Source organism: Zingiber officinale, chromosome 6B (genome assembly GCF_018446385.1).
Source record: "Zingiber officinale cultivar Zhangliang chromosome 6B, Zo_v1.1, whole genome shotgun sequence".
Classification (NCBI taxonomy): domain Eukaryota; kingdom Viridiplantae; phylum Streptophyta; class Magnoliopsida; order Zingiberales; family Zingiberaceae; genus Zingiber; species Zingiber officinale.
The window spans coordinates 12,593,136-12,881,493 of NC_055996.1; the positions used below are offsets into that span (position 1 = coordinate 12,593,136).

Consider the following 288,358-nt stretch of genomic DNA (forward strand, 5'->3'; position numbering starts at 1 on the left):
ATTGTTCTAGAGGCTTCAAGTAGTATTCTATTTTTTTTTTTCTACAATTCCATTTTGTTGAGGTGTTTTATGACACGAAATGATATTCATTTTCAAGACAAAATTTATTAAAGTTCTGATTTTTAAATTCACCTCCATTGTCACTTCTAATTCTTTTAATTTTAAGTTTTTTTTTATTTTCAACTTGCTTGCAAAAGTTTGTAAAGACTTCAAAAGTTTCATCTTTATTTTTTAAAAAATTTACCCAGGTGAACCTAGAATAGTCGTCTATTATTATTACTAGATAATACAAACTTCCATTTATTGATTTGACCCCATGGGAGTCAAATAAGTCTAAATGTAGAAGTTCTAGTATTGAGTTGGTTTGTGAGTAGATTTTATTTATTTTCCTTGTTGACAAGCATTACATATTGTTGAGTCTAAGTTATGTAATTTTGGTAATCCTCTAACTAGTCCTTTTAATTTACTTATATTTCTGAAGTTTGTGCGTGACATTCTTCTATGTCATAACCAAGTTTCTTCTTTTTGTGTAAAATAACACTTAATTGAAGAAGTGGTTAAGCTGATTGCATAGATGTTATCTTTTCCAAACCCTTTTAGACTTATCGTGGGGTTATCTAAGTGCTTGATTAAGAATTCTGAAGATAGAAACGTAACCTTATATCTAGTGTCACACAATTGACTAATACTAAGAAGATTATGTTGGTTGCTACTCGAAAAGCCTATAGGTTCCACTGTACAAAAATTTTGTACAAAGGTCTGAACCTTTTCCTAGCTACCATGTGTTCTTTTAAATTAAATTTTGGATCGCCTGCGGAACTTAACACGTTTGATCCAAAACTTAATCTATTTGTTCTTTTAGGTTTTGACTTGGATCTCCTGCGGAACTTAACACGTTCGACCCAAGTCTCCTTAAGTTATTAATTCCATTAAATATTAATTTCCATAAAAGGTTCCCAGTACTGACGTGGCGAGGCACATGGCCTTCTTGGATATGGGAGCAACCACCACCGACTAGACAAAACCTTTAATAGAAAGCTAATATTTAATTTCCTAAAATAACTTTAGGTTAACCAAAGAGAACAATCAAATCACAAGAAAAGAAAGAAACAAAAGAACACAACTTCGAAAAACCATATTCGAAATTCTAGAACGTAAGCCTCTTGTATTTGGTATTATTTCCATAAATAACTAGCATGATGCGGAAATAGAAATTACTAGTTATACCTTGTAGAAAAACCTCTTGATCTTCTACCGTATTCCTCTTCTAATCTTGGACGTTGTGTGGGCAACGATCTACCGAGATGAGAAACCACCAACCACCTTCTTCTCCTCCAAGCAAGGTTCGGCCACAAAGGAAGAACTTTACCAAAGAAGAAAATCAAAATACTAACCAAGCTCCAAGAGATGCTAGCTTTCTCTCCTTCTTCTTCTTCTTCTCCAAGTAGTATCCGGCCACCACAAGAACTCCAAGAGAGATGAAGTATTCGGCCACCACAAGAGGAAGAGAGGGAGAGGGTAATGGCCGGCCACAACACCAAGGAGAAAGGAAGAGAAAACAATAGAGGTTGTCTCTTGTGAAGGCACCCTCACCCCTTCTTTTATATTCCTTGGCCTAGGCAAATTAGGAAATTTAATTACAATAAAATTTCCTTAATTTCCTTGACATGATTTACTTGAGAAAAATAAAATAAAATTTCCCAAATAAACTCTAATGGCCGGCCACATCAAGAGGAAGCAAATTGGACAAGTTTTAATCAACAATTAAAACTTTCCTTATTTGTTTCCGGAAATTTTAAAAAATAAAATTTTTCTTTAAAAATCTCTTCATGGTTAATAAAAGGAAATATCTATAATTTTAATTTTATTAACATGTGAATAATTTTAAAGAAAATAAAAAACTCTCCAATCTACAAATAAGGAAAGAGATCTAATCTCTTTCTTTAATCTTTGTAAATCTTTTACAAGAGAGATATTTTAATTTTAATTCTCTTTAAATTATATCTTCCACATAATAATAAAATCTAAAATTAAATTTCTTTTTTATTTAATTATGGCCGGCCCTACTAGCTTGGGTTCAAGCTAGGGCCGACCACCTTAAACCCAAGCTTAGGCCGGCCCTAGCTTGGTTCCCAAGCTAGCTTGGCCGGCCCCCTTTAGGTGGGTATAGAAGGTGGGTATATGTGGGTATAGTACTCTATAAATAAGAGGCTACGATAGGGACCGAGAGGAGGAATTGGTTTTGGTCTCCCGATAAAATTAAGCATCCCATGTTCGCCCCGAACACACAACTTAATTTTATCAATGATAATTCATTCCACTAGAGAACTATCATTGAACTACCGCACCAATCCCAAATTACATTTTTGGGCTCCTTCTTATTATGAGTGTGTTAGTCTCCCTGTGTTTAAGATATCGAATGTCCACTAATTAAGTGAGTTCGACAACTCATTTAATTAATATCTAAGTCCAAGAGTAGTACCACTCAACCTTATTATCATGTCGGACTAAGTCCACCTGCAGAGTTTAACATGACAATCTTTATGAGCTCCTCTTGAGGACATTATCAACCTAGTATCACTAGGACACAGTTTCCTTCTATAATCAACAACACACACTATGAGTGATACCATTTCCCAATTTATCGGGTTTATTGATTCATCGAACTAAATCTCACCCATTGATAAATTAAAGAAATAAATATCAAACATATGTGCTTGTTATTATATTAGGATTAAGAGCACACACTTCCATAATAACTGAGGTCTTTGTTCCTTTATAAAGTCAGTATAAAAGGAACGACCTCAAATGGTCCTACTCAATACACTCTGAGTGTACTAGTGTAATTATATAGTCAAGATAAACTAATACCTAATTACACTACGACTTTCTAATGGTTTGTTCCTTTCCATTCTGGTCGTGAGCTACTGTTTATAATTTATAAGGTACTGATAACATCATCTTCTGTATGTGACACCACATACTATGTTATCTACAATATAAATTAAATGAACAACTACAAACAAATGTAGATAATTAGACCAAATGTGATTCTTTATTCATAATGAATGTTTACAAAGCTTAGGCTCTCAGTATACACTCCAACAATCTCCCACTTATACTAATGACTAAGCTGCCATATCTTCTACCATACATCTGATTCTCATTCCCTCCACATGCCGATCGAAAGCTTTCGCCGGAAGGGCCTTAGTGAAAGGATCTGCCAGGTTATCCGCTGATGCAATCTTGGCGATGACAACTTCTCCTCGCTTCACGATATCTCGTATCAGGTGGTACTTGCGCTCTATATGTTTACTCGTCTTATGAGCTCGTGGTTCCTTCGAGTTTGCAACTGCACCACTATTATCACAATAAATTGTGATGATCTTGGGCAAACCAGGAATCACATCTAAGTCCATTAGAAAGTTCCTGAGCCATACTGCTTCTTTAGCTGCCTCAGAGGCTGCTACATACTCAGCTTCCATGGTTGAGTCCGAAACGCATTTCTGCTTAACACTCCTCCATGAAATGGCTCCACCTCCTAAAGTAAACACATAGCCTGATGTAGACTTACTATTGTCCTTATCTGATTGAAAATCTGAATCCGTGTAACCCACAGGGAGCAAATCATCTGCTTGGTAAACTAGCATATAATCCCTAGTCCTTCTCAGGTACTTTAATATATGCTTCACCGCAGTCCAATGTCCTTGTCCAGGGTTACTCTGATATCTGCTGACCATGCCTACGGCAAAACAGATATCAGGTCTCGTACATAGCATTGCATACATTAGGCTTCCTACAGCCGAAGCATAAGGAACTGCTTTCATGTCCTCTATCTCTTTTGATGTCTTTGGAGACATCTCTTTAGATAGAGCTACTCCATGTCTAAAAGGTAAGAAACCTTTCTTGGAGTCTTGCATGCTAAAACGAGCAAGGATTGTATCTATATATGAAGCTTGGGATAGACACAACATTCTTTTCTTGCGATCCCTTATAACTTTGATCCCAAGAATGTGTGCACATTCTCCTAAGTCCTTCATATCAAATTGTTTGGACAACCATACCCTTACGTCTGATAATACCTTGACATTGTTGCCAATTAACAAAATATCATCTACGTATAGTACAAGAAATACCACCACATTTCCGTTACACTTCTTATATACACAAGACTCATCCGGACTTTGAATAAATCCATATGATGGATTACTTCATTAAACCGGATGTTCCAAGACCTTGAAGCTTGCTTCATCCATAAATGGACCGATTGAGCTTGCATACTAGATGCTCTTTGCCCTTTTCAATAAATCCTTCCGGTTGCTTCATATGGATGTTCTCTTCAAGACTTCCATTAAGGAAAGCTGTCTTGACATCCATTTGCCAAATCTCATAATCCATATGAGCAGAATGGATAAGAGTATCCGGATAGACTTAAGCATAGCTCTTGGTGAAAAGGTTTCCTCATAATCAATTCCCTCTTTCTGAGTGTACCCTTCCCAACAAGCCTAGCTTTGAACGTTCCTACCTTCCCGTCTGCCCATCTTTTCATTTTGTAGCTCCACTTGCATCCAACGGCTTTTACACCATCGGTGGTTCTACAAGCTCCTGGACCTTATTAGAGTACATGGACTCTATTTCGAATTCATTGCCTTTTGCCAAGATCTGCATCTATATCTTGGAGTGCTTATCATATATGGGGATCGGGTTCATGTTTAGGATCAAGTCCAAGACTCTCCCAAAACATGAATCTTTCAGTGCATTACAACCCTCCCACTACGACGAGGCTCGTGGTTGTGTATCATGTGTGACACGTGTTGCAGTCTCTTGTGGTACTTCATCTTGTACTGTTGGCACTGAAGTAGACATGTCCTCTCTAAGTTCTTCTAAAACAAGTTTACTACTGGGCTTGTGATCCATTATATAGTCTTCTTCTAAAAACTGGGCATTGGTGCTAACAATGACCTTCTGGTCTTTAGGACTATAAAATAAACCACCTTTCGTTCCTTTGGGATATCCTACAAACACGCGAACTTCTGTACGAGATTCTAACTTATCAGCATCTGGTTTCAGCACATGTGCTGGACTACCCCATATCCGAATATGTCTTAGACTGGGTTTTCGCCCATTCCACAATTCTATGGGAGTAGAAGAAACTGATTTAGAAGGTACTAAGTTCAGAACGTATACTGCTGTTTCCAGAGCATATCCCCAAAATGAATTTGGTAATTCTGAATAACTCATCATCGATCTAACCATCTCCATAAGAGTCCTATTCCTTCGTTCTGCTACACCATTCTGTTGGGGTGTTCCAGGTGCAAACAATTGGGATTGAATCCCGGCCTCTGATAAGTAATTCCTAAACTCTCCTAAGAGGTATTCGCCACCACGATCTGACCGTAGTGTCTTGATACTTTTACCTAGTCGTTTCTCCACATCAGCCTTGTATTCTTTGAACTTATCAAAGCACTCGGACTTGCGGCGCATTAGGTAAATGTATCCATATCTTGAATAATCGTCTATGAAAGAGACAAAATATTCAAAACCTCCTCTTGCCTGGACAGACATAGGTCCACACAAATCAGAGTGAACCAACTCTAACACTTCTTTGGCTCTATACCCCTTGGCCTTGAATGGCCTCTTGGTCATTTTACCTTCTAAGCAAGATTCATAAGTTGGAAAATTTTCCAACTCTAATGAACTTAAAAGTCCATCGGCTATAAGCCTCTGAATCCTACTTAAGTTAATATGACCAAGCCTTAGATGCCAAAGATATGCTTGGTTCATTTCTGAAGGTTCTTTTCTCTTATTAGAATTGGAAGATGAATTATAAATTTCCATGTTTTGCTTTGTGGAAGAATTTGGATTTAAAATATACAAATTGCCAACTACTGCACCAGAACAGATAATCACTTTATTTCTTTTAATAACTACATCGTTACTGAAAGAAACTGAATATCCATCTAAAAATAGTTTAGAAACTGAAATTAAATTCTTTCTAAAACTGGGTACATAAAGACAATTTCTTAAAACCAAATTTCTATTTCTACTAAAAGATAAGTAGACGTCTCCCACTGCAACAGCTGCCACCTTAGTAGCATTGCCCATGTAGACAGTAATCTCCCCTTCGGATTTCCTGGAACCCCTGCAAGGAATTGCAGACATGATCAGTGGCTCCGTATCTACACACCAGGTGCTGGTAGATAACACCGCTAAACATGTTTCAACAACTAGAGTATGAGATATACCTTTGTTTTGGTTCTTACGAGAACAGTCCGCCTTGCCCTGACCGCTTGCAGATGAAGCACTTGCCCTTGGCTTCTTCATTCCAGCTTTAAATCCCGGACTCGAGATTTATTCACTTTCTTTCTTGAACCAGTTTGTTTCTTCTTCTTCTTACCTTCGGTTTAGAAGTAGAACCATTTTCAACATAGTGAATTTGAGCATTGTGACGAAATAACCCTTCTGTGAAGTTCTGTCAGTAGTTTCCCTAATGAATAAATCCTTTTATTCATATTATAGTTCAAACGGAACCGCTCAAAACTTCTAGGTAGGGTTTGGAGGATCATATCGATCCGGGTTTCCCATCAATTTCTCCTCCAAGGATCATTTAGATTCGGATAAGCCATCATGTTTAGGATATGATCCCTTACGGGAGTACCCTCTTGCATGGTGGTCATTATCTTTCTCATAGCTTCTTGTCTAGAAGCCCTATCCTGATGACCAAAGAGTTCCTTGAGATTGTTCATTATATCATAAGCTGTTGGTAAATCTTTATGCTGATGTTGCAATACATTTGACATTGAAGCCAAAATGTAACACCGCGCCATCTCATCTACTTTTACCCATTTCCTATGATATTCAATCTCCTCTTGGGTAGATTCACCAGTGGGTGCATCAGGGCAATGCTCAGTCAGTACAAATTTATAGCTTTCAGCAGTAAGAACAATATCCAGGTTCATTTTCCAATCTATGTAATTAGGTCCAGTAAGTCTATTCTGTTGAAGTATGATGGACAGTGGGTTGAAAGTCATCCTAAGAATCACAAATAACTTTTGGTCAGAACTCTAAATTTAGAATAATATTGATTCCTCAAACAATACTATTTTAAATTAACCAACACCTTAAACACCGTGAATTTTGTATGCCACGTTAGTGTGGACGTATACAAATTCAACATTTGTAAAAGGAGGGTTTTAACCCATTAATTTTATTATCTTGTCAACCTAACTTTTTGACAAATAAAATTAATAGTTGGTATTATTTGGTCACACAAATAATAGCGGTGACTCGGGGAGGATACTATTAGATGTGTCTAAGTGTACACCATTACTTGACACTAAGTCCATTAATAAGATTATGCCCCTTCCGTTGGGGAAGATCACACGCTCTTAATTAACTTCCTATAGTCATCCAAAAATGGAAGTCTGTTCTAGTGATCCGCAAACAAGCTCATCCGTTATGGAGGAAGGCACTCAGAGCCAACGCGCAAGCTTGTTTGCATCACTTACAAACCAGTAATGGAGACCATGGGATTTACTTAAAAATCCCTCTCCCACTTAGTTATTTATAAATGAGGAATTTTAACTATGCTAGCCTACTAAACTTGTAAACTAACATGCACACTCAGTACAATATAAAAGCAATAAATAGAAAATCTAATTTTCAACTATTATGGCTTTTATCTTTAATTGTCCTCCGTGTGTTGTCATCCGAAGCTGCTGCCATATTTGGCCACCGCCACCGGGTCTAACTGTCGCATCCATCTTGCTCCAAGTTCCGCTGCGCCTCTGGTCCTTAGAAGGTTCCACGCTTTGCAAGATTCGATCCGCGACATAAATAGAATTTTACATTTTGATCCTATATTCCATAAAAGGAATGTACATGTATCTAGATCAAAATAAAATCCTAATAAAACTAAATACTGACTCTGCTGTATTTTAATCCACTCATGCACACACATATAAATTGCCCTTGACATGTCCACGGGTCCAATCACCCACATACTTAACTAAAAGCCATAATAGTTGGATCCTGCATCCATAGAGTTAGCACATCCTACTATTAACTCTGCCTAAATTATGTATGACATGTGCATAATTAAACTAAATACAAAATACACAGAGGCAAAACCCTAGCTCGATACCGGTTGTTGGTTGCTACTCGGAAAGCCTATAGGTTCCACTGTACAAAATTTTGTACAAAGGTCCGAACCTTTTCCTAGCTACCATGTGTTCTTTTAAATTAAATTTTGGATCGCTGCGGAACTTAACACGTTTGATCCAAAACTTAATCTATTTGTTCGTTTAGGCTTTGACTTGGATCTACTGCGGAACTTAACACATTTGACCCAAGTCTCCTTAAGCTATTAATTACATTAAATATTAATTTCCATAAAGGTTCCCAGATCTTGACGTGGCGAGGCACATGGCCTTCTTGGATATGGGAGCAACCACCACCGACTAGACAAAACCTTTAATAGAAAGCTAATATTTAATTTCCTAAAATAACTTTAGGTTAACCAAAGAGAACAATCAAATCACAAGAAAAGAAAGAAACAAAAGAACACAACTTCGAAAAATCATATTCGAAATTCTAGAACGTAAGCCTCTTGTATTTGGTATTATTTCCATAAATAACTAGCATGATGCGGAAATAGAAATTACTAGTTATACCTTGTAGAAAAACCTCTTGATCTTCTACCGTATTCCTCTTCTAATCTTGGACGTTGTGTGGGCAACGATCTACCGAGATGAGAAACCACCAACCACCTTCTTCTCCTCCAAGCAAGGTTCGGCCACAAAGGAAGAACTTTACCAAAGAAGAAAATCAAAATACTAACCAAGCTCCAAGAGATGCTAGCTTTCTCTCCTTCTTCTTCTTCTTCTCCAAGTAGTATCCGGCCACCACAAGAACTCCAAGAGAGATGAAGTATTCGGCCACCACAAGAGGAAGAGAGGGAGAGGGTAATGGCCGGCCACAACACCAAGGAGAAAGGGAGAGAAAACAATAGAGGTTGTCTCTTGTGAAGGCACCCTCACCCCTTCTTTTATATTCCTTGGCCTAGGCAAATTAGGAAATTTAATTACAATAAAATTTCCTTAATTTCCTTGACATGATTTACTTGAGAAAAATAAAATAAAATTTCCCAAATAAACTCTAATGGCCGGCCACATCAAGAGGAAGCAAATTGGACAAGTTTTAATCAACAATTAAAACTTTCCTTATTTGTTTCTGGAAATTTTAAAAAATAAAATTTTTCTTTAAAAATCTCTTCATGGTTAATAAAAGGAAATATCTATAATTTTAATTTTATTAACATGTGAATAATTTTAAAGAAAATAAAAAACTCTCCAATCTACAAATAAGGAAAGAGATCTAATCTCTTTCTTTAATCTTTTGTAAATCTTTTACAAGAGAGATATTTTAATTTTAATTCTCTTTAAATTATATCTTCCACATAATAATAAAATCTAAAATTAAATTTCTTTTTTATTTAATTATGGTCGGCCCTACTAGCTTGGGTTCAAGCTAGGGCCGGCCACCTTAAACCCAAGCTTAGGCCGGCCCTAGCTTGGTTCCCAAGCTAGCTTGGCCGGCCCCCTTTAGGTGGGTATAGAAGGTGGGTATATGTGGGTATAGTACTCTATAAATAAGAGGCTACGATAGGGACCGAGAGGAAGAATTGGTTTTGGTCTCCCGATAAAATTAAGCATCCCATGTTCGCCCCGAACACACAACTTAATTTTATCAATGATAATTCATTCCACTAGAGAACTATCATTGAACTACCGCACCAATCCCAAATTACATTTTTGGGCTCCTTCTTATTATGAGTGTGTTAGTCTCCCTGTGTTTAAGATATCGAATGTCCACTAATTAAGTGAGTTACTGACAACTCATTTAATTAATATCTAAGTCCAAGAGTAGTACCACTCAACCTTATTATCATGTCGGACTAAGTCCACCTGCAGAGTTTAACATGACAATCTTTATGAGCTCCTCTTGAGGACATTATCAACCTAGTATCACTAGGACACAGTTTCCTTCTATAATCAACAACACACACTATGAGTGATACCATTTCCCAATTTATCGGGTTTATTGATTCATCGAACTAAATCTCACCCATTGATAAATTAAAGAAATAAATATCAAACATATGTGCTTGTTATTATATTAGGATTAAGAGCACACACTTCCATAATAACTGAGGTCTTTGTTCCTTTATAAAGTCAGTATAAAAGGAACGACCTCAAATGGTCCTACTCAATACACTCTGAGTGTACTAGTGTAATTATATAGTCAAGATAAACTAATACCTAATTACACTACGACTTTCTAATGGTTTGTTCCTTTCCATTCTGGTCGTGAGCTACTGTTTATAATTTATAAGGTACTGATAACATCATCTTCTGTATGTGACACCACATACTATGTTATCTACAATATAAATTAAATGAACAACTACAAACAAATGTAGATAATTAGACCAAATGTGATTCTTTATTCATAATGAATGTTTACAAAGCTTAGGCTCTCAGTATACACTCTAACAGATTATATGTAAGATATCGAAAAATAAATAATAAATATTACTGGACGAAAAATCTTATTGGATTTTTCTAGAATTTTTAGAAATTTTTTGGGATTTAAACGGAGGTCGTATGATTGGTTTTACGGGGATGGATTTATTGGGCATGGGGAATGCATGTTTGGAATACCCATTATGTGGGAGTTGATTAAGTGGTTAACTTAGAGGTTAATTAGATTAACCTAAGTATTTAACTAAGAGCTTTAAATCCCTAAATCCCCGATTTCTCCTCCTCCTTCCCGATTCTGCCGAACCCCCCTCCCTCTCCCGATTCTCTCTGCCCGAAACCCTTCTCCGACGATTTCTCGCCTCACCGACGCCAAGCTCACGATCGCCGGCCATCTTCCTTCAGGCGAGGTTAGGGCAAAGACTCCATTGGCTCCTCTTGCGATCCTTCCTTCTCCCCTCTCATGCGCGGGCGCCTGACACCGACGGAGAGCTCCCTCTGCCGTGGTTCTGTCCTCGCCGAGTCGCCTGAGGAGGAGTTGCCGAATCTTGACGGCTCCGACCATCTCCGACGATGCGATCCTCTCTTAGGCTGTGCTTGTGCGCATGCGGCAGTGACTCGGTGGAGTTAGGGCATGGCGAGGAGAAGGGATTCGCCTTGTTCCCCACGGATCGTGGCCCTTTTGGTTCTCCTTCTTGATCTGGTTACTGGTGGGCATTGCCGATCGTCACCAGCCAAGGTGGATCGCACGACATCGGCTGTAGGTGGTCGATTGAGGTAAGGCTTCGTTGGAAGATTCTGTGAATTCAAAGTCCTTGCTTAATTGGGTTGTTGGTGATGATTTTCCTGTTCTGGATTAGAGGAAGCAGAGGATCAATGTGCTGTGGAATTGCCCTGTTGCTGGTCATTATAAACTTCCCTTCAGGAAGCTGTGAAGGTCTTGGGTGAGAAGGTGAGATTCTGTGGAGTAATTTCGAATAGATTTGAAGTGTTTCAAGAAGAATTTTCATGATGATTTCATCTCTTGTGCGGGCTGCGAAATTCTGGACAGGAATGGAAGGAGTTGTGTGGATGGCATTGGCTATTAACAGGGAAGAACAATCCAATTTGGGTAAGTGGTGCTATGGATTGGTTATATTGCGTATTGGATTAGATTTGGGTATTTGATCTTGATGTAGTCTTGGATTAGGGGAAGGCATAGGAACAACACCTTGATGGATTTCTTATGGCAGATCACTGTTCTCTACAACTTGCAGCTGATAGGGTTTCGGCTGAAGGATTGGAGGTCTATCAAGGTGAGTAATGTCTTTGTTTGTTAGGGTTTTAGCAAACTAGTTACTCTACAACTAGGTTTTGGGTTGATCTTGGAAGAATTGGAGTAGGAAACAATGGTGTTGCTTGAGGATTAAAGGATTTGTTAGATGATATGATTAAATCTAAACTAATCTTGTGGAAGAACCATGTCTGTTGGGTTTATAATAGTTGATAGTTGATTCAATGGATTAAATGATTAGAAGTTATGTTTAGAAGATTGAAGGATTTAAGGCGCATTGGATTGATTAATAGATTGTGGAATATGTTGGATCTAAAAGGAGATGAATTAAGAATTACTTGGAGGAATAATCAGAGATTAGATTTAGTGGAGTTTCCTAATTAGGCATGGATTTTATTTAGCTATTTTAATTCTTGTGAATTTAGCTAAATAAAATATATATATATTGATCGCAGGTTTTGGATTCGGGACGAGCATCTCGACATGGGATTTTCAGATGACGATCGACAGATAAGGCGGGTATTTCTTCCTTTGCCTCTATGTAGATTTTCTTTGAGCTTAGTGCATGGTTGTTATTTGATGGATTAGGTTACTTTACCTTATATCGTGTTCGATTGTTGTTTTTCCTGCTTGTTACTTTTGCTTGAGCTTAGAGATGATCTATTTAATTCATATATAGTCTCAGCTCTTGATATCTACTCTGTTGTGATTACACGTGTAGAGTAGGTCTTGTAGGGATTGTCGGGTTGTTGGTATTACCATGCTGATTGGGTACATAATGTGGATTGTATGTAGCTTGGTATGTGTTTTAGGAGTCATCATGTTGACCCTACATTTATATGTTGTTTGTACACACGTCTTTGGTTATGTACTTTTGGAGGAGTTATGTTGATTGTATGTTTGTGGTTTATACACGTGTCTGATGTGTTTATTATTGGAGGATACATGTTGATTGTATGTACGATCTGTGCATATGTGTCCAGGGGGATTATTGGAGATTTTTGGTTGATTATACGTGTGTAGTGTGTACATATGTTTGGTGGGATACATGGAGGTATCATGACGATTATACTCATGTTGGAGGTATTTATGAGGTTTGGGGTGTTGCATGGATGATGATTATATATATATATATCATGTTCATCATTCATTGCATCTGATGACCGTTGTCTCCCTTGTGGTTGAGAGAGTCATCAGTTGGTTTGGTTTAGCACCGCACACTCGGCCACTCATGGGTAGTGGTAGTTGGAGCAGTTGCTGCTAGTCCTGTCGTGCCACCCGGTCACGAGGTTTAGTGAGATCCGGCGTTGTGAGCAGTCAGGGACCCTGATGCTATGTAGTTAGATAGCTACTAGCGGACTGTCCGCCTCGACCACTATATAGTGGGCTGGAGGGTAGTACAGTCGTCACAGACCCAAGCCTCTCGGCCATACAGGGGTCGTGGTGTTCGGAGAGGTGGCGGGGGTGACCATGGAGCATGCATGCACTTTTGCATATGATGCACGGTGCATCTGGGGGTTATATTTGCATACATGCCTACTAGATACTAGTTGCATGTGTTTGTAGTATGTTGCATTTGTTTGCGATATGATTGTTGCATTTGGTTGCCATGCTGCATACATGTCATTTATTTTACATGTATATGCAGTCGTACTTATATTGCACAGGTGTCACGGGTATGTCTGTTGCAGATCTAGTGAGTTTATTGATCTTTGTACCTTGCGTCGATTCCGGATTGGGTATGTATCTGTCCTTATGTTAGTTGTGGTTTGTACAGTTTATATGTCAGGTTATTATGTCAGGTATGTTCAGATGCATTGATTATGATAGTATGATCATGTTCTTTATTCCTACTGAGACTGTATACTTGTGATCTCCATGTTGTTTATGGACCATGCACTGTCTTGTCTATTACCCGCTGAGTTACCATACTCACCACCGCATTTGTACATTTATGTTTTCAGGTAGCAGGTAGATGGTTGGTGTGTCGCTTGGAGTATCCTATCTGCCGGGTCCTACGTCACATCCGAAGACCGTGCTTATTTTCTTTTGTATATTCTTTTCTTATTTTTGGCATTGTATTTGTGCATAGCCATGTGGCTATCCTATGGTTTTGGTGTTGTATTTGTGTTTAAGCCGGGCCGGCATACATTGTATTTATTTGTGTTGTGTGGGCTTTCCGTCGTTTTTCCGCTGTGTTTTGGTACAGCCGTGTGGGCTGTTTTGTATATAACTGCGTGGTTGTGATTGTTTCATTCCAGCCGTGTGGGCTGTTATTATAACTGCGTGGTTGTGTATATAAATATTCCAGCCGCATGTGGCTGATGTATTTTGCTTGTAGTGATGCTTCAGATTGTCACCGGTACAGGGGAGATGTTGTCGGATTTTTGTCTGGCAGAGACTCCTTTGGGGGCGTGACAATTTAGTGGTATCAGAGCAGGTTTACGATACTTGCTATGCGTTTTGGATTTTCGAGATTTATCTGATACCAATTTTGGTATCAGAGTAGGTACGGTGCCTATTATTCGTGTTTTGGATTTCGTGATTCGGTTTTCTTGATGTGACTTTTCGGGTTTTGAGACCAGGCAGCAGCAGGACATCTCCAGGCTATAGGAGGTATGTTTGTATATTGTTATCATACATTTCTGTTGGTGTATGTATTGTTGCCCATATAGTTATGATGTGTGTTAGTGTTCTCTTGTTAGTACTTGCCTATTTGTTTGTATCATGCATTACATTGGTTGGGTCAATCACTGATCACGGTTGACCTACTGGAGATCAAGGATTTACAGTCTCAGGGGATTTCTTCATATCATACTACCAGTTGTGTTAGTTACTGTTACTACTAGTTGGTTGAGATTTAGAGTCACATACCAGTCTCTATTATTGTTAGCTGGATAGTGGATGGTATCTGTATGCATATGTTGACTCAGTTTGTATTACTCCGGTTAATTAGAGCAGTTTAGGATTGAGTTATCTGATCGACTTGTGCAGTGATGGTTTGATTGCTTCTAGTTGGTTTTGTACTCCTGTTGTTTTGATTAGTAGAGTATTGATTTACTCCTGTTGGTTAGGTTTGTAGATTACCCTTGTTGACTTGGGTAGTGGTGGATTGATGTTACCTTAGTTGATTTTGACGAGGATTGATTTACCCTTATTAGATCAGTTAGTTGACGACTGATTTAGTTAGTAGTTTGATCATTAGGGTATCATCATACTCTATTTTTAGAGATTCTGATCTTTGGGGTTACTCGTCTTTGATTAGATATTTTGGGAGATATATTTGAGTACATGACTTGTACCATTGTAGAGAAGACTGAATTAGTCGTATACCATTTTCGGCTTGGTCAGTCTGTAGAGGATCGATGTATCCTATTCCATGGGGACTTCGACCATGGACTTCCTGCACCTAGTTGATTGACTTAGAAGGTACATTCGGATAGGATACTTCCACTGATGTGGAAAAGTGTAAAGCTATCTGCTTAACACTTATGAGATACATCCATTTCTAGGGTGTATGAGTGGGAGAGTACATTTGGATATATGTTTTGTACCGACATGAGAGAGTTGAAATTAGCTGCTTAACCTTTACGTGACCCGGTACCACGTGAAGGAGGAAGCAGAGAATGTTTTTGGAGATCAGGTCATCACTTAGTGATTTCCTTGAGGTGTTTGGAGAGAGAGTAGTTCTCTACTTCTTCGTTAGCATGATGGATTATAAGGCGATGATCAGTCAACTCGCCTAACGTTGTTCCATGGGAGATCCTGACTCATGGAACTATTGGATATGATTAGATATCCTTGATGTACCTAGTGAACTACGACCTGTAATGATACGGAGGTAGTGGTATTAGTTGAGTAATACCTAGAAGTTCCGATCATAACTAGGTATAATCCTAGATGATGATCTCCGAAGGGTAGAGCGTCGATTGACAGATATTTTGATCAGTTATTCAGTTGTAGTATTCCTCTATCTTTGTGTTCATTGCTCGATACTGGAGGTTTCTGAACCTCAGGGTGGAGCAATCACAGTATGATGGGGTACAAGACAATGATTAGACGACTCAGCTAATATTGTCTTTATCAAGTGGCTTAAGACCTTAACCATGTGATCATTTTACCAGATCTTGTAGTCTATATCTCAGTTTAGAGGGTTCGATCTTTTATCGATATTTGTCGAGGGACATTTATAGGATGATTATGAGGGTTGTAGAGATATCTTCTTGATGGGTAGACTCTTAGTCAGGAGATTGTGTGACCCTTTGATGTGGGATTGACAGTCATTTACTACGGATATTTGATTATTAGAAAGGATGAGATGATGAGATTTGCCAGACTTTTTGGGATACATCTAGTTCTTGGCAGTAGGTGTTGAAGGTTGGATGTTTTCCTTTTTCTCTATCATTGTTTGGGAGACTATCCAGTATGATTGATTGATATTGAGGACGATTATGATTAGTAGATGTTGTGGGATCAGGTGTGGTGATATGTTATCTTTTGATGATCTATTAGTGGGTATTTGATTTGATGATCTATTGTTTAGTATTTGATGCTGATAGAGACATGAGGAGTAGCACTTGTGTGATATTTATGGATTTGGTGATTTATAGTTGGTGATCATATCACAGATTTGTTGGCGATCTTATGGTTGAGAAAGTCTGTGGTATGGATATTATGAGTCCTTGGTGTTATCATTTAGGCATACCGTGCCCTAGATGTTTTCATAGACTCAATGTACTTGGTATTTCTAGGATATTTGGATCAGTTTTCATTGTCTTCATTGACGATGTTGTGATCTATTTTCGATCCAAGGTGGATCACGTATACTATCTTCGCATAGTTCTAGATATGTTTCGACGGGAACATCTATATGTGAAGTTCAGTAGTACGTATTTGATTGTCTTCTGTGGGATTTTTGTGACACATGGTCACCAGTAGAGGTAGTAGTGGATCCACAGGAAATAGAGGCTGTTTCAGTTGGGAGTAGTCGTAGTCTATACCGGAGACGCGCTATTCCATTGGTCTGGCTAGATATTACCAGAGATTAATTGAGGGTTTTCTCCAGCATTTATGTAGTTGACCGGATTGTCTAGGAAGAGGATGAAATTTTCCTGGATAGATGCCTGTGAGATCAGGTTAGATAGCTGCACCTGTTTTGGAGATGCTTTCTAGTGGAGATGGATTTGCACTCTACACAGAGGTATCATACTTGGGGTTTAGTGCAGTTTCGATATAGTATGAGCGGAGCAGTCTCATGCTAGTATATCGAATTATCGTGTGATGGGAATGAGATTCATAGATCTCTATGGGAGATTGTGTGTGTTTTCGAGTCCCTTCTTATCCGGGAGGAGTTACTGCAGGAAACACATTGATCTGGATTTGCGATACCTTCGAGTGGCACCTGATGTGTGGAGACATTGGAGCACTCTTATTGGTGGAACGATATGAAGAAAGACATCGCGGATTTTGTAGCTTGATGTCTATTATGTCAGTAAGTGGAGGCGGAACATCAGAGATTAGTAGGATTGCCTCCGCTGATTTGGATACTGGAGTGGAGTGGGAGTATGTTATGATGGATCTTGTTGTGGGATTACCCAAGACTCGGAGGGGATATGATGGTTTGGGTAATCATGGTTGGGTGATGACTTGCTTCCTAGCTATTGATTTGTAGGATAGATTCTTTTGGATGGAGTTGTAGGATTATACTCTAGAGGGATTACCGGACTGGATGATGTATCTCTGAGTATGGTTGTGGATGGAGATCAGTGATTTCATGTCATGGGTTTGATTATGGTTACAGCAGACTGTGGATTAGGAGTTTCACTTTAGTATAGATTTTCATCTCAGACTGATGGATAGTTTGAGCGCCCTATACAGGTGTTGGAGGATCTATTGATAGTGGATTTTGGATTTTAGAGGTGTTTGATTTATCCACAGTTGGCTAGATTGCAAAGTGGGAGTAGCGGAAGTAGGGTGAGTTCATAGCTCACAAGGTTGTCACTATTCACTTGGAGGTGGATTGTCATGCTTGGAGATATGTTTATGATGTTATGACGGAGTAGTGGATGAGGATACTGTTTAGATGATACCCTTGGATGAGGATCCCTAAGTTGACCAGTAAATTTGGGGACCAAATTTTTATTAGTGGGGGAGAATGTAAGATATCGAAAAATAAATAATAAATATTACTGGACGAAAAATCTTATTGGATTTTTCCAGAATTTTTAGAAATTTTTTGGGATTTAAACGGAGGTCGTATGATTGGTTTTACGGGGATGGATTTATTGGGCATGGGGAATGCATGTTTGGAATACCCATTATGTGGGAGTTGATTAAGTGGTTAACTTAGAGGTTAATTAGATTAACCTAAGTATTTAATTAAGAGCTTTAAATCCCTAAATCCCCGATTTCTCCTCCTCCTTCCCGATTCTGCCGAACCCCCCTCCCTCTCCCGATTCTCTCTGCCCGAAACCCTTCTCCGATGATTTCTCGCCTCACCGACGCCGAGCTCACGATCGCCGGCCATCTTCCTTCAGGCGAGGTTAGGGCAAAGACTCCATTGGCTCCTCTTGCGATCCTTCCTTCTCCCCTCTCATGCGCGGGCGCCTGACACCGACGGAGAGCTCCCTCTGCCGTGGTTCTGTCCTCGCCGAGTCGCCTGAGGAGGAGTTGCCGAATCTTGACGGCTCCGACCATCTCCGACGATGCGATCCTCTCTTAGGCTGTGCTTGTGCGCATGCGGCAGTGACTCGGTGGAGTTAGGGCATGGCGAGGAGAAGGGATTCGCCTTGTTCCCCACGGATCGTGGCCCTTTTGGTTCTCCTTCTTGATCTGGTTACTGGTGGGCATTGCCGATCGTCACCAGCCAAGGTGGATCGCACGACATCGGCTGTAGGTGGTCGATTGAGGTAAGGCTTCGTTGGAAGATTCTGTGAATTCAAAGTCCTTGCTTAATTGGGTTGTTGGTGATGATTTTCCTGTTCTGGATTAGAGGAAGCAGAGGATCAATGTGATGTGGAATTGCCCTATTGCTGGTCATTATAAACTTCCCTTCAGGAAGCTGTGAAGGTCTTGGGTGAGAAGGTGAGATTCTGTGGAGTAATTTCGGATAGATTTGAAGTGTTTCAAGAAGAATTTTCATGATGATTTCATCTCTTGTGCGGGCTACGAAATTCTGGACAGGAATGGAAGGAGTTGTGTGGATGGCATTGGCTATTAACAGGGAAGAACAATCCAATTTGGGTAAGTGGTGCTATGGATTGGTTATATTGCGTATTGGATTAGATTTGGGTATTTGATCTTGATGTAGTCTTGGATTAGGGGAAGGCATAGGAACAACACCTTGATGGATTTCTTATGGCAGATCACTGTTCTCTACAACTTGCAGCTGATAGGGTTTCGGCTGAAGGATTGGAGGTCTATCAAGGTGAGTAATGTCTTTGTTTGTTAGGGTTTTAGCAAACTAGTTACTCTACAACTAGCTTTTGGGTTGATCTTGGAAGAATTGGAGTAGGAAACAATGGTGTTGCTTGAGGATTAAAGGATTTGTTAGATGATATGATTAAATCTAAACTAATCTTGTGGACGAACCATGTCTGTTGGGTTTATAATAGTTGATAGTTGATTCAATGGATTAAATGATTAGAAGTTATGTTTAGAAGATTGAAGGATTTAAGGCGCATTGGATTGATTAATAGATTGTGGAATATGTTGGATCTAAAAGGAGATGAATTAAGAATTACTTGGAGGAATAATCAGAGATCAGATTTAGTGGAGTTTCCTAATTAGGCATGGATTTTATTTAGCTATTTTAATTCTTGTGAATTTAGCTAAATAAAAGATATATATATTGATCGCAGGTTTTGGATTCGGGACGAGCGTCTCGACATGGGATTTTCAGATGACGATCGACAGATAAGGCGGGTATTTCTTCCTTTGCCTCTATGTAGATTTTCTTTGAGCTTAGTGCATGGTTGTTATTTGATGGATTAGGTTACTTTACCTTATATCGTGTTCGATTGTTGTTTTTCCTGCTTGTTACTTTTGCTTGAGCTTAGAGATGATCTATTTAATTCATATATAGTCTCAGCTCTTGATATCTACTCTGTTGTGATTACACGTGTAGAGTAGGTCTTGTAGGGATTGTCGGGTTGTTGGTATTACCATGCTGATTGGGTACATAATGTGGATTGTATGTAGCTTGGTATGTGTTTTAGGAGTCATCATGTTGACCCTACATTTGCATGTTGTATGTACACACGTCTTTGGTTATGTACTTTTGGAGGAGTTATGTTGATTGTATGTTTGTGGTTTATACACGTGTCTGATGTGTTTATTATTGGAGGATACATGTTGATTGTATGTACGATCTGTGCATATGTGTCCAGGGGGATTATTGGAGATTTTTGGTTGATTATACGTGTGTAGTGTGTACATATGTTTGGTGGGATACATGGAGGTATCATGACGATTATACTCATGTTGGAGGTATTTATGAGGTTTGGGGTGTTGCATGGATGATGATTATATATATATATATCATGTTCATCATTCATTGCATCTGATGACCGTTGTCTCCCTTGTGGTTGAGAGAGTCATCAGTTGGTTTGGTTTAGCACCGCACACTCGGCCACTCATGGGTAGTGGTAGTTGGAGCAATTGCTGCTAGTCCTGTCGTGCCACCCGGTCACGAGGTTTAGTGAGATCCGGCGTTGTGAGCAGTCAGGGACCCTGATGCTACTAGCGGACTGTCCGCCTCGACCACTATATAGTGGGCTGGAGGGTAGTACAGTCGTCACAGACCCAAGCCTCTCGGCCATACAGGGGTCGTGGTGTTCGGAGAGGTGGCGGGGGTGACCATGGAGCATGCATGCACTTTTGCATATGATGCACGGTGCATCTGGGGGTTATATTTGCATACATGCCTACTAGATACTAGTTGCATGTGTTTGTAGTATGTTGCATTTGTTTGCGATATGATTGTTGCATTTGGTTGCCATGCTGCATACATGTCATTTATTTTACATGTATATGCAGTCGTACTTATATTGCACAGGTGTCACGGGTATGTCTGTTGCAGATCTAGTGAGTTTATTGATCTTTGTACCTTGCGTCGATTCCGGATTGGGTATGTATCTGTCCTTATGTTAGTTGTGGTTTGTACAGTTTATATGTCAGGTTATTATGTCAGGTATGTTCAGATGCATTGATTATGATAGTATGATCATGTTCTTTATTCCTACTGAGACTGTATACTTGTGATCTCTATGTTGTTTATGGACCATGCACTGTCTTGTCTATTACCCGCTGAGTTACCATACTCACCACCGCATTTGTACATTTATGTTTTCAGGTAGCAGGTAGATGGTTGGTGTGTCGCTTGGAGTATCCTGTCTGCCGGGTCCTACGTCACATCCGAAGACCATGCTTATTTTCTTTTGTATATTCTTTTCTTATTTTTGGCATTGTATTTGTGCATAGCCATGTGGCTATCCTATGGTTTTGGTGTTGTATTTGTGTTTAAGCCAGGCCGGCATACATTGTATTTATTTGTGTTGTGTGGGCTTTCCGTCGTTTTTCCGCTGTGTTTTGGTACAGCCGTGTGGGCTGTTTTGTATATAACTGCGTGGTTGTGATTGTTTCATTCCAGCCGTGTGGGCTGTTATTATAACTGCGTGGTTGTGTATATAAATATTCCAGCCGCATGTGGCTGATGTATTTTGCTTGTAGTGATGCTTCAGATTGTCACCGGTACAGGGGAGATGCTGTCGGATTTTTGTCTGGCAGAGACTCCTTTGGGGGCGTGACAATTTAGTGGTATCAGAGAAGGTTTACGATACTTGCTATGCGTTTTGGATTTTCGAGATTTATCTGATACCAATTTTGCTATCAGAGTAGGTACGGTGCCTATTATTCGTGTTTTGGATTTCGTGATTCGGTTTTCTTGATGTGACTTTTCGGGTTTTGGGACCAGGCAGCAACAGGACATCTCCAGGCTATAGGAGGTATGTTTGTATATTGTTATCATACATTTCTGTTGGTGTATGTATTGTTGCCCATATAGTTATGATGTGTGTTAGTGTTCTCTTGTTAGTACTTGCCTATTTGTTTGTATCATGCATTACATTGGTTGGGTCAATCACTGATCACGGTTGACCTACTGGAGATCAAGGATTTACAGTCTCAGGGGATTTCTTCATATCATACTACCAGTTGTGTTAGTTACTGTTACTACTAGTTGGTTGAGATTTAGAGTCACATACCAGTCTCTATTATTGTTAGCTGGATAGTGTATGGTATCTGTATGCATATGTTGACTCAGTTTGTATTACTCCGGTTGATTAGAGCAGTTTAGGATTGAGTTATCTGATCGACTTGTGCAGTGATGGTTTGATTGCTTCTAGTTGGTTTTGTGGAGCTAGTCGTCAACCTGATGGGCAATTCAGGTAGCGTTCCCGGTTCGGTTCGGGTGGGGCCCGCCCGAGCCGGGGCGTTACAGATGGTATCAGAACGACCTTGCGACCGTGAGTGCGCCTGTGGCAGGAGTACCAAGGGCACCACCTAGCGAGGGAGATTCTGGGATTTGTTTGTGGTGTGATTCGTGGTTACACAACGAGGACGTTGTGTCTTTAAGTGGGGGTGATTGTAATACCCCGGTTCTGAGATTCTGGTTAAGTATGGCTTAAAAAAAAAAAGGTTAGATGGTACTATCCATATCACCAAGGTGCACCTTCCTTTTCGGAAGCCCAAACTCAAAGAACTCCAAAGTTAAGCGTGCTTGGCTTGGAGAAATCTGAGGATGTGTGACCTCCTGGGAAGTTTTCCAGGGTGCATGCGAGTGAGGACAAAGCACGCTAAAAGGACCTCCGGTGGTTTGTGGAGCTAGTCGTCAACCTGATGGGCAATTCAGGTAGCGTTCCCGGTTCGGTTCGGGTGGGGCCCGCCCGAGCCGGGGCGTTACATTATACTTAAAGTTTTCAACAAGTAATACATTTGCAATAATAAAGTCAATTTTAAGTTCAATATTACTTATGTCAATTACCTTGAGTTTGTCGTTGTTCCCAAAGGCAACTGTTCCTAAGCTTTTGTAGGTAAGTTGAGTGAATTTGGTGTGATCTCCAGTCATATGTTTGGAGCAACCACTATCCAAGATCCACTTGGTATCCTACAATAAGTAGGAGTTAGGGTTAGTTTGAGTTCAGTTCTTAACTTTACTTAACATGATTCTTTAGTTGCTTAGTTAAGAACAATGTTTTAAAAAAAAATTAAGTTAAGAAGAATTTAACATAAATTTTTAAGTTAAAATGTTTTTTTTTATTTTTTTTTATAAATAAATTTTAAGTTAAAAAGATTTTAAAATAATTTTTTAAGTTGAATTAATAATAATTTTAAAAATAATTTTTAAGTTAAAATAATTTTTTTTAAGTTAAATTAATTTTTAAGTTAATTTTTTAAGTTAAATTAATTTTTAAAATATATATTTTCTAAGTTAAATTAATTTTAAAATAATTTTTTTGAGTTAAATTAATTTTTTAAATAATTTTTTAAGTTAAATTAATTTTTAAAATATTTTGTAAAAGTTAAATTAATTTTAAAATAATTTTTTAAGTTAAATTAATTTTAAAGTAATTTTTTTAAAGTTAAATTAATTTTTAAGATAATTTTTTTAAAGTTAAATTAATTTTAAAATAATTTTTTTGAGTTAAATTAATTATTAAAATAATTTTTTAAGTTAAATTAATTTTAAAATAATTTTTTAAATTAAATTAATTTTAAAATAAGTTTTTTAAGTTAAATTAATTTGAATTTAAACTTAATTTTAATTTTAATTTTAATTTTAAATTGATTTGAATTTAAGTTTAATTTAAATTTAATTTGATTTGAATTTAATTTAATTTGGTTGGTAGCCTTTAGTCATCTCACCCGATCTATGTTTTCAACCAGGGAATCCTATAATTTTTGTGAGATGAATTAAGTTCAGTTTCAGGGTTTGATTTAACTTTATGTTAGATTCAGGTTTATCTTTAGGCTCAACAAATAGGTATTCTTTGGATAAACTTCTGGGCTATGGTGAGTCACTTGGACATCATTAGATACAAAATAGTCCTATCCACTGAACTTAATACAAAACCTTGGTCTAACTAGTTAGGATCCGTAAAGGGTAGTTTCGGTTAGTTCCACTAAGCTAAATGCACCAGGTCGAAGTCATATCTTCCTAGACATGCATAGACAAAGTTTCCCTAACGTACTATCATCCAAAACTTCACCAGTACCATAGGTTAAGTTAAATTTTGTCCCTTTTTACTCTAATCCTAATTACCTTGTCGGGTAGGTTAGTTTTGGTTACCCTGTCGGGTAGATTATTTTTGGAGGTGCCAACTATTTTGGAGTCTTCCCCTGAATTATTGGCCTATATTTTTAAGTTTTAGTTCTAGATTTATGTTTGTTATTTTTATAATTATATTTAACTTGATGATAATCTGATTTTTGATGGGTTCTAAAATTTTTCAATTTTGATTTTGTTGGTCTAGGTTTGTGTTTTGATTTTTGATTTGGTTTATCAGATTTTATATAGTATATTTTATCTTTAGGTATGTAATATTGGTTAATTCCTACTTGCGTGGTTAAGCACGCTTTCGGAACCCAAGCTTTATTCTATTGTTTATGTTGGATTATTAATGATTTAAATGTTTTATTTGAACTTGACTTGTAGCCAAGTCCAGTTTTATTGTAGACTGCTTTTTGACTGTTTAATATAAGATCTAAATTTTTAGATCTCGTTGTAAATTTTTCTAAAATACTTTTTAATTTATTATTTTCTATTTTTAATGTTAAATTTTTCTCCTCAAGTGTTAGGTCTTGAGTTGGATTAGAATTTATGATTTGTTCCTTGAGGTTTTGGTTTTCCTCGAGAAACAATTTATTTTCATTTTCTATTACAGTTAATTTTTTATTTAAACAAACAATAATTTTAAAAAATTTCTTATTCAAATTAAAATATGCCTCTTCGAGACCTTCAGAAACTAGTATCGACTCGTGGTTTGATTCGGGTTCGGACCCGTCTTCCGATTCATCCTCCGATTCTACTTCGTGAGCCATCAACGCGAGGTGACTCTATGCTTCTGATCTTCAGCCTCCAATTCTTCTGAGGATGAGTCGTCTCAGGTCGCTTTGAGAGCCTTCTTTTTGGATGTCTTCAACTTGTCGCTCTTCAATCTCGGACACTTGTTCTTGTAGTGGCCTTTCTGGTTACACCCGAAGCAAGTCACGTTCCTTGGTTCAGATGGGGAGTTGATCTCCTACAGGTCCTTTTTGTTGAAGCTCTTCTTCCTCCTGGTGAACATCTTCCTTACCAGGTTCACCAGGTACTCTGTGTCTTCAGAATCTTGGTCGGACTCATCTTTAGGGTTAGGCTTGGTCTTTTCTTTTCCTTGGAGGGACCTGCAAACAAAACAATACCTTTCTCGATTCCGGCGTTAGTCTGCTTGTGTAATATTAAATATTTTATTTAATAGAAGGTCACGCTTAGTTACCTTGGTGTCACTCGTTCCTTCGTGTAGTTCGATCAACTTGTCCCATAATTCTTTCGCATTTTGGTGCGACTCCACTCGGTTCATCTCTTCCTTTGTCAGCCCGTATTGCAGAGTGTTGAGAGCTTTATAGTCCGTCGAGGATTTCTTTCTCATGTCTGGAGTCCACTGTTCTAGGTCTAGTGGATTTTCGGAGTTGTCGGCCGACACCTTGTATCCTCTAGTGACGCTGAACCACTGGTCGAAGTCAGTCTTCAAGTAGACCTCCATTCACTTCTTCCAGTAGGGGAAGTCGTCCCCATTGAATAGAGGGAGCGTACTGTGCTAAAGCCTTTGACTTGAGACATTTTTATCCTGCACACAAATAAATAAAGAAACAAGGAATCTCAAGACTCGGTCTTGGATTAGTAGTGCGGAATAAAATTAAAGAAAAACTGAATTGGTGTTGCATCAATTCAACTTAATTACTACGAAAAAAAATTCCAAAAAGGTAATGCTACCAGTTTGGATTGATAACGTAAAACTGAAAACCTAAAAAAAAAGTAAGAATTTCACCCCTGTCTGATTGGTGGTTACACCAAATCAAAGCGGTGTCTGCTCTGATATCACTTGTTGGATCGTGAAAGTCGATAAAGGGGGGTGAATATTGATCGAAAAACGTTTAAGCGAGTACGCAGCAGAAAGATGAAAACACAACGCTAACACAAACTGTTTTACTTGGTTCGGAGCCTTGGTCGACTCCTACTCCAAGATCCGCACTCGTTGAGTGCTTTCGTTGGACAATTACTAATAATTCGCAAAGTTATTACAAAACTAAGTACAGGAATTATTAGAAAGGAATACCAACAACATTGAAAAGAAAAACTTGAGCCTCTTGATGTCAGAGTAGCTTCGCAGCGTTGCAGGAGCACAACACGACAGAGCAAGCATTGGAAGATCTAGTTGTGAGTTGTGTTCTTTGCTCCAGGGCTCACCCTCCTTATATAGGATGCTCCGAGCACCCGGATCTCTTCCGGGCGCCTAGAGTGTGATGTAGCCCAGCCAACAATGAAGCTCCATGTAGCGAAGCACGATGAGGATAACTTTTGCATTCCGGGCACCCAGATCCCTTCCAGGAGCCCAGACCTCTGTTTTCTAGCAGCTTCAACTCCCTGCAAGAAAAACGTTAGTCCGAAGCACAAATGCAAATTATATATCATGCAAAACAAAGTGTTAGCACAATTTTTATAATTAAACAGGAGTATTAATTAGATTCTATCTCACCGAGATCAGAATCTAGTCAAGATCTCAACTTAGAGTTCTGAAATGGTTCTAAGTTGGATCGGCGCCTAAGTTCCCTTCCCAGGAATGCGTCCTCACAGTCACTCTCCTCCAGTGACTTACCTTAACTTACCTGCCAGAAGTCCGGTCAGCCCTTCGACCTATCTAGACTTCGTGCCAGATATCAGGTCAGCTCGTCAACCTAGCTGGACTTCGTGCTAGACATCCGGTCAGCCCATCGATTAGTCTGGCTTCGTGCCAGCTATCAGGTCGACCCGTTGACCTTGCTGGACTTCGTGCCAGACATCTGATCAGCCCGTCGACCAGTCTGGGCTTCTCCTGCACACTTCGTCAAAGTGTTAGATCACAATGAAACTAACTTAACATACTTTGTCATCCATCAAAACTTGAGTTAGATCGTTAGTGCTAACAGCACCAATAGAGTTGCCATTATTGGTAGTTTATTTTAATAAGGAGTTTTAATCTCATCTTCCTGGATGAAGATTTTACTAATTCTCTTGTAAGAGGCATAGTAAATGGATTTGCTAAATTTTCATTGGATTTCACATATGTAAGAGAAATAATTCCACTTTTAATTAATTTTCTCACATAAGTATGTCTTAGGCTTATATGCCTAGACTTTCCATTGTAAATATCATTATATGCTCTTGCTAGAGTGGCTTGACTATTACATAAGATTGATACTGAACCAATACTTTTTGAAGTCAATGGTATTTCACACAAAAGATCCCTTAATCACTCAACCTCTTTTCATGCTTTGGCTAATGCAATAAATTCTGACTCCATGGTGGAATGTGTTAGGTATGTTTGTTTCTTGGATCTCCAAGATATTTCACTTCCTCTAAAAGTAAACACCCACCCTGAAGTAGATTTATTATCTCCCAAACTTGATATCCAACTAGCATCTATATATCCTTCTAATATAGCAGGGAATTTAGAATAATGCAAGAAAGGTTTTTAGTTTTCTTTAAATAACCAAAATCTCTTTCAATGGCTTTCCAATGATCATTGTTTGATTATTAGTAAACCTACTTAGTTTACTAGCTACAAAAGCAATGTCCAGTCATGTACATTGCAATGCAGACATTAGGCTACCAATTGCACTTGCATACTCAAGTTGTGCCACTGCTCTTCCATTGTTCTTGATTGACTTGACACTTGGATCAATTGGGGTACTAGCTTCTTTGAAATTCAAATATTTGAACTTATCAAGCATCTTTTCAATATAATGTGCTTGATTTAGTTCATAACCCCCCACTGTTTCTTGTGACCTTAATACCAAGTATGGTATCCACATGTCTAAGATCCTTCATTTTGAATATAGAAGATAGAAACCTCTTTGTTTCTACTATGCTTTCCATTTTATTACTTACTATCAACAAATCATCAACATAAAGACAAATAAATATAATGCAATCATCAAATGATTTATGATAGAGACATTTATCAATGGCATTGTGAACAAAACCATTTGAAAAAAATAGTAGAATCGAATTTTGCATGTCATTGCTTTGAGGCTTGTTTCAAATCATACAAGGATTTTAATAATTTGCATACTTTTTCCTCATTTCCTGGTAGAACAAAACCTTCAGGTTATTCCATGTAGACCTCTTCTTCGAGATCACTATTTAAAAATGTTATTTTTACATTCATTTGATGGACAATTAAATCATGAATAGAAGCTAACGCAAATAAAATCCTTATGGTTGTAATTCTAGCAACAGGAGTCTATGTTTCAAAATAATCAATTCCCTCTAGTTGTTTATACCCATTGGCTACTAGCCTAGCCTTGAATGTTAGAAGTGATCCATCACTATGATACTTTCTTCTAAACACCCACTTGCAACAAATAGGTTTAGAGCCAGAAGGTAAATCATCAAGATCCCAAGTGTGATTTGATATAATAGAATCCATTTCATCATTTATGGCATCTTTCCAAAAAAAAATAGAATCTCTTGAAGCCATAACTTCTTTATAAGTTGTAGGATCACTTTCAGTTTGTAAGAAAATTAGAATTGTTCTTACTATCTTATTTCTATCTCCTTCTACCAAACAAAGAGATATTAGTTGAGAATTAATTTCATTAGGATCTAAATGTTTTATTTTCCTTATTCTTTTGCTTCTTCTAGGCTCACATGTTTGTTCATCAACCTTAGAAGATACATCAGTTTTTGATCCTTTGGAAATTTCCTCTTGAGACTCATTATATGGAATTAATTTAGAATTTTTTTCTGAAGTAATTAAATTTTCAAAAAAATCCACTTCTCTTGATTCTATTATCACGTTAGCTTCTAAATCTAGAAGTCTATATGCTTTACTATTTACGGCATATCCCACAAATGCATACTTGATTCCTCTAGGACCTAATTGAGTTCCAATTTTTGCAATAAGCAAGACACCCCCACTCTTTGACGTAACCTATAGTAGGCTTTCTTCCTTTCCATATCTCATAAGGAGATATATTATTCCTTTTAAGAGGAATTTGATTCACAGTATGTCATGCTGCTAGTAATGCTTCTCCCCATAAGTTAAATGCCAATTTTGTATTTATTATCATAGCATTTATCATCCCCACAAGAGTTTTATTTTTTCTTTCTGCTAAATCATTTTGTTCAGGAGTTTGAGGTGCAACACATTGATGTAAAATTTCATTTTCTTCACAAAATAAATTAAATTCATTTGAAAAATCTTCACCACCTCTATCACTCCTAAGTATTTTAATCTTTTTGTTAAGTTAGTTTTCCACTAAAGCTTTATATACTTTAAACATTTTAAAGGCTTCATCCTTATGTTTCATTAAATAAAAAAATGTGTACCTTGAATAATCATATATAAATGTTATAAACTATCTATTGCCTCCTCTTGTTAACACTCCATTTAATTCACAGATATCCGAATGAACAAGATCCAAAATTTGAGTCTTTCTTTCAACACTTTGAAATGGTTTCTTAGTCATCTGGCATTTAACACATATTTCACATTTTTTAAAGTTATTTAAATCACAAGATATAATGTCACATTTAATCATTTTATTCATTGTAGATTTTCTTATGTGTGTTAATCTACTATGTCAAAAAGAAACAGAGTCAATCATGTAAGGAGAAGAAATACATTTATTTATTCCATTGTCACTAGTACATAATTTTACCATCCATCACAAGAAAATCCTTTCCCAACAAAGTTATTAGAGACCGAAAGGATCAATTTTCTGGACTCATGCATAGCCTTAATCTTTACCTTGATGAGTAGATCACCACTAACCAAATTATGATTCATGTCTGGAACATGAAGGACATTTGTCAAAGTTATTGTTTTTCTTGAAGAAAGTTTAAAACTATACTTCCTTTACCAACTACTTTCGAATGCCCTTCATTTCCCATTTGAATCTCTTGCTCGCCTTCAATCTCTTGATAAGTGTTGAACAATGACTTATCATATGCAACATGGACGGTAGCACATGTATCATACCACCAGCTTGGCACTTTTCCTTGAGTAGCATTAACATTACTTATAATTGCCACAATATTGTCCATGTCTACGGAGTTAATCTTTGCTTCCTCTTTACTCGGTTTCTTTTTAAACCTACATTAACATGACTTATAATTGGCACAATATTGTCCATGTCTATGGAGTTAATCTTTGCTTCCTCTTTACTCGGTTTCTTTTTAAACCTACAATCTCAAGCATAATGTCCAAATTTCCACAAACAAAGCATGCTCCTTTAGGCTTTCCTTTGGCTTTCTCTATATACTTTTTCGGACGAAGTGGATTTCCTCTCTTTTTATTGTTATTGTTAATTTTCATTGGCTGATTTATGACGTTGGCCTTAGAAATGTCTTCATAAGAATTTTCATTCTTATCTCTCGTCATAGATTCTTCCTCAATACGCAAATGTTTTTATATTTGTTCTAAAGAAGAATCTTCAGAACTATGAAGAATCTTTTTCTGATAACTTTTTCAAGTAGATGGCAATGTTGCTATGATTGCACCGACTTAAAAAGATTCCGATAACTCAATCTTTACTGCTCTCATTTTGTTAACAATAATTTGCAATTCATGTAAGCAATGGTTTATCATTAAAAAATTTAAAATCAAAGTATTTTGAAATTAAAAACTTCTTGGTACCTTCTTCTTCCACTTTATACTTATTTTCCAATGCTTGCCATATTTCCTTAGTAGAGGCAGTATTTGTGTAGAGATCATAGAGACGATCGGACAAGGCATTTAAAATATGACCACAACACATCAATTCATTTTCTTTCCTTTTCTCTCTTTTGTCCCTTAGATCTTTGTCTTCTTTATCAGTTGGTTTCGGAATGTCTTCCAAATTTGGATCAAGAATGTACAAGATCTTCATTACAGTAGAAATTTCAATTTGTCTTGCCAACGTATTAAGTTCGTTTCATCAAACCTATTCAGTTTGACCATGTCTTGATTCATAAACTTTAGTATTGTCATGATTATTTTATGCTCCATTATTTCTTCGAAGATCCAACAAAATATAGTTTTTAGATTGTTATAAAAATGATATGGAGTGATCTCTAAAATTAGGAAACAAATGGCTGAAGACTTGAAACATGTACAAGATACATTTTCCTAAAAATTATATTTGTCCCCTCTCAATGTTACCTAAGGGAGCAATGACAAATAATTTTTGAGATATGATAAGCCTTTGCAATATTTTCTATAAACAACAATAGAAAATATTTTGGAACTAAGAGAATATATAAAAATCGGATGAGAGAAAAAAAGAAAATTTGTTGTATTTATTTTCATAATCTCTTCTCTATTTATAGATTTGAATAGTCACATCCAAGAGTCAGAGTCACAATGAATAAATATAGCTCTTGCCAAAAAGCCATGTATCAAAAGACAACTTGTTTTCAATTCTGAAAATTGAAAAAACTCCAAATTAAAAAATTAAAATGAACAACCATAATTGTACTTCAAATATTCATTCATTTAGGTTTGTTATTTCATTAATTAATTTCAACAAGAAATTCTAACAGTAGATGAGATCAGAGTTAACGCTGTACCCTATGCGGGCCGTCGCTGTCGGGTTCGTGAAGAAGGCGGTGACAGAGAGCAGGGCGAGAGGGCGGCAGGTGTCGCGGCTGGAGGAGTCCATCAAGAGTTTGGAGGAGGAGAAGCGCAAGATCGAAGTTTTCAAGCGCGAGCTCCCTCTCTGCATGCGTCTCGTCTACGAGGGTCGGTCCGATGCTCCTCCCTTCTGTCCTTCCCTTATTTGATTTCGCCAGGATCCTTTTAGGTTAAAATTAGTGTTCTTTTGTTTGGGAATTTCGATCGTAGTGATGGGGGAGTTGAAGAGGGAGATCGATCGGTTCCGCGCCGAGGGTTTCGGGCGTGTGTTCCAGGAATTCACGCCGATTAAGGGCAAAATCAACGAGAGCAGCTCGGATTTCAGAGATAAGAAGAACTGGACGAGCTCGTTCCAACTCTGGATCTGTGAGGAAAGTAAAGATACCAAAAACATGACAAGATGAACCTTAAAGAGGTTGGAAATACATAATTCTTTGCCATTTATTTGGGAAAAAAAATTGAATCTTTGTTCATTTCTCGGAGGATTTTTGCTCTTAATGGATTCCTTTGGTTCCGATTGAAGAAATCAGTATGTTATTCTCGGAACGGCGGACATGTGTCCCTGCCAGTATTGGAACTATACAGCTCCAAGGCGGAAGATGAGACTGCCGCTGTGTTGTCTGACCTCTCTCTGTGCTCTACCGTGATCACTCATGGCTTTGTGACTCCGGCCATCAATAACCATCCAGTTAGTTGCCATAAGTGTACTTAAGAATCCCCGGAAGCATCTCAGGTGGTGGCGCCTGGCAAACACTGTGGCTTGCATTAGCAACAGGCTGCAGATGTGGAGGTTCTGGTCTCAGGATCTGCATCAGCGGTTTGTGCTCGCGATTGCTCCGTGTTGCTCATGGTAAGACCTCAGTTGAATCAATTGCTAGGAGGCTGATGGATAATTTCTGCAGGATGATGTTTAGTCCCACATCTAAAATTTTCACAATCCTCTATTAGTATAAAATATAACTATACGACTTATAAAATATAACCCATGGAATGAAGTGATAGGATCTTCAGGTCCAGGAAAATCCCCGGGTCATCCACCGCAGTGATGCGGCCGTGTAATTATGGTCCATTAAATCAGATTGTATTCCATCCCTGGGAAGGCTGAGACATGTGTGGAGCCTTTCGATCAGATTATGGATTCATGATCATTCCCTATAGTAATTCACTTGGCCTTACAAATAGGTTAACAGAACGGGGTTTATATTCCATGGGTATTTTTTAAAAATATATTACTCAATTTTTGGTGTGGATGTCTTGAAATTACAATTAATTTTTTTAATGATAAATTAATCAAATGAATATATCATAATTCAAATACTAATTGTGTGATAACAAATAAGTTTTTTTTTTACTCAAAGACGTAATTAGCTATATACGAAGGAGATGGGAAGTTCTTATTATTGCTGAGTAGAGTTGTTAGGTAGGTCAGGATGGTCCATTAAAAATTCATCATCTTTGTAGGGTGGTCTCAATCGACCCATCAGGTGAGTTAGAAAATCTTTAATTAAGACCAACACAAAATAGATGCAATTTGGTTCAATTGTTCGAGTTTATAGTGAATCGTCTAACGAAAATGATCAACGATCGCGAACCTATTCTACTAACAAATAAGCTTTTTTTTTAACTCAAAGACGTAATTAGCTATATACGAAGGAGATGGGAAGTTCTTATTATTGCTGAGTAGAGTTGTTAGATAGGTCAGGATGGTCCATTAAAAACTCATCATCTTGTAGGATGGTCTGAATCGACCCATTAGGTGAGTTAAAAAATCTCTAATTGAGATCAAATCAAAATAGATGCAATTTGGTTCAATTGTTCGAGTTTATAGTGAATTGTCTAATGAAAATGATCAACGATCGCAAACCTTGAAATAGAAGTCGTCAGAAACTCCGAACCAAGTAAAATCAACTTGTGTCAAGTTTTATTTTATTTCGTTGCATTTATTATTATTTGTTTTTCTCTCCGAGTTCTTGTGAAAAACGTGAAAAAAAATCACGAGCAGTATTCACCCGCTCCCCCTCCTCTAGCGCTTTCAATCCTACACATTGATTAATTCTATTACACACATCCTAACAAATAAACTAATCATTAGATTAAACATGAACTAATCATTTTCAAATTTGTTAACACATAACATAATTTTTTATAAAATAATTCTGTTCATATATAACAACGGAAAAATTATTACATAACTCATAAACTAAATGAGCTTATTATTATTCATACATAATGACAATAACAATAGAAGTCTAATAAAATAAATAAGTTAACACCACTCTCACTAGGACAAACAATAGTGTGGTGGTCAACACTATCCCTTTTAACCTAGATTCGTTTGGGGCAATCTCAGGTAGACAACTTTAGAATTCTCCATTTAATTTGGTCCACATTCGGATCCTCTTATGGATTCTCTTCAAACTTTTCGGGATCATCTTGATCCATATGGTGAAGTAGCTTTATACACAATTGTGCATATGGGATATGCCCTTACCCTCATAATTAGTGTGCTACTATATTGAGTTGTATTGGTAGAAATTGGAGCAAAACCAAGTTATTCAAGATTGGAAACTCTTTTCATTCGAGTTTCTAGAATAATCGATCAAGTTGGCCAATATGTCCTTGGAGTCCATGAACTGGGTCAAACTCCATCTCCTCAATCTGCTCCCTTAGCTCATTCGTTGTATGTCACGATGGGTCATTGTGTATATCATTGTCGACATCTAGAATTGAAAATAATAATAGCAGTACAAAATCAACAAACCAGTAACACAACTAGTTCAATTCAATTTACACATATACATAGAACAAATATACAGAATTTATAAACAAATAAGAAAAACTAATTTCCTTTATTTGAGGAGTTCTAGTGGACTAACACACTGGACCGGTCGATTGAGAAGATGAAACCTGAACTTGGTCAATTGTCCTATTAGAACTAATCTAATTAGATAGGGATGCCTTATCTATATTGTTTTTATTTAACCTAAATTCATTTAAGTTAATTTCAGACTTATTTAATAAATCTGACCCAATTTTGATTAAATCAGTCCTAATAGAATAAATTTAGCCTATTTAATTAAATATGGAAAGATCCATCTTAATAAATCAAACTAGTCAAATTTATGATTAGCCCATACTCATTTAATCAAATCAACTTAAAATGATTTTGATTTAGATCAAATTGATTAGGTTAAACCAATTAATAGTTTGAACCATATGAGAATCTAATTAAATGAAACTTATCTTTTTAAACTAACCTGGTGGTTCAATGAACCAGTCCAGTTTAAATCAACCCAAGTTGAGTAAACTCAACTCAATTAATTTCCAGCATGGAGTCATTAATTGTAACACCCACGAAATTATAAGATAGGCATATGGATATTATTTTTCTTTTGAGTATAGAAAATAAAAAGGATAAGAGAAAAAGGGAAAATAGAAACCCAAAAATAGAATAAAAAGAGGTGAGGTCAAGGATTGAACCTTGAACCTCCCACAAATAATGGAGATAAATTGATTATATGATAACCACTAGGATAATGAATAATATATGGATGGAAAAGAATGAAATTTTAGTTAAAGGTGAGAAGAAAATAAAAAGAAAACTAAGCAAAAGAGCAAGAGAAAACCAAGTTGCTTACCTTCTTTTCCTCTTGGTTAAGAAAAGGAGCAAGCAAAAGATGAGTTGTCTACTTCCCTCCCTCTCTCTATTTTCATGGGAATTAAAGGAATGAGGGAAAAGAGGAGTTGAGGGAATGAATGAAGATATGTTTCATTGGCAAAAGGAATAAATAGTTTGGAAGAAGAAAAACAAGAGATAAAATCCTTTTCTTTCTTCCTCCTTTCTCCTTCTTCATTCTTCACCGAACCAAGAACCCCTTCCCTCTCCTCATTCCAATAGCTAAGTTAAGTTCTTCTTCAAGAAAACTAATTTCCGAGAAGAAGCCTTCAAGTTCTATTCCTTCCAAGCAAAAAGAAGTAAAAGGAGATACAAGAAGAAGAAGCTTTCTCCTTCCTTGGCACTTAGGATACTTTTCTCCTTAAGAAAAACCACAAGCGAAAGGATGTAAGTTTTCCTCACCTGTGGTACAATAGCTTTTGTGTGTTCTATGAGATTTGGTTACATAAAATCTAAGAAAAACCTCATGAAGAATTTCGGCCAAGGTAAGACCAAAAAGAAGGACCTAGGAAATGTAAAGATCTAAATTTTGACATGCTCAATATGTTCCTTGTGACATGTATTTTATGGAAGGGATTTATCTCATGTTCATATGTTAGAATGTTGATTAGAACTTAGAATCACACCCCTAAGACTCTCGGATAAACATGAATAAAAAAAAAGGGAAGAAAAAAAAAGAATAGGTAAGCTAAGACTCAAACCAAGCATGTCTTCTATTGTTGATTTATGATAGGTGCCTCATGATGAGGAAGTTGTTAACTTGTTATGCTCATATGATGAATTAACTTCATTTCATGCTCATATGTATTCGGCCACATTATGTTAAAGGGCTTAGGAAACTTAGAACCTAACTCAACTATGCTCATGTTGTTCCTTGAAATAATTACTATGAAAGTTGTTTAAGGTTCTCATGCTTTTATGACACTTGAACCCTAGCTTTAAGTCCCACAAGTTTCGGCCACATTATGTTTAAGGGCCTAGGAAACTTAGAACCCAACTCAACTATGCTCATGTTGTTCCTTGAAATAATTGCTATGAAAGTTGTTTAAGGTTCTCATGCTTTTATGACACTTGAACCCTAGCTTTAAGTCCTACAAGTTTCGGCCACATTATGTTTAAGGGCCTAGGAAACTTAGAACCTAACTCAACTATGCTCATGTTGTTCCTTGAAATAATTGCTATGAAAGTTGTTTAAGGTTCTCATGCTTTTATGACACTTGAACCCTAGCTTTAAGTCCTACAAGTTTCGGCCACATTATGTTTAAGGGCCTAGGAAACTTAGAACCTAACTCAACTATGCTCATGTTGTTCCTTGAAATAATTGCTATGAAAGTTGTTTAAGGTTCTTATGCTTTTATGACACTTGAACCCTAGCTTTAAGTCCTACAAGTTTTGGCCACATTATGATTAAGGGTCTAGGAAACTTGGAACCTAACTCAACTATGCTCATGATGTTCCTTGAAATAATTGCTATGAAAGTTGTTTAAGGTTCTCATGCTTTTATGACACTTGAACCCTAGCTTTAAGCCCTACAAGTTTCGGCCACATTATGTTTAAGGGCATAGAAAACTTAGAACCTAACCTAATTATGCTCATGATGTTTCTTGTAATTATTTGCTACGGAATTTATTTAGGGTTCACAAGCTTGAATGATAATTTTTAACCCAATGTATACTTGATAAAGTTCGGCCATGATAAGTTGTAAGCTTAAGAAACCTAGAACTCTACCTAAACTTGTTCATGGTGTTTTCTTATGGTATATGAAATGATACTTGTTTAGAGTTCACATGTTGGTATGGGTTGTTTTTACGTAAAATCCAACTATATGTTTCGGCCACTATAAGACATTAGGGTTAGAAATCTAAATATGTTTCCCATGTATCTTATATGCCATGTTTTATGAGCTTGTTGTACTTTTATGTTTAATTATGCACACTTATGATCTATACATGATGGTAACCCTTATGCTATGCTGTATGTTGTTTATGATGAGCTGTGTGCCCAATTTATGCATGACATTTATGATGAGCTGTGTGCCCAAGTTTGCATGCTATTTATGATGAGCTGTGTGCCCAAACTATGCATGTATTTATGATGTGTTGTGTGCCCAAATTTTACATACCATTATGATGAGCTGTGTGCCCAAATTCTATATGGTATGATATGATAAAAATACGATGTGCATGAAATGATAAGAGCCATGATATGTATGACATGCTACTTTACTTTATATGGCTTGTACCAAGGGTGGGCTCCATAAGCGCCCCGGGGTCGATGGACTAAGAAACGGGCCTCGTTAGGGATGGACTCCTAAGTGCCCCTAGGTCGATGGACTAAGAAACGGGCCTAGTATGTATGCCTTGTAGGGTTCAAGACTTGCTACCTTGGACCTACATAGGACGCGCACATTTATGTATGTGGTACAAGTCGGGGCCCTAACCATGTTATGATTATGTTTAAGTATGTAAGTAATAAGTTTTCAAAGGACATATTGCATATATTATTGCATGAATCATGTCTTTGAAAGTCATCTCGCATAACACTTTATGATTATGTTACGATATACCATGATGCTCATGATTATGTTATGTTATGTTAGGATGAACTTTATGATTATGTTATGTTATGTTAGGATGAACTTTATGATTATGTTATGTTTTTGTTAGGATGAACTCTATGATTATGTTATGATATGTTATGATCATGATTATGTTATGTTAGAATGCACTTTATGACTTTATTAGTATATGCCATGATACCTTACGATTATGTTATGATATGATGCTTCCATACATGATATGATGAGTTGTCTTTATGCTTTATGCCTTGAAGTTTTATTTATGCTATACGATTTTTGTGAATAGGAAAGGATCTTACTGAGCCTTGAGTGCTCACAGCTTACTTTCCTTGTACCATAGATAAGGGCAAAGAATGGATGTACTAAGGGAGCAGCAGGAGGGGACAAGAAGGACGTGTGTAGTAGTGACTTGGCTAAAGAGAAAGACTTGCTTCTAGTTAATAAGAATTATATTCATGTTGTTCTTTTATGACTCTATGACACTTCATCATGCTCTTTAGTATTATGGTTCAAATTTATGTTAAGCATGTTATGTGACTCATATGATAGGTAGTTAGGGATGATGATTTGAAAAGTAAAAGAAAAGTTTAAAGAAATATATATATATATATATACTATAGATAAGATTTCCGTTGTTTTAAGAAGAAAAGATAAGTAACCCCCGTCAGCTTAAGCAGGAAGGGGCGAGGCGTTACAGTTTGGTATTAGAGCCAAGTTTAGCCTTTCACTACACACATGTCAAGCCTCCATCCTGCCGCTCCAAGTAAGAATCTATATGCTTAAAGTAATTCTTCTATGATGCTTTAATATTATGTATGATCTCTTATTTTGTTTTTTTTTATGATGTTAAGTCACAATTTTAGCTGAGGTATGCATGATGGTAGGATAGGAATAATAACGATCTTATTTTAGCCTGGATAGAAATAACGATAATTTATTGTTATTTAATGAAGATAAGCATGGCTAGGAGACGTACTAACCGAGCAGACGAGACAGTAACTCCACCAGATCTGACTCAGGTAGTTACTGACATCCAACGTCAGATCACGGAGCAACAACAGCTGATCACGACTTTGATGGGTCAGCAAGAAAATCCTGTCACCCCGCCAGTAAATCCGAATGCAGTACCCATCATCCCAGTAGTTGCACCAGTACCACCGATAGCCCCTGCTCCAGTGGTCAGACAGGAGACCTACTTGATACAGTGGCTAAGGCTGAAGCCGGAAAATTTCTCAGGTACTTGCGAGCCATGGGACGCTCAGGCCTGGTTCAAGACAGTGGACAACATAGTGGAATTACTAGACTGGCCCGTAGCGGAAAAGATCAAATGTGTATCATTCTGTTTTTCCGGAGACTCAAGGATGTGGTGGGAAAGAGTAAAGGCAAAGAGACAGATTAATCTGATGAACTGGACGGACTTCGAGACAGAGTTCTTCGAGGAGTTCTTCCATATGCAAGTGACGAACCGGCACTATGACGAATTCACCGAGTTTCGGCAAGGTGACTTATCAGTGAACGAAGCAGTAAAACGCTTCAACCGTTTGGCACGCCTATGTCCAGAGTTGGTTCGCACAGAAAGAGAAAGGGTCAGACTGATGCTGAAGATGCTTCGACCCGAAATAGCACTGAACGTGGCCGGCGGAATTAATAGACCGCAGACTACAGAGGAATTGGTCAGCAGTGCCCTCATCACAGAACATTATCAAAAAGCGATGAACGAGAATAAGAGTCAGGCCCGAACAGAAGGACAGAGATCCTCAGATAGCAAAACAAGCTGAAAAGGGACCTCTACTGGAAAAAGGAAACAATGGGGCAATGCAAAAGGTAGCTCAGTGAATAAACAACCGAAGTACCCCCAGTGCACTATCTGCGGAAAGCTGCATCCCGGAGTATGTCACAAGGGTACAAGAAGGTGTTATAATTACGAAGGGGAAGGACATCTGGCCAGAGACTGCACTAACCGGTTTCAGGCACCACCTTAGCAGAACAACCAGAACAAGAGTACCCCCTCACAACTACATCAAATGCAAGCTACTATTGAAGGAACACCGATTAGCCAAGGGAGATTGGAAGCTCCACCAACTACAACGAACGCCAGGGTTTTCTCGCTTACTAAAGAGGATGTGGCAAGCGCCTCTACTGTCGTTACAGGTCAGCTGCCTATTTTCAGTCAGTATGCTTTAGTATTGTTTGATACTGGGGCGACACACTCGTTCGTCTCAACACCATTTACAAAGAAATTAGACATACCACCCCAAACACTAAATGTCACGTTCTTAACAACCCTACCATCCGGGGAAGTTATGCCATCAGATCATATGCTGCGGGTCGTACCTATCCGAATCGCAGATAGAGAACTCTACTGCAATCTGATAGTACTTGACATGCGGGATTATGACATTATACTGGGCATGGACTTTCTGAGTAAGTACGGTGCCTCAATCGAGTGCCGTAATAGGAAGGTAGTCTTCCGACCTGAAGCTGAACCGATGTTTTAGTTTATTGGGGAATCTGGGAAAGAAACTGAAAGATTTTTATCAACTGTAAAGGCATATAGCATGTTAGACAAAGGATGTACTGGATTTCTAGCACACGTGGTTGATACAAGACAAACCGAGAGCCAGAAGCTAGAAGAGGTCAGGGTAGTATGCAACTATCCGGAAGTATTTCCTGATGAACTACCGGGATTAACACCCGATAGAGAAATAGAGTTTACGATTGAAGTAGTTCCGGGTACTAAACCAATTTCTAAAGCACCTTACCGAATGGCGCCGACTGAGTTGAAAGAACTTCAAGAACAGCTACGGGAGTTACTCGACAAGGGACTTATTCGCCCTAGTCACTCTCCATAGGGAGCTCCGATACTGTTTGTGAAATAGAAGGATGGGTCTATGCGAATGTGTATAGATTACCGAGCACTAAATAACGCGACGATCAAGAACAGATACCCCCTTCCGCGGATCGACGATCTGTTCGACCAATTGAAGGGAGCAACTGTCTTCTCAAAGATTGACCTAAGGTCCGGCTATCATCAAGTGAAAGTGAAACAAGATGATATACCAAAGACAACCTTTCGAACAAGATACGGACACTATGAGTTCGTAGTTATGCCCTTCGGAGTGACAAATGCCCCTATTGTGTTCATGGACTTGATGAATCGGGTATTTGCGGCATATCTCGATAAATGTGTGATCGTCTTCATTGACGATATTCTCATCTATTCAAGAACCCAGGAAGAACATGCCGAACATCTGAATATTGTACTGCAGATCCTCCGAGAAAAACAACTGTATGCAAAGTTTTCCAAGTGCGAGTTCTAGCTAGATCGAGTAATATTCTTGGGTCATGTCATCTCCAAGGATGGAGTCATGGTAGATCCAAGAAAGATTGAAACCGTAAGTAACTGGAACAGACCAAAGAATGCCAGCAAAATCAGAAGTTTTCTAGAATTAGCGGGTTACTACAGGAAATTCGTAGAGGATTTCTCCAAAATTACAGCCCCTATGACAAATCTCACCAAGAAAAATAAAAAGTATGAATGGACGGAAGACTGCGAGAAGAGTTTTACGGAATTAAAACGGAGACTGACCAGTGCTCCGATCCTTACTCTTCCAGGAAGTAACAAAGACTTTGCTATGTATAGTGATGCTTCCTTACTAGGACTTGGAGCTGTACTCATGCAAGACGGCAAAGTCATCGCCTATGCCTCCAGGCAACTTAAAGAGCACGAAAGAAATTACCCCATTCACGATCTAGAACTAGCAGCGGTGGTCTTCGCTCTAAAAACATGGAGGCATTACTTATATGGAACCCAGTGCAAGATTTATACTGACCACAAGAGCCTGAAATATTTCTTCACGCAGAAAGACTTAAATATGAGACAACGCAGATGGCTCGAACTGGTCAAGGATTACGATTGCGAAATCTTTTACCATCCCGGGAAAGCAAACAAGGTGGCCGATGCACTCAGCCGGAAGTCCGGTACCACCTGACATCACTATTCTAAGTTCGAGGACGAACTTTCTATGAGGTATGGGGTACTGTAACACCCACGAAATTATAAGATAGGCATATGGATATTATTTCTCTTTAGAGTATAGAAAATAAAAAGGATAAGAAAAAAAGGGAAAATAGAAACCCAAAAATAGAATAAGAAGAGGTGAGGTCAAGGATTGAACCTTGAACCTCCCACAAATAATGGAGATAAATTGATTATATGATAACCACTAGGATAATGAATAATATATGGATGGAAAAGAATGGAATTTTAGTTAGAGGTGAGAAGAAAATAAAAAGAAAACTAAGCAAAAGAGCAAGAGAAAACCAAGTTGCTTACCTTCTTTTCCTCTTGGTTAAGAAAAGGAGCAAGCAAAAGATGAGTTGTCTACTTCCCTCCCTCTCTCTATTTTCGTGGGAATTAAAGGAATGAGGGAAAAGAGGAGTTGAGGGAATGAATGAAGACATGTTTCATTGGCAAAAGGAATAAATAGTTTGGGAGAAGAAAAACAAGAGATAAAATCCTTTTCTTTCTTCCTCCTTTCTCCTTCTTCATTCTTCACCGAACCAAGAACCCCTTCCCTCTCCTCATTCCAATAGCTAAGTTAAGTTCTTCTCCAAGAAAACTAATTTCCGAGAAGAAGCCTTCAAGTTCTATTCCTTCCAAGCAAAAAGAAGCAAAAGGAGGTGCAAGAAGAAGAAGTTTTCTCCTTCCTTGGCACTTAGGATACTTTTCTCCTTAAGAAAAACCACAAGCGAAAGGATATAAGTTTCCCTCACCTGTGGTACAATAGCTTTTGTGTGTTCTATGAGATTTGGTTACATAAAATCTAAGAAAAACCTCATGAAGAATTTCGGCCAAGGTAAGACCAAAAAGAAGGACCTAGGAAATGTAAAGATCTAAATTTTGACATGCTCAATATGTTCCTTGTGACATGTATTTTATGGAAGGGATTTATCTCATGTTCATATGCTAGAATGTTGATTAGAACTTAGAATCACACCCCTAAGACTCTCGGATAAACATGAATAAAAAAAAGGGAAGAAAAAAAAAAGAATAGGTAAGCTAAGACTCAAACCAAGCATGTCTTCTATTGTTGATTTATGATAGGTGCCTCATGATGAGGAAGTTGTTAACTTGTTATGCTCATATGATGAATTAACTTCATTCCGTGCTCATATGTATTCGGCCACATTATGTTAAAGGGATTAGGAAACTTAGAACCTAACTCAACTATGCTCATGTTGTTCCTTGAAATAATTACTATGAAAGTTGTTTAAGGTTCTCATGCTTTTATGACACTTGTGTTGGTACAACCTTAGGTCAAGGTTGACCTGGTTGACCCGACTCGAGTTGACCTGACTCGAGTTGTATTTTGATGTTTGACGAGAATATAAAAGTGGTATCAGAGCACTTTTCTATTCTCGTCAAACATCAAAATACAACTCGAGTCAGGTCAACTCGAGTCGGGTCAACCAGGTCAACCTTGACCTAAGGTTGCACCAATAATCTCCCCCTTTTTGATGTTTGACAAAAATCATAATCAAGTTAGGTTAACCCGATAACCTAACTTAGGTTTTCCAATAGCTCTTCAATCAATGTTCTTCCTTGAATATTCTCCCCAAACTCCAATGTTCTTCCTTGAACATTCTCTAGACATTTCTCCCCCTTTTTGACGCACATCAAAAAGAGTGAATCAAGGTTAAGAGTTTCTTCCTAATGAAAGTCCCATACCTTTCATTGAAACCCTTAATTTCCCCTTGATACTAAAGACAACAATCAACTTAGTGATAATCCCATGTCACTCATCCTCAGAAATCGAGTAAAAACTCCCCCTAAAAGTCAACTCCCTCTTGACCATTAGGTAAAACTCCCCCTAAAGATCAACTCCTCCTTGACCACTGCACCAACAATGTTTTGGAAAGTTTCAACCCTTTAGAAATCTAAAACACAACTTCCACAGCTGAAATTTCAGACAATCAGTCGAAAATCAGCATTTTGGCACGCTCAGCCCTTTATTGGATCGGTCACCAGATCGATCAGACTTCCCTGGATCGGTCCAGTGACCGATCCACACTACTCTGGACCGATCAGGCTCTTCTTTGATCGGTCCACAACTCTCTGATAAGAGTTCTGAATTTTTTTTCTTCCCGAAATTCAGAAACCCCTAAAAAATTACAAAAAATTCCAAAAATTATAAAATTTTGAGGATACATTCCTCATACCATATATTATCATGAAAAAATAGTTTTCTATGAAAATAACTTCCATTTTTAAATCTTGATATAAAGTTTGAAAAACTTTAAAATAGCTCAAGGTTAATCCATCTTTGTATCAACTTGCTCAATGATGAATGCTATCACTAGAAAAGTTTCATCAAGGTTTTTCAAATCAATTTTGAAATGATTTTAAACCATTCAATTTAGGACCACAATTTAGGGCTAAATGTACATGACTTGTACACAAGCTTTCCCTATGATCCTCAATTTGGAATTAGGCTCATCTAGGTACAAGAGCTATGTACCTTGATCCTAACTCATAATCCTAATATCTCACACACATCTAAGGTGTATCAAACACATCCAAGTCAATTTTGATGTGAGATATGGGTTTAGGTCATCTTAAGCTAAGTTCTCATGCATTTACTAGACAACAATTTGATTTCCATATCAAATTGAGTTTTTATCCTTAAATCAATTTAATTGATCATAAATGCAAGAGATGATGACATGACATAAAGTAATATCATAAGTGAAAACATGTGCCAATGTCATGATGTCATGTCATAAAGTATGAAACTTAAATAAGGCATGTCATATAACTAACCTAAGCATTATCATGACATTTCAAATGATAATAAAATAAATATGATGTCATGACATGGCATATGGCAAACAATATATGACAAATAACATATAAAGGTATAGAAAATACCTAATTCTAGCCTTAGTTGCCATTTTTGATAATTTTGATCATTTTGCCACACATTCTATATTCCTAAGTGTAATAGACCTAAAATCATATACTAAAGATTTTTAGATCACTATGTGCCAATTAGATTGGTCCTAGAAAACTCCTCAAATGTGGTTGACACATCCTAATCACCTTAGGAATAAGTAAAATTTTAAATTTCATTTTCAAGGCTTGATTACATCTTGAAAATTCCTAAAATGCCACCTTTTGCCATGATTAGGTTAACTACCTATCCAATTAAGGTTGGCACACCCTAACCCATCTAGCGTGATGAAATCACGCTCCTAGGAACCCAAAACTTATTTGAGCTCATTGGGTTCACTAAATATTCACTAGGGATGACTTCCCTAGCAACCCTCCTAATGACCCTCTTAGGCTTTAAAGCCTTGGTCATTTGGGACTCATCAAGATCAACTCTAGGGGTGACTCCCCTTGTGACCTTGGTGATGGTCTTCCTAGCCCTAGATCTTGTTCCATAATCGAATGGAACATTATGATAAGTGGGCTTGACCACTTGAGACTTAGGTTTGTGACCCAAACCTCTCATGTCCTTGGGCTTTGATTTTTGACCCTTAGACCCTAGAGTTAGCTTTTCCAAATTCTTAAGAGCCTTTTCTAAAGTGTCAAGTCTTGACCTCAAGACTTGATTTTCCTTCTCTAATACCTCAAGCTTTAATTTTCCATTTTTCTTTGAGGTATTCCTAGGCATATGTCTAGTTGTTTTGGGATTCCTACCTAGGTTTTCCTTAACCTTAGATGAGTTAATTCTAGGATTGACATTTCTAGTATCATCCTTACCTAGACTAACATGTTTGGCACCTAAGCACATGTATCGGTTTCTATGGTTATCATGCTTATCATCATTGGCAATTGCAATAAAGCTACTAGTATGTTTCTTATTAGAATTGCAATAATGTGCCTTAAAAGATACCTTAGGGTTTTCCTTAGCTCCCCCCATAGATGTGCTTGATCTCTTGTCCTTGTGAGGTTGCCTCCCCCTCGGACATTGGCTCCTATAATGTCCCCTTTGCTTGCATTGGAAGCACACCACGTGCTCCTTGCCCTTGCGTATCGGGACTCCGGCTTCCTTGACTTTTGGTGCCGGTGGAGTCTTCCTAATCTTCTTTGGACATTTGCTCTTGTAATGCCCATATTCCCTACACTCAAAGCACATTATATGTAATTTACTTGAAATTAAGTTGCTTGAGTTACCTAGGGTTGAGGATAAACATAAACTCTCTTCTTCATCCCTTCCGGAGGTAGAGGCTTCTTCTTGCACCAATCTTGATGAAGAACTCTCCTCCTCTTCTTCCTTAGATGTTGAGTAGCCCTCAACTTCTAATTCCATACATCCATGATGTGAGCTACTTGGCTCACTTGACTCCTCTTCATGACTTGAATTGGAGCTCTCCTCATGGAACTTAGCCAAGTTGTTCCACAACTCCTTGGCATCGTTGTATCCACCTATCTTACACAATATATCATTAGGTAATGAAAATTCAAATATTTTCGTTACCTCGTCGTTGATTATGGATTGGTGGATTTGTTCATTCGTCCACTTCTTCTTCTCGAGAGGTTCTCCTCCTTTATCCATCGGAGGAATAAAACCTACTTGTACACAATTCCAATTTTCTAGGTTAGTCATAAGAAAATACTTCATTCTTACCTTCCAATACGCGAAGTCGTCGCGATCGTAGAAGGGTGGAATCGTGATGTCTTCTCCAAGTTGATTCATTCTCTAGCTCGTGCTCCCCCGGGTGTTAATCGGACGAAGAGCGACCTCGCTCTGATACCACTTGTTAGGACCTTCGGACTAGGTCAGAGAGGGCTCGGGAGCTCGTTCTCTGGACCGGACGAAGTCGGAGAGGGCTCGATAGCTCGTTCTCCGGACTAGGTCAGAGTGGGCTCGGGAGCTCGTTCTCTGGACCGGACGTGGAAGTCGGAGAGGGCTCGGTAGCTCGTTCTCCGGACTAGGTCAGAGAGGGCTCGGGAGCTCGTTCTCTAGACCGGATGAAGTCGGAGAGGGCTCGGTAGCTCGTTCTCCGGACTAAGTCAAAGAGGGCTCGGTAGCTCGTTCTCTGGATCGAACGTGGAAGTCGGAGAGGGCTCGGTAGCTCGTTCTCCGGACTAGGTCAGAGAGGGCTCGGTAGCTCGTTCTCTAGACCGGGAAGGCTTTAGGGTTTAGGGCTGGGAAGCTCTAAGGCATTGGATCGGTCTGGTGACCGATCCAGTGATACTCTGATTGTCTGGATCGGTCTGGTGACCGATCAGTAACCAAACAAAATGTTTCTGTGGGTTAACTGATCGGTCTGCAGACCGATCAGGAAACGATCAGGAGGCAGAAAAAAGTAGGGGGATCGGTCTGTGGACCGATCAGGCTATAGGTGGATCGGTCCACAGACCGATCAGGCTTCGAAGCCAACTCTCACAGAGAGTTGGTTGATCGGTCTGGGGACCGATCAGCCTAGGGCCTGATCGGTCCACAGACCGATCAGGGTCCTCCTGGACCGATCAGGATGGAGCCTGATCGGTCCAGGCTTAGCCGTTGTGACTCAACGGCTAGATTTTTGGATTCTTCTTTGTCTTCTTCGCAGGTGCAGGATATAAGGCCGCTACAGTAGAAGAAGGGAAAAATAACGCTTGCTGACTACGGTTCTTGCTCCTGCGATCTGAGCTTTGTTGAGCTCTCCACTGCTGAAGCTTCGTGTGAGCTTCCATCGGCTGGTTTTCTAGCTGCTGTTGTTGGATCCGTGAAGTTGCTGCTTCATCAACGGACTCCAGTAAGCAACGAGAAGACAAGCAAACTTGGTAGGATGTTTTTACATTCATATTGTCCATTGTTTCTTGCTCTATTCTTTGTACTCTATTATTGTTGTTGCAAAAGGAATTGTGGTGAGGTTTCTCCACCCAGAAGGAATTCTTATTAGCCGGTTTTCCGGGGTTTCATCCACCGACGGATTGATAGGATTCGTCCACCTTACGGACAAGCCGAGGAGTAGGAGTATCATCTCCGAACCTCGTTATATCGTCGCGTTTGAGGTTTGATCTTCTCCATTTTCGTTTCTACTCTTTATTTCCGCTGCGCTAACCTAAATTGTAGGAAGAAACGATAATTTGAGGTCGGCTATTCACACCCCCCTCTCTAGCCGCTATCCGAAGGTCCTAACAACTTGAACCCTAGCTTTAAGTCCCACAAGTTTCAGCCACATTATGTTTAAGGACCTAGTAAACTTAGAATCTAACTTAACTATGCTCATGTTGTTCCTTGAAATAATTGCTATGAAAGTTGTTTAAGGTTCTCATACTTTTATGACACTTGAACCCTAGCTTTAAGTCCTACAAGTTTCGGCCACATTATGTTTAAGGGCCTAGAAAACTTAGAACCTAACTCAACTATGCTCATGTTGTTCCTTGAAATAATTGCTATGAAAGTTGTTTAAGGTTCTCATGCTTTTATGACACTTGAACCCTAGCTTTAAGTCCTACAAGTTTCGGCCACATTATGATTAAGGGCCTAGGAAACTTAGAACCTAACTCAACTATGCTCATGTTGTTCCTTGAAATAATTGCTATGAAAGTTGTTTAAGGTTCTCATGCTTTTATGACACTTGAACCCTAGCTTTAAGCCCTACAAGTTTCGGCCACATTATGTTTAAGGGCATAGGAAACTTAGAACCTAACCTAATTATGCTCATGATGTTCCTTGTAATTATTTGCTACGGAATTTGTTTAGGGTTCACAAGCTTGAATGATAATTTTTAACCCAATGTATGCTTGATAAAGTTCGGCCATGATAAGTTGTAAGCTTAAGAAACCTAGAACTCTACCTAAACTTGTTCATGGTGTTTTCTTATGGTATATGAAATGATACTTGTTTAGAGTTCACATGTTGGTATGGGTTGTTTTTACCTAAAACCCAACTATATGTTTCGGCCACTATAAGACATTAGGGTTAGAAATCTAAATATGTTTCCCATGTATCTTATATGCCATGTTTTATGAGCTTGCTATGCTTCTATGTTTAATTATGCACACTTATGATCTATACATGATGGTAACCCTTATGCTATGCTGTATGTTGTTTATGATGAGCTGTGTGCCCAATTTATGCATGACATTTATGATGAGCTGTGTGCCCAAGTTTGCATGCTATTTATGATGAGCTGTGTGCCCAAACTATGCATGTATTTATGATGTGCTGTGTGCCCAAATTTTACATACCATTATGATGAGCTGTGTGCCCAAATTCTATATGGTATGATATGATAAGAAATACGATGTGCATGAAATGATAAGAGCCATGATATGTATGACATGCTACTTTACTTTATATAGCTTGTACCAAGGGTGGACTCCATAAGCGCCCCGGGGTCGATGGACTAAGAAACGGGCCTCGTTAGGAATGAGCTCCTAAGTGCCCCTAGGTCGATGGACTAAGAAACGGGCCTAGTATGTATGTCTTGTAGGGTTCAAGACTTGCTACCTTGGACCTACATAGGACGCGCGCATTTATGTATGTGGTACAAGCCGGGGCCCTAACCATGTTATGATTATGTTTAAGTATGTAAGTAATAAGTTTTCAAAGGACATGTTGCATATATTATTGCATGAATCATGTTTTTGAAAGTCATCTCGCATAACACTTTATGATTATGTTACGATATACCATGATGCTCATGATTATGTTATGTTATGTTAGGATGAACTTTATGATTATGTTATATTATATTAGGATGAACTCTATGATTATGTTATGATATGTTATGATCATGATTATGTTATGCTAGAATGCACTTTATGACTTTATTAGTATATGACATGATATCTTACGATTATGTTATGATATGATGCTTCCATACATGATATGATGAGTTGTCTTTATGCTTTATGCCTTGAAGTTTTATTTATGTTATACGGTTTTTGTGAGTAGGAAAGGATCTTACTGAGCCTTGAGTGCTCACAGCTTACTTTCCTTGTACCACAGATAAGGGAAAAGAATGGATGTACTAAGGGAGCAGCAAGAGGGGGCAAGAAGGACGTGTGTAGTAGTGACTTGGCTAAAGAAAAAGACCTGCTTCTAGTTAATAAGAATTATATTCATGTTGTTCTTTTATAACTCTATGACACTTCATCATGCTCTTTAGTATTATGGTTCAAATTTATGTTAAGCATGTTATGTGACTCATATGATAGGTTGTTAGGGATGATTATTTGAAAGTAAAAGAAAAGTTTAAAGAAAAAATATATATATATATATATATATATATATATATATACTATAAATAAAACTTCCGCTGTTTTAAGAAGAAAAGATAAGTAACCCCCGTCAGCTTAAGCAGGAAGGGACGGGGCGTTACATTAACTAAAAACAATGTATTAATTAATTAATAAAAAAACAAGAGCTTAATCTTAGGACATCCATGGAATATTAAATGAACATTATAATATCTATTTAACATCCCTCTCAATTATGAGAGAAGGGAAAATATTATGTTGTTCATCCCTCTCATATCTTTTATTTTATATATATATATTTTCTTTTTTTATAAATAATAATAAATATTTTAAAACAATTAATAATATTTTTTTAAAACACTAACATTATTTTTTAAAAAGTAAAATTATTATTAAAAAATAATAATAATTTATATATTTTAAAATATATTTATTTAATATGATGTAATTTTAAAATAATTGAGTTTACTATAGAACTTATAAATAATGAGGATTAATATTAAAAATAATATAGGTAAAAAAAGATATATTATTATAATCAATATGTGACAGTGAATTTCATATTTTTTGATGAGTTGGTGGGTGCTATGACGAGAATGGGTTGCGGATCCTCTTACAAATATGTAATAAAAAAATTATGATTTTTTTTAATACGAAACCTAATTTGCTTTGTTTTTTTCTACAGCGTCACCACCGCCACACAATCCCCATCTCATGCCGCCTCAACCTCTACCACATCGAACGCGCCAGCTGTAGTGGCTGCTCATTGCCGACCATGACAATCCGACAATTGAGAGTACCTAGCACGACGTGGCTCTTCCACCACATCCTTCTGATGTCACACGATCGCCGACACTCCTCTGCCGCGACACAGTTGCCAGCGACAGGAGCGGACATCGTCTGCCATGGTTGTGGCGACACACTGAAAAAGATTCACTATGAATAATTTTCGTTATAGAAAACAAAAAAAAAACTACTACTTCAACCAAAGGTTTATAGAAATGTGGAATACATATACAATACAGCTACAGACACAGAAAATGTGAAACTGATTATCCGAATATATGGAGAAACCTAGCTCAGTCCGATAAACATCATAGGAATTATCTTGTATATCAAAATTCAAGTGCTCCTGTGAACTACCTGTACCTAGTGTATAGGAATTATCTTGTATATCAAAATTCAAGTGCTCCTGTGAACTACCTGTTCCTAGTGTATAGGAATTATCTTATCTTTCTCTGCCAAAGTTTGTCTCCTAGCTCCAATTGATTTTTGCCAAGACCATGCTTCCGTGAAAGGAACAACCTGTTTGTGCATATCAAAGTATTTACACCTGCTTGGTACAAAAGAAAGGACCTTAGTTAAAGAAAATTTAACAAGGGATTGTTGTTTAATTTCAAAGTGTAATAGAAAATCAATTAGAAGTTGGTGGAGATGAAATATAAGATATGAAACACCAGATGCAGCAGCTTCTTTGCTGCGCAGATAGTACTGCTTGTATCTGAAACCAAGGAAATCAATAACCATATGGGGTTGAAGCCGCATAAAGTCTCAGTAAAAAATCAAAAGGCAAGTTCTGTGAGCATGAAATAATGCCATTTTCTAACATTTTTTAGAGAAATTAAGCAAGTATGTAGTTAATAATTACAGTAATCAGCTAACCTTCTGTTTGAATCCTGCTTGAATGTTGTAACTTCCGTATCAGCCCCATTCGAGAATCTCAAACCGACAGATGATTGATTTTTTACTTTGGCATGAAGTGGTGGAGGAGAAGCAATGGACCAATGATTCGACAGAGGATTTATGCTGTTACATTTCAGTAACAATCTGAATCGATTCTAAACGAATGAGTTTAGCAAACAATTGCAGAGAAATGATTACATAAAAAGGTGAAAAATTGTTCAGCTTGAGCAAAATCTAACGATTATCACGAAATATGAAGGGCAAGGAAATGCAGAACGATTGGATCAAATGAATATGATGGTGGCCGGTTGGAGCTCACCGGCCGTTTTGGGCGGCGTTGCAACTTCCGCCAAAACCCTTATTGGGCCGTACAAATCCAATCGATAGATAAAAAAAGGGCATTTTCGTAAAAACGAGAGCTCTACACCCTAGCACTAAGCCACTAACCCTGCCTCTATAAATAATAACGAAACCCCCTGTGCTTATTATCCATTAATGCGGGCGGAAAACAATCGATGCGGGCGGAAAGTAATCTCAGCGCCGCTGCAGTACGGTAAATGATAGATGACGAGTCCGATTTAATCCATTCCATTCAACATAAGGACGAATCGAGGCATTTGTCTGAAAGAAATCTCGTCGCTTTTCTTCTTTTTCTTTCTAATTTCATCTCACATTCTATTTTCGGTTCATTCTCAATCTTTGGATTTCTTGCTGATGAGATAAATGATGGATGACGAGTCCGATTTAATCCATTCCATTCGACATGAGGACGAATCGAGGCATTTGTCTGAAAGAAATTCTATCTCTTTCTTCTTTTTCGTTCAAATTGCATCTCATACTCATTTGGATTGGCATTATGATGAATCTCATATCATTTCTGAGAATTTTTTTATCTGACAGAATTTAAACCTCCTACTCATTCTGAATGCCAATCCGAGTTTTCTTCAGCAATGTAGATTGTTGTTCTCCATTCACTATTAGATTTGTTGTCCGATCATGCTCGTCATGTTATGGAACTTCAATCTTTTTTCAATTGAATTTTCTTTTTAGAACGGTATCTACAAAATCTGATTGCGGATAGAGTTTTGTCAAGAATCCATTAATCGATGTGTTTGTATTTGTATTAATCTATCTTTAATTCTTTCATCATTAATTGATGGTGAAAAGGGAATAATTTTGTTCGTGAGTGTGTTTTGTTATTGTTAAAATAGTTCTTTTATATGATCCAAACGGAAGCAAGCCAACCAAATGAACCTGACCAACCTACAATTGAGCGAATCAGATGTGCTCGAAAATGATGTGTAGTCAGAACGGATTGTGCAATGCTAAAGGCCAACAAATCAGGTGGATCAAGCAGGTTGTTTCTGTTTTGTGCTTCAGTTAGAGTGTCTTGTATATATCTTTCTGTAATAAGTAACTTCATCCAAAATATTGTAAAATGAATTCAGAATGCGTAATATTTGCCTAATTTATACTTCATATCCTAATGATAGATGTCGAGTCACAAGGAGTATTGCAACCATAATTTGTAGTAGTTTGGATAAGAATTGAATGGTCAATCCTATTAAAAAATTTTAAAATTTAATTTAATATTTATTGATAAATAAAGATTAAACGGTAAATTAGAGAAAAATCCTCAATCTTAATTTTGCATGCAATCCCCATGTCCAAAAAATTTTGTTTCCACTCCCTGCATGCAAAGTATTACTTGTTTCAACTCCCTCATGCAAATATTGATACCTAAATTGCCCCTCAAATTTTTTAGGTACAAAAATTTCAAAATTGAGTACAAAAAATCCAAAAATGAGTATAATTCTTCTTAAAGTCAGTACTTTATATTATAAATCGAGTATATTTTCTATCAAAATTGTCCCTTTATTTTTTAGGTATCAAAAGTCTAAAAATAAGTATAATTCATGTTAAATTCAGCACTTTACACTATAATCTAATACTCTATACTAGGATCCAGTATATTTTCTATCGAAATTAACCCTCATATTTTTCGGTACAAATAGTCTAAAAATGAGTATAATTCCTATTAAATTCAGCACATTAAACTAAAATCGAGTATATTTTGAGGTGAAAAAAGAATCGTACTCAATTTGATAAAAAATATACTAGATTCTTAGTTAATATACTCAATTTAAGAGGATTTATACTGATTTTTAGACTTTTTGTACCTAAAAATATCATGGGCAATTAGGTAAAGATGTTTGACTGGGGAGTGAAAACAAAAATTTTCATGGATGGGGACTGCATGCAAAGATTTATTTACCAATAGGGACTGCATGCAAAATTACCCAAGATTAAATCAATTTGATATTTATTAAATTTGTTAAAAAATCAAATCAAATTATCAATAATGATATTAATAAATAATAGATTGAAAATGTATATAATAAATAAATAAAATGTATTTATAATTTTTAAAATTTAAAATTTATATATATAGCATTGCTCTGTTATGGATTGTAGGCTTCTACTATAGTGTTCATGTGTCTAGATTCAATTAGTTTTTTAAATCAACATTTTCTTAAAAAGAATAATTATATAAATATCTAAAAATTTTAATCTTAAACATTATAACCTGCAAAGAAAAATCTTATTAGTTTAAACTCCTAAATTCTAAAATTTTAAACCCTAAATACATATAATATACCATGTGTATCTAAAATTTTAAATTTTGAACACTTACTCTAAAAGGGAGTTTAAATCCTAGTGAAAAATCTTATTGACTCAAACTCATTATAACCTAATTTCCAAAATTCTAAAATTTTAAATCCTAAATATATATAATATATCCTTAAAAAAAACATTCGCTCCTGGTTCTAAATTCTCTAATGGCGATTGGCGCTGCCCTACAGAGACTATTTTTTGTTCTAAGAAATGTATTGTACCGTAGATCCTTCGATAGAACCAACCTTAGATGTGATGACACGGCTAAACAAATCATTCACTAAACCCATGCAAGAGCATGCGGTGGTCACATTAATGGACATTCGCTAGCTAAGAGAACTTCTTAGGTTAGGGTACTATTGGCTGGCTTACTATGAGGAAGGGGAGAATGACAGCATAAAGTTTGTGTAGGTGTAAGAAGTGTCAGACTCAAGGGGATTTCATCCACGCCCCTTCAACGTCTGTTTTTTTAAGCAAATTGCTTCTCCCACCCCTGACAAGGAAGTTTAAATCCTAGAGAAAAATCATATTAACTCAAACTCATTATAACATAATTTTAAAATCTTAAAATTTTAAACCCTAAATATATATAATATATCCTTAACAAAAACATTCGCTCTCAGTTCTAAATTCTCTAATGGTGATTGGTGTTGCCCTAGAGAGGCTATTTTTTTATTCTAGGAATGTATTGTACGGTAGATCCTTCGACATAACCAACCTTAGATGTGACGACACGGCTCAATAAATCATTCATTAAACTCATGCAAGAGCATGCAGTGGTCACATTAATAGGCATTCGCTAGCTAAGAGAACTTCTTAGGTTAGGGTACTATTGGCTGGCTTACTATGGGAAGAGGAGAATGACAGCATAGAGTTTGTGCATAGGTGTAAGGAGTGTCAAACTCAAGGAGATTTCATCCACGCCCCTTCAATGTCTATTTTTTTAAGCAAATTGCTTCTCCCACCCCTGACAACCCCCCCTTTTTTTCCTTGTATTTTTTTTTCAATTTGATTTATTTTTTATTTAGTTTTATTTTTTAATCAATTTTGTTTATTATCTTTTTCATCAATACTTGTATTTTTTTAAAAAAAATTTATTTTTTAATCAATTTTATTTATTATTTTGTTCATCAATTTTTTTATTTTTTTTATTTTATATAATTTTTAACATATGTCAAAATCTCACCCTTCCTTTAAATTACCTTCCTAATTCGATATTTAAATTACCCTCATCCAATCATTGACACATGTCAGAACTTCCACTCCTTTTAAATTGCCCCACTTCAACCCTTGACACATAACACATGTCAGAACCTCTCACTCTCATTAAATTACTCACCCTCCAACCCTTGACACCTGTCAAAACACCTCCCCTTTAAATTACCCCTCTTCAAAGCTTGACATATGACAGAACCTTCCCTCCCCTTAAATTACTCACACTCCAATCCTTGACACATGTCAAAACACCACTCTTCATTTAAACTACCCCTCTCCAACCCTTGACACATGTCAGAACCTCTCCTCTCTTTAAATTACCCTCTTCCAACCATTGACACATGTCAAAATCTCTCCTCCCTTTAAATTATCCCTCTTTCAACCCTTGACACATGTCAGAACACATGTCAAAACATCCCTTTCCCTTTAAATTACCCCCTCCAACCCTTGACACATATTAGAATCTCTCCTCCACTTAAATTATCTACCCTTCAACTCTTGACACATGTCAAAACCTCCCCCTTTAAATACTCCTCTCACACTTTATTTTCAGTCACACCTCCCTCCACTGCTATCTTCCTCTCAGCCTATCCTTCTCTCTTCCTAGAACATAATTATCTTTTTAGCCATTACTTTTCGTAATTCATAGGAAAAAATTATGGATGACTATTTGGATTTATTTTTATATAGTTGATCAATTAAGAATGATGTTCATAGTGGAGAGAGTATCTCCAACAACAATCTCGATTATACAACTGAATTTATCACATATAAGGTTAGTTATTATAATTATTTTATGCATATTAGTTATTTATTTTATAAGTAGAGAAATTATGTTAAGATTGGATAATGTCATACTTATACATCTTTGTTATATTTTTTTTATATAGATATTTAAAATAGAGAAGATATGATAAATTGGGCGAAGACGCTTGGTCTGAATAATGATATTATAGTAGTTATTAAAAATTCTGCTAATTTAAAAGGTGACAAGATGTCAAAGTACCATCTTATGTGTGAAAGAGGTAGAAAGTACAAACCGCCACGATATCTAATTGATGGGCAATCCTTAAAAAAATACTAGGACTAAAAAATGTAAATGTCTATTTGAGCAATATAATGAGGTATACCAATACCTCAAGATGGTGTGATATGGGGTTTAAGAGTTATTTGTCGTTTTCATAATCATCAATCAGTAGAATAATTGATAGTCATAAGTACCCATGTAGGTTAAAACCAATAGAGAAAAAATTTGTACTCGACATGGTCAACAACACAACACCTCCTGAAATTCTTAGTATTTTGAAGGAAAAAAGACCCGTCAAACACTATGGGAATCAAAAATATTTACAATGTCATTTTCACAAACAAATCCGCTAAACGGAGCGGCCTAAATTTTATTCAGTATGTCTTGGAGCAATTAATCAAGAAAGAATACCTCCATAATTACCGTACAAATTTAGACACCAACGAAATCACAGATATTCTTTGGGTTTATCCAAAAAATTTAGAGTTGTTTGTCAACTTTTCGTATGTGTGAATCATTGATGTCACATATAAGACCAATGAGTATCAGATACCACTATTGGAGGTTATGGGTATCACATCTACAATGTGAATTTACTCACTTATGTTTGCATATCTTAGTAATGAGAGGACAGAACAACTAACATAGGCATTAGGTACCTTAAAGAAGTGGATGGTTGAAAAAGATGCATCGTTGCCATTGATGTTTGTTTCAGATCGAGATTTGGCGTTTATTAATACCATTGAAACATGTTTTCCCAATGCACATCACATCCTTTGTATTTGACATATAAACTAGTGTGTAATAAAGAAATTCACCCCTATGCTTGAGCTGGAGTGACAACATTTTTATGCGTTATAACACTCACTCATTAATTCATCAACACAATGGTCTTACTAGCAGAAGTGGGATGTCATGCGCAAGGAGTATCGACGATTCGAGGGTGTTCTAAATTACCTTTGGGAGACATGGTTACACTCTTACAAAGAGCGTTTTGTTTCAGCATGGATTGATACATGTATGCACCTCGGGAGTAATTCAAATAAAAGGTATAGTCACTTTATAACTTTATTATTTCATTTTTGTTCATTATTGTATTATTTCAATTCTTTTCATTATTAAAACACAATGCATTTTTTTATTACAGGGCAAAGTCTGCACAAGCGAGACTGAAGTTATATTTGAGAGATATCATGCCACCCCTACAAACATCTTTTAAAAAAAATATATAAGATGTTGATAATTCAGTTCGAGGATATTAACAAGTTGTTCGAGAGATTTCTCAATATTTCATGCCATCAACATTTGCATATGACATTTTCAATCAAACAAGGTGTTTGATTGCATTAGAGGTAATGAAGTTGATTTTTGGTCAGCTAAAATACGCTGAGGAAGCATCTCACCAGCTAGCCGGTAGATGCAACTGTTCTATCAAAATTATATATGGATTGTCATGCGAGCACGATCTTGCACATTACTGTTATTTTTTCATTCCAATTCCGCTACAGAGTATCAACACTCATTGGAGGAGATTGTCTATGCACGTACATCGATTTAATGATGAGGGAGCATGACCCAACAGGACATCCCACGTTGTTGATATATTAGATGGGATGAATCCACATATGTAAGAGCATATGATAGACAAGTTTTTCGATATGATAGATTCATCTCAAGTATAATTCGGACCCCTTCGTATAACACAGAACATAGAGGTCGACCTACAAGTAGAAATGAGCAAAGTAGACGTCGCATACCTTCTTTTGCAGATGCATCCACTTCAGGATCTAGGGTCTCTCAACTGACTACAACATCTCGAGGGAGAGGAAAACGTGGAAGGGGGTCGAAGATTCGCATACTCAAACGACTCATGATCACTCTCCAGTTCCACCTATCCTTGATACTTATATTGAGAAATTACTTGTGTCTCTGTAGCATTATATTTCCCACACTGTTGATGTTCAACTTGACAATCATTGTGGATTCAGGGCAATAGTTTCACTAATTGGGTATGGTGAAAAAGGTTGGTTTCAAGTATGATTCGAGCTTATAGAAGAGATTCAACAAAATAAGGATCTATATGATCAACTTTATCTAGATCAAAATTTGATAGTCAATCTATTATTCTCATTGTATTGGTTCGAGCTGTGAGCACCAGATATGTATTAGATGGACTCTCTGTCTTTGGGAATTGTCATCACATCAAGGTATAATCTTGTACTGCATACATTTGGTGAAAATGTTGAGAGTTATTTTACTCACATGCCATTACGAACTCCTCCAGTTCCAAACTAAGAGCGTTGAGAAATAGCTATTGTCCATGTTGGCAATCACTTTGTATAAATTTTCTTACACTCTCATTATCCTGTAACACCCATTCTAACATAGTGGTGACAACATTCATCGTACGAAGCTAAAGGATAAGTCACTCGTTATAGGGCATGTGTTCATTTGTGGTACAAAATAATAGGTACGTTACCAAATGCGTCGGGAGCAAAATTTATAGGTAATATTGATTAATATTTCTATTTTTATATAGTTTTTTTTTTTGTGTATTATTACATATACTCTTTATTTGAAAAAAAAATGTTTGTTCCTAAGTTATAAATGTGTTTACTATTAATTGTTAGTATTTTTGTTAGTTTTATATATATAATTGTTATTTTGATCCATATTTTTATATTTTTTTAAATTTATATAAATAATAACTCCTAAAAATCTACAACTAAAAAATAAAAAAATAATATAAACATATAATAAAAAAAATTAAAACGAATAAGGATATAAGCATAAGCACCTCTAAAATTTGAGGTGGGACCAGGCAAGGACATATAAGAGGGGTGCGAAAAGTACCTCTCTTTTTTAATTTTAAATCCTAAAAATATATATAATATATCCCAAAAAAATAAAAAATAAAAAGATTCTATTTGAGTGTCTGGATTGAGGCCTAGGCAACGCCTGGATTGAAGTTAGGGTGCCTAAATTGAGTGCGCTGCTTATAACTAAAATTTTTATTAAAATCTAAAGTTTAAATCAATTTAGTGTGCTGTTTGTTGCTCTCCTCTGCTTGCCCAGAGAGAACAGCGGCCATCGGCACCTCCTTGTGCATCCTCCGCAAGCCGCTAGAACAGTCAAGAGCACAAGCTGTTGGTGCAGCCTCCTCTTGCGCACGCTCGCGCCATCACACGTCCCTTACATAGTTGCTACCCATGGCGCTTGCACCATCACGTCCCCTATATAGTTGCTGCCCATTGAGATGCCGATGAGGATGCTTGGTTCTAGTGACACATCTGGATCATCTGTAATGCAAGATCAACAATTTCACATGAATTATATGATTCATGCAATCCATTGTCAATTTTACTATAAAATTCGATCAATTGATCCAGATTGATTGATTTAGTGTTTCCGGATTGTATGATCCGGATTACAATTTTGCAAACCATGTTGCAACTGAACACTTGTCAGTATTACTTCTCTTTTTCTTTCATGCTTTGGAAAAAATAAGATGTGTGATAACAATTACAGCTTACCAGAGCACAAGTAATAACATCTTAGATAAAGATGCTCAGCACTAGCAAAAGTACTAAGAAAAACAATCGAAAACTAGTAAAAGTACTAAGAAAGAACAATCAATTCAATGGGATTCTATTCACAATCAACCTATAAAGAACACCAACAACAGCCATTCATGATATCACGGCAAGAATGACAGTACTTCAGATACCAAACTGGCTAGAACCAAACAAGGCTAGCAATTACCAGAGCACCAACAAGAAATAGCAATGCCTTGAGATAGACATCAGCTTGTTGTCCATTGTGAACTTCCTGGGGAAATCCATGAACATGGTGCACCCCTGGAATGCATGGCCATACCCGTAAGGAAAACCAGTGCCGGGGCCATAAGCCGCAGTTGCAGCAGGGAACCCATGAACTTGAAAGCTAAGCAACGGGACAAGCCACCGATGGCAGCAGAGAATGTGTAGTTACCAAACCTAGTGCTGCCCACCGGAGCTCCGCCCATGAACCATGGACTCCCATGGTGGAAGTTGTTTAGGTCAGGCGGCAGCAGCAGCGCCGTTGCGGGCCTCTGCCCAGCTGGGCGGTGAGGAATGTTCATACTGGGTGACGTTTTCGACCGTGGGTCAATGGAATTCTTCCCTCAGCCATAGAGAGGTACCAACTTTTCTTCCTCGATGATGGCCTTGCAGACAGGGCATTCAGAAGATTGAGCGTGACTATGGAGTCATTGGTAGAGGCAGGGCCAGCAGTAGAGGTGACCACAGAGGGTCACCACAGGGTCCTGGGCCAACTCGAACCAGATGTTGCATTCAAAGCTACTTGCATCATTGCTGCAACTATTTCGCTGAAGGAAGAGCTCTGCGGATCCCCACTAGACGAAGACGATGACTCCCCAATTCCACTTGCCATCTATGAAGCCGCAAAGTCGAAACTTACAAACGAGAAGAAAAGAAACAAACAACGAGGAAGATACAACAAAACCTGATCGGAATTGAAAACACTGATTAAACGAATTATTCAACGGGGATTCAATGAATCGTCGAACAACCAAACCCTAGCATATGCTCGCGAACGCGGAATCAGAATCAAATGATCCAACGAGATACCTTTGCGAGATCATAATTCCCAAATAATAATACTCGTATCTTCTATCGTTCTAGGGTTGAACTCGACGACATAAACATATCTCAGACGCGTAAGAGGGCAAATATGTGAGTTTCACCCACAAAAGAAAATCTCACGAAATCACAAACAAAAACCTAATCGATAGTGAGAGTAGCGAACAAGGAGTACCTGGTAAAAGAGATATAACAGAATTATCCAAATTGACCGGATTAAATTACCAAATCAAATCATATTAGTATTTGGATTATTCTAATAATTCTGTTATAATTATTCTCAGAATTATTCATAGAATAATTCTGTTATTTATTAATTAGTTATTTGACCAAGTACTTTTGAACATTATATATTGTGTTGTCCTTAGGGCAAATATTAATGAACAATAGAGTTTATTATTCTCATCTTATTCCTTCCTCTCTCCCTATTCTTCTTCTTACATGGTATCAGAGTCATCTATCTCTCTCTCTCTCTTTTTTATCTTCCCTCAATTTCTTGAGGCTGAGATCGTATAAACGGCGAATTTTAAATTTTTCCCTCAAGCCCCTTATTTTCTCCTACATGTTTTAATTTTCTTATTCTTCTCTATTTTTCAAAACAAACGAAAAATACTTATTTTCTTCCGCTGCCAACCCCTTTGCTTCTCTTTCCTCTTCCTTAATCTCTATTTTTTTTTCCCACTACCACCGGACAAGTTATTTTTTACTTTAGATGTCAAATACTCTACGACATCAAAGAGGACAAAAGCAAAGTCCGGACCGATGTCAAATTTGTCACATCGTTGGTCATACTGGAAATATATGCCCTAAAAGACTTGATCGGTCTAGGGTAAAATGTCAAATTTGTCTTGGAATTGGACATTTTGGTATTCAATGTCCTAGTCCATTTGATTCAAATTTCATTGGTGGTTCTACAGTCTCAAGACAACCATCTATTTCACAAGTATATCCTAAAGTTCTTTCGTCTGTGCCTACTTGTGGTAAAAACCCAGAGTTCTCATCTACTGATTGGTATATTGACACTGGAGCAACTCATCATGTCACATCAGATTATAATATCCTTACAGACGTAATGTCATATTATGGCTCAGATACGGTGCAAGTAGGCGATGGTTCAGGTTTGCAAATTGCTAATCTTGGAAACACATATGTTCATTTATCTAATCGAACTTTTCACATGTGCAATGTCTTTCATGTTCCATCTATCACTAAAAATTTACTTTCTACACGCCAGTTTTGTCTTGATAACAATGTCATTTTTGAATTTCATCATAATCATTATCTTATAAAGGATAGAGGAACAAATGCTATTGTGTTTTATGGGAGAATCAAAAATGGCCTCTATTGTCTTCAGAGTTCTTCAATCAAAGCTTTTGTTGGTGAACGCACAAATAAACCAGCTTGGCATGCTCGACTTGGTCATCCTTCCCTTTGTATTGTTTAGTCAATCATCAATAGGTATGGCTTACCTACTTCTATTACCTCCTCTTCATCTTATTCATGTAGGGCCTGCATGGAATCTAAAAGTCATAAGCTACCTTTCTCTTTATCTGATCATGTTTCTAATTTTCCACTTGAAATAATCCATTCTGATGTTTGGGGCCCTGCACCTATTTTGTCTAATCAAGGTTTCCAATATTATGTTACATTCATTGATCATTTTAGTAAATATACTTGGCTTTATCCTATGAGAAGGAAATCTGATTTATTTGATATATTTTGTAATTTTCAAATTCAAGTTGAACGATCTTTTAATCGTAAAATACTCTCTTTTCATTCTAATTGGGGAGGCGAATATCAAGCTCTCCATCGTCATTTTGTCTCTTGTGGAATTGTTCATTGAGTTTCTTGTCCTCACACTCCAGAACAAAATGGCTCTGCTGAGAGAAAACATAGACATATAATTGAAACTGCCTTAGCTCTTCTTCATCATGCATCAGTTCCGCGCAAATTTTGGGATAAAGCTGTTAGTGTTAGGACCAAAAGTAGCTAGAGGGGGGGGTGAATAGCTCGTCGCGTTCGCTCGGTGCGCTTCGTTGCTTGGCGTTGCTTGTTTCTTCTTGGATGTGCAGCGGAAAATACAAAGAAACAACACACAACGCTAACACGGTTGGTTTACTTGGTATCCACCTCACAAGAGGTGACTAGTCCAAGGATCCACACCACACACGCACCCTCCACTATGAAAACACTCCTTTATGGTAACTACCAAAGGCGGAGAAGCCCTACAACACTCTCAATACAAGAAGAAGAAAGGGAAATACAAGTTAAGCAAAAGCTTACAAGATGTGCAGTAAAAAAACCCTAACCCTAACTTCTTCCTCTTGCAATGGATCCGCCTCTTGACTTGGAAAGCCTCCAAGATCCTTCAAGAACTGGCGATCACGTGCTTGTAGAGAGCTGTGGAGAAGCTGGCGAAGAGCTGGAGTGAATCGGAGAAGTAGTTCGTGAAGAGATGCCGAAGACCACGCTCGCCTGCGGCTTTAAACCCGACGCAACGGTCGGATCCCGATCGATTCGAATGTTCCGAATCGATCGGGGAGGCTTTGGATCGATCCACGGATCGATTCAGAGCGCCTCTGTGCTCAGGAAACGCGCCTGGATCGATCCACGGATCGATCCAGCGCTTATTGCGCGAAGCAGCATCGTCCCGATCGATCGGCTGATCGATCGGGATCTCTGGATCGATCCACGGATCGATCCAGAAGCTTTCTGTTCGCTGGGAAGAATCTGGATCGATCCACTGATCGATCCACGGATCGATCCAGCACTTGGTTTTTGCCCAAAACCAAGTCCCAAACCTCCCTAACCAACATCCGGTCAACCTTGACCTGTTGGTACATCATGCCTCGCATCTGGTCACTCCCTTGACCTGCTAGGACTCCCCACCAAGTGTCCGGTCAATCCCTTTGACCCACTTGGACTTTTACTCGTCGTGCCAAGTATCCGGTCACTCCATTGACCTACTTGGACTTCCACCAGATGTCTGGTCAACCTTGACCCATCTGGACTTCCTTCCTTGCCAAGTATCCAGTCAATCCCTTTGACCTACTTGGACTTCCCAACACCAGATGTCCGATCATCCTTGATCCATCTGGATTTCCTTCCTTGCCTGGCTTCACTCACCAGGACTTTCACCTAGCTTCACTCACTAGGGTTTTCCATCTGCCTAGCTTCACTCACTAGGACTTTCACCTGGCTTCACTCACCAGGATTTCCTTCTGCCTAGCTTCACTCACTAGGACTTTCACCTGGCTTCACTCACCAGGATTTCCTTCTGCCTAGCTTGCCAATTAGGACTTCCCAGTCAAGTATCCAGTCAACCTTGACCTACTTGACTCTTCTTCAATCAATATCTTATTGTCAAACATCTAAACCCAAACCAAGACTCAGCTTGGTTAACCAGGTCAACCTTGACCTGAGGGATGTTGCACCAACAGTTAGCACTGCAGTATATCTCATAAATCGACTTCCTACACCATTGCTCAATCATAAATATCCTTTTGAAACACTTTATAATCAAACCCCTGATTACACTTTCCTTCGAATTTTTGGTTGCGCATGTTATCCATGGTTACGCCCCTATTCTAAACACAAACTTGACTCTCGTTCACTACAATGTGTTTTTCTTGGTTATAGCAATTTGCACCATGGTTATCGTTGCTTGCATATACCAACAGGACGAATTTATATTTCACGACATGTTACTTTTGATGAGTCTTTATTCCCTTTTTCGGTAGCTTCTTCAATCTCTCCTCCAGATACAAGTGGCACCTTCTTAATGCCACCTAATATTATCAGAAGTGATGGAATTCTAGGTCCTGCTCCGGAGCTCTCTAATAACTCTCCTATACCATCAGAATCACCTCCGATTGCTGCTCTAATCTTAGAAGTCTCGCCGATCGAAGATAATATGCTCTCTGGTTCCTCGGATAATGCAAGTCCATCATCTACATCACTATGTCAGCCTACTTCCTCGTCGTCATCAACAAGTGATTCAGATGATAATGCTCCTCGTCACATGCTTCCCATTAGTGATATTTATGAGCGTTGCCCACCAAATGCAACTCGATATCTCCTTCCACGAGCTCTAGTGGTTTCTTCCAAATCTATTGAACCAACCTGTTTTACACAAGCAAACAAGGATCCAAACTGGCGTATGATAACCATGATTTTGGCTATATTATCTTGATTCATAATGCATGCTTTTGATGGTTTATTCATAGCTTAATCTCACATATACATTATATTTCATAATTGCATGTGACCTTGGACTTAATTGTAATTTAGCCAATTATCATAGTATTTGATGCTAATCTTTGATTATTATTTTGTAGGCATCAAAAGGGTCATGGACCCGATCAAATCAGACCGCATTTGGGCTCAAATCAAGGGCTTAATGAGGCGATCAAACCTTGGAGCATTATGAGCCGTCCATTGAAGATTGGAGAGATCTGAGCCATCCGTCAAGCATCTGGTCCATCCGACCTAATGAGGAGCAGATCTCGTCCATTGATGAATATCCAGAAGTTTTGATCCAGATCTGACCTCATCCAGCCGTTGATCAAGACCCGGATTGTTCTGGACCGTCCGATCAGATAAGAAGGGGTTTAAATCCCGCGAGAAGCTACAGGAACACTTGGGCTCGGTTCGCGATTTTGCTACAGTGCCTTCATCTTCTTCTTCGCCGCAACGCCGACGCTCCCATTCCTCGATCCAGATCCCTGAGCTAGATTTCTTCGACAACGACGATCATCAGCTACCGGCGTTCATCTTCCGGTGATCAGAGAGTGTTGAGAGAGGTTTCTCGGACGCGACTCAGGTTCTGCTCACTGCCACGATTCCGATTGTGGAGGTCTCCCAATCGGCGATCTTCGCATCCACCGGAGCTTAGAGGGAGGTCTCCTGAGAGCTACTGGACCTTTTCCGATCTTCATTACGCAGCAAAGCTGGGTCGATTTGGCCGATCGATCTGATTTGCGACTCAACAGAACTTGAGCTCTGTTTCTTCTGCCGATGAGGTTTCCAGATGGATGGAGCTTGAACGGAGGTTTCCGTGAGCTGTGAGTGCCCTATGGAAATAACTAGAAGCTTGTTTGATTGTTGTTGAATGCTTATAGGGGTTCCGAGAGCATTTTTGCTTCACGGCAGATTGTGAGGAGTCTTTGCTACGGGATTTGAATTGAGGGATGTTTAGGGTTTTAGTTTTCTTCATTAGTTGTCTTTGAATTGCCCATGAATTTGCTCAGATCATCAGATCTGATTCTATTCCTTGCTATCTTGTTTTGTTTGAATTTCAATTGCAATTCTATTCTTGATTTCTTGTTCGTAACTTTGATTTCTTTAGATTTCTGCAATTCAAACCCCATGCTTAGCTACTGACTTAGGTATTAATCTAGTTACTGTTTTTGACATAGATAATTCGCTTGTCACAAATTGTTGAGTGTTGTTCATTTAATTAGCAAACCTTAGTTCTATTCGATGGATTTGTTGTCACTGATTGAGCTTTTGAGTTTAATAGTTGAATTTTGTGGTGATTGTGATTATGCTTGAAAATGGAATGTTGAACTTGAGCTTGTGATTTGTTATCTCTGTCCAAGTTTAGTTATTTGAGCTTAAGAAATTGATGGAAATTGTGATTGTGAATTGGAGAGATGGTTATTAATTTATTTGATCCAATGATGCTTAATTGTTAACAACTTGAATTGAAAGAAGTTTAATCATGTTTTGATGAGGATGAATTATCTTTAATTCTGATCTTGAATGCATTAGATGAAGATAAATTGAATTGTAAGTAAAATGATGTACTTAATTGACCTTGTTGACGTAAGAATTTGATTGGAACCAATTCCAGAATGCACACACATATTAGTTATCCTTGGAAAAATATGACTTGGGACTCCTTACTACACGCATTTTCTTTAGTTTAAATGGGTTCCAATCTTTATTAATTTGGAGCGCCTTGTGACATGCAAAAAGGCCGACACCAGCGTAGTGCAATGGCTACAGAATTTGATGCACTTCTTCGCAATGGAACATGGACTCTAGTTCCGCGCACTCCCTCAATGAATGTTGTGGGCTCTAAATGGGTATTCCATCTTAAGCATCGAGCTGATGGTTCTCTTGAAAGATGCAAAGCTCGACTTGTAGCTAAAGGATTTAGTCAACAGCCAGGTATTGACTTTAATGACACTTTCAGCCCAGTCATCAAAATTACATCTGTCAGACTATTATTATCAATAGTTGTTAGTTCTAATTAGCCTGTACGATAATTGGATATTTCAAATGCATTTCTCCATGGTCATCTTGAGGAAACTATATTTATGGAGCAACCACCTGGTTTCATTCATCCACAATTTCCATCTCATGTTTGCCAACTCAAGAAATCCTTATATGGTCTTCGACAAGCTCCTCGTGCATGGTTTCATCGACTATCTAATTGGTTACAAGCTCAAGGATTTTCTGGATCAAAGACTGACTCGTCTCTATTTCACAAATACAATGATGAAAATATGATATTTTTTCTTATTTATGTGGATGATATTCTGATAACCGGCAATGATCACAAGGGTATCACAACTTTATTAAGTTTTCTCAATCAAGAATTTCCTACTAGAGATTTGGGTATTGCTCGTTTTTTTCTTGGTATTGAGCTTATTCCACATGAGGATGGCTATCTTCTCTCTCAGAGCAAATACATTACTGGACTTCTTCAAAAAGCCAAAATGGATGGAGCACGTCCGGTCTCTACGCCAATTGCTATAAACAACTCTCCAACTTCATCCTCTCCTGCTCTATCTGATCCACAAATTTATCGAAGTATTGTTGGGGCCTTACAATATGTCACTATCACACGTCCTGATATTACTTTTGCGGTAAATCGTGCTTGTCAATTCATGCATGCTCCAACGAACAAAATTGGGATAATGTAAAAAGAATACTTCGCTATCTCAAAGGCACTATTCTACATGGTCTTCTTTTATATCGCTAATCATCTCGAGATTTACATGCATATAGTGATGCGGATTGGGCAAGTTCTCCTGAAGATAGACGCTCTACTAGTGGATATGCAATATTTCTTGGACGAAATCTTATCTCATGGAATTCGAAAAAGCAACCTACGGTATCTCGTTCAAGCACTGAAGCAGAATATAAAGCTATAGCAAATACAACGTCAGAAATTATTTGGCTTCAATCACTTCTCTCTTAACTTCATCTTGCATCAAATATTGCACCAAAAATTTGGTGCGACAATATTGGAGCAACATATCTTACAGCAAATACAATCTTTCATGCTCATACAAAACATGTGGAAATTTATTTTCATTTTGTTCGTGAACTTGTGGCAACTCAGCAGTTATCCGTCTCTTATATTTCTGCTGAAGATCAAATCGCTGACATATTTACTAAGCCACTATCCAGACAACGTTTCAACAAGTTAGCAAGCAAACTCAACGTCAGAGATCTCCCGCTGAGTTTGTCGGGGGGTAAAAGAGATATAACAGAATTATCCAAATTGACCGGATTAAATTACCAAATCAAATCATATTAGTATTTGGATTTTTCTAATAATTCTGTTATAATTATTCTTAGAATTATTCTTAGAATAATTCTGTTATTTATTAATTAGTTATTTGACCAAGTACTTTTGAACATTATATATTGTATTGTCCTTAGGGCAAATATTAATGAACAATAAATTTTATTATTCTCATCTTATTCCTTCCTCTCTCCCTATTCTTCTTCTTACACCTGGAACCGAAACTGATCGGGACGAGGCGAAGAGAGACTTCGAACCGTCACAAATCGAGGAACGAGATGCAGACGAAACAGATTCGTGAATGAGGAACGATCGAGCACGCATTCCTCGATTCCTAGGGTGGAGGAAGCTTCCAGATACTTTCATTGTCGCGACACTACCGGATCTTTTTTATCCAACGGGTTCGGGTTCGGGTTCAAACCCGTTAGCATTAATTTTGATAATTTACCTTTCCTTCGTAATGACGTCTCCTAATTTTCAATCTCTTAGGGCGTGTTTAGTTCGGGGTTATCGCTGATAACGTTAGTTGGTTATCAATGATAACCTTGTTTGGTTTAAGTAATTGGTGATACCTGGTAATGCAACATTCCCGCCACATCAGCAATTAGGAAATAGAACCAGGAATCAGAAAACCTTGGAAATCTTAGGTTTTTTACGATTCCAGGGTTATTAATATTTTTTTTCCAAAAATACCCTTCAAAGTGCATGAGATAAGCCTATGCCTTCTCTTCCCTCCGAGCTTGAAGAAGGCGTTGGTGCAGTCCATGGCGTCACGGACGAATACCCTTTGAAGAGCAGGAGAAAAGCCTATGCCTTCTCTTCCCTCTGAGCCTGAAGAAGGCGTCGGTGCAGTCCATGGCATCATGGACGAATACCCTTTGAAGAGCAGGAGAAAAGCCTATGCCTTCTCTTCCCTCTGAGCCTGAAGAAGGTGTCGGTGCAGTCCATGGCGTCACGGACGTGCTGCTCCGCGACGCCGTGGTTGGTCACCTGGAAGAAGCCGTGGCTCTCGCAGGCGAGCTGGACGAGCTCTGCCGCCCACCGCGTGGACGCCTCTTCGCCGTGGAGGAAGCCATGTAGGTCCACCACCGGGGCGTCAAGCTCCTCGATGGCGACCTGCCGGTCACTCCAAGGCCATACGATAGCCTTGGGAATCCTAGTATACTTTCGGAGGCTGGAGGAGTCGAAGTACACGCCACCGCCGGCGGCTGCGACATTCTCATTGTTGATGCCTCCCACCGGAGGACATAGGAAAATCGTGCTCGGTCTCGAATCCATGGAGACAAATCAATTTTATTATATAAAATCAAATTTATTTATTTATTATATATATTATCAACTTATTCATTAATATAATAATAATAATTACTATTATTAATAATTTAATTTAATTTATTCTACAAAATTAATCATATAATTAAACAAGGGGTAATATAGTAAATGTCAAGTTAGATTATACCATTACCTAGTTGAACCAAACAAGATTAAGATTATGTTTTATTCACTTATAACCTTGGTTATGTGATTACTTAGTAATCACATAACCAAGGTTATATACGATAACTTGAACCAAACGCACCCTTAACTTCATTAAAAAAAATGTGAATATATAAATATAGCATAATTTTGAATAATTTTTTTAATTCAATATCACCTTTTATTTTTACTAAAATTTCCATAATATACCAATTTTATGTTAAAATAAAGTTTCTAATTGATTGTTCAATTTTTATTAAAAACAATTGAAATTTGCACAATATTTTTGTCATGTATATAAAACATTCTAAATATGTATAACTAGAATAAAATATGGTATATTTGAGGTTAACAAGATTGAGCCTGTTTTCTTCGTATCATTCGAAGTAAAACGAAAGATGATAGCACTTGAAAGCAATAGTAGAACGGCAGGATATTTTTTTAATTATCTTTTAAGAATTGAGTTTTAGTTTTAATAATTAACAGATGAATTTTTGTTTAGTGAGTAATTAATAAAAAAATGTCACTATTTATACAGACGGCAATATAGTTTAAGGACATCATGTCTACTATCAACTAGTAAGCAACCAAACCTTCACAAGGGAAGATTCAAAGGGTAAAACATATCTATCCTATACTTGACTCAACTGTTGAATGCTATCATATACCCAATCTCCATTCATGTGCGGGATTGTTGAATAAGTGTTAATAGAGAAGAGGTGGAAGAGGATAGAAGCTTTATTGTAAATGAGATTTTAGTCTCACATTGGAAATTTCAAGACATATTGGTTAGTTTATATTGATTCACATGCATTGAGAATGGTAACAAATGCATGGGGAGAAGCTTTCTCTCATGCATGGGTGGGCAGGGGGACTGCAAATCCAAGGCCCGGATTACACTGAACCATGTTGATTCATGTGCAGGTCAAGTGGAACAACCAACCTTTTGCTTGTGTAACGGATGCATTAAATTTGAGATTAATGCAAAATCGAAACGATCGAGTGATAATGAGTGAGTTCTCTCCTCCTATGTCATGTAACTCCTATTCGACAGAGTGTCCGTGATAGCAATCGGGTGCCTCTCAGTTCGCCATGACCACCAGTGCTTGGTGGAATTCATGGTCAGTCATTATATCCTAGGAAACAGACAACCCTAGTAAGCCTCGAAGCACAGCCGAAGGTGAGGAGAATGTGTTTCAAGGAAACTGCGACTCTCGCAGGCCTCGGTCAGCTTGCCCCGGTCTCTTCATCAACCCGGTCGGCCCCTTCACTCGACCGACCTCTCCACTCGCCCGGTCGGTCTCTTCATCCACCCGACTGACTTCTCTGGCCACTCGGCCTGTCGCTTCGCTCGCCCGGCCTGTCTGCTCGCCCAACTTGCCTCTCGCTAGGCCTGTCTACCTGCCTGACCGTATTGCCTGGTCTGCCTTACTGCTCAGTCGGTCTCTCTGGCTGGATGACTACTCTGTCCAATCAGACTATGTGCTCTCGACTGCTCGGCTTTGCAACACAGACCTGCTGCTCAGCAGATCTGCCCGCTCGACGACTGAGTACGATCTGCCGCTCTTCGACACGTAGCAGAAACCAACCCCTGCTAACAGCATGACATTATCCGCTCAGGTCATCTCTATTGTAAATTGAATTTAAATTCTATGTAATTTTAAATTCAGCTAAGTCCCCAAAAATCTCCGACAACATATTATTTTTTCCCAACATAAACTTCCTTGTGGTTACAAATAGGAGAAGGTTAAGGGTAGATGAGATTTAAATAAAGACATTTTTTATATAAATATCAAGTATTCATATCTTAGGGGGTGTTTGGTTGATGGGTTTGAGAATGAGGGAATGGAATGATAGTAAAAGATAGTATTTGGATTGTGAGTTTGGGAATGATATTTTGGGAATGATTACTAGATTTATGGGAATCAACCAAACCCATATAACTTGATGGGTTTCATTTCCATTTCTATTCTCATTCCACCCTACTATCAAACTCATACCCATAGTGATTCCCATTATTTAACCAAACACCCCCTTAACCTCTAACTAATTTTACGATAGATAGTTTGTCTCGTATTTTATCAATACAAAAAATTCAAGCACGGTAACTCCTTGTATGGCTCCTCGGGTTCCCTAGTAATTCAAGTATCATAGACAAGGTAAGGCTTAAGGCCTAGGTCTTGAATAAAATTAGAGTCATTATTATAATTTTTTTTAAATGTGTGAGTATTTTATGGTTGATCCTGTCGAGAATATGAGAAGATAGAACTGTCGAAATGATGTGGCTGGAATGCTGACCAAGTTGTCATACCCGAAGGTGGAGGGTATGATGAGTTGTCTCCCATGTTGACCAAATCATCAGGAGACCTCCATTCAATACTATCTCTTGTCAGCGACCGGGTTGTCCCGATCCCTGGTACCTCGATGCTAAGGCATGTCCCAAAAACACATAAGCAGTCCAATAATAGTAGAGCAATGAAATGACTAAATAATGAGTATGTTGACATACCTGGGAGGGGGGGGGGGGTGCCCTTTGGTAGATTGGTGAGCTGATCAAGTTATCGTAAACCGGAAGAGTAGGTAAATGTGAGCTGGATGGGAAGCTCGGTCCGGAGGCGACAACACAGAGCCCAGTGCGGTATGAATCCGGAAGACGGCACACAGTCAGAATACAGTACCGACGCATAGGTAGGAATATGGCAACGACACGCAGGCCAGAACAAGATAACGGCTCATAGGCCGAATAATACCCACAGCTCACAATCATAATAGTGGTACAAAGGCGGATCGACGTCGGAAGCGTACGACAGTGCGGATCGGAGGTCGTTTGCGACAATGGGAACCGGATGTGGCTCGGGGTTGTGTGTCGACGACATGTATACACGAGAAGGGGAGAGGAGCAGTGTCGGAGTCGTCGACTGATATCAACGTCGGCCGCCATGAGGTGGCGAATCAAAACCTAGTGCCTTTGTGTGAGGGTGAGGCGGAGAAGGAGACATCCAGCGCATCTCCATGGTGGCGGTGGAAGCCATGGGTCAGCCGATGGCTGACGCCGAAGGTGGCGAGCAGAAGGGCCGGAGCCGACGTGAAGCACTGCACGGGATCCGTGGTAGCAGTGGCCCTAAGGCCTGAGGCGGCGATGAGATCTGATCGCTACTGCTTGCAGCGCCGACAGCCTATCAAAACGATCAGCAATATCTGGACACCTTGCACTGACCGAATTCCATACAGCACTGCATTTGGGTGTCATGCATCTAATGCGACGGCTTTGTCCATCATTTATCTTCACTATAAAATGCTCAGTCCAACAATCATTGCAGAAAGTATGCCCACAGTCCATTTCAGTGATTGCATCTGTAGGAACGGTCTCAAAACATACATCACAGGTGACAGGATTCACTGAAGTGGATAAGCCTTTGTTATCGACAACGGGTACTCCTTCTTGTGAGAACAATCTGTCCCTTCCCTTTTGATCGAGCAACTCAAAGATCCTCTCAACATCCCAGCGGTAATGAATAAGAAGGGTCCTCGCATGCTGCTCTTTAAGAGCCAGCAGCTGCATCACCTTCCGCAAATCCTCTTTCTGTGTTGCTAGGAGGGACTCTTTTGTGATAACCGACGACAGTGACCAGTGGCACTCTTCCTCGCGCCCGTCTTCGAGGCCCTGTAGGACATTCTCTTCGATAACGCCTTCATGATCAGTGAGGTAGCAATCCTCCAAATCACAAAGGTAGTCCTCCTCGTCTGTCATGCTGGGCTCGACGGCGAATCGAAGGGAGGCGGTGCGATCGGATGGACTCGGGCAGAGGCGATGGAATTGGGGGATGGCAGCGGAGCAGCTTCGAGAGGAAGCCAAGCGAAGCAGAAGTGAGATCGGAGAAAACGAGATGAGGAAATAGACAGTAGGGGCGGTAGATGCGGCCGATGGAGGGATCGGCGAGCTCGCAGGGTTCGAGCTCCAACTCCGCGAGAAAAGAGGCCCTAGGCAAGACGGCGGGGGCGCCGCAGACCTCGCATGCGGAGGCAGCGGTTGGGTTGGAGAAGGGAAAGGCACGGCACGACCATCGCGAGACCTCGGAAAGAGTAGAAGACGAAAATGAAAATGAAGGAGAAGAGGTGACGGGGACGGGAGAGAGGCAGACTTGGCAGGAGAAGGTATGAGATAGAGCGTTTTCCAAAAACCTCCCCTCTTCCCCTTTTTTGGCCTATGAGCCGTTATCTTGTTCCGGCCTGCGTGTCGTTGCCATCACACACTCTTTTTTCTTTTTTTCTCATCACACTTTCTCTCTCATCATACTTTCTCTCTCCTCAATCTCTTCCAGCACACTCTCTTTCTTCTTTTTCTCTCGTCATACTTTCTCTCTCCTCAATCTCTCCCATCACACTCTCTTTTTTCTCATCACACTTTCGCTCTCATCACACTTTCTCTCTTCTTAATCTCTATTGTCACACTCCCTCCTTTTTTTCCTCAACACACTTTCTCTTTCATCATACTTTCTTACTCATCATACTTTTTCTCTTCTCAATCTCTCCCATCATACTCACTGTTCTCTTTTTTTCTCATCACACTTTCTCTCTCATTATACTTTCTCTCTCACCATACTTTCTCTCTCCTCAATCTCTCTCATCACACTCTCTCTCCTAATTTTTTTTCTCATTACATTTTCTCTCTCTTCATTCTCTCCCATCATACTTTTTCTCACATCATATTTTCTCTCTCATCTTCTCTTATCATGCTCTCTCTTATCACACTCTCTTTTCTCATTTTCTCTCATCACACTTTCTCTCTCTTCATTCTTTCTCATCACACTTTCTCTCTCATCATTCTCTTTCATCATATTTTTCTCTCATATTCATCTTTCTCTCACATCTATTTTTTTCTATTATTTTCCTTTAAGGGTAAAAAAGGAAATTTTGATTTATTCCGATAGAAAATATGCAACTAATCAAACACTACTTTTAAGAGTGATATTCATGCTCATACCCATTCACATTCCATAATACAATGATTCCTATTCCTATGAAAGAACCAAACACCCCCTAAAATATTCTCCCACTTCTCCATAGTTCCCTTTGGATCCATAGATATATCCGTATCAACTAAAAATCATAATATGGCATCGGACTAGTAATAGCATTGTCCATCTACATCACGTGGTAAAAGGACGATTCGTTCGGTACAGTATTACATCACGCCGCTATGTGTGCAAGGTGTTGGTTGCTACTCGAAAAACCTATCGGTTCCACTGTACAAAAATTTTGTACAAAGGTCTGAGCCTTTTCCTAGCTACCATGTGTTCTTTTAAATGAAACTTGGATCGCCTGCGGAACTTAACACGTTTGATCCTAAGTTTAATTTATTTGTTCTTTTAGGTTTAGACTTGGATCTCCTGCGAAACTTAACACGTTCGATCCAAATCACCTAAGTCACGAATACAATTAAATATCTATTTCCAAAATCGGCTTCCAGTACTGCATGGCGAGGCACTTGACCTTCTTGGATATGGGAGCAACCATCACCGACTAGACAAAGCCTGTTAAGGAAATTAAATATTTAACCTTCCCATAGTAACCCTAGGTTAACCGCTAAGAACAATCAAATCACAAGGAAAAGAAAAAACAAAAGAACACAACTTCGAAAACTAATTAAAAAAACTAGAATCGCATGCCTCTTGTATTTGGTATTTTTACAAAGGAACAAAACTAACATGATGCGGAAAACAATTATTAGTTATACCTTTCTTTTAGAATAATGACCTCTTGATCTTCTATCGTATTCCTCTTCTAATCTCGGACGTTGTGTGGGCAACGATCTTCCTAGACGAGAACCACCTAGCACCTTCTTCTCCTTCCTTCAAGTTTCGGCCAAGCACAAAACTTCCAAAGGATGAAGAACTTTTTCCACCAACCAACCTCCAAGGGATGCAAGCTTTCTCTCCTTCTTCTCCAAGCTAGGATCCGGCCACCACTTGATCTCCAAGAAAAAAGAGAGGTTCGGCCACACCAAGGAGAGGAGAGAACTTGAAGGGGTTGGCCACACCAAGGAAGAAAAGAGGGAGAAATAGAATAGAGGTTGTGTCTTGTGAAGGCACCCAAACCCCCTCTTTTATAATCTTTAACCTTGGCAAATAAGGAAAATTTAATAAAACCTTCCTTAATTCTATTGCCATTGAAAAGGAAAATTTTAATTAATTAAAATTAAAATCCTTTTCTTAGTGTATATGGCCGGTCACATCAAATAAGCAAACAAGGAAATTTTTCGCTAGAAAAATTAAAGCTTCCTAATTTGCTTCAGGAGAAATTTTAAAATAAAATTTCTCTTTAATAATCCCTTCATGATTGATGCTATAAAAGGATATTTCTATAATTTTAAAATTTAACTTTTCAACATGTGGATGATAAATAAGTAAAGTTTTTACCAAAATTAAAATCAACCTTTTAATCTACAAATAAGGAAAGAGATTTAACTCTTCTCTTAATCTTTTGTAGAATCTTATAAAAGGAAATATTTTAATTTTTAAACTCTCTTTTAAATCATGTATTCCACATAAGAAAAAATTTAAAATTAAAATTCCTTTTGTATTTTTAATGGCCGGCAACCTAGACTTGGGTTCAAGCTAGGGCCGGCCACCCATGGACCAAGGCTTGGCCGACCCTAGCTTGGTCCCCAAGCTAGCTTAGCCGGCCCCTATAACATGGGTATGAAGGTGGGTATAGGTGGGTATAGTACCCTATAAATAAGAGGCTACGATAGGGACCGAGAGGAGGAATTGGTTTTGTTCTCCCGATAAAATTAAGCATCCCGTGTTCGCCCCGAACACACAACTTAATTTTATCAATAATAATTCATTCCACTAGAGAACTATTATTGAACTACTGCACCAATCCCAAATTACATTTTTGGGCTCCTTCTTATTATGAGTGTGTTATTCTCCCTGTGTTTAAGATAATGAATGTCCACTAATTAAATGAATTACTGACAACTCACTTAATTAATATCTTAGTCCAAGAGTAGTACCACTCAACCTTATCATCATGTCGGACTAAGTCCACCTATAGGGTTTAACATGACAATCCTTATGAGCTCCTCTTAGGGACATTCTCAACCTAGATTTCTAGGACACAGTTTCCTTCTATAATCAACAACACATACTATAAGTGATATCATTTCCCAACTTATCGGGCTTATTGATTTATCGAACTAAATCTCACCCATTGATAAATTAAAGAAATAAATATCAAATATATGTGCTTGTTATTATATTAGGATTAAGAGCACACACTTCCATAATAACTTAGGTCTTTGTTCCTTTTTAAAGTCAGTATAAAAAAAACGACCTCTAATGGTCCTACTCAATTCACTCCAAGTGTAATTATATAGTTAAGATAAACTAATACCTAATTACACTACGATCTTTCAATGGTTTGTTCCTTTCCATCTTGGTCGTGAGCTACTGTTTATAATTTATAAGGTGCTGATAACATGATCCTCTATGTGTGACACCACACACCATGTTATCTACAATATAAATTAATTGAACAACTACATTTATTATAAATGTAGACATTTGACCAATGTGATTCTTATTTCTAGATAAATGTTTATACCAAAAGCTAGACTTTTAGTATACATCCTAACACAAGGAACTTTTCTATTTTGCTCTAATGATGCTTTGATTTTTGCTTCTAATTTCCCCATTCAATCTATCAATTAATTCTAGATTAATTACAATTTTACATTTTCCTAAAATTCTACCTACTGCTAGAATATAAGACTCAATTTCATTTTTTCCATAATATTTTATAATTAAATAATCTATCAATCATCTCATTCTATCATAAGGGTTATGTGTTTTTTCTCTATCATCTTTGATTCTATCAAAGGATGTCCTTAACCTCCTTCGTAGAACGAAAGAGGTGAAGATCGAGTCTTCAATTATGTCGGCACTCAACACAAGTAATTCTTATTCTCTAAATTCGTTCATATACTTGATAAGATCCGCTTTACGATAGAAATCTATGATTATGGGATCGAGCTTATGTCACGTTCTACCGTCTTAAAATATATCATACATTTCCTCCATCGTCAGTGATTCTATCAAAGGACCTTCTTATCTCCGCTCGGATGATATTTCTTTTTTACTATTTTCTTCTCTTTTGAAATATTCTTTATTATTTTATATAAAAGATAAATTATGAATTGAATGGACCCAAACAAAGTTGGAAAAATAAATTAATAGCAATTGCATGAGAAATTTTTCCACACTTTTTCTTATTTTCGGTGCAAGCAAAATATCAAATTACTACCATCACAATTCACACTTAAAAAATTATGAAATATGATACTTTTTAAGTGCACTTATCTAGTTTATTATATACTTTTAAGTGTATAAATTAGGTTTTTAAATGCATAAATTGTTAGTTAGAGCCCTAGAGCCAATCATATGATGATTGTTGTATAGACTCGATGTATCATATTTCTATATACTTATAAAGGTATTTCTTTATGATTATTATACTTACTTGTATTGGTGCCAAATAACTAAGTATAATAGCGTCCTTGAGTAGAAGGTTCATATCTATATCAATCGATTGGTTGAATCGATAGTGAGATGATATAGAGAACACTACTCTTAATCATTCCTAGTCAAGTATTAACATTCAGGGACAATGTTAATGCGACGAGACTAGCATGTAGGTCAACTCGTTGACTTGATCTCACAAGTCATGGATATAGAGATATCAAGTTGACACATGGGTATGCATTGGAGAATGTATACTGAATGACCCGTCATGAGAAAGTATCATGAATCGTTATATGAGTGTCATATACTTTCTCATGTGACTATTAGTATGACTATTAGTCCTTGGCCCTGAAGTCACCATGGTTCCCTACATAAGGAGTTGCATACTTTGGCTTCGTCAAATGTCACCCATAACTGGGTGGACTATAAAGGCGATTACTGGATATGTAACAAATTATGCGGAGGGATGTGAGTGATGTAGATGGGATCTATCCCTCCTATATGACGGGAGTGACATCATCATTCTTGATAGAGTGAGACCACTAAGTGCATGGTCATGCCCAAATGAGTCAATGTGAGATATTGAGCTCATTTGTTTATAGTGAGTCTACTTGGAGTTCAAGATATAGATTAATTAGAGGATGACATGGTCTATGCCTCAATTTAATCAATCTAGATGTCAAGGATAGAAGGATATTATCATATATTGTGAAGGATCACAATTAGTAGTCACAAGGTGATGTTGAATCTCAACATTCTTGTAACTTGGGTAGTAATGATGTGTTGCTAGATATCGCTCATTACTTATGCTTCTAAATGGTTTTAAGAGCATTGTCAACGTTACAAGAACCTATAGGGTCATACACAAAGGGCAATTAGATGGAGAATAGGTTCATATGATGAACCAAGAGGATTAGGTTCATATGATGAACCAAATTGGATTAAGAGTAATCCAAATTAGACTAATTGAGTTGGACTCAATTTGATTCATGTATTGAATGAGTCTAATTTAGATTATGACTCATTGAATCAATTTAATTTAATGGATAGAGATTCACTAAATTAAATTGACTTAAATCAAAGGTTGGATTTGATCAACCATGGGAGAATTTAAGTCAAGTTTGACTTGACTTGAGAGGGAAGATGAAGGGTCAAGTTTGACTTGACCTTGACTTGACCAAATGCCATGTCATTGTGACTTGGCATAGGGTCGGCCAATGATGATGTGACACATCATCAAGGCAACTTCATGGTATGCCACCTCATGAGGGAAACCAAGAGTCTTGACTCTTGAGATTCCATGGAGGTTACAAACCTCATTGAAGTGACCGACCACTTTTAGTGATGGAATGAATTGATTTTTCAGTCAAGGCCTCATCTTCTTCCTCCTCTCTTCCTTCTTGCTCTCCCTCTCATCCTTCCTGAGACTCCTTTGGGGTGCTAGCACACTCTAAGATTTCTTCTTCATCTTTTGTTCGTGTGGATACTTCTAGAGGTGTGTACACTTGAACACACTTGAGATCCGACGGATCTTGGACGAGCGGGATTTGCGAAGGACTTCGCTTCAAAGGTATACTCACTTTCTTGTAGATCCAGTGTAGATCTAGGGTAGGAAACATGTGTTGGAGTGTATACTGAAAGTCTAAACTTTGTAAACATTCATTATGAATAAAGAATTACATTTGGTCAAATTGTCTACATTTAGTTGTAGTTGTTCAATTAATTTATATTGTAGATAACATAGTATGTGGTGTCACATGCAGAAGATAATGTTATCGGTACCTTATAAATTATAAACAGTAGCTCACGACCAAAATGGAAAGGAACAAACCATTAGAAGGTCGTAGTGTAATTAGATATTAGTTTATCTTGACTATATAATTACACTAGTACACTCAGAGTGTATTGAGTAGGACCATTTGAGGTCGTTTCTTTTATACTGACTTTATAAAGGAACAAAGACCTCAGTTATTATGGAAGTGTGTGCTCTTAATCCTAATATAATAACAAACACATATATTTGATATTTATTTCTTTAATTTATCAATGGGTGAGATTTAGTTCGATGAATCAATAAACCCGATAAGTTGGGAAATGGTATCACTTATAGTGTGTGTTGTTTATTATAGAAGAAAACTGTGTCCTAGAGATACCAGATTGATAATGTCCTCAAGAGGAGCTCATAAGGATTGTCATGTTAAACCCTGCAGGTGGACTTAGTCCGACATGATGATAAGGTTGAGTGGTACTACTCTTGGACTAAGATATTAATTAAATGAGTTGTCAGTAACTCACTTAATTAGTGGACATTTGATATCTTAAACACGGGGAGACTAACACACTCATAATAAGAAGGAGCCCAAAAATGTAATTTGGGATTGGTGCGGTAGTTCAATAATAGTTCTCTAGTGGAATGAATTATTATTGATAAAATTAAGTTGTGTGTTCGGGGCGAACACGGGATGCTTAATTTTATCGGGAGACCAAAACCAATTCCTCCTCTCGGTCCCTATCGTAGCCTTTTATTTATAGAGTACTATACCCACCTATACCCACCAATAGGGGGCCGGCCAAGCTAGCTTGGGAACCAAGCTAGGGCCGGCCTAGGTATAAATTAGGGTGGTCGGCCCTAGCTTGAACCCAAGCTAGTGGGGGCCGGCCAAATTAAATTAAAAAAAAAAATTAATTTTAATTTTTATTATGTGGAAGAAATAATTTATTAAAGAGAATTAAAATTTAAATATCTCTCTTGTAAAAGATCTATAAAAGATTAAAGAAAGAGATTAGATCTCTTTCCTTATTTGTAGATTGGTGAGATATTTTATTTTCTCTTTAAAATTATCCACATGTTGATAAAATTAAAATTATAGAAATTTCTTTTTATCAACTATGAAGAGATTTTTAAAGAGAAATTTTAATTTTAAAATTTCCGGAAATAAATTAGGAAGTTTTAATTGTTGATTAAAACTTGTCTAATTTATCTCTTTTAATGTGGCCGGCCATTAGAGATTAATTGGGGAAATTTTATTTTATTTTTCTCAATTAAATCATGTCAAGGGAATTAAGGAAATTTTATTGTAATTAAATTTCCTAATTTGCCTAGGCCAAGGAATATAAAAGAAGGGGTTGTTGGAGCAATCCCAATGGTTCGTGGGACCATGTGTTTTGGTGTTTGGGCAAAGGGTTTAAGTTAGGTTTACCCTTGTTATTTGATATGTGTACTTGAGTTGTGCAGGACTGCAGGTGACACATGTGACTCAGGTTGACAGCTTCGGGTCCGGTGAAGGATGGAGCATCCGAGGGACCATGGACAAGGCAGCAAGGACAATGGCTGAGGGAAGCAACTTCGAGGCATATGCGAAGGATGGCATTGGAGACAAGCCGCGGGCTTGGATGCATCCGAGGGACGAGAGCCAAAGGAAGTAGGCTTGAAGGCAAGAGGTCAAGGCTGCAAAGAAGAGTCAAATGAGTCGTGAGGGTACGAGTGCATGAGAGATTGTACCCGGAGTAAAATCCTAGTTTTAGGGTTTTACTGTAGCGGCACTATAGCAGTTACTGTAGTGTACTGTAGCAGTCGACTGGTGTATGGACCAGTCGACTGATGCACTGTAGCAGATAGCCGTTGAGAGAGCCGTTGGGCTGGCATCAGTCGACTGGTAACGGGCAAATCAGGTTCTGATTTGTTCCAAGCTCTATAAGAAGAAGCTTGGTATGGTCGGCCAAGGTGATGAAATTAGACTTGGTTAAAGCCTAATTAGTAGTCACTAAAGTGCTCAAGGATCTCTTATGTCCAAGTGTTCTTGGTTGAAGTTGTGGTGAGGTTTTTCCACCTACAAGGAGCGGTTTGAGCTAGCCGGAGTTTCCGGGGACTAATCCACCGACGGATTGAGGGATCGTCCACCTTACGGACAGTCGTGGAGTAGGAGCATCATCTCCGAACCACGTTACATCGACGTGCATTGGTTTGCTTGTTCTTTTCTTTATCTTTAGCTTTCGTATTCATAATTTGTATTGTATTATTCCGCTTGCGCACTAACAAATACGTAGGAAGCCATCGATTTGGGTGAGACGCTATTCACCCCCCCTCTAGCGGACGTCAAGGTCCTAACAGGGGTGAGAGTGCCTTCATGAGATACAACCTCTATTATTTCTCTCCCTCTTTTATTCCTTGGAGTGGCCGGCCATCCTCTTCCTCTCTCCCTCTTTGTGGTGGCTGAAACTCTCAAAGGCTTGGAGCTCTTGTGGCGGCCGGATACTACTTGGAGAAGAAGAAAAAGAAGAAGGAGAAAAAGCTAGCATCTCTTGGAGCTTGGTTGGTGTTTTGTTCTTCATCCTTGGTTAAGCTTTTTGTGGCCGAACCTAGCTAGGAGGAGAAGAAGGTGGTTGGTGGTTTCTCATCTCGGAAGATCGTTGCCCACACAACGTCCGAGGTTAGAAGAGGAATACGGTAGAAGATCAAGAGGTCTTTCTAAAAGGTATAACTAGTAATTTTTCTTTCCGCATCATACTAGTTATTTTTGGAAATAATACCAAATACAAGAGGCTTACGATTCTAGAATTTCGAATATGTTTTTTCGATATTGTGTTCTTTTATTTTTTCTTTTCCTTGTGATTTGATTGTTCTTTTCGGTTAACCTAAAGTTATTTTAGGAAATTAAATATTAGCTTTCTATAAAAGGTTTTGTCTAGTCGGTGGTGGTTGCTCCCATATCCAAGAAGGTCATGTGCCTCGCCACGTCAGTACTGGGAACCGATTATGGAAATTAATATTTAATGGAATTAATAACTTAAGGTGATTTGGGTCGAACGTGTTAAGTTCCGCAGGAGATCCAAGTCAAAACCTAAAAGAATAAATAGATTAAGTTTTGGATCAAACGTGTTAAGTTCCGCAGGCGATCCAAAATTTAATTTAAAAGAACACATGGTAGTTAGGAAAAGGTTTAGATCTTTGTACAAAATTTTTGTACAGTGGAACCTCTAGGCTTTCCGAGTAGCATCCAACAACATGTACATATAAATTTTTATATATCTTCGCATGGATCTGTGGCAAGACTTCGGGATTTCCGCAACGCAAAAAGCGATTTTTGCGGCCCGAAAGTTCGAACAGTGGTATCAGAGCCACGTGTGAAGCGTGTACTTGTTTCGTTTGTATTTTTATGAAAAATATCAGATCTGTAAGTTTCTGTAATTTTACTATTTTTATAGATTTTATGGATGTTTTTCTCGTAGAGGCGAAGCAACAAGTGTTAGGACACTTGTAGGCTTCGACTACCGAGAAAAACTTTCCGAAACGGCTAGGTCCCGCCCAAATTGTTTTGGGACAGCGGCTTAAGGCGCTGTTAGATCGTAGCAGGACACTCGTGATACTCATTTCACGAGAAGGGGCACTGCCCCTAACCCCGCAAGGGGCATTGTCCCGCGATTACGCCCGAAAATCGCTAAACGGGACTGTCGAGAAATTTTAACTCATAAAATTGTAAAAATAGTAGTAAAATTACATAAATTTATATAAAATACATAATTTAGAATTATGTATGATTTTGTGATGGTCATGGCCCAAAAATCCAATTTGATTGGACTAAATGTGTTGTAATTCATAATATGGCCTGCGCGCCATTTTGTGTGATGTGCGTGTTGTATATATTATGCGACCTACGTGTCGTACCTCCCTCATTTTTATTTCCTGTTGTAAATAGATTTTTAGACTCGAATGTAACTTGAGTTGCATATCTGTAATGTATAAAAAAAATGGAGCGGTGGAAGGTCGATTCGAGAAGGAACGACGAGGAGGGTGCAAGCAACACATGGTGGTCAAAGGGAGGAGCTTGGAGAAGTTGTTGACCCTAGGTTGACTGTCCAATCTTCTCATTGGCTTGAGAAGATTGTAGTAGGGCCATGACCTAATCAAAATTTAATTAATTGCTTGTGTATGTGATGCATGATAATGTAGAGTAATTAATTAGTGCCTTGATGCGTATAAGATACGAATCTATGATTAGATTAGATCTAAATCAACTCAACTCGAAATGCCTACTAAGTTCGGATACCCATCACTACCTCGATCATTTGTTATTGTTGAATCTGTCAAAGCAGAGCAATGCATTTTATCTTGGTAGGGTGCGGAGGGATAATCTTGGTCCCGCCTATCAAAGTTTGGGTGAGTACAAACTTAATTGGATTAAGTATAACTAGTTAACTCAATTGGATCGAGTATAACTATAGGCATTTTTCCAACGGTTGGAAAATAGGGCAAACTCACATTTATATTAAATCTTGGGTGATTTAGCCAAAGCTAACTCAAGTTCTAATATAAATGAGGATCTTGATCCTATAAACAAGAGTTGCGTAGAGATGTAATTAATAATTAGTTATCTACCGATTATACTAAGTCTTGAGCGATTTAGCCAAAGCTAACTCAAGGCGTAGTATGATGTGGATCTTGTCCCGCATGAATTATAGTTCATTGGTTAGAATCTAGTAAGTGTGGTTTGACCACATCCATGGCCTGATTCTACAAAAATTCTATAATTCAATGGGAGCATCATTTAATTAAAGGACTAATTAAATGATTAGTGAAATATGATATTTATTCTCTGCTTTATTTATGTTGTAGATTGCCATGTCGACAAACACGAACTCCTTCTCCCTGCGTTCTGTCCTTGACAAGGACAAGCTCAATGGAGCTAATTTCCTGGACTGGTACAGAAATTTGAGAATCATTCTCACACAAGAACGAAAACTGTACGTCCTGGAGCAGCCCATTTCGGAGGCACCTCCTGCCACTGCCACGCGAGATGACCGAGATGCTTATAAGAAGCATCAAGATGATGCATTAGATGTGTTATGCCTCATGCTCGCGACCATGAACTCTGAGCTTCAGAAGCAACACGAGTTGATGGGTGCTTATGATATGGTTGAACATCTTCGTCAACTATATCAAGGACAAGCAAGGCACGAGAGATTCGAGATCTCCAAGGCACTGTTTTAGTGCAAGATGCAAGATGGGACTCTCGTAGGTCCATATGTGCTCAAGATTATTGGGTACATAGAAAACCTACAGAGGTTGGGATTCCCACTTGGCCAAGAGCTGGCCACAGACTTGATCTTGCAATCCTTGCCAGAGAGCTACAGTCAATTTGTCATGAATTACAACATGAACGAAATTGACAAGCCACTGCCTGAGCTGCTAAGCATGTTGAGAACTGCTGAGCTAAACCTTAAGAAGGTAAGGCCCAACTCCATTTTGATGGTACAAAAGCATAAGGGCAAGGGTAAGCCTAAAGGCAAAGGAAAGTCCCAAGACAAGGGCAAAGGCAAGACACTGAAACCCAAAGGAGGGGTTGCCAAGGATGCTACCTGCTTCCACTGCGGTCAGACCGGGCACTGGAAGAGGAACTGCAAAGTTTACCTGGAAGATCTTAAGAAGAAGAGAAGTGAGACTTCTACTTCAGGTATATATGTTATATAAGTCAATCTATCTATTTCTACATCATGGGTATTAGATACCGGATGTGCTTCTCATATTTGTACTAATGTGTAGGCGCTGAGAAATAGCAGGACATTGACGAAAGGTGAGGTGGATCTACGAGTAGGAAATGGAGCATGGGTTGCTGCTGTTGCTGTAGGGACTTACTTTCTATCTCTGTCTTCTGGGCTTGTATTAGAATTAGATGAATGTTGTTATGTGTCTGCTCTTACTAAGAACATAATTTCAGTTTCTTGTTTGGACAAGAAAGGCTTTTCGTTTATCATAAAGAACAAATATTGTTCTGTCTATTTAAATGATATGTTCTATTGTAGTGCACCTCTGATGAACGGACTCTATATTCTAGACTTAGAGAACCCCACCTATAACATAAATACTAAAATGTTCAAATAAAATGAAATGAATCAAACCTATCTCTGACATTGTCGCTTAGGTCATATAAATGACAAACGCTTATCCCAGCTCCATAAAGATGGTTTGTTGGACTCATTTGATTTTGAATCATATGAGACATGCGAGTCATGCCTACTAGGCAAGATGACCAAGACTCCCTTTAGTGGACACAACGAGAGAGCGACTGATTTGTTAGGACTTATACATAGTGATGTATGTGGCCCTTTCAATGTCACTGCCAGAGGTGGTTATAGGTACTTCATTACCTTTATTGATGACTTCAGTAGATATGGTTATGTGTATTTGATGACACATAAGTCAGAATCTTTTGAAAAGTTCAAACCATTCAAGAATGAAGTACAAAACCAGCTTGGCAAAAGTATTAAGATACTTTAATCAGATCGAGGTGGTGAATACCTTAGCCATAAGTTTCGTGACTATCTAGCTGAGTGTAGGATTCTATCCTAACTCTGTCATGCCCCGAGAGTAAGGTTGTCCGACGAAAATCGGACAGTACCTCCCCTGTAGCAGTGACAAATAGAACCGGTATACAACACCACAGATAATACATATACAAATATATATCACAACCACGCAGATAATATACAACCCACACAGCTGGACAATCAAACACAGCGGAAAACAAGAATAACAAAGATAAAATAACAAAAACTCACCGCGGGCCGGCCCGGCTTGACTCATCGGCAAAACAACCAAATACAAATAACAAGTCCACAGCTCAATTATTACAATGCTAAATTCAAAGGTTTAACTCACAATAAAATGAAAACCAAAACCGTAAAACCATCCTCAGAAGTGACATGGGACCGGCAGTCGGGATCCTCCTCCAAGCGTACTAGCATCGCTATCACCGTGAAATTACCAATGCGGTGGTGAGTATAAAACTCGGTAATAGGATAGGCATGAGTATCATAAAGAACAGGAATACAAAAGGATACAGTCTTGGAAAGATAAATAGCGGATACTACAGGGTAAACAAAGTATATGTATATCCATACCGAAACCATATCCTAGGCTAACAAAGGTCAGGGGTGAGATAAACCTGCTACAGTACTACTCTGTAATCATAAAGTATCTTAATAGTAATCGGTGTCCAAGCATATATAATGGTATGTGATCACAGAATCGCATAAGTAAGCATAAACAAGATAAGCGGTATATCAAAAAAAAATAAGCGTATGCACGGATGGTCACTCCGCCCACCCCTCAAGTCCATGACCCCGTATGGACGAGAGGCCGGACAATGACAAACACAGCTACCACTACTCTCGAGTGGCCGAGCGGACAGTTGCATAGTAGCTAATAGCTACGTCTGTCCCTGCTGCCCGCGACTCCAGCAGACACTACCCATGAGTGAGCGAGTGGGGGCACGACAGACATGCGGCACGCTCCAAGCTACCACTACCCATGAGTGGCCGAATGTGCTCCTCAACCACAAGGGAGCCAAAGTCGCTGGCAATGCATGCAATGACATGATGCAAATGCAATATCATATATATATAACAGAAAATCAGGTATGCTACATGAATCCGCATGCTCAATACTAAGCATAAATAAACAGTAATCAAACAGGTAAGCATAAACAGGTAAGCATGGCATCTAGTATCTGCTAGGTATCAAGAATAACAACGGGAGACTGTATAGATAAGAAAGTGATCATCTCGAAGATTGAGTGGATAAAGTATCAAGCACAAGAAATAAAATGAGTGGAGTCAAGATAAATACTGCATATATGAAACTAACTCATGCACTTAGACCGATATCTAAAGGAGCAAGTTAAGAAGTACCCGCCTCTAAATGTAGGCTGAATCCGACGTCCACCTCGTCACGACACCTTCCTCGATCAGAGTCCTGTGTCAACGTATCAATTTAACTAAGTACATATGAAACTGAATAACCATACTAGTGTATATGATAGGTGAATTAAATCCAAGTTTCATTCACTATCCCAACGAAACCATTCTGACCTACTAATACCCAATCCACAGCCCTAACCGTATGCCTTCAGATCATAAAATTAGGATTCCCCCAAATCATGCATTTGTCCCCAATACACCAATGTACCAAATATCTGTTCAATTAAACTAGATATCGGAAGACCTAAAACCTTACCTTACACCCCACTGATCACTCACTGCCGGAAGGTAAGGTCTTCGGCTCAAGTCTTCCAATGATGCCCACCGCCACGACTCACGAACAGAGCTCCTACAGAGCCTTCAAACTATTGCAATCACACTATCAATGCATAATTCGGTTGGAATACAAGCTCAGATCCACAAACCTACTATCTTAATACTGTAAATACCTTACCCATGAGTCTCGGATGATGAACAGCTGCTGGTGGTTGTGATCGATCCCCTTCCCAGCAAGCCACTGCCACAACAAAACCTCAATCCATACAATCCTCCCAACCTGGTATCAAATCACAGGTCTTCATCACTAAAGAAACCCTAATCTAAACCATCCTTACCTCAATTTACCTCCACGACAGTACATACCTCAAGCAGCACAGAGATCCCGACGAATATGGTTCGGCCCTAAGGCTCAGCAAGTCGAACCCACCGTTTAGAGCACTTCTCACCAAAATCGGCCCTAGGGATCGACAATTCTTCCTCAGCAACTCCGGAGCTCAGATCTGTTCCTTCCGGCCGGAGATTCTCTGGCGAAGCGGCGCGTTTGAGGAAGGACACCGTCGGTGAGACCTCTACGGAGATGTCGAGGAAGTCGGAGGCTCGTCACGCTACAAGGAGCCGGCGATCAAACGCGGCCGTGCGTCGGAGCTGCGTCCGTCGATGAGATCGGGAGGAAATGACCCGAGAAGAGGGGAGTCGGCGTTTTAGGGCTCGGCGGGTGCACTGTAGCTTATAAGGGGAGGGTTTGGGTTAGGTTAAGTTCTCACAACTCCTTAACTAACCCTCTTTTAATGATGATTTACTTTACCACCTTAAGCTTAACAATTTATCCCCTTAAACATTGTCATAAGTCCTCCAAATAAATCCAGAAAAATGTCCAAAAATTCCTAATAATCATTATAGGTTATTTTATTTTACCGTATCTCACATTCTCCCCCTCTAATAAAAATTTGGTCCCCAAATTTATAACACAAATATCGAACCATCTAAACCAAAGAACATCCTCCGTCTTCTAGACGTACAACCAGTTCCTCTCCAACGATAAAGATACTGCTATGTAACGCGTCTAGCGTGTAGGCAACACCCCCCGAAAAGATACTTGAGAGATAAACAAATGGGTTCCACTAGCATCTATTAATAGTCCTATAATAAACGTATAAAGTAAAATAATACCTCGGAAGACCGATCTCTCAGCTCCCTGTGCCTCCTCTCGTGTAATAGCATAAGCGCGACCCTCCTCTGAGCTCAGCTGAGGCATGCCTGGGGTGGTCTGTGCTGGAATCGAAGGTGCAGGAATCGGCTGCTGATACTGAGACTGAGGCTGCTGTTGGAACGCTGAGTAGGGCTAAGGTGGATGAAAAACCTGCTGTACAGGAAATGTCTGATGAGAAGATACTGCGGCAGAATACTGTGTAGTCGCTGGTTCCTGACCCTGCACATGATATATCTGTCCCTGAGAAGGCTGAGGTCTCTGCTGATGTGGAGCACCCTGATTCGTTTGAGATCCTCTCTGCTGCCATGGCTGGGTGGGTCGATCTCCCTGACAGGTAACTTTAGTAGTCTCCAACCGAGCCTTCAGGGTACATTCCCAACTCTCATGGCCCGGAAGCTTACAATAGAAACATATAGAGTGATCCAACGGACAATCGGGTTTGAGGTGACTTTTCGAGCCGCACTGGTAACACCTGGTTTCACTATTATCATTCTTCCGATTTCTCTTAGGGGAACTAGTAGACCCATCCGTGGTGCGCCCTGATTCCTGTGGCCGAGAAGATCCTTCGGAAGTAACTTGCAAGTCTTGACCTTTATTCCCTCTCTTCTGCGACAGCTGCTTGTCCTTACTTTTCTCCTGATTCACTAGCTGCTGAGTCATCTCAATAAACAATGCTCGATCCAACACCTCCCGATAGGAACTACCTGGAAAACCTGACATTCGGATTCGAATGTATGCAGCAAGACCCTGGGTGAACTGCTGCATCCGGTCATAATCCTGTGCCACCAAATGAGGGCAAAACTCAGCCAATCTACAGAATTCAGCGTTGTACTCCATCACCGATCGATCGCCCTACTTGAAATTCAGGAATTCCTGTCGTCGAGCTAAACAGAATGTGGCTGGAAAATACTGCCGCTCAAACGCGTCTCGGAACATCGCCCATGTGATGCGCTGCTCTCCAAAGATCGTCTTATGCATGTCCCACCATGTGACTGCTTGATCTCGGAGATGATACGCTGCCAGTTCCACTTTCTCCTCATCCGTGCAACTCAGGTACTCAAAGGTGCTCTCTACATTCTTCAACCAACTTCGAGCAGCCCAAGGATCTGCTCCGCCCAAATATAAGGTAAATCTGTCCTTGACGGACCTCGCCAGCAACGGTATCCGAGCTCTGTCCCTCATCCAATCAGTAGTAGCAGGAGTAGGAAATGCTGATGGTATCCCGGAGGGAATCCCCGAGGCTGAAATTCTCGATTCCTACCAGATGGTATGACTGAAGGGATCTCCTGAGGCTGACGTCCCTGATCTCTAGGAGTCTGATGGGTCTGTCCCCGACTAGCCGTCTCAACATCCGTTGGATCCCTAGAAGAATCCGCCTCCTGAGTCACTGGTTCTGGTTCCTCGGCCTCAATGGGTTGTTTCCGTGGTCGTCCCGGACCACGACGATAACCGGCTCCCGCTCGACCACGCCTCACACCTGATGTAAACTACTAATAAGTATTACACACAGTATAAGTTCGTACTTATAAAACTTACAGCCAATTACTTGGAGGTGTTCCGCCGCCGCCTGGTCCCAAATCCCGAAAAGCCACTTCGAGGAATGAAATCACGAAAAATCCAAAACGTATGAATCGTAAACCTGTAGCTCTGATACCAATAAATTGTCATGCCCCGAGAGTAAGGTTGTCCGATGAAAATCGGACAGTACCTCCCCTGTAGTAGTGACAAATAGAACCGGTATACAACACCACAGATAATACATATACAAATATATATCATAACCATGCAGATAATATATAGCCCACACAGCTGGACAATCAAACACAGCGGAAAACAAGAATAACAAAGATAAAATAACAAAAACTCACCGCGGGCCGGCCCGGCTTGACTCATCGGCAAAACAACCAAATACAAATAACAAGTCCACAGCTCAATTATTACAATGCTAAATTCAAAGGTTTAACTCACAATAAAATGAAAACCAAAACCGTAAAACCATCCTCAGAAGTGACATGGGACCGGCAGTCGTGATCCTCCTCCAAGCGTACTAGCATCGCTATCAGCTACCTGGTGAAATTACCAATGCGGGTGGTGAGTATAAAACTCAGCGGGTAATAGGATAGACAGTGCATGAGTATCATAAAGAACAGGAATACAAAAGGATACAGTCTCGGAAAGATAAATAGCAGATACTACAGGGTAAACAAAGTATATATATATCCATACCGAAACCATATCCTAGGCTAACAGTAAGGTCCGAGATAAAGTAAATCACACAAGATCGCTCATAACTACGAATCACATATAAAGTATCTGCAATAGTAATCGTGTCCAAGCATATATAACGGGTATGTGATCACGAACTGCATAAGTAAGCATAAACAACATAAGGTGTATATCAAAAAAAAAAATAGCGTACGGATGGTCACTCCGCCCACCCTCAAGTCCATGACCCGGTATGGACGAGAGGTCGACAATGACAAACACACTCCAGCCTACCACTACTCTCAAGTGGCCGAGCGGACAGTTGCATAGTAGCCGAATAGCTACATCTGCGACGGGGTCCCCGCCGCGACTCAGCAGACACTACCCATGAGTGAGCGAGTGGGGGCACGACAGAACATGCGCACGCCCAAGCTACCACTACCCATGAGTGGCCGAGCGTGCCGCCAACCATCTCAACCACAAGGGAGCCAAAGTCGTCTATGCATGCAATGACATGATGCGAATAATGCAACAGTCATCATATATATATAAAAAATCAGGTATGCTACATGAATCCGCATGCTCAATACTAAGCATAAATAAACAGTAATCAAACAGGTAAGCATAAACAGGTAAGCATGGCATCTAGTATCTGCTAGGTATCAAGAATAACAACGGGAGACTGTATAGATAAGAAAGTGATCATCTCGAAGATTGAGTGGATAAAGTATCAAGCACAAGAAATAAAATGAGTGGAGTCAAGATAAATACTGCATATATGAAACTAACTCATGCACTTAGACCGATATCTAAAGGAGCAAGTTAAGAAGTACCCGCCTCTAAATGTAGGCTGAATCCGACGTCCACCTCGTCACGACACCTTCCTCGATCAGAGTCCTGTGTCAACGTATCAATTTAACTAAGTACATATGAAACTGAATAACCATACTAGTGTATATGATAGGTGAATTAAATCCAAGTTTCATTCACTATCCCAACGAAACCATTCTGACCTACTAATACCCAATCCACAGCCCTAACCGTATGCCTTCAGATCATAAAATTAGGATTCCCCCAAATCATGCATTTGTCCCCAATACACCAATGTACCAAATATCTGTTCAATTAAACTAGATATTGGAAGACCTAAAACCTTACCTTACACCCCACTGATCACTCACTGCCGGAAGGTAAGGTCTTCGACTCATGTCTTCCAATGATGCCCACCGCCACGACTCACGAACAGAGCTCCTACAGAGCCTTCAAACTATTGCAATCACACTATCAATGCATAATTCGGTTGGAATACAAGCTCAGATCCACAAACCTACTATCTTAATACTGTAAATACCTTACCCATGAGTCTCGGATGATGAACAGCTGGTGGTGGTTGTGATCGATCCCCTTCCCAGCAAGCCACTGCCACAACAAAACCTCAATCCATACAATCCTCCCAACCTGGTATCAAATCACAGGTCTTCATCACTAAAGAAACCCTAATCTAAACCATCCTTACCTCAATTTACCTCCACGACAGTACATACCTCAAGCAGCACAGAGATCCCGACGAATATGGTTCGGCCCTAAGGCTCGGCAAGTCGAACCCACCGTTTAGAGCACTTCTCACCAAAATCGGCCCTAGGGATCGACAATTCTTCCTCAGCAACTCCGGAGCTCAGATCTGTTCCTTCCGGCCGGAGATTCTCTGGCGAAGCGGCGCGTTTGAGGAAGGACACCGTCGGTGAGACCTCTACGGAGATGTCGAGGAAGTCGGAGGCTCGTCACGCTACAAGGAGCCGGCGATCAAACGCGGCCGTGCGTCGGAGCTGCGTCCGTCGATGAGATCGGGAGGAAATGACCCGAGAAGAGGGGAGTCGGCGTTTTAGGGCTCGGCGGGTGCACTGTAGCTTATAAGGGGAGGGTTTGGGTTAGGTTAAGTTCTCACAACTCCTTAACTAACCCTCTTTTAATGATGATTTACTTTACCACCTTAAGCTTAACAATTTATCCCCTTAAACATTGTCATAAGTCCTCCAAATAAATCCAGAAAAATGTCCAAAAATTCCTAATAATCATTATAGGTTATTTTATTTTACCGTATCTCACAAACTCACTCCTCCTGGAACACCACAGTGGAATGGTGTATCCGAAAGGAGGAATCGTACCCTATTAGATATGGTGCGATCTATGATGAGTCACACAGATCTTCCTATATCTCTTTGGGGCTATGCTATAGACACAACAACCTTCATACTTAACCGTGTTCCATCCAAGGCTGTGATAAAGACACCATATAGGATATGGACTGGGAGAGATGCCCAGGTGTCTTTTATGAGGATTTGGGATTGTGAGGCTTACGTTCGACGTCAAGTCTCGAACAAACTGGGACCCAAATCCGATAAGTGCTATTTTACAGGATATCCTAAGGAAACGAAGGGATATTACTTCTACATTCCCAGTCAACACAAAGTAGTTGTGGCTAAGACTGGGATATTTCTAGAAAGGGACTTTGTTTCTAGAAAAACTAGTGGGAGTAAGTTCAATCTTGAAGAAGTTCAAGATATGGGCCATAGCACTGAAGCCTTGATGGAAGTTGAACTGGAACCACAAAGTGTTGTGGATGATGAGATTGTTCCACAAGGAGTTGAGAAACAACAACCAGTTCATGTAGACCTACCTCTTCGCAGGTCTGATAGGGTACGTCGTCAGCCTGAGAGATATTCATTTCTCTTGTCTGACCATGATGACGTTATGCTCGTTGAGAATGTGCCTACCTCATATCAGGAGGCTGTGATGAGACCAGATTTTGAGAAGTGGCTAGAGGTCATGAGATCCGAGATCAATCCATGTACACCAACCAAGTATGGACTTTGGTTGATCCACCTGAAGGCATCAAACCCATTGGGTGTAAGTGGGTCTTTAAGAGAAAGACTGACATGGATGGACTTATTTATAAAGGTCGTTTAGTAACTAAAGGTTTCAAGCAAATTCATGGTATTGACTATGATGAAACATTTTCTCCAGTAGCGATGTTTAAGTCTATTCAGATCATGCTTGCTATTGCAGCATACCATGATTATCAGATCTGGCAGATGGATGTCAAAACCGTGTTTCTGAATGGAAACTTGCTCGAGGATGTGTACATGACACAACCTGAGGGTTGTGTAGATCCACAGCATACTGGCAGAGTATGCAAGTTGCATAAGTCCATTTATGTGCTAAACCAAGCTTCTCGGAGCTGGAATCTTCGATTCGATGATGCGATCAAACAGTTTGGTTTCATCAAGAATAAAGATGAACCCTGTGTCTACAAGAAGGTTGTTGAGAACACAGTTGTCTTCCTTATATTGTATGTGGATGGCATACTACTCATTGGGAACGACATCCCTTTGTTACAGTCTGTAAAGACTTGGCTGGGGAATTGTTTCTCAATAAAGGACTTAGGTGAAGCAGCCTGCATTCTAGGCATAAAGATCTATAGAGATAGATCTAAGAGATTGCTTGGCCTAAGTCAGAGTACATATGTTGACAAGGTATTGCTACGGTTTGCCATGCAGAATTCCAAGAAAGGATTTATGCCGATGTCACATGGTGTGAGTCTTTCGAAGACTCAAAGTCCCTCTTCTAGAGAGGAGAGAGATCGCATGGATAAGATCCCTTATGCTTCAGCCATAGGATCTATCATGTACGTCATGCTATGTACTCGTCCTGATGTGTCGTATGCTTTGAGCATGACGAGCATATACTAGTCAGATCCAGATGAGTGTCACTAGATAGCGGTCAAGAATATTCTTAAGTACTTGAGAAGGACTAAAGAATATTTCTTGATATATGGAGGCAATGATGAGCTAGCTGTAAAGGGTTACAGTGATGTCAGCTTCCAAACTGACCAAGATGACTATAGATCGCAGTCTGGGTTCATGTTTTGCTTTAATGGTGGTGCTGTGAGCTGGAAGAGTTTGAAGCAGGACACGGTTGCTGATTCTACAACAGAGGCCGAGTATATTGTTGCATCAGAAGTAGCAAAGGAGGCAGTTTAGATCCGCAAGTTCATTATTGAGCTTGGGGTGGTTCCTAGCATAGCAGATCCTATAGAGCTCTATTGTGACAACAATGGAGCAATTGCGTAGGATAAGGAACCTCGCTCACACCAGTGGACCAAACACATACAACGGCGCTTCCATCTCATTCGAGAGATTATCGATAGAGGAGATGTGAAGATTTGCAGAGTACCCACAGAGGCTAACTGTTGGAGTGTATACTGAAAGCCTAAGCTTTGTAAACATTCATTATGAATAAAGAATCACATTTGGTCTAATTGTCTACATTTGTTTGTAGTTGTTCATTTAATTTATATTGTAGATAACATAGTATGTGGTGTCACATACAGAAGATGATGTTATCAGTACCTTATAAATTATAAACAGTAGCTCACGACTAAAATGGAAAGGAACAAACCATTAGAAGGTCATAGTGTAATTAGGTATTAGTTTATCTTGACTATATAATTACACTAGTACACTCAGAGTGTATTGAGTAGGACCATTTGAGGTCGTTTCTTTTATACTGACTTTATAAAGGAACAAAGACCTCAGTTATTATGGAAGTGTGTGCTCTTAATCCTAATATAATAACAAACACATATATTTGATATTTATTTCTTTAATTTATCAATGAGTGAGATTTAGTTCGATGAATCAATAAACCCGATAAGTTGGGAAATGGTATCACTTATAGTGTGTGTTGTTTATTATAGAAGAAAATTGTGTCCTAGAGATACCAGGTTGATAATGTCCTCAAGAGGAGCTCATAAGGATTGTCATGTTAAACCCTGCAGGTGGACTTAGTCCGACATGATGATAAGGTTGAGTGGTACTACTCTTGGACTAAGATATTAATTAAATGAGTTGTCAGTAACTCACTTAATTAGTGGACATTCGATATCTTAAACACAGGGAGACTAACACACTCATAATAAGAAGGAGCCCAAAAATGTAATTTGGGATTGGTGCGGTAGTTCAATGATAGTTCTCTAGTGGAATGAATTATCATTGATAAAATTAAGTTGTGTGTTCGAAGCACGGGATGCTTAATTTTATCGGAGACCAAAACCAATTCCTCCTCTCGGTCCCTATCATAGCCTCTTATTTATAGAGTTCTATACCTACCTATACCCACCTTCTATACCCACCAATAGGGGGCCGCCAAGCTAGCTTGGGATCCAAGCTGGCCTAGGTATGAGATTGGGTGGCCGACCCTAGCTTGAACCCAAGCTAGTAGGGCCGGCCAAAATAAATTAAAAAAGAAATTTAATTTTAATTTTTATTATTATGTGGAAGATATAATTTAAAGAGAATTAAAATTAAAATATCTCTCTTGTAAAAGATCTACAAAAGATTAAAGAAAGAGATTAGATCTCTTTCCTTATTTGTAGATTGGAGAGATGCTTTATTTTCTCTTTAAAAATTATTCACATGTTGATAAAATTAAAATTATAGAAATTTCCTTTTATAAACCATGAAGAGATTTTAAAGAGAAATTTTATTTTTTAAAAATTTCCGGAAACACATTAGGAAGTTTTAATTGTTGATTAAAACTTGTCCAATTTGTTCTCCAATGATGTGGCCGGCCATTGAAGTTTGATTTGGAAAATTTATTTTATTTTTCTAAATTAAATCATGTCAAGGAAATTGAGGAAATTTTATTGTAATTAAATTTCCTAATTTGCCTAGGCCAAGGAATATAAAAGAAGGGGTGAGGGTGCCTTCAAGAGACACAACATCTATTATTTCTCTCCCTCTTTTGTTCCTTGGTGTGGCCGGCCAACCTCTCCCTCTCTTCCTCTTGTGGTGGCCGAATCTCCCTCTTCCATTGGAGCTCTTGTGGTGGCCGGATACTACTTGGAGAAGAAGAAGAAGAAGGAGAGAAAGCTAGCATCTCTTGGAGCTTGGTTAGTATTTTGGTTTTCCTCCTTGGTGAAGATTTTCCCTTTGTGGCCGAACCTTGCTTGGAGGAGAAGAAGGTGGTTGGTGTTTTCTCATCTTGGTAGATCGTTGTCCACACAACGAATACGGTAGAAGAGGAATACGGTAGAAGATCAAGAGGTCTTTCTAGAAGGTATAACTAGTAGTTTTTCCTTTTCCGCATCATGCTAGTTATTTATGGAAATAATACCAAATACAAGAGGCTTACGTTCTAGTATTTCGAATATGTTTTTCGATGTTGTGTTCTTTTGTTTCTTTCTTTTCCTTGTGATTTGATTGTTCTCTTTGGTTAACCTAAAGTTATTTTAGGAAATTAAATATTATCTTTCTATTAAAGGTTTTGTCTAGTCGGTGGTGGTTACTCCCATATCCAAGAAGGCCATGTGCCTCGCCACGTCAGTACTGGGAACCTTTTATGGAAATTAATATTTAATGGAATTAATAACTTAAGGAGACTTGGGTCGAACGTGTTAAGTTCCGCAGGAGATCCAAGTCAAAACCTAAAAGAACAAATAGATTAAGTTTTGGATCAAACGTGTTAAGTTCTGCAGGCGATCCAAAATTTAATTTAAAAGAACACATGGTAGCTAGGAAAAGGTTCAGATCTTTGTGCAAAATTTTTGTACAGTGGAACCTATAGGTTTTCCGAGTAGCAACCAACATTATCAACCTAGTATCTCTAGGACACATTTTCCTTCTATAATCAACAACACACACTATAAGTGATATCATTTCTCAACTTATCGGGCTTATTGATTCATCGAACTAAATCTCACCCATTGATAAATTAAAGAAATAAATATCAAATATATGTGCTTGTTATTATATTAGGATTAAGAGCACACACTTCCATAATAACTGAGATCTTTGTTCCTTTATAAAGTCAGTATAAAAGAAACGACCTCAAATGGTCCTACTCAATACACTCTGAGTGTACTAGTGTAATTATATAGTCAAGATAAACTAATACCTAATTACACTACGACCTTCTAATGGTTTGTTCCTTTCCATTTTGGTCGTGAGCTACTGTTTATAATTTATAAGGTACTGATAACATCATCTTCTGCATGTGACACCACATACTATGTTATCTACAATATAAAATTATTGAACAACTACAAACAAATGTAGATAATTTGACCAAATGTGATTCTTTATTCAAAACAAATGTTTACAAAAGCTTAGGCTTTTAGTATACACTCCAACAATCTCCCACTTATACTATTGACTAAGCTGCCATTTCTTCTACCATACATCTGATTCTCATTCCCTCCACATGCCGATCAAAAGCTTTCACCGGAAGGGCCTTAGTGAAAGGATCTGCCAGGTTATCCGCTGATGCAATCTTGGCGATGACAACTTCTCCTCACTTCACGATATCTCGTATCAGGTGGTACTTGCGCTCTATATGTTTACTTGCCTTATGAGCTCGTGGTTCCTTCGAGTTTACAACTGCACCGCCATTATCACAATAAATTGTGATGATTTTGGGCAAATCAGGAATCACATCTAAGTCCATTAGAAAGTTCCTGAGCCATACTGCTTCTTTAGCTGCCTCAGAGGCTGCTACATACTCAGCTTCCATGGTTGAGTCCGAAACGTATTTCTGCTTAACACTCCTCCATGAAATGACTCCACCTCCTAAAGTAAACACATAGCCTGATGTAGACTTACTGTTGTCCCTATCTGATTGGAAATCTGAATCCGTGTAACCCACAGGGAGCAGATCGTCTGCTTGGTAAACTAGCATATAATCTCTAGTCCTTCTCAGGTACTTTAATATATGCTTTACCGCAGTCTAATGCCCTTGTCTAGGGTTACTTTGATATCTGCTAACCATGCCCACGGCAAAACAGATATCAGGTCTCATACATAGCATTGCATACATTAGGCTTCCTACAGCCGAAGCATAAGGAACTGCTTTCATGTCCTCTATCTCCTTTGATGTCTTTGGAGACATCTCTTTAGATAGAGCTACTCCATGCCTAAAAGGTAAGAAACACTTTCTTGGAATCCTGCATGCTAAAACGAGCAAGGATTGTATCTATATATGAAGCTTGGGACAGACACAACATTCTTTTCTTGCGATCCCTTATAACTTTGATCCCAAGAATGTGTGCACAATCTCCTAAGTCCTTCATATCAAATTGTTTGGACAACCATACCCTTACGTCCGATAATACCTTGACATTGTTGCCAATTAACAAAATATCATATACGTATAGTACAAGAAATACCACCACGTTTCCGTTACACTTCTTGTATACACAAGACTCATTCGGACACTGAATAAATCCATATGACTGGATTACTTCATTAAACCGGATGTTCCAAGACCTTGAAGCTTGTTTCAGTCCATAAATGGACCGATTGAGCTTACACACTAGATGCTCTTTGCCTTTTTCAATAAACCCTTCTGGTTGCTTCATATGGATATTCTCTTCAAGACTTCCATTAAGGAAAGCTGTCTTGACATCCATTTGCCAAATCTCATAATCCATATGAGCAACAATGGATAAGAGTATCCGGATAGACTTAAGCATGGCTATCGGTGAAAATGTCTCCTCATAATCGATTCCCTCTTTCTGAGTGTACCCTTTCGCAACAAGCCTAGCTTTGAAGGTTTCTACCTTCCCATCTGTCCCTCTTTTCCTTTTGTAGATCCACTTGCATCCAACGGCTTTTACACCATCAGGTGGTTCTACGAGCTCCCAGACCTTATTAGAGTACATAGACTCTATTTCAGAATCCATTGCCTTTTGTCAAGATGCTGCATCTATATCTTGGAGTGCTTCGTCATATGTTCGGGGATCAGGTTCATGTTTACCCGGGATCAAGTCTGAAAACTCAGTTATTATGGAAGTGTGTGCTCTTAATCCCAATATAATAACAAGCACATATATTTGATATTTATTTCTTTAATTTATCAATGGGTGAGATTTAGTTTGATAAATCAATAAGCCCGATAAGTTGGGAAATGATATCACCTATAGTGTATGTTGTTGATTATAAAAGGAAACTGTGTCCTAAAAATCTAGGTTGAGAATGTCCCCAAGAGGAGCTCATAAGGATTGTCATGTTAAACCCTACAGGTGGACTTAGTCCGACATGATAATAAGGTTGAGTGGTACTACTCTTGGACTAAGATATTAATTAAATGAGTTTTCAGTAATTCATTTAATTAGTGGGCATTCATTATCTTAAACACAGGGAGACTAACACACTCATAATAAGAAGGAGCCCAAAAATGTAATTTGGGATTGGTGCGGTAGTTCAATAATAGTTCTCTAGTGAAATGAATTATTATTGATAAAATTAAGTTGTGTGTTCGGGGCGAACACGAGATGCTTAATTTTATCAGGAGACCAAAACCAATTCCACCTCTCGATCCTTATCGTAGTCTCTTAGTTATAGAGTACTATACCCACCTATACCCACCTTCATACCCATGTTATAGGGGCCGACCAAGCTAGCTTGGGGACCAAGCTAGGGTCGGCCAAGCCTTGGTCCATGGGTGGCCGGCCCTAGCTTGAACCCAAGCCTAGGTGGCCGACCATTAAAAATACAAAAGGAATTTTAATTTTAAATTTTTTTCTTATGTGTAATACATGATTTAAAAGAGAGTTTAAAAATTAAAATATTTCCTTTTATAAGATTCTACAAAAGATTAAGAGAAGAGTTAAATCTCTTTCCTTATTTGTAGATTAAAAGGTTGATTTTAATTTTGGTAAAAACTTTCCTTGTAAATCATTCACATGTTGAAAAGATAAATTTTAAAATTATAGAAATTTCCTTTTATAGCATTAACCATGAAGGGATTATTAAAGAGAAATTTTATTTTAAAATTTTTCCGGAAGCAAATTAGAAAGTTTTAATTTTTCTAACGAAAAGTTTCCTTGTTTGCTTATTTGATGTGGACGACCATATACATTAAGAAAAGAATTTTAATTTTAATTAATTAAAATTTTCCTTTTCAATGGCAATAGAATTAAGGAAGGTTTTATTAAATTTTCCTTATTTGCCAAGGCTAAGGATTATAAAAGAGGAAGTTTGGGTGCCTTCACGGGACACAACCTCTATTCTATTTTCTCCCTCTTTTCTTCCTTGGTGTGGTCGGTTTCTTCAATTTCTCTCCTCTCCTTGGTGTGGCCGAATCTCTCATCTTTCTTGGAGATCAAGTGGTGGCCGGATCTTAGCTTGGAGAAGAAGGAGAGAAAGCTTGCATCCCTTGGAGCTTGGTTGGTGGAAAAAGTTCTTCATCCTTTGGAAGTTTTGTGCTTGGCCGAAACTTGAAGGAAGGAGAATAAGGTGCTAGGTGGTTCTCGTCTCGGAAGATCGTTGCCCACACAACATCCAAGATTATAAGAGGAATACGGTAGAAGATCAAGAGGTCATTATTCACAAAGAAAGGTATAACTAATAATTGTTTTCCGCATCATGTTAGTTTTGTTTTTTTGTAAAAATACCAAATACAAGAGGCATGCGATTCTAGTTTTTCGAATTAGTTTTCGAAGTTGTGTTCTTTTGTTTTTTTCTTTTCCTTGTGATTTGATTGTTCTTAGTGGTTAACCTAGGGTTACTATGGGAAGGTTAAATATTTAATTTTCTTAAAAGGCTTTGTCTAGTCGGTGGTAGTTACTCTCATATCCAAGAAGGCCATGTGCCTCGCCATGCAATACTGGAAGCCGATTTTGGAAATAGATATTTAATTGTCTTTGTGACCTAGGTGATTTGGATCGAACGTGTTAAGTTCCGTAGGAGATCCAAGTCTAAACCTAAAAGAACAACTAAATTAAACTTAGGATCAAACGTGTTAAGTTCTGCAGGCGATCCAAGTTTAATTTAAAAGAACACATGGTAGTTAGGAAAAGGTTCAGACCTTTGTACAAAATTTTTATACAGTGGAACCGATAGGTTTTCCGAGTAGCAATCAACAGTTGGATCTCAACATTCTTGTAACTTGGGTAGTAATGATATGTTGCTAGATACCGCTCATTACTTATGTAGGATCGAAAAGAATTTAGATATCTCCACAATTGCATGATATTGTCCACTTTGGGCCTAAGCCCTCATGGTTTTGCTCTTGGGCTCTCCCCAAAAGGCCTCATCCCAATGGAGATATCTTTTTCTCTTATAAACCCATGATCTTTCCCATGTGTTTCCAATATGGGACTATGTTTGTAACCTTCCAACCCCAACAATACCCCCCTCAAACAAAGGACCATAGGCTTCCCACGTCCGATCCTCGACCCACCAGGTCTTCCTGCCCCTCGGTCCACCCGACCTACTAGAACTTCCTTGCCTAGTCGCAACTAGGACTTCCTGCCTGGTGTCTGGTCCTCTTAATCCGAACATAGGAGCCTCCACTTTCTTTGTTCGAGGTCAATATTGTACCCACATGGCTCAATCAGACCTATCGGAGTTAAAACGTGCAGCGGAATAAGCGAAAATAAAATAAAGAGACAACACAAAGAGACAGGTCGATTTTACTTCGTTCGGAGCCTAAGTCGACTCCTACTCGAAGGCCTGCGATCCTTGATCGCTTCCGGTGGGCAACAACTATAAGCTCGTTAACAGATTACAATTATGAGTACAAATAAAAGCTATCAAAAATTATACCGACGACAAGAAATGCTAATTCTGAAGCTTCGGGTCGTCGGGCACTTGTAGTAGCACTTCGGAGCGTCTTTTGGAGCAGCGTGTTGATGAAAGATCACTTAGAATTCGTTGTCCTTTGAAGCTGCACCTCAACCCTCCTTTTATATGCGGTTCCGGGCGCATGGATCCCTTCCGGGCGCCTGGAGTGTGACATGGCCAACCAACCAGGATGCTCCACGTGGCGAAGTCGCGCAGGGGATAGAATTTGGTCCCGGGCGCCCGGACCTGTTCCGGGCGCCCAGACCTCCGGGCGCCCGGATCCATCCCGAGCGCCCGGATCCATCCCGGGCGCCCGGACAGCCTTTTTCCAGCAGGTTCCTCACCAGTAAACAAAGGTTAGTCCGAGAAAAATACCCTGCAAGACAGTGTTAGAATCTGATAAAACACAGTAAGTAATAATTGACAGTCTTCGGACTGTCCGAGTCTGACTTTGGATTTCCATCCGGAAACCCTAGGTCGACCCGACGCCTACTGTTCCCTCTGCGGGGAACGCGTCCTCACCTACTCCACTCAGGAGATTTACCTGTTGCCAGTCGATCCTCCAGATCGACTGGACTTTTGCTCAGCACTCGATGCTTCCGGACTTTCTGCTGGACATCCGCTTCCCCGGCTAGTCCAGTCTTTCACCTGGTTCGCGACACCAGGACTTTTCACCTAGGGTTACCACCCCCTAGGACTTTTGCCTGAAGCCATCGACCTGCCAAGACTTTCCGCATAGGGTTACCACCCCCTATGACCTAGGGTTACCGCCCCCTAGGGTTTTCCCTTTGCCTAACCGCAGCTAGGACTTTCCTGAAATCCTCAAGTAGGCTTGTTAGACTAAAAAACATCTTAACTTTGAATTCTTTGCCGTTATCAAAACACGAGTTCGATCGTCGGATGCTTCCCGCACCAACAATCTCCCCCTTTTTGATTATGGCAACACAAATTCGAAGTTAAGTAAACAAGCGAATAGATAGTCATTTTAAACACAGGCAAAATTTGCTAAGTATAGATGAACAAGGTAACTAAAGTAAATTTTGCCCTATATACTCCCCCTTAACTTTGGCTCCCCCTTAATTTTTGCTCCCCCTTAATTTTTAACTTGAATTTTATGTTTACATTTTTGCTACTCTCCCCCTTTGCCATAATTCAAAAAAATGGGCAATGTATAAAGAGTTGTACATGATTAAAGTTAGCAATATTCAACAGAGTTTGGAAGTTTAAGGTCAATTGGAATTTAAGTTTTTAGGACAAGATTATTCTTTTAAGTTCAGTTGGTCCTTAAGTCCAAGCACAAGTCATGTTTATATATTAGGTATCAGAGCCATAGAGAGCAAAACATTCTTAAAAAAGAAATTGAGTATCTTTTGCCAACTGTCTAACCTTTAGCTACTTGCTGATTGTCTATAGGACAATAGCTTTTACTAGGTTAGTCAAGTTAAGTTATTTAGGTCCAGATAGACTTGACTAGAGCTGGAGAACTTTAACTTGATTAATGTTTATTGCATATTTAACGCCCAGACTCATATTGATGCACAGATATAAGCATTCTTGAGTCCAGGCTATACCCTATGCATCTCACGCCATTCTATGTTTTTCAATCACAATCAAGGTAAACCTAGGTGTTTTGTGAGATGCTCTGGATTAATTCTAGTGGAACATGATATCTAGGGGGATAACCTAGACTAAACCCAACTTTTGAAAGTCTAGTAAAATTGGACTTTTGAAAAACTATTTTTCCTAGAATTTGAAAACAAAATAATAATAGTAAGATATCTATTCTACCCAACACATTCCTATTTGCCTTCTAAGTCCACTGAACTCAAGTTCAGGTAAGGGTTTTATAAAAATGTCAGCTAGGTTTGATTTGGACTCAACGTGGTTGAGTGCAATTTCACCTTTAGCTACATGATCCCTTACAAAGTGGTGTTTTACCTCTATGTGTTTGGTCCTAGAGTGGTGTATAGGATTTTTGGTCAGATTAATTGAGCTGATATTATCAATAAAGATTTTAGTATTTTTATAGTCTAGTTGATAGTCTTTTAGTGTATGCATCATCCATAACAATTGAGATGCACATTCTCCTAGAGCTATGTATTCAGCTTCTGTAGTGGATAGAGCAACACAATGTTGCTTTCTGCTTGACCAACTTACTAGGCACTGACGGCAGCCACCACTTGTACTTTTTCTGTCTAGCTTGCACCCGGCATAGTCTGAATCAGAATAGCCATAAAGGTCAAAAGTGCAAGTTCTTGGATACCAAAGTCCTACATTTAGAGTTCCTTTAATATACCTCAGTATTCTTTTAACATATGTTAGGTGTGACTCTTTTGCACAGGATTGGTATCTTGCACACATACCTACTGCAAACAGTATGTCAGGTCGACTTGCAGTTAGATAAAGTAAACTCCCTATGGTACTCCTATAGTATTTTGGGTCTACAGGTTTTCCTTCAGGGTCAGAGTCAATGTTTATGTTGGTTGTCATTGGAGTATTTATAATTTTTGAGTTTTCCATGCTGAATTTTTTGATTAACTCCTTAGCATACTTAGTTTGATAAATGTAGATTCCATCTTTGGTTTGTTTTATTTGTAAGCCTAAGAAAAAGTTGAGTTCCCCAACCATGCTCATTTCAAATTCACTTTCCATTAACTTAATAAATTCTTTTAGAAATTTTGAGTTAGTTGAGCCAAAAATTATGTCATCAACATAGATTTGGGCTATAAAGATGTCTTTTCCTATAGTTTTCACGAACAAAGTAGGATCGATTTGTCCTTGGTTAAATTCTTTGGATATTAAGTAATTAGATAATCTTTCATACCATGCTCTAGGAGCTTGTTTTAGTCCATATAGTGCCTTTTTTAATTTAAAAACGTGATTAGGGTAGTCTATGTCTTCAAACCCTGGAGGTTGGCTTACGTAGACTTCTTCCTTGATAAAACCATTTAAAAAGGCTGACTTAACGTCCATTTGGTACAATTTGAATCCTTTATTGGCTGCATAGGCTAATAACATCCTAATGGACTCGAGTCTAGCTACTGGAGCATAGGTTTCATCATAGTCTAGGCCTTCGACTTGACTAAACCCTTTAGCTACTAACCTTGCCTTGTTTCTTACTATATCACCGTGATCATCTAACTTGTTCCTAAAAACCCATTTAGTATCTATTATTGATTTATCTATGGGTTTAGGTACAAGGTCCCAGACTTGGTTTCTCTCAAATTGGGCTAATTCTTCCTGCATTGCAATGAACCAGTCTGGATCAGGCAGGGCTTCTTCTATAGTTTTAGGTTCAATTTTCGAAATTAGAGCAATCTGACTAAGGTTTCTATAGGACGATCTAGTTCTGACTCCTAGGTTTGGGTCACCCAAAATTTGGTCAGGTGGGTGAGAGGTGCTTATTCTAGTTGGTCTTATCTGTGAGTCAGAAACTGGTTGTTCAGACTCATTAAGATTAGGTTGGATTTCATCATCATCTACATCTCTTGGATTAGTGTTAATATTTGTATTTATATTAGGTAAGTTGTTTTCTTCATCAAATATTACATTAGTTGTTTCTTCAACTTTCAATGTATTTTGATTATATACTCTAAAGGCTCTACTGGTAGAGGAGTATCCTAAGAATATTCCTTGGTTAGATTTGGGTGTAAATTTTCCTAAGTAATCTTTAGTATTTAAAATGTGAACTTTACAACCAAATACTTTTAAATAGTTTAGATTGGGAATTTTATGATAGTAGAGTTCATACGGTGTTTTGTTGTGATATTTGTTTATTAAAATTCTATTTTGAATATAATTTGCCGTATTTATTGCTTCAGCCCAAAATTGGTGACTTAACTCATATTCGTTTAACATTGTCCTAGCGGCTTCTTGTAGTGTTCTATTTTTACGTTCTACTAGTCCATTTTGTTGGGGGGTTCTAGGACATGAAAATTCATGTTGGTATCCATTTATTTTACAAAATTGGGTGAACTTATGATTTTCAAATTCCCCTCCGTGATCACTTCTTATTCTTTTAATTTTAGTATCTTTTTCATTTTCCGTTAAGTTGCAAAAATTACTAAATATTTCATAGGTTTCATCTTTTGTTTTTAGAAATTTTACCCAAGTGTACCTAGAGTAGTCATCAATTATTACTAAGCAATATTGGTTCTTGTTTAGTGATTTGGCTCCATGTGAATCAAATAGATCAAGGTGAAGGAGCTCAAGTATGGTGTTGGATCTTTCTAGGTTAGTTGACTTGTGGGTTGACTTGGTTTGTTTTCCTTTTTGACATGCATCACAGATTGAATTTTCAATAAATTTTAATTTGGGCAAACCTCTAACTAGACCATTTTGACTCATTCTTGAAATAAGTCTTGTGTGTGTGTGACCCAGCCTTCTGTGCCACAGTTGGGTTTCCTCTTGTTGTGTCAGGAGACACTTTATAGAGGATATTGATAAATTAATTGTGTAGATGCTATTTTTCCTAAGTCCCTTAAGTTTAATTTCTGGATTTTCAATATTTTTAACTAGACATCCAGATTTATCGAAATTAACTAGATATCCGCTGTCACACAATTGACTTATACTTAGTAAATTAAAGTTAAAATTGTCAACCAATAAAACATTTCGAATAATGAAATTGGAACTAAGTTCAATATTACCTTTTCCGATTACTTTAAGTTTACCGTTGTTGCCGAATGCAACTGATCCTAGACTCTTGTACTTGAGTTTGGTAAACTTCAACTTGTCTCCAGTCATATGTCTGGAGCATCCACTATCCAACATCCATTGATCCAATTCCTACACATGAAGTAGTTGAATTGGTTTCATTTTAATGGATTAAAGATAGCGTGATTGAAGCAGACACTATGTTTATTGTCTACTTAAATTTTCTATTCTATTGTATTAAAGATAATTTTAAAATTTAAGTTTTAAAATAATTTTGAAATTTAAGTTTTTTTTTTTAAATAATTTTGAAATTTAAGTTTTTTTTTTTAAAATAATTTTGAAATTTAAGTTTTTAAAATAATTTTGAAATTTAAGTTTTTAAAATAATTTTGAAATTTTAAAATAATTTTGAAATTTAAGTTTTTAAAATAATTTTGAAATTTAAAAATAATTTTGAAATTTAAGTCTTTAAAATAATTTTGAAATTTAAGTTTTTAAAATAATTTTGAAATTTAAGTTTTTTTTAAAATAATTTTGAAATTTAAGTTTTTTTTTTAAAATAATTTTGAAATTTAAGTTTTTAAAATAATTTTGAAATTTAAGTTTTTAAAATAATTTTGAAATTTAAGTTTTTTTTTTAAAATAATTTTGAAATTTAAGTTTTTAAAATAATTTTGAAATTTAAGTTTTTAAAATAATTTTAAAATTTAAGTTTTTTTTAAAATAATTTTGAAATTTAAGTCTTTAAAATAATTTTGAAATTTAAGTTTTTTTTTAAAATAATTTTGAAATTTAAGTCTTTAAAATAATTTTGAAATTTAAGTCTTTAAAATAATTTTGAAATTTAAGTTTTTAAAATAATTTTGAAATTTAAGTTTTTTAAAATAATTTTCAAATTTAAGTTTTTTTTTTTTAAAATAATTTTCAGTTTGATTTTAATTACTTAGTCATCTCACCCGATCTAATTTCTCAATCAGGGAATCCTATAATTTTTTGTGAGATGAATTGAGGTTCAATTTAAGGGTTTTGTTTAGTCTTGTGTTAGATTCAGGTTTAGCTTTGGATTCAACAAGTAAGCATTCTTTGGATAAACTTCTGGGCTATGGTGAGTCACAAGGAGCTCATTAAAGTAACCATGCCTTCGAGGTTTTCCAAATAGTCCTACCCATTAAACTTAATACTAAAACTTGGTCTAACTAGTTAGGATCCATTTAAGGGTAGCTTCGGTCAGTTCCACTTGGCCAAATGCACCAGGTCGAAGTCATATCTTCCTAGACATGCGATGCCCAAGTTTCCCTAACGTACTATCATCCAAAAACTTCACCAGTACTGTGGTTCAAGTTAAACTTATCCCGTTTTAATCTAACCTTAACTACCCTGCCGGGTAATCTATTCTTGTTTTACCCATTCCGGGTAAATTAGGTTCAGTTACCCTGTCGGGTAGTTCAGTTGGAGGTGTCAGCTAGTTTGGACCCTCCATCTATTTTTCATTTATAATTTTGATTTGTTTAATTTTTAATTTTTAATTTAAATTTGAATTTTGAATTTGATTTTTAATTTTAAATTTTTAATTTAAATTCGAATTTTGAATTTTGAATTTGATTTTTAATTTTTAATTTTTAATTTAATTTCGAATTTTAAATTTTGAATTTGATTTTTAATTTTTAATTTAATTCCGAATTTTAAATTTTGAATTTGATTTTTGATTTTTAATTTTTAATTTTAATTTAATTTCGAATTTTGAATTTTGAATTTGATTTTTAATTTTAAAATTTTAATTTAATTTCGAATTTTGAATTACGATCGTTTTCATTTTAGCTTTCCCTGGATCACGGCCTCGATATGGTCTGTCGAGGAAGTATATTTGATCCTTCGGAACCCAGTATTGGCCAAGTCCAATTTGATTTATCAATTTGGACTTGGAGACCCATGCTTGGACTGATTTACTACTTTGTTTGTTTATTAAGGATAAATAAGATTTATATTTCTTTTTACTTTTATATCCTAGCCCAGTTCTATTGTAGACGGCTCTTTGTGTCCCAAGAATTAGATCCAAATTCTTGGAGCCCAGAGAGAACTTTTCTAAAGTAATTTTTAAATCATTTAACTGATTTTTCAGATTTGAATTTTCTTTCTCAAGTTGTTGTACTTGAGTTGAATCTTCAGTTAAAGATTTTGAGTTAGTTACTCCTTTAAGAATGGTTACTTCTTTTAAAAGTGACTTAATTTTCAAATTTGACTTGGCTAATTTGTGAAGTAAATAATTGACTAAATTATTAAGCCTAGGAATACTTACAGCGGAGTCTGGCCCTTCGAAAACGGATGCGGATCCGTGACTTTGCTCGGAGTCGGCTTCTGACTCGCTTTCAGATTCGATGATCTGGTCCCGGGCCATCAATGCGAGTAAACTCGTTTGGTCGAGTTCGTCGTCTTCGTCCTCCGAAGAAGATTCGTCCCAAGTTGCCTTTAGTGCCTTCTTTCTTCTTTGCTTTTTGACCTCCTTTTGGTTGGGACAGTTGGCCTTGATATGCCCTTTCTGGTTGCACCCGTAACATGTGACTTCGAACTTTACCTTTGAGTTTTGTTGGGCCTCCCTGGATTGGACTGCCTTCTTTAGTGTTGGTGCAACCTTAGGTCAAGGTTGACCTGGTTGACCCGACTCGAGGTGACTTGACTCGAGTTGTATTTTGATGTTTGACTTGGGAAGATTGTCGGTGCAACCTTAGGTCGAGGTTGACCTAGTTGAGTTACATGTTGATGTTTGACACTCGTGGAAGAGTTGTATTCTTGATATGGTACAAGAATAGATGTTTGGGAGATTATTGGTGCAATCGTAGGTTAAGGTTGACCTGGTTGACCTGATTCGGGAAAAAGTCCAAGTATGGAGACTTGGCAACGGAAAAGCCCAAGCAGGGAGCTTGGCACGCGAGAAGTCCAAGTGTGGAGACTTGGCACGGGAAAAGTCCAAGTATGGAGACTTGGCACTGGAAAAGTCCAAGCAGGGAGCTTGGCACAAGGGAAAGACCTAACTGGGATGTTAGGCAGGTAGAAAGTCCTGGTGAGTGAAACCAGGCAGTGGGAAAGTCCTAACTGGGATGTTAGGCAGTGTGGAAAGTCCTGGTGAGTGAAGCCAGGCAGTGGGAAAGTCCTAACTGGGATGTTAGGCAGTTGGAAAGTCCTGGTGAGTGAAGCCAGGCAGTGAGAAAGTCCTAACTGGGATGTTAGGCAGTGTGGAAATCCTGGTGAGTGAAGCCAGGTGGAAATCCTGGTGAGTGAAGCCAGGTGAAAGTCCTGGTGAGTGAAGCCAGGCAAGGGAAATCCAGATGGATCAGGGATGATCGGACATCTGGTGTAGAGAAAAGTCCAAGTGGGTCAAAGGGATTGACCGGACACTTGGTGAAGAGTCTTAGCAGGTCAAGGGACTGACCGGATGCTAAGCATGATGTACCAACAGGTCAAGGTTGATCGGATGTTGATTTGGGAGACTTGGGATTTGGTTTGGGCAAAAACCAAGCTCTGGATCGATCCAATGATCGTTTGTGTATCCGATCGATCCGGTGACCGATCGACAAAATGAAAGGTTCTGAGACATCTGATCGGTCCCGAGACCGATCGGAAGAGTTGAGCAGAGACGCACCACCTCTCTGAGAGGTGGGATCGGTCCGGGAACCGATCGGGCTGATCGGTCCCCATGACCGATCAGCAGAAGCCTGATCGGTCCACGGATCGATCAGGAGACGATCAGTACTCGCTGATCGGTCGGGACCGATCAGCATAGAGCCCGATCGGTCCCCACGACCGATCGGATCAGCCCCAGACCGATCGGGTGATGCCGATCGGTCCCCTAGCCGTTGCGACACAACGGCTAGATTCTGTGTCTTCTTCGCAGGTGCAGGTATAAGACCTCTACAGGAGACGAAGAAGATAACAACTCTCTTTCTCACGAGACTGTGATTTGAGCTTTGCTGAGCTCTCATTGTGTTGAAGCTCTGCGTGAGTTTCCTGCTGGTTTTCTAGCTGAGTTTGGATCCTAGAAGCTGCTGCTTCACCTGGTTTCCAATCGACAACAAGAGGCAAGCAAGTGTCTTTACATTCCTGTTGTTCTTGTTTTCTTGTTCTTCGTGTACTCCTTATTGCTGTTGCAAAGATTGTGGTGAGGTTTCTCCACCCAGAAGGAGTATATATATTAGCCGGTTCTCCGGGGACTCATCCACCGACGGATTGATAGGCTTCGTCCACCTTACGGACACGCCGAGGAGTAGGAGTTTCATCTCCGAACCTCGTTACATCGACGCGTTGAGGTTTGATCTTCTTATTTTCGTTTCTTGTTTTTATTTCCGCTGCGCTAACCCTAGTTTGTAGAAAGAAACGCGAAAGATTGGGGTCGGCTATTCACACCCCCCCTCTCTAGTCGTACGAAGAGATCCCAACAAGTGGTATCAGAGCGAGGTCGCTCTTCGCCGGATTAACACCCGAGGGAGCACAAGCTAGAGATGGATCAACTCGGAGAGGACATCACGATTCCACCCTTCTACAATTGCGACAACTTCGCGTTTTGGAAGGTAAGAATGAAATATTTTCTTATGACTAATCTTGAGAATTGGAGGTGTGTGCAAGTAGGTTTCACTCCTCCGGAGGATGAAGAAGGAAAACCTCTCAAGAAGAAGAGGTGGACGAAGGAGCAAATCCACAAATCAACCATCAACGATGAGGTAACGAAAATCATTGAATTTTCTTTACCTAATGATGTTTTGTGTAGGATAGGTGGGTATAACGATGCCAAGGAGTTGTGGAATAACTTGACAAAGCTCCATGAGGAGAACTCCACTTCAAGTCATGAAGAGGAGTCAAGTGAGCCAAGGAGCTCACTTCATGAAGGAATGGATTTAGAAGTTGAGGGCCACTCAACATCTAAAGAAGAAGAGGAGGAGAGTTCTTCTTCAAGTTCGGAGCAAGAAGAAGAAGAAGCGTCTACCTCCGGAAGGGATGAAGAAGAGAGCTTTCATCCACCCTCAAACCTAGGTAACTCAAGCATTTTAATTTATAGCAAATTACACATAATGTGCTTTGAGTGTAGGGAGTATGGATATTACAAGAGTAAATGTCCAAAGAGAGTTAGAAAGACTCCACCGGCGCCAAAGGTCAAGGAAGCCGGAGTCCCAACACGCAAGGGCAAGGAGCACGTGGTGTGCTTCCAATGCAAGCAAAGGGGACATTATCGGAGCCAATGTCCGAGAGGGAGGCAATCTCACAAGGACAAGAGATCGAGCACATGTATAGGGGGAGCTAGGGAAAACCCTAAGGTAATCTCTAAGGCACATTCTTGCAATTCTAGTAGGATGCATGCTAGTAGCCTTATTGCTATTGTCAAGAATGATAAGCATGTTAATTATAGAAATCGATACACATGCTTAGGTGCCAAACATGTGAGCCTAGATAAGGATAACACTAGGAAAGCCAACCCTAGAATTAGCCCATCTAAGGCTAAGGAAAACCTAGGTAGGAATCCAAAATCATCTAGACATATGCCTAGGAATACCTCAAAGAAAAAAGATAAATTAAAGCTTGAGGTATTAGAGAAAGAAAATCAAGTCTTGAGGTCAAGACTTGACTCTCTAGAAAAGGCTCTTGAGGATTTGACTCTAGGGTCTAGGGGTCAAAAACCCAAGTCCAAGGACAAGAAAGGTTTGGGTCACAAACCTAAGTCCCAAATGGTCAAGCCCACTTACCACAATGTTCCATTCGATTATGGAACAAAACCTAGGGCTAGGAAGACCATTACCAAGGTTACAAGGGGAGTCACCCCTATAGTTGACCTTGACGAGACCCAAACAACCAAGGCTTCAAAGCCTAAGAGGGTCATTAGGAGGGTTGCTAGGGAAGTCATCCCTAGTGAATATTTAGTGAACCCAATGAGCTCAAATAGGTATTGGGTTCCTAGGAGCATCTTCTCTACCCCATAAATGGGTTAGAGAGTGTCAACTCCAATAAGAAGGGTAGTTAACCCAACTTTGAGGAAATTGACACTCAAGGAGCATTTTCAAGGTTTTGTGAACCTTTGAAAATGAAAAGGAATTATCGTTTACTCCTTGAAGAGTAAATTGTGCCATATTTGAAAAATATCGATTTTAATCTTATTTGGCACAATTTAAGAAAACCTAGAGAAATACCATAATTGGGATTTTGGTTTTCTCTTAGGGATATATGGGCAATCTAGGGTTAGATTTTAAGTTAGCAAAGGCTAAGGATACTTAGATAGGGAATTTAGGTATTTTATTTGTGCTAACTTGCCATGATTGGTTGCCATATGCCATGCCATGACATCATATTTAATTTATGATCATTTGAAATGTCATGATAATGCTTAGGTTATTTATATGTCATGTTTATTTAAGTTTCAAACTTTATGCCATGACATCATGACATTGGCACATGTTTTCATTTATGATATTATTTCATGACATGTCATCATCTCTTGCATTAAGAATCAATGAAATTGATTTAAGGATAAAAACACATTTTGATATTGAGATCAAAGTGTAGTTTAGAAAATGCATGAGAACTTAGCCTAAGATGACCTTAACCCATATCTCACATCAAATTGACTTGAATGTGGTTTGATACACCTTAGATGTGTGTGAGATATTAGGATCATGAGTTAGGATCAAGGTGCATTGTTCTTGTACCTAGATGACCCTAATTCAAGAAATTGGGGATCATAGGGAAAGCTTGTGTACAAGTCATGTACATTTAGCCCTAAGATTATGGTCCTAAATTCAAATGGTTTTAAAAGCATTTTAAAATTGATTTGAAAAACCTTGATGAAGCTTTCCTAGTGATAGCATTCATCATTGAACATTGTGATACAAAGTTGAGTTAAACTTGAACTATTTCAAAGTTTTTGAACTTTGTATCAAGATTGAAAAATGGAAGTTATTTTCATCGAAAATTATTTTTCCATGATAGTATATGTTATGAGGAATGTATCCTCAAAATTTTACGATTTTTGGAATTTTCTGAAATTTATTAGGAGTTTCTGAATTTCCGGAGAAGGGAAATCAGAAATCTCTGATTTCAGAGTATGGATCGGTCACCGGACCGATCCAGGGAAGTCCTGATCGGTCTGGTGACCGATCAGTGACGATCCAGAAAGCGGGGATCGGTCTGGGGACCGATCCAGGGGGTTTCTGATCGGTCCAGGGACCGATCAGTGCGTGCCAATTTCTGATTTTTCAGCTGTTGTCTGAAATTTCAGCTCGGGAAGTTGGTGCTTTGGATTTCCAAATGTTTGAAACTCTCCAAGACATTGATGGTGCAATGGTCAAGGGGGAGTTGACCTTTAGGGGGAGTTTTACCTATTAGTCAAGGGGGAGTTGACTTTTAGGGGGAGTTTTTACTCTTAAAGACTTGAGTGATATGGGATTATCACTAAGTTGATTGTTGAGTTTAGTATCAAGGGGGAAATTAAGAGTTTCAATGAAAGGTATGAGACTTTCATTAGGAAGAAACTCTTGACCTTGATACCCTCTTTTTCCTTTTTGATGTGTGTCAAAAAGGGGAGAGTGTTCATTGGAGAAATTATTGGAGAACCCAAGTTAGGTTATCGGGTTAACCTAAGCTAGGGAAAGAATGTCAAGGAATGTTCAAGAAAAGAACATTGAAATTCTTTTTGATGTGTGTCAAAAGGGGAGAATTATTGGAGAACCCAAGTTAGGTTATCGGGTTAACCTAAGGGGAGAATGTCCAGAGAATGTTCAAGGAAAGAACATTGGACATTGGAAGATGGTTGGAAAACCTAAGTTAGGTTATCGGGTTAACCTAACTTGATTATGGGTTTTGTCAAACATCAAAAAGGGGGAGATTGTTGGTGCAACCTTAGGTCAAGGTTGACCTGGTTGACCCGACTCGAGGTGACTTGACTCGAGTTGTATTTTGATGTTTGACTTGGGAAGATTGTCGGTGCAACCTTAGGTCGAGGTTGACCTAGTTGAGTTGCATGTTGATGTTTGACACTCGTGGAAGAGTTGTATTCTTGATATGGGACAAGAATAGATGTTTGGGAGATTATTGGTGCAACCGTAGGTTAAGGTTGACCTGGTTGACCTGATTCGGGAAAAAGTCCAAGTATGGAGACTTGGCAACGGAAAAGCCCAAGCAGGGAGCTTGGCACGCGAGAAGTCCAAGTGTGGAGACTTGGCACGGGAAAAGTCCAAATATGGAGACTTGGCAGTGGAAAAGTCCTGGTGAGTGAAGCCAGGCAGTGGGAAAGTCCTAACTGGGATGTTAGGCAGTGTGGAAAGTCCTGGTGAGTGAAACCAGGCAGTGGGAAAGTCCTAACTGGGATGTTAGGCAGTGTGGAAAGTCCTGGTGAGTGAAGCCAGGCAGTGGGAAAGTCCTAACTGGGATGTTAGGCAGTTGGAAAGTCCTGGTGAGTGAAGCCAGGCAGTGAGAAAGTCCTAACTGGGATGTTAGGCAGTGTGGAAATCCTGGTGAGTGAAGCCAGGTGGAAATCCAGGTGAGTGAAGCCAGGTGAAAGTCCTGGTGAGTGAAGCCAGGCAAGGGAAATCCAGATGGATCAGGGATGATCGGACATCTGGTGTAGAGAAAAGTCCAAGTGGGTCAAAGGGATTGACCGGACACTTGGTGAAGAGTCTTAGCAGGTCAAGGAACTGACCGGATGCTAAGCATGATGTACCAACAGGTCAAGGTTGATCGGATGTTGGTTTGGGAGACTTGGGACTTGGTTTGGGCAAAAACCAAGCTCTGGATCGGTCTGCAGACCGATCCAGCGATACGTTTGTGTATCTGATCGGTCTGGTGACCGATCAGATAACAAACAGAAGGCGATCACGATTCTGTGAGCTTACTGATCGGTCTGGGGACCGATCAGCATGGAGCCTGATCGGTCTGCAAGACCGATCAGGCGATATCCTGATCGGTCTGCCGACCGATCAGGTCCCCATGACCGATCAGCAGGAAGCCTGATCGGTCCACGGGACCGATCAGGGTACGCACAGAGAGTTGGGCAACTCTCTGTGCTCTATTCTGATCGGTCTGGGGACCGATCAGCATAGAGCCTGATCGGTCCCCACGACCGATCAGACCAGCCCCAGACCGATCAGGGTGATGCCTGATCGGTCCACACACTAGCCGTTGCGACACAACGGCTAGATTCTGTGTCTTCTTCGCAGGTGCAGGTATAAGACCTCTACAGGAGACGAAGAAGATAACAACTCTCTTTCTCACGAGACTGTGATTTGAGCTTTGCTGAGCTCTCATTGTGTTGAAGCTCTGCGTGAGTTTCCTGCTGGTTTTCTAGCTGAGTTTGGATCCTAGAAGCTGCTGCTTCACCTGGTTTCCAATCGACAACAAGAGGCAAGCAAGTGTCTTTACATTCCTGTTGTTCTTGTTTTCTTGTTCTTCGTGTACTCCTTATTGCTGTTGCAAAGATTGTGGTGAGGTTTCTCCACCCAGAAGGAGTATATATATTAGCCGGTTCTCCGGGGACTCATCCACCGACGGATTGATAGGCTTCGTCCACCTTACGGACACGCCGAGGAGTAGGAGTTTCATCTCCGAACCTCGTTACATCGACGCGTTGAGGTTTGATCTTCTTATTTTCGTTTCTTGTTTTTATTTCCGCTGCGCTAACCCTAGTTTGTAGAAAGAAACGCGAAAGATTGGGGTCGGCTATTCACACCCCCCCTCTCTAGTCGTACGAAGAGATCCCAACATTTAGATCTTTCTTGTTGAAGCCCTTCTTCTTCTTGTAGAGCTTCTTTACAAGATTCACAAGTTCGCTGGTCAGTTCATCTTCTGAATCTTCTGAGTCAGGTTCGTCTTCTGATTCCGATTCAATTTTTCGCCGTCCTCTTGATTCCCGTGTTCGACTCGTTCCTGCAATCAAAGCAATCCCTTTCTCAGATGGCTGTGCATTAGTTTGTTCATGGAGTTCGAATTCACTAAATAATTCGTCTAATTTCAAGGAGGACAAATCCTTAGAGACTTTATAGGCATCTACCATTGATGCCCATAGTGTACTCCTAGGGAATGAGTTAAGGGCATACCTTATTATATCTCTGTTTCCACCTGATTCCATGTAGAGAATTCAGGATATCTTGAATTTGCAAAGAACTTGCCGTCTCGCCTTCCTGCATTTTCAAATTGTATAGTTTATTTAGTAACAAATCACGCTTACTTACCTTGGTTTCCGAGGTGCCCTCGTGTAGTTCGATCAGTTTCTCCCATAGTTCCTTTGCAGAGGAGAATGAACCGACTCTGTTGAGCTCTTCTTTGGTCAGACCGCATTGGATGGTGCAGGTAGCTTTGGCGTCGGCTTCCACCTTTTTGATAAATGCGGGCTCCCAGTTCTCACAGGATGTAGGCTTACCGTCTGTACCAGTTGGTAGTTGCAGTCCTGTTTTGACGATCATCCAGGTGTCGAACTGGATCTTTAGATATATCTCCATTCGCCCCTTCCAATATCCGAAGTCTTCTCCGGAAAATAGTGGGGGACGAACGGTGCTATATCCTTCTTGTTGGGCCATTTAAATCTATAAACACAGAAACAACAAGATCTATTCCAAGACTAAGTCTTGGATTAGTAGTGCGGGAGGAAGGAAAAAATAACAGGCTCAAGTGGTATTGACCAGCTTTGAGCAGAAAATCGATTCGTAAAAAGAGATTAGAATATAGCTATGAGGCTAAATTCTAATCGACTCCGAACAAAACCACAAAAAAATTGTCTCAAATAGTGGTTGCACTGATTCAAGACGACCCTGCTCTGATACCAATTGTTGGATCGAGAAGCGCTAGAGGGGGGGTGAATAGCGCTCGTGGCTATTTCGTTCGATTATCGGAAAACTATCGGAGTTAAAGCGTGCAGTGGAATAAGCGAAAATAAAATAAAGAGACAACACAAAGAGACAGGTCGATTTTACTTCGTTCGGAGCCTAAGTCGACTCCTACTCGAAGGCCCGCGATCCTTGATCGCTTCCGGTGGGCAACAACTATAAGCTCGTTAACAGATTACAATTATGAGTACAAATAAAAGCTATCAAAAATTATACCGACGACAAGAAATGCTAATTCTGAAGCTTCGGGTCGTCGGGCACTTGTAGTAGCACTTCGGAGCGTCTTTTGGAGCAGCATGTTGATGAAAGATCACTTAGAATTCGTTGTCCTTTGAAGCTGCACCTCAACCCTCCTTTTATATGCGGTTCCGGGCGCCTGGATCCCTTCCGGGCGCCTGGAGTGTGACGTGGCCAACCAACCAGGATGCTCCACGTGGCGAAGTCGCGCAGGGGATAGAATTTGGTCCCGGGCGCCCAGACCTATTCCGGGCGCCCGGATCCATCCCGGGCGCCCGGACAGCCTTTTTCCAGCAGGTTCCTCACCTGCAAACAAAGGTTAGTCCGAGAAAAATACCCTGCAAGACAGTGTTAGAATCTGATAAAACACAGTAAGTAATAATTGACAGTCTTCGGACTGTCCGAGTCTGACTTTGGATTTCCATCTGGAAACCCTAGGTCGACCCGACGCCTACTGTTCCCTCTGCGGGGAACGCGTCCTCACCTACTCCACTCGGAAGATTTACCTGATGCCAGCCGATCCTCCAGATCGACTCGATGCTTCCGGACTTTCTGCTGGACATCCGCTTCCCTGGCTAGTCCAGTCTTTCACCTGGTTCGCGACACCAGGACTTTTCACCTAGGGTTACCACCCCCTAGGACTTTTGCCTGAAGCCATCGACCTGCCAAGACTTTCCGCATAGGGTTACCACCCCCTATGACCTAGGGTTACCGCCCCCTAGGGTTTTCCCTTTGCCTAACCCTAGCTAGGACTTTCCTGAAATCCTCAAGTAGGCTTGTTAGACTAAAAAACATCTTAACTTTGAATTCTTTGCCATTATCAAAACACGAGTTCGATCGTCGGATGCTTCCCGCACCAACAACTTATGCTTCTAAATGGGTTTAGGAACATTGCCAACATTACAAGAACATATAGGGTCACACACAAAGGGCAATTAGATGTAGGATAGGTTCATATGATGAACCAAGAGGATTAGGTTCATATGATGAACCAAATTGGATTAAGAGTAATCCAAATTAGACTAATTGAGTTGGACTCAATTTGATTCATGTATTGAATGAGTCTAATTTAGATTATGACTCATTGAATCAATTTAATTTAATGGATAGAGATTCACTAAATTAAATTGACTTAAATCAAAGGTTGGATTTGATCAACCATGGGAGAATTTAAGTCAAGTTTGACTTGACTTGAGAGGGAAGATGAAGGGTCAAGTTTGACTTGACCTTGACTTGACCAAATGCCATGTCATTGTGACTTGGCATAGGGTCGGCCAATGATGATGTGCCACATCATCAAGGCAACTTCATGGTATGCCACCTCATGAGGGAAACCAAAAGTCTTGACTCTTGAGATTCCATGGAGGTTACAAACCTCATTGAAGTGGCCGACCACTTTTAGTGATGGAATGAATTGATTTTTCATTCAAGGCATCTGTTAGTTGCTACTCGGAAACCTAATGGTTCCACTGTACAAAAATTTTATACAAAGGTCTGAACCTTTTCCTAGCTACCATGTGTTCTTTTAAATTAAACTTGGATCGCCTGCGGAACTTAACATGTTTGATCCAAAGTTTAATTTATTTGTTCTTTTAGGTTTAGACTTGGATCTCCTGCGGAACTTAACACGTTCGATCCAAATCACCTAGGTTATTAATTCCATTAAATATTAATTTCCAAAATTGGCTTCCAGGACTGCATGGCGAGGCACATGACCTTCTTGGATATGGGAACAACCACCACTGCCTAGACAAAGCCTTTTAAGGAAAGCTAATATTTAATTTCCTTAAATAACTTTAGGTCAACCAAAAAGAACAATCAAATCACAAGGAAAAGAAAAATAAAAGAACACAACATCGAAAACTAATTCGAAATACTAGAATCGCATGCCTCTTGTATTTGGTATTTTTATAAAGAAATAAAGTATGATGCGAAAATTAAATACTAGTATACCTTTTCTTTTGTAAACAAAAAAAACCTCTAGGTCTTCTACCGTATTCCTCTTCTAATCCCGGACGTTGTGTGGGCAACGATCTTCCGAGACGAGAACCACCAAGGCACCTTCTTCTTCCTTCCTTCAAGTTTCGGCCAAGCATATCTTCTAAAGGATGAAGAACTTTTTTCACCAACCAAGCTCCAAGGGATGCAAGCTTTCTCTCCTTCTTCCTCAAGCTAGATCCGGCCACCTCCTCCAAGCTCCAAGAGATAAAGGATTTCGGCCACACAAGAGGAAGAGAGAAAAGGAGAAGGGCCGGCCACACCAAGGAAGAAAAGATAGAGAAAATAGAATAGAGTCGTTAGCCATGAAGCCTCCTCTACCCCCTCTTTTATAATCCTTAGTCTTGGCAAATAAGGAAAATTTAATAAAAACTTCCTTAATTCTTTTGCCATTGAAAAAGAAAATTTATTTAATTAAAAATAATTTTCTTCTCATCAATTATAATGGTCGGCCACCACAAGCTATAAACAAGGAGAGTTTTAATTAATTAAAACTTCCTAATTTATCTCCAGAAATTTATAAAAATTTCTCCAATAATTTTAATCCCTTCATGGTTAGTAAAAAGGAAATTTTATATACTAAAAGCCTAAGCTTTTGTAAACATTTGTTTTGAATAAAGAATCACATTTGGTCAAATTATCTACATTTGTTTGTAGTTGTTCAATTAATTTATATTGTAGATAACATAGTATGTGGTGTCACATGCAGAAGATGATGTTATCAGTACCTTATAAATTATAAACAGTAGCTCACGACCAAAATGGAAAGGAACAAACCATTAGAAGGCTGTAGTGTAATTAGGTATTAGTTTATCTTGACTATATAATTACACTAATACACTCAGAGTGTATTGAGTAGGACCATTTTGTTAGGACCAAAAGTAGCTAGAGGGGGGGTGAATAGCTCGTCGCGTTCGCTCGGTGCGCTTCGTTGCTTGGCGTTGCTTGTTTCTTCTTGGATGTGCAGCGGAAAATACAGAAACAAACACAAACACGCTAACACTAGGATTTTACTTGGTATCCACCTCACAAGAGGTGACTAATCCAAGGATCCACACCAACGCACACACCCTCCACTATGAATAACACTCCTTTATGGTAACTACCAAAGGCGGAGAAGCCCTACAACACTCTCAATACAAGAAGAAGAAAGGGAAATACAAGTTAAGCAAAAGCTTACAAGATGTGCAGTAAAAACCCTAACCCTAACTTCTTCCTCTTGCAATAGATCCGCCTCTTGACTTGGAAAGCCTCCAAGAACCTTCAAGAACTGGCGATCACGTGCTTGTAGAGAGCTGTGGAGGAGCTGGAATGAATCTGAGAAGAGCTCGTCAAGAGATGCCGAAGACCACGCTCGCCTGCGGCTTTAAACGACGCAGCGGTCGGATCCCGATCGATTCGAATGTTCCGAATCGATCGGAGGCTGGATCGATCCACGGATCGATCCGAGTTTCAGAAACCCGCTGGATCGATCCACGGATCGATCCGGCTATTCCAATCGATCCGTGGCCCACATACAGTGAGCGACCTGGATCGATCCACGGATCGATCCGAAGCTTTATTGACAAGAATCCGGATCGATCCACCGATCGATTCACGGCTGATCGATCCACGGATCGATCCGGCGGTTTTGCCCAAACCAAGTCCCAAACCTCCTAACCAACATCCGGTCAACCTTGACTGTTGGTACATCATGCCTCGTATCTGGTCACCCTTGACCGCCAGACTCCCACCAAGTGTCCGGTCAATCCTTTGACCCACTTGACTTTTACTCGTCGTGCCAAGTATCCGGTCACCCCATTGACCTACTTCCCCACAGATGTCCGGTCAACCTTGACCCATCCGGACTTCCTTCCTTGCCAAGTATCCAGTCAATCCTTTGACCTACTTGGACTTCCCAACACCGATGTCCGATCATCCTCGATCCATCCGATTTCCTTCCTTGCCAAGTATCCAACAATCCTTTGACCTACTTGGACTTCCAACACCGGATGTCCGATCATCCTTGATCCATCCGGATTTTCTTTCCTTGCCTGGCTTCACTCACCAGGACTTTCACCTAGCTTCACTCACTAGGGTTTTCCATCTACCTAGCTTCACTCACTAGGACTTTCACCTGGCTTCACTCACCAGGATTTCCTTCTGCCTAGCTTCACTCACTAGGACTTTCACCTGGCTTCACTCACCAGGATTTCCTTCTGCCTAGCTTCACTCACTAGGACTTTCCTTCTGCCTGACATTCCAGTTAGGACTTCCCAGTCAAGTATCCAGTCAACCTTGACCTACTTGACTCTTCTTCAATCAATATCTTATTGTCAAACATCTAAACCCTAACCAAGACTCAGCTTGGTTAACCAGGTCACCCTTGACCTGAGGGATATTGTACCAACAATCTCCCCCTTTTTGATGTTTGACAATACCACAATAACACTTACAATCCCACATGTAAGTTAGGCTAATCCTATAGCCTCCTTCTTCATGCCACTAGGTAATGAACCCATAAATTAAGCTTTTCATTCTCCCCCTAAGAGGGCAAACTCCCTCTAGGTAATGAAAACCTAACTTACTTCCTTTCATTCTCCCCCTATTGGCACACATCAACCCCCTACTAATAAAACACATCAACCCGTCTTTGGACACACATCAACCTATGCTCCAATTTTGGGCACACTTCAACAACTCCATTTGTTGAAGACTCTCCCCCTGAAGAGTTGCTCATCGTGATCACAATTTCACTCATTGTGATCAACTCAATATTGAAGGTCTCATACCCTTCATTATCCTTAACTTCTCCCTCAATGTTGACAAATACCCAACCTTGAGCATTTTCAACCACTTGAGTTGCCACTTGAGATGATGAGGATATCCACTCCCCATTTATCCACATTTCAAGTTTAAATGCTCAACCTTGAGCAAGTTCACAACAGAAGGTTAACCACCTTCCAAGGTTCATGAAAAATAATTTTCATGTCTTTAAAGAGTCCCTCCCCCTAAAGACATGGTGGTAACTTCTGTCATTGCACCAACAATGACTTGGAATCCCTAAACCATTAGGAAAACCAATTTTAGAAGTTTTGAGGTTCAAATATTCAAAATTTGAAACAAACCTCAACCTAAACTTCAACTTAGCCTTCCTTAACCAATCCATCCTTGTTTTCACATGAAAACACCCTTTTTATGTATACAAATATATTTTATGGGTTTGGAATGGTTACCTAGACTAAAATCGGTTCAAAGATGCTGAAATCAGGCCTTCCCAGCCAAAATCAGCAACTTGGATCGATTGGAGTTGGGTTCCAATCGATTGAACCTCTCTGAATCGATCCACTGATCAATTCAGACACCCTGGATCGATCGACTGATCGATCCAGCGAGCTTCTGCTCGCGGGAAATGCCTCCTGAATCGATCCATGGATCGATTCAGGCACTCCAATCGATCCATGGATCGATCGGAGCTCTGATAGTTGCTGAAATTCCATTTCAGTCAACTTCAGAAACCCCTAGAAAATTCTACAAAAATCCAAAAATTATGAAATTTCGTGTAGACATTGTTTAGGGCATATATTATCAAGGAAAAATAGTTTTCTATGAAAATACATCATATTTTCAAAGATTGACACAAACTTGAAAACTTGCAAAAACTTTAGTGTTTTCTTCAAGTTTGTGTCTAACTATTCAATGGTGATTACTATCAAAAGATAGCCTTCACCAAGGTTTTCCAAAATCATTTTGAAAACTTTTTCAAAACCAATATCCCACCATATTCCTTGGGCTTAATGCACATGACTTGTACATTAGCTTTCCCAATGATGGGAAAACACATATCTATGTGTTTTGATGAAACTAAAACTCAAAAGAATGCACTAAATCAACATCTTGAGTTTTGTTCATCATCCTAACATCTCACTTGTATCTAATGTGCACTAAAACACATACAAGTCATCTTATAGGTCTTTGTGAGATGTAGAGATTTTGGTTTTTGCCCTAATCTAGGGATCATGCATATCTATCTAGGCATTTTGGAGATATTAGACACCCACCTAGGATGTCACTTGTTAATAAGTGTTGTTAAATGCCTTTTGTCCTTAATTACAAGGAATTAAACTAATGCATGATAATGTTATGGCATACATCAAAAGGAAATAATTTTCAAAAGAAAATATCCTATAACTACATGATGTATGAATGTCATGACATGGTATTTTTGTATTTTTCATAATAAGTCATGAATGCAAAAGTAGACATGATGTCATGGCATATGATGGGCAAACAATCATGGCAAGATTTAGCATAAATAAAATATACCTAGATTAACTATCTAAGTATCCTTAAAACCTTAGCTAAACTTACAACTTAAACCTAGATTGCCCTTAAGTGCGTCAAGAAACGCCAAAACCTAAATTGGCATTTCTAATTCCCTTGATTAATTTATGCCAATTGAAATTAAGCATATTCCTCAAATGTTGGCATATTTCATTTTTCCACAAGAGTAGCACTTTAAAGTTAAGGCCCGGATTGCCTTAAATTTCCTAAGAACATACCAAAATCCCAACTTGGTAGCTCTTATGAATTTCCCAATATGTGCCTTTTAAGATTAAAATCAAATTTTCACCACTAGGCACATTTTACTCTTTCAAGGAGTAAATAATAGTTCCATTTCATTTTCAAAGGTTAACAAAAACCTTGAAAATGCTCCTTGAGTGTCAATTTCCTCAAAGTTGGGTTAACTACCCTTCTAATTGGAGTTGACACTCTCTAACCCATTTATGGGGTAGAGAAGATGCTCCTAGGAACCCAACACCTATTGGTGCTCCTTGGATGCTCTAGGTACTCACTAGGGATAACTTCCCTAGATACCTTCCTAGTGACCTTGTTAGTGACTTTCTTAGACTTCTTAGAAGTCTTAGTCACTTTGGTTGCAAAAATACTCTTAGGGATGACTTCCCTAGTATTCTTGACTTGACCACTAAACCTAGGGTTTGTTCCATAACTATATGGAACCCTATGATAACTAGGCACATCCTTCTTAGCCTTTGGTTTGTATCCCAAACCTCTATGGCTATTTGATGGCTTTGACTTTCCTAGCCCTAGGTTTTGCTCATTTTGCCCTTTTAGGATATTTTCCATCCTTTTTAGGGTCTTTTCCATTTTATCAAGTCTTGATCTCAAGACTTGATTTTCTATCATTAAATCCTTAGAATTTGGTTTTTCATTAAGTCCATGAGCATTTTGGTTTCTCGGCTTGTATCTAAAATCCTTAGAGTTATTGCCTAGACTTTTACCTACATTCCTAACCCTAGGAGTGATAGTCTTAGCATGTAGGGCCACATGCTTTTCCTTAAAGCCCTCATGCTTTCTATTCTTATGGTAAATTGTATTAAAATGATAAAAGTTAGACCTATCATGCTTTTTACCATAATAAAAAGGAGTATGCTCAATAAATGTTACCTTCTTCTTTACCTTGGAGGCTCCCCCTTGACTAGTGCCTCCTTGAGCCTTGACCCTCTTCTTCCCCTTGGGGCATTGACTACGATAATGCCCCTTTTGATTGCAAGAGAAGCATATAATATGCTCCTTGCTCTTCTTTGTTGGGAATGGCCTCCTTGGGCTTCACCTTGCCCTTTTGTGCCACTTGGCCCTTCTTCTTGGCTAATTTAGGGCACTTGCTCTTGTAGTGCCCATGTTCCCTACATTCAAAGCATATAATATGATTTTATTATTAATTGAAATATTTATACCTTTGCTTGTAGGGGTGGCATCTTTTCTTTGGATCCGGAGGTAGAAGCTTCCTCTTGATCGGACCTTGATTCTCCTCCATTTGATTTTTCTTGACTTGTGGAGGTAGAAGCTTCTTCCTCCTCTTCTTCTCTTGACCCGGATGTAGAAGCTTCTCCTTCTTCTTGATCCGGCGTCACCAAGGATTGCTCCCCTTCAATCCTAGAGGTGGAGGCTTCATCATCTTGAATATGAAACAAGGAGTATGCTCTCTCCTTGTTCCCTTCGTTGCATTCCCTTGAGGATGAAGCTTCTTGGATTTCCTCTTCTTGGAGGTTGAGCATTTTCAACCTCGGAATCCTCCTCTTGGTCTTGCTCCAAAGAGTCACCCTCTGGATTCTTCTTGATCTTGTACAGTGGAGGGGATCTCTTCATGAAGCTTGGCCAATTTGCTCCAAAGCTCCTTGGCATCTTCGAATTCTCCAACTTGAGCCAAGATGTGGCTAGGCAATAAGTTGACCAAAAGCTTGGTCACTTTGTCATTTGCCTCGCCCCTTTGAATTTGCTCCGAGCTCCATCTGCTTTTCTTTAGAAGCTTGCCCTTGGAGTTCGTTGGAGCTTTGAAGCCTTCCATTAGAGCAAACCATTGCTCTATCTCCATCATAAGAAAATTTTCGATTCTTGATCTCCAAGAATCGAAGCTTGCCGATGTGTATGGTGGAGCTACCCTTGTGTCAAATCCAAGTACATCTTGGAATTGCATCTTGAAGTTGAGCTTGATAAAATCTTGAACTTGAAGAAATTGCTTCAACTTCTTCACCCTCTAGCTTTTCTTGTTACGCTTGACCCTTCCGGCGATGATTCCGGTGAAGAGCAACCTCGCTCTGATACCACTTGTTAGGACCAAAAGTAGCTAGAGGGGGGGGTGAATAGCTCGTCGCGTTCGCTCGGTGCGCTTCGTTGCTTGGCGTTGCTTGTTTCTTCTTGGATGTGCAGCGGAAAATACAGAAACAAACACAAACACGCTAACACTAGGATTTTACTTGGTATCCACCTCACAAGAGGTGACTAATCCAAGGATCCACACCAACGCACACACCCTCCACTATGAATAACACTCCTTTATGGTAACTACCAAAGGCGGAGAAGCCCTACAACACTCTCAATACAAGAAGAAGAAAGGGAAATACAAGTTAAGCAAAAGCTTACAAGATGTGCAGTAAAAACCCTAACCCTAACTTCTTCCTCTTGCAATAGATCCGCCTCTTGACTTGGAAAGCCTCCAAGAACCTTCAAGAACTGGCGATCACGTGCTTGTAGAGAGTCGTGGAGGAGAATGAATCTGAGAAGAGCTCGTCAAGAGATGCCGAAGACCACGCTCGCCTGCAACGCCAGCGGTCGGATCCCGATCGATTCGAATGTTCGAATCGATCGGAGGCTTGGATCGATCCACGGATCGATCCGAGCTTCTGATGAAGCACTGGATCGATCCACGGATCGATCCGGCGCTATCGCGGCGACATCGTCCCGATCGATCGGTGATCGATCGGGACCTCTCGATCCACGGATCGATCCGAAGCTTCTGGGAAGAATGCGGATCGATCGCGATCGATCCACGGCTGAATCGATCCACGGATCGATCCGGCGCAATTTTGCCCAAAACCAAGTCCCAAACCTCCCTAACCAACATCCGGTCAACCTTGACACTGTGGTACATCATGCCTCGCATCCGGTCACTCCCTTGACGTACTCGGACCAAGTGTCCGGTCAATCCTTTGACCCACTTGGACTTTTACTCGTCGTGCCAGTATCCGGTTACTCCATTGACCTACTTGGACTCCCACGGATGTCTGGTCAACCTTGACCCATCTGGACTTCCTTCCTTGCCAAGTATCCAGTCAATCCTTTGACCTACTTGGACTTCCCAACACCAGATGTCCGATCATCCTTGATCCATCTGGATTTCCTTCCTTGCCAAGTATCCAGTCAATCCTTTGACCTACTTGGACTTCCCAACACCAGATGTCCGATCATCCTTGATCCATCTGGATTTCCTTCCTTGCCTGGCTTCACTCACCAGGACTTTCACCTAGCTTCACTCACTAGGGTTTTCCATCTGCCTAGCTTCACTCACTAGGACTTTCACCTGGCTTCACTCACCAGGATTTCCTTCTGCCTAGCTTCACTCACTAGGACTTTCACCTGGCTTCACTCACCAGGATTTCCTTCTGCCTAGCTTCACTCACTAGGACTTTCCTTCTGCCTGACATTCCAGTTAGGACTTCCCAGTCAAGTATCCAGTCAACCTTGACCTACTTGACTCTTCTTCAATCAATATCTTATTGTCAAACATCTAAACCCTAACCAAGACTCAGCTTGGTTAACAAGGTCACCCTTGACCTGAGGGATATTGCACCAACACATTTGAGGTCATTTCTTTTATACTGACTTTATAAAGGAACAAAGATCTCAGTTATTATGGAAGTGTGTGCTCTTAATCCTAATATAATAACAAGCACATATATTTGATATTTATTTCTTTAATTTATCAATGGGTGAGATTTAGTTCGATGAATCAATAAGCCCGATAAGTTGGGAAATGATACCACTTATAGTGTGTGTTGTTGATTATAGAAGGAAATTGTGTCCTAGAGATACTAGGTTGATAATGTCCCCAAGAGGAGCTCATAAGGATTGTCATGTTAAACCCTGCAGGTGGACTTAGTCCGACATGACGATAAGGTTGAGTGGTACTATTCTTGGATGAAGATATTAATTAAATGAGTTGTCAGTAACTCACTTAATTAGTGGACATTTGACATCTTAAACACAGGGAGACTAACACACTCATAATAATAAGGAGCCCAAAAATGTAATTTGGGATTGGTGCGGTAGTTCAATAATAGTTCTCTAGTGGAATGAATTATTATTGATAAAATTAAGTTGTGTGTTCGGGGCAAACACGGGATGCTTAATTTTACCGGGAGACCAAAACCAATTCCTCCTCTCGGTCCCTATCGTAGCCTCTTATTTATAGAGTACTATACCCACCTATACCCTCCTTCTATTCCCACCTAAAGGGGGCCGACCAAGCTAGCTTGGGAATCAAGCTAGGGCCGGCCTAAGCATGGTTTATGGGTGGCCGACCCTAATGTAATTAAAAAGAATTTTAATTTTTAATTTTTATTATGTGGAAGATATAATTTATTACAGAGAATTAAAATTAAAATATCTCTCTTTAAAGGATCTACAAAAGATTAAAAGAAAGAGATTAGATCTCTTTTCTTATTTGTAGATTAGAAAGATATTTTATTTTCTCTTTAAAAATTATTCACATGTTGAAAATTAAAATTATAGAAATTTTTTTTTATCAACCATGAAGGGATTTTAAAGAGAAATTTTATTTTTAAAATTTTCGGAAACAAATTAGGAAGTTTTAATTTGTTGATTGAAACTTGTCTAATTTGTCTCTCTATGATGTGGCCGGCCATTATAAGTTTAATTGGGAAATTTTATTTTATTTTTCTCAATTAATTCATGTCAAGGAAAATTAAGAAAATTTTATTGTAATTAAATTTCCTAATTTACCAAGGCTAAGGAATATAAAAGAGAGGGTTGGGGTGCCTTCATAAGTTACAACCTCTATTGTTTTTCTCCCTCTCTTATTCCTTGGTGTGGCCGGCCATCCTCTTCCTCTCTTCTTCTTTGTGGTGGCCGAAACCTCTCTATTGGCTTGGAGCTCTTGTGGTGGCCGGATACTACTTGGAGAAGAAGAAGAAGATGGAGAGAAAGCTTGCATCCCTTAGAGCTTGGTTGGTGGTTTTCTTCATCCTTGGTGAAGCTTTTGTTTTGGCCGAACCTAGCAAGGAGGAGAAGAGGGTGTGTTGGTGATTTTTCATCTCGGAAGATCGTTGCCCACACAACGTCCGAGGTTAGAAGAGGAATACGGTAGAATATCAAGAGGTCTTTCTAAAAGGTATAACTAGTAATTTTTCCTTTCCGCATCATACTAGTTATTTTTTGAAATAAATACCAAATACAAGAGGCTTACGATTCTAGTATTTCGAATATGTTTTTCGATGTTTCCTTGTGATTTGATTGTTCTTTTCGGTTAACCTAAAGTTATTTTAGGAAATTAAATATTAGCTTTCCTTAAAAGATTTTGTCTAGTCGGTGGTGGTTGTTCCCATATCCAAGAAGGTCATGTGCCTCGCCACGTCAGTACTGGGAACCAATTATGGAAATTAATATTTAATGGAATTAATAACTTAGGTGATTTGGATCAAACGTGTAAAGTTCCGCAGGAGATCCAAGTCAAAACCTAAAAGAACAAATAAATTAAGTTTTGGATCAAACGTGTTAAGTTCTGCAGGCGATCCAAAATTTAATTTAAAAGAACACATGGTAGCTAGGAAAAGGTTCAGATCTTTGTACAAAATTTTTGTACAGTGGAACCTCTAGGTTTTCCGAGTAGCAACCAACAATTGGTATCAGAGCGAGGGTTTTGCCTCTGTGTATTTGGTATTAGTTTAATTATGCACATGTCATACATAATTTAGGCAGGTTAATAGTAGGATGTGCTAACTTTGTGGATGCAGGATCCAACTATTATGGCTTATAGTTTTTTTTTATGTGTGTGATTGGACCCTTGGACATGTCAAGGGCAATTATATGTGTGTGCATGATTGTATTATAAAATACAGCAAGAGCTGTATTTAGTTTTTAATAGGATTTTATTTTTGATCTAGTTACATGTACATTCCTTTTATGGAATATAGGATCGATGGATGTAAATGTTTATTTTATGTTCGATCTAGTTTACATGTACATTCTTTCGAGGAATATAGGATCGAAAAATGTAAAATTCTATTTATGTCGCGGATCGAATCTTGCAAAGCATGGAAGTTTTTGAGGACCAGAGGCGCAGCGGAACAAGGAGCAAGATGGATGCGACATCTAGACCCAGTGGCGGTGGCCAAATATGGCAGCAGCTTGGGATGACAACACACGGAGGATAATCATAGATAAAATCCATAATAGTTGAAAATTAGTTTTTCATTTATTGCTTTTATATTATGCTGTGTGTGCATGTTAGTATACAAGTCTAGTAGGCTAGCATAGTTAAAATTCCTCATTTATAAATAACTAAGTGGGAGAGGGATTTTAAATAAATTCCACGGTCTCCATTACTGGTTTGTAAGTGATGCAAACAAACTTGCGCGTTGGCTCTGAGTGCCTTCCTCCATATCGGCTGAGCTTGTTTGTGGATCACTAGAACAAACTTCCATTTTGGATGACTATAGGAAGTTAATTAAGAGCGTGTGATCTTCCCCATCGGAAGGGGCACAATCTTATTAATGGACTTAGTGTCAAGTAATGGTATACACTTAGGCATGTTTAATAGTATCCTCCCCATCGGAGTCACTGCTATTATTCGTGTGACCAAAGGATACCAACTATTAATTTTAATTGTCAAAAAGTTAGGTTGACAAGATAATAAAATTAATGGGTTAAACCCTCCTTTTACAAATGCTGAATTTGTATACGTCCACACTATTGTGGCATACAAAATTCACGGTGTTTTGAGGCGTTGGTTAACTTAAAATAGTATTGTTTGAGGAATCAATATTATTCTAAATTTAGAGTTCTGACCAAAAGTTATTTGTGATTCTTAGGATGACTTTCAACCCACTGTCCATCATACTACAACAGAATAGACTTACTGGTCCTAACTACATAGATTGGAAAAGGAACATGGACATTGTTCTTACTGCTGAAAGCTATAAGTTTGTACTGATTGAACCTTGTCCTGATGCACTCACTGGGGAATCTATCCAAGAGGAGATTGAATATCATAGGAAATGGGTAAAAGCAGATGAGATGGCGCGGTGTTACATTTTGGCTTCAATGTCAAATGTATTGCAACATCAGCATCAAGATTTACCAACAGCCTATGATATTATGAACAATCTCAAGGAACTCTTTGGTCATCAGGATCGGGCTTCTAGGCAAGAAGCCATGAGAAAAATAATGACCGCACCATGCAAGACTCCTGTGAGGGATCATATCTTAAAGATGATGGCTTATCCGAACGAATACTGATCCTTGGAGGAGAAATTGATGGGAAACCCGGATCGATATGATCCTCCAAACACTACCTAGAAGTTTTGAGCAATTCACTGAATTACAATATGAACAAAAGGGTATATTCATTGGCGGAACTCCTAACAGAACTTAAGGTTTGTTTAGTCACAATTCTCATATTCACTATTGAAAATGATTCTACTTCTAAACCGAAGGAAAGAAGAAGAAGAAACAAGTTGGTTCAGCAAAGAAAGTGAATAAATCTCGGAGCGGGACCTAAAGCTGGAATGAAGAAGCAAGGGCAAGTGCTTCATCCGCAAACAGGCAGGACATTGGAAGGAATCAGAACAACAAAGGTATATCTCGTGCTCTAGTTGTTGAAACATGTTTAGCGGTGTTATCTACCAGCACCTGGTGTGTAGATACGGGAGTCACTGATCATGTCTGCAATTCCTTGCAAGGGCTCCAGGAAACCCGACGACTATATGAAGGAGAGATTACTGTCTACATGGGCAATGCTACTAAGGTGGCGGCTGTTGCAGTGGGAGATGTCTACTTATCTTTTAATAGAAATAGAAATTTGGTTTTAAGAAATTATCTTTATGTACCCAGTTTTAGAAAGAATTTAATTTTAATTTCTAAATTGTTTTTGGATGGATATTCAGTTTCATTTAGTAACGATGTAGTTATTAAGAGAAATAAAGTGATTATCTGTTCTGGTGCATTAGTTGGCAATTTGTATACTTTAAATCCAATTTCTCCCATAAAGCAAAACATGGAAATTTATAATTCATCTTCTAACTCTAATAAGAGAAAAGAACCTTTGGAAATGAACCAAGCATATCTTTGGCATCTAAGGATTGGTCATATTAACTTAAGTAGGATTCAGAGGCTTATGGACGATGGACTTTTGGGTTCATTAGAGTTGGAAAATTTTCCAACTTGTGAATCTTGCTTAGAAGGTAAAATGACCAAGAGGCCTTTCAAGTCTAAGGGGTATAAAGCTAAAGAAGTGTTAGAATTGGTTCATTCTGATTTGTGTGGTCCTATGTCTGTCCAGGCAAGAGGAGGTTTTGAATATTTTGTCTCTTTTATAGACGATTATTCAAGATATGGATACATTTACCTAATGCGCCGCAAGTCTGAATGCTTTGATAAGTTCAAAGAGTACAAGGCTGATGTGGAGAAACGACTAGGTAAAAGTATCAAGACACTACGGTCTAATCGTGGTGGCGAATACCTCTTAGGAGAGTTTAGGAATTACTTATCGAGGTCGGATTCAATCCCAACCGTTGGTACACCCCAATGAATGGTATGTAATCTAAGGAATAGGACTCTTATGGAGATTGTTAGATCAATGATGAGTTATTCAGAATTACCAAATTCATTTTGGGGATACGCTCTGGAAACAGCAGTGTACATTCTGAACTTAGTACCTTCTAAATCAGTTTCTTCTACTCCCACAGAATTGTGGAATGGGCGAAAGCCCAGTCTAAGACATATTCGGATTTGGGGTAGTCCAGCACATGTGCTGAAACCAGATGCTGATAAGTTATAATCTCGTACAGAAGTTCGCGTGTTTGTAGGGTATCCCATAGGAACGAAAGGTGGTTTATTTTATAGTCCTAAAGACCAGAAGGTCATTGTTAGCATCAATGCCCAGTTTTTAGAAGAAGACTATATAATGGATCACAAACCCAGTAGCAAAGTTGTTTTAGAAGAACTTAGAGAGGACACGTCAACCTTAGTACCAACAGTACAAGATGAAGTACCACAAGAGACTGCAACACGTGTCACACATGATACACAACCACAGACTGTGCCTCGTCGTAGTGGGAGGGTTGTTAGGCAGCCTGATAGATTCATGTTTTTGGGAGAGTCTTCAGACTTGATCCCGGGTAAACATGAACCTGATCCCCGAACATATGACGAAGCACTCCAAGATATAGATGCAGCATCTTGACAAAAGGCAATGGATTCTGAAATAGAGTCTATGTACTCTAATAAGGTCTGGGAGCTCGTAGAACCACCTGATGGTGTAAAAGTTGTTGGATGCAAGTGGATCTACAAAAGGAAAAGAGGGACAGACGGGAAGGTAGAAACCTTCAAAGCTAGGCTTGTTGCGAAAGGGTACACTCAGAAAGAGGGAATCGATTATGAGGAGACATTTTCACCGATAGCCATGCTTAAGTCTATCCGGATACTCTTATCCATTGCTGCTCATATGGATTATGAGATTTGGCAAATGGATGTCAAGACAGCTTTCCTTAATGGAAGTCTTGAAGAGAATATCCATATGAAGCAACCAGAAGGGTTTATTGAAAAAGGCAAAGAGCATCTAGTGTGTAAGCTCAATCGGTCCATTTATGGACTGAAACAAGCTTCAAGGTCTTGGAACATCCGGTTTAATGAAGTAATCCAGTCATATGGATTTATTCAGTGTCCGAATGAGTCTTGTGTATACAAGAAGTGTAACGGAAACGTGGTGGTATTTCTTGTACTATACGTATATGATATTTTGTTAATTGGCAACAATGTCAAGGTATTATCGGACGTAAGGGTATGGTTGTCCAAACAATTTGATATGAAGGACTTAGGAGATTGTGCACACATTCTTGGGATCAAAGTTATAAGGGATCGCAAGAAAAGAATGTTGTGTCTGTCCTAAGCTTCATATATAGATACAATCCTTGCTCGTTTTAGCATGCAGGATTCCAAGAAAGTGTTTCTTACCTTTTAGGCATGGAGTAGCTCTATCTAAAGAGATGTCTCCAAAGACATCAAAGGAGATAGAGGACATGAAAGCAGTTCCTTATGCTTCGGCTGTAGGAAGCCTAATGTATGCAATGCTATGTATGAGACCTGATATCTATTTTGCCGTGGGCATGGTTAGCAGATATCAAAGTAACCCTAGACAAGGACATTAGACTGCGGTAAAGCATATATTAAAGTACCTGAGAATGACTAGAGATTATATGCTAGTTTACCAAGCAGACGATCTGCTCCCTGTGGGTTACACGGATTCAGATTTCCAATCAGATAGGGACAACAGTAAGTCTACATCAGGCTATGTGTTTACTTTAGGAGGTGGAGCCATTTCATGGAGGAGTGTTAAGCAGAAATACGTTTCGGACTCAACCATGGAAGCTGAGTATGTAGCAGCCTCTGAGGCAGCTAAAGAAGCAGTATGGCTCAGGAACTTTCTAATGGACTTAGATGTGATTCCTGATTTGCCCAAAATCATCACAATTTATTGTGATAATGGCGGTGCAGTTGTAAACTCGAAGGAACCACGAGCTCATAAGGCAAGTAAACATATAGAGCGCAAGTACCACCTGATACGAGATATCGTGAAGTGAGGAGAAGTTGTCATCGCCAAGATTGCATCAGCGGATAACCTGGCAGATCCTTTCACTAAGGCCCTTCCGGTGAAAGCTTTTGATCGGCATGTGGAGGGAATGAGAATCAGATGTATGGTAGAAGAAATGGCAGCTTAGTCAATAGTATAAGTGGGAGATTGTTGGAGTGTATACTAAAAGCCTAAGCTTTTGTAAACATTTGTTTGAATAAAGAATCACATTTGGTCAAATTATCTACATTTGTTTGTAGTTGTTCAATAATTTTATATTGTAGATAACATAGTATGTGGTGTCACATGCAGAAGATGATGTTATCAGTACCTTATAAATTATAAACAGTAGCTCACGACCAAAATGGAAAGGAACAAACCATTAGAAGGTCGTAGTGTAATTAGGTATTAGTTTATCTTGACTATATAATTACACTAGTACACTCAGAGTGTATTGAGTAGGACCATTTGAGGTCGTTTCTTTTATACTGACTTTATAAAGGAACAAAGATCTCAGTTATTATGGAAGTGTGTGCTCTTAATCCTAATATAATAACAAGCACATATATTTGATATTTATTTCTTTAATTTATCAATGGGTGAGATTTAGTTCGATGAATCAATAAGCCTGATAAGTTGAGAAATGATATCACTTATAGTGTGTGTTGTTGATTATAGAAGGAAAATGTGTCCTAGAGATACTAGGTTGATAATGTTGGTTGCTACTCGGAAAACCTATAGGTTCCACTGTACAAAAATTTTGCACAAAGATCTGAACCTTTTCCTAGCTACCATGTGTTCTTTTAAATTAAATTTTGGATCGCCTGCAGAACTTAACACGTTTGATCCAAAACTTAATCTATTTGTTCTTTAGGTTTTGACTTGGATCTCCTGCGGAACTTAACACGTTCGACCCAAGTCTCCTTGTTATTAATTCCATTAAATATTAATTTCCATAAAAGGTTCGACGTGGCGAGGCACATGGCCTTCTTGGATATGGGAGCAACCACCACCGACTAGACAAAACCTTTAATAGAAAGATAATATTTAATTTCCTAAAATAACTTTAGGTTAACCAAAGAGAACAATCAAATCACAAGGAAAAGAAAGAAACAAAAGAACACAACATCGAAAAACATATTCGAAATACTAGAACGTAAGCCTCTTGTATTTGGTATTATTTCTATAAATAACTAGCATGATGCGGAAAAGGAAAAACTACTAGTTATATCTTCTAGAAAGACCTCTTGATCTTCTACCGTATTCCTCTTCTAACCTCGGACGTTGTGTGGACAACGATCTACCAAGATGAGAAAACACCAACCACCTTCTTCTCCTCCAAGCAAGGTTCGGCCACAAAGGGAAAATCTTCACCAAGGAGGAAAACCAAAATACTAACCAAGCTCCAAGAGATGCTAGCTTTCTCTCCTTCTTCTTCTTCTTCTCCAAGTAGTATCCGGCCACCACAAGAGCTCCAATGGAAGAGGGAGATTCGGCCACCACAAGAGGAAGAGAGGGAGAGGTTGGCCGGCCACACCAAGGAACAAAAGAGGGAGAGAAATAATAGATGTTGTGTCTCTTGAAGGCACCCTCACCCCTTCTTTTATATTCCTTGGCCTAGGCAAATTAAGAAATTTAATTACAATAAAATTTCCTCAATTTCCTTGACATGATTTAATTTAGAAAAATAAAATAAATTTTCCAAATCAAACTTCAATGGCCGGCCACATCATTGGAGAACAAATTGGACAAGTTTTAATCAACAATTAAAACTTCCTAATTTGTTTCCGGAAATTTTTAAAAATAAAATTTCTCTTTAAAATCTATTCATGGTTGATAAAAGGAAATTTCTATAATTTTAATTTTATCAACATGTGAATAATTTTTAAAGAGAAAATAAAACATCTCTCCAATCTACAAATAAGGAAAGAGATCTAATCTCTTTCTTTAATCTTTTGTAGATCTTTTACAAGAGAGATATTTTAATTTTAATTCTCTTTAAATTATATCTTCCACATAATAATAAAAATTAAAATTAAATTTCTTTTTTAATTTATTTTGGCCGGCCCTACTAGCTTGGGTTCAAGCTAGGGCCGGCCACCCAATCTCATACCTAGGCCGGCCCTAGCTTGATCCCAAGCTAGCTTGGCCGACCCTTATTGGGTGGGTATAGAAGGTGGGTATAGGTGGGTATAGAACTCTATAAATAAGAGGCTACGATAGGGACCGAGAGGAGGAATTGGTTTTGGTCTCCCGATAAAATTAAGCATCCCGTGTTCGCCCCGAACACACAACTTAATTTTATCAATGATAATTCATTCCACTAGAGAACTATCATTGAACTACCGCACCAATCCCAAATTACATTTTTGAGCTCCTTCTTATTATGAGTGTGTTAGTCTCCCTGTGTTTAAGATATCGAATGTCCACTAATTAAGTGAGTTATTGACAACTCATTTAATTAATATCTAAGTCCAAGAGTAGTACCACTCAACCTTATTATCATGTCGGACTAAGTCCACCTGCAGGGTTTAACATGACAATCTTTATGAGCTCCTCTTGAGGACATTATCAACCTAGTATCTCTAGGACACAGTTTCCTTCTATAATCAATAACACACACTATAAGTGATACCATTTCCCAACTTATCGAGTTTATTGATTCATCGAACTAAATCTCACCCATTGATAAATTAAAGAAATAAATATCAAACATATGTGCTTGTTATTATATTAGGATTAAGAGCACACACTTCCATAATAACTGAGGTCTTTGTTCCTTTATAAAGTCAGTATAAAAGAAACGACCTCTAATGGTCCTACTCAATACACTCTGAGTGTACTAGTGTAATTGTATAGTCAAGATAAACTAATACCTAATTACACTACGACCTTCTAATGGTTTGTTCCTTTCCATTTTAGTCGTGAGCTACTGTTTATAATTTATAAGGTACTGATAACATCATCTTCTGTATGTGACACCACATACTATGTTATCTACAATATAAATTAAATGAACAACTACAAACAAATGTAGACAATTAGACCAAATGTGATTCTTTATTCATAATGAATGTTTACAAAGCTTAGGCTTTCAGTATACACTTCAACAGATAATGTCCCCAAGAGGAACTCATAAGGATTGTCATGTTAAACCCTGTAGGTGGACTTAGTCCGACATGACGATAAGGTTGAGTGGTACTATTCTTGGATGAAGATATTAATTAAATGAGTTGTCAGTAACTCACTTAATTAGTGGACATTTGACATCTTAAACACAGGGAGACTAACACACTCATAATAAGAAGGAGCCCAAAAATGTAATTTGGGATTGGTGCGGTAGTTCAATAATAGTTCTCTAGTGGAATGAATTATTATTGATAAAATTAAGTTATGTGTTCGGGGCGAACACGGGATGTTTAATTTTATCGGGAGACCAAAACCAATTCCTCCTCTCGGTCTCTATCGTAGCCTCTTATTTATAGAGTACTATACCCACCTTCTATACCTACCTAAAGGGGGCCGGCCAAGCTAGCTTGGGAATCAAGCTAGAAGGGGTCGGCCCTAATGTAATTAAAAAGAATTTTAATTTTTAATTTTTATTATGTGAAAGATATAATTTATTATAGAGAATTAAAATTAAAATATCTCTCTTTAAAGGATCTACAAAAGATTAAAAGAAAGAGATTAGATCTCTTTCCTTATTTGTAGATTGGAAAGATATTTTATTTTCTTTTTAAAAATTATTCACATGTTGGAAAATTAAAATTATAGAAATTTCTTTTTATCAACCATGAAGGGATTTTGAAGAGAAATTTTATTTTTTAAAAATTTCCAAAGACAAATTAGGCAATTTTAATTTGTTGATTGAAACTTGTCTAATTTGTCTCTCTATGATGTGGCCGGCCATTATAAGTTTAATTGGGAAATTTTATTTTATTTTTCTCAATTAATTCATGTCAACGAAAATTAAGGAAATTTTATTGTAATTAAATTTCCTAATTTACTAAGGCTAAGGAATATAAAAGAGGGGGTTGGGGTGCCTTCAAGAGGTACAACCTCTATTATTTTTCTTCCTCTCTTATTCCTTGGTGTGGCCGGCCATCCTCTTCCTTTCTTCTTCTTTGTGGTGGTCGAAACCTCTCTCTTGGCTTGGAGCTCTTGTGGTGGCCGGATACTACTTGGAGAAGAAGAAGAAGGAGGAGAGAAAGCTTGCATCCCTTGGAGCTTAGTTGGTGGTTTTCTTCATCCTTGGTGAAGCTTTTGTTTTGGCCGAACCTAGCAAGGAGGAGAAGAAGGTGTGTTGGTGATTTTTCATCTCGGAAGATCGTTGCCCACACAACGTTCGAGGTTAGAAGAGGAATACGGTAGAAGATCAAGAGGTCTTTCTAAAAGGTATAACTAGTCATTTTTCCTTTCCGCATCATACTAGTTATTTTTGGAAATAAATACCAAATACAAGAGGCTTACGATTCTAGTATTTCGAATATGTTTTTCGATGTTGCGTTCTTTTGTTTTTTCTTTTCCTTGTGATTTGATTGTTCTTTTCGGTTAACCTAAAGTTATTTTAGGAAATTAAATATTAGCTTTCCTTAAAAGGTTTTGTCTAGTCGGTGATGGTTGTTCCCATATCCAAGAAGGTCATGTGCCTCGTCACGTCAGTACTGAGAACCAATTATGGAAATTAATATTTAATGGAATTAATAACTTAGGTGATTTGGATCAAACGTGTAAAGTTCCGCAGGAGATCCAAGTCAAAACCTAAAAGAACAAATAGATTAAGTTTTGGATCAAACGTGTTAAGTTCCGCAGGCGATCCAAAATTTAATTTAAAAGAACACATGGTAGCTAGGAAAAGGTTCAGACCTTTGTACAAAATTTTTGTACAGTGGAACCTCTAGGTTTTCCGAGTAGCAACCAACACTCCAAGCTCCAAGAGATAAAGGATTTCGGCCACACAAGAGGAAGAGAGAAAAGGAGAAGGGCCGGCCACACCAAGGAAGAAAAGAGAGAGAAAATAGAATAGAGTCGTTAGCCATGAAGCCTCCTCTACCCCCTCTTTTATAATCCTTAGTCTTGGCAAATAAGGAAAATTTAATAAAAACTTCCTTAATTCTTTTGCCATTGAAAAAGAAAATTTATTTAATTAAAAATAATTTTTTTCTCATCAATTATAATGGTCGGCCACCATAAGCTATAAACAAGGAGAGTTTTAATTAATTAAAATTTCTAATTTGTCTACAGAAATTTATAAAAATTTCTCCAATAATTTTAATCCCTTCATGGTTAGTAAAAAGGAAATTTTATAAATTAAAATTTTTCTTTTAAACATGTGGATAAAAAGAAAGTTATCTCTAAAAATTAAAATTTCTTTTAATCTACAAATAAGGAAAGATATCAAATCTTTTCTTAATCTCTTGTAGAAACTTATAAAAGAGAATATTTAATTTTTAAACTCTCTTTTAAATCATGAACAGGGTTAAAAAGGAAAGTTTTCTTAAAATTTAAAATCCACCTTTTAATCAACAAATAAGGAAAGATTTCAAATTTTAAACTCTCTTTTAAACATGTAGATGATTTACAAAAAAGGAAAGTTTACCAAAAATTAAAATCATCCTTTAATCTACAAATAAGGAAAGAGATTAATCTCTCTTAATCTTTGTAGAAAGCTATAAAAGGAAATTTTAATTTTAAACTCTCTTTAAAATCATCCACATAAGAAATAATTTTAATAAAAATCCTTTTAATATTCTAGTGGTCGGCCACCCAAGCTTGGGACCCAAGCTTTGGCCACCCACCAACTTGGGTCTTGGCCGGCCCTAGCTTGGGTTCCAAGCTAGCTTGGCCGGCCTCAATGGATGGGTAAGAAGGTGGGTATGTGGTGGGTATGTGGTGGGTATAAATCTCTATATACAAGAGGCTACGATAGGGACCGAGAGGTGGAATTGGTTTTGGTCTCCCGATAAAATTAAGCTTCCCGTGTTCGCCCCGAACACACAACTTAATTTCATCAATAATAATTCATTCCACTAAAGAACTATTATTGAACTACCGCACCAATCCCAAATTACATTTTGGGCTCCTTCTTATTATGAGTGTGTTAGTCTCCCTGTGTTTAAGATAATGAATGTCCACTAATTAAATGAGTTACTGACAACTCACTTAATTAATATCTTAGTCCAAGAGTAGTACCACTCAACTTTATCGTCATGTCGGACTAAGTCCACCTGCAGGGTTTAACATGACAATCCTTATGAGCTCCTCTTGGGGACATTCTCAACCTAGATTACTAGGACACAATTTCCTTATATAATCAACAACACACACTATAAGTGATATCATTTCCCAACTTATCGGGCTTATTGATTTATCGAACTAAATCTCACCCATTGATAAATTAAAGAAATAAATATCAAATATATGTGCTTGTTATTATATTAGGATTAAGAGCACACACTTCCATAATAACTGAGATCTTTGTTCCTTTATAAAGTCAGTATAAAAGAAACGACCTCTAATGGTCCTACTCAATACACTCTAAGTGTACTAGTGTAACTATATAGTTAAGATAAACTAATATCTAATTACACTACGACCTTCCAATGGTTTGTTCCTTTCCATCTTGGTCGTGAGCTATTGTTTATAATTTATAAGGTACTGATAACATGATCCTCTGTGTGTGACACCACACACCATGTTATCTACAATATAAATTAATTGAACAACTACATTTATCATAAATGTAGACATTTGACCAATGTGATTCTTATTTCTAGATAAATATTTATACCAAAAGCTAGGCTTTTAGTATACATCCTAACAGCATCATCTTCTTCCTCCTCTCTTCCTTCTTGCTCTCCCTCTCATCCTTCCTAAGACTCCTTTGGGGTGCTAGCACACTCTAAGGTTTCTTCTTCATCTCTTGTTTGTGTGGATACTTCTAGAGGTGTGTACATTTGAACACACTTGAGATCCGATGGACCTTGGACGAGCGGGATTTGCCAAGTGTTTCGCTTCAAAGTTATACTCACTTTCTTGTAGATCTAGTGTAGATCTAAGGTAGGAAACATGTACATGTAAATTTTTATATATCTTCGCACGGATCCGTGGCAAAACTTCGGGGTTTCCGCAACGCAAAAAGCGGTTTTTGCAGCCCGAAAGTCCCAACATAAATTAGGTTTTTAAGTGCAAAAAAAAATTACCTAGGGTCACTTCTGCAAGTGACTAAGACATGGGAGAAGATATGCTTCGACATGCCGAGTCTCATGGAACGTTAAGATGACCCTATTGTAGGTGTATCAAGTGTAAAAATTAAATCCTAAATTGTTTAGGAATACATCCAACTTCTCACCACCCAACAAACTTGAGAGAAATTGAAGTATATATGCGAAGCTAGGGTTGGAACGGCCGACAAGCCTAATAAGGTAATAATTTGAGGACCAAGACTTACAAGTCTGCTTCGTTCATTTGGGTATTTTCTCAAATGACAAATGGTCGTGTTGGCCAACAAGTATGACTGTAATAAAGGAAATATTCATCAATATATTTGGTGTTTTTGATAATACGTATAATTTTATATATTAGATAAATATCTGACATAAATTATAGAGTCGGCAAAAAGACGACCGCACTCGTCCCAAACATTTCCCGTTAATCTATCCCAAGATCAACACTGACATAAATCGTAGAGGATAATATTGTTAGGAGGGACTTCTCTCAGTAATTCACTTGGCCTTACAAGTGGATTAGGTTTACATTCCCATGGGCAAAGTTTTTACACAAATAACTGATTGTTTTATTTTCGATGCTTTTGACAGTTTCAATTTTTTTTTGTTTATGATAAACAAATGGATCTAGATTCTAATAGCGATTGTTTGATCTACCAACAAATAAGTTTTTTAATTCAAAGGATGGAATTAGCTATATACGAAGGAGATGGGAAGTTCTTGTTTATCAATTAGTAGAGTTGTCAGCCGGGTGGGCTGGGTAGTCCACCATCTTGACAAGTCAGGAAATCTCCAAATGAGACCAATTCAAGATGGGTTGAGTTAGATGAGCAACACATCAAAAAGTAATAAATATAGAAAAATCCTTACAATTTATTTAGTTCCATCATTTCATAAATAAAGATGTCTAAAAAAAATCTCCAATAAATTTTTTGATTCTTGATTTCACACACACATATATATATATAATAAACATATTTCAATGTATATTCATAATCCATAATCCTTTTTTTAAAAAAAAAAAAAAAATCCTTCTCGATTCGTTGGCTAACTTGAACTCACCATTGGACGGCTCACCTGGATAGGCAACCTGCATAGGTTGGTCCATTTAAGCCTATTTTTTTAAATAAATTAATAAAATTTAACTCAATCTATTTAAACTATTTGACATGATGGGTCAACTGGATTGATCCAATCCAAATTGACGAGTTTATCTCTTAGTTATTTATTTGTTACTTAAAGTAAAAGATTTATTGCTAATCAAAGGCTGACTTTCATATCTTTTGATAACCGATGTGACTTACAAAGAAATGTACTTTGAGACCGCGTACCACTTATTCTTTGGATGTTGATATAATAGGTAGAGACGGATGTACATATGGGCTATCCTGGGCTATAGCCCAATCCAAATTTTGTCTCTGGATTTTTTCCTTTTTTTTTTTATTTCTGCACCTTTCTCGTCTCGCCTTCTGTAAACTAGAAGAGAAGGGGAGACAAAGAAGTAAGCCAAGGCAAATCGGAGGGATGCAGCCGCGTAGGTCAACGTCGACTGCCCTCTCAGCTTTCCGGTGGACTCTAATACGCGCCATAGGAGCTATCGTCGTCGCCATCCTCGCGGTCCTCCTCTCGTCCACCATTTCTATGTCCCCGTTCCTTCTGTGAGCATCGCGTGAGGTTGCTTGATTTCGTGTGCTTGTTTTGTTGTTTAGGAACATGAAATTGAATACAAGCGGAAAACTAGCAAGCTATGCAAGAGTTCGCTCTGCCCCTAACTTGCAACTTGGATCGAATTTTGATCCAATTTTCGATGGCAACCTCAAGCTATGCAGGAGTCCTATTTCTATGTTGCAACTTGGATCAAATTTTGGTCCAAAATTCTTGCCATTGAATTTTCAGGACATCAATTTTCAGGACCTACTACCTCTACCTCACCATCGGCCACACGTAAGTTAACATTGCATTAGCGATCATGCCTTTTATCATGATCTTCAAATTTTGAATGGTTATGTATCATTACCGGTCAATTAATTTAATAATTTTATAAATAATAAAAAAAGTATTCAATAATTTTTTTTAATTAAGTGAAATATATATAAAAAAAATATGAGATGATAACGTGCTCATACAAAGTGAACTTAGATGGAGGAATCGCCCAACTCGAGATTAGCACACCCCCACCTCTAATTTCTAGATTCGTCCGTAATAATAGGTGCATTACATATCAAACAATAGACGAACAAATTCGAGCCATGATAATATTGAAGAATACACACAAATAAATGCATAGAGAAGTAAGAAAAAACTCTTGAAGCAATTAAATAAAGAGATCTGTCTTTGGTATGCACATGCACCGATTCTAGAGAGCTCATAATTGGTCCAAAATATGGTTGAGTTAGTTATTATGGGGTTGATATTACTATAATAGATAAGGAGTCAAATTTCGATAAAGTCGAGAAAAATATCCTACTCATAGTGGTCAACTGTAGTTTCCCGATTTACTTCTTCACAGATGAACGTATGAGGTGAACAGTCTAGAGCCGCTGGAGTGGTGGATTCCACCTTCTATTACAATAGAGAGCTTAGCTTTTGACACTAGAAGAGCATTCATATTAATTTTCTTAAATACAGAATTTATTTTAAATTTTACATTTTATGTAAAAAAAACTTTCACATCAATTAACCTATCTATTTTCTAAATTTAGATTTCATGAAAAGTATTTTTTTTTTATTTAGGGAATAAAATATATTCTTTAAATATTAAAATATCATTTAATTTAGTGAAAAGGGATTGAATAATGAAAAGTAAATATTATATAAGGAGAGAGACAAAATAATAAAAAAATAAAAGAGAGAAGAAAATAAAAAAAATAAAGAATAATGAAAATTTTAGGATAGTAAATATAATGTGTAATAAAAAATAATTATCTAAATTAAATAAATACATTATTTATCTCAAAATTTAGAGATATTATAGAAAAATTTGTATGGATGCTCTAACAGTTAAAGTTGAAGTCTAGTCTTATCCATAAGATTAACATATATCATATAAAATAAGAGTTTCAAGTTGAATAGTGAACTGTATATATATACACGTATATTTTGCTTTCATGAATTTAGTTGTGGCTTTTTAAGAATATCCATATCAGTTGCTTTATAATATTTCTAAAATTTAGAATAAATCATCTATTTTATTAGATTTAGATAATCATTTTTCACTATACATTACATTAGTTATCCTAAAATTTTCATTATATTTATTTGTTTATTATTTTCTTCTCTCTTCTATTTTTTTATTATTTGTTTTCCTATGTAATATCTAATTTTCATTATCCAATCCATTTCTTTTATTTTTTTCTCTCTTCCAAATTAAATAATCTTTTAATATCTAGCGAATTAATTTAGAGAAGTACTATTTATGAAATATTCTAATGCAAAGATTTTTTTTTAAATAAAATATAAAATTTAAGATAAATTATGTATTTAGAGCATCCACAAGCCACTCCTATTATAACATCCACCACCTCATCAAAAAACATAAGGTCCACTGTCACAAACTCATTATAATAACATCTCTCTTTCATATACATTCTTTTAACATTACCACTTATTATTTATGAGTCTCACAATCTAACCAATAATCTTACAATTATATCATATTAAATAAATATATTTTAAAATAATTAAATTATTTATTTTTAATAATAACCTTACTTTAAAAAAATAATTTACTATTTTAAAAAAATATATTAAAATTTTACTATTTCAATCATTTTTAAAATTTATAATTTTTTAATAAGTAAAATAAAAAAATAAAAAAAAATATACACACGAGGTGGGCCTGACGTTTGCTTGAACACGTTGAATACCTTGAACGTGTTCAAGAGAAGGGTACTATAATATCCCTTCACAATGGTTTTAACACCAAGGAAGTGTTATAACATCCTATTAATGCATGTATGCTTTTAGGAAAGTTGATGTCGATGATCATGATGTATATTTTATAATTTTATATATTTAAATTTTTAAATAAAAATAAATATATAGGTTCAAAAGTATACTATTCCAAATAGGATACGATACCATCTCATTATTTTTATCTAAATTTTTGAGATTCCTAATTCACCACCTGCCCATGATAATATTGAAACTAAAACTATCAAATTAAGATAAAGATCAACGAATTTCAATTATATATTAAAAATAGATTCCGCGAGCTTGATTTATTTGACCATTGACAAAACCGGAAAATTCAAAAAAAATTGCTTCGTAGAAAAAAAAAGAGAGAAATAAATAAATAATCACTTAAAATAATCATAACCAAAAATATATTTAAAAATGCTAAATAGGACACAAAGATTCCAAATCCGGAGAGCTGAGAAGCGGCATCTCGGCGCCGCGAGATCTCAGAGCGTCGCGCTACACGGCGACGAGTCGCCGCGAATCTTGGCTCGATTGGTCGGACCGGACCGGTTCGTCTATAAATCAATCGCCCTCTTTCTCGTCTTCTCCATCGTTACATCCCATCGAGACGGAGACGGAGACGGAGACGGAGACGGAGGCGGCGATGATGGGTTCGGCAGTGGTGGAGATGGGATCGGAGTTAGAGCTGTGTGCTATGCGGGCCGTCGCCGTCGGGTTCGTGAAGAAGGTGGTGACGGAGAGCAGGGAGAGAGGGCGGCAGGTGTGGCGGCTGGAGGAGTCCATCAAGAGTTTGGAGGAGGAGAAGCGCAAGATCGAAGCTTTCAAGCGCGAGCTCCCTCTCTGCATGCGCCTCGTCTGCGAGGGTCGGTCCGATGCTCCTCCCTTCTGCCCTTCCTTTAATTGATTTCGCTAGGATCCTTGTAGGTTAAAATTAGGGTTCTTTTGTTTGGGAATTTCGATCGCAGTGATCGAGGAGTTGAAGAGGGAGATCGATCGGTGCCGCGCCGAGGGTTTCGGCCGTGTGTTCCAGGAATTCATGCCGATTAAGGGTAAAATCCACGAGAGTAGCTCGGATTTCAGAGATAAGAAGAACTGGACGAGCTCGTTCCAACTCTGGATCTGCGAGGAAAGTAAAGATGACCAGAAACATGATAAGATGAACTTTAAAGAGGTTGGAAATACATAATTCTTTGTCATTTATTTGGGGGAAAAAATGAATCTTTGTTCACTTCTCGGAGTATTTTTGATCTTAAATGGATTCCTTTGGTTCTGATTGCAGAAATCAGTATTCGATTCTCGGAACGGCGGAGACACGTCCCTGCCGGTATTGGAACTATACAGCTCCAAGGAGGACGATGAGTCTGCCGCTGTGTTGTCTGACCTCTCTCTGTGCTCTACTACGATCACTCATGGTTATGTGACTCCGGCCATCAAGAACCATCCAGTTAGTTGCCATAAGTACTGTACTAAAGAATCCCTGGAAGCATCTCCGGCGGCAGCACCTGGCACACACTATGGCTTGCATCTGCAACAGAAGCAGCCTAGGAAGATGAGGAGGTGCTGGTCTCAGGAGCTGCATCGGCGGTTTGTGCTCGCGACCGAGGAGCTCGGTGGTGCACATGGTAAGACCTCAGTTGAATGAAGCTCTTATTGCTGTCTATACTTCAGAATTACTATTTTGCTCATGTGGAGAAAGGAAATTGGTCGATTTGTTCATCTTCCATCTGACAGAAAACAAGAAAACCTTTCTTATTATGATGCAGTGGCTACTCCTAAGCAGATTCGAGAAATGATGCTAGTTGATGAACTCACAAATGATGAAGTAAAGAGCCATTTGCAGGTGGATTCTTCTTTCCAATTTCCACATGTAGTTTCATCTTACTAATCCTAATCCAGCTGTATCATCATTGTTACACAGAAATACAGATTGCACACTCAAAAAACAAGCAGAGCAATTGATGGAGGCTTACGGGTTCCCGAAGAACAATACACTAATTCATCGCATCATAGTGTCTCGCAATCTATTTCTCCGATGAGTCCACTGCATTCAGGCCTGCATGGAGACAGCTCTGAAGATGGAAAATCTGAGAGCTATAGCTGCAAATGAAGGAAACTTAAAATTAATCCTGTATTCAAAGAGCTAATCGCGACTTACAATAATTCCGGTTGATACCGCAGCAAATGGAGAAGATCAATGTACATTCATTTGCTTGGATTTTGTTTCTTGAGACAATATGAGGGGGGGTTGTGATGGCACTATTTTGTTTCTTGTGTGAGTGCAAGAAGAAATCATCATATCAGCTGCTGAGTCATTTGGTTCTTTGTGCAAGTTTCTTTTGGTTTTCTTAAATTTCAATAAATTCCCCAACAAACTCGCTGCTTTGTGTGTGGATGGTCCACAAGAAGGAACCAGTTGGAAGAGATCGATCAAATTGGAAAACAGCAGCTTGCTTAGCAGACAAATCCAAATGCTGCAAGGGAATCTCATCACAAGGTGCCTTGTTCAACTTGTGCTCTATCTGATTTCGATTTCACCACGAATAAGAAAGGAATAATGTGGGAAAGAAAGAAGAAGAAAAAAATAAAGAATAAAAGGCATAGATTTCTATTGGAGAAATGGTACAGCAGGATATCTTTTCAATTTATTAGATATTCAAGGTGGTTTTAATTTTGATAAATTAACAGATAAATTTCAAACTGATTTGATATTATATTCGATTTACTTAATATTTGAAAATTTGAAGTGTTTATTTAGAGATAAGATTGCGATTGATTTGTGCATGTATTAAGGGAGTGGTTGTGGGAATTGCAGTCTACAGTCCACGTGAAATTAATTAATGCAAGCAAAGACTTTGAAAAAGTCAATAATCCACGTCGGAAGAGTTTGCATGCATGGAGGCTTATCGTTTTATTTATTACATTATATTATTATTATTATTTTATTAAATGCTTTAGATAACTTGTTTGATTTGGACTATTCACTGGGATCCGTGCATTTAAGTAGAAACAGTTTGACCGGACCACAGGTTTTCAAAATTACTCAGTAATGTATACTTAACCTAAAATTACTAAATCATATATCTATTTTTATTTTGAGTAAATCTTGTTGGCCAGAATCTGGCCAGCTAGAAATCGCTATCTCCCAATTAAAATGCATGCATGGACATGCATATAATTAATGTGGCCATATGAAATTACTAAAATACCCATGCATATGCATGCATGCATATATTCTAGCTGGCCAGATTCTGGTCATTTAGCAATACCCTTTTATTTTTATGCATGTTACCATTTACAGACGAGTACCTTTCCTAAGTCAGAGTTGCTTTTCTCCCTTCTCACAGCACCGCCCCCACTCTTTCAAATGATGCTTCTACCGTCCTCTTAAGATGATGTACTGGTTAACATATATAAAGTGTTATTATCATATGATTTAAAATTCGAATTTTAATATATCTAAAGTAAATATCTTTCTTATATATTAGTCATTATTCTAAAAATTAATAGTTATCCATGATTTACCTCCTCTGTATTGATCATAAAATAAATTAACCGGGACATTGAGAGCAAACTTATTCGTCTTTTGTCATTATTACCATCAAATGAGAGCAAACTTATTCGTCTTTTGTCATTATTACCATCAAATGATGCTTCTATCTTTTTTTTTTCCTTTGTATATTCTTTTCAATTTTATTTAATTTTATTTTTTTATTAATTTTGTTTAAAAGCAGCTAGCTCTCGCATTTATATATATTTTTAATTTTATTTAATTTAATTTTTTAATCAATTTTATTTATTAATCTGCAAAAGAAAGTATGCGACGTTCACTTTACTCATCTCTACCCGTAAGTCGACCTCTATGTTCTGTGTTGTATGAAGGAGCTTGAACTGTACTTTGAGATGGATCTATCATATCAAAAAACTTATCTATTATATGCTCTCGCATATGTGTATCCATCTCATCTAATATCTCAATAACGTGGGGATGTCATGTTGGGTCGTGCTCCCTTGTCATTAAACCGATGTACGTGCATCAACAATCTCCTCTAATGAACATTGATACTTTGTAGCGGAATTAGAATGGATAAATAACGGTAATGTGCAAGATCGTGTTCGCATGGAAATTCGTATACAATTTTGATAAAACAGTTACATCTGTCGGCTAGCTGATGAGATGCTTCCTCAATGCATTTTAGCTGACCAGAAATTAACTTCATTGCCTCTAATGAAATCTGACACCTTATTTGACTAAAAATGTCATCATGTAAATGTTGATAGCGTGGAATGTTGAGAGATCTCTCGAATGACTTCTTAATATCCCCGAACTAAATTCTCAACATCTTATGTATTTTTTCAAAAGATGTTTGTAGGGATGATATGGTATTTCCCAAATATAACTTCAATCTCGCATGTGCAGACTCTACCCTATAATAAAAAAATACATTGTGTTTTAATACTGAAAATAATTAAAATATACAATGAATAAAATTTAAATAATAAAGCTACAAAGTGACTATACTTTTGATTTGAATTGCTCCCGAGGTGCGTACATGTATCAGCCCATGCTGAAACAAACCGCTCTTTGTAAGAGTGTAACAATGTATCCCAAAGATAATTTAGAACACCCTCGAATCATTGATACTCCTTGCGCATAACATCCTACTTCAGCTGGTAAGACCACTATGTCGATGAATTAACGAGTAAGTGTCATGATATATAAAAACATTGTCACTCCAAACTAAGCATAGGGGTGCATTTCTTCATTACGCATTAGTTTATGTGCCAAATATAAAGGATGTGACATGAATTGTGAAAACATGTTTCAATGGCATTAATAAGCGTCAAATCCCGATCTGAAACAAACACCAATGGCAACAATGTCTTCTTTTCAACCATCCACTTCTTTAAGGTACCTAATGCCCATGTTAGTTGTTCTGTCCTCTCATTACTAAAATATGCGAACATAAGTGAGTAAGTTCGCATTGTGAATGTGATACTCACAACCCCCAATAGTGGTATCCGATACTCATTGGTCTTGTATGTGACATCAATGATCAACACAGATGAAAAATTGACAGACAACTCTAGACTTTTTGGATGAACCCAAAGAATATCTGTGATTTTGTTGGTGTCTGGATTTGTACGATAATTATGGAGGTATTCTTTCTTAATTAATTGGTCCAAGACATACTGAATAGAATTTAGACCGCCCTATTTAGCGGATTTTTTTGTGAAAATAACATTGTAAATGCTTTTGATCCCTGTAATGTTTGATGGGTCTCTTTCCTTCAAAATACTAAGAATTCCATGAGCTGTGGTGTTATTGGTCATGTCGAGCATAAATTCTTTCTCTATTGGTTTTAACCTACACGGGTACTCATGACCATCAATATATTCTGCTAATTGATGATTATGGAAACCACAAACAACCCTTAAACCTTACATTACACCATCTGGAAGTATTGGTATACCTCGCAGCTCAAATAGGCATTCACATTTTTTAATCCCAATATTTTTTTAAGGATTGCCCATTAACTAGATTTCGTGGTGATTTGTACTTTTCACCTCTTTGGCACATAAGATAGCACTTTGACAGCTTGTCACCTTTTAAATTAGCAGAATTTTTAATAACCACTACAATACTATTCTTCAGATCAACTGTCTTTACCCAATTTATCAAATCTTTTCTACTCTTAAACATCTATATAAAAAATTATAACAAAAATGTGTAAGTATGACATTATACAATCTTAACATAATTTCTCTACTTATAAAATAAATAACGAATATGTATAAAATAACGATAATAACTAACCTGATCTGTGATAAATACGACTGTATAATCACAACTATTGTTGAAGATACACTCTCCACTAGGAACAACATTCTCAATTGACTAACTATCTGAAAATAAACTCAAATAGTCATTCATAATTTTCTTCTATACTTTACGAAAAGTAATGGCTAAGAAGATAACTATGTTTCAGGAAGAGAGAAGGAGAGGTTGAGAGGGAGATAGCAATGGAGGGAGGTGTGACTGAAGAGTGATTAAAAATGAAGTGTGAGGAAGGATTTAAAAGAGGAGATTCTGACATGTGTCAAAAATTGAAGTGTGGGTTAAGGGGAGGGGAAGTTCTGACTTGTGTCAAGGATTAAAGGGGGTAATTTAAAGGGAGAAAGGTGTTTTGACATGTGTTAAGGATTAGAGGGTGGATAATTTAAAGAGACTGAGAAATTCTGATATGTGTCAAGAGTTGAAAGTAGGGTAATTTAAAAGGATGAGAGATTTTGACAAGTGTCAAGGGTTGGAATGGGGTAATTTAAAAGAATGAGAGATTTTGACATGTGCAAGAGTTGAAAGGGGATAATTTAAATGGATAAAAGATTTTGACATTTGTCAAGGGCTGGAAGAAGGGTAATTTAAAGAGAGAGGAGATTCTGACATATGTCAAGTGTTGAAGAGGGGTAATTTAAAGGAAAAAAGTGTCTTGACATGCGTATAATAAACAAAATTAATTTAAAAAATAAAACTAAATAAAAATTAAAATAAAATAAAGAATAAAAAGTAGAAATGTCATTTGAAAGGGAGAGAGAGGAGGGGGGAGGGGTGTGCTGTCAAAGGGGGAAGCAATTTGCTTTCTAAGTTGACAAATTGATTTTTTAAATCAATTTTGACCAATTCATATTTAAAAAATTATTATTCTCGATATATTAGGTTAAATTAATATTTAAAAATATTTTTACAATTATGAGAACTATATAAACACATAAAAATTAGTTTCGTGTCATTCCGAGGTTTCATGTCGTGTGAATTCGTCTAATTTTTATAATTATATATATATCTTCAAATATCAATTTGACTTAATACATATTGAGAGGATTTATTTTTTAACACGAATATGTCCATCTAATTATCATGATTGACTAATTGATTTAAAGATCTCAGAATGACATGAAGATATTTCTTATTTTTTCGTCTAATTCTTATGATTATAATTATACCCTCAAATATTAATTTGATGTAATATAGTAAGAGTAATAATTTTTTAAATACAAATCTATCAAAATCAGTTAAAAAAATTTTGATTCCACTGCTTAAAAAAGATACACGATTGGGAATAATAATAGGGACAAAAATAGAAGTGGATACATAATTATGTAATTTTAAAATTAGGATATATGATTTATAATTATGCTAAAAAGCTGAAGTGGAAAGGATAGAGAAATTAAAAAAAATATCAAAATAATAATTGTATTTTATTTTTCATTCTTAAAAATATCTTCAGCAATATTATAATAAATTTAACTAAAAAATAAAAAATATTTTAATATTAATTTTAATTAGTCAAAATTATTATAGCTATTATTGTTAAAATAAATTATAACATACAGTAATTTTTATCCAAACTGTAGGACAACATTATTACAAAATTATTTTTACGAATAAAAATTTTAAGGATAATGATAATTTTTGTCAATATATTTTTTATATACTTTTAAAAGTACTCATTTTCTAAATAATTAAAGAAACTAAAATTTTACAAATTCAGTCAGTTTTTGTAAGCATTATAAATGACACCATTATTCTAGTCTTGGACTGTAAAGGACTATAATAATATCGTAACTTGTTTTTTTTATATAATTTAATATCTAGCTATTTGAATCAATTAATTTTAGAGATAATTGATCTAACTTCATGAAAATTTTTCATCGGTCGATCACCAGGGTATATCAAAAAGTGTTCATAGAGGTCCATCCAAGCAATGGTAGAACCCGTCCGGATGATCTACTTGAGCCGTGGGCCACGAGCGTCGATGTCGACACCATCACTCCAAGCTACTTTTCTTTTTCTCAGTATTTTTTTTCTTTCTCCACTACAAATCCAAATTTATCTTCTTCTCAACACGGTTGAGCCGTCAGGCTAAAACTTAGGTAGGCGTTAACGTGACTCCGCTAATGCATCCAAGCGGCCAACATTCTTAAGATTGTCGTCCCACTGAAAAAAATCTTTATGGTATGTCGCAACTAAAATTCAACCCTTAGATTCTTGATTAACCACTAAAGGGACTTAACCATTGCACTCTCGTCCCGAGGGGCATATCATAACTTGTTAACCTATAAGTGGAACATTATCTAAAAGCAAGAAAGCTAAAATCAAGCCCCCGGACTATGATGTAGGAATCAATATTGGGCCTCCCATGCACCTAGGTTTAAAACCGAGAGACTGTAAGAAATTCACCTCTCGTGTTTAAACCATGGGGATCGCTAGGCCATTGTGTGGACTACCACTTACACTTTCGGATTTACTCTGATGGTGAATGAAAATTTTCATAAGGCCGGACTGATCACGATTAGTCGGATTATAACACATGGATACCAGCATAAAGTAAAATAAAGATGAATACCAGAGCATGTTTGGATTGGCCATGGCCATTTCTCACTCAGAATCTTCATGAGATTAAAAGGCAAAACATCTATTAAAATTAGCAACTCAGAAATAGGAGCAGACATATCTACCTTGAACGAGCAACAATGGCACATTGGAAGCATTTAGGCTGGTTAAGTCCATGGAGTCTTGGCTTCGACTTCAGCTTCAACATTCGAAAAACACACAACAGAGATTGATACACAGCTTGCCACCCTAGACAGAGATGACGAAGCCATTAATCAAATCAAGCTCCAAGAAGCAGCTAAACACAATGAGAAACATTACCAACAATCCACTCATATGGGGTAATATAAATATGCTAATAATGCAGGGGAAAGAAAATACAGCCAGCAGTATTAAATCAACCTGAGTCATTTGCTTCAGCTGAGTTAAATCTCAAAAGACAGCGTGCGCCAAAATTTTCACAGGATTTGAAAGTGAAATTGATGGTTTTCTCATCAAAATAAAAGTAGATCCTTGGAATTTTTAATGGATCGATACAACATATAACCACCTAATGGTTGCTACAAGATCTGAGTGCTCTGGTATTCAGTACAAAAGCCCAGACACCAACCCGCAAAGCAAATTGGAAGCATCATGACAATCTACAAGAATAAATTGAGTTCAAGTAGCTTGCCTCTCAACAATCAAATCAAAGTACAAAGCTTGCAATATATACACATTTCTTTATCATTATTGTTGTCGTTGTTTACTCATTTTGGAATCTAGGCTGCAGGATAATGATGAGATAAATTTGTCTCAATGATGACTTATTTATTCAAAGGTTGGCTTTCATAATCAAATTAATTGACAAATAATAAAAGTAATAAGAACCTGAAATTTGAAGAGGCAGGAATTCAGTTAAGCACCAACCAAGGACAGTTAAGGTATCTTTGCTTTGTTTTTCCATGCTATTCGTAACTGAATGATGTTCCTTGCAAAAATTATCTTATATACATCATAAAATAAACAAAATTCTTAAACTGTAGCGTACCTGATTGTTGAAGTAAGTTGCCAATACTTAATCTCATGATAAGCAAACTAGTCTCAGACAACTGAAAAGTTGAATTAAATTAAGGGCCTACCATTTACCCAACCAATGTGTTCTTAACATACAGACATCTGAAAGTTGCAGTAATTTGGCAACCTAAAGAAGAGTTAGACAGTCAATGGCAGACACATGTAGATATAATCTCTGAAAGGCTGAAAAGAAACCTACTTGCTTTGTTGGAAATCTCCACAGAGTTACTGTTGTTTAGGGCAAACACCACTGCACCTCTGCAAACTGAGAGCTCTTGTGGCCCAATTCTGGAGGAAGAAGGGAATGTACTACTCCAACTGCTAAAGCTTCCTAAGTAGCTTTTCCTTTCTGTGAGACAAGGAGAGTGACTGCCTTTGGTTTGGTCCCCATCAGTGTTTCATCTTGAGGGACCATCACTCCTCACCCAACGCATTGCTACAATTGCTTCAATGATATCATCCACAGGCCATAGCTTTTTCCAGTGGTTTGAAAGTCTCCCTGGGGTATTAAACCACAGTCGTCTTGCTTCTCCTCGATTGTTGCCATGGTACATTTTAAACTAAAGTGTCAAGACTTTTAGTTTTGGTTCTGATATATGATACAGGGTTTATAACTAGAGTAACAATTCATCTCATATCATGCTATTCATATACTAAACATGATAAAGCTTTTATAGAATAACATCCTTTATCACTTGATCTAGCATGTTGTGTTGATCTTATCAAAAATAAAATGTGTTATTAATAGCAATAAAAATTTACTTGTTTTACAAAATATATTTAAATAATAAGTAAACTCTATAACTTAATGGCCTCTCTAGTTGACTTTATATTGTTCTTTACTTGAAGATCACTCCAAAATTGATTCCTCACAATTTAATTATTGCCAAAGATGTGAATACTAGTCTAAGGATAAATTAATTTATGTATTCATATATAAATAAATGCTACTTCAAGATATTTATATTTGAAACTAAAATTATGACTAATGTAATCAACTAATATAAAGTAACTTTTAAAATATTTTGAAGTTTTGTTAAATATTTTCTATTAATAAGTATAAGGGTAAAAAAGGTATTTAAATTATTGAAGGGGATATTTTAAGAGATATTAGTGAAACCTTAAGGGCATTTATAAAAAATAAATTTAAGGGCATTCTAATAATTATGCGGAAACATATAATGCGGAAAGGAGTGAAGCGAACCAAATTTATGCGTCTTCCATGGCTTCTCCCTCCTCGCTGCCACGGCCGCCGCCGTCCGCTCCGCTTTTGCAGCGGCCACCCAAGCTCCAACCTCCGGCGGAAGAGATCTATCCTGAAGGAACCAGCAGCTCCGCCTCTTTATCCCTCAACCCCAGCCTCTTGATCGTCTCCGCCATCGTGGCCTTCGTGTTCGTCGCCTCCGCCTCCATCCACCTCCTCCTCCGCTTCCTTTCCTCCCGTATCCGCAGTTCTTCTGTCGCCGCAACACCCCCTCCGCTACCTCCGCCACCTCCAACACTCCCACCGCGACCTGACTCCCCTGACTCCAACTCCGGTTTCTCTGACAAAGACAAGGCAGCACTGGTGGATTCGCTTCCTCTGTTTTCCCTCGCATCCTCCCTGGCCGTCCTCCCCAAATCCTCCCCAGACTGCGCCGTCTGTCTCAGCCCCTTCCGCCCGCACGACGAGCTCCGCCTCCTCCCGGCCTGCCGTCACGCCTTCCATTCACAATGCGTCGATCCATGGCTCCGATCCGCCCCCTCGTGCCCTCTCTGCCGCACTTCCATCACTCTCCCGGCCACACCCCTGCCGCCGCCTCGCCAAGAAACCTCCACTCCAGGAAGCTTCCAGGTCGAGATCGGAAGCGTCAGCCGGCGAGAAACAACATCGGAGTCGGATCCAGCTGCCGGGAACCTTCCGCCGCATCTGCGGGCGTTCTCGCTAGGGTCGTCGTTCGAGTACATTGTGGACCAGGAAGTGGAGGCGGTGGTGTCGTGGATCCCAAGGAGGATCGTAAAGGAAGAAAAGAGCGAAGCGTCAGCGCCGCCGGAGCCCTCGCAGCCGGGCGCGGAGGTGGCAGAAGCGGCAGGGGGAGGAGGAAGGGGGTGGCTATCTTCCGCTTCCTCCGCTATATCTTCCTTACAGTTGTCTGGGAGGTGGAGCCACCGCTACGACGGCGGCGAGGGAGCGCGGTGGTCGCGGGATTTGGAGGGCAGCGCGCGGCGGGAGGCAGAGGAGGGCGGCTACTACGATTTCTACAGGTGGTTGATAGGGGCATAACCGTCATCTCCCCTCTTCCCCATGGAAGCTTCTTTCGCATCAGCCAAATGACGAAAATGCCCACTCTATTTCACATTTATTATTTTTGACCGTTTTGCCATTGAAATTCTTGCTGAGGTCTTGATTTAATATGGCTAATAGTTTAATGCAGTCATTAGCCCCACTTAATCCAAATTATTTGAGTAGGGATACCGCAAATTTACGGATAAGATGGTTCACTTTTTTAGATATTTGATTTGGATGGATAAGGTCAGACCTCTGGTTCAAAAAATTTTGGATAAGAAAAGGCCCTATTCATTCATTGGATGGATAGACTGGACCTCACTTATTAAACAGGTGAAATCCAACTCATCCAACCAATGAATGAACAAAAGATCAGGACTGATTCAAGGATCCGGGACTAGAGGATCCCTGCCCTTGGATGGACCTCACCATTTAAAAATGGAGTCCATCCAAATTAAAAGTCTTCATGTCATGGACCATCCTCTTATCCGTAATTTACGGACAGAAGATCAGTGCTCAGATTATTTTGGGTTACATCAAGATAAACAAGATTAAGATAAGGTAGGATAGTGATGGATTGTTGTTCCTGTGAGCATTTTTTTCAACTTAGTTTAGAAGAATCCAAAACAAGGTCACGAAGGTGACAGACTATGAAGTTCATACATACGTATAAAGCAGACAAAAGGGATGCACGGGTCGCCGTCGATGTCGATGCATCAGCAAAAATATAACAGTGGCATGCTCGTCGACTGTCACTGTCACTGTCACAGCTCTAATTATCTGCTAAAACATTATCTCAACGTTAGGTCCATAATTTAACTGATCAGGGAAGATAACAATCCAATTAACAAAGCAACAGAGGCATGGAGGCAAATATTGCTATGATAAACTAAGCTTGATTCAGTGTTCAGCTTCGACTGTCTTTCTGAGCAACCGGTCATGCTTCAGCATTGAGCCAACGCTCTCAACCACCAGGATAGTCTGTAAAATTGCAACTCTCGTGTAAATAGAATATTAGATTAGACAGTGGATTGTCTATGCAATCATGTTGAAATATAATCATGGTTCAAAATTGATGTTTCGTGAAATCAAATGTACAAGTACCTGTAAGCAAGCATAAGCAAGGCCGGTGGCGTAGTAAAAATTTGCATTTCCAGTCCCCTGTTAACGTTTTGAACCTTTCAGCTATGAAACGGGAAAAAAAAACTACTACAATAAGAATAATAGAGAGAGAATTACCCTCCAAATCCACAAGTTGTGCATAACAGGGCTGAAAAGAGAGACTGCAATATACCCGCAAAAAAGGAAGAAAGAAAATTGCATATCTGCATGAGTAACTTTGATTGTCATCACATGCCAATGTTCAAGTAAGAGACAGAGAAGATACGGATGAGAATATTACCTGCGAGCTCATTAGAGAATAGTGTTACAAGACTCAGGTAAAGAGTCGAATCAGCAAGCTGTTGAACAGGAAAAATTAATACTCAAATTTAACTGAACAAAGAATACGTGAAACCAGCATGAGATTAATCCTGAAAAGTTTAGTTCAGCTAGGATTAACACTTTGTAACATAAGTGAAATTGCATGGCACTTAACCAATTTCCATTGATCATAGCCTATGATCATTCTACAGTTTTTATGCATTCTTGTTTTTTCCTTTGGCTTAATGGTGATCTAATGAATTTCTTGACTTGCTCAGTACCAAGAATCTGAAAATAGTTTGAGTAAATTGTCTAGTCATTGCAGTCGACCACTATCAGCTAATAAGACAAGATTGCAAGGAAAAACAAATTCTCATTCATAAAGAAGAATGATGTATATGAGCTGAAAGTAATGTTTACATTATGCTATGGAAGACTATCACTTTCTTCCAGAGAAAGGTTAATTTTTAGAGAAGTTTCAGAGTTCATAGTGCACACTAAGAACCCCGAGTCAAAAGAGGAAATTAATATATACTCTTAACTCCAGTAAAGGAACCAATTAACTGCCTAATTTGAGGAACTAAAACAACTGAAACTTAAATGTTAGAGGCGTAGGATGACTTATAATCAATTTTCTCAAGTGAGGATAACTTACTGATGGATAAGACTTTAGCATCGAAGATATTGCAATATACACAAAAGCAAGGAAGCACGGCCGGTGTTTTAGACGTATAGCCAATGGCAAGATCACGAAGAGAATATTGACATGAAAAACTATAAGGAAGAAGTTCCTGAAGAAGTCAAAAACTTCGGCAAAAAAATACCTGCAGTCATTGTAGACATAAGAGCAGGCAAATAAATAATCAAAGCATACTGAGATACATATAAAGGAAACCTTCAATATGCTCACCAAAGTAAACCTATATTAGGAGACAAATCTTCAACAGTAAGAATAAACCCATATGTTCTGCCAAAACAAACACAAAAGCAAGCAATTAAAAAAGGACATTTCTTGAAGCAATTTCTGCTGAAAGAATATCAAAAATTGATAATAAGGGAGATGCAGATAGCAGTTCTAGAAGATCCGTCTGCATAACAGATTGCCTAAAACATCTATCAGAATAAAAACAAGAAAACAATTGTAAATTACTTGAACAATCATTTCTCAAAGTATGAACTGGTAACTGAATCTCAAGGAAGAAATAATCTTATTCAAATAAGTGAGATAAACATCTTAAATCATACCCTAATTTTGATAGTACGAAGTTGCATATGATGAAGCATTAACAATGTTTTGTGATGGGTGCAGAACAGAAATTCGAATATACATGGAAACCAGCAAAATATGTACTCCAATTTCTGTTCTTTTTGATATAGAAACAACCTTCATCGCATTCTTGATTTTCCACTTCATGAAAAAATTACAATATGCTCCTAAAGAGTATCATGAGAATATTACCTAGCCCACGAGGTACAATTACATCTATATAGGTGTCTAGGTTTGTCAGATATGAATCAGGCAAACAGTATATATCATGGAAGAAGGTGATCTTGAGATAAAAGGTTCCAATTTAAGAATCTAACTAGCAATGAATTGTAACTGTAGATTTTCTATCTTCAGGCAGTAGTAATACACAAGTTGAGGTGAATTAAAGAAATAGGCTTGATGGATCCATTCATAGAACATTCACCTTAAATTTGATGTCAGGTAGCAATCTAACACAACCCACAACCTTTTTCATCTGAGCTTGGGACTGACATTTACGGTTTTGGATTAAAGAAATAGGTATAGAAAAAATATTGCATCAGCAAAGAAAAAGTGAATAACAAAGATACTTTAGTCATCACTGGTAAAACTTACTTCCTGAACATTTCTGTGATGCTTCCAATCCCCTTGAGGGATATACTACTCAAGACTAATACATAGCCTAACCACACAGACACCCATAATGCAAAATGTAGCACTGGAATCCATAAGAAATGATTAATTGCTTTATCTGTTTGACTTGAAGTTCCTGAATTGACCTGAATCTTTGCTAAAGTACTGTTTTTTCTTGCATAAGAATTTTTCAGAAGAAACGATTTTGAAGGAGGAGCATCCAGACCATACCCTAACAAAAGAATGATCTGCAGTAAAGTTAATCAATTAAAGAAATCATTATTTTTAATTAATAAGTAGATGTATGAAATAATTATGTGAATTGCAAAAAGAATACCGGCACAATCAAGATAACTGGATAAAGAGATAGGTGCACTGCAAAAACCCATCCAAAAGCTGCTAATGGAGGTATTCCTGGCAAAAACAAAAAAATTACCTTTTAGCAACAACGATAATAGTAATTCTTCTGCTGAATCAAGCAATAACTAGCACCCAACAGCTAAAATCTAAGGTTCCAAATTTATCTGATGGGTTTTACTTCCATTAGTGGAAACAACCTCTTGAAATGTAGGGGCTGCAAACAATAGACCCTTCCCGGGACTCCTCATTGGCAAAAGCTTTATACATCAGACTACCCTTTTTTTTAATTCCATTAAAAAAAATACACCTAACTTCTAACCACAAGCAACAATATAATAACCATATCAGCCAACAAACAAATAATTAGTAGAAAGGAAATTAGTTGCATAACACAAATAAAACATGATTATCATCATCCAAAAATGAAACTGATCAAACAAAATTAACATGGAAAATCGAGAAGAATGTATGGATAGTACTTTCTGTATCAATTGGATTAAAAGAAAACCACTCCTGAAAATTTGAGTGAAAACTTCCGTATTTATCACAAAAATAAATAATCTGATGTTTTACAGCATATACATAAAACCACAATTCTGGACATGATTAATTCACCTGACCTCATTGTATAAAAAAAAATCCAGTAGTGGCACTACTAGCTTAGTAAAACGTATCATCTACGATTTGAGTTGACAATTTTAGGACTTTAAAAAAAACATAAAATAGTCCAAATGCATATTAACAGAAGTAACCTAAATGTGTCAAATTGTCAACAACAACAACAACAACAACAACAACCAAGCCTTTTCCCACTAGGTGGGGAAATGTGTCAAATTGTACCATCAAAAAATGGGAACCACACACTGCTAATACTATATGCATGGAATAAGCCTGTAAAAAAAATTTAAAAAAAAACGAAAGAAAGAAAGAAAAAAAAAAACTACTACTTCACAAATCAGATTAGATGTGGATCAAAATAAATAGTACATTGCAAAAGGCTAATAATTAATCCTACAGGAATAGCATTTCAATTAGTAACTCGTGAAATTTCTAGTTCATATGTGAATCATTTTTCCAACTGTAGTGCCTGTTTAATGTTATTAAACGTGGCAAAAGGCGATTCGCTCGCCCCAGTGTCCCTGCCAATCTGTCCCTAGGCCAACACGGAGGAGGTAAATCACATGTGGCTACTAGCCATTAGTAAGGCATGGAGTAAGGCATGCTCGGACGCGCCGAGTTTCGACCCCAAGACCTCATGTGGCAACACCCTATGCTTTAACCACCGCACCATCCCGAGGGGACATGTTTAATGTTTATTAAAGAACATAGAATTAGAAGAATGCTTAATATTCACTAACAATATATATCTATGCAATAGAACTCTCAATAAATAAACAGCGAGCACTTATATTACGAAAGAAACTTTCAGAAAATCAAAGCTTGGTACAAAATATCTGACATCAAGACAAATTATCTGACATCAAGACGTCATCAATAAGAGAAGAAAAGAGGCTTTGCTTACTTGAGCAAGCTCCATATATAGCCATGACAACCATCAAATTATCAATTGGTGATGTAGATGATCCAATGCAAATGACAATCGTCATTGGGTTCCAAAGATACATTAAAGCAGCAAAATCTCCAGAATCTACAAAACCTGACAACAAAAGTAAGATGAAATTAGTGCCTTATTTCAAATGATCCCCTACCCTGCTTCACTTCTCCGTCTGTTTATTTTAACTCATGTACTACACTAAGTAATTAAACATATTTTATAGACACAATTCTAAATCTTCTATCTATTACCAGTTTTATGATGCACATGGCAATCATACAGATGCTCCATGTCTAAGAAATTTGTCAACGAGTGCTAGTTCATATAGTATATATATGCACTGACACACTTTGAAAAAGAAGTGTACAACAACAACCAAGCCTTATCCCACTAGATGAGGTTTGAAAAAGAATTGTACATGAGAAAAAATTATAAGCAATTAAAGTGAAGATGATAAACATTCTACCCATGCAGTTTCAAGGATTTGGACAGACCTGAAGCTTCTACTAGCTTTGAGAGGTTGAGAATCTGCAAATGCTTGTGACGTGACAGCATAAGCTTCTTGCCAGTTGCACGGATAAGGGTGGCAGTAATAAAGTCTACAAGCACAAACAGCAGACTGTTTTCGCATTGATGAGATTTAAATTTCTAAATTTGAATTATGATTATAAAACAGCAACATGAAAACGATTCATTAAGAAGAATTCTGAGAGTTTCAAAAGCAAAACAGCAGAAGAACTCATTTGAGAAGAGAATAGCCAATGATGACAGATGATTCTCAATCAACAAATAATAATATTAAGAATCAAAATTGAGGCCATATAAATTATATAATAAAAGATGAACAGATGTAGTATCTAACAGTTGCATGATCAGACATATTGACATAACGTTAGTGCGTGGCTCATGAAGTGCATCAAAATTGAGATTATTTAACTAGCAAATAACCAAGCTAATATGACACCCATAGACAGTTAAAGTTAGCTATGCCAGTACGACATGAGATAAAAGAAATAGTTTCATAATTGGTAATGTTAGCCTGCCACAAAAGGATTGCAGAAGCACAAAACATAAGATTTTCATTATGAGACTACATAAATTAAATGAGGAGCTACCTGCAGTAGAAATGAGGAGGTCGCCCTTCAGATCTGCAAAATTGAATCCCAAAGGAGATGTTTGTGAATTTGGCTAATGAATATCAAAACTAAACAATGTAACTTAAAATTTTATTCTGAAACTCTTCCATCATTTTCTTCCAAAACAAAATGTGCATATATAAGCATAAACCATAGTTATTTCATCTTTTTTTAGTTATATAGTTTCCCTAATTAGCATGGCACATACCTTTTAGTACTAAGGGGCCCGAGAATTGACAGTAGCACAGGGGAGCCATGATACATCGAACCTGGAAAAAAGGGACCAAAAACTAATAAATGCAATAAAGGAGGTATGTTCTTCTTCTTATGAGGATCAATTAAGTTCCAAGCCAAAAGGCAGCAGATTCTAGTGCAAAGGGATACAGACATCTGATTGTAACCAATAAACTTGGTTTGAAAACATCTACGATAGCTAGCAGATTATCACATTTCCACAGGTAAAAATAAAACAGAAAAGGCACTCAAATTATACCATTCATGTAGGAACAACATGCAGCCATGCAGGTGGTAAATCTACAATTATATAAAATTGAAACTATTCATCTACAAAGACACTCTTTTTTAATTGGTCTTTTCAAACAAACCAATCATGGTAACTTGCTGGCAGGTATCAAATGACTCGCAGTAGACATTGCCTCAATACAAGTATTACGTGCAAACAAAAGTACATTAATCACTCTATAACCGGCAACATAAGAATAAATATACAGCATAATATTTGTAATACAAGCTCAGATGATCACAAACAAAGTCATTTACATACTATAGGCATTCATTTATCCCAAATCGTATTTGATTCCACTTCGAGTAGTCATTTATATTTTCTCAAGAAACTAATATGGAAGCTCAAAGCATCCCTTGTTTTCTTTTCCTAACAGCAAAGCTAGTGGTCATTTCGGTAGCACATTAGATTCGTTTTGTTGCTCAATATACTTGACACAAAATGGCTCGGAAAAGACCAATTCAGCTCTTTCCCCCGTAGGAACTCGTGGAAATGGACTGACCTGAGTAGGGCGACATGGACGCCTGCTTGAGCCAGTAACCTTCCGCCACTGTAAGAACAGAAATAGAAGACTAAAGAGGTTAACGAGTGTAAATGATAGGAAGAAGAGAGTAAACGGAGCAGGCGAAAGGGCTCGTACGGCGACGGAGGCTGGTGAGAGGGGTTGTGATCTCAGGATGAGATCCGAGGTGGAAATCCTTAGGCAAGCAAAAGAGGAGGAGGATACGGAAGGCGATCGCCGCCGCCGCCAGAGTCCAGTAGCCTCTGATTCCCGCCATGGCTGCTCTCCTTCCGGTTAACACGAGCGACGCTTTGTGTTCGCCGTTGACACGAGCGACGGAGGCCGGCGATCGGCGTAGGGTAACAGATCCGGTGTAGGATCTTCAGTTGAAAAGTGCAACCAGCTCTTAGCCGGACGGCCCGGCCCGGCCCATTTATAAAATGCCTTTAAAATTTTGTTTTTGGCATTTCGAAAATTACAATAGTCTTAAAACATCACGGTTACTCTTAGTAATTAATGCAGAGATGAAACTTGTAATTAAAGTATAAATCTTGCAATTAAACATAAGTAACAGCAATTTCTACATTAACCTTCCCAAACCACGCTATAAAAATGCATCCTCAAATCCAATTGTCTCATCAACAAATCCACAACCACAATCACAGCTATTTCCATGAGGCGATCGATGGAGCTGCTGCCGCTTCTGCTGCTGGTGGTGGTGGCGAGCCTTGGCGTGTGGCCGCCGACGGCGGAGGCGCAATTCAGGCTGGGGTTCAGGGACTGCTCAGAAGACGAAGCCCAGTGGTTTTGCCGGAATTGGCGGCGGGGGCCGCACACACCGTTGCCGCAGCAGATAGCGGTGCCTCCACCGCCGACCGTGAAGGAATGCTTGGGCCCGGTCACCGCCGTCAAAGGCTGCGTGCGCTCCATCCTGACGTCCGGATCCTCCGGCAAGCTGCGGCTGGCGCCGGGGTGCTGTAGGGCCGTGGCGAAAACCCCGGAGCAGTGCTTTTCCGCAAGGCTGCAGGCGTACTGCTTGATGCAGGCGGATGACTGAGGAATTGGCGGTTCTCCGCCTTGGCTTTCTCGCTTTTTGCTCAATAAAATTAGCGTAAAATCCGCCATTGAATAAATAGTGTTTCAATAAAAGAACACTGATCATCATGAAATTGCTTCAATGCTAATTAAAGTTGTTCTAATATTAGTTAAAAGTCTTCGAATCGAAGAGAATAAAAGATTTGAAAGATAGAATAAAACAGACAACAAGCGCCGTTGTTGATCCATTGCAAGTTTCTGCCGAAAGAACACCTCAAAAGCGAAACACTTCTAGTCTCATCTTTCTCATCACCAAATTTAATTGAATCATTTTGCTTCTGATGTTTATAGACTAATCAATTCAACTTCTCGCGGTTCTGTTTTCACTGCTTTCCATTTGCTTTCAGACACCCAATTAGTTTAGTTTCTCCAACAGTGAGTCAGTGAATGAGGTGAGTAAAAGAGGTTTGGAACTCTATTCATCTTCCTCTGTTAAATGTAATAGATGTCTGCTTTCTATTTATATTGGCGTCCAAAAGCAATCGGGAAAAAAAATAGGTGGGTGAGTGCGACGGTGAGCAATGCGACAATGAGCAAAAGAAAACATCCTGTGGTCGGGATTTGGTTCGCGAAGAATATGAGGAGGTTCCAATCAATGATCTTCTCGGCGACAACAGTAGCATCTTCGCCAGCATCTTCTTCGATTTCTTCTCGGGAGATCACTGTGAGTGTTCACAGTTTTATTTCCTTTTTATTTCATGCATATAATAGGCAATAATGGTATCAAAGCGATGTCTAATGCATGAAACTTGTCTCTTCGTCTGAAAAATGTCTCTGCTGTCGTCGCTAGGCAAGATCGCGACTGGGTCACGATTTGTTACCGTTGTCGATGTTGGTTAGTCCTAGGAAAATGTACCGGTTCCACTGTACAAAAATTTTTTGTACAAGTGTCGAACCTTTCCTTAAATAATCTATTGTGTTCTTTAGAAGTTAAATTAGAAATCGCAGACGAAATTTAACATCATTGATTCCAAATTTAACTTATCTGTTCTTAATGGTTTAGATTTGAACCACAAGCGGAACTTAACACTATTGATTCAAATCTACCTATGTTATTAATTCTATTAAATATAAATTTCCAAAATTGACTTCCAGGACTGCATGGCGAGTCACATGGTCTTCTTGGATATGGGAGCAACCACCACCGCCTAATCAAAGCCTTTTAAGGAAAGCTAATATTTAATTTCCTTAAATAACTCTAGGTTAACAAAAAAGAACAATCGAATCACAAATTCGAAAAAGAAGAAAACACAAACTCGAAAAAACTATTTCAAAAAACTAGATCTAATTGTCTCTTGTATTTAGAATTCATACAAAAGAAATACAACTAGTATGATGCGAAAATTAATTAATTATGAATTATACCTTCCTTTGTAAACTTTAATGACCTCTTGATCTTCTACCGTATTCCTCTTCTTATCTCGGACGTTGTGTGGGCAACGATCTACCGAGATGAGAATCCACCTAAGCCACCTTCTTCTCCAAGCATGATTCGGCCACCACAAATATTCCATGAATAGATGTGATTCGACCACCACCACCAAGCTCCAAGGGATGCTTCCTTTCTCTCATTCTTCTCCATGCTAGAATCCGGCCACCTTCAAGCTCCATGAGATGATGAGGTTCGGCCAATGAAGAAGAAAGAAAAGGAAGAAGAGAGAACTTCTATGGCCGGCCACACCAAGGAAAAGAGGGAGAGAAAAATAATAGAATCGTTAGCCATGAAGGCACCTCTACCTCCTCTTTTATAATCCTTGGTCTTGGCAAATAAGGAAATTTAAATAAAAACTTCCTTAATTCTTATGCCATGAAAAGGAAAATTTATTTAATTAAAAATAATTTTCTCTTCTCAATATACATGGCCGGCCACTTATTTCCCCAAAACAAGGAGAGTTTTAATTAAAACAAAAATTAAAACTTCCTAATTTGTTTCCAGAAATTTATAAAAACTTTCTCCAATAATTTTTCCCTTCACGGTGGGTTATAAAAAGGAAATTTTATAAATTAAAATCTTTCTTTTAAACATATGGATAATTTCCAAAAAGGAAAGTTATTTTTAAAAATTAAATTCTCCTTTCAATCTACAAATAAGGAAAGATATCAAATCTTTTCTTAATCTTTTGTAAAAACTTATAAAAGAGATTATTTAATTTTTAAACTCTCTTTTAAATCATGAACATGGTTAAAAAGGAAAGTTTTCTCAAAATTAAAATCTACCTTTCAATCTACAAATAAGGAAAGATTTCAAATCTTTTCTTAATCTTTTGTAGAAAGCTATAAAATGAAAGATTTAAATTTTAAACTCTCTTTTAAAACCATGGAATCCACATAAGAAAAATTTATAAATAAAATCCTTTTTAATATGATGTGGCCGACCACATCATGCTTAGACTCCAAGCATTGGCCGACCACCAACTTGGCTCAACCTTTGGGACTTGGCCGGCCCTAGCTTGGGTTCCAAGCTAGCTTGGCCGGCCACCAAAAGTAGGTAAGAAGGTGGGTATGTGGTGGGTATAAATCTCTATATACAAGAGGCTACGATAGGGACCGAGAGGAGGAATTGGATTTGGTCTCCCGATGAAATTAAGCTTCCTGTGTTCGCCCCGAACACATAACTTAACTTCATCAATAATAATTCATACCACTAAAGAATTATTATTGAACTACCGCACCAATCCCAAATTACATTTTTGGGCTCCTTCTTATTATGAGTGTGTTAGTCTCCCTGTGTTTAAGATGTCGAATGCCCACTAATTAAGTGAGTTACTGACAACTCATTTAATTAATATTTAAGTCCAAGAGTAGTGTCACTCAACCTTATCGTCATGTTGGACTAAGTCCATCTGCAGGATTTAACATGACAATCTTTATGAGTTCCTCTTGGGGACATTATCAACCTAGATTACTAGAACACAGTTTCCTTCTATAATCAACAAGTCACACTATAAGTAACATCATTTCCCAACTTATCGGGCATTTTGATTTATCGAACTAAATCTCACCCTTTGATAAGTCAAAGAAATAAATATTAAATATATGTGCTTGTTATTATATTATGATTTAGAGCAAACACTTCCATAATAACCAAGGTCTAGTTCTTTTATTAAATCAGTATAAAAAGAACTTTCCTTAAATGATCCTACTCAATACACTTAAAGTGTACTAGTGTAATTTATTAGTCAAGATAAACTAATGCCTAATTACATTACGACTATTCCAATGGTTTGTTCCTTTCCATCTTAGTCGTGAGCTACTGTTTATAATTTATAAAGAACCGATAACACAATCTTCTGTGTGTGACACCACACACTATGTTATCTATAATATAAATTAATTGAACATCTACATTTGGTATATATAAATGTAGACACCTGACCAATGTGATTCTTATAAATGTTTATACAAAAGCTAGGCTTTTAGTATACACTCCAACAGTCGAGCCCCGAGAGGTTGCTGGCTATCGGCTTTTGTGGCCAGAGAGTGTCGGCGATCACGTTGAGAGGCTGACAATCGACAATCACGATAATCGCGTTCATTGCGACAGAGGAAGAGAGTGTCGCGGTCGCGACAGAGAAGAGAAGAAGAAGTTTAATAGATTAAACTAATCGATTAAAATAGATCTTAATCGATTTAAAATCTATGTAATCGATTAAACTGACGAAGCACGATGAATCTGTATAGTCGATTGGTGTAATCGATTCAAGCATTGTAATCGATTAAATAGAATTATAATCGTAATCAATTAAAAGAGGATGAACAGTATTAGTTACCGTTCATCCATCAAATACTATTTTGTTTGAGATTTTAAAGGATTGAATTCTTAATCGATTAAATTAGTCGATTTGATTGAAGGTATTTTAATCGATTAAATCAATTGATTAAAATGAAATAAAAATATTGAAGTTGTAAAACCATGCATGAACAGTGCTTTGCAGTTTTGAGATTTAGTTAAATATATTTATTTGATTAAATTTAGGGTTCAATTAATTGAAAATTGAATAAGACCAACTTGTCCAATCAAATTCAGATTTAGTTTAAATTTTTAGTTGATTTAAGCAGACCAGTTTGATTCAATAATACCAAGATCTGGTTCAAATTATTTGTTGGTTTAACCAGTTCAGTTTATTATTGAATTAATTGAGGTAATTTTAATTACAAAAGTTCGGATGATCGAATATGACCAGATTAATTCTATTGTGTCAGATTTGATCAAAAAGATTAAATTTGTTATAATGGGTCAGATTTAATCCAATGGATATTGGATTGATCAAACAGACCTAAGTTTGATCAATAAGTCTAAGATTGACTTAAATTGGTCAAAACAAACATAGATAGAACATTCCTTTTCCAATTAAATTAGTTCTGACTAGAAAATAGACTGAACATGAGAGCTGGTCATGAGATCCAATGTGTCAATCACACGAGACTCCAAAAAAAAATAAAGAATTTTTTTTTCTTATTTGCTTATGTATTCTATGTATATTGGTTCTATATGTGGGAATTGAATATGATCAGTTTGGTTACTGGTTTGTCGATTTTGTACTGACATCATTATTTTCAATTCCAGATACCACGAACAATACACACGATGACTGGTCGCTATGAATGACAACATGAGCTTTGGGAGGAGATCAAGAAGTTGGAATATGACTCGGATCACGGAGTCGATTGGCTTATTGGTCGGCTCAATTGGTTGTTCTGGAAACTTGAGCGAGAAGGGTATCCAGTCCAGGACAAAGAAAGAAGATGAGCTCTGGTGTATTCACTGTCAGAACATCTTAGGTGGATAACATTCCAACTATGTGATGATTCTAAAGGGCATATCTCATATTCAAAGATGTGCAGGCAGTTACTTCAATTGGAATGGGGTCCTGAAGAATATGAAGAGGATCCAAGTCCCGCAGAATTTGAGGACGATCCAGAAATGGACCTCGAAGAATTTGATGAGGATCCAGAAATGGATCTTGAAGATTTTGAGGAGGAACCAAGTCCCGCAGAATTTGAGGACGATCCGGAAATGGACCTCGAAGAATTAGATGAGAATCTAGAAATGGATCCTGAAGATTTTGAGGAGGAACCAAGTCCCGCAGAATTTGAGGACGATCCGAAAATGGACCTCGAAGAATTTGATGAGAATCTAGAAATGGATCCTGAAGATTTTGAGGAGGATCCTAAGATGGATCCTGAGGAGGATCTAGAGATGGATCTCGAAGAATCAGAGGAGGATCCTGAAGAGTGCGTAGAAGATCCAGAAATGAATATGATGGATACATCTAAGGCTGATCCACCCATTAATTAAAATTAAATTTCCTTTTCCAATTACAATGGCTGGCCATATTACAATCTCCAAGCAAATAAAATTTTAAACACAAATTAAAACTTCCTTATTTGCTTCCAGAAATTTATAAAAATTTCTCCAATAATTTTTCCCTTCGTGTATTATAAAAAAGAAATTTTATAAATTAAAATCTTTCTTTTAAACATGTGGATGATTTTCAAAAAGGAAAGTTATCTCTAAAAATTAAAATCTCCTTTCAATCTACAAATAAGGAAAGATATCAAATCTTTTCTTAATATTTTGTAGAAACTTATAAAAGAGAATATATATAATTTTTAAACTTTCTTTTAAATCATGAACATGGTTAAAAAGGAAAGTTTTCTCAAAATTAAAATCTACCTTTAAATCTACAAATAAGGAAAGATTTCAAATCTTTTCTTAATCTTTTGTAGAAAGCTATAAAAGGAAAGTTTAAATTTTAAACTCTCTTTTAAATCATGGAATCCACATAAGAAAAATTTATAAATAAAATCCTTTTTAATATGATGTGGCCGACCACATCATGCTTAGACTCCAAGCATTGGCCGGCCACCAACTTGGCTCAACCTTTGGGTCTTGGCCGGCCCTAGCTTGGGTTCCAAGCTAGCTTGGTCGGCCACCAAAAGTGGGTAAGAAGGTGGGTATGTGGTGGGTATAAATCTCTATATACAAGAGGCTACGATAGGGACCGAGAGGAGAAATTGGATTTGGTCTCCCGATGAAATTAAGCTTCCCGTGTTCGCCCCGAATACACAACTTAACTTCATCAATAATAATTCATACCACTAAAGAATTATTATTGAACTACCGCACCAATCCCAAATTACATTTTTAGGTTCCTTCTTATTATGAGTGTGTTAGTCTCCCTGTGTTTAAGATGTCGAATGCCCACTAATTAAGTGAGTTACTGACAACTCATTTAATTAATATTTAAGTCCAAGAGTAGTGCCACTCAACCTTATCGTCATGTTGGACTAAGTCCACCTGCAGGGTTTAACATGACAATCTTTATGAGCTCCTCTTGGGGACATTATCAACCTAGATTACTAGGACACAGTTTCCTTCTATAATCAACAAGTCACACTATAAGTAACATCATTTTCCAACTTATCGGGCATTTTGATTTATCGAACTAAATCTCACCCTTTGATAAGTCAAAGAAATAAATATTAAATATATGTGCTTGTTATTATATTAGGATTAAGAGCACACACTTCCATAATAACTAAGGTCTAGTTATTTTATTAAATCAGTGTAAAAAGAACTTTCCTTAAATGATCCTACTCAATACACTTAAAGTGTACTAGTGTAATTTATTAGTTAAGATAAACTAATGGCTAATTACACTACGACTATTCCAATGGTTTGTTCCTTTCCATCTTAGTCGTGAGCTACTGTTTATAATTTATAAAAAATCGATAACACAATCTTCTGTGTGTGACACCACACACTATGTTATTTACAATATAAATTAATTGAACATCTACATTTGGTATATATAAATGTAGACACCTGACCAATGTGATTCTTATAAATGTTTATACAAAAGCTAGACTTTTAGTATACACTCCAACAATCTCCCACTTATATTAAAAGACTATGCTGCCATAAATGCTACCATACATCTGATTCCCAACCCTTTAACATGCTCATCAAAAGCTCTTGCCTTAAGGACCTTAGTGAAAGGATCTATAGGTCATCACCTGATGCAATCTAGGCGGCAACAACTTCTCCTAGTTTATACGATTTCTCGTATTGGGTGGTACTTGCGCTCTATTGTGTTTACTTGCCTTATGGACTCATGATTTCTTCGAGTTTGTTACTGCACCAATATTATTACAATAAATTGTAATAATTTTTGGACAAACCAGAAATCATATCTAAGTCCATCTTGAGGTTACTGAGTCATTCAGCTTCTATGACTGCCTCTGAGGCTGCCACATACTCAACTTCCATAGTGGAGTCTGAAAAGCACCTATGCTTAACACTTCTCCAAAGTTATGGCTTTACCTCCTACGCAAAAACCCCGAGGTTGACTTACTATCATCCCTTATCTGATTGGAAGTCAAAATCTGTGTAACCCACAGGGATCAAATTATTTGCCTTGTAAATTAGCATATACTTTACGGCAACCTAGTGTCCCGGTCCTGAGTTACTTCAATATCTGCTAACTATGCACTGGGCAAAATAGATATCTAATCTCGTGCATAGCATACATTAGGCTTTCCAACAGCCGAAGCATAAGGAACTTGCTTCCAAGTCCTTTATCTGCTTTGATGTCTTTGGAGACATCTCTTTAGATAAAGTTTCTCCATGTCCAAAAGGTAGAAAAACCTTTTATGGAGTCTTGCATGCTTAGACGAGCTAGGATAGTATGAAGCTCGGGATAAGCACAACATTCTTTTCTTGTGATCCTTTTGATCCCGAGAATATGTGCGCACTCTCCCAAGTCCTTCATATTGAATTGTTTGGACAACCATACCCTTACTTCCGACAACACTTTGATATTGTTTCCAACTACCAAAAATATCATCTATGTATAGTACAAGAAATACCACCACGCTTTCATCACACTTCTTGTATACACAAGATTTATCTGAACACTAAATCCATAAGACTGGATTACAACCGGATGTTCCAAGACCTTGAAGCTTAACTTTAGTTCATAGACCGATTGAGCTTACACACTCGATACTCTTTTCCCTTTGCAATGATCCTCTCTGGTTGCTTTATATGGATGCATTCTTCAATACTTCCATAAAGGAAAGCTGTCTTGACATCCATTTGCCTAATCTCCTAGTCTATATGAGCAGCAAAAGAATCCGGATAGACTTAAGCATGACTACCGTTAAAAGGTTTCCCTTCTTCAACAAGCCTTGCTTTGAAAGTTTCCACTTTCCCATCTATCCCTTTTTTCTATTGTAGATTTATTTTCACCCAATGACTTTTACACCATTTGGTGATTCTATAAGCTCCCAGAATCTATTAGAATACATATATTCTAATTCTGTATTTATTGCTCTTTACAAAATACTTCATCTTTATCTTGGAGTGCTTCGTCATATGTCCGGGGATTAGGTTCACGTCCACCAGGGATCAGGTCCAAAGACTTTCCCAAAGCATGAATATTTTAGGTTGCCTAACAACCTTCCCACTATGATGAGGCACTTTCTGCAATTGTGTATCATTTGTGATACGTGTTGTAGTTTCTTGTGATATTTCATCTTGTACAGTTGGTACTAGATTAGACGTGTCCTTTAATTTCCTTAAGAATAATTTTTACTCATGGTCTTGTGGTTCATAGTATAGTCCTTTTCTAAAATCGGGCATTGGTGCCGACAATGACCTTCCGATTTTAAGGACTATAAACCTCTTTTTGTTTTTCTAGGATAACTCACAAACAAGTGAACTCATGTCCAACTTATCAGTGTCTCTCATGTGCTAGACCACCCAAATCCGAATATGCTTCAGACTAGGCATACACCCAATCTGTAATCTTATGGGAGTAGAGAGTTCTGACTTAGAAGGTACTATGTTCAATTTCGTTTCCAGTGTATATCCTTAGAACGAATTTGGTAATTTTCTGAATAACTCATCATCAATCTAATTATTCTATAAGAGCCTTATACCTTCTTTCTACTACACCATTCTGTTGGGGTGTACCAGGTGCAGTTAGTTGGGATTGAATCCCGACTTCTGATAAGTGACTCCTAAACTCTCCTAAGAGATACTTGTTACTACGATTTCACCATAGTATCTTAATATTTTTTCTTTGACGTTACTCCACATCAGCCTAGTATTCTTTGAACTAATCAAGGCACTTAGACTTGTGGCGAGTCAAGTAAATGTATCCTTATCTCGAATAGTCGTCTATAAAAGAGATGGAATATTCGAAACAACCTCTTGCCTGGATAGTCAAAGGTCTACACAAATCAGAATGAGCTAATTCCAACATATCTTTGGCTCTATACCCCTTTAAAAGCTTCTTGGTTATTTTTCCTTCCAAGTAAGACTTGCAGGTTGGAAAGATTTCCACTACCAATGAACCCAAGAGTTCATTGGTTATTATCCTTTGAATCCTACTCAAGTTAATATAACCTAGCCTTGGATGCCAAAAATATGATTGGTTCATTTCCGAAGGTTACTTTCTCTTAAAGTTAGAAAATGTGTTATTAATTTCCATTTATTGTATCGTGGGAGTTATTGGATTATAAATTGTCAACCAACGTACCAGAACAGATAACTTCCCTAATTTTCTTGATAACAAGTTTGTTATCAAAATAGACAGAATATCTATTCTTTAATAGTTTAGAAACCGAAATCAGATTCTTTCTAAACTTAGTATGTAAAGACAATTTCTGAAAATCCATAATTTATTCCTATCAAAGGATAAACATCTCCCACTGCAACAGCTGCTATTTTTACAGTAGTGCCCATGTGAACGGTGATTTATATAGTTGTCGGATTTTCTAGAACTCCTGCAATGAATTGCAGACATAATCAGTGGTTCCTGTATCTACACACCAGGTACTGATAGATAACACCACTAAATATGTTTCAACAACTAATAAAATACACCGTTATTATTCTCAGTTCTGTGAGGACAGTCTACCTTAATGTCCAAGTTTTCCAATCATTACAATTGGGACTACTAAGTCTATTCTATAGTATAACAACTAGGGGATTGACTAACATTTGAAATCCTAAGAATCACAAAAAATATTTAGTCAAGACCAACACTTTAAAATCCCCGTGAATTTTGTATGCCACGATAGAGTGGACGTATACAAAAAGAGATTTTGTCTATTAATTTTATTATCTCGTCATTCTAACTTCATGACAAATAAAATTAATAGTTGGTCTATCTTTGATCAAATATTTTGGTCAAAACTTTGAATTTAAAATAACATTGATTCCTCAAACAATATTATTTAAATTCACCAACACCTCAAACACCGAGAATTTTGCATGCCACGATAGTGTGGGCGTATACAAAATTGAACATTTGTAAGAGGAGGGTTTTACCCATTAATTATCTTGTCAATAAATCTTTATGATAAATAAAATTACCTCAAACACCGTGAATTTTGTATGTCACGATAGTGTGGACATATACAAAAACTCGACATTTGTAAGAGGGGGTTTTAATTTTATTATCTTGTCAACTTATCTTTTTGACAAATTAATAGTTGGTTTTCCTTTGGTCACACAAATAATAGCAGTGACTCCGATGGAGAGGATACTATTAGACATGCCTAAGTGTATACCATTACTTGACACTAAGTCCATTAATAAAATTGTGCCCCTTCCGATGGGGAAGACCACACGCTCTTAATTAATTTCCTATAGTCATCCTAAATGGAAGTTTGATCTAGTGATCCGCAAACAAACTCATCCGATATGGAGGAAGACACTCAGAGCCAACGCGCAAGCTTGTTGCATCACTTACAAACCAGTAATGGTGTAACGACCCGCCTTCTACTGACTAGGCTGTGAGGCCGATCGTTACATTAATCTGTGCTAACTATTCCATGACCATCATTAAATCTAAGTGCGGAAGCTGTACTAATTAAAATTTTGCTAAACTATCATCATTTCTTGGTTCTACCTGTGCTAAGGGGTGTAATCTAAACTATTCATGACATATATTACATCCCCCATGGGCAAGGAACTGAACTAGAGGCTTCCTAGCACCTTTCGGGCCTTCCAATCGATCCACAGATCGATTGGAACAGTCGAATCGATCCAGTGTTCGACTCAGCCGGCTACTATATCCGGGACTTGGGTTGGATCGATCCAGTGATCGATCCAGCACGCTACTGTGCTCGGGCAATATTCTGGATCGATCGGCTGATCGATCCAGGCTAACCAATCGATCCAGTGATCGATCCCAGAGCCTTCTGTTCGCGACAGAATTTGCTGGATCGATCGGCTGATCGATCCAGACGCCTACTGTTCGCGGTACGAGCTTCCCGATCGATCGGCTGATCGATTGAGAAGCCTCCAATCGATCGGCTGATCGATTGGGGTTTCTGATTTCGCACCAACACTCTGATTTCAGCACTGTTTCGTGCCAGGATTTCATATATGAGTTCTAAAACAATTGGAAAACATTCTAATCTCACACAACTAAGATTCTAAGCATGATAGGGTGCATGATTTACTAATCCATAACATTTAACATACCAAGGTGCAAAATAATGAAATGCTAAAAGGTTCTAATGTTTAACACAAAGTTTGCTGAATTCCCTAAGATCTTTATTCCAAGTTCCATCCACACACATCTTCATTGCATTGCCCTCCAGCCTCCGCTAGTCCATCTTTCCTTTACCTTTATCTGCAGTATAAGGAAAAAGTATCTGTAAGCTTTCGCTTAGTAAGAAACCATCTACCTCACAAAAACATGCATTCGATGCAATATGCTTTTAAAACATGCTATTTGAAAAAAAAAAGCACTGGTTAGACTGAAACCTGGCATGCTATCATACATAGAAATCAAAGCTAGTCATGGCATACTATTATCTAAAGCATGTGTAACAGAAACTGAACATAGAGCTATCATACATATTCATGTGAAAGAGCTGAGCTGAAACATGAACTAAGCTAAACTAACTAAGCTAGTGCTGAATTAAACTGTATACGCAACTGATTTGTGAGAGTTACAAAAAAAACTATACATATAGTAGATGAAAATACATAATCATGCTGCTAATGGGCCCGACAACTGTACGTGCTGTGCGCGCATCCCTAACTAGACCCGGGTTTGCAAGTCCCGAATTTAGTAGGGTTACTAGGTTATCTGAACCTAGGGACGACTGTGGGAGCCCAACCCAATGGATATCTAATCCAGTACAGTGCCACTGAAAAGTAAAATACTCAACATAAGCTAATAAATTCTTGTCTTGCTTCTACTAGGTTGTCTAAACCCAGAACTAGGTTATCTGAACCTAGAAGCGACTGTGGGAGCCCACCCATTGGACATCTGGTCTTGTAAAAAGCTGGAGCAAGACTAAATAGGCTATGTAAATGCTTCTAGTGCATTTATCCAAGCTAATAAAATGCCTAATTTGCATTTGACTGCGCTAAACATTCTATCGAGCACTTGGTGTACGCTAGTGCACACCTTATGTGCTGAAATTTGCATATGACTAAACTAATGCATAAAAAAAATCACACGAATAGCTACTTATACCGCAGGTGAGGGGTTTCTTACCTCCTGTTCGTAATTTCTTACGATTCTAATCGCTAGGTTTCACGGAGGAGAGATCTCTTCAACGATCTTCTCGCGGAGGGGAGCGTCCTCGTGCCCTTGATGTTGCCGGGAGGTGCTCCTAGAACCCTTGGCTTGGTGCGCCGAGAGAGGGAGGGGAAGGAGGAGTGGGCGGCGGTGAGGGTTGAGGAGAAGAGAATCACGATTAAAATAAAACTCTCACTTAATAATTTCTTATTTATATTAAGTGGTAATTTCGGCCCAACTTGAATATAAATTTAATTGTTTTCCTTTTCTTTCAGCACGGCCCTGCTGGGTTCACCTGGTTACTAGGATTCACCATAAGTCATAGAACCCAATAGGTCTCGGGTTCAATTCCCGCGTAGGCTATTTTACGGTTCTATTTGTTTTTGCTACCTTCGCTGCTCTAAAAATTCTATAAAAATATCCTAAAATTCCAGAAAAAAATCATAGAATATTTCTAAAATAATTTTGAGAATTTTTGGGCGTTACAAATGGAGACCATGAGATTCATATACTAATCCCTCTCCCACTTAGTTATTTATGTAAGAAATTTTAACCTAGCTATCACACACATGCACACATATACAGTAAATAAAAAAGCAATAAATTTGGAAATTATTTTCCAACTATTATGGCCTTTTCCCATCACTGTCCTCCGTGTGCTCCAACCCTAGTTGCTGCCATCTTTAGCCACCGCCATCGGGTCGAGTCGTCGCATCCATCTTGCTCCTTATTCCGCTGCGCCTCTGGTGCTCCAAAAGTACCACGCCTCGCAAGAATCCGATCTGCGACAAAAATAGAATTTTTACATATATCGATCCTATATTCCACGAGGGAATGTACATGTAATCTAGATCAAAAATAAAATTCTAAAATCCTAGGGCTAATACAGCTCCTGCTGTATTAGTTACATACAATCATGCACACACAAAATATTGCCCTTGACATGTCCAAGGGTCCAATCACACACAACATCAATAAGCCATAATAGTTGGAGCCTGCAACCAAAGAGTTAGCACATCCTACTATTATCCTGCCTAAATTATGTATGACATGTGCATAACCTATTTGAATTCTAAACGCACAGAGGCAAACCCTAGCTCTGATACCAATTGTTGGTTAGTCCTAGGAAAATGTACCGGTTCAACTGTACAAAATTTTTTTGTACAAGTGTCGAACATTTCCTTAAATAACTTATTGTGTTCTTTAGAAGTTAAATTAGGAATCGCAGACGGAACTTAACATCATTGATTCCAAATTTAACTTATCTATTCTTAATGGTTTAGATTTGAATCGCAAGCGGAACTTAACACTATTGATTCAAATCTACCTAAGTTATTAATTCCATAAATATTAATTTCCAAAATTGGCTTCCAGGACTGCATGGCGAGGCACATGACCTTCTTGAATATGGGAGCAACCACCACCGCCTAGGCAAAGCCTTTTAAAGAAATCTAATATTTATTTCCTTAAATAACTCTAGGTTAACCAAAAAGAACAATCGAATCACAAATTAGAAAAAGAAGAAAACACAAACTCGAAAAACTATTTCGAAAAACTAGATCTAATTGCCTCTTGTATTTAGAATTCATACAAAAGAAATACAACTAGTATGATGCGGAAATTAATTATGAATTATACCTTCCTTTGTAAACTTTAATGACCTCTTGATCTTCTACCGTATTCCTCTTCTTATCTCGGAAGTTGTGTGGGCAACGATCTACCGAGATGAGAATCCACCTAAGTCATCTTCTTCTCCAAGCATGATTCGGCCAACACAAATATTCCATGAATAGATGTGATTCGACCACCACCACCAAGCTCCAAGGGATGCTTCCTTTCTCTCCTTCTTCTCCATGCTAGAATCCGGCCACCTTCAAGCTCCATGAGATGATGAGGTTCGGCCAATGAAGAAGAAAGAAAAGGAAGAAGAGAGAACTTCTATGGCCAGCCACACCAAGGAAAAGAGGGAGAGAAAAAGAATAGAATCGTTAGCCATGAAAGCACCTCTACCCCCTCTTTTATAATCTTTGGTCTTGGCAAATAAGGAAATTTAAATAAAAACTTCCTTAATTCTTATACCATGAAAAGGAAAATTTATTTAATTAAAAATAATTTTCTCTTCTCAATATACATGGTCGGCCACTTATTTCCCCAAAACAAGGAGAGTTTTAATTAAAACAAAAATTAAAACTTCCTAATTTGTTTCCAGAAATTTATAAAAAATTTCTCCAATAATTTTTCCCTTCATGGTGGGTTATAAAAAGGAAATTTTATAAATTAAAATCTTTCTTTTAAACATGTGGATAATTTCCAAAAAGGAAAGTTATCTCTAAAAATTAAAATCTCCTTTCAATCTACAAATAAGGAAAGATATCAAATCTTTTCTTAATCTTTTGTAGAAACTTATAAAAGAGATTATTTAATTTTTAAACTCTCTTTTAAATCATGAACATGGTTAAAAAGGAAAGTTTTCTCAAAATTAAAATCTACCTTTCAATCTACAAATAAGGAAAGATTTCAAATCTTTTCTTAATCTTTTGTAGAAAGCTATAAAAGGAAAGATTTAAATTTTAAACTCTTTTTTAAAACCATGGAATCCACATAATAAAAATTTATAAATAAAATCCTTTTTAATATGATGTGGCCGGCCACATCATGCTTAGACTCCAAGCATTGGCCGACCACCAACTTGGCTCAACCTTTGGGTCTTGGCCGGCCCTAGCTTGGGTTCCAAGCTAGCTTGGCCGGCCACCAAAAGTGGGTAAGAAGGTGGGTATGTGGTGGATATAAATCTCTATATACAAGAGGCTATGATAGGGACCGAGAGGAGGAATTAGTTTTGGTCTCCCGATGAAATTAAGCTTCCCATGTTCGCCCCGAACACACAACTTAACTTCATCAATAATAATTCATACCACTAAAGAATTATTATTGAACTACCGCACCAATCCCAAATTACATTTTTGGGCTCCTTCTTATTATGAGTGTGTTAGTCTCCCTGTGTTTAAGATGTCGAATGCCTACTAATTAAGTGAGTTACTGACAACTCATTTAATTAATATTTAAGTCCAAGAGTAGTGTCACTCAACCTTATCGTCATGTTGGACTAAGTCCACCTGCAGGGTTTAACATGACAATCTTTATGAGCTCCTCTTGGGGATATTATCAACCTAGATTACTAGGATACAGTTTCCTTATATAATCAACAAGTCACACTATAAGTAACATCATTTCCCAACTTATCGGGCATTTTGATTTATCGAACTAAATCTCACCCTTTGATAAGTCAAATAAATAAATATTAAATATATGTGCTTGTTATTATATTAGGATTTAGAGCACACACTTCCATAATAACTAAGGTCTAGTTCTTTTATTAAATCAGTATAAAAAGAACTTTCCTTAAATGGTCATACTCAATACACTTAAAGTGTACTAGTGTAATTTATTAGTCAAGATAAACTAATGCCTAATTACACTATGACTATTCCAATGGTTTGTTCCTTTCCATCTTAGTCGTGAGCTACTGTTTATAATTTATAAAGAACCGATAACACAATCTTTTGTGTGTGACATCACACACTATGTTATCTATAATATAAATTAATTGAACATCTACATTTGGTATATATAAATGTAGACACCTGACCAATGTGATTCTTATAAATATTTATACAAAAGCTAGGCTTTTAGTATACACTCCAACAGTCGAGCCCCGAGAGGTTGCTGGCTATCGGCTTTTGTGGCCAGAGAGTGTCGGCGATCATGTTGAGAGGCTGACAATCGACAATCACGACAATCACGTTCGTTGCGACAGAGGAAGAGAGTGTCGCGGTCGCGACAGAGAAGAGAAGAAGAAGTTTAATAGATTAAACTAATCGATTAAAATAGATCTTAATCGATTTAAAGTCTATGTAATCGATTAAACTGACGAAGCACGATGAATCTGTATAGTCGATTGGTGTAATCGATTCAAGCATTGTAATCGATTAAATAGAATTATAATCTTAATCAATTAAAAGAGGATGAACATTATTAGTTACCGTTCAATCATCAAATACTATTTTGTTTGAGATTTTAAAGGATTGAATTCTTAATCGATTAAATTAGTCGATTTGATTGAAGGTATTTTAATCGATTAAATCAATTGATTAAAATGAAATAAAAATATTGAAGAGTTGTAAAACCTGTTGGTGCAACATCCCTCAGGTCATGGTTGACCTGGTTGACCAAGCTTGAGTCTTGGTTTGGGTTTCGATGTTTAACAATACAAGGTTCATTGAATAAGAGTCAGGTAGGTCAAGGATGACCAGATACTTGACTGGGAAGTCCTAACTGGGATGTTAGGCAGAAGGAAAGACCTAGTGAGTGAAGCTAGGCAGTGAGGAAAATCCTAGTAAGTGAAGCTAGGTGAAAGTCCTGGTGAGTGAAGCCAGGCAGAAGAAAATCCTGGTGAGTGAAGCCAGGTGAAAATCCTGAAAGTCCTGGTGAGTGAAGCCAGGTGAAAATCCTAGTGAGTGAAGCTAGGTGAAAGACCTGGTGAGTGAAGCCAGACAGAAGAGAAGTCCTAGTGAGTGAAGCTAGGCAGATTGGAAGTCCTGGTGAGTGAAGCCAGGCACGGAGAGATCCAGATGGGTCAAGGTTGACCAGACATCTGGTGAAAGTCCAAGTAGGTCATGGTAGTGACCGGATACTTGGCAAGATGAAGAAAAGTCCAAGTGGGTCAAAGGTAGTGACCGGACACTTGGTGAGGGAGTCCTAGCAGGTCAAGGGTGACCGGATGCTAGGCATGATGAACCAACATGTCAAGGTTGACCGGATGTTTGTTTGGGAGGCTTAGGACTTAGTTTTGGGCAAAAACCAGAAGCCGAATCGATCAGCCGATCGATTGGATAGAGCCAAATCGATCGATTGGCGTGTCCCTGCGAGAAGCCTTCGTCCCAATCGATCAGTGGATCGATTGGGAGGAAGTCGCGAGCGCACAGAATGCCTCTGGATCGATCAGCCGATCGATACAGAGGTTCCAATCGATCAGTGGATCAATTGGGAAGGTGCTGTATGTCGCGATAAGCCCTGGATCGATCAGCCGATCGATCCAGGCGAATTTCCAGATCACAGAGGCACTCTGGATCGATCCAAAGCCTCCCCGATCGATTGGGAGCAATCCAATCGATCGGGATCCGACCGTTGGCGCAGATAAAGGCCGTTGGCGTGCGTTTTCTTCGGTAGAACTTCTACTGTTTATTCCCGATCTTCACCAGCGACTCCACAGCATCTCTTGAGGTTCAGATCGTCAGTTTTTGAAGGATCTTGGAGAGACATCCAAGTCAAGAGGCGAGAACACAAGAAGAAGGAAAAGCTAGGGTTAGGGTTTTCAGTTGTAAAACCTATAAGATTTGTTGTATTTATTATTCCCTTTGCTCTCTTCTTGTATTGAGAGATTGTAGGGATTCTCCGCCTTTGGTAGTTACCATAAAGAAGTGTTTATTAGTGGAGGGTGCGTGAGTAGGTGTGGATCCTTGGACTAGTCACCTCTTGTGAGGTGGATACCAAGTAAACCATCCTTGTTAGCGTTGTGTGTTTTTGTTTCTTGTATTTCCGCTGCATATCCTTGAAGAAACAAGCAACGACGAGCACCTAGCACGTGACGAGCTATTCACCCCCCTCTAGCTACTTTTTGGTCCCAACAAGTGATATCAGAGCGAGGCCGCTCTTCACCGGAATCATCGCCGGAAGGGGCAAACAAAACAAGCAAAGCTAAAGGGTGAAGAAGTTGGAGCAAATTCATCAAAGTCAAAGAATTCAAGAAGCTCAACTTCAAGATGCAATTCCAAGATGGACTTGGATTTGACACAAGGGTGGCTCCACCATACACATCTACTAGTTTTGATCTTTGGAAATCAAGGATCGAAAACTTCTTAATGGTGGAGATAGAGCAATGGTTTGCTCTAATGGAAGACTTCGAGGCTCCAAGAAATTCAAAGGGCAAAGTCCTCAAGAAAAGCAATTTGAGCCAAGAGCAAATCCAAAGATGTGAGGCCAATGATAAAGTGACCAAGCTTTTGGTCAATCTATTGTCTAGCCACATTCTTGGAAAAATTTGAGAGGTCAAGGATTCCAAGGAGCTTTGGAGCAAATTGGCATCAATTCATGAGATCCCCTCCACTATACCGAATCAAGAGAAATCCAAAGAGGGCAACTCATTGGAGCAAGACCAAGAGGAGGATTCCGAAGTTGAGAGATGCTCAACTTCTGAAGAAGAAGAAGTCCAAGAAGAAGCTTTATCTTCGAGGGAATGCAATGAAGGGAACACGGAGGGAGCATACTCCTTGTTCCATGTACAAGATGATGAAGCCTCTACCTCTAGGATTGAGGGGGAGCAATCCTTGGTGACGCCGGATCAAGAAGAAGGAGAAGCTTCTACATCCAGGTCAAGAGAAGAAGAGGAAGAAGAGGTTTCCATCTCCACAAGTCAAGCAAAATCAAATGGAGGAGCATCATTATCGGATCAAGAGGAAGCTTCTACCTCCGGATCCAAAGAAGAAAGTGCCAACCCTAGACAAAAAGGTATAAACATTTCAATAAATAATAAAGATCATATTATTTGCTTTGAGTGTAGGGAAAAAGGGCACTACAAGAGCAAGTGCCCTAAATTGGCCAAGAAAAATGACCAAGTGGCACAAAAAGGCAAGGAGAAGCTCAAGGAGACCGTCCCCGGAACAAAGAAGAGCAAGGAGCATATTATATGCTTCTCTTGCAATCAAAAGGGACATTACCAAAGTCAATGCTCTAAGGGGAAGAAGACGGTCAAGGCTCAAGGAGGAAGCTCAACTCAAGGGGGAGCCTCCAAGGTAAAAAAGAAGGTATCTTTTATTGAGCATATTCCCTTGCATAATGGTAAAAAACATGCTAGGTCAAATTTATATCACTTCGATGCTATTTACCATGAAAATAGGAAGCGTGATAGCATTAAGGAAAAATATATAGCTTATCATGCTAAATCCTCTCAACCTATGTTTAGAAAGGTAGATAGAAATTTAGGCAAGAACCCTAGGGATTCTAGGTATTTGCCTAAAAAGAAGAAAAATCAAGGTTTTAGTGAAAAACCTAAGGTTGAAGAATTATGGAAGGAAAATCAAGTCTTGAGGTCAAGACTTGATAATTTAGAGAAGACCCTTAGAAAAATCACAAATATGACACAAGGGTCCAAGAGAAAAAATCTAGGTCTAGGAGTATCAAAGCCATCCAATGGCCATAGAGGTTTGGGATACAAACCTAAGGCTAAGAAGGATGAAATTTCGTACCATAGGGTTCCATATAGCTATGGAACCAACCCTAGGTCTAGTGGTCAAGTCAAAAATACTAGGAAGATCATTCCTAAGAGTATTTTTGCAACAAATGTGACTAAGATTTCTAAGAAGTCAAAGAAAGTCACAAAGAAAGTCACAAAGAAGGTCACAAGGGAAGCAATCCCTAGGGTTGACCTAGAAAAAGTGACCAAGGCCTCTAAGAAGCCAAACAAGGTCACTAGGAAGGTATCTAGGGAAGTTATCCCTAGTGAGTACCTAGAGCATCCAAGGAGCACCAATAGGTTTTAGGTTCCTAGGAACATCTTCTCTACCCTATAGATGGGCTAGCGAGTGTCAACTCTAAGAAGAAGGGTAGTTAACCCAACTTTGAAGAAATTGACACTCAATGAGCATTTTCAAGGTTATTATTAACCTTTGAAAATGAAATGGATTTATGATTTACTCTTTGAAAGAGTAAAATGTGCCAAATTGGAGAAGTATTGATTTTATTTTAAATTGGCAAAATTTGAGAAAACATAAGAACTACCAAGAATTCTTAGGAAATTAAAGGCAAGCTAAGCCTTAATTTAAAGTGCTACTCTTGTGGAAAAGTGAAATTTGCCAATATTTGAGGAATACGCTTAATTTCAATTGGCAAAAATTAATCAAGAGAATTAGAAATGCCAATATAGGTTTTGACATTTTCTTGAAGCACTTTTAGGCAATCTAGGTTTAATTTTTAAAGTTAGCTAAGATTAAGGATACTTAGATAGGTAATCTAGGTAATTTTATTTATGCTAAACCTTGCTATATTATGTTTGCCCATTACATGCCATGACACCATATTTAGTTTTGTATTTTTCATTCATGACTTATTATGAAAAATACAAAAATACCATGTCATGTCATACATACATCATGTAATTATAGGAATCTTTCTTTTGAAAGCTATTTCATTTTGATGTATGCCATAACATTATCATGCATTATGTTTAATTCCTTAAAAGAAAGGACAAATGACATTTATCAACAAGTGGTATTAACAAGTAACATCCTAAGTGGATGTTCAATATCCACAAAATGTCTAGATAGATATGCATGATCCCTAGATTAGGGCAAAACCAAACTTTACATCTCACAAAGACCAATAAGATGACTTGTATGTGTTTTAGTGCACATTAGATACAAGTGAGATATTAGGATGATGAACAAAACTCAAGATGTTGATTTAGTGCATTCTTTTGAGTTTTAAGTTCATCAAAACACATAGTTATGTGTTTTCCCATCATTGGGAAAGCTAATGTACAAGTCATGTGCATTAAGCCCAAGGAATATGGTGGGATATTGGTTTTGAAAGTGTTTTTAAAATAATTTTGGAAACCTTGGTGAATGTTATCTTTTGAGAGTAATCACCATTGAATAGTTAGACACAAACTTGAAGAAAACACTAAAAATTTTACAAGGTTTCAAATTTGTGTCAATCTTTGAAAATATGAAGTATTTTCTTAGAAAACTATTTTTCCTTGATAGTATATACCCTAAATAATATCTACACAAATTTTTACAATTTTTGAAATTTTGTAGATTTTTCTAGGAGCTTCTGAAATTTACAGAAAGTGAATTTCAACAACTATCAGACCTCAATCGATCACCCGATCGATTGAAGGGTCTCAATCGATCGGGCGATCAATTGAGAGCAAGCTTCTCACGAACAGAAGCTTCCTGGATCGATCCACCGATCGATCCAGCCCTCCTGAATCGATCAGTGGATCGATTCAGCAAGGTTCAATCGATTGGAACCCAACTCCAATCGATCCAAGTTGCTGATTTTGGCTGGGAAGGCCTGATTTCAGCATCTTTGAACCTATTTTAGTCTAGGTAACCATTCCAAACCCCTGAAAATACATTTGTATACATAAAAAGGGTGTTTTCATGTGGAAAACAAGGATGGATTGGTTAAGGAAGGCTAAGTTGAAGTTTAGGTTGAGGTTTGTTTCAAATTTTGAATATTTGAACCTCAAAACTTCTAAAATTGGGTTTCCTAAAGTTTTAGGGATTCCAAGTCATTGTTGGTGCAATGACAGAAGTTACCACCATGTCTTTAGGGGGAGGGACTCTTTAAAGACATGAAAATTATTTTTCATGAACCTTGGAAGGTGGATAACCTTCCGTTAAGAACATGCTCAAGGTTGAGCGTTTGAACGTTAATGGGGAGTGGATATCCTCATTGTTCAAGTGGTTTCAAGTGGATAATGCTCAAGGATGGATATTTGCCTACATTGGGGGAGAATGTAGGGTTAAGGATAATGAAGGGTATGAGACCTTCATTATCGTGTTGATCACAACTAGTGAAGTTGTGAACAACGATGAGCAACTCTTCAGGGGGAGAGTTTTCAACAAGTGAATTTGTTGATGTGTGCCCAAAAATGGGGCATGGTTTGATGTGTGCCAATAGGGGGAGAATGAAAGGGAGTAAGTTAGGCTTTTATTACCTAGAGGGAGTTTGCCCTCTTAGGGGGAGAATGAAGGACTTAACTTATGCATTCATTACCTAGTGACATGAAGAAGGTTTAGGCTATGGGATTAGCCTAACTTACATGTGTTATTGTAAGTGATAATGTTGGTATTTTCAAACATCAAAAAGGGGGAGATTGTTGGTGCAACATCCCTCAGGTCAAGGTTGACATGGTTGACCAAGCTTGAGTCTTGGTTTAGGTTTCGATGTTTGACAATACAAGGTTGATTGAAGAAGAGTCAGGTAGGTCAAGGATGACCAGATACTTGACTGGGAAGTCCTAACTGGGATGTTAGGCAGAAGGAAAGACCTAGTGAGTGAATCTAGGCAGTGAGGAAAATCCTAGTAAGTGAAGCTAGGTGAAAGTCCTGGTGAGTGAAGCCAGGCAGAAGAAAATCCTGGTGAGTGAAGCCAGGTGAAAATCCTGAAAGTCCTGGTGAGTGAAGCCAGGTGAAAATCCTAGTGACTGAAGCTAGGTGAAAGACCTGGTGAGTGAAGCCAGGCAGAATAGAAGTCCTAGTGAGTGAAGCTAGGAAGATTGGAAGTCCTGGTGAGTGAAGCCAGGCACGAAGAGATCCAGATGGGTCAAGGTTGACCAGACATCTGGTGAAAGTCCAAGTAGGTCAAGGTAGTAACCGAATACTTGGCAAGATGAAGAAAAGTCCAAGTGGGTCAAAGGGAGTGATCAGACACTTGGTGAGGGAGTCCTAGCAAGTCAAGGGTGACCGGATGCTAGGCATGATGAACCAACATGTCAAGGTTGACCGGATGTTTGTTTGGGAGGCTTGGGACTTGGTTTTGGGCAAAAACCAGAAGCCGAATCGATCAGCCGATTGATTGGATGGAGCCAAATCAATCAATTGGGTGTCCCTGTGAGAAGCCTTCGTCCCAATCGATCAGTGGATCGATTTGGAGGAAGTCGCGAGCGCACAGAATGCCTTTGGATCGATCAGCCGATCGATCCAGAGGTTCCAATTGATCAGTGGATCGATTGGGAAGGTGTTGTATGTCGCGATAAGCCCTGGATCGATCAGCCGATCGATCCAGGCGAATTTCCAGAGCATAGAGGCACTCTGGATCGATCCGTGGATCGATCCAAAGCCTCCCCGATCGATTGGGAGCAATCTAATCGATCGGGATTCGACCGTTGGCGCAGATAAAGGCCGTTGGCGTGCGTTTTCTTTGGTAGAACTTCTACTGTTTATTCCCGATCTTCACCAGCGACTCCACAGCATCTCTTGAGGTTCAGATCGCCAGTTCTTGAAGGATCTTGGAGAGACATCCAAGTCAAGAGGCGAGAACACAAGAAGAAGGAAAAGCTAGGGTTACGGTTTTCAGCTGTAAAACCTATAAGATTTGTTGTATTTATTATTCCCTTTGCTCTCTTCTTGTATTGAGAGATTGTAGGGCTTCTCCGCCTTTGGTAGTTACCATAAATGAGTGTTTAGTAGTGGAGGGTGCGTGAGTAGGTGTGGATCCTTGGACTAGTCACCTCTTGTGAGGTGGATACCAAGTAAACCATCCTTGTTAGCGTTGTGTGTTTTTGTTTCTTGTATTTCCGCTGCATATCCTTGAAGAAACAAGCAACGACGAGCACCTAGCACGTGACGAGCTATTCACCCCCCTCTAGCTACTTTTCGGTCCCAACAAGTGGTATCAGAGCAAGGCCGCTCTTCACCGGAATCATCGCAGGAAGGGGCAAACAAAACAAGCAAAGCTAGAGGGTGAAGAAGTTGGAGCAAATTCATCAAAGTCAAAGAATTCAAGAAGCTCAACTTCAAGATGCAATTCCAAGATGGACTTGGATTTGACACAAGGGTGGCTCCACCATACACATCTACTAGTTTCGGTCTTTGGAAATCAAGGATCGAAAACTTCTTAATGGTGGAGATAGAGCAATGGTTTGCTCTAATGGAAGGCTTCGAGGCTCCAAGAAATTCAAAGGGCAAAGTCCTCAAGAAAAGCAATTGGAGCCAAGAGCAAATCCAAAGATGTGAGGCCAATGATAAAGTAACCAAGCTTTTGGTCAATCTATTGTCTAGCCACATTCTTAGAAAAAATTGGAGAGGTCAAGGATGCCAAGGAGCTTTGGAGCAAATTGGCATCAATTCATGAGATCTCCTCCACTGTACCGAATCAAGAGGAATCCAAAGAGGGCGACTCATTGGAGCAAGACCAAGAGGAGGATTCCGAAGTTGAGAGATGCTCAACTTCTGAAGAAGAAGAAGTCCAAGAAGAAGCTTCATCTTCGAGGGAATGCAATGAAGGGAACAAGGAGGGAGCATACTCCTTGTTCCATGTACAAGATGATGAAGCCTCCACCTCTAGGATTTAGGGGGAGCAATCCTTGGTGACGCCGGATCAAGAAGAAGGAGAAGCTTCTACATCCGGGTCAAGAGAAGAAGAGGAAGAAGAGGTTTCCATCTCCACAAGTCAAGCAAAATCAAATGGAGGAGCATCATTATCGGATCAAGAGGAAGCTTCTACCTCCGGATCCAAAGAAGAAAGTGCCAACCCTATACAAAAAGGTATAAACATTTCAATAAATAATAAAAATCATATTATTTGCTTTGAGTGTAGGGAAAAATGGCACTACAAGAGCAAGTGCCCTAAATTGGCCAAGAAAAATAGCCAAGTGGCACAAAAAGGCAAGGAGAAGCTCAAGGAGACCGTCCCCGGAACAAAGAAGAGTAAGGAGCATATTATATGCTTCTCTTGCAATCAAAAGGGGCATTACCAAAGTCAATGCTCTAAGGGGAAGAAGACGGTCAAGGCTCAAGGAGGAAGCTCAACTCAAGGGGGAGCCTCCAAGGTAAAAAAGAAGGTATCTTTTATTGAGCATATTCCCTTGCATAATGGTAAAAATTATGCTAGGTCAAATTTATATCACTTCAATGCTATTTACCATGAAAAAATTTGACAAAATTTTTTTGTGCAAGTGTCGAACCTTTCCTTAAATAATCTATTGTGTTCTTTAGAAGTTAAATTAGGAATCGCTGACGGAACTTAACATCATTGATTCCAAATTTAACATATCTGTTCTTAATGGTTTAGATTTGAACCACAAGCGGAACTTAACACTATTGATTCAAATCTACCTATGTTATTAATTCTATTAAATATTAATTTTCAAAATTGACTTCCAGGACTGCATGGCGAGGCACATGACCTTCTTGGATATGGGAGCAACCACCACCGCCTAATCAAAGCCTTTTAAGAAAAGCTAATATTTAATTTCCTTAAATAACTCTAGGTTAACCAAAAAGAACAATCGAATCACAAATTTGAAAAAGAAGAAAACACAAACTCGAAAAAACTATTTCGAAAAACTAGATTTAATTGTCTCTTGTATTTAGAATTCATACAAAAGAAATACAACTAGTATGATGCGGAAATTAATTATGAATTATACCTTCCTTTGTAAACTTTAATGACCTCTTGATCTTCTACCGTATTCCTCTTCTTATCTCGGACGTTGTGTGGGCAACGATCTACCAAGATGAGAATCCACCTAAGCCACCTTCTTCTCCAAGCATGATTCGGCCAACACAAATATTCCATGAATAGATGTGATTCGACCACCACCACCAAGCTCCAAGGGATGCTTCCTTTCTCTCATTCTTCTCCATGCTAGAATCCGGCCACCTTCAAGCTCCATGAGATGATGAGGTTCGACCAATGAAGAAGAAAGAAAAGGAAGAAGAGAGAACTTCTATGGCCGGCCACACCAAGGAAAAGAGGGAGAGAAAAAGAATAGAATCGTTAGCCATGAAGGCACCTCTACCCCCTCTTTTATAATCCTTGGTCTTGGCAAATAAGGAAATTTAAATAAAAACTTCCTTAATTCTTATGCCATGAAAAGGAAAATTTATTTAATTAAAAATAATTTTCTCTTCTCAATATACATGGCCGGCCACTTATTTCCCCAAAACAAGGAGAGTTTTAATTAAAACTTCCTAATTTGTTTCCTGAAATTTATAAAAAATTTCTCCAATAATTTTTCCCTTCACGGTGGGTTATAAAAAGGAAATTTTATAAATTAAAATCTTTCTTTTAAACATATGGATAATTTCCAAAAAGGAAAGTTATTTCTAAAAATTAAATTCTCCTTTCAATCTACAAATAAGGAAAGATATCAAATCTTTTCTTAATCTTTTGTAAAAACTTATAAAAGAGATTATTTAATTTTTAAACTCTCTTTTAAATCATGAACATGGTTAAAAAGGAAAGTTTTCTCAAAATTAAAATCTACCTTTCAATCTACAAATAAGGAAAGATTTCAAATCTTTTCTTAATCTTTTGTAGAAAGCTATAAAAGGAAAGATTTAAATTTTAAACTCTCTTTTAAAACCATGGAATCCACATAAGAAAAATTTATAAATAAAATCCTTTTTAATATGATGTGGCCGACCACATCATGCTTAGACTCCAAGCATTGGCCGACCACCAACTTGGCTCAACCTTTGGGTCTTGGCCGGCCCTAGCTTGGGTTCCAAGCTAGCTTGGCCGACCACCAAAAGTGGGTAAGAAGGTGGGTATGTGGTGGGTATGTAGTGGGTATAAGTCTCTATATACAAGAGGCTACGATAGGAACCGAGAGGAGGAATTGGTTTTGGTCTCCCGATGAAATTAAGCTTCCCGTGTTCGCCCCGAACACACAACTTAACTTCATCAATAATAATTCATACCACTAAAGAATTATTATTGAACTACCGCACCAATCCCAAATTACATTTTTTGGCTCCTTCTTATTATGAGTGTGTTAGTCTCCCTGTGTTTAAGATGTCGAATGCCCACTAATTAAGTGAGTTACTGACAACTCATTTAATTAATATTTAAGTCCAAGAGTAGTGCCACTCAACCTTATCGTCATGTTGGACTAAGTCCACCTGCAGGGTTTAACATGACAATCTGTATGAGTTCCTCTTGAGGACATTATCAACCTAGATTACTAGGACACAGTTTCCTTCTATAATCAACAAGTCACACTATAAGTAACATCATTTTCCAACTTATCGGGCATTTTGATTTATCGAACTAAATCTCACCCTTTGATAAGTCAAAGAAATAAATATTAAATATATGTGCTTGTTATTATATTAGGATTTAGAGCACACACTTCCATAATAACTAAGGTCTAGTTCTTTTATTAAATTAGTATAAAAGAACTTTCCTTAAATGGTCCTACTCAATACACTTAAAGTGTACTAGTGTAATTTATTAGTCAAGATAAACTAATGCCTAATTACACTACGACTATTCCAATGGTTTGTTCCTTTCCATCTTAGTCGTGAGCTACTGTTTATAATTTATAAAGAACCGATAACACAATCTTCTGTGTGTGACACCACACACTATGTTATCTATAATATAAATTAATTGAACATCTACATTTGGTATATATAAATGTAGACACCTGACCAATGTGATTCTTATAAATGTTTATACAAAAGCTAGGCTTTTAGTATACACTCCAATAGTCGAGCCCCGAGAGGTTGCTGGCTATCGACTTTTGTGGCCAGAGAGTGTCGGCGATCACGTTGAGAGGCTGACAATCGACAATCACGACAATCGTGTTCGTTGCGACAGAGGAAGAGAGTGTCGCGGTCGTGATAGAGAAGAGAAGAAGAAGTTTAATAGATTAAACTAATCGATTAAAATAGATCTTAATCGATTTAAAGTCTATGTAATCGATTAAACTGATGAAGCACGATGAATCTGTATAGTCGATTGGTGTAATCGATTCAAGCATTGTAATCGATTAAATAGAATTATAATCGTAATCAATTAAAAGAGGATGAACAGTATTAGTTACCGTTCATCCATCAAATACTATTTTGTTTGAGATTTTAAAGGATTGAATTCTTAATCGATTAAATTAGTCGATTTGATTGAAGGTATTTTAATCGATTAAATCAATTGATTAAAATGAAATAAAAATATTGAAGAGTTGTAAAACCATGCATGAACAGTGCTTTGCAGTTTTGAGATTTAGTTAAATATATTTATTTGATTAAATTTAGGGTTCAATTAATTGAAAATTGAATAAGACCAACTTGTCCAATCAAATTCAGATTTAGTTTAAATTTTTAGTTGATTTAAGCAGACCAGTTTGATTCAATAATACCAAGATCTGGTTCAAATTATTTGTTGGTTTAACCAGTTCAGTTTATTATTAAATTAATTGAGGTAATTTTAATTACATAAGTTCGGATGATCGAATATGACCAGATTAATTCTATTGTGTCAGATTTGATCAAAAAGATTAAATTTGTTATAATGGGTCAGATTTAATCCAATGGATATTGGATTGATCAAACAGACCTAAGTTTGATCAATAAGTCTAAGATTGACTTAAATGGGTCAGAACAAACATAGATAGAACATTCCTTTTCCAATTAAATTAGTTCTGACTAGAAAATAGACTGAACATGAGAGCTGGTCATGAGATCCAATGTGTTAATCACATGAGACTCCCAAAAAAAATAAAGAAATTTTTTTTCTTATTTGCTTATGTATTCTATGTATATTGGTTCTATATGTGGGAATTGAATATGATCAGTTTGGTTACTGGTTTGTCGATTTTGTACTGACATCATTATTTTCAATTCCAGATACCACGAACAATACACACGATGACTGGTCGCTATGAATGACAACATGAGCTTTGGGAGGAGATCAAGAAGTTGGAATATGACTCGGATCACGGAGTCGGTTGGCTTATTGGTCAGCTCAATTGGTTGTTCTGGAAACTCGAGCAAGAAGGGTATCTAGTCCAGGACACAGGACAAAGAAAGAAGATGGGCTCTGGTGTATTCACTGTCAGAACATCTTAGGAAGATAACATTCCAGCTATGTGATGATTCTAAAGGGCACATCTCATATTCAAAGATGTGCAGGCAGTTACTTCAATTGGAATGGGGTCCTGAAGAATATGAAGAGGATCCAAGTCCCGCAGAATTTGAGGACGATCCAGAAATGGACCTCGAAGAATTTGATGAGGATCCAAAAATGGATCTTGAAGATTTTGAGGAGGAACCAAGTCCCGCAGAATCTGAGGACGATCCGGAAATGGACCTCGAAGAATTTGATGAGAATCTAGAAATGGATCCTGAAGATTTTGAGGAGGATTCTAAGATGGATCCTGAGGAGGATCTAGAGATGGATCTCGAAGAATCAGAGGAGGATCCTGAAGAGTGCGTAGAAGATTCAGCCACCCATCATTGAGTCCGGGATGAACGAGATACAAATGGCCACTGCACTAGCATTTATCCTAGTAGGAGTGGTTCTAGCTTATCTATGTTACTAGTGTTTTGTTTACTGTCGTTATGTACGAAAAGTATTAGCCCATTTAATTTTTTGAGTCATGTAATAATTTCTGTCGTTATGTATGAACAGAGTTATGTTATGAAAACAATTATGTTATATGTTAACTAACTTGCTCATGATTAGTTCATGTGAATATAATTAGTTCATATATCCATATGATTAGTTCATATGAAAAATGATTAGTTCATATGAAAAATGATTAGTTCATTTGATGGGATGTGTGTAATATAATTGATCAATGTTGATTAGATTGGAACATACAAATAATGAGTGGAAACATAGTTATTACTTGATTTTGTAAACTAATTCTAATTTACAGTAAGCCAATAATTAATTGCATGCATATGAATTACACTACAATAATAAATAATATGTTTATTTATTGTAGATTATGGCAACTAAAAACATCATAGCTGAACTTAACAAGGGAGAGAAATTATATGGGGATAACTACAAAATCTAGCACCTCAAGATACAATACGTTCTTGAGTAACAAGAAGTTCTAGAAGCTGTAAATCAATTTATGGACGAACCGGCTGATGGTTCTACAGCACAGCACAGACGTGACCTTGATGCCTATAAGGCATGGAAAAGGAAGGACTCTATTACTAAGGGAATATTGATTAGTTCAATCGTTGATAACCCAGTATCTGAGTGTGAATCATTACCATCGGCTCATGCTGTCTGGGCAACCCTTAGAGAGAAGTACAGTAGAGTAAGTCTGAGTAAGTTTCGTCAGCTAACAATCAAGTTTGATAACTATAAAAAATGTTCTAATGTTACAATGGCCCAATATCTTAGAGAGATGGGTAACATGATTCGAGAGCTTAAGACTACTGGTCATGCGCTGACAGATAAACAACAAGTTCAGGTAGTTATCTGTTCCCTTCCTGATTCTTGGGAAACGATGAAAAAGAATTTGAGCTACAGTGAGAATATCAAGACTTTCACTGATGTCTCACACCATGTAGAACTTGAGGAGGAGAGGATTGAATCCGTAAGGATTTCTGGTCAAGCTTTTGTAGCTGAAGGTTTTGGTTCCAAGGATTGTACTGAGCCTAAAAAGGTAGATCCATCTCTATCTTCTTTTCATGAGCATCATGTTGCAAGTACAATGTTGTTAGCTGATTCTTATCCTTTGTGGATTGTAGATTCAGGAGCAACGAACCATGTAGCTCGTGATTGAGCTACATATGTGGGGTATCGTCGAGTACCCGCTGGCAACAAATGGATATATAGGAAACAATGCAAGAATTGAAGTCAAAGGAATTAGCACTTGCAAGCTCAACCTACGTGGTGGACGCACCTTGTTTCTACATGATGTCTTGTTTCGACGCGGTAGATCCATCTCTATCTTCTTTCCATGAGCATCATGTTGCAAGTACAGTGTTGCTAGCTGATTCTTATCCTCTGTGGATTGTAGATTCATGAGCAACGAACCATGTAGCTCGTGATCAAGCTACATTATGTGGAGTACCGTCAGGTACCAGCTAGCAACAAATGGATATGTAGAAAATAATGCAAGAATTGAAGTCAAAGGAATTGACACTTACAAGCTCAACCTACACTACAAGAAAAAGGCTTAAGAACAACAATTTTTCACCGTTGTTGTAGCCCCTTTTAAACTGTTGTTAAAGGTTGTGTTGTTAAAGGGGGTACTCAAAGACAACAGTTAAAAAACGTTGTCTTTAAAAGCAAAGACATCAGTTTTACAACGATAAAAAGCCGTTGTCTTTTTTCAAATAATAAAAAAATAATAATAAAATTTTCTACTATTATAAATCATTTAAAATATAAAATTCAAAAATAAAATTTAATATACAATTTTCCAACGTTCGAAAATAATATTTACAATATTCTGAAAAAAATTTATATGCAATCGACGTATAATAACAAGTAATGACACTAATAAAATAAAGGTAGAGTAATACAACAACATGAAATTTCTGCTTAGATGCCGGTGAAGAGGCGACATTGTAGCTCCCATTGCTCCTTAATCTGCTGAAGTTTCCATTTTTTTTGGCTTTCCGACGTTCTTCCCAGTACCCTTGAGGACTCCTACTCAAATAAATAAATAAATAAATATTATAAATTATTCATAATGTACTAAAGAAAAGAAACACGTAATTAGTGATAATGTACTTGCAGCATTGACAAACAGATAAAGTAAACTTGAATTACCATTGCATTACAAGTAGGTGGATAATCCAGCTATGAGTCCACTATGATGTGCCTCGCCATTTCCATCTTCACAAATTTATCAACATAAATATGGCAAATTCTATATATACACAGTATAATAAATCATATGACATGAATCTCCATTGCTTTGTAACTACAGGGTAAAAGGAGTAACAAAAACACACACATAGACTTAAGTACATACCTATTCATAAATATAATCTTGTATGTATTCGGCTACCTCGAAGCGTACTTCATCAATTTCTTCTTGAGAGTACTTGGCTTTTGTTAAACATAGGTAGGGTTTTTCTTCATGTCCTCAAGCATAGCTATATATGATCATGAACCAAAAAAAATTAAACAACTAGATCAAGTCGGCTAACAAATAAATTGTATTCTTCCATCATTGGTGAATATCTTAATTATTTAGGCAAACAGTGCATATCTTAGAGTTGGAACATGATAGCAACTAAATTTTTCTAGCATTGTGTAACAAAAAAAATCTCAATGATTAAACCACTATCAACCTAATCAAGAAAAGACTAGCTCTTGATGCCCACCTTGCGACGGACATCAACTACTATAACACAAAATCCGAACAGATAAAGAACTTGAAGGAATATAATGAGTAACTTCCATTGGCAAATGGTGATATGCAGAATAGAACAAAGGAACTTCAATGATGGAATATTTCAAAAGTAATTATGTTACACATAAATGGTAGTTCTACGTAGTCACCAACCTAGAAGAACCGCCTAGATATCCCCAAGCTACTACTCAACAAATTCTTAACAAACACCAATTTAGGTGAACCCTCGTCAAGAATCTTCTTCATGTATGCATTTTCTCAATGTAACAAAAAACTTGCTGATGTCAACCAACCACATCTCAGGAATGATACAATCAAGTGGGCATGGAATACATCATGCAAATATTGGACTAGTTCTATTTTCCATACAATAACTAATTGAGGGGTAAGAATAAGTAGACCGCGACATGGTAGGCGCACCTTGTTTCTACATGATGTCTTGTATGCTCCTGAGACTCGACGGAATCTGATTTTCGTTATTTGTCTTCTTGATTTAGGTTATTGTGTAAATTTTCATAGTTTTTGTGTGAAACTTTGAATTAACTCTGTGTTAATTGGGCATGGTTATGTAACAAATGGTGTTATGGTTCTTGATATAGAACCAAATAATAATGATGGTTGTTTTTCAAATATTGCTCTTACTAGTAATGCTGATGTTAATTATGAAATTTGACATGCTAGATTAGGACATATATGATAATAACGAATGAATAGATTAGCTAAGGAGGGTCTTTTAGGCACTCATGCTAAGATTAACTTGTCTATATATGAGCATTTTCTTGTTAGAAAGATGACTAGGAAATCATTTGGTTATTAGGGATGAATCATCATTGCAATTAATTCATTTGGATATTTATGGTCCAATGAATCTGAAGGCTAGAAATGAGAGTTCTTATTTCATTACATTTATTGATGTCTTCACACAATTTGGTCATGTGTATTTGATTTCTCACAAATATGAAGTATTAGATTGCTTTATTCGTTACTTGAACGAAATTGAGAATCAATTGAAACGTAAGGTTAAAACATTGTGCACTGACCGTGGAGGTGAATATTTGTCTGATCAGTTCAAGATAATGTGTAATGAGAAAGAGATTATTAGACAGTTAACTATCCCTGAAACTCCACAGTAAAATGGGGTTGCTGAAAGAAGAAATAAGACTCTTCTTGAAAAGGTTAGATCTATGATGATGCAGGCTAATTTGCCAATCTCTCATTGGGGAGATGCATTATTAGTTGCGGCCTATATACGTAACAAAGTGTCTTCAAAGTCAGTTCCATCTACCCCACATGAACGTTGGACAGGCAGAAAGTCAGATTTGAGTAATCTGAGACCTTAGGGGTCAGTTGTCTACGTTCATGATAAGACTCACGAACATGTAAAATTAGGACCCAGAGGTAAAAAGTGTATCTTTATAAGGTATTCTGAGACTTCTAAGGGTTATGTGTTTTATTAGTGAGCGACAAGATGGAACCATCTCTAAAATAGAGACAATAGATGCTACTTTTCTTGAAACTGAGTTCCCAACACGAGGTGAAATTGATAAGATAATTCCTCTATATGAGATAGAGGAGGAGGATTATGTTTCTTTATCAACAAATCAAGAGATGTCTGAATCTAGTCAACCTAGTGAGAGTAATTTGCCACTGAATGAGTCAGTTTCTCAACAGTCTAACCTACAAAGTAGTCGTCAGATTATTCCTCGTAAAAGATCTGATATTGAGAATGACGCATTGATGATTCTCCCAGTTGACGATGAGGAACCTTGAATAGTTGAGGAAGCTTTGAGATGCTCAGTTAGAAAAGAATGGAAAGTTGCAATGGATGAAGAATTGAGACAATGAGAAAGAATCAAGTTTGGGATTTAGTCGATCTTCCTCTTGGCCGAAGGGCTATTGAAATAAGTGGATTCTTAAAATAAAGAGGAAAGCAGATGGATCGATTAATTGATACAAAGTTTGATTAGTTGCAAAAGGATATACCCAAATGGAGGGTATTGATTTTGAAGAGACATTCTCCCTACACTATGTGAAAAATGACTTTTTACTTCGCCACAATTTACTTCGTCAATTTAAATATACGAAGTAAAAGTGTATAAGCAACTTCGCTGCAAAAACTGACGAAGTATATACAAATATAGACTTCGTAGATTTAAAAACACGGGCTTCGCTTTAAACTGAAATAAGCTATTACTTCAGAAATTTGTTAAATACCGAAGTAGTAATGTCGTGAATACATTTTTTAGTGTTTACTCCGAAGTAATAGTACAAGAGTTAACTTTTATTTTTACAAAGAGACTCTGACCACTTTTATTTCCCCCCACTTCCTTTCGTTTTCTTGGGTTAGGGCTTCCGATGCTCCTCTTCCGAAATTGAGTAAAGTTCCAATTCAACTGGGCGCATCCGTCCAAGTTCCGCTGTTCACTCGACGTCGTTTGGACTTTTGGGTAAGCGAGAGTCGAGGCTCGAGAGGTGGTGCACGTTCGCTCTCTATTAATTCGCCCCCTTTTCCTGTTTTTCTTCTGTTTATTTCTTGCTTTCTGCTCGTCGTCGCCAATTCGTCAGCGAATCCGAGGGCTAGAAGAAGGATAGTGATGGCGGAGCAGGAGGAGATAAAGGGTGTACAGGTCACGCCGGAGAAGGCTGCGGGCGAGGCGGAGCCCGACGCCGTCGAGCTCACGGCGCCCGCGGGTTGGACCAAGAAGGTTCTTTTTTTAAGGATTCCCCATTCTCTTCTCAGCGTTTGTGTTCTTATTTACAATTTTTTGATTTTTCGTGTCCTTAATTTGTTCTGTTTCTAGCTGCTAATTGCAATTCTGAGTTTAGGTACTTGGTTGTTTCTGTGGTGTGTGCATTCTAGGGTTTGTTGGTTTCATGGTTGCTTGCTTATTTGTAGTAATAGCGAAGGGAGCATGGCACTCCATTAGGGTTGTGTACTGGTGTTTAAGCAGGGTGAATATACTGCAATCAGCTCTAAATTTTTTTTCTTATTTATGAAAGTTCATATGACTTATGGAAGGAGCATTGTCAAGAGAATGATGACTTTAGGTTTATCGTTAAAAAAGAGGTCCTTTTCCTGCCAAACTCAATTAGCTACTGTAGTTTCTTTGCTAAGCAGTGAGATCTCTTTCTAACCTACCCTTTATTTCTTGGGTTGACTTTTATTTCAGTCCTCTCCGTTCCCCCTCGTTAGGGCTTCCGATTTGGAGTCTTAGGCAACAGAGATGAAGGTTTGTAGCAGTCAGCCAAAAATAAGGTTTAGCAACTTGAACTTTCTTACGCAGGGTTTAGGTTGCAAGTGTTTGAGATATACTGTATGTTTTCAATTTGATAGAGCTGGCGGAAGGCTGAGGTCCATGTTTCTTTCCTTCGATTTCTTTTTCTTATTCTTCTTCTATTTCTCCTCCTTTATTTTGCAAAATCATGTTTTAGACGGTCTCCAATTTGTTGTAGGTTTGGTGCTATTCTTCCAACAAAGACAAGTGTTTGGAAATTTTTTTTGCTTTTTTTTTCAGTCTCTATGTTTACGAGGTCATTACCTAAAGGGCTGATTCATGATTCTTTCTTGGAGTAGATACTTCTGTTTTCGGTTGTTCTTTATTTGGTTTGTTGTTGTGGATCGTGTATTGTGGGATTGATTTCTATTGTGAAAGTTTATACCAATTAAAATTGTTGATTTTTGATGTAGAAGAATGCATTTTAGCTGCACAAATATAGATTTTTATTGAGCACTGACTATACTTCATGAGATTTATGAGTCATCCCATGCTTTCGTTCTTTATATATCCACATATTGTACAAAATACGCATTATTTTTCTTCATGATGAGTAGAAAATATTGACAGCTGTTGGAATGAGTATAAAATACGGAACTGTGTTCGATATGAATTTGACTACCTTTTTGCAGTCTTACTTTAACTTTTGCTTAACATATATGTAGTATCTTCAAGTTTTGATCAAAGAACACATTGAGCTAGCGGTAAATAATTTTAGCACGATAATTCTGAAGAAGTTTCTTGGGATTCTGTTGTACTATAATGGATAAATCCTGGATTTACTTAGATAGGAGGTCCAAAGAGTATGAGGAGGGTGTGAAACAATTCATTAGAAGTTGTTTGCAGAATCCACATATCGACCCCAATTTAATTCATTGTCCTTGTTGCAAATGTATGAATCTTAAAAAGGGAGCGGTTATGTGGATTCGGGAGCATCTTTACTTCAATGTGGCTTCACCTTAGTTAATCTGAACAAACGAGGCCACCAGAAGGATGAATTTATGCTTGCAAGTCAAGTTAGACAAGTATTTTATGTTGCTGACCCACTGAACAAAGGGTGGTCAATAGTGCTTCCAGTTCCAAATAGATGTTACGAGGGAGAAGAGGATCTTTGGACCAGAATTCTCGAAGCTCGACCAATTGATAATGTTGATATTCATTGTATTCCTACACATGAAGGATACTTTAGATCTTCTAAAGAGGGTTTCTTTGTAACAAACAAGAAAAAAAATGATGTTTTCCACTTTTATGTCATTTGCATTAATATTTATTGTTTTTACTAGTATTATTTTTACTTGTTCGTATATGTTAATGTTATTATTTGTATCACGTCTTCTTTTATTATATTGTCACTGCAGACTTTATATACCGTTATCTCATCATTTATTTTCCTATATGCAGGGAAAAGAAAAATGCGTCCTAAAAAATAGCAAAAAATAGCAAAATATGATGAGCCACGTGTAGTTGAGGACACCGAACTACACCAAGATGCTGATGGGTTAGCCGCTGCAGAGCTACGAGGAGAGACTGAAATAGAAGAACCTTCTATTACTGGGCAGAAGAAGACTCGGGGGCCTACATCAATGTGCATACTTATTGCTGCTGCAAGATGGGGAAAAAAGTCGACGATTGAATATGATGACATGGGACGACCGGTGGTTGGCTGGCCAAAAGAGTTGGTGATATTTCCGACGACAAAGGTATTTTCAGTTCACTTTTCTGTTGCTATAGTTATATATTTTGCTACAATTATTTAAAATTACAGAAAAAGGAGAAACCTGCACCACCATTTGCTATTTTGGAGGTTCCTGATGAGAAAAATAAATTCAAGGAAGTTGAAAGTGCTCTACCAATGCATAGTTAAAAGTGCTCTACCAATTCCTAATACATAGTAGCTTAGCTATATATTGACAATCGTGCAGGTACCACTAGATCTTGACCGCTATAAACGAGGACAAAGATACAATTTATTTGTTGGACTCAATGGGTAATAGGAACCGAGATAACGCTTGGAAAACTACAGTGTGCAAGTATGTTTTAGATTATGTAGATTGTGAATAGATTGATTAGCAAATATGAAATGAAATAAGTTTTATTTTTACAATGTAGTGGAGTGAGGATGTACCTTTGTATGAGGGGTAATCCAAAACGACCAACTTTCAAATAGTTGACGGTATGTCTTATTGAAAACATGCATTCCTGGTTCTTATATATTTGGTTTTTCACTTTGCATTAACTTTGATTCATTAGGGTAATCTAAAACAACAAGGTTGTGTTGAATGTGGATATTGTGTCATGCGGTACATGAAAGAGATTGTTGAATGTGAGGATCTACAGTTGGAGAGGAAGGTGTGTGAATTTCTTCCATTTTGAACAGGAATGCACATACTGAATCAAATCGATATAGTGTTGCACACTGAATCAAATCGTTCACACCCTGCTACTGCTTTCTTCTCATGCTTTGATATGACTTCTTTCCTTCTTTTTTTTCCTCGCCCTTAGATGACACCCTGTTTATGGTTTTATACAAAACTGTGTTATGCATAGTTCTATTAGTAGCTGGGGGAAATTAGTAACTGATTTGGGGCTAACATGCGTACTTTCCTGTGGGAAGAGGGGAAAGGTGAATAGGGGTACGTTTTTTTGAGTTATTTGTCTATACAAAGTGTGTATGTGCTTAGTAATGGGTGTGTGTGTGTGTGTGTGTATGCTTAGTAATATTGTGTGTGTGTGTGTGTGTGTGGGGGGGGGGGGGGGGTTGAGTATTCTGCAAAATCCATTCCAAATCGGGCTTCTGTAGCCACTGAGCTTACTTCAAGCATCCAAGTTGCTGGGTTATACTTCTCTTTGATTTTTAGGATTCCAGAAATTGCCTATAAAACATAACAGATTTTTTGCAAAAGTTAGCTACAGATATGTTAACCAACCTGAGCTTCACACAACCTGAGCTTACTTTAGGCAATTTTTTTAGGATTCCAAAAATTATCTTTTGTGATAGATAATGCTTACTTCAGTTAGCTTACTTCAAGTATTGCTAGTCTCCAGTTAGCTTACTTCAAGTGTTGCTGGACTTCACACAACCTGAGCTTACTTCAGGCAGATTTTTTAAAAAATATTCTTTTGTGATAGACAATGCCTCAACTTTTAGTCCAGTAAAATAATGAGCATGTAAGGCCCAAATTTATTTAGGTTTCTGCGACCCACATGTTATAATTCGAACAAAATTGTTGCTATAAGAGTGCATATAAAAATACATATTTATTTGTCTTATCATGCTTTTGTTAATTTAATTCATGATTTTTTTGTCAACTTACTGTGTTTTGATTTAAAGTTTTCAGCTACAAAACATAACATGATGGTTCTTTCTAAATTGCAGTTCGCAGGTTGTGTGAAGAACCAGTACTATACGCAGACACAATATGATGAAGTGAGAATTGAATGGAGTGAATTTGTGTACTCGTTCTTGGAGTGAATTGCAGGTTGTGTGAATGAACCAGTACATGTTTTTGATTTTTTATGGCTTATTTTGACCATATTTAGGGAGATTTGTTTTGTATAAACATATGCTGAAATCAAGGCTTATGAAGTTACCTTTTGTGATGCTCAAAATTACTGAAGTCTAAAAATAATGAAGTAAAAAGAGAAAAAATACTTCACTTTATTCATAAAATCCGAAGTAAAATCTACTTATAACTTCGAAGCAATACAATTTGTTGCTGTAAAATAGTATCAACTACTTCGGTTATTACCAAAAATTTTGAAGTAGTATCTATCTATTACTTCGATCCAGAACGAAGCTAAATGTAATTTAATCGATAATTATTTCAGGAATTAATGATATATGTCGAAGTAAAAGTAATCCATTACTTCATTTTTAACCGAAGTTAAAGTAGGTATATTACTTCACAACAAATACTAAACGTTGAAGTCGAAAAGGATTAATTACTTCGGTGTTTTTAAAAACCGACGAAGTTAAATGCACTTTTTACTTCGTAATATATCCGAACCCGACACCCAAGACGACTTCGTTTTTCTGGGCCTACGACTTCGGAGTTTATCCGAAGTAAAATGAATCTTTTTACTTCACGCGTGTCTACTTCGGTAAAAATAGGTCTTTTACTTCAGATAATCAACGAAGTAAAAAGTCGTTTTTCACATAGTGCTAGTTGTAAAGTTTGTGTCAATACGTGTCATCCTAGCCATAGTAGCACAATTTGATATGGAATTATATCAGATGGATGTAAAAACGGCTTTCTTTAATGGTAATCTTGACAAAGAAATTTATATGGTACAACCAGAAGGTTATGTCATTGAAGGTCAAGAGAATAGAGTATGTAGATTTAAGAAGTATATATATGGGCTAAAACAAGCATCAAGACAATGGAACATAAGATTTAATAAAATCATTTTGTCTTATGATTTCAAAATGATCAATGAGGATCACTGTGTTTACCTTATAAAAGAAAAAGGAAAGTTTATCATTTTATCATTATATGTTGATGATATGTTAATAACTGGAAGTAACATAAAGTGTGTGATAGAAGTTAAATCTTAGCTTTCATCACAATCTGACATAATAGATATGAGAGAAGAAAAGTACATCTTAGGAGTGAAGATTATTAGAGATCGATCAAAAAGGCTTTTGGGTTTGTCTCAAGAAGCTTATACCACTAAGATACTACAACATTTCAATATGTCATATTGCAACGTTGAACAGATGGCTATAGCGAGAGGTACTATCTTGAGCAAAAGTATGTATCCCAAGACTCCTGAGGAAATAACTAAAATGAAGAAAAAAAATCATATGTCAGTGCTATTGGTAGTTTAATGTATACTATGTTGTGTACTCGTCCTGATATAAGCTATGATGTTGGCTTAGTTAATCGTTTCCAGTCAAACCCAGGATCGAGACACTAGAAAGCGGTGAAGAGGATATTCAGATATCTCAAAGGAACAGAAGATTATTGCCTCTGTTTCCAAGGATCATATATGAGCCTAAGTGGCTACACAGATGCAGATTAGGCAGGGGACCTTAATGACAAAAAATTCACATCTGGCTATACCTTCTTGCTGAATGGTGGCATCATCTCATGGAACAGCAAGAAGCAGGCTTAGCTTGTGTAGCCTTATCTATAATGGAAGCTGAGTATGTGGCTTGTGCAACGGCTGTGCAAGAGGCTGTCTGGCTAAGAAGGTTCCTGAAACATCTGAAGATTGCTGAGGATAGTGGGAGTCCTGTTACAGTGTACTATAGTAGCCAAGCTGCAATAACTTTTTTCAAGGATCCCAAATATCACAACAAAGGTAAGCATATAGAAATTAAGTATAATTTTGTAAGAGATATTATTGAAAAGAAAAAGATAATTCTTGAGTACATTCTTATAGGAAATATGCTTGTTGATCCTTTTACTAAGTTATTGACTAAAGAGTCATTTCATGAACATGTGAAGTCTTTGGGACTTCGAAAAATATAACTTATTGTAAAGATATTTTGATAAATGAAAAATGTCATGATCTATTCAATGTATATGTCTTTGTTACATTCGAATAAAAGTCTCGATAAGCATGTTGGCAAATTGAGATTAGTCTACTCACATGGGTAATCATCTCTATTTGTTAAGTATAAATAGAAGTAAGACCGTTGCTTATATGACAACTTATATAGCTGTGAATAGAGACATACTCATAAGTTAAGGTCGCTTTGATAATTATGTCAAGATGAGATCATTTATGTAATGATTAGAGTAAAAACACCCACCATTTACTGAATCTGCTTAATGCCAGATTAGAATTCATATATTGAATTCAGGATTAGACATTAGGTATGTCTAGATCAAAATTTGTACAATGTTAAATCTTAGAAAAATATACGCTCTTTTTAGTAAAGAGAATAACATCGTAGCATGTGATTCATACCACATATGCTATGTCGACAATAAGGGTAGTAGGAGAATAGATCCTTGCTTCTTTACTATATGAGACCCTTAAGATTATAAGTTAATCTCAATCTTACCCTAAGTGATTATTTAGCTGTCTACTTGAAGTTCTGATCAGTGTCTGCTACTTTAGTATGTTTCCTATTGGCTATGAGTGATTCGGTCTATGGAGCATAACTAGGAAAACGACTGATTAGAATGAATAGATTCTAGCTAAAAAGGAAAATTAAAATTGATTTATATCTGTAATATTTATTCACTGGTAGTAGTTACATTTTTAGTTCAGTTCATAAAACGTAATTGTGAATAATATGTTTGATTGAAAATGGTGAACATGCTCTTGACATAATAGTCAATATGAGGGATTAGAGATGTTCATATTGATGTAAATAATGTAATCTGGAGTAAATGCAAGTTTTGATGTCTCTGATTCGTTCAGTGGAGTAGCTAAGTAAGGTGTGACAATCTTCTTAGCAATTTAATGCTCAGTGTGCTTGCTGTTGCACGAACCATTTTTCCTAATGTATGGAATGAATGTTCTTATATGGTATTTGTGACTAATTAATTTTACTCTGGTCTTTATAACTTGATCGTCAAATAGTCTATATGACTTAATTGGTCTTTATGACCAATTAATGTTTGGATTTGACATTGTGACATGATCATCCTGTAGTCTATGTGACTGACATGGTCTATATAACCAGATAACCTTTTTGGATTGACTTGGATGAGTGGGAGATGTTGGACGTTGCATTAGTTGAAACGTTAGGTGTTGGTTGCTACTCGGAAAGCCTATAGGTTCCACTGTACAAAAATTTTGTACAAAGGTCTGAACCTTTTCCTAGCTACCATGTGTTCTTTTAAATTAAATTTTGGATCTCCTGCGGAACTTAACACGTTTGATCCAAAACTTAATCTATTTGTTCTTTTAGGTTTTGACTTGGATCTCCTGCGGAACTTAACACGTTCGACCCAAGTCTCCTTAAGTTATTAATTCCATTAAATATTAATTTCCATAAAAGGTTCCCAGTACTGACGTGGCGAGGCACATGACCTTCTTGGATATGGGAGCAACCACCACCGACTAGACAAAACCTTTAATAGAAAGCTAATATTTAATTTCCTAAAATAACTTTAGGTTAACCAAAGAGAACAATCAAATCACAAGGAAAAGAAAGAAACAAAAGAACACAACTTCGAAAAAACATATTCGAAATACTAGAACGTAAGCCTCTTGTATTTGGTATTATTTCCATAAATAACTAGCATGATGCGGAAATAGAAATTACTAGTTATACCTTGTAGAAAAACCTCTTGATCTTCTACCGTATTCCTCTTCTAACCTCGGACGTTGTGTGGGCAACGATCTTCCAAGATGAGAAACCACCAACCACCTTCTTCTCCTCCAAGCAAGGTTCGCCACAAAGGGAAACTTCACCAAGGAGGAAAAACAAAATACTAACCAAGCTCCAAGAGATGCTAGCTTTCTCCTTCTTCTTCTTCTTCTCCGAGTAGTATCCGCCACCACAAGAACTCCAAGGAGAGGAAGAGGTTCGCCACCACAAGAGGAAGAGAGGAGAGGGTAATGGCCGCCACAACACCAAGGAAAAGGGAGAGAAAACAATAGAGGTTGTGTCTTGTGAAGGCACCTCACCCTTCTTTTATATTCCTTGGCCTAGGCAAATTAGGAAATAAATTTTCCTTAATTTCCTTAACATGATTTAATTGAGAGAAATAAAATAAAATTTCCCAATTAATTTGTGATGGCCGGCCACATCATTGGAATACAAAGAGGACAAGTTTTAATCAACAATTAAAACTTCCTAATTTGTTTCCGGAAATTTTAAAAATAAAATTTCTCTTTAAAATCTCTTCATGGTTAATAAAAGGAATATCTATAATTTTAATTTTATTAACATGTGAATAATTTTAAAGAGAAAATAAACATCTCTCCAATCTACAAATAAGGAAAGAGATCTAATCTCTTTCTTTAATCTTTGTAGATCTTTTATAAGAGAGATATTTTAATTTTAATTCTCTTTAAAATATATCTTCCACATAATAATAAAAATTAAAATTAAATTTCTTTTTAATTTTATTTGGCCGGCCCTACTAGCTTGGGTTCAAGCTAGGGCCGCCACCCAAAATCATACCGGCCCTAGCTTGGTTCTCAAGCTAGCTTGGCCGACCCCTAAACATGGGTATGAAGGTGGGTATAGGTGGGTATAGAACTCTATAAATAAGAGGCTACGATAGGGACCGAGAGGAGGAATTGGTTTTGGTCTCCGATAAAATTAAGCATCCCGTGTTCGCCAACACACAACTTAATTTTATCAATGATAATTCATTCCACTAGAGAACTATCATTGAACTACCGCACCAATCCCAAATTACATTTTGGGCTCCTTCTTATTATGAGTGTGTTAGTCTCCTGTGTTTAAGATATCGAATGTCCACTAATTAAGTGAGTTACCGACAACTCATTTAATTAATATCTAAGTCCAAGAGTAGTACCACTCAACCTTATTATCATGTCGGACTAAGTCCACCTGCAGGGTTTAACATGACAATCTTTATGAGCTCCTCTTGAGGACATTATCAACCTAGCATCACTAGGACACAGTTTCCTTCTATAATCAACAACACACACTATGAGTGATACCATTTCCCAACTTATCGGGTTTATTGATTCATCGAACTAAATCTCACCCATTGATAAATTAAAGAAATAAATATCAAACATATGTGCTTGTTATTATATTAGGATTAAGAGCACACACTTCCATAATAACTGAGGTCTTTGTTCCTTTATAAAGTCAGTATAAAAGAAACGACCTCAAATGGTCCTACTCAATACACTCTGAGTGTACTAGTGTAATTATATAGTCAAGATAAACTAATACCTAATTACACTACGACCTTCTAATGGTTTGTTCCTTTCCATTCTGGTCGTGAGCTATTGTTTATAATTTATAAGGTACTGATAACATCATCTTCTGTATGTGACACCACATACTATGTTATCTACAATATAAATTAAATGAACAACTACAAACAAATGTAGATAATTAGACCAAATGTGATTCTTTATTCATAATGAATGTTTACAAAGCTTAGGCTTTCAGTATACACTCCAACAATCTCCCACTTATACTAATGACTAAGCCGCCATATCTTCTACCATACATCCGATTCCCATTCCTCCACATGCCGATCGAAAGCTTTCACCAAGGGCCTTAGTGAAAGGATCCGCCAGGTTATCCCGATGCAATCTTGGCGATGACAACTTCTCCTCTCTTCACGATATCTCGTATCGGGTACTTGCGCTCTATATGTTTACTGCCTTTATGAGCTCGTGGTTCCTTCGAGTTTGCAATCGCCGCTATTATCACAATAAATTGTGATGATCTTGGGCAAACCAGAATCACATCTAAGTCCATTAGAAAGTTCCCGAGCCATACCGCTTCTTTAGCCGCCTGGGTGCTACATACTCGACTTCCATGGTTGAGTCCAAACGCATTTAACACTCCTCCATGAAATGGCTCCACCTCCTAAAGTAAACACATAGCCGATGTAGACTTACTATTGTCCCTATCTCATTGAAAATCAAAATCCGTGACCCACAGGGAGCAAATCATCCGCTTGGTAAACTAGCATATAATCCTAGTCCTTCTCAAGTACTTTAATATATGCTTTACCGCAGTCCAATGTCCTTGTCCAGGTTACTCGATATCTTGACCATGCCCTAACAAAACAGATATCGTGTCTCGTATATAGCATTGCATACATTAGGCTTCCTACAGCCAAGCATAAGGAACGCTTTCATGTCCTCTATCTCTTTTGATGTCTTTGGAGACATCTCTTTAGATAGAGCTACTCCATGTCTAAAAGGTAAGAAACCTTTCTTGGAGTCTTGCATGCTAAAACGAGCAAGGATTGTATCTATATATGAAGCTTGGGATAGACACAACATTCTTTTCTTGCGATCCCTTATAACTTTGATCCCAAGAATGTGTGCACATTCTCCTAAGTCCTTCATATCAAATTGTTTGGACAACCATACCCTTACGCCGATAATACCTTGACATTGTTGCCAATTAACAAAATATCATCTACGATAGTACAAGAAATACCACCACGTTTCCGTTACACTTCTTATATACACAAGACTCATCCGGACTTTGAATAAATCCATATGACCGGATTACTTCATTAAACCGGATGTTCCAAGACCTTGAAGCTTGCTTCATCCATAAATGGACCGATTGAGCTTGCATACTAGATGCTTTTGCCTTTTCAATAAATCCGTTGCTTCATATGGATGTTCTCTTCAAGACTTCCATTAAGGAAAGCTGTCTTGACATCCATTTGCCAAATCTCATAATCCATATGAGCAGCAATGGATAAGAGTATCCGGATAGACTTAAGCATGGCTACCGGTGAAAAGGTTTCCTCATAATCGATTCCCTCTTTCTGAGTGTACCCTTTCGCAACAAGCCTAGCTTTGAAGGTTTCTACCTTCCCATCTGTCCCTCTTTTCCTTTTGTAGATCCACTTGCATCCAACGGCTTTTACACCATCAGGTGGTTCTACAAGCTCCCAAACCTTATTAGAGTACATGGACTCTATTTCAGAATTCATTGCCTTTTGCCAAGATGCTGCATCTATATCTTGGAGTGCTTCGTCATATGACCGGGGATCAGGTTCATGTTTACCCGGGATCAAGTCCGAAGACTCTCCCAAAAACATGAATCTTTCAGGCTGCCTCACAACCCTCCCACTACGACGAGGCACTGTCTGTGGTTGTGTATCATGTGTGACACGTGTTGCAGTCTCTTGTGGTACTTCATCTTGTACTCTTGGTACTGAAGTAGACATGTCCTCTCTAATAACTTTACTACTGGGCTTGTGATCCATTATATAGTCTTCTTCTAAAAACTAGGCATTGGTGCTAACAATGACCTTCTGGTCTTTAGGACTATAAAATAAACCACCTTTCGTTCCTTTGGGATATCCTACAAACACGCGAACTTCCGTACGAGATTCTAACTTATCAGCATCTGGTTTCAGCACATGTGCTGGACTACCCCAAATCCGAATATGTCTTAGACTGGGTTTTCGCCCATTCCACAATTCTATGGGAGTAGAAGAAACTGATTTAGAAGGTACTAAGTTCAGAACGTACCTGTTTCCAAGCATATCCCCAAAACGAATTTGTAATTCAATAACTCATCATTGATCTAACCATCTCCATAAGAGTCCTATTCCTTCGCTCTGCTACACCATTCGGGGTGTTCCAGGAGCAGACAATTGGGATTGAATCCCTCGATAAGTAATTCCTAAACTCTCCTAAGAGGTATTCGCCACCACGATCCGATCAGAGTGTCTTGATACTTTACCTAGTCGTTTCTCCACATCACCTTGTATTCTTTGAACTTATCAAAGCACTCGGACTTCATGCGCATTAGGTAAATGTATCCATATCTTGAATAATCGCCTATGAAAGAGACAAAATATTCAAAACCTCCTCTTGCCCGGACAGACACACAAATCGAGTGAACCAACTCTAACACTTCTTTGGCTCTATACCCTTGGCCTTGAACGGCCTCTTGGTCATTTTACCTTCTAAGCAAGATTCACAAGTTTGAAAATTTTCCAACTCTAATGAACTTAAAAGTCCATCGGCTATAAGTCTCTGAATCCTACTTAGTTAATATGACCAAGCCTTAGATGCCAAAGATATGCTTGGTTCATTTCAAAAGGTTCTTTCTCTTATTAGAATTAGAAGATGAATTATAAATTTCCATGTTTTGCTTTGTGGAAGAATTTGGATTTAAAATATACAAATTGCCAACTAATGCACCAGAACAGATAATCACTTTATTTCTTTTAATAACTACATCGTTACTGAAAGAAACTGAATATCCATCTAAAAACAGTTTAGAAACTGAAATTAAATTCTTTCTAAAACTGGGTACATAAAGACAATTTCTTAAAACCAAATTTCTATTTCTACTAAAAGATAAGTAGACGTCTCCCACTGCAACAGCTGCCACCTTAGTAGCATTGCCCATGTAGACGGTAATTTCTCCTTCAGATAGTCGGGTTTCCTGGAACCCCTGCAAAGAATTGCAGACATGATCAGTGGCTCCCGTATCTACACACTAGGTGCTGGTAGATAACACCGCTAAACATGTTTCAACAACTAGAGTATGAGATATACCTTTGTTTTGGTTCCTACGAGGACAGTCCGCCTTCCAATGTCCTGCCTGCTTACAGATGAAGCACTTGCCCTTCGGCTTCTTCATTCCCGTACTCTGAGATTTATTCACTTTCTTTGCTGAGCCAGCTTGTTTTTTCTTCTTCTTTCCTCTCAGTTTAGAAGTAGAACCATTTTCAGCATAGAGAATTTGAGAATTGTGACGAAATAATCCTTCTGCTGCTTGAAGTTCTGTCAGTAGTACCGCTAATGAATAAATCCTTTTATTCATATTATAATTCAGGCGGAATTGCTCAAAACTTCTAGGTAGTGTTTGGAGAATCATATCGATCTGGGTTTCCCCATCAATTTCTCCTCCAAGAATCTGTATCTCGTTCAGATAAGCCATCATCTTTAGGATATGATCCCTCACAGGAGTACCCTTTTGCATGGTGGCTGTCATTATCTTTCTCATGGCTTCTTGCCTAGAAGCCCTATCCTGATGACCAAAGAGTTCCTTGAGATTGTTCATAATATCATAAGCTGTTGGTAAATCTTGATGCTGATGTTGCAATACATTTGACATTGAAGCCAAAATGTAACACCACGTCATTTCAACTGCTTTTACCCATTTCCTATGATATTCAATCTCCTCTTGGGTAAATTCACCAGTAGGTGCTTCAGGGCAAGGCTCAGTCAGTACAAATTTATAGCTTTCTGCAGTAAGAACAATGTCCAGGTTTCTTTTCCAATCTATGTAGTTAGGTCCAGTAAGTCTATTTTGTTGAAGTATGATGGACGATGGGTTGAAAGACATCCTAAGAATCACAAATAACTTTTGGTCGAACTCTAAATTTAGAATAATATTGATTCCTCAAACAATACTATTTTAAATTAACCAACACCTTAAAACACCGTGAATTTTGTATGCCACGTTAGTGTGGACGATACAAATTCAACATTTGTAAAAGGAGGGTTTTAACCCATTAATTTTATTATCTTGTCAACCTAACTTTTGACAAATAAAATTAATAATTGGTATTATTTGGTCACACAAATAATAGCAGTCTCCGTTGGGGAGGATACTATTAGATGTATCTAAGTGTACACCATTACTTGACACTAAGTCCATTAATAAGATTATGCCCTTCCGTTGGGGAAGATCACACGCCCTTAATTAACTTCCTATAGTCATCCAAAATTGAAGTCTGTTCTAGTGATCCGCAAACAAGCTCATCCGCATGGAGGAAGGCACTCAGAGCCAACGCGCAAGCTTGTTTGCATCACTTACAAACCAAGAATGGAGACCATGGGATTTACTTAAAATCCTCTCCCACTTAGTTATTTATAAATGAGGAATTTTAACTATGCTAGCCTACTAAACTTGTAAACTAACATGCACACACAGCACAATATAAAAGCAATAAATAGAAAATCTAATTTTCAACTATTATGGCTTTTATCTTTAATTGTCCTCCGTGTGTTGTCATCCGAAGCTGCTGCCATATTTGGCCACCGCCACCGGGTCTAACTGTCGCATCCATCTTGCTCCGAGTTCCGCTGCGCCTCTGGTCCTTAGAAGGTTCCACGCCTTGCAAGACTTGATCCGCGACATAAATAGAATTTTACATTTTTGATCCTATATTCCATAAAAGGAATGTACATGTATCTAGATCAAAAATAAAATCCTAATAAAACTAAATACAGCTCCTGCTGTATTTTAATACAATCATGCACACACATATAAATTGCCCTTGACATGTCCAAGGGTCCAATCACACACATAATTAATTAAAAGCCATAATAGTTGGATCCTGCATCCACAAAGTTAGCACATCCTACTATTAACCTGCCTAAATTATGTATGACATGTGCATAGTTAAACTAAATACCAAATACACAGAGGCAAAACCCTAGCTCTGATACCAATTGTTGGTTGCTACTCGGAAAACCTATAGGTTCCACTGTATAAAAATTTTGTACAAAGGTCTGAACCTTTTCCTAGCTACCATGTGTTCTTTTAAATTAAATTTTGGATCGCCTGCGGAACTTAACACGTTTGATCCAAAACTTAATCTATTTGTTCTTTTAGGTTTTGACTTGGATCTCCTGCGGAACTTAACACGTTCGACCCAAGTCTCCTTAAGTTATTAATTCCATTAAATATTAATTTCCATAAAAGGTTCCCAGTACTGACGTGGCGAGGCACATGACCTTCTTGGATATGGGAGCAACCACCACCGACTAGACAAAACCTTTAATAGAAAGCTAATATTTAATTTCCTAAAATAACTTTAGGTTAACCAAAGAGAACAATCAAATCACAAGGAAAAGAAAGAAACAAAAAAACACAACTTCGAAAAAACATATTCGAAATACTAGAACGTAAGCCTCTTGTATTTGGTATTATTTCCATAAATAACTAGCATGATGCGGAAATAGAAATTACTAGTTATACCTTGTAGAAAACCTCTTGATCTTCTACCGTATTCCTCTTCTAACCTCGGACGCTGTGTGGGCAACGATCTTCCAAGATGAGAAACCACCAACCACCTTCTTCTCCTCCAAGCAAGGTTCGCCCACAAAGGAAACTTCACCAAGGAGGAAAACAAAATACTAACCAAGCTCCAAGAGATGCTAGCTTTCTCCTTCTTCTTCTTCTTCTCCGAGTAGTATCCGCCACCACAAGAACTCCAAGGGAGAGGAAGAGGTTCGCCACCACAAGAGGAAGAGAGGAGAGGGTAATGGCCGCCACAACACCAAGGAAAAGGGAGAGAAAACAATAGAGGTTGTGTCTTGTGAAGGCACCTCACCCCTTCTTTTATATTCCTTGGCCTAGGCAAATTAGGAAATAAATTTTCCTTAATTTCCTTAACATGATTTAATTGAGAGAAATAAAATAAAATTTCCCAATTAATTTGTGATGGCCGGCCACATCATTGGAAATAAAGGAGACAAGTTTTAATCAACAATTAAAACTTCCTAATTTGTTTCCGGAAATTTTAAAAATAAAATTTCTTTAAAATCTCTTCATGGTTAATAAAAGAAATATCTATAATTTTAATTTTATTAACATGTGAATAATTTTAAAGAGAAAATAAACATCTCTCCAATCTACAAATAAGGAAAGAGATCTAATCTTTCTTTAATCTTTGTAGATCTTTTATAAGAGAGATATTTTAATTTTAATTCTCTTTAAAATATATCTTCCACATAATAATAAAATTAAAATTAAATTTCTTTTTATTTTATTTTGGCCCCTCCTAGCTTGGGTTCAAGCTAGGGCCGCCACCCAAAATCATACCTAGGCCCCTAGCTTGGTTCCCAAGCTAGCTTGGCCCGCCCTATATGGGTATAGAAGGTGGGTATAGGTGGGTATAGAACTCTATAAATAAGAGGCTACGATAGGGACCGAGAGGAGGAATTGGTTTTGGTCTCCGATAAAATTAAGCATCCCGTTCGCCCCAACACACAACTTAATTTTATCAATGATAATTCATTCCACTAGAGAACTATCATTGAACTACCGCACCAATCCCAAATTACATTTTGGGCTCCTTCTTATTATGAGTGTGTTAGTCTCCTGTGTTTAAGATATCGAATGTCCACTAATTAAGTGAGTTACCGACAACTCATTTAATTAATATCTAAGTCCAAGAGTAGTACCACTCAACCTTATTATCATGTCGGGACTAAGTCCACTGCAGGGTTTAACATGACAATCTTTATGAGCTCCTCTTGAGGACATTATCAACCTAGCATCACTAGGACACAGTTTCCTTCTATAATCAACAACACACACTATGAGTGATACCATTTCCCAACTTATCGGGTTTATTGATTCATCGAACTAAATCTCACCCATTGATAAATTAAAGAAATAAATATCAAACATATGTGCTTGTTATTATATTAGGATTAAGAGCACACACTTCCATAATAACTGAGGTCTTTGTTCCTTTACAAAGTCAGTATAAAAGAAACGACCTCAAATGGTCCTACTCAATACACTCTGAGTGTACTAGTGTAATTATATAGTCAAGATAAACTAATACCTAATTACACTACGACCTTCTAATGGTTTGTTCCTTTCCATTCTGGTCGTGAGCTACTGTTTATAATTTATAAGGTACTGATAACATCATCTTCTGTATGTGACACCACATACTATGTTATCTACAATATAAATTAAATGAACAACTACAAACAAATGTAGATAATTAGACCAAATGTGATTCTTTATTCATAATGAATGTTTACAAAGCTTAGGCTTTCAGTATACACTCCAACATTAGGAAGATGGAGGGGTGCCCATTCACCTTCATCTTCCTCCATTAAAGCATCGGTTTGTAACTTATGCTTGCTTCCTATTTATACTAGCGTCCAAGAGCAATCGGGGGAAAAAAGGTGGGTGAGTGCGACGGTGATCAGTGCGACGATGAGCAAAAGAGAACGTCTTGTGGTCAGGATTTGGTTCGTGAAGAATCTGAGGAGGTTCCAATCAGTGATCTTCTCGGCGACAGCAGCAGCATCTTCATCGGCATCTTCTTCGATTTCTTATCAAGAGATCACTATGAGTGTTTACAATTTTATTTGTTGTTTATTTCATGCATATAATAGGCAACATTAATTGTCGACTATATTATTCTTGAAGACTTACAGGTCCTTTTAGCAGTCTAAGTGCAATGAATTGTTCAAGGGATGCATTGAGAATTTACAGTTTAGACATTAGAATGACTCTTTGATGCATCCTTTCCTAGTCTGTCTTTGTAGGGAAGGTGAATAAGGCATAAAGCTGTAAAGCTAACGATGTGGTAAGTAGAGAGGGGAGGGGCATTTTTTTGTCATTTTACTCTAGCATCCTTTTAGGGTAGTGTTGATATAAGGGGGCTTTTCGGGTACTATTGATATAAGGGGGCTTTTCGGGTACTGTTCACGGGCGCAAGGGGGGTGGGGGTTGGGGGTTCCTATTTCCAAGGGGTTGGGTCCTCCGCCGCCATGTCCATGTACGCGGATGCCACTTGCGCTGTCTCCGTCGCCGACTACTCTAGCCCCTTGTTGCCTCTGGCATTACCTTCCTCATCAACCACTGGCCTATCGCCTTCTCCCTCACGACGACATCCTCCCTTCTTCCTTCGCTCGAGACACCTCCGCTACAAGGGTCGCTGACCACGCGGCCGGCGATGACATCTACTCCTCTTTCCTTGCATCTGACCCCTAGCCTCTCTCCAATGGCCAGGTCATTTCCCTCTGCACACAAACACTGCCTCCTCTTCTCCTTCGACACTGACGCCGCCTCCTTCTCCTTACACGCAACGACAGAACCTCCGTCTCTTTGTTCTGGTGTCTACAACCATCGCCGATAGCTTTCTCACTAGCACCGTCTCCGCCTCACGCACGTAGTTGCTCCCAGCGTCGCCTCCCTCTCCCTTTCCAGTACCGCCACAGAGGCCTAAACTACCATCGATGCCACGACGCCGCTGCCTTCGCCTTCCAGCGTCATCATCCACCCAACAACCCACGAAGAGTAGCCCCCAGCCGCTGGCTCTGCTGTCAGCACCCTCGCCGTTGGATCCAACTACTCGACACTCTCGCCTTCCGATCCGTTGATCCAGCTCTCAATCTGCATTGTTGTATGCTTTCATCGTCAATCGGGCCTCCGAGTCCTAATTAATGTACACCCGTTATGTTTATCTCTATCCTGTAGATCAGATGCCCCATTCGGCCTCGTCTCTTCCTAGCCAACCCTTCTGATCTAGCTTGTCTCCAGCCTTCGAGCCGATGTTATTCTCGGCCTTCGCGCTGTTGTCCTGTTCCGACCCGTGTGTCGTGGTCTGGCCTGTATGCCGCTGTCATATCCCGGTCGGTATGCCGACATTATATCTCGACCTACGTGTCATTGTCATATTTCGGTCTGCACGTCGTCGCATTCGACTCTGGGTAGTCGGATCCAGCTTCTCATCTGGCTCGTATTCATTTATTTTTTTGGGTTACGACGACTCGATCGACGTCACGACTAGCTTATTGATCTACCAGAGGGCGCCCCCTAGGTTAGGGTATGCTCTCCATTCTTATTCTATACGCATTTTATTATTCTATTATTTATTTTGTTTCTTATATATTCGTTGAATCTATTTAAATATCGGATACCAAGGATCGAGATAATCTGATTACTGACTATAAATAAAGTTGATCAAAGAACTTCCCATGACTTAATCAATATAGAAGATACTTCAATATATCCGAGATCAATAAATATTCTAATCACATCACTCTCACAGTCCGTCTTAGAACAGGATCAGTTCAGCTAAACTGAGCCGACTCCGGAGAACACTAAAATCGTTGGTCGGAGTTGATTACCAGCGGCAAAAACCTGCTCAAGTGAAACAAATGGAGGACGTCGAATTCGCTGCGGGTGGACACGAAAGCGCCGGCTCCCGCTATAAATCCCTCGCCTCTCCCTCCGGTGCCGCTACGCCCTCTCTCTCACCTCGTCAAAATTTCACTTTGGTGACGAGAGGCAAAATGGAAAAATATCATCTTTCGCAGGAGGATGATCCTGGCGTCCAAGAGCTGCATCCTCTTTTCGGTCTTCCAAAATATCATCTTTAGCGAAGATTTGCAAGTTTGATGATGATTTAACATGGTGTTTTCCGTGCTCGGTGTGTGGAAGAGCTACTGCCTTCTTTTGCTTTTGAAATTTTGAGTTTTCTTCGGAGATTAAAGATGAGTTCTTTGTAGCTACCACCTGGTTTCCGTTTCCGGTTTACCGATGATGAGTTGGTGGGATACTACTTGAAGAGGAAGGTGGATGGACTTAGCTTTGAGCTGGAGATCATTCCGGTGGTGGAACTGTATAAATACGAGCCATGGGAGTTGCCAGGTAATTTATAGTCGCTCATGTTCTGTTTGATGAAATGCCACAGAGAGCCTAATAAGCGTACAGGGTGACTGAACTGCAAACATGAGAAAACAGAACAGAAAAAATGGATTTCATTCTTTTTAAGCAATAAGAGAATATTTTTCATCTCTATCTCAAAGAAATGGAAAGAGATTGAATGCTTGATTCCATGCCTGCAACTAACAGCTTTGTCAGAATATGGGCGTTAGAAGATTGTTGAATCTAATTCTAAGTTTGGAAGACAACAAACTGTAACTTGAGTTATTAGAAGTATATATTTTGCATCCATACAAACTGAAGAGAGTTTTTCGAATGTTTGTCGTTAGTTGAAGATCATGAATTTCAGTTTTGAGAGAAATCAAGATCTTAGCAATCATGTTTTGTTAAATGCAGACAGATGATTCTCATTTGAGAAGAGAATAGCCGATGAGGACAGATGATTCTCAATCAACAAATAATAATATTAAGAATCAAAATTGAGGCCATATAAATTATATAATAAAAGATGAACAGATGTAGTATCTAACAGTTGCATGATCAGACATATTGACATAACGTTAGTGCGTGGCTCATGAAGTGCATCAAAATTGAGATTATTTAACTAGCAAATAACCAAGCTAATATGACGCCCATAGACAGTTAAAGTTAGCTATGCCAGTACCACATGAGATAAAAGAAATAGTTTCATAATTGGTAATGTTAGCCTGCCACAAAAGGATTGCAGAAGCACAAAACATAAGATTTTCATTATGAGACTACATAAAATAAATGAGGAGCTACCTGTAGTAGAAATGAGGAGGTCGACCTTCAGATCTGCAAAATTGAATCCCAAAGCCCAAAGGAGATGTTTGTGAATTTGGCTAATGAATATCAAAACTAAACAATGCAACTTAAAAATTTATTCTGAAACTCTTCCATCATTTTCTTCCAAACCAAAATGTGCAGATATAAGCATAAACCATAGTTATTTCATCTTTTTTTAGTTATATAGTTTCCCTAATTAGCATGGCACATACCTTTTAGTACTAAGGGGCCCGAGAATTGACAGTAGCACAGGCAGGGCCGTCTCAAGATTCCTTGAGGCCCTAGGCAAAAAAATTAAAAAGTAAAATTTTTTAATATATTTTTAATTTTCTTTAACATTTTTCATTTAGATTTGGGACCGAAAATAATAATTTTTTTAAAAAAATAAAATTAGTTATTAAAAAGAATTAAATATTATTTTTTTAAAAAAACTAATTTTTGATATAAAATTTAATTTTCTGACGGATATTTTGATAATAATTTTATTATCAAATAGACTTTATTAATTTTAATTTTAAAAAATTTATTTTTGCTAATGCATTTTATAAAAAAATCTCTAATTTATATTATTATCGAGAAATAAAAAAAAGAACGAGGAAGAAATATTATCGACAAAGGAAGAGAAGGACGTTCTTTTCGAGTATCATCGGTGAGGAAGGAGAAACATGCAAAATCGCTGATGAAAAAAAGAAAAGGACACAATACACTGATGAGAAAACTATTAGGATTTTTAAGAAATATTGAAGAGAAAAGAATTCATTAGGTTTTATAAGAATAGTATTACTAATTACAAAATAAAATGGGAATCGGAGTAATAATAAAAAAAGAAAGAAATATGTCAATTTAAAAATGAATTATATTTAGGGTATTGCTAAATGGCCATAATCTGGCCAGCTAGAATATATGCATGCATGCATATGCATGGGTATTTTAGTAATTTCATATGGCCACATTAATTATATGCATGTCCATGCATGCATTTTAATTGGGAGATAGAGATTTCTAGCTGGCTGGCCAGCAAGATTTACTCTTATATTTATGGCAGAATAAAATCTCATATAAAATTACAGTAGACAATTAATGAGGAAATAAAGATAACTACCAGATATAAATAGGAAGTGGAATGAATTAATTGACAAGGTGTCATTAATGAATTAGAAAGACATTTATAATTAATTAATATTAATGATGTTAATTTAATTTTTTTAATATCTTTAATTAATTAATCAATGAGCCTCAATAAAATTGGAGCCCTAGACATAGGCCAATTAAGGCCTATGCCTTGAGCCGGGCCTGAGCACAGGGGAGCCATGATACATCGAACCTGAAAAAAAGGGACAAAAACTAATAAATGCAATAAAGGAGGTATGTTCTTCTTCTTATGAGGATCAATTAAGTTCGAAGCCAAAAGGCAGCAGATTCTAGTGCAAAGGGATACAGACATCTGATTGGAACCAATAGACTTGGTTTGAAAACACCTACGATAGCTAGCAGATTATCAGTTGAAAAGTGCAACTAGCTCTTAGCCGGGCGGCCCGGCCCGACCCATTTATAAAATGCCTTTAAAATTTTGTTTTTGGCATTTCGAAAATTACAATAGTCTTAAAACATCACAGTTACTCTTAGTAATTAATGCCAAGATGAAACATGTAATTAAAGTATAAATCTTGCAATTAAACATAAGTAACAGCAATTTCTACATTAACCTTCCCAAACCAGTCTATAAAAATGCATCCTCAAATCCAATTGTCTCATCAACAAATCCACAACCACAATCACAGCTATTTCCATGAGGCGATCGGTGGAGCTGTTGCCGCTTCTGCTGCTGCTGGTGGTGGCGAGCCTTGGCGTGTGGCCGCCGACGGCGGAGGCGCAATTCAGGCTGGGGTTCAGGGACTGCTCAGAAGACGAAGCCCAGTGGTTTTGCCGGAATTGGCGGCGGGGGCCGCACACACCGTTGCCGCAGCAGATAGCGGTGCCTCCACCGCCGACCGTGAAGGAATGCTTGGGCCCGGTCACCGCCGTCAAAGGCTGCGTGCGCTCCATCCTGACGTCCGGATCCTCCGGCAAGCTGCGGCTGGCGCCGGGGTGCTGTAGGGCCGTGGCGAAAACCCCGGAGCAGTGCTTTTCCGCAAGGCTGCAGGCGTACTGCTTGATGCAGGCGGATGACTGAGGAATTGGCGGTTCTCCGCCTTGGCTTTCTCGCTTTTTGCTCAATAAAATTAGCGTAAAATCCGCCATTGAATAAATAGTGTTTCAATAAAAGAACACTGATCATCATGAAATTGCTTCAATGCTAATTAAAGTTGTTCTAATATTAGTTAAAAGTCTTCGAATCGAAGAGAATAAAAGATTTGAAAGATAGAATAAAACAGACAACAAGCGCCGTTGTTGATCCATTGCAAGTTTCTGCCGAAAGAACACCTCAAAAGCGAAACACTTCTAGTCTCATCTTTCTCATCAAATCATTTTGCTTCTGATGTTTATAGACTAATCAATTCAACTTCTCGCGGTTCTGTTTTCACTGCTTTCCATTTGCTTTCAGACACCCAATTAGTTTAGTTTCTCCAACAGTGAGTCAGTGAATGAGGTGAGTAAAAGAGGTTTGGAACTCTATTGCCATCATGCTCACTTTATCAAAGTATTAATTGTCGACTATGTTGGTAATTTGAGAGCATGAAATCGAAATTATACAAGATAAAACAAAGCGATGCGGTAATTATAAACTCACAGTGATCTCCCGAAGTGCTGTTGAAGACGTCGGCGGTCGACGAAGAGGTTGCCGCTGTCGGAAACACGATCACGGAGCAACCGGAAAGCGCTTCAAAATTCACGAGCTAAATCCCAACCGAATGCTCTCCCTTTGCTCTCACACGATCTCTCCCTTTACGATCACCTCGGTGCTCCCTGATCACCTCGCCAAAAGCTCTTTTTTTAGATTTGCACTTGGACGCCTCTTATAAGAAGGCTAAAGAAGACGAAGGGGAAAGGACACCCCTTCGTCTCCTTGGCGTTTGCAGCAAAAGGAGAGTAACAAAGGGAAACCCTTTGTCTCCCGTAACGCCCAAACGCCCAACCTCTCCTACTCGTCCAAGTGAATCCATATGGTCACATAGACTACAAGGTGATCATGTCACGAAGACCAGAGCGAAATTAGTCACAAAGACAAAATAAGTCACATAGACTTTATGAGGATCAAGTCACGAAGACCAGAGCAAAATTTAGTCACAAAGACCAAATAAGTCACGAAGACTTTATGGAGATCAAGTCACGAAGACCAGAGCAAAATTTAGTCACAAAGATCAAATAAGAACATCCATTCCATACATTAAGGAAAATGGTTTATGCGACAGCAAGCACAGTGAGCATTCAATTGCTAAGAAGATTGACACACCTTACTTAGCTGCTCCACAGAACAAATCAGAGACATAAATGTCCATAGAACGAATCAAAGACATAAATGACTTGCTTTTACCCCAGATTAAATTATTTACATCATCATGAACATCTCTAATCCCTCATATTGACCATATGTCAAGAGCATGTTCAATATCTCAAATCAAACAAATTATTCACAATTACATTTTATGTACTGAACTAAAAATGTAACTGGTATCAGTGAATAAATGTCACAGATGTAAATCAATCTTAATCTTCCTTTTTATCTAGAATCTATTCATTCTAATCAGTCGCTTTCCTAGTCATGCTCCATAGACCGAATCATCCATAGCCAATAGGAAACATGCTAAAGTAGCATATGTTAAGACCAAAAGTAGCTAGAGGGGGGGGGGGGTGAATAGCTCGTCGCGTGCTCTTTGCTCGGCGTTGCTTGTTTCTTCTAAGATGTGCAGCGGAAAATACAAAGAAACAAATCACACAACGCTAACAAGGTTGGTTTACTTGGTATCCACCTCACAAGAGGTGACTAGTCCAAGGATCCACACCACGCACGCACCCTCCACTATGAAAACACTCCTTTTCGGTAACTACCGAGGGCGGAGAAGCCCTACAAGACTCTCAGTACAAGAAGAAAGGAAAGGGAAACAAAATACAAGCGCAAAGCTTACAATGAGTACAGAAAACCCTAACCCTAGCTTCTCTTCTTGCCTTTGATCCGCCTCTTGACTTGGAAAGCTTCCAAGATCCTTCAAGAACTGGCGATCTGATCTTTGAGAGCGCTGTGGAGGAGTTGGCGAGAGATCTGGAGTGAATCAGTGAAGAGATGCCAAAGGAATCGTCTGCGGCCTTTATCGACGCCAACGGAACCCGATCGATTCAAATGTTCCCAATCGATCGGGAGGCTTTGATCGATTCACGGATCGATCCAGCGCCTACGCTCAACTCCGATCGATCCATGGATCGATCCGCGCTCTGCGATTGAGGGCCCCCAATCGATCCACCGATCGATTGACATCTCGATCGATCCACGGATCGATCCAAGCTATTCCTGGAAAGCTCGGATCGATCCACTGATCGATCCAGCTCCTGGATCGATCCCCTGATCGATCCAGCACTTGGTTTTTGCCCAAAACCAAGTTCCAAGACTCCCAAACCAACATCCGGTCATTCTTGACCTGTTGGTACATCATGCCTAGCATCTGGTCACTCCTTTGACCTGCTAGGACTTCCCACCAAGTGTCTGGTCAATCCCTTTGACCCACTTGGACTTTTCTAGTCGTGCCAAGTATCCGGTCACTCCCTTGACCTACTTGGACTTCCACCAGATGTCTGGTCAACCTTGACCCATCTGGTTTTTCCCTTGCCTGGCTTCACTCACCAGGACTTTCACCTAGTTTTACTCACTAGGGTTTTCCATCTGCCTAGCTTCACTCACTAGGACTTTCCATCTGCCTAGCTTCACTCACTAGGACTTCCACCTAGTTTCACTCACTAGGGTTTTCCATCTGCCTAGCTTCACTCACTAGGACTTTCCATCTGCCTAGCTTCACTCACTAGGACTTCCTAGTCAAGTATCCGGTCACTCCCTTGACCTACTTGACTCTTCTTCAATCAATATCTTATTGTCAAACATCTAAACTCAAACCAAGACTCAGCTTGGTCAACCAGGTCAACCTTGACCTGAGGGATGTTGCACCAACAATCTCCCCCTTTTTGATGTTTGACAATACCACAATAACACTTACAATACCACATGTAAGTTAAGCTAATCTCATAGCCTCATTCTTCATGCCACTAGGTAATGAACACATAAGTTAGACTCTTCATTCTCCCCCTAAGAGGGCAAACTCCCTCTAGGTAATGAAAGCCTAACTTACTCCCATTCACAAGTCCTTTCATTCTCCCCCTATTGGCACACATCAAACCCCCTACTGATAAAACACATCAACCCATCTTTGGGCACACATCAACCCATGCCCCAATTTTGGGTATACATCAACAAATCCATTTGTTGACAACTCTCCCCCTGAAGAGTTGCTCATCGTTGTTCACAACATCACTCGTTGTGATCAACACGACAATGAAGGTCCCATACCCTTCATTTATCCTTAACTTCTCCCTCAATGTAGACAAATACCCAACCTTGAGCATTTTCTAACCACTTGAGTTTCCACTTGAAATAATGAGGATATCCACTCCCCATTTCAAGTTCAAAAGCTCGTCCATGAGCATTTTCTTTAAAGAAGGTTAACCACCTTCCAAGGTTCATGAAAAATAATTTTTCATGTCTTTAAAGAGTCCCTCCCCCTAAAGACATGGTGGTAACTTCTGTCATTGCACCAACAATGACTTGGAATCCCTAAACCTTTAGGAAACCCAGATTTAGAAGTTTTGAGGTTCAAATGTTCAAAATTTGAAACAAACCTCAACCTAAACTTCAATGAAGTCTTCCTTAACCAATCCATCCTTGTTTTCCACACGAAAACACCCGTTTTATGTACACAAATATATTTTTAGGGGTTTGGAATGGTTACCTAGACTAAAATAGGTTTAGAGTGCTGAAATCAGACATTCCCAGCTAAAATCAGCGTCCTGGATCGATTGGAGTTGGGTTCCAATCGATTCAACCTATTTGAATCGATCCACTGATCGATTCAGATGTGGGATCGATCGTCTGATCGATCCACGGATCGATTCAGGCACTCCAATCGATCCACGGATCGATTCAGGCACTCCAATCGATCCATGGATCGATCGGAGCCTCTGATAGTTGCTGAATTTTAAATTCAGCCAACTTCAGAAACCCCTAGAAAATTCTACAAAAATCCAAAAATCATGAAATTTCGTGTAGACATTATTTAGGGCATACTTAATCATGGAAAACTAGTTTTCTATGAAAATACTTCATATTTTCAAAGATTGACACAAACTTGAAAACTTGCAAAAACTTTAGCGTTTTCTTCAAGTTTGTGTCTAACTATTCAATGGTGATTACTATCAAAAGATAGTCTTCACCAAGGTTTTCCAAAAATATTTTAAAAACATTTTCAAAACCAATATCCCATCATGTTCCTTGGGCATAATGCACATGACTTGTACATTAGCTTTCCCAATGATGGGAAAACACATAACTATGTGTTTTGATGAACCTAAAACTCAAAAGAATGCACTAAATCAACATCTTGAGTTTTGTTCATCTTCCTAACATCTCACTTGTATCTAATGTACACTAAAACACGTACAAGTCACCTTATAGTCCTTGTGAGATGTGAGATTTTGGTTTTGCCCTAATCTAGGAATCATGCATATCTATCTAGGCATTCTAGAGATATTAGACATCCACCTAGGATGTCACTTGTCAATAATTGTTGTTAAATGTCATTTGTCCTTAATTACAAGGAAATAACCTAATGCATGATAATGTTATGGCATACATCAAAATAAAATAACTTTCAAAAGAAAGATTCCTATAACTACATGATGTAAGAATGTCATGACCTATGATGGGCAAACAATCATGGCAAGATTTAGCCTAAATAAAATATACCTAGATTAACTATCTAAGTATCCTTAAAACCTTAGCTAAACTTACAACTTAAACCTAGATTGCCCTAAAGTGCTTAAAGAAAATGCCAAAGCCTAAATTGGCATTTCTAATTCCCTTGATTAATGTATGCCAATTGAAAGTAAGCATATCCTCAAATGTTGGCATATGTCATTTTTCAACAAGAGTAGCACTTTTAAATTAAGGCCCGGATTGCCTTAAATTTCCTAAGAACATACCAAAATCCCAACTTGGTATTTCTCTAGGTTTTCCCAATTTATGCCTTTTTAAGATAAAATCAATTTTCCACCATTAGGCACATTTTACTCTTTCAAGGAGTAAATAATAATTCCATTTCATTTTCAAAGGTTAACAAAAACCTTGAAAATGCTCCTTGAGTGTCAATTTCCTCAAAGTTGGGTTAACTACCCTTCTAATCGGAGTTGACACTCTCTAACCCATTTATGGGGTAGAGAAAATGCTCCTAGGAACCCAACACCTATTGGTGCTCCTTGGATGCTCTAGGTATTCACTAGGGATAACTTCCCTAGATACCTTCCTAGTGACCTTGTTTGGCTTCTTGGAGGCCTTGGTCACACTTTCTAGGTCAACTCTAGGGATAGCCTCCCTTGTGACCTTGTTTGTGACTTTCTTAGACTTCTTAGAAGCCTTAGTCACATTTATTGCAAAAATACTCTTAGGGATGACTTCCCTAGTATTTTTGGCTTGACCACTAGACCTAGGGTTTGTTCCATAACTATATGGAACTCTATGGTAAGAGGGCACATCCTTCTTAGCCTTTGGTTTGTATCCCAAACCTCTATGGCCATTTGATGGCTTTTGTACCCCTAAACCTAGGTTATGCTCATTTTGCCCTAATAGGATATTTTCCATCCTTTTTAGGGTCTTTTCCATTTTATCAAGTCTTGACCTCAAGACTTGATTTTCCATCACTAAGTCCTTAGTTTTTGGTTTTCCATTAAGTTCATGAGCATTTTTGTTTCTAGGCTTGTAGCTACAATCCTTAGAGTTCTTGCCTAGACTTTTACCTACATTCCTAGCCTTAGGTGTAGTAGTTTTGGCATGTAGGGCCACATGCTTTTCCTTAAAGCCCTCATGCTTCCTATTCTTATGGTAAATCGCATTAAAATGATAAAAATTAGAACTATCATGCTTTTTACCATAATGTAAAGGAGTAGGCTCAATAAATGTTACCTTCTTCTTTACCTTGGAGGCTCCCCCTTGACTAATGCCTCCTCCTTGAGCCTTGACCATCTTCTTCCCCTTAGGGCATTGACTCCGATAATGCCCCTTTTGATTGCAAGAGAAACACACAATGTGCTCCTTGCTCTTCTTTGTTCCGGGGATGGTCTCCTTGGGCTTCACCTTACCTTTTTGTGCCACTTGGCCCTTCTTCTTGGCCAATTTAGGACACTTGCTCTTGTAGTGCCCATGTTCCCTACACTCAAAACATATAATATGATTTTTATTATTAATTGAAATATTTATACCTTTGCTTGTAGGGGTGGCATCTTTTCCTTTGGATCCGGAGGTAGAAGCTTCCTCTTGATCGGACCTTGATTCTCCTCCATTTGATTTTTCTTGACTTGTGGAGATAGAATCTTCTTCCTCCTTTTCGTCTCTTGACCCGGATGTAGAAGCTTCTCCTTCTTCTTGATCCGGCGTCACCAAGGATTGCTCCCCCTCAATCCTAGAGGTGGAGACTTCATCATCTTGAACATGAAACAAGGAGTATGCTCCCTCCTTGTTCCCTTCGTTGCATTCCCTTGAGGATGAAGCTTCTTGGATTTCCTCTTCTTCGGAGGTTGAGCATCTCTCAACCTCGGAGTCCTTCTCTTGGTCTTGCTCCAAAGAGTCACCCTCTCTGGATTCTTCATGATCTTGTACAGTGGAAGGGATCTCTTCATGAAGCTTGCCAATTTGCTCCATAGCTCCTTTGCATCTTCAAACTCTCCAATTTTACAAAGGATGGTGCTTGGCAATAAATTGACCAAAAGCTTGGTCACTTTGTCATTGGCCTCGCACCTATGGACTTGCTCCGGGCTCCATTTGCTTTTCTTTAGAACTTTGCCCTTTGAATTTCTTGGAGCCTTGAAGCCTTCCATTAGAGCAAACCATTGCTCTATCTCCATCATAAGAAAATTTTCGATTCTTGATTTCCAAGAATCGAAACTTGTAGAAGTGTATGGTGGAGCCACCCTTGTGTCAAATCCAAGCCCATCTTGGAATTGCATCTTGAAGTTGAGCTTGATAAAGTCTTGAACTTGAAGAATTTGCTCCAACTTCTTCACCCTCTAGCTTTTCTTGATATGCTTGACCCTTCCGATGATCGGTGAAGAGCGGCCTTGCTCTTATACCACTTGTTAGGACCAAAAGTAGCTAGAGGGGGTGAATAGCTCGTCATGTTTTGCTTGGCGTTGCTTGTTTCTTCTAAGATGTGCAGCGAAAATACAAAGAAACAAATCACACAACGCTAACAAGGTTGGTTTACTTGCATCCACCTCACAAGAGGTGACTAGTCCAAGGATCCACACCATGCACGCACCTCCACTATGAAAACACCCTTTTCGGTAACTACCGAGGCGGAGAAGCCCTACAAGACTCTCAAGACAAGAAGAAAGGAAAGGAAACAAAATACAAGCGCAAAGCTTACAATGAGTACAGAAACCCTAACCCTAGCTTCTTCTTGCCTTTGATCCGCCTCTTGACTTGAAAGCTTCCAAGATCCTTCAAGAACTGGCGATCTGATCTTTGAGAGCGTGGAGGAGTTGGCAGAGATCCGGAGTGAATCGTGAAGGATGCCAAGGAATCGTGGCGCGGCCTTTATCGACGCCAACGGTCGAACCCGATCGATTCAAATGTTCCCAATCGATCGGGAGGCTTTGGATCGATTCACGGATCGATCCGGAGCGCCTCTGTCTGGAAACCTCGATCGATCCATGGATCGATCCGCGCTCGCGAAGCAGCCACGTCCCAATCGATCCACCGATCGATTGACATCCGGATCGATCCACGGATCGATCCAAGCTTTCCAGAAAACTCGGATCGATCCACCGATCGATCTAGCTCTGAATCGATCCTCGATCGATCCAGACTTGGTTTTGCCCAAAACCAAGTTCCAAGACTCCCAAACCAACATCCGGTCATTCTTGACCTGGTACATCATGCCTAGCATCCGTCACCCTTGACCTGCTAGGACTTCCTACCAAGTGTCCGTCAATCCTTTGACCCACTTGGACTTTTCTAGTCGTGCCAAGTATCCGGTCACCCCTTGACCTACTTGACTTCCACCGCATGTCGTCAACCTCGACCCATCTGGTTTTTCCCTTGTCTGGCTTCACTCACCAGGACTTTCACCTAGTTTTACTCACTAGGGTTTTCCATCTGCCTAGCTTCACTCACTAGGACTTTCCATCTGCCTAGCTTCACTCACTAGGACTTCCACCTAGTTTCACTCACTAGGGTTTTCCATCTGCCTAGCTTCACTCACTAGGACTTTCCATCTGCCTAGCTTCACTCACTAGGACTTTCCATCTGCCTAGCTTCACTCACTAGGACTTCCTAGTCAAGTATCCGGTCACTCCCTTGACCTACTTGACTCTTCTTCAATCAATATCTTATTGTCAAACATCTAAACTCAAACCAAGACTCAGCTTGGTCAACCAGGTCAACCTTGACCTGAGGGATGTTGCACCAACAGCATACACTGATCAGAACTTCAAGTAGACAGCTAAATAGTCACTTAGGGTAAAATCGAGATTAACTTATAATCTCAAGGGTCTCACACAGTAGAGAAGCAGGGATCCATTCTCCTACTACCCTTCTTGTCGCCATAGCACATGTGGTATGAATCACATGCTACGATGTTATTCTCTTTACCAAAAAGAGCGAATGTTTTTCCCAAATTTAACATCGTATAGATTTCGATCTAGACATTCCCAATGTCTAATCCTGAATTCAACATATGAATTCTAATTTGGCTTCAAGCAGATTCAGTAAGTGGTGGGTGCATTTACTCCAATCATTACACAAATGATCTCATCTTGACACAAATATCAATGCGACCTTAACTTATGAGTATGTCTCTATTCACAGCTACAAAAGATGTCCCATAAGCAACGGTCTTATCTCCATTCGTACTTAACAAATAGAGATGATTGTCCATGTGAGTGGACCAATCCCAATCTGCCAACATGCTTATCGAGACTTTTATTCGAATGTAACCAAGACATATACACTGAATAGAACATGAAAATTTTCATTTATCAAAATATCTTTACAATTGTTACATTCTTCGAAGTCCCAAAGACTTCACATGTCCATGAAATGACTCTTTAATCAATGACTTAGTAAAAGGATCAGCAATCATATTCCGTGTAGGGATGTATTCAAGAATAATCTTTTTCTTGTCAACAATATCCCTTACAAAATTATACTTAATTTTTATATGCTTGCCTTTGCTGTGGTATTTGGGATTCTTGGAAAAAACTATCGCAGTTTGACTGTCACAGTACACAGTAACAGGACTCCCATTATCCTCAGCAATCTTCAGATGCTTCAGGAACCTTCTTAGCCAGACAGCCTCTTGCACAGCCGCTGCACAAGCCACATACTCGGCTTCCATTGTCGACAAGGCTACACAAGCCTGCTTCTTGCTGTTTCATGAGATGGCGCCATCATTCAGCAAGAAGACATAGCCAGATGTGAATTTTCTATCATCAAGGTCCCCAGCTCAATCTGCATCTGAGTAGCCACTTAGGCTCATATCTGATCCTTGGAAACAGAGGTAATAATCAGCTGTTCCTTTAAGATATCTGAATATCCTCTTCACCGCTTTCTAGTGTCTCGATCCTGGGTTTGATTGGAAACGACTAACTAAGCCAACAACATAGCTTATATCGGGACGGGTACACAACATAGTGTACATCAAACTACCAATGACACTGGCATATGATTTTTTCTTCATTTCGGCTATTTCCTCAGGAGTCTTGGGATACATACTTTTGCTCAAGACAGTACCTTTTGCTATAGGCATCTGTTCAATGTTGCAATATGACATATTGAAGTGTTGCAGCATCTTAGTGATATAAGCTTCTTGAGACAAACCCAAAAGCCTCTTTGATCGGTCTCTAACGATCTTCACTCCTAAGATGTACTTTGCTTCTCCCATATTTATTATGTCAAATTGTGATGAAAGCCAACTTTTGACTTCTATCACACACTTTATGTCACTTCCAGCTATTAGCATATCATCAACATATAATGATAAAATGACAAGCTTTCCTTTTTCCTTTCTTAGGTAAACACAATGATCCTCATTGATCATTTCGAAACCATAAGATAATATTACTTCATTAAATCTTATGTTCCATTGTCTTGACCTTTGCTTTAGCCCATATATAGACTTCCGAAGTCTACATACTCTTTTCTCTTGGCCTTCAGCAACATAACCTTCTGGTTGTACCATATAGATTTCTTCATCAAGATTACCATTAAGGAAAGCCGTTTTTACATCCATCTGATGTAATTCCATGTCATAGTGTGCTACTATAGCTAGGATGACACGTATTGACACAAACTTTACAACTGGGGAGAATGTCTCTTCAAAGTCAATACCCTCCATTTGGGTATATCCTTTTGCAACTAATCAAGCTTTGTATCGATTAATCGATCCATCTGCTTTCCTCTTTACTTTGAGAATCCACTTATTCCCAATAGCCCTTCGGCCCGGAGGAAGATCGACTAAATCCCAAACTTGATTTTTTCTCATTGACTCCATTTCTTCATCCATTGTAACTTTCCATTCTTTTCTAACTGAGCTGCTCAAAGCTTCCTCAACTGTTCGAGGTTCCTCATCGTCAACTGGGAGAACCATTAATACCTCATTCTCAATATCAAACCTTCTTCGAGGAATAATCTGACGACTACTTCTTCGAAGGTTAGACTGTTGAGAAACTGACTCATTCAGTGGCAAATTACTCCCACTCGGTTGACTAGATTCAGGCATCTCCTGATTCGTTAATAAAGGAACATTATCCTCCTCCTCTATCTCATATAGAGGAATTGTCTTATCAACTTCACCTTGTGTTGGAAACTCAGTTTCTAGAAAAGTAGCATCTCTTGACTCTATTTCAGAGATGGTTTCATCTTGTCGTTCACCAATAAAAACATAACCCTTAGAAGTCTTAGAGTACCTTATAAAGATACACTTCTTACCTCTGGGTCCTAATTTTTCATATTCGTGAGTCTTATCATGAACGTAGGCAGCTGACCCCGGGTCTCAAATCTGATTTTCTGCCTGTCCAACGTTCATGTGGGGTAGATGGAACTGACTTTGAATGCACTTTGTTAAGTATATAGGCCGCAACTAATAATGCATCTCCCCAATAGGAGATTGGCAAATTAGCCTGCGCCATCATAGACCTAACCATTTCAAGAAGAGTCCTATTTCTTCTTTCAGCAACCCCATTTTGCTGTGGAGTTCCAGTGACGCTCAGTTGCCTAATAATCCCTTTCTCATTACACATTGTCTTGAACTGATCAGACAAATATTCTCCTCCATGGTCAGTGCGCAAGGTTTTAACCTTACGTTCCAATTGATTCTCAACTTCGTTCAAGTAACGAATAAAGCAATCCAATGCTTCAGATTTGTGAGAAATCAAATACACATGACCAAAACGTGTGAACTCATCGATAAATGTATTGAAATAAGAACTCCCATTTGTAGCCTTCATATTCATCAGACCACAAATATCCGAATGAATTAATTGCAATGATGATTCAGCCCTAATAGCCTTACCAAACGGTTTCCTAGTCGTCTTTCCAGCAAGACAATGCTCACATACAGACAAGTTAATCTTAGCATGAGTGCCTAATAGGTCCTCCTTAGCTAATCTATTCATTCGTTCTTGTCCTATATGTCCCAATCTAGCATGCTAAATTTTATCATTAACATCAGCATTACTAGTAAGAGCAATGTTTGAAAAACAACTATTATTATTTGGTTCTACATCAAGAACCATAAAATCATTTGTTACATAACCATATCCAATTAACACAGAGTTAATTCGAAGTTCCACACAACGACTATAAAAATTTACATTGTAACCTAAATCAAGAAGACAAATAACGGAAACCAGATTCCGTCGAATCTCAGGAGTGTACAGGACATCATGTAGAAACAAGGTGCCTCCACCACGTAGGTTGAGCTTGCAAGTGCCAATTCCTTTGACTTCAATTCTTGCATTATTTCCTACATATATCCATTTGTTGCCAGCTGGTATCTGACGGTACTCTACATATGTAGCTCGATCACGAGCTACGTGGTTCGTTGCTCCTGAATCTACAATCCACAAAGGATACGAATCAGCTAACAACACTGTACTTGCAACATATTGCTCGTGGAAAGAAGATATCCTGAGCAAAATGGCCCTTCTTGCCACAGTTGAAGCAAGTCAACCTGCTCTTAGGTTTTTGTCCATATTTCTTTCCTTTCTTCTTGATTTGGTTTTTCGCAGCAACAGCATTAGCCTCCTTTCCTTTCCCCTTTCCTTTCTTGAACCACTTGTTCTTATTCTTGGAACCAGAACCTTCAGCTACAAAAGCTTGACCCGAAATCCTTGCGGATTCAATCCTCTCCGCCTCAAGTTCCACATGGCGTGAGACATCAGTGAAAGTCTTGATACTCTCACTATGGGCCAGGTTCTATTTCATCGTTTCCCAAGAATCAGGAAGGGAACGGATAACTGCCTGAACCTGTTGTTCATCGGTCAACGTATAACCAGCAGTCTTAAGCTCCCGAATCATGTTACCCATCTCCCTGAGATGTTGGGCCATGGTAACATTCGAGCGTTTTTTACAGCTATCAAACTTGATAGTTAGTTGACGGAGCTTACTCAGACTAACTCCACTGTACTTCTCTCTAAGGGCTACCCAGACAGCATGAGCCGATGGTAATGGCTCATACTCAAATACCAGGTCATCCACCATTGAACTAATCAATATACCCTTAGCAATAGAGTCCTTCCTTTTCCATGCATTATAGGCATCAAGGTCATGTCTGTGCTGTGCTGTAGAACCATCAACTGATTCTTCCATGATTTGATTTACAGCCTCTAGAACTTCTTGTTCCTCAAGAACATATTGTATCTTGAGGTGCCAGATTTTGTAGTTATCCCCATATAATTTCTCACCCTTATTGAGTTCAGCTATGATGTTTTTAGTTGCCATGATCTACATAAATAAACAAATTATTTATTATTTCAGTGTAATTCTTATATGTGCAATTAATCATTGACTCAGTGTAAATTAGAATTAGTTTACAAAATCAAGTGATAATATTGTTTCCACTCATCATTTGTATGTTCTAATCTAATCAACATTGATCAATTTTATTGCACACATCCCATCTAATGAACAAATCATTTAATATGAACGAATCATATTTATATGAACTAATCATATCATGAAATGAACTAATCATTTCCAAGTTAGTTAACATATAACATAACTTTTATTATATAATTCTGTTCGTACAAAACAATAGAAATTATTACATGACTCAAAACTAAATGAGCTAACACTGTTCATACATAACGACAATAAACAGAACACTAATAGACTAGATAAGCTAGCACTACTCCCACTAGGATAAATGCTAGAGCAGTGGATAATTGCATCCCGTTCATCCCGGATTCTATGATGGGTGGATTAGCCTCAGATGTATCCATCAGATCCATTTCTGGATCTTCTACACATTCTTGAGGATCCTCCTCTGATTCTTCTAGATCCATCTCTAGATCCTCCTCGGGATCCATCTCTGGATCCTCCTTTGAATCTTCAGGATCCATTTCTGGATCCTCTTCAAATTCTTCGAGGTTCATTTCTGGATCATCTTCAGATTCTTCAGGATTTGGATCCTCCTCTAAATCTTCAGAATCCATTTCTGGATCCTCCTCAAATTCTTCGAGGCCCATATTTTCAGGATCTGGATTCTCTTCAGATTCATCAGGACCCCATTCCAAATGAAGTAACTGTCTGCACATCTCTGAGTATGAGATGTGCCCTTCAGACTCATCCCAAAGTTGGAATGCTATCTGCCTTAGATGTTCCGATAATGAATAAACCAGATACCATCTTCTTTCTGTTTCCTGAACTGGATACCCTTCTTGCTCGAGATTCCTGAACAACCAATCGAGCCGACCAATAAGTCTACCGACTCCGTGATCCGGGTCATATTCCAGCTTCTTGATCTCCTCCCATAGCTCATGTTGTCGTTCATAGCGACCAGTCATCGTGTATATCGTTCTTTGTATCTGGAATTGAAAAACATGATGTCAGTACAAAACCGACTGACCAGTACAAAACCGGTCAAATTCAATTTCCACATATAGAACAAAATATACAGTATACATAAGTAATTAAGCAAAACAAATTTCCTTATTTTGGGGAGTCTCATGTGACTGACACATTGGATTGGTTGATCATGAATCCGAATTTTAAACTTAATCTATTGTCCTCATTAGAACTAATCTAATTGGACCTATATTATGTTATCGTTTAAGCCCATTTGAGTCAATCACAAACTTATTAATCAAACTCAGGTTCATTTGACTCGTCCAATTGTCCATTGGATTAAGTCTGAATCATTAGAACAAATCCAATGTTTCTGATCAAATTTTGACACAACGGAACTAATCCGGTCATATTTGATCAGCCCAACTTTTGTAATCAAGAATACCCAATTAATTCAATAATAAACCGGACTGGTTAAACCAACAAATAATTTAAAACAGCTTTAGGTATCATGGAATCAAATTGGTCTGCCTAAATCAATTAATAATTTAAACCAGACCTGGGTTTGATTGATCAAATTGGTAGGGTTCTATTTTCGATAAATTGAACCATAATTTAATTAAATATTTATTTATTAATTAATAATACATTCCTATATGTATTTAATTAATTAATAAAAATATTTAATTAAATTTACCTACTGTTCATGTCGTGAAGAAGAAAATTTTAAATTTATGTATGCATTTTTTTTTCACGTTTTTGTTTTTTTTTCACAGTGCTTCATCAAAAAACACTGTTCATGCTTTTTTCACTCTTGAATCGATTCACGCTTGTTCTTGAATCGATTCAAGTGCATGAAAAAAATTAAAAAACGCAACTTTACTGTTCATGTATTTTTTTTTCTTTGATCAATTCGTGAATCGATTCAAATGCAAGTTTTTTCCACTGTGCTTCGTCAAAAGCACTGTTCACGATTTTTTTCAATCGATTCGTGAATCGATCCAACAACTATGCGCGATTTTGAATCGATTGGAATACAATTTCAATCGATTCATTCCAATTGAATCAATTGATTAATCGATTCAATTGATGAACAATATTCACTGTTCATCATCTTCTTCACGATATAAGAAGAAAAACGTGAGTTTTTTCACGTCGATTTTCATACTTTCAAATCTAGCACGCTCTGATACCATTGTTGGTAATTTGAGAACATGAAATCGAAACTATACAAGGATAAAACAAAGCGATGCGGTAATTATAAACTCACAGTGATCTCCCGAAGTGTTGTTGAAGACGCCGGCGGTCGACGAAGAGGTTGTCGCTGTCGGAAGCACGATCACGGAGCAACCGGAAAGTGCTTCAAAGTTCACGAGCCAAATCCCAGCCGAATGCTCTCCCTTTGCTCTCACACGATCTCTCCCTTTACGATCACCTCGGTGCTCCCTGATCACCTCGCCAAAAGCTCTTTTTTTAGATCTGCACTTGGACGCCTCTTATAAGAAGGCTAAGGAAGACGAAGGGGAAAGGACGCCCCTTCGTTTCCTTGGCGTTTGCAGCAAAAGGAGAGTAACGAAGGGAAACCCTTCGTCTCCAGTAACGCCCAACAGACTATATTATTCTTGAAGAATTACAGGGCCTTTTAGCAGTCTAACTGCAATGAATTGTTGAGGGGATGCATTGAGAATTTTCAGTTCAGGCATTGGAAGGACTGTTTGATGCATCCTTTCCTAGTCTGTCTTTGTAGGGAAGGTGGATAAGGCATAAAGCTATAAAACTAATGATGTGGTAAGTAAAGAGGGGAGGGGCATTTTTGCTATTTCACTGTAGCACCCTTTGCTGCGTCCATGCACGTGGATGCCACTTGCGCTGCCTCCGTTGCCTGCCACGCAAGCCCCTTGCTGCCTCTGGCATTACCTTCCTCGTCGACCACTGGCCACTCCATGGCCTATCGCCTTCTCCCTCAATGCGGCAACCACCCTTCTTACTTCACTCAGGATGCCTCCGCTACGAGTGTCGTTGATCACGTCGCCGGCGATGACATCTGCTCCTCTTTCTTTATGTCCGACCCCCAACCTCTCTTCGAAGGCCAGGTTGTTTCCCTCTGCACATTGACGCCACCTCCTCTCCTCCTTCGACATGGACGCCACCTCCCTCTCTCTGTTCCGGTGTCCACAACCATCACTGGTAGCTTTCTCACCAGCACTGTCTTTGCCTCACGCATGCAGCTGCTCCTGGCGCCACCTCCCTCTCCCTTTCCAGTGTCGCCGTAGAGGCCTAAACTGCCATCGACACCACGAAGCCATTGCCTTCGCCTTCCAGTGTCATCATCCACCCCACAACCCACAGAGAGCAGTCCCCAACCGCCGGCTCCATTGCCTGCACCCCGCTGTCGAATCCGACTACTCGATGCTCTCGCCTTCTGATCCGTTGATCCATCTCTCAATCTGTATTGTTGTATGCTTTTGCCGTCGATCGGGCCTCCGAGTCCTAGTTAATGTGCACCCGTTGTGTTTCTTTTGTTAGAGTGTATACTAAAAGTCTAGCTTTTGGTATAAACATTTATCTAGAAATAAGAATCACATTGGTCAAATGTCTACATTTATGATAAATGTAGTTGTTCAATTAATTTATATTGTAGATAACATGGTGTGTGGTGTCACACACAGAGGATCATGTTATCAGTACCTTATAAATTATAAACAGTAACTCACGACCATAATGGAAAGGAACAAACCATTGGAAGGTCGTAGTGTAATTAGGTATTAGTTTATCTTAACTATATAATTACACTAGTACACTTAGAGTGTATTGAGTAGGACCATTAGAGGTCGTTTCTTTTATACTGACTTTATAAAGAAACAAAGACCTCAGTTATTATGGAAGTGTGTGCTCTTAATCCTAATATAATAACAAGCACATATATTTGATATTTATTTCTTTAATTTATCAATGGGTGAGATTTAGTTCGATGAATCAATAAGCCCGATAAGTTGGGAAATGATATCACTTATAGTGTGTATTGTTGATTATAGAAGGAAACTGTGTCCTAGTGATCTAGGTTGAGAATGTCCTCAAGAGGAGATCATAAGGATTGTCATGTTAAACCCTGCAGGTGGACTTAGTCCGACATGACGATAAGGTTGAGTGGTACTACTCTTGGACTAAGATATTAATTAAATGAGTTATCAGTAACTCGCTTAATTAGTGGACATTTGACATCTTAAACACAGGGAGACTAACACACTCATAATAAGAAGGAGCCCAAAATGTAATTTGGGATTGGTGCGGTAGTTCAATAATAGTTCTTTAGTGGAATGAATTATTATTGATGGAATTAAGTTGTGTGTTCGGGGCGAACACGGGAAGCTTAATTTCATCGGGAGACCAAAACCAATTCCTCCTCTCGGTCCCTATCGTAGCCTCTTGTATATAGAGATTTATACCCACCACATACCCACCTTCTTACCCAACCAATAGGGGCCGGCCAAGCCTAAAGGTTGGCCTTAAGGTGGCCGGCCAATAGCTTGGAGCCCAAGCTTAGGTGGCCGGCCACATCATATTAAAAAGGATTTTTTATTAAAATTATTTCTTATGTGGATATCATAGTTTTAAAAGAGAGTTTAAAAATTAAATCTTTCCTTTTAAAGCTTTCTACAAAAGATTAAGAAAAGATTTGAAATCTTTCCTTATTTGTAGATTGAAAGGAGATTTTATTTTTAAGAAAAACTTTCCTTTTGACCATGATAATAATTTAAAAGAGAAGTTTAAAAATTAAATATTCTCTTTTATTAGTTTCTAAAAAGATTAAGAAAAGATTTGATATCTTTCCTTATTTGTAGATTGAAAAGAGATTTTAATTTTTAGAGATAACTTTCCTTTTGGAAATTATCCACATGTTTAGAAGAAGAATTTTAATTTATAAAATTTTCTTTTTATTAACCAATCATGAAGGGATAAAAATTATTGGAGAAATTTTTATAAATTTCTAGAAACAAATTAGGAAGTTTTAATTCTTGTGTGAATTAAATTTTCCTTGTTTTGGGGAATTAGAAGTGGCCGGCCATTATTATTAAAAGAAGAAAATTATTTTTTAATTAAAATAATTTTTTTTATGACAAAAGAATTAAGGAATTTTTTATTAAAATTTCCTTATTTGTCAAGACCAAGGATTATAAAAGAGGGAGTAGAGGTGCCTTCACGGGTGATCAACTCTATTATTCTTCTCCTCTCTTTTCCTCCTTGGTGGTCGGCCCTAGCTTCTTCCTCTTCTCTTCTTCTTATGGCCGGCGGCAACCTCTCTTGGAGCTCTTGATGGTGGCCGGTTCTAGCTAGGAGAAGGAGAGAAAGGTGGTTTTGTTTCTTGCATCCCTTGGAGCTTGGTGGTGATGGCCGGACCTCTACTTCTCTTGGAGAATTGTGGTGGCCGAAACTTGCAAGGAAGAAGAAGGTGCTTGGTGGTTCTCATCTCGGAAGATCGTTGCCCACACAACGTCCGAGGTTAGAAGAGGAATACGATAGAAGATCAAGAGGTGTTTTTAGAAGGTATAACTAGTAATTTTTCCTTTCCGCATCATGCTAGTTATTTATGGAAATAATATCAAATACAAGAGGCTTACGATTCTAGTATTTCGAATATGTTTTTCGAAGTTGTGTTCTTTTATTTTTTTTCCTTGTGATTTGATTGTTCTTTTTGGTTGACCTAAAGTTATTTTAGGAAATTAAATATTAGCTTTCCATAAAAGGTTTTGTCTAGTCGGTGGTGGTTGTTCCCATATCCAAGAAGGCCATGTGCCTCGCCACGTCAGTACTGGGAACCAATTATGGAAATTAATGTTTAATGGAATTAATAACTTAGGTGATTTGGATCAAACGTGTTAAGTTCCGCAGGAGATCCAAGTCTAAACCTTAAAGAACAAATAGATTAAGTTTTGGATCAAACGTGTTAAGTTCCGCAGGCGATCCAAAATTTAATTTAAAAGAACACATGGTAGCTAGGAAAAGGTTCAGACCTTTGTACAAAATTTTTGTACAGTGGAACCTCTAGGTTTTCCGAGTAGCAACCAACATCTTTCTGTCCTGTCGATCAGATGCCCCCATTCGGCCTCGTCTCTTTCAAGCCGGCCCTTCTGATCTAGCTTGTCTCCAGCCTTCGAGTCGATGTTGTTCTTGGCCTTTGTGTTGTTGTCCCATTCCGACACGTGTGTCGTGGTCCGGCCTGTGTGTCGCTGTCATATCCCGGCCTGTATGCCGACATTATATCTCGGCCTGCCTGCAATTGTCATGTTTCAGTCTGCGCGCCATCGCGTTCGGCTCCGAGCAGTCAGATCCAACTCCTCATCTGGCTCATATTCATATATTCTTCTAGGTCACGACGACTCAATCAGCATCACGACTAGCTCATTAATCTACCAGAGGGCGCCCTTCTGGGCCAGAGTACGCTCTCCATTCTTATTCTATATGCATTTCATTACTCTTCTATTTGTTCTGTTCCTCATATATTCGTTGGATCTGTCTCGAGCATTAGGGTACCAGGAACTAGGATAACCCGATTGCTGGCTACAGATAACGTTGATCAGAGGACTTCTAACGACTTGGTCCTCAACATACCCTTCCCGAACTATAATGATTCGATCAATATTCTAGTCACATCACCCCGATAGTCCGTCTAACTCAACTTCTGGACAGAAACCGTTGGTCGGAGTTGATTACCGGCAGCCAAAATCTGCTCAAGTGTGAAACAGATGGAGGATGCCGATTCCATGCCTGCAACTAACAGCTTTGTCAGGATATGGGCGTTAGAAGATTGTTGAATCTAATTCTAAGTTTGGAAGACAACAAACTGTAACTTGAGTTATTAGAAGTATATATTTGCATCCATACAAACTAAAGACAGTTTTTGGAGTGTTTGTTGTTAGTTGAAGATCATGAATTTCAGTTATGAGAGAAAAAAAGATCTTAGCAATCATGTTTTGATAAATGCAGACAAATCCTTGCTTCCGAGAAGGGAAAAAGAGTGGCTTTTTCTTCTGCCTACGAAACCGCAAATATCCAAAATCCAAATGGATCACGCACAAATAGAGCAACTGGAAATGGCTATTGGAAAGCCACTGGCAAAGACCGAAAAATTGCCTGTGGACATTCAATATATGGGTTGAGAAAGACTCTTGTTTTTTACCATGGGAGAGCTCCAGGAGGTGAAAGGACCGGTTGGGTGATGTATGAGTTTCGGCTGTGTGAAGATTTCCATCAAGGATCTTTGAATTTTTGAGTAGATGACTAATTTCTTGATGCTAGAACACTTTTGAATCAGAAAGCTCATCTTTTCTGTCTGTTTCATTGGAGTTCTATGTCAATGATGAACAGAGCCAATTCTACAGCCTTGAATTGGATCTTTCTTTTGATGAGGATTAACTGAGGACCTTATGCTTTAATTTGCATTGTTGTTAAGCAACGATACTTGGAACCCTATCGTGACTGCATCGATTTGTAGGCAATCTAGTGAAGGTGAAGAAGATGCAAGCTCGTGGCTGCAGGATGACAACTTAGTGATAGTGATATAGGACATTGTTTGTGTACTGAGGTTGCACAAGCTTGATGGTCGTTCGTTATCACTTGTCAAGGGCAAAATGACTGAGGCATGCCTTTGCTTTGCTTTGCTGTAATAGGTTTGAGGCTTAGAATAATGATGTTGATGAAAACAAAAGTTCCTTTCTGGAAGAAGAAAAAAGGATCATGAATCATGAAATGAGATCTGTTATTGGAACTACAGTAAATCGTCAAGAAGTCTCTGCATTATGAATCTCAGGAACAAGACAAACAAGGCAAAAAAATGCACAAACGGAATCCAACAAGACAAACAGCACTCCAGACACACTAATGAATGCACGACTTTGGTTGTCTACTTCCAAATACGCCTGAACGCCGGCCAAACGGTTGCTCCCCTGTAATACAGCACCATCAAGCAGAGGGCAGGGAAGACAGTGAGTTCCAGTACGAGCGGAATCAGATCGTCGGACTCCGTCCTCTGCCCGCCGTAAATCTGCAGGAAGATGTTGCAGGTGAAGGAGACGAGCAGCGCCAGGAGCGCCATGACGAAGGACAAGCAGGCCAAGAAGTACTTGGTCGGAATGGCCCGCCGGAACTGCTGCTCCTTGTAGGGCACGAAAAGGAGGGAGAGGAAGAGCACCAGCGAGGTGGTGGCGCAGGAGAGGCCGATGACGTAGGTGTGGGAGAAGATCTTGAAGGGCAGCCTGCCCATGTAGACCGGATTCCCTGTTTTCTCGTCCTTCTCGCCGGGGATCGAGAAGCTCGACGCGAACACCACCGCGGCCAGCAGCCCCGAGCAGGTCTTCCCCATCTCCATCAGCTGGTTCTTGCAGCTCTGGAACATCTCCTTGTGTCTCTCGCTGAACACCTCTTGCGCCGTCATCTCCTCCTCGTTCCGACTGTACACCAGCTCCTTCGGCACCATGTCTTTCACCGACTACTCAAAATTTGGTGAGAAAACTTCACTTTCTCAAGATTAATTAGCTATTGAAGAATTAATTAGCACAAAAAACCTTTGATTGATTTGTTTATTTACCTCAAAAAAAAGGAGTTCGTCTTGCAACTGCACGGCGTCGTCCGTATCGGGAGGAGTCCTCTCCGAAGCAAAATGCAGGATGGTCTTCCTCGTCCCCGACTTGGTGTGCGAGAGCAGCCAGAAGGGCAGGACAGGGTTGTGGCCTGCCGTCTTCTTTCGGATGATCTCCACGATCTCCCGGCTGCCGCTCTCGATCGCCGCCTGGAGGACGTTCCGGCCGCGGCTGTCCACGTACGTCGCCGACTCCGGGCACACCTGCAGGATCATTCCCACGAACTCGGGCAGGCCCATCTCCGCCCCCATGATCAGCGGCGACTCCTTCCAGTTCCGCTTCGACGACATCGACTCCAGAGCCCTGCTCGCGCTCTGGAGGAGCCCCTCGACTGCCGGCGCGTCGCTTCCGCGGGTGGCGTCGTCGAGGTGGAGGAGCTTGTCGACGAACTCCAACTGGAGGTTGCGCTGCTCGGACTCTGGCCCTTTCTTACGTTCCCGATTGTCACGGCGCGCCTCTCGCGAAGAAGCCCCAACCCGGTAGTCTCTTCTGTCTCCCGAGATGAAGAGCCCGAAGTACCCGCGGTACTTCGCTAGGAATTCTATGAGCTTCAAGGTGTCTCTGTGAACTTCTTTCAACTCGTACAGTGTCTAACCCAGCAGGGATCTATTGATCCGCAAATTACGAACCAGAGGATGATCCATTGATCTGGACCTTTGATTTAAATGGACCTCATCTTTAAATAAGTGGACCCCTAGACACTTGCTGCGTGAAACTGCAAAATTTCCCTTTCTTTAGATTTACATTCCCCACCCCCAATATATCTCAATTTTTGAAACGCCCCTATATATTTTTTTTGAAATTTAAAATTACCTTTTGTCAAATGCTGTAATGGTGTTAAACTGTTAATGATTAACTGCAAATTAGTAAAAGATTAAAGGGGAAAACGAAAAGGACGGTCTCTCTCAAATAGAGATATAAACGAGTCGAACTAAGTCGAATAGTATTAGGCTCAAGTTTTAAATTATATTCGGGCTCGAGCTCGGCTCGTTTTGGAATTACCAAGCTCGGAAATAGTTTGAGTTCAGTTTATTATTAGCTCGATTATCATAGTTAATGAGTCTAACTCGTTAAGCGAGCTTGGACTCGTTTTAGAGCTCATTTTTTGACTTGTTTTAAAATTCATTTTAGAGCTCATTTTGTAGGCTTGTTAAGCGAGTTCAAAAACTCGTTTGAATAAATATTCAATAAACCTAACAACTAAAATAAAATAAACTCAACACATCATTGAACATCCCAAACTACTACATTAAATTTTCAAACTCAACACATTATTGAATATGTTTGCGAGCCCTTTAATCGAGCTGAGTTCAAGCTCGAGTTCATGAGCCTATAAATGAGCATGTTCTCAAGTCCTTTAAACGAGCCGAGCTTAAGCCCGAGCTCGTGAGCCTATAAATGAACATAATCACGAGCTCACGAGCTGAATGTCCTTAAGCTCAAGTTCGACTCAATAAAATTATCGAGCTAGCTCAGCTCAATAATATAAATGAATAAACTCAAACAAACTTTTTATTAAATCAAATTTTGAATAACTCGCTAACCATTTTGATCCATTTACATCCCTACTCTCAAGTCTCAATGAAATTCTCTCTGACTGTTAAATTTGTTGGACTGTATAATAATATGAATTATTCAATAAAAAGATAATTTGAAAAGGAAATAACATGATGATAACAAAAATAATCGGCACCTTTTGGGTTTTATCCTAGTTTAAAAATTTTTTAGAGATATTTGAATTTGGGGGTTTAACAAATTTGGAATAAAAATTAGACTTGAGTAAAAAAAATGTTAATTCATACGAATCCATGAAATGGGAACTTACCTTGCCGTAAAAGTTTGAAAGAAAATATGCGAATTGATCTTAAAATCTTGTAAAATAACATAAGAATCGATGTCCCTGCATGCAAACATCCACCCACAACAATATATAAGATAAGGCAATTAAATTTCATAAGTAAAACATCTGAAACAACATTTTGTTTTGGATATTGATTTAAAATAAAAAATTATTTTATTAAATTTAAATATCTATTTTTTTACTATTCTATATATCAACTTTGCTATATAATATTTAGACAATAGAATTCATGCTTTAAATTTAGAAAAATATTATTTATAAATATAAAATTTAGGGAATAGATAGGATAACTAATGTAAAGAATTTTTTAATTATCTTATTTAAAATTTAAGATAAAATTTTTAAATAGAATAATTGATATCGATGATGTAAATATTTATTTCATAAACCATGTACATATGATTGTTCTTTAAGCATATAAAGTGAAAGAACTACTTGGTTCACATGACCCATATGGTAAATTTGACGACCTATATTCATCCATTTAGATAGTCTATCTATTCAAAAGGCTCAATCTACACTAGGTTTGATGGGTTCACACAGCTTGTAGAATTTGATCTACATGCATGTTCTACTCAATTTACTTCATTCACTTAGCTCACTTGGCTTTGCTCACTCCATCTACTATGTTTGTCTTGCCAAATTTGATTTGTTAATGAATTCATTTCATATCTAACTTTCTTGATCTACCCATCTCGACTAACTTGCTTGAATATCCAATTTGCTTGGTGCATTCAATTGATCCATCTCAACTAGTATACATTGACTTATTTTTGTCTATTCAAAGGACTTTGTCATCGCATTGGTCGAAGCGGTTGGATTCCATGCGAAAATTAAATAAGAAAAAAATATAGCAGAAAGAAATTGATCAGAGATCCATACAAATTCTAATTGCAGCATTGGTGTAGGTTGTTATCTTTAAATGCACAGAATCCCTTTTATGAATCTAAAGAGTCTGATCAATCTAAGCACGATCAGTGCATTTGTGTCTCTTGCAATATCTACACAAACACAACCACAACTCATCTCACAAGTATAATTAGAGTCACCATAAATTTCTCTCACGCATATTGTTCATCAGTGCTAGCTTTATGCGTATGTATATATAAGTTGAAATCAAACTAAAACTTTTAGGGTTGATACAATCTTATCAGGTAAGACATGATTTTACAAGAATTTATCAGATAAGATGTGTTCTCGCACGATCTTATTAGATAAGACATGTTGTGACCTACTCAAGTACTCTAAGTCTTATATAATAAGACAGTCTCCAAATTATAACCCACTAATAAAACGTGATCTTCATTTGGTTTGGGTATGTCTGAAATAAACTTAAACGAATATCGGATTAATCATTAATCTAATAAATTTAAGATAAAATTATATTAACCCATTAATCTAACAAGTTTAACATCCGGAATTAATTCCAAACTTAAACTTAAGCCCACTTTATTTTAGTCATACTAAATTAAAACAAATTTCAAATTGATGTGCTCTGTGTGTGACCTAACAAGTTATCATAATATTGACAGTGACTCTAAAATCATATTTTAAAAACACAAGTAATGAATGACATCTAGCAATATATCATGACTATCCAAGTAACGAGAATGTCGTAGATATGATCTAACCTATTTATGACTATTTTATTGAATAACTTAGTTTTTTTTGTCCATGATATCTAAATTGATTTACGAGGTATAGATTGTATCATCCTCTCATTAATCTATGTCTTTTCTTGATCTCTAAATACACTTAATTATATTAGCTCAATATCTTATACTGATTTATTTTAGTATGACCATATATTTTGTGATCTTACTTAATCAAGGAATCCACAATATTACTTTCGTTATATGAGAGGGGCAACATATAATTGATTCTCACATCAATCATCTTATAATTGATTCTTAAAACTGACCTAACATGAGCTTCTTACATCAAACTACCCTTTTTTGGTCTATAAGTCAAATTGTTGTGTCTAACATTATCTATTTGCTATGCCCCAATTCACCACAAGTGAAATAAAATGCACATGAACTCTACAACTCCACTGTATTTAGAAGGAAAATTCGAAAGAAATGCCTCGTTACCTCTTTCTAATTCATCTTTGTCCTTCTTTATTTCTCCTGAATTTTCATCATGAAAGTCCTGATCCTAATTGCAGATAATTTTTAGGGGCAAACAGCATTATTACATGAAAATAATACACCAGTATATTATTTTTTTTGTAATTTCAAATAGAAAAAGGGCATATAGATTAAAATCCTCAGATATATTTAAGAGTTATATTAATTTGTTACCTCGATATCTCTTATGCTTTGCTTGCGAGGGTAATCGAGAGACTCGTCATCCAGGGGAATCCCTGATACATTTAAGTATCAAACACTTTATATATACTGTATATATATATATATATATATATATATATATATATATATATATATAATTGAGAGTAAATTACAGTTATAGAGAAAGTTATCAAGTGATCCGAGAACCAATTGGCTGCGGAATGCCTCCGGGATGGTCACCAGCAGTTGCCATGGAGTCAGTTTTAAAAAAAATAAAAAAAAAATTATTTCCCTGGAAATTAAGCAAGTTAGATCGATCGGGGCGCATGTACGTACTCGGCGCGTTGCCCATGATGGCGCAGTGGAGCGTGGTGGCGCCTTCGTACGTCCGTCCGAACGGCGCCCAGCTGTTCCCCTTGTCCACCGGAAGCTGGAACACCTCCTGCTGCCCGTAGAGCGCCGCCTTGTGCAGCGGCGTCTCCCCCTTGCTGTTTCTTATGTCCGCTAGATCGTCGGATTTGTTCAGCAATGCTTTCGCCACCTTCGCGTCGCCTATGGTGGCGGCCACATGCAGCGCTGTGTCGCCGTTGCAGTTTTTAGCCTCGAGCTTGTCGGCGGGAAGCCGCTTGATGAGTTCGAGCGCCATCTGGGTTTTCTGGCTGTCGATGACGACGCTGAGCACGGGGTCGTCCATGAGGTTGACGTGGCTGCGATCCGGTTTGTTCTGGGCCAGCCACACGAGCTCCGCCGTGCCCTCGTCGAGGTTTAGCTTGTTAACCATTCTGTAGTAACCCTCGTCGAACGATCGCGGCGGATTGAACTGCTCCAACTCGTCGTCATCGCCCTCGTCTACGTCCGTCGACACGTCCGTCGACTCCTCCTCGTCGTTGACGTCGGAGGACGGTGGGCTGCCTGGTGGGGACGCGCGCTCCATCGTGACGAGCTAGCTAGCGTGCGATAGATTTGATGGACGCAGCAATGCACGTCGATCGTATGTATAATTAAAACTGATTAAAGATTCTGTGGGCGGACCTATCTCTTTAATAAATTAAGCTTTGCTTATGTCGGTGAACAGTATGAGATTCACACTCGGCAACACTCCAAGTCCGGCGTGCGAAAGCATTAAATTTTGTAGTCTTTTTCATTTTCTTTGATTTAAGTGTCAAATGAGTCATCATAGTTATGACCTATTGACATGAATATCGAGTCCGACCCGAAGGGATGTGAGATTAAAGGATATTTTAAACAGTATTGGGTCACATCGTAATAGATAAATTTTAAAATACTTTTTTTTTTAAAAAAAATTGATTATTTTTAAAAAGTAAGAACATTTCCACATTAATGAATATACTAAAGGCTCAACTTTATTAATTATAAATTAAGTATTTTACATAATTGTCTGGTACGATGTATGATAAAGGGATTGGATAGTTGACGTGATCGGAAGGCAAGCTCACGCGGAGGTCAGAAGTCAAGCCCATATGGTGGTTAGAAGTCAAGCCCACATGGAGGTAAGAAGGCATGCCCACGTGGCGGTCAGAAGTCATCAAGCCTACGTGGAGGTCAAAAGTCAAGCCACGTGGAGGTCAGAAGTCAATCCTACGTGGCGGTCAAAGGTCCGACCCACGTGGTGGTCAAAGGTCAAGATTACAGGGCGGTCAGGGTCGAGCCTATGTGGCATTCAGGGATTGCCTTATATGGCACATGGCAAGTAGGAACTCGGAAGGTAGGATGTACGGTTCAGGACTTACAAGATAAAATATGGAGCAGGGTCGTGCATATGGGACGAGATTTAAGAAACGACAAGCAAGGGCCTCGATTGATAGGGCGATAAGCGCAGGTCTGGATTTACTGGGATTTACCGAATGACAAATGCAGGGTTGGACATACAGATTTGGATTTAAGCACAGGTCTGGATTTACCGGGATTTATCGAATGACAAATGTAGGGTTGGACATACAGATTTGGATTTAAGCACAGGTCTGGATTTACCGGGATTTATCGAATGACAAATGCAGGGCTGGACATACAAGTCTGGATTTAAGGGGTGACAAACACAGGCCAGGGAATGCAGGTCAGTGCCCACAGGTCAAGGTTTGTAGGTACGGGAACTTAGTCTAGGGTCAACGAACTTGGGTGGGCTCACACTATACGACAATCAAGTCAGGGAATCGTAACAACCTGTCAGAGAATAATCACCGCATGTCAGGGAATATGCTAATGGTCTAGGGCTCATTGCCCACTGATCCCTTCTTAAGCCGATAGGAAGAAGCCATGTGTCATTCACCACCAGACAAATTCTGACACCCGACATTCCCTAATACTCGTCAGACTCCAGAAGTACACACTGCCATATAAAAAGGGAGACTTTTTCCCTTATGTAGGTACGCTCACTCATCCTTTCACATTCGTCCTTTACTTTTCGTCCTTTCGGTTCACTGTACTTCGGGGGAAAAAGTATCTGACTTAAGCATCGGAGGGCCTACCCCGGGGACATTTTCCCTAGTTCTGGGCCTCTAACGGGAGGGTGGCTTGTCTGAGTGTGTGCAGAGCCCTCGCCTCATCATCTCAGTCATCACCCCCCGTCATTCACCCGTGGGAACCTTTCCGGTAGGTACCAGGTCAACAAGGCGTCTCCACGACTTTCTGTCAATACCGAGGACAGCGCGACCAACCTCTATTCGACTCAGCTTCCGGACGGGATCAATTTGGCGTCGTCTGTGGGACCACATCTGCCTATTCCGGAATGTGAAGATGGAGGACTCTGGTCAAATCAATGTAACCATGACAGCTGAAGAGTACGAACTATTCAAGGAAGACAAGAAACGAGCGACCTCCGAGAAGCAAACTACCGCCTCCCGACCGCGAAAGTTGCCTAAAGTTTTCAAAGAGCTGACCCACGCTTTGGATCGAGGTTCCAAGAGAAAGCAACCCGTAGAATTGTTAGAATGTATACTAAAAGCCTAGTTTTTGTAAATATTTATTTTAAAATAAAGAATTACATTGGTCAAAAATATCTACATTTATATGCTAAGTGTAGTTGTTCAATTAATTTATATTATAGATAACATGGTGTGTGGTGTCACACACAGAAGATCATGTTATCAGTTCCTTATAAATTATAAACAGTAGTTCACGACCGAGATGAAAAGGACAAACCATCAGAACAGTTATAGTGTAATTAGGTATTAGTTTATCTGGACTATATAATTACACTAGTACACTCTAAGTATATTGAGTAGGACCGTTGAGGCAGTTTCTTTTTATACTGACTAAATAAAAGACAAAAGACCTCAGTTATTATGGAAGTGTATGCTCTTAATCCTAATATAATGACAAGCACATATATTTAATATTTATTTATTTAATTTATCAATGGGTGAGATTTAGTTTGATAAATCAAAAGGCTCGATAAGTTGGGAAATGATATTACTTACAGTGTGTGTTGTTTATTATAGAAGGAAACTGTGTCATAGTAATGTAGGTTGATAATGTCCCCAAGAGGAGCTCATAAGGATTGTCATGTTAAACCCTGCAGGTGGATTTAGTCCGACATGATAATAAAGTTGAGTGGTACTACTCTCGGAGTTAGATGTTAATTAAATGAGTTGTCAGTAACTTATTAAATTAATGGATATTCGATATCTTAAATACAGGGAGATTAACACACTCATGATAAGAAGGAGCCCATAATGTAATTTGAGGGTTGTGCGGTAGTGCAATAATAACTCTCTAGTGGAATGAGTTATTATTGATGAACTTGAGTTGTGTGTTCGGGGCGAACACGGGATACTCGAGCTCGTCAGGAGGCCAAAACCAATTTCTCCTCTAGGTCCCTGTCGTAGCCTCATTAATGCCTCATATTCACCCATGAAAAGTCTATCTTGGTGTCCAAGAGGGGGTCGACCCAAGGCTTGGTGACTAAGCCAAGGGTCGACCACTACTTTCTCAAAGGGGGCCAGCCACAAGCAATGTGAAGGGGGCCGACCATATAATTCAAAGTATGAGGGGTGTTTTAAAATTTTAAAATCTTCTATTTGTAGATATCTGCAAGTTTTGAAAGAGAGATTTTAAAATTATAAAACTTTCTTTATTTGAATTAGGCCACATGGTTTAAAAGAAAGTTTAAAAGTTTTAAAAACTTTCTATTTTTAACCATTCTCATGGTTTTAAAAAAGATAGTTTTAAATTTGAAACTTTCCTTTTTTGTAACCATGTTAAAAAAGAAAATTTTAAATGAGAAGTTTTAAATCTTAAAACTTGTTTTAAAATTTTCCTTTTTTAAAACATCCACGTTAGGAAATTAAAAGAGAGCTTGTAAAATTTTATAAGAGCTTTCCTTCTTTACTTATAAAATTTTTACAAGATTTTTTCTTCTTTTAAGGGTCGGCCACCCTTGTTTGTGTCCAAGCAAGGAGCCGACCATTAAATCAATTAAGAGGAGAAAAAGGAATTAAAAAGGAGGAAAAGAAAACAAGAGGGAGATTTTATTTTTTTGTAAAAATCTTTCCTTATTTACCTTGGGCAAGTATTATAAAAGAAGGGGAGGAGATGCCTCATGATGCATCAATTCTTATTCTCTTGCTTGTGTTCTCTCTTGTGGTCGACCCTTTCCCTTTCCCTTTCCTCTTGATCTCTTTTGTTCCTTGGTGGTGGTTGTTGTCGAATCTTAGACAAGGAGAAGGAGCTTTTGGGTGGTGTTCATCTTGGAGGATTGTCGCTCACACGACGTCCAAGAGGAGGCGAGGAATACGGCAGAAGATCAAGAGGTCGTTGCATATAAAGAAAGGTATAACTAGTAATTATTTTCCGCATCATGCTAGTTTTTCTTTGTATGAATTCCAAACACAAGATGCATATGATTCTAGATTTTCAGATTTGTAATTCGAAGTTGTGTTTCTTTTATTTTATTTTGATCTTGTGATTCGATTGTTCCTTTTGGTTAAACCTAGAGTTATATAAGGAAATTAAATATTAGATTTCTTTAAAAGGCTTTGTCTAGACGGTGGTGGATGATCCCATACCCAAGAAGGACTAGTGCCTCTTCATGCAGTCCTGGAAGCCAATTTTAGAAATTAATATTTAATTGAATTTATAAGATAGGTGAATTTGGATCAATAATGTTAAGCATCGTTTGCGATCCAACTCTAAACCATTAAGAACAGATAAGTTAAATTTGGAATCAATAATGTTAAGTTCCGTTTGCGATTCCTAATTTAACTTCTAAAGAACACAATAGGTTGTTAGGAAAGGTTCGACACTTGTTAAAAAAATTTTATACAGTGGAACCGGTACGATCTTTCTAGGACTAACCAACAATTGGTATCAGAGCTAGGGTTTGCCTCTGTGTGTTTGTTTTTCAGTTTAATTATGCACATGTCATACATAATTTAGGCAGGATAATAGTAGGATGTGCTAACTCTGTGGTTGCAGACTCCAACTATTATGACTTACAGATATTGTGTGTGATTGGACCCTTGGACATGTCAAGGGCATTTTATTGTGTGTGCATGATTGTAATATTAAATACAGCAGGAGCTGTATTAGTTATTAGGATTTTACATTTTTGTTTCGATCTAGATTACATGTACATTTTTTGTGGAATATAGGATCGATATATGTAAAATTCTATTTTTGTCGCGGATCGTATCCTTGCAAGGCATGGTACTATTGGAGGACTAGAAGCGCAGCGGAAAAGGAAGCTCAATGGACCTGACGGCATGAACCCTAGAGGTGGAAACATGCGAAGGACAGTGATGGAAAAGACCATAATAGTTGAAAAATTAATTTCCATGTTTATTGCTTTTATTTACTGTGATGTGTGTGATATATGCTTGCTAGGTTAAAATTCCTCACCTTAAATAACTAAGTGGGTGAGAGATTTTTAAATAAATTCCACGGTCTCCATTACTGGTTTGTAAGTAATGCAAACAAACTTGCGCGTTGGCTCTGAGTGCCTTCCTCCATATCGGATGAGTTTATTTATGGATCACTAGATCAAATTTTCATTTTGGATGACTATAGAAAATTAATTAGGAGCGTGTGATCTTCCCCATCGGAAGGGGTACAATCTTATTTAATGGACTAAGTGTCAAGTAATGGTATACACTTAGGCACATCTAATAGTATCCTCCCCATTGGAGTCATTGCTATTATTTGTGTGACCGAAGGAAAATCAACTATTAATTTTATTTGTCATAAAGTTAGGTTGATAAGAATAAAATTAATGGGTAAAACCTCCTCTTACAAATGTTGCGATTTTGTATACGTCCACACTATCGTGACATGCAAAATTCACGGTGATTTGAGGTGTTGGTTAATTTAAATAGTATTGTTTGAGGAATCAATATTATTTTAAATTTAGAGTCTTGACCAAAGTTTATTTTGTGATTCTTAGGATGACTTTCAACCCACTGTTCATTATACTGAAAGAGAACAAACTTACTGGTCCCAATTATATAGATTGGAAAAGAAACCTGGACATTGTCCTAACTGCTGAGAGTTATAAGTTTGTACTGTCAGAGGTTTGCCATAATGTGCCTAATGGTGAATCTACCCAAGAGGAGATTGAGAATCATAGGAAATGGGTAAAGATAGATGAGATGTCGCGGTGTTACATTTTGACTTCAATGTCAAATGTGCTGCAACATCAGTATCAGGATTTACCAACAGTTTATGATATAATGAACAATCTCAAGGATCTCTTTGGTCACCATGATCGGGCCTCTAGGCAAGAAGCTATGAGAAAATTAATGACAACCACCATGACAGAGGGGACTCCCGTAAGAGATCATATCCTAAAGATAATGACTTATTTGAACGAAATACAAATCCTTGGAGGAGAAATTGATGGGGAAACCCAGATCGATATTATTCTCCAAACGCTACCTAGAAGTTTTGAACATTTCCGTCTGAACTATAATATGAATAAAAGTATGTATTCATTGGCGGAACTGCTGACAGAACTGCAGGCAGCAGAAGGGGTATTTCGTCATAATTCTCATATTCACTATGCTGAAAATGGTTCTACTTCTAAGTCGAAAGGTAAGAAGAAGAAGAAACAGGCTGTCTCAGCAAAGAAGGTGAATAAACCTCAAGGTACAGGAACAAAAGCTAGAATGAAGAAGCCAAAGGGCAAGTGCTTCATCTGTAAGCAGTCAGGACATTGGAAGGCAGACTGTCCTCGTAAGAAAGAGAACAATAAAGGTATATCTCATTCTCTAGTAGTTGAAACATGTTTAGCGGTGTTATCTACCAGCACCTGGTGTGTAGATATGGGAGCCACTGATCATGTTTTTAACTCTTTGCAGGGGTTCAGGAAACTCGATGACTATTTGAAGGAGAGATAACCGTCTACATGAGCAATGCTATTAAGGTAGCGGTTGTTGTAGTGGGAGACGTCTACTTATCTTTTGATAGGAATAGAAATTTGGTTTTAAGAAATTGTCTTTATGTACCCAGTTTCAGAAAAAATTTAATTTCAATTTTTAAACTGTATTTGGATGGATATTCTGTTTCTTTTAATAACAATGTGGTTATAATGAGAAATAGGATTATTATCTGTTCTGGTACATTGGTTGACAATTTATATACTTTAAATCCAATTTTTTCCACAAAGCAACAAATGAAAATTAATAACACATCTTCTAATTCTAATAAGAGAAAGGAACCTTCGGAGATAAACCAAACATATCTTTGGCATCTAAAGCTTGGTTATATTAACTTAAGTAGGATTCAAAGGCTTATAGCTGATGGACTCTTGGGTTTATTAGTGGTGGAAAACTTTCCAACCTGTGAATCTTGCTTGGAAGGTAAAATGACCAAGAGACCTTTTAAGGATATGGGTTATAGAGCCAAAGATGTGTTAGAACTAGTTTATTCTGATTTGTGTGGTTCTATGTCTATCCAGGCAAGAGGTGGTTATGAATATTTTTTCTCCTTTATAGACGATTATTCAAGATACGAATACATTTACTTGATGCGTCGCAAGTCTGAATGCTTTGATAAGTTCAAAGAATATAGGGCTGATGTGGAGAAATGTTTTGGTAAAAGTATCAAGACACTACGGTCTGACCGTGGTGGCGAATACCTCTTTGGAGAGTTTAGGAATTACTTATCAGAAGCCGGGATTCAATCCCAATTATCCGCACCTGGTACACCCCAACAGAATGGTGTGCCAGAACGAAGGAATAAAACTCTTATGGAGATGGTTAGATCGATGATGAGATATTCAGAATTACCAAATTCATTTTGGGGATACGCTCTGGAAACGGTAGTGCACATTCTGAACTTGGTGTTGGTTAGTCCTAGGAAGATCGTACCGGTTCCACTATACAAAAATTTTATACAAGTGTCGAACCTTTCCTAATAACCTATTGTGTTCTTTAGAAGTTAAATTAGGAATCGCAGACGGAACTTAACATCATTAATTCCAAATTTAACTTATCTGTTCTTAATGGTTTAGATTTGAATCGCAAGCGGAACTTAACACTATTGATTCAAATCCACCTACGTTATAAATTTCATTAAATATTAATTTTCAAAATTGGCTTCCAGGACTACATGGCGAGGCACATGACCTTCTTCGGTATGAGAGCATCCACCACCGCCTAGGCAAAGCCTTTTAAGGAAAACTAATATTTAATTTCCTTATATAACTCTAGGTTTAACCAAAAAGAACAATCGAATCACAAATTTGAAAAATAAAAAAAAACACAAACACGAATTACTAATTCGAAAAACTAGATCTAATGCCTCTTGTGTTTGGAATTCATACAAAGAAAAATAACTAGCATGATGCGGAAAACAATTGCTAATTATACCTTTTCTTTGTATGCTAATAACCTCGAGATTTTCTGCCGTATTCCTCGCCTCGCCTTGGACGTCGTGTGGGCGACTATCCTCCAAGATGAACACCACCCAAAGCCTTCTTCCTCCTCCTCTAGAATTCGGCCGCCACCACCACCAAGGAGCAAAAGAGAGCAAAGGGAAAAGAGAGGGAGAGAGGGGCCGGCCACCAAGAGGAACTCCACCATGAGAATAAGAATTGATTACTCTTGAGACCTTCTCACCCCTTCTTTTATATTACTTGCCCAAGGCAAATAAAGAAAGACTTTTTACAAAAGTTAAAATCTTCCTCTTGTTTTTCCTTTAACTATGAAAATTTAATTTCCATTAGAAAATATAACTATGAAAATTTATTCTATCGGTATACACCGATGGAATTCAAATTCCGTCAGTAAAATGTTTCCGATGAATTATCTCCCAATAAATGATTTTTCATCATAATTTTGTCACTAAACAACCACACCGACAGAATTACGTTGGGAAATTCTATCAGTAATCACAATTTTTTTTTGTAGTGAATGAATGCTCTCGTGGGGGCTGTGATCGGCGCTTGAGGCATTTTAGTTGGTCATATGGGCCTTCGAGATACTTGAGATATTTCAGTGGATGCAAAAGGTATCCGTGAAGGTGAAGAGTTTGTCGTTGTTGCCATGTTGCTTGTTGTTGTTGCAATGCTCCCCATACTGTGATAGCTACCATTCTTTCGAAGTGGTCTTGCGCTATAGTGATGGTCGCGGATCTTCCAGTGTCTTCTATCTTAGTGTCTCAATTCAAGACTTAATGTTCCCACGGATAGTACCAATTTGATCCCGCTCTTAGACCTTTGACGAATGAGCCAACTGACAGCTGGAGGCAAGGTTGACTAGAGTCGCTGAATGCCATGAGAGGGGGATCCACCGAAGACTGTGCCAAACTTGAGAGGGATCAGCTACTCACTTGGCTCAGTTTCAGGTCCTTGCTCCATCTCTTAGTCTCAACTCTTGACCCCCGATTCACTTTTTGACTCAGTTTTAGGTCCTTGCACTATCTCTCAATCTCAGCTCCCGATCCTGACACCCTTTCTGGATCAGTTTTAGGCCCCCACACTATCTCTCAGTCTCAGCTCCTAATCACGACACCCTTTTGACTCAGTCTTAGGTCCACGCATCATGTTTCAGTCTTAACTCACGATCTCGACATCCTTTTCTGATTCAGTCTCAGATCCCCACACCATCTCTCAATCTCAGCTCCTAATCTGACACCCTTTTTGGCTCAATCTTAGGTCCCTGCACTATCTCTCAGTCTTAACTCTTAATCCTGACACCCTTTCTATCTCAGTTTAGGTCCACACATCATCTCTCAATCTTGGCCAAGTCGCCGACACCTTCTCTTAGTATCGTATACTGACATCTTCTTATTCTAGGTCTCATATCCAGACTTTGTCTATTCTCAAGGTTACTCCATATCAACGTCACCTTTTTCACCCTTAATCAAGGTCTATGCGTTGCACGGAGAAAGAGAAGAAGAAGAGAGTTAGAATGACGGTCAGGGGTGTCTCGACATTGTCACTCCGACACTGAAGTAAGTTACGATGAGAGATGTGGAGAAAGCAGAGATGATGGACAATACTATGTGCATGGAGAAGTGAAGCTTATCTCCGTCCGTAGATGCAAACGTCTTTTATAACACTACCATCAAATATCTCTCTTATATATTAATTATGTATTAATTATTGATGTGACGCGTATTACATTACAGTAAAAGGGAATGTTCTATCGTATTTACTAGTATCATGCAGATCAAGATACGGGAGATGATACCTCATGTGCTCTGACAACTCACATGTCGTGTCAGCACAGGCGCCGCCCCTTATGATTGGCTAGCCCGCAGCCCTTGGGCCGTGGGACAATTAGGTTGGAGGTTGGGGCCTATTAAGTAGAAGAGCGTTGGACCACCAAGACTAAGTGGAGATGAGCAGAGCCGGCCGAGTTAGTGCAAGCGGAGCATGCCCGATCAGTGGTACAGATTGGGGAGAGACAAAGCACATTCGATCAATGGGATCAATCGTGTAGTAACGAAGCATGTCCAATCAGTGGGACCGATTGGGGAGGAGGGGTGAAGCTCATCCGATTGGTGATAAATATGACTACATGAACATATCTATCTTGTGTTGACTTGTCTTGACTTTGACCTCTATCTAGGCATGATATTTGACCCTTGGGGGCACACGTGGCTTCTAATTCTCACCATATAATAGGGAATATTAGAAGCCTCCGTGTGGGCCAAGGAGGACAATCGCCTTGATAAGATAGATGTTAAAGTCTAGGATGACCAACTTGATTGGGATATCCAATTGAGTTATCTGAGACAAAAGGTTCAACTAGGCGATTGACTTGGTTACGCTCCCCCCAACTCCAAGGGCTACGCTCCCCTATCTCCATACTCAGCTCAATCAGCTTAGATACCCCCAGTCGGTCCGTCTCCCTGACTCCAAGGGCTATACTCCCCCGATCTCATATTCCGCTTAGCAAACTCAGATACTTTGATTTCCCTAACTCCAAGGGTTACGCTTCCCCGACCTCATACTCTGCTCAGTCAGCTCAGATACTTTCAATCTATTGGTCTCCTAGACCCCGGGCCCAACTCCTCCAACTCCACTCCACTCAGCCAGAAACTCTCCTAGACCGCAAGGCCAGCTCCCCTGACTCCTTAAAGATGAACAGATCGTTTCCTCAGACTTCTTAAATATGAACAGATCATCTTCCCGATTCCACTCCGCTCAGTCAGATGCTCTCCTTGACTCCCGGGGCCAGCTCATCCACCTCGCTCAGCCATAAGCTCACCTGACTTCTTATAAATAATAAAATAAGAGCATTGTCCGCCGGCGAGCATTGTTTCTGCACCGAGGTTGCACATGCTTAATGGTCGTTCGTTATCACTTGTTAAGGGCCAAATGACGGAGGCATGCATGCCTTTGCTTTGCTTTGCTGTAATAGGTTTGAGGCCTAGACCGATGATGTTGATGAAAACAAAACTTGAAGTATGAGTGTGATTTATTGATGTATCCTTTATGGAAGAAGGAAAAAGGTTCATGAATCATGAAATGAGATCTGTTATTGGAACTACAGTAAATCATCAAGAAGTCTCTGCATTATGAATCTCAGGAACAAGACAAACATGAAACAATGCACAAAAGCAATCCAACAAGACAAACAATGCACCAAATCTCAACACACCAATGAATGGGATCAAGTATTAGCACTCCAGACGCACTAATGAATGCATATGACTTTGGTTGTCTACTTCCAAATATTCCTGAACGCCGGCCAAAAGGTGGCTCCCCTGTAGTACAGCACAATCAAGCAGAGGGCAGGGAAGACGGTGAGCTCCAGTATGAGCGGAATCAGGTAGTCGGACTCCGTTCTCTTCCCGCCGTAAATCTGCAGGAAGATGTTGCAGGTGAAGGAGACGAGCAGCGCCAAGAGCGCCATGGCGAAGGACAAGCAGGCCAAGAAGTACTTGGTCGGAATGGCCCGCCGGAACTGCTGTTCCCTGTAGGGCGAGATGACGAGGGAGAGGAAGAGGACCAGCGAGGTGGTGGCGCAGGAGAGGCCGATGACGTAGGTGTGGGAGAAGATTTTGAAGGGCAGCCTGTTCATGTACACCGGATTCCCTGTCTTGTCGTCCTTCTCGCCGGGGATCGAGAAGCTCGATGCGAACACCACCGCGGCCACCAGCCCCGCGCAGGTCTTCCCCATCTCCATCAGCTGGTTCTTGCAGTTCTTGACCATCTGTTTGTGGTTCTCACTGAACACCTCTTGCGCCGTCTTCCTCTCCTCGTTCCGACTGTACATCAGCTCCTTCGGCACCATCCTTTGCAATTTCTACTCAATTGGTGAGAAAACTTCACTTTCTCCAGATTGATTACCTATTGAAGGATTGGCATAAAAAACTTCTGGTCGATCTGTTTGTTTACCTCAAAAAAAAGGAGCTCGTCTTGCAACTGCACGACGTCTTCTGTATCGGGAGGAATCCTCTCCGAAGCAAAATGCAGGATGGTCCTCCTCGTCCTTGACTCAGTGTGTGAGAGCAGCCAGGAGGGAAGGACAGGATTAGGGCCCTTCGTCTTCTGGCGGATGATCTCCACGATCTCCCGGTTGCCGCTCTCGATTGCTGCCTGGAGGACGTTCCGGCCGCGGGTGTCCACGTACATCGCCGACTCCGGGCACACGTGCAGGATCTTTTCCACGAACTCGTGCAGGCCCATGTCGGCCCCAGTGATCAGCGGCGGCTCCGAAAAGTTCCGCTTCGAAGACATCTCGCTCTCGAGAAGCCCCTGGACCGCCGGCGCCTCGCTGCCGCGGGTGTCGTCGTGGAGGCGGAGGAGCTCGTCGACGAACGCGAGCAGCAGCTTGCGCTGCTGGGACTCTAGCCCTTTCTTACGGTCCAGAATGCCATGGCCCTTGTAGTTACGGGCATGTCCATTGGCGCAGAAGTCGAAGTATTTGGGGTACTTCGCTAGGCATTCAATGAGTTCCACAGTGTCCAGGTGAAATTGTTTTAGATCGTACAGTTCGCTAATCCTGCTCGAAACTGCAAAACTTTGCTTCATTAAATTAATCTAATATTATTATAATAATTTTAATCAAATCAGCTCTGATGTTAATTAAAACTGTTTTAATATTGATTAAAGTTGCTACGAATTTGTCTATTAAAACTGCTGGAATCTTGGGATAGTTTTAGACAATCTTGAATTAGGGGTTTAACAAATTCTAAAGAAAAATAGACCAAAATAGAAAATGTCAATGAACTCACCTCGCCATAGAAGATGGAAAAGCAATTCGTGAATTGATCTTAAAATATTGTAGAATAACATGGAAATCCATCTCCCTGCAAGCATCCATCCACAACAATTATAAGTTAAGGCAGTCAAAATTCATAAGTAAAACATCTAATTAAGAAACATTTTGTTTTCAATATACAATTTAACTTGCCTAACTCGTTAATAGAAAGAAGGAAACTCATAATGAAATGCCTCGTTAATTACCTCTTTCTTCATCTTTCTTTTTCTCAATTTCTTGTGAATTTTCACCGTCAGAGTCTTGATTCTACTCGCATATAAATTTTAGGGGTAAATTAAACAGCATTATTAAATGAAAATAATTCATCAATATTTTTCTTTTTTTCCTCAATTTTTTTTTTAAAAAAATCAAAATAGATTAAAATTCTTACCTCGATATCGCTTTTGCCTCGCTTGCGAATCCACTTGGGAGGCTCCTTGAATCGGGGAATCCCTGACATTAAAATATTTGAGAATGACATTTCTTATTTTTCTATACGTAAATTTTATACTCATCTGTTATGACTATCAAATATATTTTTTTTATACAAAAATTATTTATCAGTCGACATGCTAAAGGGTATTTTGGAAAAATAAAAGAAGTGAGTAGGTTACAGTTATAGAGGAAGTTTTCGAGTGATCCGAGGACCAATTGGCTGCGGAATGCCTCCGGAATGCTCGCCAGCAGTTGCAATGGAGTCAGCGCTGCGTAATTCCGGTATATTGCCAATTCCTGCCACTTCATCGCAATCTCCAACGCCAGCCCTGCAGAATTTCAAGCAATCGTTCGACCGATCGATACATGAATCAATTAAAAAAATTTCTCCTTAAATCGGTGCTCATGTACGTACTCGGCGCATTGCCCATGATGGCGCAGTGGAGCACAGTGGCTCCATCGTAGGTACGGTCATCGTACGTCCGGTCCTCCGGCGGGCTTATACTCTTGTCCGCCAGACGCCAAAACACCTCCCGCTGCCCAAAGAGAGCCGCCTTGTGCAGCGGCGTCTCCCCCTTATTGTTTCGCTTCTCCGCTAGACTGGGGGATTTGTTCAGCAACGCGTTCGCCACCTTCAGGTTGTCTAAGGCGGCGGCTACATGCAGCGCCGTGTCGCCGTCGTAGTTTTCAGCCTCGAGTTTGTCGTGGGACAACTTCTTGATAAGTTTAAGCGCTATCTGGGTTTTCTGGCAGGTAATGACGACGCTGAGCAGGGGATCGTCCATGAGGTTGACCGGGCCCTCGGGGTTCTCGGCCAGCCTCACGAGAGCATCCGTCTTCTCGTCGAGGATCAGCTTGTAAACCGTTCTGTAGTGCTTCTCGTTGTAGTCTGGCGGAGGCCTAAACTCCTCCATATCTTCGTCATCGCTACTCCTAGACTGCTCCATCTCCTCCTCTTCGTCGGAGATGATCGGCGGTAGGAGGATTACTGGTGGCGGCGCCATGGTAAGAGGTACGTGGTGGGGATGGTGAGACCCTGGTGTGCTGGCGAATGAAATGCTCTGTTGCAATGGATGGACGCTCGATGTATATATAAACTGATTAAAGATTCATTCGGTGGGCTGTGGGCAGACTCATGGCTTTACTAAATTAAGCTTTGCTTATGTCGGCAAACAGCATAAGATTCACACCTGTAGCACTCTAAGTCTGGCGTACTGTTCTTCTTTTTCTTTTTCGTTTTTTTCCTTAACTGCCAAATGGATCGGATTCGGAGCGGGGTAAAAAAACTGATCTCAGGTCAATCATGATAGCCGAGAGGACGAGTGGTGGTGGGGTGAGTTGCACAGGGTCCAGGGTTACTCTCCTACAGTACGGTTCGATCCCACAACCTCATGTGACAAGTATATCATCACTTATCATCTCGGATGACCCGTGAGATCCACTTAAGCGGCCGAAGGTGGAGATTCCAAATATGTCCCTCGGCAATATGCACGAACGATTAATTAATTAGAGGATAATCAACCATTAATTTTTAATTAATGAAAAAGAACAAGATAAACAACTTGTCTTATCTCTTACGACCATGGAGACCTTGGCATCGTTGTCACAGATGTCCAAGGCCACCTCTATGCCGGAGTTGCCGCAGCCCACCACGAGGACCCGTTCGCCACGGTGCTTGTCCCCTTTGTCGTAGGCTCGTAGCAGCTGGTGTGCAGCACCTTGCAGTGGAACACCGCCACTCCGATGGTCTCCGGCCACACCATCTCCGCATTCTCGCCCATCGCCACCGACAATCACCTCGACACGAACTCCACTCCGCCACCGCCGCTTCTGACGAAGCCGGCGGCGGCGGCACGAACGTGCCATAAGCCCAGGGACGGGTCGCACTCCGCTTGAACGGCCTCGACGCCGTAGAGCAGCGCGAGGGCGAATCAGTCGACGTAGCAGTCGAGGTAGTTGACGAACTGCTGGCGGGTTGGGTACTCGGGAAGATCGGGCGGGAAGGGCATTAACGGTAGCGCATAGTACGTACTTCTTCAGGAGGCAGAAATGGTTACAGGTTTCGGTTGGAACTGCTTAATCGATAGGAACCGTTTCAATCGGAATCATAAGATTGATTAATCGGTTCTATATAAAATGTTATAAATTAAAATTAATTAGAACTGATAAATCGATAAATTGGTTAACCGTTGGTTGAACATGCTTAGTCGGATTTGAATCGATCGATGTAATCCATTTAAAAAACTAGCCATACTTAACTTGTCAGCCTACTCGGGTCACAGACGACCCAGTATCGAGTCATAGACTCATAGTAGATAATTAATGAACTATTAAAGGCACGACTTAAAAATAATAAAATAAGAGCAATGTCTGCCCGCGAACATTGTCTCTGCACTGAGCCCGGGGTTCTGCACTGGGGTTGTGCATAGGAGTGTAAATGAATTGAATTAAGTCGAGTATGTTTAAAAATTTAAGGTTTAAATTCGGCTGGAAATAGGTATATTTGAGTTCGAGCTTGATTCGGAGCTCGATTCGGAGCTCGAAAAATTTAAAATGTTTGGTTCGAATTCGGCTTGAAATATTCGAATATGTTCGTGAACTATTCAAATTATTACTCGAAGATAGGTTTCAAATACTCGAAATTTATTTATTTAATATATATTTAACTTATATTAATAAATATTAAGGCTCGTGAGCGGCTCGAACAATATAATTTGGGCTCGAGTTCAGCTCGAAAAAAAGTTTGAACATGTTCGAATTCGGCTCGAATTAGATAAATTTAAATACGAATCGAATATTTTTCGAGCCGGCTCGAAAAACTTGCGTGCCAGCTCGATTCGTTTGCAGTCCTAGTTTCGTATGCTTAATGGTCGTTCGTTATCCTGAATTAATAGCAGAGCCTGCCCTTATGGTTTAAAGGCCCGGTAAAATTATAAATTATTTCATAATTTTATCTTCCATCATATTTACGATAGATTTAATATATTCTTTATCAATGTTAACATATGTAAAATTTAAATACAGGTTTGGTTTGCAAGAATAATTGGATTCCTCGTGAATTTTTAGAATAGTATTATTAACTTAACTTCAAATAACTAGCTAGAATGTAAATTTTAATAAAATAGTTGTTCCTTTTACTTCAGCTTAGTTATTCTTTCCATCAATTTAAATAATAATTATTTTAATTTATAAAATTTTATTTTCAGAAATGAGATAAAGAAAATTTTTTAATTGTGAGAAGAGTATTTATAGTAAGATAATTGTTCCTTTTTTATTTATACATAAATTTTATAATTCTAACATAAAAATATGAATGAAGCATTAATTTTAAAATTATGGATATAAATTTTTTTCCCATTCCTATACTATTAAATTATCCACTAATAATAATACTATTTGTAATCAATTTTATTTAGAATGCAAAAGATGTTTACAAAAATAATCACTTGAATTCTTAGTAAAACAACACTTACTCCGAAAAAAATGTTACAAAATCCTGACACATACAAAAAAAAATGTATAACCTAGCTAGTTAGCTTACCTCCATAATCCTTATTTTTAACCTCAATATAGGAATTTGAAAGAACGAAAAAAACACCAAAAAGACCTATCACAAATATATTCACTTTGAGTTTGAACAACTTAAACAATATATTTAACAAAGCATTTAAGAATTAAAATCTTTTTATCCAAAAAAAAAAATGATAATATTATTTATATATTTCAGTTGATAAGAAAAATTATATCTCAATATAAATAAATTATAACTAAAAGTAAACGGTTCATAATCATGGGAGCGCAACTGAGCACTACCATCGATCTGCCTCTTCAAAACAACAATAACAACAAGGTGGAGGAATAATTCACTTCAAGTCGAAACAATAGCCATGGCCGTTAAGGTACAGAAATAATTACCATGGAGGCATGCACTTCTGTTACCATGCACTTCTATTTTGGGTCAAACTCATTATATGCATATGAAAATACAGTGTGTAGAAACAAAACAAAAAACATGATTAATAAGAAAATAAAAAGTATGAATGTTTACCGACAAGGGAGTTTCTAAAGGATCGAAAAGGAGTGAGAGGGGGTGAATATCGCTCCTTAAAACTTTTCATTTTGAATCGTTAAAACAAGAATAATGGAGTAGAAAATAAAGAATTCATTTTGGTTACTTAGGTTGGAGTCTATGTTGACTCCTACTCCAAGATCTGTGATCCTTGATCACACTGTTGGGCAGTTTACTATAATTCTTCTTCCTAAAATCTTCGGAAAGAAGCAATTTGTACAGATGAAAAGATAGTAACACACTACTATCTTTTAGAAAGTAAACAATGCAAGCATAACTAAAATATACCAACAATAGAAATAGATGTTGAAGCTCGTCGACACTTCTCGGTGTAGTAGCTTGCACATGAAGTTGAGGCGCTAAATGACAAAAGCACGAGCAGAGTAGAACAGAAAATTTGTATAGCAGAAGTTATCTTCGTAAGCTCAGATCTCAAGGTCCTTTTATAAGCCATGTCCAGTCGGCCAAAAAGCCCTTCGGTCGACTGATCTGTTCGATCGACTGAACCCTTTATCGGTCGACGAAATACTGCTCTTTCCTTTAGCGATGAGATCTAATCTTCGTATAATTAATGTCATTAAAGGTTTGGTCGACTAATCACATGGTTCGGTTGACCGATCCCTCAAATTACCTTCTTCGCTGGGGTCCGAATCTGCTTCATCATCAATACTAATTAATGTTCAGTCGACCGATCATTGGGTGCGATCGATCAATCCCCTTGCATTCCAAATGTGTTATGCTAGATCACTCTATGTTGTGTCAGCTTTGTTCGGTCGACCAATCCCTAGGTTCAGTCGGCTAATCCACCTGGATCCTACAAAACAGAGTTAATGTGAATACTTCTACAAAACAGAGTTAACACAGTATAGTATGATGCATGAATAGTGAAGAATGAGTAGATAGTGAATCTATCTTTGATCTCAACTTGGAAACTTACCGATTTTTTCAGTTGAATTAGTGACCTAGGGTTTGTCCCTTCTCAGGACACGACCTCCTCGTTGCTCTACTCTAGTTGATTACATCAATCTACGTGTCAAACATTGGTCCTCTAGACCCGTTTAGACTTTTCTCTGCTTAGTGTCTAATACCTGATTCAGTAAGACTTTTCCTGCAATACTACATTAGCCAATCGTAATAATAGTAATACAAAATACTATGGTAAAAGATAAATGATCAAAGAAGGATCAAAGATCAAAGATCTCCCAGCAAGGATCAAGGAACAAGGGAGAAAAGGTAGTCCAACTCTATGCAAGGATCAAAGATCTGATCTCTTAGCTCAACAACCTCGGAGAAAATGTAATAAATCGTGACTCTTTAAGGTGCTCATTTAACGCCTTTCAGAGAACTCTAGAGTGATCAGTCTTAGTAGATGCCTACTACATCTCTAAGGAGCTCGAAACAAGTACTCTTGAAAATTTATTTTCAACTTTTGAACTTCACGAGTCTCATTGTGTAGATAATCAAGAAATAAAAAAAATCTAACAACATTGCCCTAAAAGCCATGAAGGACGAATCAGACGTTGACACTTCCCTCGGCAATGACGAATCAACATATATGGTAAGGAAATTTAAGAAATTCTTTAGACCAAATAAATTTAATCAAGTGCAGGCGAAGAAAAGAAGAGCATGGAAGATAAGATGTTATAACTGCAATGAAGAGAGGCATATCAAGGAGGACTGTCCAAAGTTGAAGAAGAAGAACAACAAGAAAGGTCAAAGCACAATAAAGCACAAACCCTTGAAGGCGACTTGGGATGAGTCGTCATCAGAATCTGATCTGGAGGAGTACGCTGGACTTGCACAGATGCTAAGTCACCAGGAGGAGAGCATAGACGAAGGGGGAGGCTCCTTAGAAGAAAGCTGTAGCGAGGAGGAAGAAACAAACTTCAGAGTAAATCTGCTAAGTGAGGTATGTTTATTACCCCTAACCAATTATATAGAGGTATTAAATCTATGACTAAATCATTATATAAACTTAAATCTAAAAATAATAATTTGAAAAATAAAATTTTAGAATTGAAATTAATTATAGTAAATACATGTCCTTTATAAATGTATGATAAATTAAAGGATGAAAATGAAAAATTGAAGGACCAAATTTAAAAATCTAGAAATTTTGAATGTGTTAATCAAAATACCTAGAGAAATTATAAAAGCCCAAATTCGTATTTTAAATATCATAAGGACCAAATTAGAAAAATATCATAAAAATATGTTCCAAAGAAATTTCTTATCAATCATATAGGTAAAAATTTATTTTGGATCCCTAAATCTTGTTTATTATAAATAATTATTATACATATTTTATGTTTAGGAATATTAATTTTACTTACAAAACAAAGTTCGTATGCTTACTTAACATTTATTATTGATTTTTTTTTCTATTGCCTTAATGAAAAATCTCTCGGTATTAATTTTTTTTAAAAAATTTTTGATTAAATTTTTTTAATGAATTTCTAATTGAAAAATCATAATTTAAAATTTTTTTTATGTATTTTGGAAAACCTAATTTTCAAAAAAAATATCGTTATATTTTGAATAAAGAGAAAAATCAACTTGATTTTTAGGCTAATAAGACTATTTTAAATATTCAGTTTTAAAAAGAATTATGTCTATTTAAAATATTTTTTTGTTACCATCTTTCTTTTATAAATTCATATCCAAATTTGTTATATTGTTAGAATCATTGAATTTTTGTTTGAAAATATTTTTTTTGTAAATTTTTAACAAATAATGAATTTTCTATAGATTATTTATCAAAAACCTTATTTTTAAAACTAAAAATATCTTGAAAACTTTTTTTTTTTTTGAAAAAAATTAATTTTGCATTAGTTGTACGTTCTGTTCTTAATTCTTAGAAAATTTTGGAGATTTATTTGAATAAAAATAAATTTTTAAAATTTAACTTGTAAAAATTATGTTTTTGTGTAGAATAATTTGTTTATACTAAAATATTTATAAACTTTTTATGAAATTTTTTTTGCATATTCATATACTTCTTTATCCGGTGGTAAGATGAGGCTCACCCGGTAGTAAGTCAAAGTGGTCAACATCCAGGGCAGGCGTCCAATCGAGCGAGATACCTTCCCAAGCGGCAGGAAGAATAGCCGACTCGACATCTCGACAGCTCAGCATGACGCCGAGTTTCCGACGTTAAGAGATTGTTGGGACCAAAATGAAGCTAGAGGGGGGGGGGGGGGGGGGGGGGAATAGCTCTTCGCGTGCTAGGTGCTCGTCGTTGTTTGTTTCTTCAGAGATATGCAGCGGAAATACAAGAAACAAAAACACACAACGCTAACAAGGATGGTTTACTTGGTATCCACCTCACAAGAGGTGACTAGTCCAAGGATCCACACCTACTCACGCACCCTCCACTAATAAACACTCCTTTATGGTAACTACCAAAGGCGGAGAAGCCCTACAAGACTCTCAATACAAGAAGAAAGGGAAAGGTAATGAAATACAAGCACAAGCTTATAATGAGTACAAAAGTCCTAACCCTAGCTTCTTCTTCTTGTTTTTGATCCGCCTCTTGACTTGGAAGAACCTCCAAGAACCTTGAAGAACTAGCGATCTGGAGCTTAGTGAGAGCTGTGGAGTTGCTGGTGAAGATTGTGATTGAACAGTAGAAGTTCTGCCGAAGAAGACGCACGCCAACGGCCTTTATCTGCACCAACGGTCGGATCCCGATCGATTGGATTGCTCCCAATCGATCGGGGAGGCTTTGGATCGATCCACGAATCGATCCAAAGCGCCTCTGAGCTCTGGAAATTTGCCTGGATCAATCGGCTGATCGATCCATAGCTTATCGCGACATACAACACCTTCCCAATCGATCCACTGATCGATTGGGACCTCTGGATCGATCGACTGATCGATCCAGAGGCATTCTATGCGCTCGCGACTTCCTCCCAATCGATCCACTGATCGATTGGGACGAAGGCTTCTCGCAGGGACACCCCAATCGATCGACCGATCGATTGGGCTCCAGCCAATCGATCGACTGATCGATTCGGCTTCTGGTTTTTGCCCAAAACCAAGCCCCAAGCCTCCCAAACCAACATCCGGTCAACCTTGACCTGTTGGTTCATCATGCCTAGCATCCGATCACCCTTGACCTGCTAGGACTCCCTCACCAAGTGTCCGGTCACTCCCTTTGACCCACTTGGATTTTTCTTCATCTTGCCAAGTATCCGGTCACTCCCTTGACCTACTTGGACTTTCACCATATGTCTGGTCAACCTTGACCCATCTGGATCTCTCCGTGCCAACTATCCAGTCAATCCTTTGACCTACTTGGACTTTCACCAGATGTCTGGTCAACCTTGACCCATTTAGATTTCCCCGTGCCTGACTTCACTCACCAGGACTTCCAATCTGCCTAGCTTCACTCACTAGGACTTCTCTTCTGCCTGGCTTCACTCACCAGGTCTTTCACCTAGCTTCACTCACTAGGATTTTCACCTGGCTTCACTCACCAGGTCTTTCACCTAGCTTCACTCACTAGGATTTTCACCTGGCTTCACTCACCAGGATTTTCTTCTGCCTAACATCCCAGTTAGGACTTCCCAGTCAAGTATCCGGTCATCCTTGACCTACTTGACTCTTCTTCAAACAACCTTGTATTGTCAAACATCGAAACTCAAACCAAGACTCAAGCTTGGTCAACCAGGTCAACCTTGACCTGAGGGATGTTGCACCAACAATCTCCCCCTTTTTGATGTTTGACAATACCAACACTATCACTTACAATACCACATGTAAGTTAGGCTAATCCCATAGCCTAAACCATCTTCATGCCACTAGGTAATGAATACATAAGTTAAGCCCTTCATTCTCCCCCTAAGAGGGCAAACTCCCTCTAGGTAATGAAAGCCTAACTTACTCCCTTTCATTCTCTCCCTATTGGAACACATCAAACCATGCCCCATTTTTGAGCACACATCAACAAATTCACTTGTTGAAAACTCTCCCCCTGAAGAGGTGCTCATCGTTGTTCACAACTTCACTCGTTGTGATCAACACGATAATGAAGGTCTCATACCCTTCATTATCCTTAACCCTACATTCTCCCCCAATGTAGGTAAATACCCATCCTTGAGCATTATCCACTTGAACCCGCTTGAACAATGAGGATATCCACTCCCCATTAAAGTTCAAACGCTAAACCTTGAGCATGTTTTTTAACGGAAGGTTAACCACCTTCCAAGGTTCATGAAAAATAATTTTCATGTCTTTAAAGAGTCCCTCCCCCTAAAGATATGGTGGTAACTTCTGTCATTGCACCAACAATGACTTGGAATCCCTAAAACTTTAGGAAACCCAATTTTAGAAGTTTTGAGGTTCAAATATTCAAAATTTGAAACAAACCTCAAACTAAACTTCAACTTAGCCTTCCTTAACCAATCCATCCTTGTTTTCCACATGAAAACATCCTTTTTATGTATACAAATGTATTTTCAGGGGTTTGGAATGGTCACCTAGACTAAAATAGGTTCAAAGATGCTGAAATCAGGCATTCCCAGCCAAAATCAGCAACTTTGATCGATTGGAGTTGGGTTCCAATCGATTGAACCTTGCTGAATCGATCCACTGATCGATTCAAGAGGGCTGGATCGATTGGTGGATCGATCCAGGAAGCTTCTGTTCGCGAGAAGCTTGCTCTCAATCGATTGCCCGATCGATTGAGACCCTTCAATCGATCGGGTGATCAATTGAGGTCTGATAGTTGCTGAAATTCACTTTCTGTGAATTTCAGAAGCCCCTAGAAAAATCAACAAAATTTCAAAAATCGTAAAAATTTGTGTAGACATTATTTAGGGTATATACTATCAAGGAAAAATAGTTTTCTAAGAAAATACTTCATATTTTCAAAGATTGACACAAACTTGAAACCTTGCAAAAACTTTAGTGTTTTCTTCAAGTTTGTGTTTAGCTATTCAATAGTGATTACTCTCAAAAGATAGCCTTCACCAAGGTTTTCCAAAATTATTTTAAAAACATTTTCAAAACCAATATCCCACCATATTCCTTGGGCTTAATGCACATGACTTGTACATTAGCTTTCCCAATGATGGGAAAACACATAACTATGTGTTTTGATGAATTGAAAACTCAAAAGAATGCAATAAATCAACATATTGAGTTTTGTTCATCATCCTAACATCTCACTTGTATCTAATGTGCACTAAAAACACATACAAGTCATCTTATAGGTCTTTGTGAGATGTAAAATTTGGTTTTGCCCTAATCTAGGGATCATGCATATATATCTAGGCATTTTGTGTGGTAAACATCAACCAAGGATGTTACTTGTTGATTCCACTTGTTTATAAATGTCATTTGTCCTTAATTTTAAGGAAATAAACTAATGCATGATAATGTTATGACATACATCATTTTGAAAATAGCTTTCAAAAGAAAGATTCCTATAACTACATGATGTATGTATGTCATGACATGATATTTTTATATTTTTCATAATAAGTCATGAATGCAAAATACAAAACTAATTATGATGTCATGGCATATAGTGAGCAAACAACCATGGCAAGGTTTAGCATAAATAAAATACCTAGATTACCTATCTAAGTATTCTTAAACCTTAGCTAAGTTGAAAATTAAACCTAGATTGCCCTCTAAACGCTCCAAGAAAATGCCAAAACCTAAATTGACATTTCTAGTTCTCTTGATTAACTTATGCTAATTGAAATTAAACTTATTCTTCAAATGTTGACATATTTCGTTCTTCCACAAGAGTAGCACCTTTAAATTAAGGCTTAGATTGACCTTAAATTTCCTAAGAACATACCAAAATCCTAACTTGGTAGTTCTTATGCTTTTCCCAATTTGTGTCACTTAAAATATCATCCAATTTATCAAATTGTGACACATTTTACTCTTCCCAAGAGTAAACAATAAATCTGTTTCATTTTCAAAGGTTAATAATAACCTTGAAAATATTTCTTGAGTGTCAATTTCTTCAAAGTTTGGTTAACTACCCTTCTTCTTAGAGTTGACACTCTCTAACCCATCTATGGGGTAGAGAAGATGCTCCTAGGAACCCAAAACCTATTGGTGCTCCTTGGATGCTCTAGGTATTCACTAGGGATAACTTCCCTAGACACCTTCCTAGTGACCTTGTTTGACTTCTTAGAAGCCTTGGTCACTTTTTCTAGGTCAACTCTAGGGATTGCTTCCTTTGTGACTTTCTTAGACTTCTTAGAAGCCTTAGTCACATTTATTGCAAAAATACTCTTAGGGATAACCTCCCTAGTATTTTTGACCTGCCCACTAGGCCTAGGGTTAGTTCCATAGCTATATGAAACCCTATGATAGGAAATTACATCCTTCTTGACCTTTGGTTTGTATCCCAAACCTCTATGGCCATGGGATGACTTTGATACTCCTAGCCCTAGATTTTTACCCTTAGACCCTTGTGTTTCATTTTTGATTTTTCTAAGGGTCTTCTCTAATTTATCAAGTCTTGACCTCAAGACTTGATTTTCCTTCCATAATCCCTCAACCATAGATTTTTCATTAAAATCATGACTTTTCTTTTTCTTAAGCAAATACTAGAATCCTTAGGGTTCTTGTCTAAATTCCTATCTACCTTTATAAACCTAGGTTGAGAGGTTTTAGCATGAAAAGCTACATGATTTTCCTTAACTTTATCATGCCTCCTATTTTCATGATAAATAGCATTGAAATGATATAAAGTAGAACTATCATGCTTTTTACCATTATTAAAGGGGGTAGGTTCAATGAACGATACCTTCCTTTTTTACCTTGGAGGCTCCCCCTTGAATTGTGCTTCCTTCTTGAGCCTTGACCACCTTCTTCCCCTTAGGGCATTGACTTCGGTAATGCCCCTTTTGATTGCAAGAGAAGCACACAATGTGCTCCTTGCTCTTCTTTGTTCTGGGAGTGGTCTCCTTAGGCTTCTCTTTGCCCTTTTGTGCCACTTGGCCCTTCTTCTTGACCAATTTAGGGCATTTGCTCTTGTAATGCCCATGTTCCCTACATTCAAAGCATATGATATGATTTTTTTATTAAATGAACTATTTATACCTTATTGTGTAGGGGTGGCTTCTTCTCCTTTGGATCCGGATGCGAAGGCTTCCTCTTGATCCGATGATGATTCTCCTCCAATAGATATGTCTTGATTTGTGGAGGTGGAAGCTTCTTCATCCTCTTCTCTTCTTGACCCGGATGTGGAGACTTCTCCTTCTACTTGATCCGGTGTCACCAAAAGTTGCTCCCCCTCAATCCTAGAGGTGGAGATTTCTTCATCTTCATCTTGTACATGGAACAAAGAGTATGCTCCCTCCTTGCCCTCTTCATTGCATCCCTTTGAAGATGAAGCTTCTTCTTGGACTTCTTCGGAAGTTGAGCATCTCTCAACTTCGGAGTCCTCCTCTTGGTCTTGATCCAATGAGTCGCCCTCTTTGGATTCCTCTTGATTCGGTACAGTGGAGGGGATCTCATGGATTGATGCCAATTTGCTCCAAAGCTCCTTGGCATCCTTGAACTCTCCAATTTTTTTCCAGAATGTGGCTAGGCAATAGATTGACCAAAAGTTTGGTCACTTTATCATTGGCCTCACATCTTTGGATTTGCTCTTGACTCCAATTGCTTTTCTTGAGGACTTTGCCCTTTGAATTTCTTGGAGCCTCGAAGCCTTCCATTAGAGCAAACTATTGCTCTATCTCCACCATTAAGAAGTTTTCGATCCTCGATTTCCAAAGATCGAAACTAGTAGATGTGTACGATGGAGCCACCCTTGTGTCAAATCCAAGTCCATCTTGGAATTGCATCTTGAAGTTGAGCTTCTTGAATTCTTTGGCTTTGATGAATTTGCTCCAACTTCTTCACCCTCTAGCTTTGCTTGTTTTGTTTGCCCCTTCCGGCGATGATTCCGGTGAAGAGCGGCCTCGCTCTGATACCACTTGTTGGGACCAAAATGAAGCTAGAGGGGGGGTGAATAGCTCTTCGCGTGCTAGGTGCTCGTCGTTGCTTGTTTCTTCAAAGATATGCAGCGGAAATACAAGAAACAAAAACACAACGCTAACAATGATGCTTTACTTGGTATCCACCTCACAAGAGGTGACTAGTCCAAGGATCCACACTTACTCACGCACCCTCCACTAATAAACACTCCTTTATGGTAACTACCAAAGGCGGAGAAGCCCTACAAGACTCTCAATACAAGAAGAAAGGGAAAAGTAATGAAATACAAGCACAAGCTTACAATGAGTACAAAAGCCCTAACCCTAGCTTCTTCTTCTTGCTTTTGATCCGCCTCTTGACTTGGAAGAACCTCCAAGAACCTTGAAGAACTGGCGATCTGGAGCTTAGTGAGAGCTGTGGAGTTGCTGGTGAAGATTGTGATTGAACAGTAGAAGTTCTGCCGAAGAAGACGCACGCCAACGGCCTTTATCTGCGCCAACGGTCGGATCTCGATCTATTGGATTGCTCCCAATCGATCGGGGAGGCTTTGGATCGATCCACGGATCGATCCAGAACGCCTCTGAGCTCTGGAAATTCGTCTGGATCGATCGGCTGATCGATCCAGGGCTTATTGCGACATACAACACCTTCTCAATCGATCCACTGATCGATTGGGACCTCTGGATCGATCGACTGATCGATCCAGAGGCATTCTGTGCGCTCGCGACTTCCTCCCAATCGATCCACTGATCGATTGGGACGAAGGCTTCTCGCAGGGACACCCCAATCGATCGACCGATCGATTAGGCTCCAGCCAATCGATCGACTGATTGATTCGGCTTCTGGTTTTTGCCCAAAACCAAGTCCCAAGCCTCCCAAACCAACATCCGGTCAACCTTGACCTGTTGGTTCATCATGCCTAGCATCCGATCACCCTTGACCTGCTAGGACTCCCTCACCAAGTGTCCGATCACTCCCTTTGACCCACTTGGATTTTTCTTCATCTTGCCAAGTATCCGGTCACTCCCTTGACCTACTTGGACTTTCACCATATGTCTGGTCAATCTTGACCCATCTGGATCTCTCCGTGCCAAGTATCCAGTCAATCCTTTGACCTACTTGGACTTTCACCAGATGTCTGGTCAACCTTGACTCATCTGGATTTCCCCGTGCCTGACTTCACTCACCAGGACTTCCAATCTGCCTAGCTTCACTCACTAGGACTTCTCTTCTGCCTGGCTTCACTCACCAGGTCTTTCACCTAGCTTCACTCACTAGGATTTTCACCTGGCTTCACTCACCAGGACTTTCACCTAGCTTCACTCACTAGGATTTTCACCTGGCTTCACTCACCAGGATTTTCTTCTGCCTAACATCCCAGTTAGGACTTCCCAGTCAAGTATCCGGTCATCCTTGACCTACTTGACTCTTCTTCAAACAACCTTGTATTGTCAAACATCGAAACTCAAACCAAGACTCAAGCTTGGTCAACCAGGTCAACCTTGACCTGAGGGATGTTGCACCAACAGAGATGAAAGCCAAGCGGTCATCTCGCTCAGCTAACAAGGGACACGGTATCAACCTGCCAGTTAAGGCTCCCTTGCTCGATAGGGTGGAGTCAGACATCAAATCACCGGCCGAGCAGACATCCAAATCGGTTCGACCTTGATGTCGCCTGGAGGGCGTTAGCCGAGCGGTTCCTCCGCTCGGCCCGGGGAAGGCGCTAGCCGAGCGGTTCCTCCGCTCGGCCTTGTAAAGGACAAAGGGAGCAGTTGGCGATATCTTCCTAGGAACCAGTGTCGCCGACAAGAGGCATGGTCGACGGCATGGTCAGACAGAGAATCGTACGGTGGAAACTTCCACTGTCATGTCAGAGATATGCCCGTGCTATTAAGGTATGACGTCAGACACGCTTTTCTGACACATCCATTTTAGGTATGTTTTGAGAAGCGTGCGCGCGCCTCCGGGGAGCCCTATATAAGGACCCCCAGATTTCGATGGAGGTATGCTCACTCCTTTACTGTAGCTACAATTCTCGTTTCTCCTTTGCTCTACTCTTTTTTCGTCGGAGATCTTATTTGAGCGTCGGAGGGTCATCGCCGGGGAACCCCTTCCCTGCTCGGCGTTATGTTTGCAAGTCCACGTTAGCAGGAGACCTACGTCTTCAGAGTCTTCGACCATTCAATAGGAGTGGCACATTTCCAGCGTCCATCGACTCAGTTCTCGGACAGGAGCACTTCTGTCGAACTTTAAGAAAGATTTTCAATTTTTTTTTAAAATGTTAAACTTATTTTAAAATTAAATTTACAAGTGTGATTATTAAAGCTTGACAATTCAGATTTTTTGGAAAAATATTTTGCAAATATTCTTTTTCTAACTGTGTTTTTTTCCAACTTGATTTTGATGGGAACAAAGGGAGAAAATGAAAGATGAAAGCTTAAGTCTAGGGAGAGGTTATATTTGTAATTTTGTAGTTTGAAAAATTTCCAGTTTTAAATTGTAAAACTAGCCTAGCCTAGCCTCCTTCATCAGTCTCGCGTTCCTCGGATGCCTTCCCATCTTTCACGCCTTACCTTCTGGAGCTTCCTCAGCGTTGTTTTTATTGTCGGGTTTTCCTTTGCTAAGAGGTCGCGCCTCCAGGACTTCATTCATTGTCAAGTAACACTTGGAATTATGTTGTCAAGACTACATGCTTGGGCTTACACCGTCAAGACTCACCATTGGACTTTCCTCCTTTGCCAAGATCACACTTGGACTCTCCTTGTTGTACCTATATCCTGCACACTCACAATGCAACAAATACAACAATAAACCTGATCCTATCCGAAAGTCGAAGAGATGGAAAGTCAGGGGTGCGGCGTTCTTGCTGACCGCTTGTAGATTTCACTCGGACCTGCAACATAAATTACGTCAGTGTTGAGCCAGGGAAGGGGTCCCCAGCGTTGGCCCTCCGACACTCAAGTCAGTCACCTACGATGAAGTAAAAGGCAGAGCAAAAATGAACAGTAGAGAGCACAGTGTCTCATGTATTGCATATCTCCGCCGATGGTTGGACCCCCTTTATATAGAGCTCCTGTAGTGCGCGTGCACACTTCCCAAGGTAGGCACGCCTCTCAAAGTTTTCCTAAAAAGACATGTCAGTAAAGTGTCCCTGATACAGTACCGCAACGGGCCGAGCATATCTCTGATGTGATAGTCGAAGCTATCGTCGTACGATCTTCTAGCTGTTCATGCCTGGTGTCGGCGGCACCAACTCCCAAAAGGATGTCGATGGATATCAGAGTGTACTGGTAGGCCGAGCGGCCATCCGCTCTGGTGTTCCGTCCGGTTGGCCAGAACCTCGCTACTCCTATGCCTGTCTGTTCGTCCGAAGTTCTACTTTGCCACTACCGAGACATGGTGCCAGGCCGGGTGGGGTAGCCATTCGGCTGAAGTTGAACTATGCTAATGTCGAGCTTTGCCGTCTGGCCAAGCGGGGTAGCGGCTCGGCTCGGCTTCTGCACATCGTCTCCCTTGAACGTCGATCGTTTAACTTCTCTTCGTAGTGAAGGCAATGGCGGGTCAGAGCTTTTTCCCTGGTCGGGGCATGTTTCGTCCGATCGGTCGATGTCATCTACGCGTTGACTGTCTTGACTTTGACCTCTATCGTGGTAGCGAGATGGGGTTTCTCATTATCACATGATCAAAATTTAATTTAAACATTTGTCTAAATATTAAAACATGATAATGTATCGATGCACCCAACTTGATGAATCTTCAACACCATCAGTAAAAAAACTTTAACCGTTGGGCATAAACTAATCAAACTAAAAATTAAAAATTAATGCTCCAAATTCTAGTTAGGAAACTATTAGCACAAAGAACATTTAAAAATCCAAAATGACACATCAAACAAATCACGAGCTTATAAAAGCTTTTAAAAAAATCATGAAAAAAGGAAAGTTCACTATTCCTATTAAATTAGAAATCATGCATGCTTGGTAGAGTGGAATGGAGTGGGAATGGAATAGGTATTCCCAACCCCATTCCAATTCTAATATTTGGCGTTTCCATAAAAATGGGAATCCCTATTCTGTCAATATTGTTTGTCATATTTTCTTATTTTGAATAAGTTAAAATAATAGTTGGTTAATATGTCTGTAATATTTGGATGATGATTAAAAATATTTTAAATTTATATATTTTGGAAGTTAACACTATATTATGTTGGTTATTTGATATGTAATTTTAATTGTTTTGACTATTATCGACATGAATATTTGTTTAAACACATTTTGAAAATATATTTTATCATCTGTTATTAAAAAAATTAATAAAATTAGAATAAAGTAAATAAATTTCTTATGTAATTGTTATTTTTATTTGTTTTTATTTAAAGGGTAATTTTATCAACACAAGTAATAGCATTCCATTCCTATTGTTTATTTTGGAGTTACCAATCATATGATTAGAATCAAACGAGTAATAAACATTACATTCCCAACCATATACCAATTATTAAAATGGAATATCTATTTCATTCCATTCTCACATTCATTCTATTAGTCCATTCCCACCATATTCCATTCATATCTATCAAGGGTGTTCTTAATGAATAAATAAGAGCCATGGTAAATGGTAACAGAACTTAATTGCTTTCAATGACTTTTGTTTATTTTAAAATCGAGCTGTATTCAATCTAGACTTTTATAAATTCCATAGAAATTTAATGGTACCCAAATTAGATTTTTATATTATTTTTAAAAAATCATATGATATTCAAACTTGATTTTTTAAAACTCTATGAAAATGTTTTAGTATCCAAAGGTACAAACTTTATAACACTCAGTATAACTTTATAAATTAAAAAAAAAAATCATCTACTTACCCTTGAAATGCCTATAGACTTTTAACCCTATACATTTCTCTCTTGTTTTATTTTCTCACCTCTTCGACATTCTAACCCTCTCACGCGCACGCCCGCAGTAGGACCCTATTGTCGCCCCTTCCTTCTAGTCGTCGCTGGTGAAGGCCAGCGACACCCTACCATATCCTGCCCACTTCACTCTCTCTTTTCATCTTCCTCTCTTGATTCCCTCGACATCCTCTTCATCTCTCAGTTTCTTCCTCTCTTTCTCATCCTCTTTTGCCGTCGTTGCACCGCCAATTTTCTTACTCTCTTTCTTCTCTCACAAAACGAGATGTTCCTTTCTCTCTAAAAAAAATTACACGAGGATTCTCACCATCAACTTTCAAAGGTATGTTTTTCATGAATATTTTTGAATCATTATGATAAAATAATCAAAGGTTATATGTGTGCCATATTTTTTTTTCTCTGAGATGATGAAAAAATCATGTGTCTAACATGTGACAAAATTATTAATGGATACAAGATCTTGAATGTTGATAGAAAATGTTTGATTAGAATGAGAAAAATCAAAATCTTCATGTTTTATTATGGTCACCATGCATAAAATATTTACCAAAATATGTGTTGACATGTGATTTTGAATGATACATCATTGTAGATTTGTTACCTACTACTTTTATAGATTCTCATGCTTATGTATTTATTTTATATTTTATGTATATTTAAATGATATTCCTAATGAGATAATATATGGATAACTAAAGAGAGCAACGAATTGTTAAAACTCATGGTTCAAACTATTTTTTAGTGGATGGTGGATATCTGAATATGTGTCAATTTTTTGCTCCATTTCAAGGTGTGCATTATCATCTCTAAGAATTCACTAGCCAAGGTTGTTATCCAGAAAATAAAAAAGAGTTGTTCAATATTCATCATGCCTCCTGAAGAACGTCATTGAGAGGCTATTTGAAATATTTAAATCATAGTTTAAAATATTCAAAATAACTCCTCCCGTTTCATATATAACATAAATCGAACTTGTTTTGGCTTGTGTCGGATTATATAATTTTCTTCTTAGGGAATATCGTTCTGATGAATTTCCAAGTTGAATCAGATAATGAAATTTCATCATCCTTGTCAGAAATGTTGATTGCTTTGATCAATTATTTGTTACTCAAGAACAACAACGAAAAATATTAATACATTGAGAGATATGATAGCGAATCGAATGTGGAGCGATGTCCATCTCATCGACAATAACAAATCTCTACGCTGAGCAATCCACCAACGCAGCAATGCACCAAATCTCAAAACTTCAGGCAGACTACTGAGCACCGCATGACTTTGGTTATCTACTTCCAAATACGCCTGAAGGCCGGCGAAAAAGTTGCTCCCCTGTAGTACAGCACAATGAAGCAGAGGGCAGGGAAGACGATGAGCTCTAGTATGAGCGGAATTAGGTCGTCGGACTCCGTCCTCTGCCCGCCGTAAATCTGCAGGAAGATGTTGCAGGTGAAGGCGACGAGCAGCGCCAAGAGCGCCATGGCGAAGGACAAGCAGGCCAAGAAGTACTTGGTCGGAATGGCCCGCCGGAACTGCTGCTCCTTGTAGGGCGAGATGATGAGGGAGAGGAAGAGGACCAGCGAGGTGGCGGCGCAGGAGAGGCCGATGACGTAGGTGTGGGAGAAGATCTTGAAGGGCAGCCTGTTCATGTACACCGGGTTCCCTGTCTTTTCGTCTTTCTCGCCGGGGATCGAGAAGCTCGACGCGAACACCACTGCAGCCACCAGCCCCGCGCAGGTCTTCCCCATCTCCGTCAGCTGGTTCTTGCAGCTATGCAGCATCTCCTTGTGGCTCTCGCTGAACACCTCTTGGGCCGTCTTCTCCTCCTTGTTCCGGCTGTACACCAGCTCCTTCGGCACCATCTCTTTCACCGTCTACTCAATTTGGTGAGAAAACTTCACTTTCTCAAGATTAATTAGCTATTGAAGAATTAATTAGCACAAAAAAAAACCTCAAAAAAAAGGAGTTCGTCTTGCAATTGCACGGCGTCGTCCGTATCGGGAGGAATCCTCTCCGAGGCAAAATGGAGGATGGTCCTCCTCGACTCGGTGTGCGAGAGCAGCCAGGAGGGCAGGACAGGGTTGTCGCCGGCCGTCATCCGGCGGATGGTCTCCACGATCTCCCGGTTGCCGCACTCGATCGCCACCTGGAGGACGTTCCGGCCGCGGCTGTCCAAGTACGTCGCCGACTGCGGGCACACCTGGAGTATCTTTTCCACGAATTCGTGCAGGCCCATCTCCGCCCCCATGATCAACGGCGGCTCCGACCAGTCCCGCACCGACGACATCGACTCCAGCGCCCTATTCGCGCTCCGGAGAAGCCCCTTGATCGCCGGCGCGTTGCTGCCGCCTGTGGCGTCGTCGAGGATGAGGAGCTTGTCGACGAACGCGTACAGGAGGTTGCGCTGCTCGGAATTCGACCAGTTCTGACGGCCCGGAATGCCATGTGGCGAGGTGAAGTAGAAGCCTGTCGACGACGCCGGAGCCTGGTTCTCACTTCTTCCTCCCTTGGAGCAGAAATCGAAGTACGCAGGATCCTTCGCTATGCATTCTATCAGTTTTATGGCGTCCCTGTGGGTTTCTTTCAGCTGGTTGAGTCTTCTAACTCTGGGCGAAACTGCAAAATTTTGTATTTAAAGACTTTTAAAAGAAAATATCCCTTTTTAAGTTTTTATTATATCGATACAATATTATTATGGTTAAAAATACCCAAGTTTATTCTCATTCCCTAACTAAACATAATGGACATCAATTTATTTAATCACTCTCATTTTTTTTGGGTACAAAAACTTTAAAAGGAGAGATAATTCTTCCTAACTTCAGCACATTCAAATTAGAATCTAATATATTTTCTATCAAATTAAGCACGACTCTTTTTCAATCTGACCAATCGATTGAGAGTTATACCAATGGATTGGCTTAGGTTAGATTGATTGACATGTAAAAAAAGGGTTATACTAAATTTAATAAAAAATATAACTAGATTCTAATTTAAATAGGCTGAATTTAGAAAAAATTATATCTTTTTTTATACCTTTTATACCTATGAAAAATAAAAGACAATTAAGTAAATTGGTATATATTAAAAAATTAAAACAAATAAAAATTTACATGCGGAGAGTGAGAATAAGGAGCACAGATCCTCTGGTCCGCAAATTACGGACCAGAGGATGGTCCACTTGTTTACACCATTGATTTGGATGGACCCCACCTATTTAAAGGTGGGATTCATCCAAATCAAAGATTCTCATGCAGTGGACCATCCCCTGATCCGCATTTTACGGATCAAAAGATCCCAACTGGAGAATAAGGAGGAAGAATAATTTATTATTAGGGAGTTTTGAGTTATTTTCCTAAAAATACTTCAATATTAATATAAATTATTTCGATATTGAAATAGTTTTGACCAAATGAAAATTTTAAATGTGGACTAAAGGAAAAAAAAAACAAAAGAAGATGAATATACGAACTTACCTTGCCTCAGAAATTTGAAAAGAAATATGTGACTTGGTCTTAGAATTATGTAAAATAACATACGAATCCATCTTCCTGCAAGCATCCATCCACAACAACATATAAGTTAAGGCAATCAAAATTCATAAGTAAAACATTTTGTTTTCAATTTTCACTCTATGCCACTCATATTTTTAAGAAACATAAGTATTTTTTTCTGATTTATTTATTTATTTTTCTTTAAAAGATTGACTAATATGTGCTACCCGGCATGATAATGGTGAGTTCCACTAGGTCGAGAAAAGTCTTGCATTCAGAAGGGAACTTTGAGCGAAATGCCTTGATACCCTTTTCTTCATCTTCAGCTTTTTCTGAATTTTCATCCTCAAGGTCCTCGTCCTAATTGCAGATAATTTTGAGGGGCAATTGACATTATTACATGAAAAATAAATTCACCCATATTTTCTGGCCAGATCCCTGGTTCAGAATTTTCTGAACCAGCCCTGTCTATTCATTGGCTGAATGGACTGAACCCCACCAGTGAAATCCAGTTTATCCAGTCAATGAATGAACAGGGGATCAGGACTGGTCCATGAATCCTGAACTAGAGGATCCCAATGTTTTACCCTCTTTTTTAAAAAAAATAAATAAATAAATTATAATATATATATGTATACCTCGAAGTCTTCTACACGGCCCTTGCGAGTGTCCTTGGGCAGGGGAATCCCTAGCATTAAAAATTTTATAAAAAAAAATAGTGATTTATGTATAATTCATGTGTTTTAATTGGCATGCCTTGTATTTTAGCTTTGTTTTTAGTAACATAAATCTTCAAATTAAGCTGTCCAATTAATTCTAAAAAGTAGATAATCTTTCTTCATAGAAGTAATTAATTAAGATGGTGTAAGTTACGGACAGTTATAAAGGAGGTCATCGAGTGAGCCGAGAACTAATTGGCTCCGGAATGCCTCGGGAATGGTCACCAGCAGTTGCAACG

General features: G+C 38.5%; 9 protein-coding genes, 2 long non-coding RNA genes, 3 other non-coding genes and 1 pseudogene across 20 annotated transcripts in view; 7 read left to right on the plus strand and 8 right to left on the minus strand.

The window, feature by feature from the left end:
• The first annotated feature begins 31,612 nt into the window (after positions 1–31,612).
• Positions 31,613–50,884, plus strand: LOC121992011 (transcription factor HHO3-like). Of its 7 annotated transcripts, none has more exons than XR_006114795.1 (3): positions 31,613–31,829; positions 31,932–32,136; positions 32,252–33,184. XR_006114795.1 is itself a non-coding variant. In XM_042546123.1 (3 exons), the coding sequence occupies exons 1-2, from the start codon at positions 31,634–31,636 to the stop codon at positions 32,123–32,125; spliced, it is 390 nt and encodes a 129-aa protein (XP_042402057.1). In that variant the 5' UTR covers positions 31,613–31,633; the 3' UTR covers positions 32,126–32,136; positions 50,866–50,884. The 7 variants fall into 7 exon arrangements, 5 of the variants coding, with proteins under 5 accessions (XP_042402057.1, XP_042402055.1, XP_042402056.1 ...); XR_006114794.1 differs by having other exon boundaries at positions 32,245–33,183; XM_042546123.1 differs by lacking the exon at positions 32,252–33,184 and adding an exon at positions 50,866–50,884.
• Positions 50,885–52,405: 1,521 nt separating this feature from the next.
• LOC121993492 lies at positions 52,406–52,493 on the plus strand. The gene has a single exon (XR_006115330.1). It is a non-coding gene; the product is annotated as a small nucleolar RNA SNOR75 (small nucleolar RNA).
• A 76-nt stretch (positions 52,494–52,569) lies between these two features.
• Positions 52,570–52,659, plus strand: LOC121993489. Its single transcript, XR_006115328.1, has one exon. It is a non-coding gene; the product is annotated as a small nucleolar RNA SNOR75 (small nucleolar RNA).
• Positions 52,660–52,711: 52 nt separating this feature from the next.
• On the plus strand, positions 52,712–52,788 carry LOC121993438. The gene has a single exon (XR_006115282.1). It is a non-coding gene; the product is annotated as a small nucleolar RNA Z105 (small nucleolar RNA).
• A 7,728-nt stretch (positions 52,789–60,516) lies between these two features.
• On the minus strand, positions 60,517–61,212 carry LOC121989944 (annotated as a pseudogene).
• A 13,140-nt stretch (positions 61,213–74,352) lies between these two features.
• Positions 74,353–150,506, plus strand: LOC121990770. Its single transcript, XM_042544841.1, has 11 exons — positions 74,353–74,592; positions 90,216–90,362; positions 90,411–90,541; positions 91,261–91,474; positions 91,574–91,689; positions 91,746–91,831; positions 148,498–148,935; positions 149,038–149,243; positions 149,352–149,694; positions 149,836–149,912; positions 149,991–150,506. Exons 1-11 carry the CDS (start codon positions 74,353–74,355, stop codon positions 150,177–150,179), a joined length of 2,187 nt encoding a protein of 728 aa, XP_042400775.1. The 3' UTR covers positions 150,180–150,506.
• A 6,229-nt stretch (positions 150,507–156,735) lies between these two features.
• On the minus strand, positions 156,736–158,476 carry LOC121992014. The gene is made up of 3 exons (XR_006114796.1): positions 157,720–158,476; positions 157,335–157,647; positions 156,736–157,105 (listed from the first exon to the last, which is right to left on the minus strand). It is a non-coding gene; the product is annotated as an uncharacterized LOC121992014 (long non-coding RNA).
• A 117-nt stretch (positions 158,477–158,593) lies between these two features.
• LOC121992013 (E3 ubiquitin-protein ligase ATL4-like) lies at positions 158,594–160,261 on the plus strand. Its single transcript, XM_042546126.1, has one exon. It carries the CDS (start codon positions 158,743–158,745, stop codon positions 159,781–159,783), a length of 1,041 nt encoding a protein of 346 aa, XP_042402060.1. The 5' UTR covers positions 158,594–158,742; the 3' UTR covers positions 159,784–160,261.
• Positions 160,262–160,536: 275 nt separating this feature from the next.
• LOC121992012 (phosphatidylinositol glycan anchor biosynthesis class U protein-like) lies at positions 160,537–167,564 on the minus strand. The gene is made up of 14 exons (XM_042546124.1): positions 167,302–167,564; positions 167,164–167,211; positions 166,347–166,407; positions 166,118–166,150; positions 165,497–165,621; positions 164,970–165,104; positions 163,425–163,501; positions 163,070–163,335; positions 162,119–162,175; positions 161,864–162,032; positions 161,189–161,246; positions 161,026–161,111; positions 160,891–160,947; positions 160,537–160,767 (listed from the first exon to the last, which is right to left on the minus strand). Exons 1-14 carry the CDS (start codon positions 167,438–167,440, stop codon positions 160,687–160,689), a joined length of 1,392 nt encoding a protein of 463 aa, XP_042402058.1. The 5' UTR covers positions 167,441–167,564; the 3' UTR covers positions 160,537–160,686.
• Positions 167,565–173,095: 5,531 nt separating this feature from the next.
• LOC121990771 (glutamic acid-rich protein-like) lies at positions 173,096–197,843 on the plus strand. Its single transcript, XM_042544842.1, has 2 exons — positions 173,096–173,339; positions 197,443–197,843. Exons 1-2 carry the CDS (start codon positions 173,096–173,098, stop codon positions 197,841–197,843), a joined length of 645 nt encoding a protein of 214 aa, XP_042400776.1.
• Positions 197,844–246,989: 49,146 nt separating this feature from the next.
• LOC121990772 lies at positions 246,990–250,039 on the minus strand. The gene is made up of 3 exons (XM_042544843.1): positions 249,983–250,039; positions 247,674–248,315; positions 246,990–247,574 (listed from the first exon to the last, which is right to left on the minus strand). The coding sequence occupies exons 1-3, from the start codon at positions 250,037–250,039 to the stop codon at positions 246,990–246,992; spliced, it is 1,284 nt and encodes a 427-aa protein (XP_042400777.1).
• Positions 250,040–251,678: 1,639 nt separating this feature from the next.
• On the minus strand, positions 251,679–252,302 carry LOC121989947. The gene is made up of 3 exons (XR_006114370.1): positions 252,214–252,302; positions 251,890–251,951; positions 251,679–251,743 (listed from the first exon to the last, which is right to left on the minus strand). It is a non-coding gene; the product is annotated as an uncharacterized LOC121989947 (long non-coding RNA).
• A 2-nt stretch (positions 252,303–252,304) lies between these two features.
• On the minus strand, positions 252,305–252,811 carry LOC121990773 (the record flags this gene model as incomplete). The annotated part of the gene is made up of 1 exon (XM_042544844.1): positions 252,305–252,811. A coding segment is annotated over exon 1 (507 nt), but the record flags the coding sequence as incomplete, so codon positions are not given.
• An 11,044-nt stretch (positions 252,812–263,855) lies between these two features.
• On the minus strand, positions 263,856–267,036 carry LOC121989948. The gene is made up of 7 exons (XM_042544247.1): positions 266,395–267,036; positions 266,159–266,308; positions 265,936–265,997; positions 265,751–265,811; positions 265,519–265,593; positions 264,680–265,296; positions 263,856–264,587 (listed from the first exon to the last, which is right to left on the minus strand). Exons 1-7 carry the CDS (start codon positions 266,981–266,983, stop codon positions 264,003–264,005), a joined length of 2,139 nt encoding a protein of 712 aa, XP_042400181.1. The 5' UTR covers positions 266,984–267,036; the 3' UTR covers positions 263,856–264,002.
• A 17,944-nt stretch (positions 267,037–284,980) lies between these two features.
• Positions 284,981–288,358, minus strand: part of LOC121992015 — a 4,877-nt gene continuing 1,499 nt past the window's right edge. Inside the window, exons 3-8 of the mRNA XM_042546127.1 lie at positions 288,278–288,358; positions 288,039–288,088; positions 287,628–287,760; positions 287,383–287,457; positions 285,861–286,525; positions 284,981–285,783 (exon numbers count right to left, since the gene is read on the minus strand). The exon at positions 288,278–288,358 is cut by the window's right edge and continues 69 nt beyond it. Of these exons, the coding sequence (XP_042402061.1) occupies positions 285,199–285,783; positions 285,861–286,525; positions 287,383–287,457; positions 287,628–287,760; positions 288,039–288,088; positions 288,278–288,358 (1,589 nt within the window). The 3' untranslated portion in view covers positions 284,981–285,198. The remainder of the gene's footprint in view (positions 285,784–285,860; positions 286,526–287,382; positions 287,458–287,627; positions 287,761–288,038; positions 288,089–288,277) is intronic.

Excerpts from the sequence above, each read along its gene's own strand:
- LOC121992011 (XM_042546123.1), top strand. The coding sequence starts at position 31,634 with ATGAGATCAGAGTTAACGCTGTACCCTATGCGGGCCGTCGCTGTCGGG. Across the intron at positions 31,830-31,931 it reads CATGCGTCTCGTCTACGAGG|TGATGGGGGAGTTGAAGAGG; the intron begins GTCGGTCCGATG and ends TTTCGATCGTAG.
- LOC121990770 (XM_042544841.1), top strand. The coding sequence starts at position 74,353 with ATGCGGCCGATGGAGGGATCGGCGAGCTCGCAGGGTTCGAGCTCCAAC. Across the intron at positions 91,475-91,573 it reads TTCTCGATTCCTACCAGATG|AAGAATCCGCCTCCTGAGTC; the intron begins GTATGACTGAAG and ends TTGGATCCCTAG. Across the intron at positions 149,913-149,990 it reads AAGTAAAGAGCCATTTGCAG|AAATACAGATTGCACACTCA; the intron begins GTGGATTCTTCT and ends ATTGTTACACAG.
- LOC121992013 (XM_042546126.1), top strand. The coding sequence starts at position 158,743 with ATGGCTTCTCCCTCCTCGCTGCCACGGCCGCCGCCGTCCGCTCCGCTT.
- LOC121992012 (XM_042546124.1), bottom strand. The coding sequence starts at position 167,440 with ATGGCGGGAATCAGAGGCTACTGGACTCTGGCGGCGGCGGCGATCGCC. Across the intron at positions 167,212-167,301 it reads TCTCACCAGCCTCCGTCGCC|TGGCGGAAGGTTACTGGCTC; the intron begins GTACGAGCCCTT and ends CTGTTCTTACAG. Across the intron at positions 160,768-160,890 it reads TTGCTTATGCTTGCTTACAG|ACTATCCTGGTGGTTGAGAG; the intron begins GTACTTGTACAT and ends GCAATTTTACAG.
- LOC121990771 (XM_042544842.1), top strand. The coding sequence starts at position 173,096 with ATGTGCAGGCAGTTACTTCAATTGGAATGGGGTCCTGAAGAATATGAA. Across the intron at positions 173,340-197,442 it reads AGATTTTGAGGAGGAACCAA|AACATCTTAGGAAGATAACA; the intron begins GTCCCGCAGAAT and ends ATTCACTGTCAG.
- LOC121990772 (XM_042544843.1), bottom strand. The coding sequence starts at position 250,039 with ATGGGTCATGTGAACCAAGTAGTTCTTTCACTTTATATGCTTAAAGAA. Across the intron at positions 248,316-249,982 it reads TGCTTAAAGAACAATCATAT|ACACTGTACGAGTTGAAAGA; the intron begins GTACATGGTTTA and ends CTGCTGGGTTAG. Across the intron at positions 247,575-247,673 it reads ACGAACTCCTTTTTTTTGAG|TCGGTGAAAGACATGGTGCC; the intron begins GTAAATAAACAA and ends AATTTTGAGTAG.
- LOC121989948 (XM_042544247.1), bottom strand. The coding sequence starts at position 266,983 with ATGGCGCCGCCACCAGTAATCCTCCTACCGCCGATCATCTCCGACGAA. Across the intron at positions 265,998-266,158 it reads CGAAAACTTCCTCTATAACT|GGATTCCCCGATTCAAGGAG; the intron begins GTAACCTACTCA and ends TTTTAATGTCAG. Across the intron at positions 265,297-265,518 it reads TTTCCATCTTCTATGGCGAG|TTTCGAGCAGGATTAGCGAA; the intron begins GTGAGTTCATTG and ends AAAGTTTTGCAG.